At 47.1% G+C, this 283096-nt stretch overlaps 9 protein-coding genes and 2 pseudogenes across 19 annotated transcripts; 6 read left to right on the top strand and 5 right to left on the bottom strand.

Annotated features, from left to right (window-relative positions):
* Nucleotides 1-6791: 6791 nt before the first annotated feature.
* On the top strand, nt 6792-27495 carry MLXIPL (MLX interacting protein like). 8 transcript variants are annotated; one of them, XM_033840687.2, is made up of 17 exons: nt 6818-9817; nt 13626-13732; nt 17645-17727; nt 17892-17981; nt 18280-18324; nt 18846-19047; nt 19172-19252; nt 22292-22461; nt 23771-24299; nt 24524-24591; nt 24667-24817; nt 24974-25086; nt 25177-25296; nt 25461-25588; nt 25668-25791; nt 26380-26509; nt 26777-27495. In XM_033840687.2, the coding sequence occupies exons 1-17, from the start codon at nt 9519-9521 to the stop codon at nt 26893-26895; spliced, it is 2559 nt and encodes an 852-aa protein (XP_033696578.1). In that variant the 5' UTR covers nt 6818-9518; the 3' UTR covers nt 26896-27495. The 8 variants fall into 8 exon arrangements, with proteins under 8 accessions (XP_073648107.1, XP_073648105.1, XP_033696578.1 ...); XM_073792005.1 differs by having other exon boundaries at nt 24670-25086; XM_033840686.2 differs by having other exon boundaries at nt 24667-25086.
* A 6420-nt stretch (nt 27496-33915) lies between these two features.
* TBL2 (transducin beta like 2) lies at nt 33916-55519 on the top strand. Its single transcript, XM_004310806.4, has 8 exons — nt 33916-34096; nt 35566-35696; nt 35957-36141; nt 36629-36780; nt 37110-37236; nt 37596-37748; nt 37982-52497; nt 55444-55519. Exons 1-7 carry the CDS (start codon nt 33967-33969, stop codon nt 38442-38444), a joined length of 1341 nt encoding a protein of 446 aa, XP_004310854.3. The 5' UTR covers nt 33916-33966; the 3' UTR covers nt 38445-52497; nt 55444-55519.
* On the top strand, nt 52366-69168 carry BCL7B (BAF chromatin remodeling complex subunit BCL7B). Its single transcript, XM_033839452.2, has 6 exons — nt 52366-52497; nt 55444-55519; nt 64679-64775; nt 66971-67141; nt 67734-67813; nt 68069-69168. The coding sequence occupies exons 1-6, from the start codon at nt 52406-52408 to the stop codon at nt 68159-68161; spliced, it is 609 nt and encodes a 202-aa protein (XP_033695343.1). The 5' UTR covers nt 52366-52405; the 3' UTR covers nt 68162-69168.
* LOC109547726 (glycine cleavage system H protein, mitochondrial-like) lies at nt 62697-63648 on the bottom strand (annotated as a pseudogene).
* Nucleotides 69169-74574: 5406 nt separating the features above from the next.
* BAZ1B (bromodomain adjacent to zinc finger domain 1B) lies at nt 74575-139217 on the top strand. 2 transcript variants are annotated; one of them, XM_033841391.2, is made up of 19 exons: nt 74584-75050; nt 83853-83969; nt 86854-86998; nt 94082-94283; nt 97083-97204; nt 99360-99557; nt 109949-111650; nt 115501-115639; nt 116138-116271; nt 118345-118450; nt 119392-119490; nt 121831-122008; nt 123930-124112; nt 131246-131393; nt 132474-132621; nt 134459-134571; nt 136883-137028; nt 138416-138519; nt 138775-139217. In XM_033841391.2, the coding sequence occupies exons 1-19, from the start codon at nt 74944-74946 to the stop codon at nt 139130-139132; spliced, it is 4449 nt and encodes a 1482-aa protein (XP_033697282.1). In that variant the 5' UTR covers nt 74584-74943; the 3' UTR covers nt 139133-139217. The 2 variants fall into 2 exon arrangements, with proteins under 2 accessions (XP_033697283.1, XP_033697282.1); XM_033841392.2 differs by lacking the exons at nt 134459-134571; nt 136883-137028; nt 138416-138519; nt 138775-139217 and having other exon boundaries at nt 74575-75050; nt 132448-132620.
* On the bottom strand, nt 104792-105246 carry LOC101317358 (large ribosomal subunit protein eL42-like; annotated as a pseudogene).
* A 4211-nt stretch (nt 139218-143428) lies between the features above and the next one.
* Nucleotides 143429-147996, bottom strand: FZD9 (frizzled class receptor 9). Its single transcript, XM_019922064.3, has one exon. It carries the CDS (start codon nt 147317-147319, stop codon nt 145547-145549), a length of 1773 nt encoding a protein of 590 aa, XP_019777623.1. The 5' UTR covers nt 147320-147996; the 3' UTR covers nt 143429-145546.
* Nucleotides 147997-163279: 15283 nt separating this feature from the next.
* Nucleotides 163280-221995, top strand: TRIM50 (tripartite motif containing 50). Of its 2 annotated transcripts, XR_004522160.2 has the most exons (10): nt 163280-163475; nt 175987-176137; nt 181932-182033; nt 213107-213585; nt 216559-216654; nt 217585-217815; nt 217937-217959; nt 219033-219157; nt 220085-220736; nt 221085-221995. XR_004522160.2 is itself a non-coding variant. In XM_073792002.1 (9 exons), the coding sequence occupies exons 4-9, from the start codon at nt 213187-213189 to the stop codon at nt 220672-220674; spliced, it is 1464 nt and encodes a 487-aa protein (XP_073648103.1). In that variant the 5' UTR covers nt 163280-163475; nt 175987-176137; nt 181932-182033; nt 213107-213186; the 3' UTR covers nt 220675-221995. The 2 variants fall into 2 exon arrangements, 1 of the variants encoding a protein (XP_073648103.1); XM_073792002.1 differs by having other exon boundaries at nt 220085-221995.
* Nucleotides 186137-207933, bottom strand: FKBP6 (FKBP prolyl isomerase family member 6 (inactive)). The gene is made up of 9 exons (XM_004317129.3): nt 207808-207933; nt 207596-207713; nt 207161-207250; nt 206180-206382; nt 204817-204936; nt 201558-201752; nt 201323-201432; nt 200052-200144; nt 186137-186228 (listed from the first exon to the last, which is right to left on the bottom strand). Exons 1-8 carry the CDS (start codon nt 207862-207864, stop codon nt 200054-200056), a joined length of 984 nt encoding a protein of 327 aa, XP_004317177.3. The 5' UTR covers nt 207865-207933; the 3' UTR covers nt 186137-186228; nt 200052-200053.
* A 4439-nt stretch (nt 221996-226434) lies between the features above and the next one.
* NSUN5 (NOP2/Sun RNA methyltransferase 5) lies at nt 226435-259522 on the top strand. 2 transcript variants are annotated; one of them, XM_019921943.3, is made up of 10 exons: nt 226435-226574; nt 226680-226802; nt 227308-227482; nt 227579-227687; nt 257378-257516; nt 257607-257722; nt 258402-258580; nt 258788-258998; nt 259075-259215; nt 259291-259522. In XM_019921943.3, the coding sequence occupies exons 1-10, from the start codon at nt 226482-226484 to the stop codon at nt 259403-259405; spliced, it is 1401 nt and encodes a 466-aa protein (XP_019777502.1). In that variant the 5' UTR covers nt 226435-226481; the 3' UTR covers nt 259406-259522. The 2 variants fall into 2 exon arrangements, with proteins under 2 accessions (XP_019777502.1, XP_073648102.1); XM_073792001.1 differs by lacking the exon at nt 257607-257722 and having other exon boundaries at nt 258406-258580.
* A 121-nt stretch (nt 259523-259643) lies between these two features.
* Nucleotides 259644-282870, bottom strand: POM121C (POM121 transmembrane nucleoporin C). Its single transcript, XM_019921942.3, has 13 exons — nt 282273-282870; nt 280882-281097; nt 280419-280577; nt 278727-278807; nt 277111-277282; nt 268411-268502; nt 267687-267760; nt 266704-266828; nt 266487-266589; nt 266062-266238; nt 263480-265156; nt 262196-262318; nt 259644-261839 (listed from the first exon to the last, which is right to left on the bottom strand). Exons 1-13 carry the CDS (start codon nt 282839-282841, stop codon nt 261742-261744), a joined length of 3666 nt encoding a protein of 1221 aa, XP_019777501.2. The 5' UTR covers nt 282842-282870; the 3' UTR covers nt 259644-261741.
* Nucleotides 282871-283096: the final 226 nt, after the last annotated feature.

Here is a 283096-nt window from a genome sequence, read left to right as displayed (position 1 = left end):
TCCCCATGGGGTCCTTGGGCCCTGCAGAATGAGAATAAAGTGTCAGACAAGCTGGGGTGGGAAGCTGCGCCCCCAGCTTCCCCAGTGTCAGATCAGCCAAACAGGGAGTCTTTTCTGCTGTTTAGGCAGCTTTGATCTCTGGACTTCGGGGTCCTCAAAAAGAGGGGAAGGGTTCCCATACCATCTTCTACTCCTCTTGTTTTCTTTACTTTTTTGGAGGATTTCCCCCCCTGGTTTCAAAAGCAATACACAGGTATTACCCAACTTTAAAATTTATAGACATTTATAAAGTAAATGTCTCTGTTACCCACCCACCAAAGGCTACCAGTATCATAGTTTGGTGCCTGTATGTCCAGACTTTTCTTCTTTTTTCGTATGTGTGTTTACTATTATTAATTTACTCACATGGGATCACACTTCACCTATTGTTTTATAAGTTTCTTTTTTAATCAGCGTTGCGTCTTAGTGATTTTTTCCTATTTCTACAGCTGTAACAATGATGACAGCTAGCATTACTATGGAAGCACTTTGCAGGTATTAATTCACTTAATCCCCATTAAAAACTATGAGAGACAAATCCTATTATCACTATTTTAAAGATGAGGTTGTTAACAGCTACATAGTATTCCACTGTAGGGACATCAAAATTTATTCAACCATTCTCCTGTTTCTCAGTATTATAAACAGTCCTGCAAGGAACATCCTGGTACATCTTTGCACGCTTATGAAGATATTTTTATAGGACAGATTCCTGCAGCTGAAGTTGGTGGGTCAAAGAGTACCAACATTTTTGGTGTAATAGATTTTGCCAAATGGTCCTGCAAAAATATAGTCCCATGTTACTGGTCCACTGACAGAATAGGAAAAAAGCCTCACCTGGCCCATGTTATTCCTGCCTCTTCCTGGCCTGGGATAGGGGTTCTCAGGCTGCCCAGGAAGCAGCCACAGTGCTGAATAAGAAGTTTCTGGGCAGGGAATTCCCTGGCGCTCTCACTGCCAAGGGCCCGGGTTCGGTCCCTGGTCGGGGAACTAAGATTCCATAAGCTTTGAGCCGAGGCCGAAAAAAAAAAACAGTTTCTGGGCAGATAACCCCTCTAGTTATGCCACAGGCCACTGTTTTCTTCCTCCCCAGCTGGCACTACACGCCAGCCACCCACTCCCTGCCCCACTATGGGCTTCACCCCAGGGCCCTAAGGGAATGGCTTCCCTCTCCTCTCTACTATTCAACCATACTAGTCAAAAAGTACAGGGTCAGGAATTAGAGCCTTGTGACCTCAAGCTCGTAAGTGAGGAGTAATCATAATCCCTATTTTTCTAGTCTCCCCCAGGACAAGAGGAGAGGATGTGTCTGAATGTGCAGTGGCTCCTGCCAAGGGCCAGGCAGAGACCCGTTTCGCTGGCTGAACTTTGGGCTTTGGGCACAAGAAGGATGGGCAGAAGCCCTAGCCTCAGGGATCCCACAGGGTGGCTGATGGGGAGTGTGGATGCAGGAGGAGAAGAGGAGGGAAGGAGCTGGAGAGGGATTGAAGTGGGCCGGGCCTGGAACTAGCCCCAGCGTACGTTCCCAGAGATCCTGGGGCCTGGTTCTTCTGGGACCACGTGGGGAAGCCCAGGCTGACCCTCGGGCCGCTCTCCTCAGGAAGTCTTCCTGTCCTCCCCCTCAGTGCCCTGAGCACCCACTGACACCCTGGGACAGGCTCTGGACTGCTCTTTCTCCAGATGCTTCCCCTTCCTCTCCTGGGCCCACCCCCCAGCTCAGCCTACCCTGGAGCAAGAGCTCATGGGAAGCTGCCTGATGTAGTGTCAGCCCTGGGTTCAAATCTCAGCCCTGCCACCTACTCTGTGAGAACCTGGGCCAGTCGTGCTATAAAATGGGGACGATAGTCCTCGCCTTGCCCCTCTCTCAGGGAAATGTGGTAATGACCTGGAGGTCACTTCGGCAGAGGGTACATGGGTGTAGGCTGTGCCACCTACCAGAGCTTCTCTAAGTGCCTGCAGTCCATACAGACGGGCAAAGGGCTCATTTTTATTTTCAATTGGCCATGGATGCATAAGTATGCAAAAAAGAATAGAAAACGAATTACTATAAAAATTAAATTAAAAAATAGACAAATTATAAGCTCAGCTTCTTCTTATTACATTCAACTATCAGATTACTCCATTAAATCAATATAAATGTTTCTAAACACTTGCTCTCAATTTATGTCTTTTTCTTATCTCACGAACTGGTAAGGGAATCCATGAGCTGGCAGTGGCCCACGGGGCATGCTTTGGTGCAGATGCCTCAGTGCACACTGGAGCCAGATGAGGGGCGGGGCCAGGAGGTGGCTGCCCGGAGCACGGCAGCTCTGTGGGCTGCTGGCTCCCTGCTCTCCCCAGACCTGCCTTTGCCCCTGCTCTCCCCTCCCATAACAGCTTCTCCCTTCGCTGTGTGTCTGCTTCCCACTTTGTCTTTTGAGGCCCACCTCAAGCACACCTTCATCTAGACAGCCTTCCCTGACTCACAGCCTGGGGGACAGGGAAGGCTCTCTAGAAGAGGATGTGCTTGAGATAGGCCTCAAAATAGTCCCAGGCACTATTTCTGCCCCTCTCTGAGTTGCTGGTGGGCATGCCTCACTCTCCCATGCAGAGTTGCTTGGAGGCAGGATGCAGGTTATAAGTATCTGAGCATCCCCCCACCCCCCTACCCCTGGCTTAACTGAGGGCCTGATACCCACAGCCAGTTCATATGTGTGCTGGATGGGCAGGTGAGTGGGTATGTGGGTAAGGGGATGGATGAAGAGATAGAAACTTAGGTAGATGTATAGCTGGAAGGACGGAGGGGCAGATAGATTGACTGGTAGGAGCTGGGTGGATGGATGAAGAGATGGATGGATGGATTGACAGGTTAGGAATGGATAGATGAATGCGTGGATAGGTGGACAGTCTGACTATTAGGGGATGGATAGACGTATAGGTAAATGAGAAGATGCATAGATACATGCCCAGGTAGATGAATGGATGGGTGGGCAGATAGCTGGATACTCACTTGATATATACTCTGATGTGTTTCCTCCTCCTTTCCCTCCTCCTCCACTCTAACAGTCTCAGAGCACAAAGACAAGTGTTTCTCGATCCAGATCAGACGTAGTCTATTTGGGATTATTTTTTCACTTGGTATTTTCGTAATTTAAAAATGTATGGGGCTTCCCTGCTGGCGCAGTGGTTAAGAATCCACCTGCCAATGCAGGAGACGGGGGTTCGAGTCCTGGTCCGGGAGGATCCCACATGCCGCGGAGCAACTAAGCCCGTGCGCCACAACTGCTGAGCCCGCGAGCCACAACTACTGAAACCCGCGCGCCTAGGGCCCATGCTCCACAGCAAGAGAAGCCACTGCAATGAGAAGCCTGCACACTGCAACTAAGCATAGCCCCCACTCGCCGCAACTAGAGAAAGCCCGCGCGCAGCAATGAAGACCCAATGCAGCCAAAAATAAATAAATTTATGAAAAACAGTGTATGAACTGGGACTTCCCTGGTGGCGCAGTGGTTAAGAATCCACCTGCCAATGCAGGGGACATGTGTTCGAGCCCTGGTCCAGGAAGATCCCGCATGCCGCGGAGCAACTAAGCCCATGCGCCACAGCTACTGAGCCCACGTGCCACAACTACTGAAGACCGCGCGCCTAGAGCCCTGGCTCCACAGCAAGAGAAGCCACCACTGTGAGAAGCCTGCGCACCACAACGAAGAGTAGCCCCCTCTCGCTGCAACTAGAGAAAACCTGCGTGCAGCAACGAAGACCCAACACGGCTGAAAAAAAAAAAAATGTATGAAGAATATGACACTACTTGTAATATCACTATACGTAAATATAGAAGCAGAAGGTCTGTAAGCATGAAGTGTACTTTTCGCAAAGAGAAGTGACTTTTTTCTTTCCTCATAGGATGAGACCCGTATTTTTTGATAGAACAGCTGGGTGCTTCTGATATGAAAACTCATCCAGTCCAACTTCCTCTTTGATGTAGTCATATTTATCAATTGTCTCTTCATGATTTCTTCATCCATTTTTCAGATACAGAAACTGAGACCCAGACGGGAAATGACTTCCCTACTTGCCGCCGGTTAGACACACAGCTAAGACTCCTCTTTCTCACTCTCATCTACCTCTCCATCCTCTATTCCCTCAACTCACTCAACGCTCTCTCCCCCTGCCAAATCCTCCTCTGGGCCTGATGCACCATCGCTCTCCCCACCTCCTAGATGCCTGATGCACCCCCAGCCAAGGCAGGCTTCCATGAGGCTGCATGTGCACGTGCAAACTGAGTCTCTCTTTTAAAAAACTTGTAAGTCTAACGTCCATATAGAAAGGGTAAACATCATAAGTATCCAGCTCAGTGAATACTCACAGTGAACACACCTGTTACCTGAACCCAGATAAAGAGACAAAACGTTAGCAGCCCCTTCTTGATCCCTTCTAGTCATCCCAAGGCTAAAATACAGCCTAACACCAGAGATTAGCCCGTTTTGGAGCTTTATATAAATGAAGCCTTACAGCATCCACACTTCCATGTCAGGCTGCTTTTGCTTAACAGACTGTCAGTGAGATTCATCCATATGGTTGCATCTGGTGGTAGAGTGTTCGTCTCATTGCTATGTTAAGATTCCGTAGTGTGTCTGTGCTGTGATATATTTATCCGTTCGCCTGTTGATAAACATTTGAGTTGTTTCCAATATTGAGCTAATAAGAATAATGCTGCTCTGAATGCTCTTGTACATGTCTTTTGGTGCACATACGTGCACGTTTCTGTGGAACTGCTGGGTCATAAGGTACGTGGATGTTCAGTTCTGGTAGATACGGACAAATAGTTTTCCAAAATGATTGTGCCAAGTCACACAGCGATGGTGGCAGTGGATGGGGTTCTGTGCACACCACATCCTCACAAACAATTGCTAGTCCTTTTAATTTGAGAAAGTAGGTATTTGTAAGGCAGGCTTCCATCAGATTGCCTGGGTTTGAATCCCATTCTCTTTTTTAAATTTTTAATTTTATTTATTTATGTTTTATGGCCGCACCACGTGGCATGTGAGATCTTAGTTCCCTGACAAGGGATCGAACCCGAGTCCCCCTGCAGTGGAAGTGCGGCGTCTTAACCACTAAACCACCAGGGAAGTCCCTCCCATTCTCTTTTTCCCTTGTGACCTTCAGCAAAGACTGTTTCCTTGTCTACAAAATGGGTTGAAAGTCATGGGGCTGTTAGGAAGATTCCCTAGACTGAGTAGGTTAGGCTCCATAAACATTAACTATTTATAGTTAATTCTCACAACAACCCTCTGAATCACTTCCCTTCCTCAGTTTCCCCTTCCATAAAATGGCAATAAAAGTACAAACACACCCACACATACACACACAGTGGGGAGGATTATCAGTAAGTGAAATAATATATTAAATGCCTAATTTTTTTTACTGAGATATAATACACTTATTATCAAATTTACCCCTTTTCACTGGCTTTTAGTATTTCACAAAGTTGTGCAAACATCACCACTATGTAATTCTAGAACATTTTCATCACCCCAAAAAGAAACCCCATACCCCTTGTAATCATTCCTCATTTTCCCACACCCAGCTAGTCTCAACCCCTGGCAGCTGCTAATCTACTTTCCATCTCTATGGATATTAAGAGTACCAAATCTTTGCTTTTCTATATGTTTTAACTTTAGCAAAAGTGAAATACCTAGCACTGGGACAGGCGCATAATGTGCACTTAATAAATGTTATCTATGTGTGTGTATGTGGCTGGCTGGCTGGATAGATGGATAGATAGATAGATAGATAGACAGATGAATAGGTAGAGCACACTTAGTAGATAGATATAAACTCATTCATTCAACAAATACCCATTTGCACTTGAGAGGAAAATGGTCCATTGAGAGAAGTAAGATGTGATTCTTGCTTTCGGGGAATTTGCCATCTAGTGGGAAGAGAGGCAGGTGCATGTGAACGCAGGGCAGAATGAAATTACAGTTGTATCTGAACAAGATGCTAGAGGAGGAAGTGGCATCTAGGGTCCATCTAGGATGGGTAAGCTTTCCTGACGTCGAATGGCAGTCTGGGGGAGCAATCCTGAGAACTAAGGCTGGGAGACAGGGAGGGTTTGGTGTCAGGCAGGACCTCTGGGACGGCCACATCTTCACACCCAGTCAAGACCTCGCCCTACATCTCCACAGCTGTGAAAAAGACTTGTCTGCAGCAAGAGGTTATAAACACTGGGTGATACAGGCCAAATGGGAAAGGAGCGAAGGGGTGACCTGGGCTAGCACACGCAAGTCTGCACTGTCATCTGGGCAAGGACACTCTGAAACGGCTATGCCCTCGGTCTATGGAGAGTGGCAGCCTCATAGGTGTAGGAACCAGGGCTTCCAAGTCAGATCTGGCTCTGCCTTTTCTCAGCTGGGGACCTTGAGTAACTGCTTCCCCGCTCTGAGCCTGTCTCTTCAACTGTAATATGAAGCTAATAACACTTACTTCAGTAGCATTAGAGATGATGGTTCAAAAGTGTTGGACACAGTGCCTGGAATGAGGAATACGTACTCCCTTAAATGGTCATACAGATAGGTTGGGGGAGGCTGGGTAAAGTGAAGGAAGCACACATTCAAGGCCTCAGGAAAGTTGAGGCATTTAGAACACTTTTAATCAAATTATTTATTTATTTATTTAGACTAGTGATGGGTTTTATTTATTTATTTGTTTATTTATTGGCTGCATTGGATCTTCGTTGCTGTGCACAGGCTTTCTCTAGTTGTGGCGAGCAGGAGCTACTCTTCATTGCGGTGCGCAGGCTTCTTGTTGCAGTGGCTTCTCTTGTTGCAGAGCACGGGCTCTCGGCGCACGGGCTTCACTAGTTGTGGCGCGTGGGCTCAGTAGTTGTGGCTCGTGGGCTCTAGAGTGCAGGCTCAGTAGTTGTGACACATGGGCTTAGCTGCTCCGCCGCATGTGGGATCTTCCTGGACCAGGGATTGAACCCATGTCCCCTGCATTGGCAGGCAGATTCTTAACCACTGCACCACCAGGGAAGTCCCAGAACACTTTTTAAAATTTAGTAATTGATATACGTATTTTTAAGATTGAAGATGTCATCATGGGAGAAATCAGAATTTGTGGACTTCCTTTTTTTATTCAGATAAGTGAGTTTATTTTTTTCCAAAATTCATTTGGGTAACTGTTTTGTATTTTTTGTGTCATTTTTTTTTTAATTGAAGTATAGTTGATTTACAGTGTTGTGTTAGTTTGTTAGGTGTACAGCTAAGTGATTCCATTTTTTATATATATTCTTTATATATATATATTTTTTTCATATAAATATAATATATATTCTTTTCCGATTCTTTTCTATTATAGGTCATTACAAGATATTGAATATAGTTCCCCGTGCTATACAATAGGCCCTTGTTTATCTTGGACTTCCTTTTATTTGTTGTAGTGTTGTTTTGTTTTGAATTATGTGCAGAGGGATTGTCTTTTCAGTGCTTAAGCCTCCAAAGGTATTATCAGGCCCTCAGGAGGGCAGAAATGGGGTGCAGATGCCTGTGGAGGGTTAGGGCAAGGGGTGAGGGAGATAATCCACTCTACTGAGAACCAGCTCAAAGGAAAGTCTTTTGAACCACAGAACACAACTCTGAGATTTTCTCCTGGGGACAGGAGGCCTGAGGAGCCTGGGAGGGTGAGCTGGAATGCTGATAGCAGGGACTTAGAACCAAGGGTGGTTCAAGTTGCAGGACCCTAAGAAATCACTGAATTCAACTTCCCCATTTTACAGAGAGACAGATCCCCAGTAAGACAGAGACTTGCCCAGGGTCATTCATGGAATTAGTGGCAGAGCAGGATCAATTCAGGTGTCTGCTTAAGCCAGGGCCCCTGAAGCTAGGAGGCGCCAAGGGAGAGGAGGCCCTGTTTCCTACTCCTACCTCCACAGTGCGTTCCCCAAGTGCCTGGGTGCCCAGCATGGGGGCTCAGATACTCTAGGACACAGTTCTGCCTCAGGGCCCGGAGGCCAGGGGAGAAGTCAGACAGGCACGTAAGGGAAATCCACTGTGCCAAGGATCCCAAAAGGGCCACTTAGGGAGGGCCCTCTCTCCAGAGGAGGCAGGCTGAGGTGGGCATATGAGGAGCCCCAGAATTTGGGAGAGGGAACACCTGCAGAGAGCAGCAGGGGGCAAGTGGAGCAGGGCAGCTGGGGCTCCTGGTAATGTGAGGTGACTGTTTGTCAGGGACAGAGGGAACCTGTCCAAGGGACGTGGTGTGTGGAAGGGCTGGCCTGTGACCAGCCTGGGTAACCATTTCAGCACCTCAAGCGGTCCCAGGGGCCCTTGGGGCACTGCTGTTTGATTGTGGGAGCTGTGTGATCCTACCAGGGGATGGAAGAAAGTGTATAGGGGAACCTTTTCCAAGCCTTCAGCCCCCAAATGACCACTTCCTCCCCTTTCCCTCCTGTGTCTTAACTAGGCCACACCCTCTGCAAAACCAAGGGAGGTTAACATTTGCCTCCAGCCCTCACCTGTCCCCGCACCAGAGATAGCCCTGGGTGGGAATGCCGGAATTCTTCTAGACCAGGCTTTGTGGCTGTCCCTCTGTAGATCCGTGGGCCTGTTTGCACTCCTGTGGACTCTGGTGCCCGCTCTGATGTGGGGCAAGAACTCTACCTCTAAGGATTGTTAAAGGCGCCAGTGAGGTGATAGGTGTGATTGCCTCAGACCGAACAGCCTGGTTTGTGTCCTCTGGGTGAGAAGAGGGCCTTCAGAAACAGGAACACAAGGTGGACCACTGGGTCGGTGAGAGGAGGGGGCCCAGAGCAGATGGCCTGCCTAGGGGATGTCCAGGGGAGGGTGACCAAGGCTCTGCCTTGCCAGCGATTACCCATCACCACTGGTAACGATCCTGTGTGGCCAGGCAGGATTCACGCTCATCTAACCCCCAGGACCTCTGTGCAGGTGCAGTGATGATTATAATGGTAACTGGAGGTATTGAGACCTTCCTGTGGGTAGGCCACGCGAGACTTCTGAGAGGTGGGTGCTTCCAGCTGCGTGGAGCACTGAGAGAGTGAATGTGAGCCGGGAGATCAAAGAGAGCAGGGGGGCAGTAGTTAGGTGAGGGGCTTCACGGGAGGGCACCCCTGGGGGCAGGAATCCCTGGCACTGAGGCGCTTTCTGGCTCAGGTGTGAACGACTCTTCTTGAGACCCCTTTTGGGTGAAGTAGGGGCGGTTCCACCAGGACTCCAAGTGGTCACAGCATAAGGAAAGACGGGAGGGGACATAGGGACCTCCTCCTCTTCCAAACTCTAGACCGCGGGAGCTCCGGGCCAGCGTTCTCACACCTGGCGCATTGATTATGCTAATTTAAGACAGCCCCGTCCACTCCCACACGCCACGAGGCCCCGCCCCTCGAGCGTGGTTGGAGGGCGGGGCTATGCTAATGAGCCGGCCTGGCCCCAAGGGTTGCGCGGGCAGCTGCACCTAGCCCAGGCGAGGCGGCGGCGGCGGCTATGGCCACGGCCGGAGCGCTGGCGGGTCTGGTCGCGGGCTTGCAGGGCCCGCGGGTCGTCCCCAGCCCGGATTCGGACTCAGACACAGACTCTGAGGACCCAAGTACCCGGCGCAGCGCAGGCGGGCTGCTCCGCTCGCAGGTCATCCACAGCGGTCACTTCATGGTGTCATCGCCGCACAGCGACTCGCTGACCCGGCGGCGCGACCAGGAGGGGCCCCTGGGGCTCGCCGACTTCGGGCCGCGCAGCATCGACCCCACACTCACCCGCCTCTTCGAGTGCATGAGCCTGGCCTACAGGTGAGGGGGGCTTCGGGGCCGACGACCTCGGCCCTCCATGGCGGGACCGCGCGCTGGGGCCCCGGACACCCCACCGGGCCCCCAGCCTTGGTCCCGGCTGCTCTCAGAGACTCCGGCGACATCCTGGATACCCTCCTCTCCCCAGCCCGGAGCGTCCTCTGACCCCGGCCCAGCCCACTGGCCCCCGACATGCTTGCGCGCCTCCTGGTTCCCATTCCTCAGCACCGAGACCCCCTTCCCTAAGGCTGGGATCTCCTGCCCTCCACCTCGACCTCCGTAGGCCCACCGTGGGCCTCTCTCTCCCGTCCCGACCCCTCTGCCCCCAAAGAATTCCCCCAGGGCATCCCTTGCGCTCCCAGGACCCTAGGCCATCCTAACATTCCCACCCTCCACTCCGGGGGCCACTCCACCGGACAACCTGTAGCCTTCCGCTCCCAACGCAGCAGTCCCCGCCCAGGCCCGCTCTATTCTTGCACCCTCGCGATACACCTCGCGCCCATGTTGTCCCAATTCATAGCCAACGTCGACTGAAACCCAGTCTCTCGTCCACCCTTCACCCCTCAATTGCCGGAACACCTGTTCTTGACCTGCTAGGTCGAGGGTGGCGGGAGGAGGGTGCCCCGGCCGGCCCAGAGGGGCGCAACTCTTAGTTTCCCAGCTGTGGTCCGGCAGTGGGTGTTGCAGGCCGCGCGGGGCTGGTGTCCGGGCGGCGTGGCCTCGCCCACCCGGGTCGCCACGCGAGGCTGAGCGCCTAATGTTGCCTGGGACCCCTGATTGGCGCGTCGCAGAGCACGCCGTCCGCGCCCGGCCCCAGCTCCACTCCTGTGTCCCAGGGGAGGGCGCGAACCGGGGTCCTGGCTCAGTGCCCCGGAGAGCAAAGTTCCCCGGAGCGGAGGGACCAGGATAAATTATCAACCGAGAACCGTAGGGGAGAAAGGGGGATCGGCCAGCCTTGATCTTTTCTCTGTGTAAATATTCCTCTTCCTCTGCGGCTCCTCCTCCTCTTCTGAGAACCGCTGGCTACAGACCTGCACTTGCTCTGACTGGGATCCAGAGCTGGGGTGGGGATTGGGGAAGAGTGTTGCCCACCCCCCACTGTGGCGCCCAGCCTCGACTCCCATTGGCTGGACGCTTTGTAACCTTGGCCCACACGCTCTGGCCCCGGGCCCAGGTCGTGTTGCAATCTGATCATCCAGAGCGCCAGACCTGTGTGGAAAGTTCAAATTCCCATCCCTTCCTCCCGCCCCTCCTCGGACATCAGGGGACCTCCTGGGAAAGGGCATCTAAGGTCACGGTACACCAGATTTGGGCACCCCTGCTCCCCAGACTCCCCCAGGGTCCCCCTTTTCCCATCCATTCCCAACTTAAGCTTTCTGCTTTACATTACACACTGCTCTGCCTGGGCTGGCTCATGCCCCTATCTCAGACCACAGTGACCAAAAGGGGAGGTTCAGGGGAAATGGCAAGGCAGGGGGCAGAGCACACTCCAAGAACCGCCCACACTAGGAGGCTGACTGGAAGCTGATGTGACCCCATACAGGGGCAGCTGGGGTAGAGAGGGCTGGGCTTTCTCCCTAAACCCCCAGAATATTCAACCTCTGTGGCCCGCCCCGGGTGGGGTCCTAAGTGCCAGGGATGGTAGTGGCTCGGTGTCAGAGGAGTCTTTGAGTTCCCCCATAGAGGAAAAAACTGAGGCTCAGACTGGGACAGTGTTTTAGCCCTTAAAGACCCCTAATTGTAGGGGTTCCTTGGAGGGGAGAGGATTGTGGAAGCTGGGGTATCCCAAGAGAGTAAGGAGATGGGCAGGGACAGCAAGGCAAGGAGTCCAGAGGTGCCAGGAAGAACTGGCCAGCTTGACCCGGAGAACAGCCTGTAGACGTCTGACCAGCCTTCACCCTCAGCAGGGCTGTATGGGCAGAGAGAGGACTGCTGCACTGGGAGGAGGCCCGTGTTCCATGGTTCTGCGGGTGGAACCCTCAGGGAGGCAGGTTCTGGAAGTTCCAAGAGAACACTTGTTCATGGTCAGAGCTGGCTAGCTATGGAAAGAATGGCCTCAGGAGTGAGGTGGAGCAAGCAGGACTCTAAGGAAATTTCCAGGGAAATTTCCACAAGGTAGATATGTGTGTGTGGGCAGGGGAGGGCGGGGTGTTCTGAGTTTTCTCCATCCCATCCCCAAGATTCCCAGAATTTCTATTGCTCGTAAGAATCCCTTGAACCCTGGTCACAGGCTTTTGGCTCCAGGCTGGGCCCCTCTCCTCGCCTCCCAGCCAACAGGCCCAGCACAGACCAAATCCTTTCCTCCTGGGCGTGGATGTCACTGTCTCACCTCCCCCAGCCCTGCCTGGCCACAAACGCTGTAGCCTCAGCAGGGAAATGGAGGAGGGAGGGCAGGCAGGCTGGGGGTAGGGCGCGGGGTGATCAGAGTGGGCTGGGAGGTTGCTGGGATACAGGCTGGGGCAACAAACTCAGGAGTCCCCCCAGGTGCCACAGAAGAAGCTGGCCCAGGAGGTATCAGAGTGCCCCTACTCCATGTCTCCCTTCTAGACAGATGGTGTTTATCTGACTTAGGAGGGAGAGGGGCCAGCCAGCGGGCCTGGGTGCTTGGGCCATGTACTCTATTTGGGTAATGAGGCCTGTTGTGCCTGGGGGTAGCAGTCCCCCCCCAACCCCAGAGCAAACACAGGAGCTTGGAGACCAGAGAGTAGAGGGGACCCAGTGACCCATGCACTCAAGGGGCTGCAGGAGCCAGACTGCCACCCACCTGCCCCTCACCCCCAGGAACTGGGAGAGGGCCCTGGAGAGAGCAGGCCTGGCGTTCTGAAAGACTAAGCCTTGGGGCCTCAGCCTTCCATGTGAGCAAGGGTTGGAGAAGCTGGGCCAGAGGGGACTCATGCATAACCCAGCTTGTGAATCATGAGGAGCGAGGGAGGGGCCAGCAGGGGTCTAAGACCCTGAACATCTTGGCCTCCTAGGCCAGCTCCCTGGGGGTGGCAGACTTGGCCTGTGCCCATCAGGACCCTGAGAGTCAAGCCCCTCACCTGGTAGAGCCCTTCCATCTCATGGATTTGATTGACTACTACTAAGTCAGGGTCAGGGTTAGGGTCAAGGTGCCCCCTGCCCATCACTCTACCATCCTAGCTGCCTTCCTTTGGGTGGGCCCTGGTGGCTATTGTGTTGCACACACCCCTGGGAAGGGGTGCACCTTCCAGGTCAGTCCAGATTGCCATCCTGGGATTCTGGGCTGGGCAGACACCAGAAGGGCAGTGAAAAGGCAGTGGCTGGCTGCTTGGAGGCTGCCTCTGGTGAAGAGGCTCTGTCTCTACTCAGACAAAGCTTACCCATCCCCTAGGCCTAAGGGGGCCAGTGAGACTGGTGGAGAAAAAGCCACAGGTCCTGAGTGAGTCTCCATCATGTCATGTGACCTTGGGCATGTCCCCTTCGTGTCTTGACCCTCAGTTTCCTTAAGTAAGAAACAGGCGAAAACCCTCCTTAGCCAGCCTATGAGATAGATGCCCGTGAGGCCAATGGGCATTGTCTTTCTGACACCTGAGCTGGTAAACAGATTTCAGCAGGTCTCACCAAAGAACACAGAGGCCCCAAGTGGGGACCTGGGAGAGTATTTTAAAGGTCTGCCTCCCAGGGTAGACACTTCAGGCCGATTAGAGTGAGGGACAGGATTTGGGAGGGGTGTCCATCGAGTTGCCCACCATAGATGAGTGCCTCGTGCATGGGAAGAAAGTGGAGCCAGCCCCCTCCAACCATGCCCTTTCTCCACGCCCCCCCTGACCCAGCCCTCTCCCTCTGACAGTGGCAAGCTGGTTTCTCCCAAGTGGAAGAATTTCAAAGGCCTCAAGCTGCTGTGCCGGGACAAGATCCGCCTCAACAACGCCATCTGGAGGGCCTGGTATATCCAGTGTGAGTGGGCACCACAGGCCCCAGCAGGAGGGCTGACAAAGGGGCCGCCCCGGAAACCCCCAGGGCCCTCAGGGCCAGCAGCCACAGAGAGCTTTGGGGGAGGCCAGGTTCCCAGCATCAGGACCCCTCAACAGCTTCTAAACCCAGAGGGTCTTGGGGGATGTGTCCCAAAGGGCGCTCTGCACTGTGAAGTTGGACACAGCAGGGGTCACCCTTCGGAAGTCCTAAAGTGAGCTGAGATTTGGGGAACGGTTCAAGGCCCATTCTGCATCCCATTAGTGTAGTCAGGTGCCTCAAATGCCAGGGTAGAAAGAGGCGTTCAGTACTATCCGGGCCAATCGCACCCCTTCGCAAAGGGGAAACTCAGATCCTGGTGGGTCTCTACCAGCCTTCTACTGACGTCCTTAGGTTCCCCACCATGGAGATTTGCGGGGAGGGGGCCCAGAGAGGCCATGTGGAAGGGACTCTGGTCTTGGAGTCACCCAGAGCTGGTTTCCCACCCTGTCTCTGCCCCTTGCTGGCTGTGTGACTGCAGGCAAGTTGTCTAACCTCTCTGAACCCATTTTTTCATCTATAAAATGAGGCCAAGAGTCCTAACTTTGATGGCTGGCATGGGGATAACGGGTATGAACAGGGCTGGCACAAAGTTGGTGCTTAATAAATGATGGTTGAATCCGATGTACCCTTGAGGAGGTCACGGTCATTCATTTGGGGATACAAAACCCACCTATGCCCCATGGCAGGGTAGCAGAGGCTGAGAGACCTGTGCTGGACCTTGTCCAGCTCAGTAAGGTCCCCCTGTAGGATCAAAGGCTGCGCTGAGCTGGGAACACACAGCGTAGGAGGGACCACACACGGTATTCTCTGTAGTGGCTCCACTGGATTCCATTCAAGCAGAGAAAACAAGTGGGTTTTTTTTGTTTGTTTGTTTTTGGTTTCTATTCATCTTTGTGCCCGGCACTTTCCTAAATCGTCTTATTTAAGGCTTCCTAGCAACCCTGGGAGATAGGTTTTATCACCCCCATTTTATGGATGAGCAAGTGAGACCCAGAAGGCGAATGACTTACTCAGGGTCACTGAGCATAAAAGGAGCAGAGCTGTGACTGGCTGTGAGTTCAGGGCTCTGCAACTCAGCCCAGTGCTCCTTTCACTGCTCCCAGCTGGCTGGCTTCCAGCCCTCGCCTGAGAATGTTAAGGACGGGCCCTGCCCAAACCAGGAAGCTGATAGGCCGGGGGGAGAAGGTGTCTCTAACTCCCTCACCCTCCCACCCCACCCTGAGCTTTCACCCTGTACCCTTTCCCCTCAAAGCTGGATGGGGTGCAGACCCTTCTCTCTGCAGAAGAAATTTCTGATGCCACCCAGGGGTCCTCACCCAGCTTGTGGCACAAGTTGATGGAAGGACCCCAAGTTCTAAGTCAGAGGGGGATTGAGTCAAGTTCCAGCACACCCTAGCTGTGTGACCTTGGGAAAGTCCCTAGCCTCCCCCAGTTGGTGCTTGCTCATCTGTCAAGTGGGAATCATAATAGATCCTATTGCTGAGGTTTGCTGTGAGTTTTCAGCGAGATAGATGGTCCGTATCTCAGCACAGGGCCTGAAACACACAAGGGCTCCCTGAAGGTGAGCTGCTGGGATTTACTACTATCATTGCGATAATAGCAACAGCTATTATTAACCAATGTCAGGACTCCTCCTCCCCGAACACGGAAGGTTTGAAGGGGGGCTGCAGGAAAGGGGGAGGAGTGGGGTTGCTGGAGGGCTGCCTGGCTCCTCCCCCTCACACCCCCACCCTTTCGGCAGGCTCCTGGCCTCCAAGAGCCCTTCCTTTTCCACACCCCCAAGTCATCCTGATTTCCTCTGATATCCCAGAGCACCTCTCATGAGCTGACTCTCCACCTTGCTTTAGCTCGTGTGATGTTGTGCTTTCCTGTCTCTCCCACTAAGCTGGGAGATTCCTCCCCGATTCATTCATGGATCCCCTGTCCCAGCATCTATCCCAGCATAGGTGCAAGGGCCTAGGAGGCTGCATGAATGGATGAACTTATCATTGTTAAATAAAGCATGTCCCAGCTCTACGAAGCCACATGATCCCTGCCCTTCTGTCCAGAGCACAGGGTTGCCAAGTGGGGGAGGGCAGAGCCTGACCGGGCCTGCTCAGCACTGACTCTCTGGGGGCCCTGGGCAAGCCCAGTCTTTCCTGGTGCTCATATCCTCAACTAGGCAGCCAGGAACAGATACTCTGAGATCCTCCTTGCTCTAACCCCCAGGAGTCCACGCAGCCTGGACTGCTGTGTGCCAAGCTCTGTGCCAGATGTAAGGATTTGGGGCTAAAAGCAACAGCTTCTGCCTTCACTCCCAACGGAGAGGCCAGCATGTAGAGAAATGGCCAAGGCAGGGTGGAAAGTGAAGCACATGGGACCATGGGGTTTCAGACAAGGGAAAGCTTCCTAGAACAGGAGCAGCCCTAGGCTATCCTGATGGGAGGGCAGACGTGATGAGGCAGAGGGAAGGGAAGGGGATTCCACGTAGAATAAAACCAGAGGGCTGTTGTGTGTAGGGGGGCGGTTAGGGTCTGGCTTCAAGGTGGGGCATATGAAGGCAATGGAAAGGCAGGAGAAGCAGTGGGGCCAGTCCCGGAGGGCTTGGAAGCCAGGCTAAGGGGTGAGGGCTTTATCCTGGAGGTTCAGGGAGCCATGGAGGGGTTTAGACCTGTACTGCCCTTTAGGAAGAATTGACTTGGCCGCAGCAGGAAGATGGGCTGGAGAGTGTGAGGCTGGAGTCAGGGAGGTCTAGGCGAGAAATGACACTAGACCAGGGGGAACGGTGAGAATAGGGAGGGGAGGGGACGGTGGAAGAAATGCCACACACCCTTGGGATTGAGAGGGTTAGTCCAAGGATTAGATGGGGACACTGGGAGATGGTGGGGAGCTGGGAGACTGGGATGCAGTCCAGAGGAGGCATGGGCTTGGGAGGGAAGTTCCCAAACGTCTGAGAGTGGTGTTTTGAGACTTCCTAATGGAGGTTCCCCAGGCAGCTGGAAGATGGGTCTGAAACTGGAAAGGAGCAGGGTGAGAGAGGCTAGGGGGAGTGGGCCTGGCAGAAGGGCCAGTGAAAAGTGGTCAGGGAGGTAGGAGAACAGAGGGAAGGTTCCCGGGGCTTAGGGAGGAGGAGGATGCCCTGCAGCCAAGGTCTCGGAGGACAGGACTGGGGAGGGCCAGAGCCTTGAGTTCAGGAGCTGGGCCAGCGGGGTGGGTGTGCGGGCAGATGCTGAGGTACCGGAGGTGACAATGCAACTGGGAGGGCAGAGGTGGATGTGGTGAGTGACAGGTCTGCCAGAGTCTGGGAGGAAAGCAAAGGGGTGATGGGAAGAAATTTAGCTTGTTGGGAAGCAAAGGAAGGGGAAGGTTTGAGAGGTAAAGGAGAGCCTGGAATTTGTTTATAGGCCAAAAAGGAGCCTGGAGAGAGATAAGGTTGAAGACAGGGATGGGAGTGGAGGAGGCAGAGAAAGGGCTCAGGCAGGTGGCCTGAAGTGGGCCAGCGGTGGCTCTCAGATGGAATTGGGTATCCTGAAGCAGGGGACCAGGGCTCTGGACCTCTAGCCCGCCAGCCTGACCAGGACCTTCTTGGGGCAATTAACTTCGTGTGGCCCAACAATGCCATTCAGCAAGCATTGCCTGCACACCTACTAGGCTCCCAAGGGGGCAGATGGGGTGTGGGAGGTTTGTTTTACAGAGTCTCATAGAAGAGGGAGATCTGGGAGAGCTAGAGCAGGCAGCAAGGCTTCCTGGAGGAGGTGGCACTTAATCAGAGCATGGAAGGCCAAGCAGGATTTCATAGTGTGGCACTTGAGTCCCAGTCCCCTTGGATGGGAGATGAGGGAGCTGGACACCCCTGACCTGGCGCTCTTCTCTCAGATGTGGAGCGGAGGAAGAGCCCCGTGTGTGGCTTCGTGACCCCCCTGCAGGGGCCTGAGGCTGATGAGCACCGGAAACCGGAGGTAGCTGAGACCACAGGACCAACCACCTGCCGCCCCACCAAGCCAGGCCCCTCCTGCCCATCACTCCTCATGCTGAGCGGGAGGGGCTGGCCCAGAGGGAGACTGGGTGAGGGGTGGGGTCGGTGCCGCCCCTCACACTGAGTCCCCTACCCGGCCCTCCTCAGGCCGTCGTCTTGGAGGGGAATTATTGGAAGCGGCGCATCGAGGTGGTCATGCGCGAGTACCATAAGTGGCGCATCTACTACAAGAAGCGGGTCAGTGGGGGGCCCTTTCCCCTGCGACTTCTGGCCACGGCCTCTCTTGCTAGAGCCCCGGAGGGCTTCCCCCCCAACCCTAACCCCGACCCTGTCCTCCATTAAGACCCAGGCCGACAGCGCCACCCAGTGGCCACAGGGCCTCCTCGCAACCTCCTTACCTCCCAGGGCCAAAGAGCTTCCGAGGGGAAGTGAGGGATCCGGTTGATCTGGGGGAGCTAGTGAGTAGGGAGGCCTTGGCGGGGAGCGATGGAGGAGCGGAAAGGGATCCAGTGTCCACCTTTGTGTGTTCCTGCAGCTCCGTAAGTCCAGCAGGGAAGGGGATCTCCTGGCCCCAAAGCAGGTGGGTGCTCCCTGGACCCAGAGAATGGATGCTTCCCTCTGGGTGGGTGAGGCAGTGGTGGTGGGGTGAGGGTGGGACGTGAGTGGAGTGGGTGTGTCCTCTGGTTGATTAATTGAGCTTTTCTCCTCTTGGGAAGGGCAGCATTGGAGCGCAGTGGTGGGAAGACCCCAAGCCTTCTGGTTCACTAAGCAAGTGGTGGGGAAGCATGGGGCTCTAAGAACTGGGGACCCAGGTAGGGAAAAGTGTAGGGGCAGGAAGGGACCCTCATCTCTTCAGCAGGCCACCCCAGCCTCTCTCCTGGGAGGAGTTGTTGGAGGCCAGTGGGGTGACCCTAGCCTTTCAGGCAGCAAACTGGGTCCACCGGAGAGAGGAGAGGAGGGGCTGTCTGCAGAGAGGCCCCCTGGATGGCTGACCACTTCATCCCCCAGGCAGGGGGCAGTGGGAGACCCCTGTGTCTCCAGACTGGGAAGGAGTAGGGCAGTGGAGCCCACCTGGGGCTGCTGACAGCTCTGTCTCCTCAGGTGGAAGGGGGGTGGCAGCCGCCGGAGCGATGGTGCGAGCAGCTCTTCACCAGCGTGGTGCCCGTCCTGCTGGCGGGCCCAGAGGAGGAGACCGGCGGGCGGCAGCTTCTGGATCTCGACTGCTTTCTGTCCGACATCTCCGACACACTCTTCACCATGACTCAGCCCGGCCCTACACCCCTGCAGCTGCCCCCCGAGGACGGTGAGGGGCTGCGCCAGGAAAGGGAGGCCTGAGGGGATCCAGGCAGCCAAGGGAGGATGGCCAGGCATGGGTGCCCCCACTCCACCCTGCCCGATGCTGCTGACATCACCACTGCCCCCTCCAGCCTATGTTGGAAACGCTGACATGATCCAGCCAGACCTGACGCCTCTGCAGCCCAGCCTGGATGACTTCATGGAGATCTCAGGTGGGGCAGACCCCTCCTCCTGGGTGAGTGGATGGTCAGGGTCAGTGGGAGGAAAGCCCCAGTACGCTTGAGACCTCAGGCCAGTCCCAGGCCCCTCTGGGAGGGCAGATGATCTGGGTGATTTCTGAGGGATCTTCCTGGTCTCCCTTTGTCTGGCCTTGGGATGCAGGTGCCGTGGCCTCAGGTGAGAGCAAGCCAGACAGGGTACCTAGCAGGGGACAGGGGACCAGGAGCGTTGAAGCTGCAGGCTCTGGGGAGTTCCCAGGAGAGCAGTAGATGCTGGGACTCTCTCAGGGGAGAGAGGGTCTTTGATGGCTCTCCTTTGTTTGGGTCTATTTATCAGTATTTATATAATTCATTAAAAAAACTATTTATTAAAGAACATTTCAAGCATACACACAGGTAGGGAGAGAGAGGAGTTCACTGACCCTCATGGAATCCTCACCAACGTCAACATTTATCAACTCTTGGCCATTTTATCTCATCTAGACCTCACCCAATTCTCCCCTCCTATGTTATTTTTAAGAAAACCCCAGGAATCATATCTTACAAAGCATTCTTTCAAGTAGCCCTTGGCCCTGGCTCCCTCTCCTGAACCCCAGGGCCACCAGTCGCCGCTTTCTCGTGTCCCTCCGGAGATATCATGTCTATATAGCACATGTGGACCGACGTCTCTTCTTGTCTCTGTAGCAGCCTGTCTCTCGCATCGCTTCCTTCACTTAGACTGCTGCTGAGAGCCACACACTTAGGGGGCTCCGGAGCCGTGCTGGGGGTCAGACGTGGAGGCTCAGCCTGTCTCAGCTGAGGCCTTGGGTGCAGAAAGGGGGCTCCTGGGATAAAGGCTTGCATTGGGTGACCCCTCCACTCCTTCCTGACTGGCAGGGTCCTGGGCCTGTCAGTTAAGAAGTGGAAGCCTATGGGGCGGGGACGAGGGAATGAGGAACCACCCCCATGCCTGCCTGGGTGGGGGCTGGGGGCTGCGGGGACAGCAGTGTTGATGGCAGTGCCCTGGGAGCAGACCAGCCTGGGAGGGCAGCAGCCCCGTCTGGGCACACAGACCCCTGCCGCAGGTAGGAGCCCAGCCGCTGCCCCCCAAACCCGGGCTCTGGGCAAAACCTGATCGACCGGGGCTGGGAAGCGACTTCTCTCAGTGCAGGGTGGCTGCCAGAGTGGGGGCCAGCGAGGGCAACCTACGGTATGGGGTGTGGGTCGCACAGGGGAGGCGGCTACTGTGGCCCCCTTAAGCGCCCCGTGAACTGGGAGGGCAGGGAGCGCCAGGGCCGTCAGGGCTGCCGCTTGGTCCCCAAGAGCTCCTCACTTGAGAGGAAACCTAGTGAGGGGGCCATAACTCTGTGGAGGGAGGGGGCTTGGTGGAGGGGCTCAGGGAGCAGGGAGAGGCTGGCTGAGGGCCCCTCGGGGAAGCACCGGGCGGGGGAGGGGCTCAGCCAGGGGATGGCAGGTCAGTGGGGGCGACAGGGTGGGAGGGCTCCGCGGGTGGCTGGGACTTGGAAGTGCCTTCTGCGGGCGTGGGGTGGGGACACGCCGTGGTGAGGGGACGTGGTGACTCAGGCTGGGCTGGGCTTGCTGCTCTGTGAGCCCCACCGGGTTCTGGGGAGTGGGCGGCACAGTGAGCAGCAGCTGCTCTGTGGCCCTGAGCATCCCGGGGCTACGTGATGAGGCCCGTGGTCCCTGGGGGCCGGGGGTGGAAGATCGGCAGCCGCTCACCCGCTGCCACCCAGTCCTTCTGTGGAAGAGAGGCAGGAGGACAGCAAGAAGAGCCCTTCGGCCCTTGTGGCCGAGAAAGACACACAGACACACACAGAGGTGGGCACAGGGCAGACATGTACACACTGAGCACCTCACACCAGGGCAGGTGCACACGGACTCAGACAGAGCTCCAGAGAGCAGGACCGACACACAGGGAGGCAGACAGACAGGTGTTACATGAGACTGACACACGCAGAGCCGGCCATCCAGCAGCACACGGGCCCCCAGTCACATGAGATGCACAAATAAGACCCGGTCAGCCTCGAGGTTTGGTGCCGGCTTATCCCACTCCTGAGTTTCCTTCGAGGGGGCCCCCGGGAGAAAGGCCTGACCTCCTGTCTTGGCCAGGGGGCTGGGGTCCATCCAAGGCTAGTGGGGTCGTGTCTGACCAGACCAGGAGGCCTTGGGAGCTGGTGCAGACAGGAGACTGCTCAGGGTCAGAGAAAGGTGCCCGGAAGGGAGCGGGCGGGCGGGCGCACCCAGGCCCGGGATGTGGTTAGGCCGCAGGCAGCTGCTTCCCAAAACCAGAATAGCCTGGGGCTTGCACAACCCGCACCTCAAACAATCTGGCTGCCCCGCTCCCTGCCAGCTCTTCCAGGCCTTCCAGCACCCCCTCACTCCTGCCCCCGCTCTGAGCCCACCCTCTGACCCCTGCTCTGACCCCCCTTAGTCCCTTCACCCACACCCTTCACCCACACTCCTGAGCTCTGTCCTTGTAGCCCTACCCATTGACCTTCCAGCAAACCCGACTTGTCCCAGACCTACTGACCTTCTGACCCCTCTCACCCCTAACTCACTCTGTGAACTCCTGACGCCATGATGCCCTTTTCCCCATCCTAGACCTCCTCCCCTTGGACCCCACCCTTTCCCTCCCGGGTAGTCTCCAGTACCAGTACCACCCCGCCCCACCACGTCCCCAGCAGAGCTGGTAACAGAAGCAGACAAGGCCTGGGATTCCCAGGCCGGGGGTGGGGAAGGGGGGCCTCTGGAGCCAGTTTTGGGGCTCGGTGGGAAGGCTGCTTCCTGGGGTGTCCCACTGACACCCCCGCACATCCCCTTGCTGTCTCCCACTCAGGCCCATCCCACCAGAGCCTCTGCTGTGGCTTCCCCTGAGACAGAAACTCTCCCAGTTTCACAATCTCCTGTGGAAGGCCCCCCCTCCCTCGCCGGCCCCCACCCCACTGCCAGCCCAGCCTGGGGACAGGGCCAGCCCGCTGCTTCCAGCCGCGGCCTTAACCCTGACAGCTGCCACCCTGTGTGTCTGAATTACAGATTTCTTCACCAACTACCGCCCCCCACAGACACCTACACCCTCAAGCTTCCTGGAGCCCCCCAGCTTCGGCCCCATGGCTGACCCTGGCCTCAGCAGTGGGACCCTGGGCTCGGAGGTGCCCTCTGCCTGCTCGGGCATGACCCACCTCTCGGGACATAACCGCCTGCAGGTGAGCTCACCCTGCCCAGCTCACCTGCCCACACCCCGGAGGTATTCAGGGTACTTCCTGAGTATGCTCAGTCCATCGAGAGAGACTGGAGGGGGAGAAAGACCCCATCTGTGGCCTGCAGGAGGGCACCGTTCAGCTGGGGAGGAAAGACCCTCGTGAAGCAGAACTGACAAGATGGTTGGGGGGGAGCCTGAGGACAGAGGAGCGTGGAGCTGGGCTGCTTGTGGAAGACTTCCTGGAAGAGGGGGGAGTTCTGGGCCTTAATGAATGACTTGGGTTTGGGCAGAAGAAGAGACCAGTAGAGGGGAGGAGAAGCAGGAGCGGAAGCAGGGAGGCCGAAGCCGAGCGTGTGCAGTTAGGAAGCAGCGACTCCATCATTTTGGTTCAGGAACTCCCAGGCCCACTTCAGATGTTGCCCCCATGATGCTAGGATAGTTGCCTTTTCCCTCCGTTATCAGACTTCTCAGGCACTAGCATAGTTCATTGTTTGAGAGGTCTCTCTCCTTGACTAGACTGTGAGCTCCTTGCTGGAAGGGCTATGCTTTACTCACCGCTGCATCTTCTCATACTTAGCACAGTTCAAGCACATTGACGGCACTGGGTAAATGGTTGCCCAATGAGTGAGCAAGTGAGTGAACGGATGAGTGTGTGGATGGATGGGTGTGTTGGAGAATAGATCACTGGGTTGTAGATGGGGGTAGGTGCTTACAGCTTGGTATATATATATATATATATAGGTAGGTGAGTGGTTGGTTGGATGGATGGGCTGGTGGATGAATTTGTAAATGAGTAAGTAGTTTGGTGGATCAATAAATGGGCTGGTGGATGGATGTGCGGCTGGTGAATATACAGATGGTGGATAGATGGATGGACTATGGGTGGGTTGGTGGGTGAGTGAAGGAAGTATATAGGTGGTTGGATGGATTGGTGAATGGGTTAATACCTGGTAGGCTGGTAGAAATATAGGTAGATGAGCTAGCTCATAGATGAGAGAATAGATAGGTAGGTGAATGGATGGAGGATGGATGGATGGATGGATGGATGGATGGATGGATGGGTTGGTAAGTTATTTGGTGAACGAATGGGCAGGCAGGAAGATTGATGCTCTTTCTCATGCCTAATTTGTGCATAAATGGGTTCCACTCTTTCCCCTCATTAGATTATAATTTTCCTGGGGTGTGTGTCTGAGGCCAGGGACCATTTCTCCCAACTCTCCCAGTGCCCAGTCCAGAGCTCAGGCAGGGCAAGAGGCTGCCTGGGAGGCCTCAGAAAGGCTAGCTCTCTCCCCTGCCCTCTGTCCCCCAACCAGGCTCGGAGCAGCTGCCCTGGCCCTCTGGACTCCAGTGCCTTCCTGAGCTCTGATTTCCTCCTTCCTGAAGACCCCAAGCCCAAGCTCCCACCCACTCCCGCACGCCCACCCCTCCTCCAATACCCCAGCCCTGCCAAGGGGCTTGGCCTGGAGCCCTGTGCCCCACCCCCTTTCCCTCCCATGGCTCCACTGCCTGCTATGCTGCAGGAAGAGCCTGTCTTCTCTCCCAGATTCTCTTTCCCTCCTGTCCCTCCTGCCCCGGGAGTGTCCCCGCCGTCTGCTCCCACGGCCTTCGCACCCACCCCCCAGCTGGGTCCAGGCCCTGCCCCCGCCCCCTTCCCCTTAGACCTTCTACCCTCGGGGTATTCGGAGCCCCCGTTGGGGCCTCACTTCACCGTGCCCCAAGGCACGCGGCCCAGAGGCAAGCCCCCTACCCAGTCCCCCAGGGGGCGGAGGCCCAGCCCCCCCACCTTGGCCCCTGCCACTGCTGGGGGCAACAATCCTTGCCTCGCACAGCTGCTCACAGCAGGTGAGCTGGGAAGGGGACGTGGAGACCAGATGCGGAGCGGGGAGCCTGTGGGATTAGAGGGTGGAGGCTAAGGGGCAGGCTCAGCCGGAGGGCAGGTGGCAAGGAATGAGGGACCTGGGCCCTGAATCCAAAAGCGGTGTGGGCAGTGAGGAGGGGAGGGACGGGGTCTTGGGAGATGATGGGATGGGGGCCCCAGCAGCCCTCACAGTTCTGTCTGTGCACAGCCAAGCCTGAGCAAGCCCTGGAACCTGCGCTTGTGTCCAGCGCCCTCCTCCGGTCCCCAGGGTCCCCGGTAAGATGGCGGGCACTGGGAGGTGGCGGTGAACCCCGGGGCTTCACCCCGACTCTCTGCCCTTCTCCACCCCAGCAGGAGATAGCCCCCGAGTTCCCCTGCACCTTCTTTCCCCCGACCCCGGCCCCTACACCGCCCCGACCACCTCCGGGTCCAGCCACATTGGCCCCTCCCAGGCCCCTGATTGTCCCCAAAGCGGAGCGGCTCTCGCCCCCAGCACCCAGCGGTAAAGAGGGGTTGCAGGGATCGGGGAGCTCTGCGGGAGGGAGGGAGGGGAAGGAAGAAGGGGGGACTACATCTGGGGCCAGGATGAGAGGGCCAGGGAAATGGGACCCTCTCCCCTGTGTTGGTCTGTCTGTGGGTCTGTCTGTCTCTGACACAGGTGGTGAGCGGCGGCTGTCTGGGGAGCTCAACTCCCTGCCGGGCCAGGGGACTCTGAGCACGTGCATCTCTTCCCCTCAACGCATCCTAAGCCGGGGCCATCCGGACAACAAGGTGGCACCATTTCTCACCCTAGGGTCTGTTTGCTCCCCACAGGCCCTCCCACGCCCCCTCCTAGGCTCACCCCGCTTTCTGCCCCCTCAGACCGAAAACCGGCGCATCACACACATCTCTGCGGAGCAGAAGCGGCGCTTCAACATCAAGCTGGGGTTTGACACTCTGCACGGGTTGGTGAGCACACTCAGCACCCAGCCCAACCTCAAGGTGCGTCTCCAGCCCAGGCTGGCACCCCCGAGCCCCAGGGCCCCATCGTGGAACACCCCAGGGCCCTCCACACACCCGGTTGCCTCCTCCCATCCCAGTGCCTCAGTGGGTCCCAGGGTGGGGGACCCCCAGTCCCTGAGCCCAGCCCTACGGTGCTGCCGTAGATGAGCAAAGCCACCACGCTGCAGAAGACAGCCGAGTACATCGCCATGCTGCAGCAGGAGCGAGCCGCCAAGCAGGAGGAGGCCCAGCAGCTCCGGGACCAGATCGAGGCGCTCAATGCCGCCATCAAGTGGGTGGGGGGCCCTGCAGGCGCTGGGCCAGGGGGCCTGCTGCCTGACTCCCCGCCCTGACCTGCCCCGTGCCCCCAGCCTGTGCCAGCAGCAGCTGCCCGCTACGGGAGTGCCCATCACACACCAGCGGTTCGACCAAATGCGAGACATGTTCGATGACTATGTCCGGACCCGCACGTTGCATAACTGGAAGTTCTGGGTAGTATCCTCACTTGGCCAGTGGCGGGGTGAGCGCTGCAGCCGGACTAGGCTGGGCCCGACACAGGCTCTGCTCCCCGGGCCGGGCAGGGTCTCAGAGCTGATCCCAGAGGAAAGGGCTCCGATTCTACCCCCTCTTCAAAGCCCCTGGCATCTTGGCCAGCAGCATTACCCAGTGATGGGCTGCGAGCAGAGGGAAACTGAGGGGGAGCCCCCTGGGTGAGGGGACCACAGCCCTGCCCTCAGAAAGTCCCAGGGGCAGTTTGGGAGAACCTAAACTTGGAGTAACATGACTGGGGTGGGCCTGTGGGAAGACATAGAATCTCTCACTCCCTTACCTGGTCAAGCCCTTGACTGAGCCAGGGCAGGAAGCCCAGGGATGGGGGACAGTCCAGCCCAGAAGGAAGGTCCTGGAGGAGCTGGGGGAAGGGCCTGAGAGCCAGAGAGCTGGGAGGGCCTTAGTGTATGGGAGAGCGGCTACAGTAGGAGTCCTTAGGGTTCAAGGCTGGACAGTGGCCAGATGTCAGGGCTACATGTGAAATGGGTGAGGGTACCAGCTGGATGACAGAACTGCTCCTTGACCTGGGTCCAGTTCAGCATCCTCATCCGGCCTCTGTTCGAATCCTTCAATGGGATGGTGTCTACAGCAAGCCTGCAGAGCCTCCGCCAGACCTCACTGGCCTGGCTGGACCAGTACTGCTCCCTGCCTGCTCTCCGGCCAAGTACGTGAGCCCCCTGGCAAGCCTCAGGGCAGGGGGTTCCACCCTACTCAGACCCCAGGTCCAGCCTGTCTTCACTGTGGCCTAGGGTCTTGTCCATCCCCACCAGGCCCCCAGATGGGCCACCAGGACATCTGCAGACAGAGATCCTAGGAGGGGATGACTGACAGTCTTGCTAACTAGTACCTCCCCCGATCCCTTTGTCTTCAGCATCCAAGGGTAGGGCCCTGACCCCAGAAAGTGTCTCTCCCTTTCTCTCTGTCTTCTCAGCTGTTCTGAACTCCCTACGCCAGCTGAGTACATCTACCAGTATCCTGACGGACCCGGACTGTATACCCGAGCAAGCCACACGGGCAGTCACAGAGGGCACCCTTGGCAAATCTGTATAGTGCTGGCCGGACCACGCTGCTCACTCGGCTGCCCTGGGGCTGCTCTCCCTGGGCACTCCCCTCCTGCTCCAGGTCCCGGCTTTCAAGCAGGGTTTCTTCTGATCTCCTGGGAGCCGGGAAGAACTGAGTTCCAGTCCCTGCTCTACTATAGCAACAATGCTGTGACCTGGGGAGATCATCCTCCCTCTTTGGACCTCCATTCTCCAGTCTGCAAAATGGGGACGGGGAAGCTTCATGTAGAAGAGGATCCCAAGGCCTTAGCAGCTGTGGCACTTGGGGGCCTAAGCTGGCAACTCAGGGAGTTTGAAAGAGGGAAGGGGACGATGCTTCCTTGTCACTCCCACCTGCTGCCCCCACAGGTCAGGCACAGGCTTCTGTTTCTAAGCCGGGAAGGAGAAAAGGAGGTTCCTTCTCTCTGCTCCTCCACTGGTAGCCTGGACGGGCTGCAGGATGGCATCCCTGAGTGAGGCCAGGAAGGTCTGATCCCAGGAGAGAGCAGGGCAGGGGGTGGCCAAGCCAGGGGAGGCATCTGGTATGTGTGTGGATGAGTGTGTGTGGATTTTGTAAAGAATTCTTGACCAATAAAAACAGAAACTGTCAGGGACTGTCAGAGTTTCTCACTCTGGGATGGAAAGAGAGCGGTTTGCAGTGGGAGGTGGCCTTGTAGAGGGCCTCGCTGGCCATGAAGGGACCTTAGCTTGTCCTCTGAGCTGGAAGCTCCTGGAGGGTTTTGAGTGGAGGTGAAAGAAGATCAGACAGAGCTTCTTTTTTTTTTTTTTTTTTGTGGTACGCGGGCCTCTCACTGCTGCGGCCTCTCCCGTTGCGGAGCACAGGCTCCGGACGTGCAGGCTCAGCAGCCACGGCTCACGGGCCCAGCCGCTCCGCGGCATGTGGGATCTTCCCGGATCGGGGCATGAACCCGTGTTCCCTGCATCGGTAGGCGGACTCTCAACCACTGCGCCACCAGGGAAGCCCCAGACAGAGCTTCTTAACAGGATCCCTCTGGGGGCTGAGTTGAGAATAGGCCACAGGGAGTCAAGGGAGAGATGACAGACACTCAGCCTGGAAATCCTCTATGGCCGGGGGAGGTTCAGAGAGGCTCACCACCTTCTACGTTGGAGGAGGGCAGAGCCGGGACCCCAGAGTGGAAGTGACAGGGCCTTCCATCCGAACCATCCAGAAGGAGGACGTTGCCTTAGCGGGTAGTGACGGCCTCACTGCGTGAGATGTGCAAGCAGAGGGTGGGTGGCCACCAGGTCGGGATGTCTTAGAAGGAACTGATACTGAAGATTGGAAGTTGGGGCAAATGGCCCCAATACTTCGTCGACCCTTTTTTTAATTTTCTTTTTTGGCTGCACTGCTCGGCTTGTGGGATCTTAGTTCCCCGGCCAGGAATTGAACCCGTGCCCCCTGCAGTGAAAGTGCCAAGTCCTAACCACTGGACCGCTGGAGAATTCCCTTTCATTGACTCATTTAACAAATATTTCCTGAGGGCCTACCACAGACCAAGCTATGGTCTTGGCCCTGGGGAATCTGTTCACCGCTGCACCCCTCTCCTCATGGAGCTTACATTCAGGCCTGGCGAGTCTGAGCCCTCTCACGTGCTCAGAAACCTCTGGAGACGTTTGGGGAGACATTTGCAGGCTAGAAACAGGAGCCGGTCTTCTGGGGGCTTTGACTTTCCCTCAGTCATGTAGAATAATAATAATGATAACATGAGTAACTGCACCGTCATCTAGTGTTTACCACGTGCCAAGCACGATTCTAGGCACTTTATTTATATTCACCCACTAATCCTCTCCACACCTGCCTCTATAGGCCTGCGGTGAGAATTGAAGAGTAACTATTCATAAAGCACTTACTACAGTGTGTGGCATATAACGCGATGGAAGAGTTATCATAACGATTACTATTGTCCCCACTTTACAGATGAAAAATTGAGACAGAGAGAGGTTAACTAGCCCAAGTTTGCACAGTTTTTTTTTTGTTGTTGTTGTTGTTGTTTTTTTGCGGTACATGGGCCTCTCACTCTTGTGGCCTCTCCCGTTGTGGAGCACAGGCTCCGGACGTGCAGGCTCAGCGGCCATGGCTCACAGGCCTAGCCGCTCCGCGGCATGTCAGATCTTCCCGGACCGGGGCACGAACCCGCGTCCCCTGCATCGGCAGGCAGACTCTCAACCACTGCGCCACCAGGGAAGCCCAGTTTGCAGTTTTTGAGGTGCCCACCCAGACTGTCTTACTTCAGAGTTTCTGCTTTTAGCCACTTTTTACCGTGCAGGTGACAGATGTACCCAGCCTTTAGGTGGTATTTGCTGCTGCAGACAAAGGCTTGAAGAGGCTCTCTGAAAGGTAAATTCCTGGCCGTTTGTGTTCTGCTGTTTTCACCCACTCATCCTGCCAGGAAGGTCCCCATAAGACATCCCCTTGGCCCCGTGTCCCACTCTAGAGGCCACCTTCCCTTAAGAGAGCCGTCTACACCTGCCTTCCCTCCTTCCCCTCCCATCTGCCCCCAGCCCCCTGCCTTTGGGCTCCTGCTTCCTCCCTGCCCTTCCTCCCCAGCCTCACCCCTGCACAGACTCTGCTCTCTCCAAGGTCACTTGGCCCCCTTATTGCCAAATCCAACAACCACTTCACAGTTCTCCTGGGCCTTCAGACCTCCTTCTTGAATCACTCTTTCCCTGCAGATCCAGAATTCTCGCCAGGCTCTCCCCCTCCCTGGCAGTGCCTCCCCAGTCCCTGCTGTGGGAACCTCTTCCTCGGCCCACTGCCCTTCTCACCCTATGGCAAGCCCTGGACACTGCCATCCCCTTCAGCCTCTCTGCTGAGGTCTCCCTATTCTGTATCTGTGCTGCCCTCTCCCCAGAGGGACACAACCACGTATCTGACTGCCACCCTGACCTCCCCCTCTGAATGTTCCACAGCTCCCTTAACGCTGAAGGAGCCAAAACAGAACTCATCATTTCCAAGACTATAGCTCACATTCTTCCCCCTCCAACCTGAACCTTTCCATGTTCCCCATGCCCAGGAAGGGTACCACCATCCAGACACTTGTGCCAACAGGAACAGTCATCTTTGGCTCTTCCCTATACCCCACTGCCCTGTGGTGTGTTACCGAGGCCTGGCCAGTTTGTTGCAGGAGAGAATGGTCATGTCCCAGGTCACAGGTGAGTCCCTGGGATGGGTCACGAAGTGAGGGTCTTTGGCTTCGCACAGGAAAGAATTCAAGAGCGAGCCATAGTAAAGTGAAAACAGGTTTATTGAGAGAGATACACATTCCATAGGCAGAATGTGGTCTGTCTCAGAAGGCAAGAGCAGCCCCAGGGCATGGGGTCGTCTCAGAAAATGAGACCACCCCGAAATATGGGGTGGTTAGTTTTTATGGGCTGGGTAACTTTATAGGCTAACGAGTGGGCGGTTTATTCCAACTATTTGGGGAAAGGGGCAGAGATTTCCAGGAATTGGACCACTGCCCACTGTTTGGCCTTTTATGCTTGGCCTTGGAACTGTCACGGTGCCTGGGAGTGTGTCATTTAGTATATGCTAACGTGTTAAAATGAGCATATAGTGAGGCTCAAGGTCTACTGGAAGTTAAACCTTCCGCCATCTTGGGTCTAGTTGGTTCTAAGCAGTTTTTGTTGTATCCTCAATGGTTATGTCATCCTTTTAATGGTTGTGCCCTGCTCCCTTCCCTCTTGTCTCAAGTTGACCTCATAAGCATCCATACACATGGCCACCTGACAGAATATCACTTTTTTTGTTCTGTTTTTCTGTTTGTTTTTTGTTTTTGTTTTTTTGTTTGTTTTTTTGGTTGCATTGGGTCTTCATTGCTGTGCACAGACTTTCTCTAGTTGCGGTGAGCAGGGGATACTCTTTGTTGCGGTGTGCGGGCTTCTCATTCTGGTGGCTTCTCTTGTTGCGGAGCACAGGCTCTAGGTGCACGGGCTTCAGTAGTTGAGGCATGCGGGCTCAGTAATTGTAGCACATGGGCTTAGTTGCTCTGCAGCATGTGGGATCTTCCCAGACTAGGGCTTGAACCTGTGTCCCCTACAATGGCAGGTGGATTCTTAACCACCATGCCACCAGGGAAGTCCAGAATATCACTTTTATGTAGACTCTTACATTAGCCTCTCGTATCCCTTACAGCTACAACTCAAACTTAAAAGTACATTTGAATAAGTTGGGCCTTTTAAAAATCTTCTTGAGCAGGTCTAGTCTAGGCCAATTAAATCAGAATCCCTGTCTGTGGGAATTAGACATAAGCATTTTTAAAGGTGATTCCAATATGCGTTCAAGGTTAAGAACCACTGTAATGGAGGCTTTGAGCTGCAAATAACCTACATCTGGGGCTCGTTAGTTTAAAGCATTGGTTCTTACACTTTAGCGTACATCAGAATCACTTAGTAAGCTTGTTAAAATACAGATTGCCAGGCCTCCACCTCCAGAATGTCTGACTCGGCAGATATGGGATGAAGCCTAAGAATTTGCATTTTTAATGATGCTGGTTCAGGGCCCACACTTTGAGAACCGCTACTTAAACAATGAGGAAATGCATCGTTTTACCTAACACAGAGGCCAGAGGTAGAGAGGCTCCAATCAATGCAAGGTGAATCTTCAATTGCAAATTAAAGTTGTGCTTCCATTGCTTCTCTGGCTCTTGCTTGCCTCTGATGAGGCCAGGTTTCTAGCAGATGGTCAAGGTGCTTTGCGACTGAGCCCTGCTATCCCTCCAGCCACACCTTTGCTCATGCTTTCCTTTCCCTCCTAGAATTCCCTTTTACCCTCTGTCTCCCCTGTCTAAATGCCCACCCCTGAAGGTACAGCTGAATCTCACTGCCCCTCAAAATCCATCGGCAGATCTCCCTCCCTGACCTGCCCAGTTTTCCCCTCTTCTGTCATTACTAACGTCCTTCTGAGTGTTAGCCTTGGATTCCAGCTGGGCTGTAGGAACTTGAGGGTAAGAGCAAGGCCCTTACCACAGCCCAGTGGCAAGGTGGGAAGGATAAGGATCTTGGAGTGTAGCAGACCCCAGTTTGACTCTGGTTCTATCCCTGGCTTCCTTGTTGACCTTGGGTAAGTTACTTGACCTGAGCCTAGTTGTGTGGTTTTTTTTGGTTTGGTTAAAGTTATTTCATGGCCTCACCTGTTTTAAAGACCACTATAAAGATCAACTGAACTTACAATGTAAAAGAATTTGGTAGTCTCAGCTGAGCCGTAGCCCTACTCTTGCTTGTCCCCCACATCGATAGACTAGAGTCACAGACCTGCACATGTTCCCAGGTTCACTCTTTATCTGTGTCACCTCTGGAAAATCACTTAATGAGCATCTCCTAGAGCATCAGTCCCCTAATCTGTGGGGTGGGAACGTGAGAAGATTAAATGAAATGCAAAGCTCCTGGATCAGTAAATGTCACCTGCAAAATGCTTGGTGAATGAAATTCTGAAACGTACCCCTTTGTCTCTAGGAGAAAGTGGTTCATGGCTGGGCCTTCGGTTCTAAATAGCAAATTAAGGAGGAAAAGCCCCAGAATGCTCTGGACACCCCCTCCTAGCCCTCTCCACCCCACTGCCCACAGCTGAGTCAATGCCAGTCTCCCCTTCTCCCCTCACCAAGGACAAAAGGGAAGGAAGTGAGGCCACTTCACTTGCTCTCTGACTGGATCTGTCTCCTCACCCGAGGTTGTGGGTGAGTCCGTCTGTCATCTAGTCTCTGCAGCAGCCTCTGTCCTCATAGGATCCTTCTAAAGGCCAGAGGACCTGCACTGCCAGGAAGGGCTCCCTGGTGGCCATGGAAACGTTTGAATCTGGCATCCCTGACCCTGGCATTTCGACTCGCTCTGGGGTGTGGGCCTGGGAGGCCCACGGAGCATGCTTGTTCTGGGAATATTCCCTCTCGAGCTAGTCTGCTCCAAATTCTATCACTAGTCTTTCAGAATATCTCTTTTTTTGGTGAATAAACTCTGTAGATTGTATTAATGCCAATTTCCTGGTTTTGATATTGCACTATAGTTATGCAAGATGTTACCATTGGGGGAACCTGGGTAAAGGATACATGGAACCTTCCTCTTCATTTTTTTTCCCAACTACCTGTGAATCTATAATTATTTCAAAATTAAAAGTGTCTTGTTTAAAATCACCTTTTCAACTTCCTTTCTATCCCCAGGCCACCCTGAGTCCAGGCTCTTATCACCTCCCTCTTGAACCCTTGCAACCACCTCTTGGTTTTCCTTCTGTCTTTGGTCTTGGCACACACTAGTCCATCCAAAGAATCTCCAAGACCCCGATTTTGAGCTATCTCACCCTGAAATAACCACCAGAATCCACTCTCTGTTTGCTGGATTGAGCTGGCACTCAAGGCCCTCCAGACCTTTCCAATCTTACCTGCTACTTTTTTTTTTTTTGGCCCATGCCGCGAGGCTTGCGGACTCTTAGTTCTCCGACCAGGGATCGAACCTGTGCCCCCTGCAATGGAAGCGTGGAGTCCTAACCACTGGGATGCCAGGGAACTCCCTTACCTGCTACTTTTTATTTTGCTCATGCCCTGCCTCCACACAGCATTCTCCTGCTCAGGAGGATGAGGCTGTCCCACCTCCTAATTCCAGAAATACCCTTTCCCTTCTCCATTAACAGTAAAAGCCCATCTGAATTTCCCCTGATACTAAGAAGACTTTCCCACCTGTTGAATGGGAGTAATAATAGGTCCCATGGCTCCTTGAAAGGATCCAATGTGATGACGACTGGAATAACGCCTTTAATAACGATTATCAGTAAATTCTTCAAGGGGAGGCCTGAGCAGAGTCTGCATCACCTGCCCCCTACCCAGTGAGACCACACAGCCTCAATGGCCAGACGAACTTAAATAGCCAGGCCGCGTCCTTCCGGATGCCCGACGGTCAGGCCCCGCCCCTCGGGACGCTCCACCAACAGGCCCCGCCCCCGAGACGGGCCAAAGACCAGGCCGCGCCCCTCGGGACGCACTAACGGCCAGGCCCCGCCCCACGTGCGTGCACCGCCCTGCGGAGACGTGCAGGCCCTCGCGAGGCCAGAGGCTGAGGTGGCAGCGACTGTGCCGACATGGAGCTGCTGCAGATGCCGGAGTTGATGGGGCTGTCGCTGTTGCTCGGGCTGCTGGCCCTGATAGCGACGGCGGCGGTAGCGCGGGGGTGGCTGCGCGCGGAGCAGGAGACATGCGGCCGGTCGGCAGGTTAGTGGGGCGGGGGCGCGTGGGGGCGACCCACCGGACCTGTCGCTCCCGGCCTCCCCGGTGTCCGACCGGCCGTTTGGGCCTGCGGGGGTGCCAGAGATCCCGCCCTCCCTCCGGCCTCAGTTTCTCCTCTTGGGACATCAGTTTCACTTTGGGACGACCTGTTAGAACCTAGGCCCCGCGCTACCGAGCTCTCCGTGGCCGAGGCTAAGCCGCCTGCCCTCGGACCTGAGCTTCTCCCCGGGGCTGCTGCGGGGACGCTAGGAAACTCTCCAGCGCGCTCCTTGTTCGTTATTTTCTGAAAACGGGGAGGAGGGGACGGACATTCATTTGTGAACGCTCTGGTTCCCCGACATGCAGCATTTATTGAGTACCTGCCACCTCCTGTAGGCTTCAGGGTCTTTTCCTTTAGGGAGTCCAGTGTCGGGTAAAAAAGAACAGGTGAAACTGTAAGGGGAAAATATAGTGTAGTAGGTTTCATAGGAAGGTCAGTACTAGACACAGGAAACCCAAAGGTGGGAGTGGTCAGCCCTGCTTTTGTCGGTGGGCGGGGGGGTGTCAAGTAGGGAACACTTGACGTGGGGTCTTGAAGGATAGACGTGTAAGAGTTTGCCAGGAGGCCAAGAGAGGGCGAATATTCCTGGCAATGGCAACATGCGTGAAACCAAGGAGGCCTGGAACAGCATTTGGTTTGACTGTAGTGGGAGGGGAGAGGGGAGGGCTTGTTAGACAAGGCTGGAGAGGCAAGCGGAGGGCAGGCAGATTTGTCTTTGTATGTGGCCTCGGAGCTTTCTTCCTGTAGGAATTGAGGAGCATCTGTAGCGATCTAACATATGCCCGCTTTGCTCCTGGCCTGATTTTCAATTAAATTAGCTATTTGATACAAAAATGACTGGCACCATTTCCAGCACATGGGATGTACTCAACTCACGTCAACTACCTCTCACCTCTGGGTTCTCTCTGGGATTCCTTTGAGCCCTTTAATGCTTGTGTTGGGTACTGTGCTTGTCATTTTGTATATATTATCTCACCCAATTCTCAACTTCTCTTTTAGAAAACCAAGGCCCAGGGCAATTACCTGAGATCAGGGTCACTAGATTCCGGTGTGCACATTATCCCCCACTTAGAGATGTCTGGCCAAGAATCTGCATTCCACTGGCCATTCTGTGTACTTGCTGAGCTGTGCCTGCCCTGAGAGGGCGCCTTTTCTGATGTGCAACGAGGTGCTCTATGGTTATGTTATATACACTAACAGCAAGCAGCCTCCTCAGGGTCACTCAGTGGTAGAGATGCAATGCAAACCCAGGTCTGATTCCACAAAGCCTCTGTTTTTTCCCATATCCCTCTCTTCTTGAGGACAGGGGCCATATCTGGTCATCTCTTGTGCCTCTATTCAGTGCCAATCATAGGTGGTCAGTAAGTGCTTATCGAGTGAGTGAATGGACGAATGACATGGGCCTTCCTTATAGGCCAAAGAGCAAATGGACTTCCACCTGACAAGTCCTTGAGATCCAAGAAGCAGAAACAACATCAGCGGGTTCACAAGGAAAAGCCTCAGCAACACAACTTCACCCACCGCCTCCTGGCTGCAACACTGAAGGTACATGGTGCCCACGCACAGGATATGTATACAGAGACTCACACCCCCGTAGACTTTTCCTTTGTAGTATTCTGTGCATGTTACAGACCCCTCTGCCTCTGACCAAAGTCAGTGGGGATGCCCCATCCTATCCCTTCTCATCACATCCCATCAGCAGCTTGCTGTTAATCTAAGCAACAGGGCTCCAGAATCATGGCTGCATGGGTTTCCCCATTTGCCCAAGGGGTTCCTGTTCATACTTGCTGCAACCCTTCCCCTAGAGCCACAGTGGGAACATATCTTGCATGGACTTTAGCAGCAATGGCAAGTACCTGGCCACCTGTGCAGATGACCGTACTGTCCGCATCTGGAGCACCAAGGACTTCCTGCAGCGGGAGCACCGCAGCATGAGAGCAAATGTGGAGCTGGACCATGCCATCCTGGTGCGCTTCAGCCCTGACTGCAGGTGGGACAGGAGGGATCCCCAGGTTTGCCTGCAGAAGCCCTGACCCAAGCTTATGTCCTTCCCATACCTTGTGTAGGGTAGTGAGGGGGGACCCAGGGTCTCCCTTGAGGTGGCAGAAAGGGAACATCCAGACAGCTTGAACACCGCCTGAGGCTCCTTGGAGGCCTGTGGAGCTACATAGCAAGGAAGCAGAGAGGGGAAGATCTCTTCCTCCTTGGGAAGTACCAAAGCCTGACTTCCAGAGTAGTCTTGGAAGCTCTAGTGGTTTTCTAAACCCTAGAGAGACGCTAAAGGAGCCAGAGCTATGAGAGGCTTACCTTGTAAGGAGTTTTAAGAGATTTTGAATTAAGGGTTTAAGTTGTGAGGCTGGACTATAAGTCCTGAAGGGAGATCTTGATTTTCCTCAGAGCCTGCCTAGCATAGGACCTGGCACACACAGGTCTCCGTGCCCAAAGGAGTGAGAGACTTGTCTGCTCCCTGTCTCTAGAGCATTCATCGTCTGGCTGGCTAACGGAGATACCCTCCGTGTCTTCAAGATGACCAAGCGAGAGGATGGGGGCTATACTTTCACGGCCACCCCAGAGGACTTTCCTAAAAAGCACAAGGCAGCCATCGTCAACATTGGCATTGCTGACACAGGTGAGGCACTCAGAGGATGGAGCTTGCCCAAGGCAAGAGGGAATGGACCCAGTTTTACTTACTGAGTGAGCGAATGCAGCTTGACAGTTATGCTTAGCCCCAGTGTGACAAAAAGGGCCCTGGCTCTGGGCTCCCCTGGAGTCCTGGGAGCCACAGCAAGTCCCCTGGGGGAGGCAGGTAGTAGCCACAGTCTTCAGCCAAATCCTTATCTGTGGTGACCCTTGGCTTGGGAGGCAAGCGTGGATACGTTACACTGGGCAGCAGATGCCTTCATAAGTCAGTCGATCAGGTCATGGACCTCAGCCCATGGCACTCCTCTCGCCCTTCAGGGAAGTTCATCATGACTGCTTCCAGTGACACAACTATCATCATCTGGAATCTGAAAGGTCAGGTGCTGTCCACCATCAACACCAACCAGATGCACAATACATTTGCTGCTATATCCCCTTGTAGCAGGTGAGGAAGGAGGGACTTTGGCCTCGGGCATGGGCAGAGGTTGGGGCTGGGGGGCTGGGGACAGAGCAGAGAGCCAGCTTCAGAGAGCAGAAGGGGCAGGCAGTGTGGAATCAGGACACCTAGATTCAAGTCCTTAGTCTCTATTTCTCCATCCATAGTTTTTAAGAGGTTGGGGTGGGGGTACTAAGTATCTTACAGCCTGGCTGTGAGGATGGACTGAGGTCATGTATAAAAGCAGTTTTCAAAGGTAGTGTTTTAGGCACAAGATTAATTAACTTTCTCAGGAAAAAGTTTTGGCAGATTTGCAGAAAAAGATGCCCTTAAAATTAAGTTTTAATGCAACCTGGGTTGTATGGCAGGTTTGTGGCCTCGTGTGGCTTCACCCCAGATGTAAAAGTTTGGGAAGTCTGCTTTGGGAAAAAAGGGGACTTCCAGGAGGTTGTGCGAGCCTTTGAACTGAAGGGCCACTCTGCAGCCGTCCACTTCTTCGCTTTCTCCAATGACTCCCGGAGGTGAGTGACTTCTCTCTGATTTCTTACACGTGACTTGCAGCCCCTCTTGGCGTCCAGGATCCTTCTGCCATTCTCTGCAGTGGCTCTGAAGTTGCGGGGGGAGGGTGCCTGGCCCGCAGCAGGAAGTAGACATAGCAGTGGAGTTGGCTTCCTAGCTGGCGTCCCTAGCACTGTCCCAGTGCCCTCCCCTCCAGGGTGTGTTGGGGCTAGAGCCGTGACTTTCCCTGCTGCAGGATGGCCTCTGTCTCCAAGGATGGTACGTGGAAACTGTGGGACACAGATGTGGAATACAAGAAGCAGCAGGACCCCTACTTGCTGAGGACAGGCCGTTTTGAAGAAGCAAGCACCATGCCGTGCCGCCTGGCACTCTCGCCTGACGCCCAGGTTTTGGCCTTGGCCAGTGGCAGCAGCATTCATCTCTATAACAGCCGGCGGGGTGAGAAGGAGGAGTGCTTCGAGCAGGTCCATGGGGAGTGTATCAGTGACTTGTCCTTTGACGTCACTGGCCGGCTTCTGGCCTCCTGTGGGGACCGCGCAGTGCGGCTCTTCCACAACACCCCTGGCTACCGGGCAGTGATGGAAGAAATGCAGGGCCTCCTCAAGCGGGCCTCCAATGAGAGCACCCGCCAGAGGCTACAGCAGCAGCTGACGCAGGCCCAGGAGGCCCTGAAGAGCCTGGGTGCCTTGAGGAAGTGACTCATGGGAGGGCACAGCAGGAAGGATCTGGCCTTCTGCCTTCGCTGTCCCGGCTCTTCCCAAGTACTCCCCAGCTGGAAGCTTTTGAAAGGGGTGTGCTGATTTTCTTAATGGTGACTCCTCTCTCCTTTTTCCCATTGAAACTATTCTTGCCTACTTATATCTCTCTCTCTCTTCTTGCTGGTGTGACTCCTGGCCTTACTTGACCTCCCAGGCTAACGACCAAGGTGCTTCTCTTTTTCCTGGGCCCAAGGGGTAGAATCTGTCTTCACCAGGCACTGAGGAGAGTGGTAATTAGAAGAGAAAGAGAGAACATGGTCTTTGACCTTGTGGCAACACACCCTGCTATCCAAAGAAGTGTGTAATTGTGGGACTTCCCTGACGGTCCAGTGGTTAAGACTCTGTGCTCCCAATGCAGGGGGCCTGGGTTTGATCCCTGGTCAGGGAACTAAGGAAAAAAAAAAAAACGACAAAGAAGCTTGTAACTGTGGAGGCAAAACCTAGGGAACACCTGAGTACTAACCAGCAGTCTTGCAGGGATGGGAGATTGGGAAATCTTCCAATTCCATAACTGTGGTATGGCTCAGGGAAAGGCTGATCTTAACCCAGCAAAGCACCTAACTTCATCAAAAAGTGATTAAGGGATTCATTCTGTGCCTCAGTTTTCTTATTTGTGAAATGGAGAATAATTATCTCTTGACCTCATTACAAAGATGTTATGTTGTGAGAGTATGAGGGTATGAAGTCCCTAGATTTGGAAGAAGAGTAGAAAAGAGTCATAACATATGTTACCTGTTGTTGCATATCAGTTATTAACTACAGGGTTAAAACAGGGCACTTTGAAACTCAATTAGAAAGAAACATATCCCTTGGGAAGGCCAAGTTTCTGGGACTTGATCATACATTTCATATCTGGTTCTGCTTTAAGTTGTGTGGGAGAATCACAGAATCCCGAGATAGGGCTCTTCTCTTCCAGGAGGTTATGAGGAGAACTTGAGGAGAACTTCTTTTCAGTTCACCAGACATTTGAGTGCCTACTCTGTGCCTAGCACGCAGCACTGGACCCTGGAGATAAGTATGAATAAGACATGGTTTCTGCCATCAGAGGTGGCAGGTGGAGAGGGGTTCACATGCCCGTGAAGTGCTTTTGTTAGTTTATTCATAGCTGGAGAAGGCTGTTGTAAAAGTCAAAGCGAGAGAGAGGATTGAATCAGGACAGAGGCAATGAATATGGAGTTGAAGTTGAAGGGTAGATTTGATAGATTAGGTATTTAGCAGTTCAAATTTTGGGACTTTGAGGACTGCTTGGATGTGAGATGGAAATGAGGAATCTTAGGAAGACTTGAGCCTAGGGAAAATTTACTCATCCAGAATAAATTCTTCCTCCCTCTCCCTAAAACTGGGATCTCTGCTAGTCACCCCCAACTCATAGAGATATTTGAACAAGTCACAGCCTTGGAGTTATCCTTAGTTACTCCCTTTTCATACTCTCTCCGCCCTACTGCACTACTGCCGTCCACTCCACCAGAAAATTCTTTTGGTTACATTCCAGTTTATATCCTGAATCTGCTACCTCTCTCCATCTTTTCTGTTACCATCCTGGTTCTAGCCACTGTCACCTACTGGACTGCTATAACGTAGCTTCCTCATTGGCCTCCCTACTTCCTCTCTTGCCTCGTTAAGTCACTTTTCTACGTAGCAGGGTGATCTTTTAAAAATGTAAACCAGATCCCATTGTTCCCAAGTTAAAACCCTGAAAAGACACCCCATCACAGTTGGAATAAAATCCAAAACTCTCACCATGGCCTACAAGGTCCTATGTAATCTGGCTTCTTCCTTCCTCTGTGACCTTGTTACCACTTCCCTCCACCAAGCCAAGTTATTTCCAGCCTCGAGGGGGACTTGTGCCTATGCTTTTCCCTTTGCTTAGAAGCATTTTTTTTTCTTCTGTTGGCAGTCTTGTCATGCTTGTCATAATTCAGTTCTCAGTTTCGATTATACTTCAGAGAAACCCTCCCTGACCACCCAATCTGAAGTAGCCCTTTACACCAATCATATCAGATCCATCACATTAGCTTATTTTATTTTATTTTGCATTACTTAATGCTATCTGAAATTATCTTGTTTGGATATTTGTTGGCTTCAGGGGTTTTCAGTTTAAATGATTATGGATGTCAAGTGGGTAATATAAGTGGGTGATTCGGGCCACAGTCGTCTGGGTGTAAGACAGTAGGAAATGGAACTGAAGTGATCTCTAGGGGGCATGTGTCCTGGGTAAGGGGCAGGCGTGGCTGCGACTTAATATTCAGGATTCCAGCAGAAGTTGCCTGTTTCAGAGAAGCTAGAAGTTGGCAATTCATTATAAACAGAAAAACTTAGGCACTGTGGGGACCAAACAGAATGCTACTGTGGGCAGGATGCAGACCAGCAGTCTCATTGGCAGCTTCTGGATTGTTCATTAACCCACTGGAATGTGACAAGACTCCTTGTCGGTCTTATTTGCTCTGTATCCCACACACAGTACCTGGGATAGAGTAAGCACTCAATAAATGTTGAACTCAAACCAGAGCAGTTGACAGAAATTTCAGTACCCTCTGTGTATTGTGGTTTTATGTTCCTAAGAATAGACTTCTGATTGATAATACTATGCACCTGGGTCCTGGTGAATACTTGCTTTCTGATTGTTTGAAGAATGAGACTAAAACACTTTGCATATCTGCTTGGCTCTGGCTTTACTCTCGTATATCCAGGAGAGGAAGTGACCACAGAATGTTGAGTTACGGAAGTCAGAAGTCTTCAGTTCCAATTTCAGCTGGGGCACTTACTGACTTGAGACCTTGAACAGACAGATCACTTGACCTCTCTGAGTTCGTTTCCTCATCTGTAAAATGGGAATAAATCCTGTCCATCGTGCTTTGCAGGGCTATGAACTTCTAATAAGATGAATGAAAGCACTACAAAAAAGTCAATACAGAGACTTCCTGAGGACAGAAAGCTCCTCTCACTAAAGATGAGGCTGCTTCTCTTGTAAGCATGGAGAAGTTACCTAGATACTCCTGTAGCCTAGAGGCCACCGTGCTTTTTTGGTAAAAAATCCTTGTGTGTGAAGGCAGTGTTAATACTTAAATATTACTATTTCAATGTGTGTAGGTTTGAAATTTTTCAAAATAAAAATTTGGGGAAATATTTTAAAATGGTGCTTTATAGATTATTTTTATCAGTCATCAAAAATAGAAAAAAATATTTAAACCACAAAAGTGCACATCTAAAGGCCTGTTGATAGTCTTCATCAATTTCAATTAAGGTAATGAGAATACTCTTATTTAAAAGATGTTCTGGGGGATTCCCTGGCTGTTCAGTGCTTAGGACTCCATGCTTCCACTGCAAGGGGCACGGGTTCGATCCCTGGTCGGGGAACTAAGATCCCGCAAGCTGCACTGTGCAGCCAAAAACAAAAAAGATGTCCTGCAATTAGAGATTATAGGAGGTAAGTAGGAAGCACATACTCTGGTGATGAGTTATCAATGATGATAGGTTGGGACTTCCCTGGTGGCCCAGTGGTTAAGACTCTGTGCTCCCAATGCAGGGGGCCCGGGTTCGATCCCTGGTCAGGGAGCTAGATCCCGCATGCATGCCGCAACTAAGAGTTCGTATGCCACAGCTAAGGAGCCCGCCTGCCGCAACTAAGACCTGGTACAACCAAATAAATATTTTAAAAAAATGATTATAGGTTATATCAGAGACCCAACATTGCCCCAAACTGGCCACATATCTAGAAACAATAATTTGGGATTCATGTTCTCCTCTACAAAATTCCAGAAATATGAGTCTTCCAGGTGATCCTGGCTTGTTTTGAGCACACAGCTCTTGAGGCTGAGGCCCACTGATAGAACAGGTTGGCACTGCAGAATCAGCCACAGCAACCGAAAGCATGATTCATACACACAAACCTGGGAATGTCTTCTTGAGATTGTGACTGTATGTCCAAGTCTTCATTTCTTCAAGCTTCCAACTCTGATCCCAGGGTTCAGGGCAATTGGAAAATGAATGTGGTTTCCACTTTCTATTCAGTATACATACCCAGTTTGAGTCCATTTTCATTTTCTTGGTCACATTAATAGTGGCTAACGTTGAGCGCGAAGCCTTCAATCCCTACCAACTCACTATTGTTTTTGCCTCAGCAAAACCCAGTAACCAACTACATCTTAGTTTTTATTTGGTGAAGTCCCACTTCCCCAAATCTTAATCTGTACAATTTATAGGGGATAGACCCAGACCCTCCATGGTGGGCATATAACCAATCAGCATATTCCTGGACTTTGCCAGAACTCTAGAAAAGTGAAAATATGTTTAATTTTCTGCTGGGATTGCTTAGTAAGTTGGATGTAAAGAACCTATGTGTAGTCCTGTCCAAGAATGAAGCCAACACAGGAAAGCAGCCAAAGAGGTAGAGAGGTGCTGTGCTGAGGATGCTGCTTGTTTAGACAGCTGGCTCCAGACACACCTGAGGTTGCCACCACTGGACGGTCAGTTATAAGAGCCAATAGATTCCTGTTTATGATTGTCCGTTTGAGTTGGGATACTCTTACTTGCAACTGAGAGAGCCTTGACATCAGTATTATTAGAGAGTCCAAGTAAATTGCCCAAGGCACATAACCAATAAATGGCTTGCCCAGATCTTCAAATTTAGGTCTATCGAGTACTAAAATACATTCCTTTAGGGAATTCCTTGGCGGTCCAGTGGTTACGACTCTGCCCTTTCACTGCCGAGGGCATGGGTTCAGTCCCTTGTCAGGGAACTAAGATCCCACAAGCTGTGCGGCCCGGCCAAAAAAATAATTAAAAAAATAAATTCCTTTCATTTGCAAAGCCATAGGCAAGAATACAAATGAAGGCCCACATGCCATGCCATGTCTTAATATTTCTTATAAATTAAGCCAAGCTCAAATATGTTCTGTCCTCCTACCTTCATATAACTTCCTGGAAGGCCAAGTTCCAATTTAGAATTCTCAGACTCAGGTCTGTGCCACAAAGTGCTGTCAAAACCAACCATCCCATGATCAAGGCCGTCCCCCTTTTCCCACCTGATTCTCTCCCACATTGCAAGAGATACCCCAGCCCGCACCTCACATGCCATCATATCCCTGCAAGACACCACCCACCCCTTGGCCACCAACCGCTCGGGCCTTAGGGTGTGCACCATGGCAGCCCCACCTTTGGGAGAATGGACCTGGTGAGAGGCTGGTACAAGCCCTTGAAGCAGGCTTGTGTCTGTTTGGACAGGGAGTCCAGGGTCTAGTGGATGAGATGGTGACAAAAGCTCTGGGTGGTCACATTTCCCTGGTCCTGCAACTCCCTCGTGGGGAGGGGCATGGCAGGAGGACGGCCAGGGCAGTTTCCTCCGGAGGAGTCCTCTTTGCCCACATCTAACACTATTGACACTGTGTTGACCACACTCCATCTTTTCCCTGCAATTCCAAGTTCACTATGCTAAGCTCTCCTCAACACGTCAGAAATGTAATACAGTATTTTATTGTGAGTTCCTGGGGGTTCAACCAGGTATGTATCAGAGTTTTTCCTAAAGTTCTGGATACGTGAAAGCAATCTTGTGCGTTTTCTTTACCGGTATCTGTGGTCTGATTACTGACTCTCCATTCTCACCTTCAAATTCTTCCAAGCATCCCAGAGACCAGCTGCACCCAGGGTACCAACATGGAAACCATGTACACCTTTATCCTTCATCACAGTCCTAACCACTGGGCCGCCAGAGAATTACTATACCCTTTGATTCAAAAGCCCTCTTTTGCATAGTTTCTGCACCCAATACTCAGTGCTTGCCACTGGGAAGCAAAGATGGATAGATGGCCTTCCTTCCATCCAAAAGGCGCTTGATCTGGTATCAGGAAATACAATAATAATAACAACAGCAAATACTGAGTATGTGATAGGCAAGGTTGTAAGTGCTCTGTACACATTAGGCTATTTAAGCTTCACCACATCCTACTGGGTAGATATTGCTATTCCTATCTTAGAGATGGTGAAACTGAGAAACGAAGAGGTTAAGGGACTTCCCTAAGTGACAGAGTTAGGATATGAACTTGGCTCCAGCACTTGTGTTCTCAACGCACTCTTATGCAGCCTCCCAGCCATGCCTGTACCCAGAACATAGGCCAGAATGTGGTTACCTGCCATCAGCGAGGCACAGCCCTGTGCCCAGTACAGTGCCTGGTACTCAGAAATGACAAAATGAGGACAGCCAGGGTATTACTGAATATCACAGAACCCGTGTGTAGAGGGGTCTGGAAGTAGCAAGAGAGGCTGGAGAGGAAGAAAAAACAGGCTTACTCAGAGAGGCAGATGGGAAACCAGACCCAGTGTCAGGAGGATGGGTAAGGAGAGCTCCTGCACCTCTCCTTTTTTTCCTTCCTCCCTCCCTCCCTTCCTTCCTTCCTTCCTTCCTTCCTTCCTTCCTTCCTTCCTTCCAGGGATAGTTGCTAAACATCTTCCATGGGCTATATTTGGAGTATACAAGATGTTTCCTCCCTGTGGCTGTGGGGAGAAGGAAGGCCTGGATGTACATGACTAGGTTACAGGTCTCAAATAAATACTATTTTTGTTTTCTTGTTTTTTATTTAAGGAGAATATTTAAATAGTAAAACCGGGTCAGAGCTCCTTAGTCTGCCTTGCAGATTCTTTCTGATCAGGGCCTCAGCATTGGTTCCCAAACTGGGCTACACGTAAGATCATCTTTTTAAAAATACACTAAATGTACTTTCCTCTTGTTTGGACAAATTTCTGTGATGTGGCAGCAGAACAATGATCCCGACCCCCACCCCCGCCACAAAAATGTCCACATCCCAATACCTGGGACCTGTGAATTCGTTAGGATACGTGCCCTCTTAGTTCGGGCTGCTGTAACAAAGTACCATAAACTGGTGGCTTAAACAACAGAAATTTATTTCTCACAGTTCTGGAGGATGGGAAGTCCAAGATCAAGTTACTGGCAGATTTGGTGTCTGGTGAGAGCCTGCTTGCTGGTTCATAAATGACCATCTTTTCGTTCTGTCCTCACATGGCAGTAAAAGGGCAAGAGAGCTCTCTGGGGTCCCGGTTATAAGGGCATGAATACCAATCATTCATGAGGGCTCGGCCCTCATGACTGAATTTCCTCCCAAAGGCCCCTCTTAATTAAAAAAAATGTTTTAGCCGTGCCGCACAACATGCGGGATCTTAGTTCCCTGACCAGGGATGGAACCCTCACCCCCTGCGGTGGAAGTGCGGAGTCTTAACCACTGGACCACCAGGGAAGTCCCAAAGGCCCCTCTTAATACCATCACACTGGGGGTTAAGATTTCAAATACGAATTTTGTGGTGTCACATTCAGTCAGTCCACTGCACATGCCAAAGGAGAATTAAGGTAGCCGATGGAGTTAAGGTCACTAATCAGCTGGCTTTAAAATAGAGAGATTATCCTGTATTATCTGAGTGGGCCCAATGTAATCACAAGGACACAGTGTCCTTAAAGGTGGAAGAGGCTGGCAGAAGAGAAAGTCAGAGAGATGGCAGCAGGAGGAGGACTCAGCCTGATGTTGTTGTCCTTGAAGATGGAGGAAGGAGCCATGGACCAAGGAAAGTGGGCAGCTCCTAGAAGGTGGAAAAGGAAAGGAAACAGATTTTCTGCTAGAGCCTCTAGGAAGGAATGAACCTTGAGCTTGGCCCACTGAGACCCCTATCAGACTTCTAATCTACAAAATAACACACTTGTGCTGTTTAAGCCAATAAGTTTGTTGTGATTTGTCACAGCAGCAACAGAGAACAAATACAACGATGTGTTACATAAAATATCAAAGTACAGAATAATGCACAGAGTGTGCTGCAACCAGTTGTGCGAATATGTACTTTTGCACATATGTTTGTAAACAAGACGAGTGGGTGTCGACATTGGCTGTACATTAGGGTGATCTGGAAAGCTTAAGAACAAATCCCAATGGCCTGGCTGCAGTCCTGTAAATCAGAACCTCTAGGAGCGGGGGGACGGGGTAGAAGTACCCAAGCATTAATATCTTTTGAAGCTTCCCACGTGCAGCCAGGTTGAGGCCATTGGTATAGACTGTCTCATCTCTGGAAGGTTAAGCATTGGGGAACAGGGTGACTGTGGGACCAGGGAGGGAAAGAGAGACAGACTAGCTTTTTTTTTTTTTTAATTTTGAACTTCACTGTATACCTTTTTTAAAAAAATTATTTATTTGGTTGCACTGGGTCTTAGTTGTGGTGGGCGGGCTCCTTAGTTGTGGTATTTGAACTCTTAGTTGAGGCATACATGTGGGATCTAGTTCCCTGACCAGGGATCGAACCCAGGCCCCCGCGATTGAGAGCACAGAGTCTTAACCACCACGCCACCAGGGAAGTCCCTTCACTGTACCCCTTAAAAAAAACTTTTTATCATGGAAAATTTCAGTGTATACAAAAATAGAATAGTATAACGAACCCCCACGTTTCCATTACCCAGCTTCAACAATTACTAACATTTTGTACCCTTTTAATTTTCTAGCATGTGCATGTTATATATCAAGATAAATAAATAAAATGAAAATAAAATACATGTGCCAAAGCTGTACCACAGAGAAAACCTTGGGGACAGGGCCCAAGAGCCTGCGTTTTTTTTTTTTGGCATGCGGGATCTTAGTTCCCGGACGAGGGAACGAACCCGCGCCCCCTGCAGTGGAAGCACAGAGTCTTAACCATTGGACTGCAAGGGAAGTCCCCGGAAGCTGCATTTTAACAAGCTTCTTGGGGGTCCTCATGGTTGGAGCAGCACTGGGCTCTCTCTGCCTCTGACTGGCCATCACTGGCTGTTTTCTTCTTTCTTTCTGGCACTTCTCATTAGCAAGGCATTAAGGACCCATGCCTGTGAATGTTTTGAGGGGTTTTTGGAACCGTTTCCATTTTTAGCCCATGTAACCTCTCTTTTAATGAATTCCAGTAGGTTCAATGTTGCTGCCTAAGGACACACAGGGAGCGCCCACAACCTCCTACAGGTCTCCTTGACTCATCAGGACTGTTGCGTGGGCCTTGGTGGCCTTACAAAGGAACACAGCCTACAAAGTGGCTTTCAGAGGAAGAAGACCTGATCCAGGTCCTCTGTCTTCTCTCTCAGCCGGGCTCTAACACAACCCAAGAAGGAGAAAAGAGAGAACGTCAGCGTAGTTCAGGCTCTTAGTCTTCAAGGCTTTTCCTCAAACAGATTTTCATAGATGCCAGTGCGGGAGATGAATACACAGGTTCTAGGCTAGAACCACGGGACTCAGCAGGTTCCTCAGACCCTGTCTTCCACTGAAGCAGCCTGGGTGAGGAGCTCAGCTTTTTGGGAGGTAAAATAAAAGGAAAGGGCGCTTCCCTGGTGGCGCAGTGTTGAGAGTCCGCCTGCCGATGCAGGGGACATGGGTTCGTGCCCCGGTCCGGGAAGATCCCACGTGCCGTGGAGCGGCTGGGCCCATGAGCCGTGGCCGCTGGGCCTGCGCGTCCGGAGCCTGTGCTCCGCAACGGAAGATGCCACAGCAGTGAGAGGCCCGCGTACCGCAAAAAAAAAAAAAAGGAAAGGGCCGAGAGAGGTGAACGCAATGCTCTAGGGGGACCTAAGCAAGGGTGGGATTACATGCTTTTGGAATAATTGTGGAGGAGGTTGAGTCTTAGAAGATGGGTATTTCAGAAGGAGGATGGCAACTGGGGAAGGAGAGGGGGTGGCATTCCTCAGGGGAGAAGCAGTGTGAGTAAGAGCACAGAGGTGATGTGCAGAATCTGTTCAGGGAACAGGGAACAGGTTTATTCAGCTGGAGCTAAGAGTATGGCAGGAGCAATGGCACAGGAAGCCAAAAAGAGAATTTCTGCCTGCAAGGCACTTTGTGGTTTACAAAGCTTGTCCGGTCTCTACCTCACCAGGTCCTTGGTACAAGCCTATGAAGTACAGAGCCATTGTTATTGAAGTCATTTCACAGAAAACAAAACACAGAACAAAACTAGGATTCAGAGTGGTTAAGTGACCTACGCAAAGCCACGAGACAAGTTCATGGCTGAGCTGGGATTCTGACCCAGGGTTTCTGCCTCCTAGCATTCTTTTCCCTGTGACTGAGATCATATTTGGGACCCTGATTAACACTATGGTATGAGGTTGAACTTGGGCAATGGGGAGGCATGGAAAGGATTTTGAAAGAGGCCTGGTTATCAAAGGCGCACTGGCCCCGGACACACGTCCTGGTTGGGGGAGGATTGAGTGCTACCTAGGAGCTAAATCGCTCTGACAAAGAAAGTGGGATGATTTCCAGGTAATGTGGATGGGGCAGAAAGGGAGAAAACAGCTGATGGCAGGCCCTAGAGAGACCCTGTGGGGAGGTGTGGTGGTCATTCTCTCATCCATTCATTCGATAACACTCTATTAAGCACCTCATCTGTGCCAGGTGCTGTGCTAGGCATCGGGGATGTGCTGGTGAACTTGACGATGGGGTCCCTGCCATCACAGGGCTGCCATTACAGGGGATAGCCAGATAATACAGAGCAAAGGAAAAGTCAAAGATCTTCTAATTGTGATTAAACTTATGATCTTCAGGAATATCCGAGGACGTCCACCCAGGTCATGTGGCCTTCAGGTTGGCTTCTCCTACCTGCCTGTGGTGGTTCAGGGGAGCGAAGCTTCCTTCCTCCTGCTTGAAGTGATCTGGGGAAGGCTTCATGGAAGAGGAAGCATCATGGCTGGGAATTCATTCATTTAACGGATACTTAATCATCACCCACTGAGTGCCAGGCTCTGTTCTAGGTGCTAGGGATAATCAGTGAACAAAACAAAAGGGACCATGTTGCTACCTTCATGGAGCTACTGAAAGGAGATAGACAGTAAACAAGACAGGGTAAAGTAGTATATCAGACGGTGCTGAATGCTCTGGAGAAAAATATATTGGGGGAGGGGGATACAGAGTGTGTGTGTGGGATTGCATACTGCAGTCTTAGGGTGGCCAAGAAAGGCTGAATTGAGAGGATAACATTTGAGTAAAGTCCTGAAGGAGGTGAGGGAGTGAGCCATGTAAATACGTGTATGCAGAATGGATGATCCAGGTAGAGGGACCCACAGTGCAAAGTTTTACTGGGTGTTTTCAGATGAGCAAGGAGGCCAGCATATTTGGAGCAGAGACAGCAAAGGGTAGATTGCTGGTGGTGAGGTCAGAGAATTAATGGGAGGAGGTAGACGGTTGGGGCATTGCAGGTCTCTGTAGCTTTTACTTTGAATGCACTGCTTTGAATGCAAGTTGCCCAAGGTAGAGGTCTGGGCTGCTCATCTCAGCACCCAGCTCTGCATCTAGCACAGGGCTTTCACCTAGAAAATGTCAAGGTGAGATCTCTTTAAAGAGAAGGATGTCAACAGAGGGCATTTGTGCAGGCTTCGGGGAATAGTTGGCAGGTGCCCATTTTGACCAGTCTCTTACACAGAGAGAACTTCAGTGGGAGACAGATGGGGAATGTAGGGCCAGGTGGACAAATGTGAGCAGGAAACAGGAGGATCACTGGGTCTTCAGGGGATGGCCCGAAGAAGCTGGCGACTGGCAGGGCGGGCTGGAGGAGAGATGGGTGCAGGAGGCTAAAGCAGCTGGGAGGAGCAGTGGGCTGTGGAGTAGGGAAACTAGAGGCAAGAAACCTTGGTGTGGGAGTGGGGTGCTGGCCAGCACTTGGACAAGGGTGAGAGAGAAGTGAGACGTAAATGTCTGGTGATGTGTGCCTAGACCAGGGGGCCCTATGAACAGAACTGGAGAATTCTAGAGAGCTGGCCTCTCTCACAACACTTAACATGCTCTGCCTCAGAGTTTTATTTTCCTCTTGCTTTCCTTATCCTCGCCCAAAGGGCGGGGAGTGTGTCTTACTCATCTTTGCGTCACCCAGTGTCCACTGCTGCAGGGCATATAGCAAGTGCTCAGATAGTTCTTTGGTTCAGTTATTTTGGATGAGTGGCTTTGAGAAACAGACATGCCACCTTTGATCCCGTTATTTCTAGAATCGTTCTTCCCTCCACATGCTAGTTCAGCTCTTCCACTCCTCAAATGCTTATCGAGCCATGATGTTGGTGGATTATGAAAGGGCGAACAGTTATAGAGGCTATGTCAAGTTCAGGGTTAGCTAGACATTTCTCTGGGCACACAGAAGGAAGTTCCTCTAGAGCTGAAAGAAGTAGCTGCTACCAAGCAATGCAAACTGTCACTTACTTCCTTTATGTTTCCTGAGGCGGTTGCTCCAGGACCCTCTCTGCATACTGCAAGCATCAATAAATGCCTAGGGTGCTGGGGGAAGACTAGGGAGCTGCGCTGAAGGTTGAACATTCACCCAAACATCTACTGAGCATCTACAGTGTCTGTGGACACAGGACTTAGAGCAATTGCACCTACTGTATTCTCAAAGTTCAACTTCAAGGTCATTTTTCCCCAGATGCCTCTAGACACCCCTCATCTAGATTAGGGTTGTCATAGCACCTTGTACAATACCTCTCTTAGCCTAGCGTTTATAAAATGGCATTTTATTTTTATTATTTTTTTAAAATTTATTTATTTCTATTTATTTATTTTTGGCTGAGTTGGGTCTTCGTTGCTGAGCGTGGGCTTTCTCTAGTTGCAGCGAGCAGGGGCTACTCTTCGTTGGGGTGCATGGGCTTCTCATTGTGGTAGCTTCTCTTGTTGCAGAGCACGGGCTTTAGGCGCGCAGGCTTCAGTAGTTGTGGCACGCGGGCTCAGTAGTTGTGGCGCACAGGCTTAGTTGCTCCAGGGCATGTGGGATCTTCCCGGACCAGGGCTGGAACCCGTGTCCCCTGCGTTGGCAGGCGGATTCTTAACCACTGCACCACCAGGGAAGTCCCCTAAATGACATTTTAAATGCCTGTTTTCTGGTCTGCATGTTCTACTAAACTGGAAGCTCTTTGAAAGCAAAACCCCAGATTTTGTCCTCAGCACTGAGCATGGAGTCTTGCACAACGCAGGCATCATATAATCACCAATTGCTGAATTAAATGAGACAGTAATGTAGAGCAGGGGTCCCCAACCACAGGGCCATGGACCAGTACTGGTCCTCTGCCTGGAACTGTGCTGCACAGCAGGAGGTGAGCAGGGCGGGCGAGCAGGTGAAGCTTCATCTGCCGCTCCCCATCGCTCGCATTACCGCCTGAACCATCAACCCCCACCCCCGCCCCCGCCCCGGAAAAATTGTCTTCTATGAAACCAGTCCCTGGTGCCAAAAAGGTTGGGGACTGCTGATGTAGTGTCAAGGATGCACTAAGTGGCACCCCAGGATATCGGGGAAGACCTGTCGTAGTTCAAACGGGATGTTGGAAGAGTAAGTGGTCATTAGGTGAAGAGACAGAATTCCAGGTGGGGAACAGATGTGTGCAAACGTTGGAAGGCATACTAAAGGTGTGAAATTCTCTGTAGTTGGAGCACAATGGTGTTATCTGGGGAGCTAGGGCCCCAGACAGGAGCGGCAGCAGGACAGGATGGTGCAGACCCTCAGTAACGTTAGGGTCAAGCCCATAAAATATAGGTTATGGCGGCAGCCCTGTCCAGAGGATTAAGATGCTCCCCTGGGAAAGAGCCTCCCACCACACCCTGCACACAGCACGTGCCACCAGCTCGCCCGCTTAACCCTAGCCTGCTCGTAAGCTCACTGGACTCGGGGACGCCCCGGGTGGGACGACCAGGGCGGGGCACGCTGGGTGGGACGCCCGGGGTGGGGCACCTGAGACTGGGCGCGCAGGCGCGCTGATGCCTCGAGCCCCATGGGGAGGGCGGGTGCGCGCGCTTCCTCGCGCACGCGCGCACGGAGGGGGCGACGGCCGCGGTGACGCTGTTTGCGCCGGGCGGGCGGCGGCGCGTGAGGCGCGCGATTCCCGGTGCCTTGGGAGCAGTGCCCCGGCCCCCGCCGTTCCCACTGACGCCATGTCGGGCCGGTCTGTCCGGGCCGAGACCCGCAGCCGGGCCAAGGATGACATCAAGAAGGTGATGGCGGCCATCGAGAAAGTGCGGAAATGGTGAGGGGCCAGGGCCGAGGGTGCTGGAGGGGGACGCCGGCCCAGGCCCAGAGCGGCGGTGAACTAGCGTGTGGGGTGGGAGCCGACCGGCGGGCGCTTGGGGGAAGGGGGAGCGGAGAAGGCGGGAGGAGGGTGCTGCTCGCGTCGGCGTGAGGTCAGAGGGCGCGCCAGCCGCAACCAATCAGCGGGTCGCCCGGCCCGCGGGTCCGCCCACCTGCCCTAGGGCAGCGCGGCGCCGGTGGAGGTGCGGGCGTTTGGCGGCGCTCGGTCAATGGGACCTGGTTCGCACGCCGGTCCTCTACGTATGAAGTCTAAGTTAGGTGAGAGCTTCTCGGCAAACCTACATGCCACGGGACCAAGTGGTTATTGGAATTAAAAGCCCTGTGTTTCGCCTAATACGGACCCACACGAGCGAGCTGGGTAGGCATTTTCTCTTGATGGCCTGGGAGCTGTTAGTAGTGGAGTCAGGATCTACCCTTCGTTTGGAAACGGCTCCTGTAGCGTTCGTTGCAGGCGCCGGTTTACCGCCTATTTTGTAGAAACAGTGATGCGTTATCACCTTCAATATTCACAGCCAACTGTTTGCGCCAACTTCTTGAGTACTTTTCTCTAGCTGATTACTACTAATAATTTTAAAGTCCGGGTAGGTGTTAGCTCCCTCCAGGAAGCCTTCTCCAAGTTCTCCTGCCCTTCACTCTCCACTCCCTTTATTATTATTTTTTTAATTAATTAATTTATTTTTGGCTGTGTTGGGTCTTCGTTGCTGCGCGGGTGCTTTTCTCTAGTTGCAGCGAGCGGGAGCTACTCTTCCTTGCGGTGCGTGGGCTTCTCTTTGCGGTGGGTGGGCTTCTCATTGCGGTGGCATCTCTTGTGGCTCACGGGCTCTAGGCGCGCCGGCTTTAGCAGTTGTGGCCCACGGGCTTAGTTGCTCGTGGCATGTGGGATCTTCCCCCACCAGGGCTTGAACCATGTCCCCTGCATTGGCAGGCGGATTCTTAACCACTGCGCCACCAGGGAAGTCCCTCCACTCCCTTTAGGGTCATTACCTTGGACTTTATTTTCGTGTTTATTTGTCCATTTCTCTACAAGATCAAGTTCCTTAACTCTTTATCAATAAGGGCTTGATATATAGTTGGACTCATAAATACTAGTTAAATAATTAATGATTTTTCCCCTCCAAATCTCATCCTTCTAGGTTTTTTTGGGAAACCTAAAAATGGGCATACCTTTCTCTTCTGGCCATCTCCGTCCTCACCTGCAGCCTAGGGCAGATGAGCATATTCTCTCACCGAGAACTCTTGTACCAACTTCCCTATGATCTGCCTGCTTCAGGACTGGCTCATTCCCCAGTCCATTCATCACATTGTATTTTTCTCAAGGGTGAATCTTCTAGCACTCCTGCTTAGGAAGTAATGCTTCATTGATCTCTTCTTGCTCTTAGGATAAAGACCAAAGATGATCCTTCTTGCCCCACCAGACTGGTTCAAACTGCCCGCTTTCCCAAGATGCTGGCCATCTTTCAGTTGGGGCCACACTTCTGTTTCTGCTACCTGGTGTCCTTCCTCTACCCTCTCCTCCCCCTTGCCTAGTTAACTCCTAGTTGTGCTCTCCAGTTGCTTCCTCAAGGACACCTTTCAAGATCCCCAGTCTAAATCAGGTCCCCGACTGGAACTTTCCACAATTGTATTAGGTCGAAGCATAATATATTGCCTGTATTTGCCTTTTTAACCAGCAGAAGCGGCAGTTTGATATGGTTAAACCTAGTGATTAGGTTTCAAACTGTGAGATGAGTTGTGTGATGTCTGTTTCCAGTTGGAATTTCGGGTCTGTGAGGGTCAGGACTGTGCATCTTGTTCCCTGTGTGCCCAAGACTTAGCATAGGGTCTTGAATATTAAATATTTTTGAGTAAATGAGGAATAAATGAGTGGCTGGCCAGGAATTAACTCCCGTTTCCTAAGTCTTTAGTTCATTCTTCTTTCTGTTACATCATAGTCTCTACATTTCTGTGATGTTACCATTTGCTGAATAGCATCATCAATAGCAGCAGTAACAGCAGTTACTTTTTTTGCTTTTTTGTCCTCAAATTGGGATGCGAAACTTGCAGAAGTCATACTCCAGACTCCCCAACTCTGGCCGTTCATAATCTACACTCTTATTCAACAATGTCACTTGCCTTTCCCTCCCCAGGTATGTGCGGGGTGGGGAGAACAACTCATTTTTTAAGGCTCATCTCAAAAGTAACCTCTTGTAAAATGAAACCTTAAAGCAGCCTTTCCATGGCGGCTTGGCCTTCACCTCTTCCAGAAGCCAGTGTGAGGCTCAGGTCTGTTAGTTGGAAGCATCCTGTCCTGCTCCTGTGATTATTTTTAAATAGCATCGTGTTTCAATCCAGAGTTCCACAGGAGTCATAGGAGTTCTGCCTTCCGTGGGATATCCTGATCTTACTCTTTCAGCCTTCTTCCTTGCCACCTTCACGTGTTACAATGCTTTCTTTACTTATCTTTTCATTGCTATGAGTTCCCAAGAGAGGGACCCTATCTTATATATCCTTTATCTCCTAGTGGGCCTTGTATATTAGGGCTTTATAAATATCAGTGGAATTGAATTAATTTTGGGGAAATAAAGAAGTTTATGCCAGATAGATACCTGAATTTGAAAATGTGCTGATACTCTATACTGCTGTAGGCTGTGAGGAACAAAAGGTTTTGGTACACTGTACATGAGCAAAGGTGGCAAGTAGAGGGTTCAGAGCCAAAGGCATTTGATAGCAAAGTGTTTCTGGAAGGGATGATTTTGTCCTGAAAGGTAAGGTATGATTTGACGGAGAGGAAGTTTAGAAAGCACTTAAGATTGAAGGAATGATCTGCTGAGAAGTGGGAAAGCACAGTTATGATCAGAAAATCTATTTTATTGTTTATCAGTTCTAAGAAGTGTCTTTGTTTTAGGGAGAAAAAGTGGGTGACTGTGGGTGACACGTCCCTTAGGATATTTAAGTGGGTTCCCGTGACAGACAACAAGGAGGTAAGTGTGGAAGAAAATCGAAACAACAAAAAGGTAACGTCTCCTTTCTTTCTTTGATTGCCTCTTAATTATAATGGAATGTATTTTCCCAGAATTGAGTTGAAAATACTTCAAGGCATCCTCTGTCATTGGTCCACGCAAAGCCTCTTATTTTATTATTCCCTCCCCTTTATTCCCTTTCCTTAACCCATTCCTCTTTTCCAGGGCTTGACAAACTACAGCCCAGGCCTGCTCCCTGTGATTCAATATAGTTTTATTTGAACACACCTATGCCTGTTTGTTTCCTTATTTGTGGCTGCTTTTGAGTTGTAATGGCAGAGCTGAGTAATTGCCATAACACCTAATGGCCTGCAAAGCCCAAGATATTTATTATCTGGCCCTGTAAGAAAAAGTTTGTGGACTCCTGCTGCCCACTGTAGTTTATTACATCATGTGTTTAATATGTATATATGCCTTTCTAATTCCTCTTCCATGGGTTTATTTGGACACCTGTATATTCTTTTTTTTAAAATTTTTGTCTGCATTGGGTCTTCGTTGCTGCGCACGGGCTTTCTCTAGTTGTGGTGAGCGGGGGCTACTCTTCGTTGCAGTGCGCGGGCTTCTCACTGCGGTGGCTTCTCCTGTTGTGGAGCACGGGCTCTAGGCGCGCAGGCTTCAGTAGTTGTGGCGTGTGGGCTCTAGGGTGAGTGGGCTTTAGTAGCTGTGGTGTGCGGGTTCAGCGGCCGTGGCTCGCGGGCTCCAGAGCGCAGGCCCAGTAGTTGTGGCACACAGGCCCATTTGCTCCGCGGCATGTGGGATCTTCCGAGACCAGGGATGGAACCCGTGTCGCCTGCATTGGCAGGCGTATTCTTAACCACTGTGCCACCAGGGAAGCCCAACCAGTATATATTCTTAACAGCAATATGAGTTCTCACTGCTCCAAATCCTCATCAACAGTTGGTATAGTTAGACTTAATGTATTAAGATATCTCATTGTGGTTTTAATTTGGTGATTAATGATGTAATTACTAATGAGATGGAGAATCTTTTCAGCATCCTTTTGGATTTCCTCTTTTAAGAAGTTCCTATTTAAGTCTCTTTGGCTGTGGTCTTTTTCTTAGGACTTGTAGGGATTCTCTGTGTTGTGGACACATACTCTTTATTGATTAAATACTATCTGTACCTTTTTCCATTCCATGGCTTGTCTTTACACTCTGTTTATGCAGGCTTGAGTAACAGAAGTTTTTTGTTTTTGTTTTTTAATTTTATTTTTGGCTGCATTGGGTCTTCATTGCTGTGAGCAGGGGCTACTCTTTGTTGTGGTGCGCGGGCTTCTCCTTCTGGTGGCTTCCCTTGTTGCAGAGTGCGGGCTCTAAGCGCACGGGCTCAGTATTTGTGGCTCACAGGCTCTAGAGCGCAGGCCCAGTAGTTGTGGTGCATGGGCTTAGTTGCTCCGCCGCATGTGGGATCTGCCTGGACCAGGGATCGAACCTGTGCCCCCTGCATTGGCAGGCGGATCCTTAACCACTGTGCCCCCAGGGAAGTCCCGAGTAACAAGTTTTTAATTTTAATATAGACAAAATAATTTTTTACTTTATAATTAGTGCTTTTAAACTTTTTTTTTTTTTTTTTTGCTGTACGCGGGCCTCTCACTGTTGTGGCCTCTCCCGTTGCGGAGCACAGGCTCCGGACGCGCAGCCTCAGCGGCCATGGCTCATGGGCCCAGCCGCTCCGCGGCATGTGGGATCTTCCCGGACCAGGGCACGAACCCATGTCCCCTGCATCGGCAGGCGGACTCTCAACCACTGCACCACCAGGGAAGCCCTATAATTAGTGCTTTTAAATGTCTTAAATCTGTTCCTTCTTTGAGGTCACAAAGGTATTCTTCCATATAATCTTCTACAGTCTTGTTATCCTGTTCCCATTTATAACACACCTGGAGTTGATTTTCGTGTATTTTGAAGTAGGGGCCCAATTTCATTTTTTTCCATGTGGGTATGCATTTGTCCCACCACTTGAAAAGACTGTTTTCCTCCTGCTCTGTAGAACCAACTTTGTCATATTCCAAGTGTCCGAATATGGGTCTGTTTGTGTGTGTTGCCTCCAGCTTTTTTTGGTAGCACAGATGACTCTGGTGGACATTCCTTAAACCATTGTCCTTGAGGACTTGTGGGAGGTTTTCTCTGGATTAGATGCCCAGGAGTGAGATTTCTCTGTTACTGGCTGTACATACATGATTGTTTTGACTAGATGCTGGCTGTCAGAGCTCTCTCCTGAATAGCTGCACCCGGATACTTAGTACACTTCCCCAGTTGTGCTGCAGGGCTCCCGTTTCCCACATCTTCAGCAACATCTGATATTATCTAACTCCTAATTCCTAAGTCCTGCCAATCTGATAGACGTAAAGTGGTATCTCTTTGTTTATTTTGCATTTCTCTGAACACTAGGGAGGTTGACAGTTTTATCTCTTCAGATTTACTTTTTATTCATTTAGATTTCCTCTTTTCTGATTTCTTTTTTTTTGCCCTGAGGCTTGTGGGATCTTAGTTCCTCAACCAGGGATTTAACCCAGACCCTCGGGCAGTGAAAGCACAGAGTCCTAGCCACTTGGACTGCCAGGAAATTCCCCTCTGATTTCTTGTATTTTCCTTGTTCTTGGATTGGGTTTCCTCTTTACTTTTCTGATTTGCATGGCTTCTTTGATTGATATTCTAGATATTCTAAAAGACACCGTGTCTTCTTTTGATTTGTGTTTCCCTGGTATGTCTTGTAATTCTGTTTTTCTCTGTTTTACATTTTTCTGCTTATTGGGCATATTGGGATTAGATTTAGCTGTGGGTGACAGAAAACTCAAAGTAGTAATGGTTTAAAAAAGTTTTCTTTTATTCTTAGAGGAACAGAAATATGCAGTCTAGGACCGGTGTGGCACTTCCACTCTAAGAGTCCCCAGGGACCCAGGTTTCTTGCAACCTTTCTGTTCCTTTTTTTAAAAAAATAAATTTATTTATTTATTTTTGGTTGCATTGGGTGTTCATTGCTGTGCGTGGGTTTTCTCTAGTTGTGGAGAGAGGGGGCTACTCTTCGTTGCGGTGTCGGGCTTCTCATTGCGGTGGCTTCTCTTGTCGCAGAGCATGGGCTCTAGGCCCACGGGCTTCAGTAGTTGCGGCGCGTGGGCTTAGTTGCTTTGCAGCATGTGGGATCTTCCCAGACCAGGGCTCGAACCTGTGTCCCCTGTGTTGGCAGGTAGATTCTTAACCACTGCGTCACCAGGGAAGTCCCACCTTTTTTTTTTAAATTTATATTTAAGAGATTAATGGTTCTCTATTCATTTTACTTTATTTCTATTGTGGTAAAATACACATATCATAAAATTTACCATCTTAACCGTTTTTTAAGTGTACAGTTCAGTAGTGTTGAATACATTCACTTTGTTGTGTAATCCATCTCCAGAACTCTTCATCTTGCAGAGGTAAACTCTATATGCATTAAACAATTGCCCATTTTCCTCTGCTTCATGTTTGACCTTGTATCCAAGTTTGAGCTCCAGCCATCATTCAACACATTCAAGTTCAAGGCAGCAAGAGAGTGGAAGGATGGGCAAATGGTATTTTCATGAATTTAAGGAGTTTCCTAGAAGTCTCCTCAGGACATGTATACTAACTATGTGTGTTCATAATAGCTGTGGCACATTTAGGGGCTGGAAAGGCCGTGAAAATGTCACCATCTAAACACTCTACTTATGGGGACAAGGATTTCTGCCATGATACACTTTCTTTTTTCTCTTCACCTCAAATTCACTTTCAAATTTTTCTTCCGATTTGAAAGTTCCACATTTTATTTTTAATTTTTTTATTGGCTATCTCTAACCTAATAAGACTTACACTTACTATTTTTCTGTATCAGTGTATAACGCTTATCAAAATCTGTGTTTCCCCTCAGAGCCTGAACACATTTTTAACCACCCCTGGTCTCTACCCCCACTTTCATTCCTGCCCTCTCCTTAGTTTTCAGTGGAATTTCAGGTCAGATATTCTGTTCAGATATTTCTGTTTTTACAGACATTTCTTGTTTTAGTCATTGCTTAATTAGACAAAGTAAACATTACTAATTATTTACTAACCCTTTGTACCTATTTATTATTGCTTTTTCTTAGATTCATTTCTTTTCTTGCTGGAATACACCCTTCAAGAGTTTTGCCAAAGAGGGCTTGTGTGGAGAAAACTTTCTGAAAATATCTTTGTTTTACTTTCATGTTTAATTGATCATTTTACCTGTATATGAAATTCTAGGTTAAAAATTATTTTCTTTCAACATTTTGAAACTATTACTCAATTGTTGTGCTTCTGGTTTTCTGTTGAGAAATCTGATGTCAGTCTAATTCTTGATTTCTTTGTAGGTGATTCTTTTATATTCCTGGAAACTTTTAGAATTTCTTCTGTTTGACCTGGAACTTCTGTAAGAATATCCTGTAATGTGGACATCTAGCTTCATTTCTTAACTTTTAGTTTGTTTCATCTCTTTATTCTGTCCTCATATATTCTGACTTCTCAACCCAGTTTTTTTTTTTTTTTTTAATTTATTTATTTATTTACGGCTGTGTTGGCTTTTCGTTTCTGTGCCAGGGCTTTCTCTTGTTGCGGCTAGTGGGGGCCACTCCTCATTGCAGTGCGCGCGCCTCTCACTATCGCGGCCTCTCTTGTTGCGGAGCACAGGCTCCAGACGCGCAGGCTCAGTAATTGTGGCTCACGGGGCTAGTTGCTCCGCGGCATGTGGGATCTTCCCAGACCAGGGCTCGAACCCGTGTCCCCTGCATTGGCAGGCAGAGATTCTCAACCACTGCGCCACCAGGGAAGACCCTCAACCCAGTTTTTGCTCATTAATCTTTTCTTCAGCTCTATTTCTGCTAATAAACTCGTTCACTTAATTGTTTTTTCTTTTTTTCCACGCTGTGCAGCTGGCTTGTGGGATCTTAATTCCCTTCCCAGGGATCAAACCTGGGCCCCAGGCAGCGGAAGCGCTGAGTCCTAACCACTGGATTGCCAGGGAATTCCCTCATTCACTTAATTTTTATTTTGAACGAGTTTATTATTCACACCAAATTTCCTTTGTTGTTGGTTGTTCAAAACAACTTTCCAGTGTCATCCTTATCTTTCTGAGGAGATTTGCTATGTTTTATTTCAATTCTTCTGTCCCACTAGTCTGCTTCTTCTGGTATAGCTTGTTCTGTTTATTGTCTTTCATGGTGCTTGTTTTCCTCCAGTGTCTGGTTAGTTTTTTCTGTGCACTCATCTTTTATTCCTTTTGACTCTGAGCTGCATTGGCTAGAAATGTGTAACCGTGTAACCGAGGCTTTGTGTTCCCTCCTCTAAATGGATTTAGGGGATGGGATTAGCCTCAGGGTTCAGCCTTTCCCTTTTCCCCTCTCATCTTCCCTTGCCTCCCAGGGAACTCCCTAGTACCAGTCTTCCACGTGCTGCCTTTATCTGGGAGCAGCCGTCCTTGTCCAGCCCAAGGACTTGGTGGGTGAAAGTTAGGGGCGGCTCTGGAGTCACCCTTTGTTTTTCATCTAACCCTGGCTCTGGTGATGCCAGTACCCATAAGGGCCAAAGGTCAGGCTGCTAGATCTCTTGGGTAGTGTGTACATGTGGGGGAAGGACACTGCCAGCAACCCCCTCCCCATTTCTCACATGTAAGACCCTGGCGCTTTCCTATTTCAAGTTCTCCTGCCCAGGACTCAGTTCCTTTTGTCTCTCCGAAGGGCTTCTTACAGTGTTTGTGTTGGTTTCTGAGCTGGGCCCTGAGGTCCATCGGTTTATCTACCTTCCAGTGGTCCATGATAGTGTGCCATCTTCTAAGGTACTGGCATAGACCAGTTAGGTTAGGAAAAATAGAAAATGACCAAATTGGTAAAGAAAAAAATGTGAAGGACATAAGGGAGTGCGGCACTGCTGATGGGAGAGTAAATTGGGACAAACTTTCTACAGGTGAAGTTGATCGTATATGTATACTTAAAAGCTTAATTAACCAGATGGTGGGAATCCTTTCACAGTGTATATGTATATCAGATTAACCCAGGGTACGCTTTAAATATCTTACAATTTTATTTGTCAGTTATACCTCAGTAAAGCTGAGGGGGAAAAAGCTTTCAGAATATTTATGCCTTTGATCTAGAAGTTTTATCTCTAGAAATTTATCCTCAGGACATAATCATGATGTGTACAAGGTATATCTATAGTGTTGAGCATCACAATATTATTGTTTGTGGTATTTAAAAATTGCAAGCAAAATGAAGATCTTATTGTAGAGAATTCATTAAGTTATTGTGCACCTGTATATCGTAAAGCTTTGTAACCATTATAAAAGATGGTATAGAAGATTATTCAATGGCATAGAAAAAAACTTTTTTATTTTTTAGGAAGTTGCATATTTTATTATTAAACTGTTTCTTATTTTCCTGCAAGGCTGTTGCTTCACTGTATAAAAATAGCACAAGCAAACACAGTATATTGCAAAATTAACATAGTAATGTTCTTAATTGGACACGATACAACTAACAAACTTTTCTCCACTGCCATTTATTTCCAGTGGCAATTTCATTGAGTCTTTTGACCTAAATCCAGGGATGGCTGTAAGCAAGTTATTTATATATATATATATATATATATATAAAATATATAGTTAAGATAACAATGTTATCCTTGAATTACATAATTTTTATAACTAGTTTTACCACAGATAATTTCAGGAATTCTAAATATTATAACTGGAGACTAGCCTAAAAATCATAGGGTGTTGTGAAAAAGATGCAGAGTGTTTATCAGAAATCATGAGGAAGTTAAGGGGTATTTTCTTCAGGCAACATTGTTGAAAGTCGTTTCTTTTGCTAAAAGTTGCCTTTTTTTTTTTTTTTTTTGCGGTACGCGGGCCTCTCACTGCTGTGGTCTCTCCCGTTGCGGAGCACAGGCTCCGGACGCGCAGGCTCAGCGGCCGTGGCTCACGGGCACAGCCGCTCCGCGGCATGTGGGATCTTCCCGGACCGGGGCACGAACCCGTGCCCCTGCATTGGCAGGCGGACTCTCAACCACCGCGCCACCAGGGAAGCCCTAAAAGTTGCTTTTTAAAAATCTATCCACCACTAATTTAAGACAGCTATGCTAGATTAAGTTGTTTCCAACTAGTTTATTTAGGGGTTCCATGTTCACTCCTCAATAGATTTTATGTATTTCTCATATGCTTCCTCACTCATTAGTTAATCTAGTTCTGAAGGCTTACTGAGTGTCATCTTGATCAGCCAACCATCTTCATAACAAGATTTGTTGACAAGTCCTGGATTTTCTGCTAGAGCTTCATTATTTTCTGTTACGTCTCCTGATAGAGGAGAATGGAGTTCACTCGCAGCTTTCACACTTTCCAAAGCACCAAATTCTTCGTTTGTTCAATTTTGTCCCAACTTCAGGCAGACTACAGTAAACAACATCTCCCAAAGCTTCCTGTGCAGAATTGCTGATTCCCACTGTTCCAACATCATTTTCTGTTGTTACCCATTCATGTTTGTCTGTGAATTTACAACCTGACAGCAGAGCGGGTCCGGTGAGCAGCGCCCGGTCGGTGCCTGCCGCAGTCCCCAGGGCCACAGTGGGCAGGGCGTGTTGGGCACAGAGGTGGTGCGCAGGCTGCAGACTGTGGCCCGCACGCTCCGCACCACTCGCAGCACCATGTTCACAGAGAAAAATGTTTTTAATATGGTGAATGGGGGAGGGGGAGCAAGTTATAATGCTGAATCATGAGCCATTTTCATACAGATGTATGTTGTATCGGTTGTCTCGGGTTGTACAGGTGATTTTCATTTCTTTTTCTGTATTTTCAGAATTTCTTATAGTGAATGCATATTTTATGTGAGCCCAGAATCATTAAAATAAAGATAAATGAGAGATCAGAAAAAAATAATGATAAAGCCAAATGTTGGCATGGGTGCCGTGATGCTCGTACTCCAAATATATTGCCAGCCTCCTTGTAGAGAGTGGTGGGTGAGCCACAGTATATTTTAAGAAAAATATGTTTAGTTTATACTTTTTGATCTAGAAGGAATTTTTTTTGTGAATTTAGTCACATAATCCAGGAAAAAGTGAAAGTTGAGCATTGTGGGTTTATTCCTACTAGCAATAAACAAAAACAATCCTAAATCAGGTAAAGCTAAATGTCCACTAGTTGAGTAGTGATTAAGTGATTATGATATCTGGAATATCGTGCAGCTAGTAAAAATCATGTTTATGTAGCCTCTGCAGTAAAATGGTAAAGTGTAATTACATTAAAATTATGTCTGTATATGAAAAAATGAAGGGAAGGACTGCATGTATGTGTACAGTTGATTTATTGCCGAGCTAGTATTGAGAGTATTAAGAAACACTAAGTTGTATTACTAGTACGATGCACGTACAATAAATAGGCAAGTATAAAAAGTATGAATTAGTAAATTTGAGATTATTCAGATTTGAACTTTTGGCTCTTGGGATGCTCTCATTTGCAAATGCTTGGATTGATGATTTCCTGTCCTGTGGATTATTTCCTTGTTTGTTGCAAGCTAGTGCTTACCTTCCCACTGTGGTTCCCCCACATGTGTAACCTGCATCCTGCTTGAAGGCAGAGGTGGACATGGGAGATCATTTTGAGTGGATGTGGTGGATTGGTGAGGAATAGAGCTAGCAGGGGCCCCTTGTCCTGTCACTGCTTGCATTACATATAAAGTGACTCCTTCCTTTGTCCAGTCAGAGGTCCTTTCTTCTTTCACTTATTTTTCTTCCCTACTGTGCTACTAAAACAGGGATCTTTCTCAAATGGGTATTTGGTGTTTCTCACCCATGCCTGTAGGGAAGGACTGGATAGAGCATTCTCATCAGGGCAGAAAGCAGAAGAGTCCTACAGGGAGCTCTAGTGGAAGACATGTATCTGCCTCTCACTTGCGATTCATGATATTAGCACTGGGAGGGTCCATTTTACTGACAGAGACACTGAGGCCTGGGGACACCTTGTCCAGGATCCTGTTATTCCTCGGGTCCTGGATTCTGAAACCGCTGTTGTTCCTCCTGTTCCTAATCCAGACCTCTCTGGTGTCTCAGCACCTTCTCTCTCTGTGAGTCTTCTGCTTGGCTCTGTCATATTCCTCTTTTTTTCCTTTTCTAGAAAGAAAAGTCAAAATCGAACAGTTCAGCAGCCCGGGAACCTAATGGCTTTCCCTCTGATGCCTCAGCCAATTCCTCTCTCCTTCTTGAATTCCAGGGTGAGTTGCATCCATATGTCTTCCTTGCAGGAAACTGAAAATTTAGATGACCCATTAATAATCAGAAGAATAGTCTGTGTGTCATTTCAGTGCCTACTGTTTTGCTGGTATCTTCCTGGGCACTTTATGGAAGCCTTTTCATTTAAACCTCACAATAACCCTGCAAGAGAGACCACAGTCTCCTCACTTTCCAGTTACGGAAACTGAGGCTCAGAGAGGTGAGGTTACATATCTAAAGTCATATCACTTGTAGGTGGCAGACCCCATGGTGGGTCCCGGTTTTCTGGATCAGAAGCACTTTTCTTTAGACTGTGTATTTGATGAGAGTGCCTCAGAGGAGACCCCCTCCCCCCCCATGCCGGGGCATCTACCCATCCACCCTTAGCCCAAGCTCTGCCTCCTAAACCAGTCTTCGGTAGACGTCCTGCCTGAGTCAGCACTACACTCATAACATTACCTTTTATACCTGTGTGGCAGCTACTGTTTATGAAGCACTTTCACTTCAGTTTCTCATTGTTATCTTTACATTAGCCTGTGATATAAACCAGGCAGTTATCATCATCCCTATTTCAGAAAACTGATGCTTGGAGAAGAAAAGTATTTGCCTGAGCAGAAGAGTGACAGAGCTTTATTCTTTTTTGTGATAAAATGCTACTTCCATTTTAGTATAGAAGGTGGTGGTCATTGTAGGATAAAGACTAGAAAGGGCTTACAATTTTCTCTTCGGAACTAGACTGGGAGCGACCAGGTATCCCCTCCTCACTTCTCCCCCAACCCCTGCAAGGTCAGTGTGGTACAGGAAGAGAATACAAGGGAAATGTTCTCTAGCTGTGTGAGATGTTCCATCATAAAGCTCTGGGAGACAATGGGAGGCTCCATTTCCTCAGTCTGGCCCCTATCTTATCCTTTTTGTTCATTGAACATTTAATGAACTCCTACTATGTGCCAGGTACTGTGTACTGCACTGGAGATTCAAGGACCAGTAAGCCACAGGGCCTGCCTGCACAGAGTGTAATGGAGGGAGACTGGTGTGTAATATAGTAAATGCAGGTGTGCACAGGAAACAGCAGGAGCATAAAAGAGAGGGTGGTCATTTCCACCCAAGGGAGCCTGGACACGAGGCTCTGTGGAGGAGGTGATGCCTGAGCTGAATGTTGGCATGTCTAGGGGCTTTGCAGGAAGACCGGAAAGAGCATGTCATAGCAGACGCTGGTACTTGAAGCTGCTCTTAGGTTAGAGTCCAGTTTGGCAGGAGCCAGGGTACATGGGGAAGAACAGCAGGTGGTGAGCCTGGAGATCAGAAGGGAGTTTGTAGGTTGGGATAGGGCCATCTCGTGGGCAGTGGGGAACCGACAAGGGTTTAGAAAGATCATTCTGGCAGTGGTATGAGGTCCAGTGGGGGTGCCTGAGACTGCGGGAAGGGCAGTTGGGTAGCTGTGGCTGGAGGCCAGGCGAGAGATCATGAGGGCTGAGCTGAGGCCACGGGGAGAGGAAGGAATGGGCACAGGCCGAGTCAGGGCAGTGGGTGGGGCAGATTTGGTGACTGGCTGCTGGAGGTCAGGGAGAGGAAGGCCCTGCTGACTCTGTATTTTTAACTTAGGTGGTGACTTTAAGCCTTCAGACAGCGCTTCCCAGGTGGGATCCCACGGTCCTTGAGGCGGTGAGATGGAGCCTAGGCAGGTGCAAGGGCCCAAGCTGACCACCTCCAGACACTATCACCCTCCTTCAGACAGCCGAGAATAGCAGACAGACTCTCATTTTCTACACCTCTTGTATTGTGAGAAAGGTTGAGAGGCACAGATGTGTTCCTCCCTTCACTGGACAGTGGGAAAATACCAGGTCCCAGCTATAAGTGGTGGATAATAAAGAAGGGATTAATAAGCATATCTTGACCTTCCTGAAATATAAATGTTGCATAAACTTAAAGATTCTGGCTGCATCTTGTGGTGCTTAGAATATGTGTCATAAGATAGAACATGCTTAAATTAATCAATTTAGACTCTTGTTGGTAAGTTGCAGTGCACAGAAGCCCCGAGAATGTCTGCCTTTGGTTCAGAGGCTGTTTACAGCCGTGATCATTGTGTGCCTGGCTGTGTCCACGCTGTCTGCAGAGACACCAGGCCCTTGGCTCTGTACTGAATTACTCTCAAAAGTGACCACCCTCAGCTGTTGCCTTTGTCATGTTTGGTTTTCAGATGAAAACAGCAACCAGAGTTCCGTGTCTGATGTCTATCAGCTCAAGGTGGACAGCAGCACCAACTCGAGCCCCAGCCCCCAGCAGAGCGAGTCCCTGAGCCCAGCGCACACCTCCGACTTCCGCACAGATGACTCCCAGCCCCCCACCCTGGGCCAGGAGATCCTTGAGGGTGAGTCTCTGTTGGCCCCAATGAGCGTCTTGGAGGGGCCTTGCTCTTGCTCTTGATGTTTCTCTTCTTTAGAGTCACAGGTTAGAGAATTTGCCCCAGAGCTGGCAGCTTCAAGCCGTTTGTCAATTGTTTGAGGCTATTTTGGGAATGGTTTTATTTTCGCCTTTCACAGAATGAAGAAAGAAAACAGCAACACAACTGAGCGCCAGGCTCTCTGTAAGGAAGGCACTTTTCATATTTGATGCCTGGTATGACTCTCTCAAAAACCCCATGAAATGGCAGCTGTTATCTCCATTTTACAGATGAGGAAGTAGTCTTAGAAAAGTTCAATTGCTTGGCCATGATCACACAGCTAGTAACTTGTGGAACTGTGTGTCTCATTTCATTCCTTCTAACTTCGGAGCTCGTGCTCTTTGCACTAGATGCTGCGAATTTCTTCTTATAATGTATATTGATTCTGCGGCCTGTGTTGCCCCTTCACCAAGGCGTCTCCACATAGCTTGCAGGAGCACTCCCCCAGCTTGGGGCAGAGATCCCATAGGAGTCTCCTGCCTCAGGAGGCCCTTCAGCTACGCCGACCTTGCTTTTGCAGAGCCCTCCCTGCCCGCCTCAGAAGTTGCTGATGAACCTCCCACCCTCACGAAGGAAGAACCAGTTCCATTAGAGACACAGGTAAGGAGGTGCTTTGGGTTTCCCAGTTTCTAAGAAAAAAGTGAGGGCTCTGTTAATGTGCACTGGCTCTATAGCACGGGATGTGCTGTAGTTGGGAAGGCAGCACGGACGCTGGGCTCCAGGTTATAAGGTAGGGGAAGAGGTTTGGTTATCTGTGAGACAGTGGGGGATGGACTTCCGGGTTGTAATTAGGGTAGAAGGGGAGGTCTGTTTCAGAAGGATGGCCCTGTGATTCCATGCCCTGGCTGCTTCTAGATTGCTGAGGAAGAGGAAGACTCAGGTGCGCCTCCCCTGAAACGCTTCTGTGTGGACCAGCCCGCAGTGCCACAGACAGCGTCAGAAAGCTAGCACCACCCTGGCACCCTTCGCCTCCTGGCCCCAGGCCTCTCTTGCATTCTGGTTCTGGCTGTGCTGTGCTGCTGGGCTAAGGGCAAGCACTGGGCTCCAGAGCCTGCACATAGGAGCCTTCTGGGCTGGAAGGCTGACATAGGACTGGGGGTCGTAACGTCATCTTCCCGTCCCTGGCACCTGTGTCTGCTTGATCCTGAGAAGAGGAGCACTCCTGTCCTTTTTGCACCCCAAGTAGGCTGGAGCATCGGCCACTCCAGGGTTCATCTGTCACCTCCAGGTAGCAGTCTCTGCTCCGGAACCTCTGGACTGAGCTGCTGGTGCTTCTACAAGAGGAAAGAGATGTGGAAGGCATCCTCTAGAGAAGAGAGTGCCTAGGGCTTACTTGAATTGAATGGAGACTGTAGATTCATGGACTTTCGCATAGGGCTAGGGGCCCTGTAGGCTGCTGTTGGAGAATGCCTGAGTAGACTCCGGAGGCAAGGGAAGGGCTTCGCTCCATGAGAGGGTGGAAAAGTCCATATAGATTTCTTGCTATCCTGGCACTTCTGCCCATTCCTGAGGTTATCCTGCCTCTCATGGGCTCTCTGGCTGCTGACAGTCCTTTGTCCCCCACTGTAACCATCCCCTTCCCCCAACAGACGCGCGCGCGCGCGCACACACACGCACGCACGCACGCACGCACGCACGCGCAGCTTTTGTTGTTTCCACCTGGACATTTCATTCCAGCATCCCCTGCCTCCCGCCACGGTCCCCAGCACTCCTGCCGCAAACTCTGCCCCAGCAAGAATTTGAGGTTCTGACAACAGCACCCATTCCCACAGTACTCCTTCAGCTCAGACTTTCTAGAAAGTTCCCTTTTCTTTGAAATCTGCATGTTTAATTGAACCTCGTGATTTTATTTTTCGTTTCAAAAAAGTTTAAGAAAATGGAAATGGGCAACAGTGAGTGAAGACATATTTTAGCACCGAATAGAATATTTTTAAAATTAAACTATTTGAAATATGTCTTGTTGGTAGCTGAGTGCTTCATTCTTGAAGGTTGTGGAGGGCAGGGGCTGGGGGGGCGTGGTGGCTGAGTGCTAGCGAAGTCACTGTGGGCTGGGCCCTGCCAATTGTCTTCACTCCCACAGAGTGACTTTCTGATGAAAATGATTTGGAGACTCCATTTGAAGTTGTCATGTACTTGGAATTATACTTCTGTCCCCGCCTACACCAAATGAAAACCTGTGTACACTGCACAGCTCCAGGTCCTTAGGAGGCTGACTTTTGTTCTTTAACTTTTGTTTTATTACGGTAAAATACACAACCATAAAACGTACCATTTTTAACCATTTTAAAGTGCACAGTTCAGTGGCACTAAGTACATTCACAGTATTGCGCAGTCATCACCACTGTCTAGCTCCAAACATTTTCATCACTTCAAACAGAAACCCATACCCTTTAAGCCCTTTAAGCCCTCACTCCCCGTTTGCCCCTCCCCCGAAGGCCCTGGCTATCACAAGTCTGCTTTTTGTCCATGGGTTCCTCCTTTTTGCTCCCGATTCCAAAGGAAAACAGTAGAGTCATGGTGGAAAAGAATTCTACATTCTATATCTCCAAGAATTTCATTTCCTGGACTTCCCTGGTGGCGCAGTGGTTAGGACGCCACGCTCCCAATGCAGGGGGCCCGGGTTCGGTCCCTGGTCAGGGAACTAGATCCCACATGCCGCAGCTAAGAGTTCCCATGCCACAACTAAGGAGCCCACGTGCCACAACTTAAGGAGCTGGTGCAACTAAAATAAATATTAAAAAAAAATTTCATTTCCGTATTCCCTAAAGCGATTCCTCTCATTTCTCTTAGGGGCTCCAGGTGTCATGGATGAAACTAGAATCCCAGTTAATTCTGTTGCCTTTTTTTTTGTCATCTCTAGTTGGTTTTTTCGTCATCTTTAGTTGTTTTTTTCTTAAAAATTTAACAGGTACTAAAAAACTTTAATGTCACAGATACTAGAATCATATGTGGTACATGAAGTATGTCTTAATTTGTTTAAACAAAGGAAGCTATTGAAAGTATAATGACCAAGAGACCATAAAAAGTGACCAGGCAGATTTTGGAAAAGAATCAAATAGAGGATCCTTTTAGTGGGGAATAGTATTAAGAAACCTAGATAAACCTAGTTTTGCTGAAGAGGAAGGAGTCTGAGGGAAGAAACAGAAACACAGGACAGATTGTGGAGGGCCTTGAAGGTCACGTCAAGAGAGTTTGGTTTTACTCTGTTGGCTTTAGGAAGCCAACCATTAGAAGCCAAGAACAGGGGAGTGACATAGCAAGATGCCATGGAGAGGAAAGAGAGGGAGGCAGGGGGACAAGTTGGAAGGACCCTGCCAACCTTATCCAGATATGTTTGTACTTATCAAGAGGAGACTTACAGTTCTGTGAGTTTGAGGATAGAACAGCGATAGGTATATGGAAAACAAAGTAAAATACATGAGGCAAACCAGGGGAAACAAAAGAAGAAAGGAAATGCAATCAGTTCACCATGTGGATCATTTGTGAATAATTCATAATCATAAGTTATACACTGACTATTGATTGAACTATTGCAACGTAATTATATATGCTTGTATATATGTATGGTGTTTCTGGGGGATATAAGAGGGCTAAGTTCTCATCTTCCACTGACGAAAGTCAACAGCTAATATTAAAACTGAAAAACTAAAGAAAACAGCAATATATATGTTATTTAGAAATAGGGAGGTAAATACCAGAGGAAACAGCTTAATGTATTGAAAATGGGTGCCTGGGGGAAGCAGGAAGTGGATGGGGGAGAGCACTGCAGGGCTGCTTTTTGTAGAACTATTTGTTTTCTTAACTCCATCTATATGTTTCCTTTTTGGAACCATGTCCATTTTACCATGAAAAAAGACATAATTTTAATGTAGTTTAAAACATTTTTAAAGAAGAAAGTCATTACAGTAGTAGTTTTGGCCAGAAATAATTGAAGTAGGATGCAGTGGGGATGGCAGGAAGGGGATGGTTCACGATTTTAGGCAGGCAGAATTGCTGTCATCTGATTGACTCTATGGCTGTGGAGCTCAAGAGAGGTCAAGGCAGAGCCTGTGAGGTTGTGAGGAAGGTGGGGCCATTAATAGAAATAAAAAACACCCACACAGAGCAGGTGATGGAGGGAACAGAGATCACAGACTGCAGATTTGGGATGTTTTGAGGTTTAGGAACCAACAGGACAGGCCGGAAAATACCAGCCAGAAACTGAAACTGTAGGGAATTCCCTGGCGGTCCAGCGGTTAGGACTCCATGCTTCCACTGCAGGGGGCACGGGTTAGATCCCTGGTCAGAGAACTAAGATCCCCCCTATCCACATGGTGCAGTCAAAAAAAAAAAAAAAATCACAAGCTGAAACTGTCTAATCAAGGGTTTCGGTGTGCATCAGTGGAAGAGGGGTGTTAAAAAATCTTGTGTCAGTTAGCTCCATTGTTTGTAAATTGGAGCCATAGAAAGAAATGGAGGACAACCACCAAGCAATAGTCACATTAAAGTTTATTATTTTTTTCTATTTTAAAATGAAAATATAATCACTATAGAAAAACAAATGGAAAAATATACAAAAAGATAACGAAGAAAATAAAACCAACCATAACTCCATCTCTCCAAGGTAAACACTATTCTTTGTTTGGAGAGACACTTCTTAGCTCCTTTTCTTGGGACTCCAGCTACTAGGCTGTATTCACAAAGCCCCACTTCTAGCTTCCACTTCGGTCTGCAGGATTTCCAGCTGTGTTCTGGATGGCTCTCCAGGGTACCGGTCTCCGGTTCTTATGGCTGAAACTGAGTCCATCACTGAGTCTCCCATTTTAGATCTCCGCTTTATCACCACCAGGGGCTGGATTCCAGTCCACAGCAGCCCCAAGCACTGAAATGACTATGGTGACCATTCTCATGTGCAATTAGATGCGTTTTTTTAAATATCAAAAGTTTCCAAAATTTGTTTTTTGGATGTTTTTGGAGTTCTTATTCTGTGTGTAGTCTGCTGTTAGTTATCTAGCTCTGCAAGTGTCCATCCCATTAGCCACTTAGTCTGTGCCTCAAATCTGGCCACCTGTCTCCACTGATCTTGCTACACATTTGAGGCCCTTGCCACCAGTGCCACAAACTACTGCAGTTCCCTCCTATAGAGTCGCTTCAATTCAACCCTCACACGCTTTGGCCAGGATGATGACTTCCTCTGCCACTCTCATCTCTTGATACTTTCTGCCTGAAAAATCCCTATGTTTTAGGCACATTGTCCTGAATTTACCAAGTCTGCTCTGCTGCTCCCTCTGCCTAGAAGGTTCGTCCCTCATTTCCTCTGCCTAGTGGAGTGGGCTACTTGCCTCTTCACAATCAACTCAGATGCCACATCCTCTGAGGTTTCTCCTAATCCTCTTAGAGGAAATTGCTACTGAAGGAAGAAGAGCTCCCTTCTCTGCTAGGTGATCAGAAGGGGCTTCATAGAGATGGCGTCTGACCTATATCAATGGAAAACAAAAATGTTGCCTGCCACATCAGTAAACAAAGGATGTTGCAGGCAACAAGCCATCACCTTACAGCTGAGCCATGAGGGAACTCAGGATAGAAACAGGATGCCCACCATCTAGCAGTGCCCCCCGCCCCCCGCCGACCCCCAAACTCAGGAAGAGAAAGCACAGGATACTGGCCCCAGATAGCTGAGGTGTATATCAAAGGAATGATTTCAGTGAGCCCTGACTTTTGCATCTTCCCATACATAGAAAAGCAATAAATCTCTTAACTTGAGATATCTGGTTTTCTTTAACAGTAATCTTTCGATATTCTGACTACTACCTGGTCTTTGTTGCAAAAACTCCTATGTATCCTGGCTCCTCCCTTACCTCTTCCAAGCAGTCTCTCAGAGCTATCTGAGATGTTGTGTCCTGGACTTAAATCCTCGGTTTTGTCTGCCAAATAAAACATAATTCTCAACTTTTAGGTTGTGCTTTTTTTTTTTTCCAGTTGACACCTAGAACTTACCTTTTACGTGGGTGGGTGGGGGGGTATCCTTCTCACTTCACTTCAAGGTGAGAAGAAAAGGAGAAAACGGTCTGGCATTGGCATGCTGCCATTCAGGGATATCTAGCAGTCTAGCCCTGTCGAAGACCAGGCTGGGAAGGTATGTTCTGGGCACTGAAGATTTTTTTTTGTTTTTTTTTCGGTACGCGGGCCTCTCACTGTTGTGGCCTCTCCCGTTGCGGAGCACAGGCTCCGGACGCGCAGGCTCAGCGGCCATGGCTCACGGGCCCAGCCGCTCCGCGGCATGTGGGATCTTCCCGGACCGGGGCACAAACCCGTGTCCCCTTCATCGGCAGGCGGACTCTCAACCACTGCGCCACCAGGGAAGCCCACTGAAGATTTTTGAACCAAGGGTGACAATTTAACCAGGGATGAATGATTAATAAGTGTGTTTCTGACTGTACTGGATAGCCAAGCAGATTTTGGACTATGTGGGTGTAGTGTGCTTGGAGAAGTAGCTCAAATGTTCTCACTCTCCAGGCACAATTATTGCTGTTTTCTTACTGCGCACTTTGTACAGCATTCATCACACAGAACTGTGATTATTTGTCTCTCATTTTTTCAAGTCTCATTTTTTTCCCCTGTAGCACCCAACGCAGGGCCCTGAACATTGTAGGTGCTAGTAAAGACTATTTGAATGAAGGTATGTATTTTTAATAGACATGTCGTTTAATATATTTTTCCAAAGAAGATTCTGTATTATCCTTTCCAGCAAGCCCCTAGAAGCAAGCATTATACTAATATCCAGATCTCAACCACACTCTAGTCTAGAAGCAGGTAACTTTGGGGGGAGCAAGGCTGGGGCTCAAGTTACCCCTCGTAGAACCTTTGCTGAGGTAAGGTCTGGAGGTTACTTCCCGCCAAGCCCTCCTCCCATCCGCCCCACCCGCGCACCTCCGGGCGTGGCCGAGAGCGGTGCCTTTAAGAAGGGGGCGGAGCCCAAGTGAAAAGACAAAGCCCCTGGCCGCGCGCTCCCCCTCCCCCCTCCGGCGCACCACACGGACAGTGGTGCCCGGATGTCGGTGTCGCCTTCGGTGACAGATGGCGTAGTGTCTGTGTATGTTAGAGGGCTTCCCTGGCCTGACCTCTTTGAATTCTCGGCCTTTCGGTCCCCCGCTGTCCCCCACTTTCAACTCCGCCGCTGGAGGCCCGCTCCTGTCACTGGCGCTTACATAACGTGACCTTTCACCTCTTCATACTGCCCTCTAGTGCGCTGCAACCCAACTAGGCGGCCCGGGAAGGGGGAGGGACCCAATCGCAGAGCGGCAGCTCCTGTGAGCCAATAAACGCTGGGTGCTGACCAGCTCTCCGCCTATTGGAGCATTCGCCACCGGCGCCACAGGGGAGCATGTTAGTGTGTGCGCTGGCCGGACCGGGGGGAGGAGGGGAATCTCCCGCCATTTTTCAATAATTTCCTCCGGTGCAGCTGAGGACGAGTCGTGACTGCCGAACGCGGGGACCCGTAGCGAAGGTTGGCCGGAGGCTTCGGGGCGGCGCGGCATTGTGCGTGGGAGTTCTGTGCCCTTGCGTCCCTCTCCATGGCCCTAGCGCGGCGGCGCCAGCAGTGAAGGAGCCGAGTTCGCGCCGCCCTCTCACCCCTCCCCTCCCCCACCCCACCCCCGGGAGCCAGGCGCTCGCTCCGGGCCGCGGGGCCTAGTGTTACGCCGCGGGCGCGCTGAGGAGCAGCCGCCTTCCCCGCCGCTGCCGCCGCCGCGATGGCGCCGCTCCTGGGCCGCAAGCCCTTCCCGCTGGTGAAGCCGCTTCCCGGCGAGGAGCCGCTCTTCACCATCGCGCACACTCAGGAGGCCTTCCGCACCCGGGAGTATCCTTTTCCAGTCGCGCCGGCCAGGCCGCTCGCGGGGTGGGGTGGGGCGGGGTGGGCCGCGCAGCCCCGCGCCGGTGGCAGCTGTCAGCGCGCCCAGCGCTGGCGGGCCAGCACCCAGAGCTCGAGCCCCAGGCCCGCCGTTCCGGGGGGGTGGGCGGGCGGGCCGGCCCGGCTCAGGCCGCCCCGGAGCCCTGCGCCCTCCATCCTTTCCTCTGACCCGCACTTTGTCACCGGGCCTCGCTGTAGATGAACGACCCTCTATCCCGCCCCCCCCCACCCCCGCCCCAGGAGGTTGGCTTTAGGCCGTAAGTACCGAGGGTTGAGCGGGGTTTCCTTTGCTGCTGCTTTTTTCTTTATAAATTAAGCCTTCCACTTAAGTTTTGGAAATTGTACTTGAGCGGCCTCGTGATCTGGGTTGTACAAGTCGCGACTGCGTCTTCCCGGATCTCTGCGGGGACATTTGTGTTTTGCTTCTCCCGAGTGGACTTTAGGCTGGTGATGGATGAACTGACAGGATTGTGAGGCACAAAACCAAGAATGAATGTCCAGACTTAGAGAAGAGGCAGTAAAAAAGTTACCTTGGAGGAGCGGATGCCTTCCTTCCCTGGGCATGCACAGATTTGGAATTTTGACGATGTATAGGAGATCAGTATTTGTCTTTTAACAACGTTTCAAAAAGACACGCTTAAAGTTTTTATGTTGTATTTTAGAAACACGAGGCTGATGTTTTAAATGAGGAGCACCCTTTCTTCTGATCATTGCTTAAGGTTTCTTGCACAAGCTTATTAGTCTTTTAGTTGAAAGTTGTACGACTCTTATTTACTTTTTTTATGGATGCCAGATGCGTCCGTTTTGAAGCTTAAGTGTAAAAAAGTTTTCTGAATCAAGCTTTCTTTAGTGTACAGAAAGCTTCAAGAGTGAAGGGTAATGTATTCTTTAGTTTTATCACCCCTTTCCCTTTGGAAGGACTTGATTTCTTAGTAGTTTCAGTTTGCTTGCTTCAGTATGGAAGGAAATGCCGGTGTGAGCTATATCATTTGATTTCATTTTTCTTTGATCCTCCCTTTAATGTAATGCTTTATGGGATAACCTCATTCTTGTTTGAGTGCAGTTTGTGGATGTTAGGTGTTTACATACAAAGGGATTTGACAAGTGAGTCCATGCTGTAGGAGGGCTTTTGAAGAAATGCAGCTAGAGCATCTCAGAGCTGAAATGGATCTTGGAGATGGTGGGGTTCTCCTGCCTGGGTATGCCTAGCGGGCCCACACAGTTGAGGTTGGCTTGCTAAAGGTCACACACTCCGTAAATGATGAGAATCAGGAGTAGAATTCAGTGCTCCTCGTACCTCATCCCTGAAAGTAAATCAAGAGAGGAACATGGAATGCTATTCTTTCACTTTTAATAATGTTAGTCCATTGTTTGTGTCAGTTTGTGGTATGATAAGGTGCATTTAAGGGAGGGGTCGGAGTGGTAATCTGGTTCTTTTTCATGTCCTGTTAGGACTTTTGGATTGTTTTGGAGAAGTGCTCTAGCTCTACCAAATACTTTATTCTAAAAGTGCCCAATTTTTTTTTTTTTTAAATAACATTCCAAAACATCGGTGAAGTAAAAAATTACTTTTGGGAATCTGCCATATCCTTTTCAGATGTCATCTTTTGAGCAGTTGATGGTTATTCACACTAATATTACTGGTTGTTGATTTTTCAGGTCTGGTTCTAGTGGAGCATCAGAAACTGCGATAGGGAGGAGACAAATTCTAAGTCTGTACTAGGTACTGAGCTCTGTAAAAAATGGCTGTAGATAGAACTGGCAGCCCCGGCCTTTTCATATCATTTACTGAAATCGCTGAAATACAGTGATACATATGAGGAGTTTTTTTTAATGATGACAGTTGAAAACTGATATGTGGAACTTTTTAACTGTTATGTATTTAATAAAAATTCTTCATCTTTAAAATTTCCCATATGAGTATTTAGAACCCTTTTAACAAAGGAGTTCTTAAATTGTGTTATATATTGGGGGAAAATTGCTCCCTTGGTAATTTCTACAAGTGGAAGCACTTTGAGGATGGTTTTTAAACAATTGTACTGTGTGGTTGGCAGGTTGGCATATTTCTTTATTAGGCTATTAGTGATTTCATAGAGGAGAACAAGTATGTGGTTGGGTAACTGCTGCAGTTGAAGTATTGTTATTTCCAATTCTTAATTTATAGTTATAATTATGTTTTAATAGGACTTCATACTTTAATTTTCTCCTAATACCTACCTTTTGGTTGCATGTATATTCTATGGCAAATTTGTATGGTGTTTTATTGACCTAAAGCTGTGAGCATTGTGTTCTTGAAGGTATTATTGTACATCTTCATTAAACTTACAGTGGTTGTGAATGATGCACACGTTTAATGACTGGGTTATATGTTGATGTTTATTGTACTGTAGCATTAAATCTATGGTACATTGCTTCCTAGGATAGTACTACTGCTGGCAAGACAGTAGATCTTGGTTTGAAAAATTAACTTTATTGGAATCACTTCTTGATGTGATTATTTGACAATAGAATTCTACACTGACTGTGTTTAAGTCAAGATAGATTTTAAGGAGGAACTGAACCTACAAGTGGCCTGCTGTAGATTAAATTTTTTTTTGTATTGCTTTATCCTAGTTTCTAAAGCCTAGAAACAGTTCATAACCTTAGTAGCATCAATATGAGAACTTTTAGATGGTGTAATAAGGAGGGGGTATTAGAATATACAGTTATTCTGGCTCTAGGCAAGAATAACTTGATTTGCCTAGAGTGTTTTAAGAGCTGGGGTTAAGTTGTAGTTGCAAGACAGGATTTTATTGGGCAGTTGGAATACTGAGCTCTTATGTCGATTTTTATAATTTAATTTCTTTAAAGTAACAAGTTATTATCAGATTAGAGTTATTTTTAACTTAATGACAGACTGGTCCAAAGAGAGAAAATAGGATAAAAAGCAGACCTTGAGTTGGTGCTTTGTCTTCTCACTTAGAACTCTCAGCGTTATAGTTATGCTTATTTAACCTCCATACTTTTATGGGCCACTTCCTTTCAGGCTATCAGGTACTTTATTGAAAGAAACAATACTTACAAGGCTAAAGAGAACAAAGAAGGGCAGCATATGGTGGTAAGGAAGTAGTTCTTGAACTCTTGAAAAAGTAGATGCATAATGAGATAGTCTAGGATTTGAACTTATCATTTATAGCTTACACAACCTTTGGAGAATTGCTTTGACATTTTGTCTGCAATTATAAGTGCAGCAGTCGCTGGAACATAAAAACCACAATTGGCATTTGCTTTGAGCGGTTATTTGAGAGTGAGTGACTTATTTTGGTAACCTAAAATCTGAAATAGGATTTAGAGCCAGCTGACTCAACATCCTTCTTTTTGTAAAAAATTAATTTATTATTATTTTGGGGGGGCTCTGTTCGATCTTCGTTGTGGTGCGTGGGCTTCTCATCACGGTGGTTTCTGTTGTTGTGGAGCATGGACTCTAGGTGTGTGGGCTTCAGTAGTTGCAGGCCGCGGGCTCAGGAGTTGTGGCGCATGGGCTTAGTTGCTCCATGGCCTGTGGATCTTCCCAGCCCAGGGCTCGGTCCCATGTCCCCTGCATTAGCAGGCGGATTCTTAACCACTGCGCCACCAGGGAAGTCCCTGAATATCCTTCTCATGGGCTTTTTTTTTCTCCTTTCATTTATTTTTTCTTTAACTTTTCTCTTAGCATAAATCAAAGTAATAACCAGAACAGAGTTACATAAACTTAAAACTACCTAATGTTAGGGGTGGTTGTAGAAATTTCAGTTTTAGACTTTTGAAATTAATCTAATTTGAATGACTAGTCAGTTAAAAATTGTGCTGTCAGAGGACATTCATTCCTAGACGTAATCGTTAGGTTTATAGTGCTATCCAACAGAAATGTGATGTGAGCCACATGTAATTAAAATTTTTCTAGGGCCACATTTGAAAAAAAGAAAACAGGTGAAAAAAAAGGAAACGCACATTTTTCTTATTCCAAGTTTCAGGCTGAAGGAGCAGTCCCTGTCTGCAGCGACCTTTTCTAGTGGCAGAAAGGTCAGGAGGAAACCATGACAGCTTTTTAAGCTTCTTCCTGGAAGTGGTGTCTGTCACATCTATTGGTCAAAGCAAGTTATGTGGCAGGGCCCAGCCTTTGTGGGGAGGGGATGTGCTTTCCTCTTCCCAGGAGGCATTGCAAGCCACATGGCAGTGGGTGGAGGTGTAGAATCCTCTTAGGGAAGAGAGGTGGATATTTGGAAAAAATAGTACAGTCTGCCACATTTTAGGGTTAAGGGAATGTTTCCTGGGGAAGGTTGCTTTTAAGTTGAGATCCAAAGGATGGTTAGAATTTAGTTTATTTTGCCAGTTATAGCTCAGTGAGCTGTTTTTGTTTGTTTTGGCTGCACTCGGCAGCTTGTGGAATCTTAGTTCCCTGACCAGGGCTCTAACCTGGGCCCCTGGCAGTGAGAGCGCTGAGTCCTAACCACTGGACCACCAGGGAATTCCCGATTTTGAAAACCTGAAAGAAGTTTCATATGGCTGGAGTGAAGAAGTGGGGATGGAGATGCAGTGTTGAGAGATACAGAAAAGGGCTGCATCACAGGTCCTTGTGAGATAGGCTGAGGAGTTTGGACTTTGCCTTAAATTTAGTGGAGGCTGTTGAAAAATTTGAACAGGAAAGAAGCAGGCTTTTAGGTTAGGAAGATCAATGTGGCTGTAGCATTGAGAATGGATCTGCAGCCTTGAGACTAATGGCAACTAGATGGTGTTTAAATAATTAAATAATCTAGGCAGTAGATAATGGTGGTCTAAATAAATTTACTAGCCCTTGAGGTGGAGAGAAGTACAGTTGATGGATTTCTGAAATTAAGTAGATTTGACAGGGTTTGGTGATTGATTGGGGAGGAATCAAGGGTTATGTTTTGGTTATCACTTGGTTAGTGGTGTTCTTCTCTGATATAGAGGACCCTGTGAGACAGGAGGGAAGGGGGCAGGGCACAACCTTAAAAGAATGACAGCCCCTGAGGACATAAAGTGGTTAGAACCGAGATGGCGGAAGAATCTACTTCCAGTAGACCTTGAGCCTCATTATACGCTCATTGCGATACATTAGAATATTGTAAATGACGCCCCGCAGGCGCACTGACTGTTTGAGGCCAACCATAAAAGGCCAGAAAGTGGGCAGTGGTCCAATTCCTGGAAATCCCTGCCTCTTCCCCAAAATAGTTGGAGTAATCTTCCTATTGCTTAGCCTGTGAAATTACCCAGCCCATAAAAACTAACCATCCCATATTCCAGGGCCTATCGCCTTCTGAGAGGGCCCACACACTCTGTCTGTGGAGTGTGTATCTCCCTAAATAAACCTGCTTTCCCACTTAGGTCTTGGGGGAAACTCCCTTGCCTGACTGCTTGCATCCTTCACAAGCATCCTATATTAATAAATCTACTTCTTGCCTATGGCTTTGCCTCTCGCTGCATTCCTTCTGCACTGAGGCATAAAGAACCTGAGCTTCATTAGTCCTGAGACCAGGTGTGTGGTTTCAGCAGGGAGATTGTGGGTTCAAGCCCCATCTGAGATGTGATTGGGTTTGAGTCCCAATCTGAGGTGTGGGGTTTCATGGAAGAGGATCAAGTGGTTCTTTTGTTTTGACTGTGAAGCGTGGTGGGGGACAGATAGGAAGTGTTTAGTTACGGAGGTTCTTATATTGAATTGCTGAGTATATCCAAATGGAGATGTATATGTTGCTAGTATATATATGGGCCTGGAGTTCAGAGAGAGGAGACTGAGCTGGTGATAGAAGTTGTTAGCATATATAGATAGTAGTTGAAGTTACGGGCATGGATGAGGTCACCCAGAATGAGAATGCTATACTGATGATGATTTTCACAGGAGGGTACGAAAGATCTGTATTAGGGTAGAAGAGACTGTCATTATTTGAAAAACCACACTCAATCAATCAGTATTTGGTATTTAAATACATATTGTTTGAAAAAAGTTGGAAAAAAAAGTTTCTTCCTTTTTTTCCCTTAAAATAATAAAAATCATAGAAAATAAAACACAATAAAATCTTGATGGGTGGAATGATTTTCAGAACTGTGGGGGCCGGAGGATTTTTCCCTTTGCAACAACATATTTGTATTTTAGGAGGCCTGAGGCCAAGTGAGATTTTTAAATCTGAAGAAATGGGTTTAAAAACAAGACTGAGAAAAAAGGTTGTGAGTGTAAGAATCACAAAGGGCCAGAGAAGAAGAGGATTACCAGTCAGGCCAATTAACATGTTTTAAAATGTTATGACTGAATGAGAAATGAGGATCAAAAGCTGGATTTGGATAATGGTTCTTTTATTGGAGAGAAAGGACTTAATTGAGAAACACCTAAGTGGTTACAGTTAGGGACTGAAGAGGTTAGGATGATTCCCTGATTTCTAACTTGGACACTAGGGCCATTCAGTGAGATTGGGAGTATCTGTTAAAGAGCAAGTTTGGGAGGGAGTGGAGGAGTAGTAAGAGTTTAGTTTTAGAAGAAGTTGGATTTGAGGGATTACTGAGGCATCCAGGTGACAGCAGTTCTGTGTGTTATTGGCCATATCGGTCTTGATCTAAGGAGAATGGACTGGGCACATGGCACATTATTCCTACTCCCCCCCTCCACTGGGCAGAGCCTCGTGACTTGCAGGATCTTAGTGCCCCGACCAGGGATTGAACCCATGCTCTCGGCCACTGGACCACCAGGAAATTCCCACATTATTCCTACATTTTAAATTAACAGCTAATAATAGGGGCTTCCGTGGTGGCGCAGTGGTTGAGAATCTGCCTGCTAATGCAGGGGACACGGGTTCGAGCCCGGGTCTGGGAGGATCCCACATGGCTCCGAGCAACTAGGCCTGTGAGCCACAACTACTGAGCCTGCTGGTCTGGAGCCTGTGCTCCGCAACAAGAGACACCGTGATAGTGAGAGGCCCGCGCACTGCGATGAAGAGCGGCCCCCGCTTGCCACAACTAGAGAAAGCCCTCGCACAGAAACGAAGACCCAACACAGCAAAAATAAATAAATAAATGAATAAAATGACAACTAATAATAAAAACTTAATGTTTTCTCTTTAGGACATATTTGTTAATCTCACATTCTCTCTGATTACACAGTGAATTTCTTCAGTGTAGCTGAATGATATATTAGAATGTTACTAAGCTTTTTTTTTTTTTGCGGTACACGGGCCCCTCACTGCCGCGGCCCGTCCAGTTGCGGAGCACAGGCTCCGGACGCGCAGGCCCAGTGGCCATGGCCCACGGGCCCAGCCGCTCCGCAGCATGTGGGATCCTCCCGGACTGGGGCACGAACCCGCGCCCCCTGCATCGGCAGGCGGACTCTCAACCACTGCGCCACCAGGGAAGCCCTAGAATGTTACTAAGCTTTTTGAATGTTTAAATAAATCCACGTACTGATTCTTTATTTTACCTCCCCTCCCCAGGTGCAAACAGGCAAACAGAAAACAAATCCATTTTGTTGATAAGTTAGTTATGATAATGTCCCTGTAGAAACCATGCTATTTCCTTTTCTCTATGGGATTTTATAAGTTTTCAGTGATTGGATTTACATAGCTTTCTATGGAAGTCTGACTCCTGATTTTTACAGGTGCTCTATTTTGTTTAATCATTTAAATATTAGCAACAGCCCGGTGAGGAAAAGAGACATATTGCTTTGTTTTTGGCAGATCCAGAGAATGATATGGTGAGAGAAGGTGCTTATACTATTGACTAAAACTACAGTTCTGGATTATTTATGGATTTATCCCTGTCATTTGTCTTTTAACTGATCATAACCCTATAAAACCAAGAATCTCTTTTATATTAAAAATGAATTATTTGTTTAGTTGTGAGGTAATATTACAAGGGGAGCTGTTTAAATACTTTTTATTTCAACCATTATATATAAAAACTGTCACTTGGAAAGTACAGAGATTGGCAGCTAATTCTCTAGTTGTGGTGTAAGTTTATTTTCCTGCATAACATCTTTTGCTGTGCATAAAAGTAAATTAGTTACTTGTCATTTGAATTTGAATATGGCTGGGTGATAATGAATTACAATTGGGATGGTATGGAAAGTTACCATATACATGCACTAGTTATAGGATGTCTTCCTCCATCTCCCTCACAAAGACGGAATAATGACTGGTAAACAACTTGTGGACGTGGTATTATTGGAGATAACATAAACTCTGGATAAATACTACTATATCAGAATTATTTTTACTACTTGATGGAACTTATTTTTTAAACCTTAGAGAATCAACAAGTGTTTCCAAGGTAGACTGGAAGGCTGTTAGTAAATGGATCATTAGCATATGCACGGGGTTATTCCAAACTGCCTGTGAGACTGCTGGAGCCATCTCATCTTACTGTGGAACTGATTCTTAAACTTGCTGACCATCTGAGTTGTGTAACAGTTTCACATACCTTAAATTCTTATTCCTTGTGTCTTGTATTTTATTTTGCCTTTATTTTTTCTTACTAATCTTTAGTACTGTGTGAGTCTTGTGAAATGAAACTTGGGTGAATTGAAGAAAGCACAGTTGTAGACGGTCCTAACCATACTTTAGTGTTAATCATCTTGTTTGGATTTGCCAATTGAAAATTCTGATTTCAGTTTTATCTTATGCTGTACATTATAGAAAGTATACTGTAGTTTTTTTCCCATATATGGTAAGTATTTTGTGGATTAGTTGTCTCTGTTGCTTGAATATTGTGTTCCTGAGCCACTGCTAACAGAGAGTATGAAGCCCGCTTGGAAAGATACAGTGAGCGCATTTGGACGTGTAAGAGTACTGGAAGCAGTCAGCTAACACACAAAGAGGCCTGGGAGGAGGAACAGGAAGTTGCTGAACTGTAAGTAGTAGAAGCACTGCCCTTCTAGCGCTATCTTCATGTTATTAGGAAAGAGGGAATATTAACCATAAAACAATATTTGTATTTAAATTTATGGGACATAAATTGGAATACATTACGTTAGTATAATGTACTGGTGTCTTGCCTGTTGTCATTTTGCAAGTAACAGTATGTGGAATATATAGTTGTGTGTATACTTATTTAGATATTTACTAGGCTTTTGAGTGTTCTTGCTGTATACTTTTACCTTGTAAATACTCTGGAAATGTGGTTCTAAGCAAAGGAAGCTGGTATAATCTAGAAGTAATATGGAGGCAGCAAATTAGCAGAAAGTTTTCTTTATTTTGTGGTCATTTGAAATTTAAGATAGTATTTAAAGCAGCTATCAAAAATAAGTACACAGTTTGAAGACAGTTTATCTGAGTGGGGTGGTTGAATGAGGTGTCTTAAAAATTCTGTCTGTTTTCAAAGGGCCTATTTGTCTGGGTAGTCTCTCAAAAAAAACACTCAGAATTTAGGCAGTAGAAGCATGCAGAAGGTAAGTAGAAACTAAGGATGATAAAACAGTACTCTTTTTTTTAGTGGTTTTTTTTTAATTTAAGTATATTTGATATACAGTATTACATGTTACAGGAGTACATTATAGTGATTCACAAATTTTAAAGGTTATACTCCATTTCTAGCTACTATAAAAAAACAGTACTCTTTTAGAAATTCGGAGTAGAAACTTTTTCTGTGGACTTCTCATTGACTTCTCTTGATAGTATATAAGCAGAGAGCATACAGTTTAGTAATTAATACCATTCTGCTCTTTTGCCTGTGTAACAGAACACAACCTTCAGTTGAGACCTGGGGTCTAGTAATGGTTCCATCACTGATTAATAATTAGTGAAGTCTGTTAACCTGGTGCCTGTTTCTTCTTTGCTTGGGTCACTGACATAGTTCTGTTTTGGATTATTGTTATTTATGTATATGCCCCATTTAGTATACTAGACTCAGGGTTGGCCTACCTTTACTGTAAAGTGCCAGTTAGTAAATATTTTAGGGTTTGTGGGCCATGTGGTCTCTGTCTCAGCTATTCATGTATTTACTTCAGTGACCAGTGTGAGGACAGCAATGCTTTTTGAACAGCAGAGGCACATATGACAGTTTTGATGATTGGGGTTGTGCTTTGAGAAGATTAATCTGGAAGCGGTGTGCAAGATGAGTTAGAGAGGGAAGAGGCAGGTGGGAAGTCTGTGTAATCTAGCTAGGAGTATTCGGGTCGGGAATCATGGCATTATTGGGAATAGAAAGAATGAGATGGATTTACATTCTGAAAAGGGGGGTTTGGTCATAATTTTGGAAAACCACTACAAACTTTGTTCTTGAGAAGTCATAATACACATTAAAGATTTTCAGAAGACTGTAGTAAAGAAACTCTAGCTTGGTTTAGTCTTATGGGTTTTAAACTTATTCGACCTTAGATCCCATTACAACAGAGGGAAGTTCTGAAGAACACAAGTAGGGAATGTTTTATGTGATTTGATAGCTAATAAAATATAAGGAGTAATGGGAGAAATTGTTGAAAAAGACAGTGAGGTTTTATAATTTTTATTCAAAGTAGAAATACTTTTTTCTGATTATAAAAGAAATGCATACTTGTTATAAGAATGTAAACAATACAGAGTTAGTAAAAGAGTCTGAACATCATTGTCCAACTTCACTCCCCAGAAATAACCACAGACAATGAAGCTTTAAGCCTGAGTGACTGGGAGGCTTAATGGAAAGAGACAGTGAATTTATAGGGGCCAGGAAAGGCCTCGTGGAATTAAGGAAGTCTGAGGACATGTTGGAAGGGTGATTAAGCTGGGAGGGAAGACAGTGGGGAGAGGACAAAGGTAACAGTCTTAACAAAGGCAGGGAGACTTGAAGGTTATTGATCATGAGGGGAATAGCAGATAACTTGGTAGGTTAATTGTGAACGGAGTATGATAAGAGCTTTTAAGCCACAGTTGGAGGAACATTTGTTATGAACAGCACAGAGAGTGATTGAGAATATTGTAGTATGATAATAAACCTGCTACTTGCATCTGTATGAATATTCTCATGCCTGATCCTTCCTTTTGCCCTGTAACACATATGTTAAACTCTGGTCAGAATTGGATATCTAACAACTCTCCATTTAGGTTGCTTCACATTTTCTGCTGTCATCAAGAATCCAGCAGTGAATATCTTTGTGTACCTATGACAGTTCTCCTAACTGTTGTCAAACTGCTTTCCAAAAGAGGTGAAACGTGGGCTTTTGGCAGAGTATGTGTGCTATTTTGCACCATTCACTTGCTCCTATCAGGGTGTGATAATTAAAGTTCTTTTTTGCTAGTTTAATAAATGAAAAGTGGTACATCATTGTTTCACTTTGCAAGGAGTTCAAATCATGGTTCCAACATATTAACCATTCATGATTTATTTTTCTTATCTGTAAAATGAAAATTCTAGACCCCTCACAAGGTATTGTGAGAACTAAATGAAGGAATGCATTTTTATTGATTGAGACATAATAATTAAGTTATGGTCTCCCAACCAAAAATTGCGCAAAGGATGTGTATAAAGAATTCATACCTGAAAAGGGAAGTCAACTGCAAAAACGAATGGGAAAATGTTCAACCTTACTAATGATGTGCTTATTATTTTCATTTTATAGATGAGAAAGTTAACATGGACAGGTCAGTTAGACAAAGCTATTTAAAAGTTCTTTCTTTATTCTGTATACCACATAGGTTTTAATCTTTGTATTCTCCAGTGCCTTGCATGTATTTGCTAAAGAGCTTTTTGCATTGATCTGAGTAACTCTCCGGATAGACTCTCCTGCATTTTCTTGGTAACTGATGACATGTTTGTTTAGTTTGAAGGAGGAGTTCCCTGCCTGGTATGAGAAACTTGTTCTGGAAATGGTTCACCATAACACAGCCTCCTTAGAAAAGTTAGTAGATACTGCTTGGTTGGAGATCATGACCAAATATGCTGTGGGAGAAGAGTGTGATTTTGAGGTGAGTGCCTATTTTTATTTATTTTTTTAATGTGATTTGACTCACCAAATGTCAGGATTGGAGCTTCCAACATAGATTATAGAATATATTTCTTTGTGAGTAAAAATATACATTACATTTGAAGTCCACTTAATATCAAATATTTTAATCGCCAATTTTTTTTTTTTTTTTTTTTAATGTGTTGGGTTTTCGTTGCTGCAGGCAGGCTTTCTCTAGTTGCGGCGAGCGGGGGCTACTCTTCGTTGTGGTGCGAGGGCTTCTCATTGTGGTGGCTTCTCTTGCTGTGGAGCACGGGCTTCAATAGTTGTAGCTCGTGGGCTCTAGAGCACAGGCTCAGTAGTTGTGGCGCACAGGCTCAGCTGCTCCGCGGTGTGTGGGATCCTCCCAGACCAGGGCTCGAACCCATGTCCTCTGTGTTGACAGGTGGATTCCCAACCACTGCGCCACCAAGGAAGTCCCTAATCACCAAATTTTAGAACCACGTTTGTTATTGGGAATGTTGACTATTACAATAATTGTTAGACTGTATCATTGCAACGTTGTTTTCCCTGTTTTGTCCCTTTTTGATAACTTGATGCTGTATTGGCCTTGTTTGTTTTGTCATTTTTTTCATACTTTGTTTAAAAGACCTTTAGATATTTTTAGTCCAAATCTATGGAATCTATAGGCAAAAGATTTCATTTCCCTGCAACAGTGATTGAGTTGACTGTTTTGTTTTTCTATTTAAATTTTTAAATTTTCCAGCCCATTACTAAAGGATAACTATTACTGAAGTAAATAGGTAAGATAGCTATTACTATTACTAAAGGATTTACTAAAGTAGTTAGGTAAACTGTTTACGTAACACTAAAGCAATCCCTATATAATCCTTTGAAAACTTAAGTAAGATTCAGGGCGGAAGGGAACTAACATTTGTTGAATTTCTGTATGTACTGGATACTGGGCTAGTTGCTTTACATAATGTCTTACAGAATCTGCACAGAAAAGTGAGGTGGTAAACAGGCGCAGATGTTTAAGTAGCTTGTTCAGGTTTATATAACGTACTAGTTAGTACTAGTGATTTCATCTGTATGTAATGAAATGGCTGACTGACAGTGGCCTGGACTTCTCAAACTTTAGCCTAAATAAAATCACTTAGAGGATTACTGAATGTACATTCTTGGGCCCCATCCCCTGAGAGCTTGATTCAAAAGGTCTAGGGTAGGGCCTGAAAGTTTGCAGTTCTAACAAGCTCCAGGATGTGATGATACGAACCCTCTGGGGACAACATTTTGAGTAGCATCGGCTTAACCAATGAAGACATTTGATTATCTCGCATAATAAGTCTTAGAGGCAGGCAATTCCAAGTTTGGTATAGAGGCTGAATAATATTGTCAAGGACTTAAACTCCGTCTCTCTGCCTTTCTGCTCCGCTTTTCTCAGTGTGTTTGGTTTTGTCCTTAGCTTTGTTGCCTCTTGGTTGTGAAATTGTGACTGTGAGCACAATTGTTTGCTCACTCGCAATTCAGAGTGATCAAATATCTAAGCACAGTAAGAAAATCTTTACCAGAAGCATATTCCTCCTGTCCCCCCCCTTTTTTTAAAAAAATATTTATTTATTTTGGCTGCGCTGGGTCTTATTTGCGGCACGCAGGACCTTTGTTGTGGCATGCGGGCTTCTTAGTTGCGGCATGCAAACTCTTAGTTGGCAGCATGCATGTGGGATCTAGTTCCCCGACCAGGGATCGAACCCGGGCCTCCTGCATTGGGAGTGCAGAGTCTTACCCACTGGACCACCAGGGAAGTCCCCCTCCTGTCCCCTTTTATCTTTACATGTTATTGCCTAGACCATGGCTTACATAATCCATCAGCTGCAGGGGGGCTGAGAAAGTGAATACTACCTTTTTTATAAAGCCTCAAAAGAGACAGGCTGGCAAGAGAAGAGGAGGAGGGGAATGGCCTAGGTAGCCCAACAATAGCCAGTAAGTCTGTGTCTATCTGGCTCCAAAGTCCTTGTTCTTTCTTTAATTTACTTTGACTCCTTGTATCTCCTAGCTACTTTTTTAAAATTTTGTAATTGTCTGTGGAATCATCATTGGGTTTTAATCACACACTGTATCATTCAGTGTCCTGGCAGGAAACAGATGGCATATTCATATAGTGTAATCAAATTGAGTTTAATAAAGGAACTACAGACAGCAGACAGCAGTCTGATCTAGGTCAAGGAAAACTAACAAGGTTAAAGTACCTCATGGCTGTCAATAGTGGAGAGGCTTTACTACTTCTAAACCCCAAGTAAATGAGGGGAGGGAGTGGATACAGGAACTAGGAGAGAGTAATGTAATTGTAGAAAAGTACTTTGGTAGTGAGAAGTAACCAACCTGCTAGGGAGACAGGGGAATGAATATACCATATGATTTTCTGCTTATGCTTCCCATGGGTGGAACTCACCAAAATCTAAAGGGCAAGGGAGCCCTTTGATGTAGTTCATAAAGATCAGCCTGTTTAAGCACAGAGCAAGGCAGAGAAGACTGGAGACAGATATGGAGTGGCAAAAGGAAGATACTCTGCACACATCTGCAAGGTGGAAGAGGAAGAGTTCCAGGAAGGGGGGGAGAGAGATTAGGGAGATAGGCGTGTCCATAAACATATGAAAAGATGTTTACATTCATTAGTAATCTAGGAAATCAAACTGAAACCGTAGTGAGATCATTTTATACTCATCAGATTAGTAAATAAGAAAAAGTCAAAATAATGCCAAATTTTGACAAGAATCTGGAGCTGCTCATTCACTGCTAACTATTTTGGTAAATGCTTTGGCATTATTGAATACAGTAGACTTTGACTAGGGTTTTTATTCTTGAGTATTTACTCTTTTGATAACTAATAATGTTGAGCACCTTATGTGCTTGTTGCTATCCTTCTATTTGTATTTTCTTTGGTGAAGTGTCTGTTCAGATCTTTGTCCATTTAAAAATTTAGTTTAGGGCTTCCGTGGTGGCGCAGTGGTTGAGAGTCTGCCTGCCGATGCTGGGGACACGGTTCGTGCCCCGGTCCGGGAAGATCCCACATGCCACGGAGCGGCTGGGCCCGTGAGCCATGGCCGCTGAGCCTACGCGTCCGGAGCCTGTGCTGTGCAACGGGAGAGGCCACGACAGTGCGAGGCCTGCGTACCGCAAAAAAAAAAAAAAAAAAAAAAAAAATTTAGTTTAAATTTAAATTGTTTATTTTCTTGTTTTTAAGTTGTGAGACTTATTTATATATTCTGCATACGTATCCTTTATTAGATATGTGTTTTTGCTTTTTCTCCCAATCTAGGGCTTGTGTTTTTACTCTCTTAACAGTGTTTTTTGAAGAGCACAAATTTTTAGTTTTTTTTTTTTTTTTTGCGGTACACGGGCCTCTCACTGCTGTGGCCTCTTCCGTTGCGGAGCACAGGCTCCGGACACGCAGGCTCAGCGGCCATGGCTCACGGGCCCAGCGGCTCCGCGGCACGTGGGATCTTCCCGGACCGGGGCACGAACCCGTGTCCCCTGCATCGGCAGGCGGACTCTCAACCACTGCGCCACCAGGGAAGCCCAAGTTTTTAGTTTTGATAAGCCAAATGGAAAGAAAGTACCTAACCATATCTGTAATTATGTGTAATATAAATGTTCTAAAAACTTCACTTAAAAGGTAGAGATTGTCAGATTGGATAAGAAAGCAACACGCGACTATCTGCTGCCTATAAGAAAGATACAAATAGAATAATATGAAAAGGGTGGAAAAAAGATACCATCCTAACATTAGTCAAAAGAAATCTGGTATGGCTGTATAAGTGTCAGACAAAGTAGGTTTCAGGACAGAGAATATTACCATGAATAAAGAAGCATTTCATAATGACAAAGGGATCAGTTTATTAAGAGGGCATAGCAGTCCTTAATGTTTATGTATTTACTAATGAGAGCTTCAGAGTACATGAAGCAAAAATAGAACTACCAAAAGAAATAGACAAGTCAAAATTATAGATGGAGATTTCAGCCCCCTCCCCTTTTCTCAATAACTGGTAGAAAGAGTAGACAAAAAGTCAGCCAGAATATAGAAAACCTGAATAACATTATCAACCAACTTGACCTAATTGTCATTTATAAAACATTCCACCTAATAACTGCAGAATACACATTCCTTTCAAGTGCATAGTTTATGATGGTAGACCGTAGTCTGGGCCATAAAAAAAGTCAGTAAACTTACAAGGGTTCAAATCATACAAAGTATATACTCTGACCAGAATGGAATTAAATCAATAACAAGATATCTGGAAACTCTGCAAATAATTGGAAACTAAATAACACAACTTTAACTTACTCATAGATTAAAGAAGAAATCAAAAGGGAAATTAGATAATATTTTGAACTGAATGAAAATACAGTATATTAGAATTTGTGAGATACTGCTTACAGTAGTGTTTAGGAGAAATGTATAATACTAAACATCTCTGAGAAAAAAAGAAAGGTCTCAAATCATTGACCTTGGCTTTTACCTTGAGAAATAAGAAAAAGAACCCAAAGGAAACAGAAGAAGAAAGGAATTAGTAAAAATCAGAGCAAAATCAATAAAATAGAAAACAGGAAAACCATAGAGGAAATCAGTGAAACCAAAAGCTGGTAATTTGAGAAGATCAATAAAATTAATAAACCTGTAGGCAAACTCAGGTTAAAAAAAAAAGAAGACACGAATTAACCAATATGAAGAATTAGGTGATATCCCAACAGAGCCTACAGATATTGACAGAATAATAAGGGAATATTATTAACACCTTTAAGCCAATAAATCTGACAATTTAAATGAAAACATTCCTTGAAAGACACAAACTACCAAAACTGACTGAAGAAGAAATAGAAACCTTTAATGGCCCTTTATCTATTAAATAAATTGAATTTGTAATGAAAATCATCCCACAAAGAAAACTTCAGGCCCAGATGTTGTCACTGGTGAATTCTACCAAACATTTAAGGAAGAAATAATACCAATTCTATATGTTATTTCAGAAAATAGAAGAGGAGGGAATTCTTAACAAATTATTTTATGAGGTCAGCATTACCCTGATACGGAAACCGTATAAGCACAAGAAAAAGCCACAGACTAAGAAAAAAAGTATGTTCACAAAGCTCTCTTGTGAACCTAGATATAAAAGTTCTAATAAAAATTTTAGCAAGTGAAATCCAACATTATGTTAAAAGGATAATACATCATGACTAAGTGGGGTTTAGCCTAAGAATGCAAGGTTTTAAATTTCTAATTCTCCTTACTGATAAACCATACGATCATCTCAATTTACACACAAAATACATTCGACAAAACCCAAATTCCTAATAAAAACTCCCAGATAACTGCAAATAGAAACTTCTTCAACCTGATAAATAGTATTTACAGAATAACAATCTACAGCTAACATCATACCTAATGATAAAAGACTGAATGTCTGCTTTCCTACTCTACTTAATATTGTACTGGGGGTTCTAGTCAGAAAAAGAAGTAAAAGGCATCCAAATTGGAAAGGAAGAAGTAAAATTGCAGACAGCACGATTGTCTATGTAGAAAATCTCATGGAATCTACCATATAAGGTACTAGAACTAATAAGTGAGTTTAGCAAGGTAGCAGGATACAAGATAAATACAGTCATCCCTTGGTATCCGTGGAGGATTGGTTCCAGGACCCTGTGGATACCAAAATCTGCAGATGCTCAAGCCCCTTATATAAAATGGTGTAGTGTTTGCATTTAACCTATGCACATCCTGCAGTATATGTTAAATTACCTGTAGATTACTTATAATACCTAATACACATGTAAATGCTGTGTAAATAGTTGCCAGTGTGAAGCAAATTCATATTTCACTTTTTGGAATTTTTTTCTTTCTTTTTTTTTTTTTAATATTTTCGATATGTGGTTGGTTGAATCCACAGATATGGAACCCGTGGAAATGAAGGGCCCACTATACAAAAAACCAATTTGTATTTCTATGTGTTAGCAGCAAACAGTTGGAAATTGAAATTTAAAAATTCAATACCATTTATAGTAACATCAAAAAATCTGGAATACTCTGGGAGTAAATCTGACAAAAGATGTGTAAGACCTATACACAAAACTATAAAACATTGCTTAGGGAAATTAAAGAAGGCCTTAAATGATGGAGAGGTAGACTTTGTTCATTGGTCAGAAAACTAAATATTGTTAAGATGTCAGTTCTTCCCAAATAGACGTATAGATTCAACACAATTAATAGTAAAATCCCAGCAGCTTGTTTGTAGGGATTGCCAAGCTGATTGTAATGCAAAAAACCTAGCCAGAACAACTTTGAAAAAGAACAGCTGTCTGATTTTGAGCCTTATTGTAAAGTATTAAGACCGTGTGAAATTGGTATAAAGATAGACCAGTAGATCAGTGGAACAGAGTAGCATCCGGAAATAGGTGTGAGCACGTGCGCGCGCGCGCACACACACACACTCTCCCTCTCTCTCTCCCTCTCTCTCTCTCTCTCTCTCTGTGCTGATTTTTGATAGAGGTGAAAGGTAATTAAGTGAAGAAAAGATAGTCTTTTCAACAGATGTTCTGGAGAATTGAATATCCATATATATTTTTTTTTAGAAAATGGAAATTCTTGAACTTTATTTACACATTTCTCAGGTTTGTGCAGTAGTTGCCCTTTGGCATTAGTATATTGGTACGTGAATTATGAACTAGATTGTGATCATTTTATTTTTTAAGATGTCATATTTCAACCTGGAGATCTGAGAAATAAAGTTGAAAAAAATCACTGTGCTTGACTACTTTAGAGTTTCAGTGACTTTTGTCAGGTGAGGTGGAATGTGTATTGGATAATATATTCTAAATGTTACCTTTAGGTTTCTAGTTCTTAATATCTTTTTTTTCTTAATATTTATTTATTTATTTGGCTGAACTGGGTCTTGGTTACGGCATGCAGGTGCAGCATGTGGGATCTAGTTCCCTGACCAGGGGTTGAACCTAGGCCCCCTGCATTGGGAGCGTGGAGTCTTAGCCACTGGATCACCAGGCAAGTCCCCTTAATTATTATCTTTGATTCTTTCTCCTATCTCCCTTATAGGTTGGGAAGGAAAAAATGCTAAAGGTGAGGATTGTGAAGATTCATCCTTTGGAGAAAGTGGATGAAGAGGCCACTGAGAAGAAATCTGATGGTGCCTGTGATTCTCCCTCAAGTGACAAAGAGAATTCTAGCCAAATCGCTCAGGACCATCAGAAGAAGGAGGCAATTGTGAAAGAGGATGAAGGAAGGAGAGAGAGTATTAGTACGTATGATAGTAGCTTTCCTTAATGAGTTATGCAACTCATTATGCGCAAATCTTTTTGAGTTCTCTAGCAATTAAATTTGTAATTGGGTTTGTTGCTATATAGACATGATTTTGTCTGTTTATGATTCGGAAAACAACTAAAATACCTACAAAGTGAATCAAGATTTAAATCTCCCTACACAATTAAGACAATTGGGAAGTCATTTCCTCTAGTTGCTTGGAAATCTATGTGCACATACCTAGCTACCCAAGATGGGAAAGTAAGTTTGCCTGCCTTTTCTCTTTAAGTTGGAATTATGTATATGTGTGGAAGGGGTGTGATCAGAGTATGAGAGGGATAAATTCTAATCTCTGTTTCTCTTCACGTTGCAAGCCAGTGTGACAGTTTTGAGATTCTTCCTTTTATCTGTATTTTGTAACTCAAATTTGTCTCAGATGGGAGCTGCCAGAATTCTGAAACACTATGATATCTGAAAGTAATTTTTAGGGACTTGGAGACATAATGTAATGTTTTGAAAGTTGAAGAACTGAGACATTGCCCATTGGAAAAATAAATTGTCCTCTGAGGTCGTCTTTTTTTTTTTTAAATCTGTGTCAGTAAGGAATTTGACTGGGATAGGTGTCTTCTGTCTCCACAAATATGAGTACTCAAGTAGTCATGTATATTGATCCCCTTCCCCATGATTGTTAGAGGATCAAATTTTACCTCATTATTTAACTATTACAAAGTTTGAATTAGAACATTTCATTAGAATGTTATGCTGTATGTCTTCCATTCTATTCTTTGTCTCTCCAGATGTTTTGGATATGTGCAGATGGTTTTAAAGGAATGTTCTTATCTAGTCCCGAGGAAACTTCTGAGGCTCGTCTGCCCCAGTTGTTGATGCTTCAGTTTTGTTTTCCACTCTGCATTTTGAATGCTAACGTCTATGTTTTTCAGTTTCTCTTTTCCTTCTTTTTGATACTGAAGTTTTCTAACATGTATATTACTTATAATTCCCAAGACTTGAGGTTGATAAGTGTGTTGGTTAGGTGTTGACTGATGATATGTCTTCTAACACTTCTTCTAGAACCAGATCATTGGAATACCAATGATGTGTTACAGTTGTTAGTTTTATGCCTTAAACGTGTACTAGGAACCCCTAGTTTTAGGCTTTGGCTTCTTTTTTAGGGTGTTATATGCCTTAGTTTAGGTTTTAATTTTGGGATATAATGTTATTGCTAGTATGTGGAAAGAATGGTAGGCAGGCTAAAGAATGTTATGATGTACTCTGAATGTTTTCAGGGGGAAAACTGATTAGAATTTACATAGAAATATGAGAGACAAATTCCAGTATACGAAATGTTTTCTCACAAGGTAACCTTCCTTCTACTTTATGGGGGGAAAAATGTATTAGGCAGGAACTTTTCAGTTTTGTGTTTTTAACCTCACTGTTACGAATGTCTGTGTTCTTCCTTCATCTCAGAAGGGATCTGTCTGTCCTTCCTCTTGGTCAAGATACTTGTGCTTTGAATTCCATTCCTTCCTGCTTTCTCAAGGATTGGGTTAACTCTTATTATTCTACTCTACAGTGTTTTTAACCCTCTCTCTAATGGTTCTTCTCAACTTATAAATGAAGTTCCATTTTCTAAAAACAAAAACATACCCTCCCTTGATCCTGTTGTTCTATTTCTGTCTTACTCATTCAAGCCAAAGTTCTTGAGAATGTTGTCTCCACTTTCTGACCATCAGTTTATTCCTTATGCTATTATAGTCTAACTTCTGCCTCTTTAGTCCTAAAACTGTTCCTAATAAGGTTATGGGTGACCCCTAATTGCCAAATCCACTGATTTCTTCTTAGTCCATTTTACTTTTCTTTTACATTTAACACTGTTGGTCACTCTCAAATCTTTTAGTTTATTTGATAGCACAGTCTCCTATTTCTCTAACTACTTTTCTTTTTTTATTTTCTTTTTCCCCACTGCCATTCCTTAGATTTTTTTCATATGGTTTTTGTTCTGCCTTTTTATTTTTATTTATTTATTTTTTTTGCCTTTTTATTTTTCACTACATCATCATCTACTTGATTTCTAAGGCAGAAAACTTAGAAACCTTTAACATTCCCACATCTAGTTGGTTACCAAGTCTGTCTTCTTGACTCTTTCCTTCACCATTCTGATACATTAATCCAGATGTTTAAGATTATATCTTATGATTCCCTTTCTTCAGTCTCACCTTCCCATTTTATTCATTTTCTAACTGCTGAAAGTGCTTTTTCTTTTTCTTCATTTTTTCACACTAGTGCTCTTTCCAAAATGTACATCTAGTTAGTTAGATCAAAAATCCTTTGTTTCCCTAGTGTCCGTAAGACAAATTCCAGCCTATATGAATGGTATACAAGGTTCATTATAATTTATAAGCCCCTACTTACCTCTGTAGTCTGATTGTTTTAATTGTACTGTAGATCATATTCACCTGTATCTCATTATTTGCAGTCTCTGAACAAGTCATATTCTTTCTGAGTCTTCCCTGCCTATCTTCCAGACTAAATTAGACATTGCTTCTCTCTTTTTGAGAATTTTTCTCTCTAATCTAGTATTTTTCTATACCAATCTCTATTATAGTATTTACCCATTGTATTGTAATTATTGTTGACTCCTCCCATAGACTTTAGCTACTTGAAGTAAGGACCTTATGATTTACCTTAGGGCCCCATCACTCAGTGCTTGGTTGCAGAGTAGCTGTTCAGGAAGATTACTGAGTGGATAGAATTAAAAGAATTATTTTTTTCACTAATTTTCTATTGATTTGATTAGATGACAGAGCACGTAGATCTCCACGAAAACTTCCTACTTCATTAAAGAAAGGAGAGAGGAAATGGGCACCTCCAAAATTTCTGCCTCACAAATATGATGTGAAACTACAAAATGAAGATAAGGTTAGTTGGCACTTTATATTAAACCTCTTACATGTAGTAGATGTTGTTTAAGAAAATATCAAAGGGCTCGTTTTCTCGTAGAAAATGTGCTAAAGAAAAATGTAAATAAATGTTTCTACAACAAATTCTGAGTGGTTTTCTGGTCTTTGTAATTATGACTTTAAACTGTATTGTCTTTCCTAGGAGACAGCATGCTTTTTCCTTTTTAATAGGAATTATTAGGGTGTGAGAGTAGTTTACATTTGAGCTTCAAACTTAGTTATTTGAAAAAATAAGACTCTGTTTCCAGTGGTTATGGGCTTCCTGAGGAAATAGCTCTTCCCAGTTAAAAGCAGAGCAATTTGTAATATAATTAAACTCAGAAAGTGAGTTAACTCTAACCAGTGCTTTTTCAAGGCATCTGAAGCTAATAATCTAAAATGGTGAATACCCTTTAAATAACTTAGTACTATGTTTTATTGATTCTGAGATGTTCAACTTTCATATTTTTATATTTCCAGAATAAGGATATGTATCTTTTTTTTTTTAAATTGAAGTATAGTTGATTTACAATATTGTGTTAGTTTCTGGTGTACAGCAGAGTGATTCAGTTATACATATATATATGTATATTCTTTTTCATATTCATTTCCATTATAGTTTATTACAAGATATTGAATATAATTCCCTTTGCTATACAGTAGGACCTTGTTGTTTATCTATTTTATATATAGTAGTTTGTATCTGCTGGAATCAGGATATATCTCAATATCAATTGGCAAGAATTCTTTTCTTTGTGGTACATAATGTGTCTTTCATTAATAGCATTCTAGATTTCATGAAATATGCCATGTTGCTTTTGGGTACTTTTATTCCTATATGTCTAAGATCTCATCATTAGAAAGAAGCAGGAGGGCGGCTAGGTGTGGAAGGCAGTTGCACATTTGTCTTCATGTCTAACTGTTATATAGAAGAAACAGCTATGGCCTGAGAAATTAAATAATTCTATCAAAGTTCCTAATTTAATAAATGAGATTAGGAAGGATTATAACCTGGATCTCTTGCCTCTTTAGAGTGTTGTTTTTTTCCCACGTCAGAATGCTGACAAGTCTTATTTCATTTTGACTCATTTGTTTTATAGTTAGTGACCTGAAGACATTACTGGATTGTTAGGATTTCTTTATATTTGAAAATTGTATGTTAAATACAATTCTTCACTAAGTTTCTTAGCTCCCGTTCAGCAAGGTGGCTAGTTAAAACATCATTGCTGGGACCTCCCTGGTGGCGCAGCAGTTAGGAATCCACCTGCCAATGGCAGGGGACACGGGTTCGAGCCCTGGTCTGGGAAGATCCCACATGCCACAGAGCAACTAAGCCCGTGCGCCACAACTGCTGAGCCTGCACTCTAGAGCCCGCAAGCCACAACTACTGAAGCCTCCACGCCTAGAGCCTGTACTCCGCAAGAGAAGCCACTGCAATGAGAAGCCCGTGCACTGCAATGAAGAGTAGACCCCGCTCGCCGCAACTAGAGAAAGCCCGTGCACAGCAGCGAAGACCCAGTGCAGCCAAAAATAAATAAACAACAAATAAATAAATAAAAGAAAAATGAATCCCTTATTGATGTACCTTTATGTAGTATTCCCTTCCTTTTCCCCCTTCCTTTTATAAGCGATTGATGATGACTTTCCATTTACTTCTTTTTCAAAAAAATTTATTTATTAATTTATTTATTTAGCTGCACCGGGTCTTAGTTGCAGCATGCACGATCTTCGTTGCCTCGTGTGGGATATTTAGCTGTGGCATGCAGGCTCTTTGTTACAGCAGGCGGGATCTAGTTCCCTGACCAAGGATTGAACCTGAGCCCCCTGCATTGGCAGCATGGAGTCTTAACTGCTAGACCACTAGGGAAGTCCCTCCATTTACTTCTAAATTCTTAACAAGAGGAACTGTTGGTTCAACAGATATACCCATTTTTAGGACTTTGATACATATTGACACATTGCCTACAGATATCTTTAACATTCTGTCTCTGAAAATTATTCTTCTTCTATCTAGTATATAACCTATTTTATAGGTGTAATGATGAGTTTTCCAGAGAGAATATAAATCTTTGTTCTCATTGGTTAATTGCTTTTTACCCCAGTAGTGAGTTAACTATTTCTATTTGTTAACCTAGATCATCAGTAATGTGCCAGCAGACAGCTTGATTCGTACAGAACGCCCACCAAATAAGGAGATACTTCGATACTTTATACGGCATAATGCATTACGGGCTGGTACTGGTGAAAATGCACCTTGGGTGGTAGAAGATGAATTAGTGAAGAAATATTCCTTGCCTAGCAAGTTCAGTGACTTTCTGCTTGATCCATACAAGGTAAGGTCACTTAAGTTTTGGACAGCAGGATGGAACACTATTGAATGAATTTATTTCCTCTGATGGTTACAGTAGATTTTGAACTCTAACTTCAGATAATGAATTCAAAGTTTTCACGTATATCTATTTCATATAGGTTGTGATTATGGGGTTGGTAGGGAAGAGGCCACACTGAATATCTCCTCTTCTAATTTGACTTATTTTACTATGGTTGCATAATTAAAACAAAGAAACAAATTACATGCATGTGCCTTTTTGTCTCAGATCTTTCTTGGAATGAGGTATGGTATTAAAAAAATTATTTTTGCAAATTGATTACTAAAAATGAAAACTGATTTTGTATGTGAGATAAGATCAAATATACTTTCAGCCTTGAAAAGGACTAAGTATTGCTTTGTATGACAGATTAGTAGAAAATCTAGCACTTCTATTATTTTTCCTTTAATTATCTCATTTGATTTTCAGAATATTCTTATGAAGTTGTATGGTATATATATATTTTCATCTCTTTCTTGTAATTATGAAAAACTAAGGCTATCTTACAACTGAGTCATACAACTAAATTACTTCAATTACCTTATGTTGATATCGTTAACAAAAGTATATTGAGAAATAATTTTACTTCTTCAAACATTGGTAAAGACCTCCAACCGTAGTTTAGCATTAGCATGTTTTCTTATTCTAGACCAGCACGATCAGGCATTATCTTCCATTATGCTCTTTAAGTTTTTAACATTTGTGTAAAAAGAAAAATTTAGGGATTAGTTGACTTTTTCTAGATCAGGACTAAAATTTCCATGGAACACTATTTAGTAAACCTAAACTTTTTCTTTTTTTTATTATTTTTATTTTTATTGGAGTATAATTGGCTTTACAGTGTTTTGTTAGTTTCTGCTGCTACAATGAAGTGAATCAGCTATATGTATACCTATATCCCCTCCCTCTTGGACCTCTCACCCGCCATCCCACCCATCTAGGTTGTCACAGAGTACCGGGCTGAGCTCCCTGTGCTATACAGCAGGTTCCCACTAGCTGTTTTACACATGGTAGTGTATTTATGTCAAACCTAATCTCCCAGTTCATCCCACCCTCCCCTTCCCCCCGTGTCCACATGTCCATTCTCTACGTCCACATCTCTTTTCCTGCCCTGCAAATAGGTTCATCTGTACCTAGAATTTTTCTAGATTCCACATATATGCATTAATATACAATATTTGTTTTTCTCTTTCTGGCTTACTTCACTCTGTATGACAGACTCTAGGTCCATCCACATCTCTGCAAATGACCCAATTTCGTTCCTTTTTATGGCTGAGTAATATTCCATTGTATATGTGTACTCACGTCTTCTTTATCCATTCATCTGTTGTTGGACATTTAGGTTGTTTCCATGTCCTGGCTATCGTAAATAGTACTGTAATGAACATTGGGGTACATGTGTCCTTTTGAATTATGGTTTTCTCAGGGTATATGCCCAGTAGTGGGATTGCTGGGTCATTTTGGTAGTTCTGTTCTTAGTTTTTTTAAGGAACCTCCATACTGTTTTCCACAGTGTCTGTATCAATTTACATTCCCACCAACAGTGCAAAAGTGTTCCGTTTGGGCTTCCCTGGTGGCGCAGTGGTTGAGAGTCCGCCTGCCGATGCAGGGGACACGGGTTCGTGCCCCGGTCTGGGAAGATCCCACATGCCATGGAGCGGCTAGGGCCGTGAGCCATGGCTGCTGAGCCTGCGCGTCCGGAGCCTGTGCTACGCAACGGGAGAGGCCACAACAGTAAGAGGCCCGCGTACCACAAAAAAAAAAAGTGTTCCGTTTTCTCCACACCCTCTCCAGCGTTTATTGTTTATAGATTTTTTGGTGATGGCCATTGTGACTGGTGTGAGGTGATACCTCATTGTAGTTTTGATTCGCATTTCTCTAACAGTCAGTGATGTTGAGCATCTTTTCATGTGCCTCTTTGCAATCTGTATGTCTTCTTTGGTGAAATGTCTATTTAGGTCTTCCACCCATTGTTTAATTGGGTTGTTTGTTTTTTGGATATTGAGCTCCATGAGCTGTTTGTATATTTTGGAGATTAGTCCTTTGTCTGTTGCTGCGTTTGCAAATATTTTCTCCCATTCTGAGGGCTGTCTTTTCGTCTTGTTTATGGTTTCCTTTTGCTGTGCAAAAGCTTTTAAGTTTAATTAGGTCCCATTTGTTTATTTTTGTTTTTATTTTCATTACTCTAGGAGGTGGGTCAAAAAAGATCTTGTTGTGATTTATGTCACAGCATTATCTTCCATTAGGCTCTTTAAATTTTTATCATTTGTGTAAAAAGACAAATTTAGGGATTAGTTGACTTTTTCTAGATCAGGACTAAAATTTCCATAGAACTATTTAGTAAACCTAAACTTTTTCTTAAATTTTTTTATTTACTGAGGGGAAATTTTAATTTGTTTTCGTTTTATTGCTGTAGAGTTTTGGAACTGTGATACAGCTTTCGGTGGTTATAACAGGAACTTACTGTCTTTACTGTATGAAAATTGTATATAAGATCATCTCTAAATAGGTTTTAGACTCTTGGATCATTTGAGTCCTAAATATTTTCTTCTTTTTAAATTTTACAGTTGTCTTTTATGTATTTTAGTTCAGTGATTCAAATATGTGAGTAACATGAAAGAAAGACTGAGTATAATTTATGGATAAAAAGGTCTTTGGGTTTTATTAGAACAAAAAAGCTGATCCACACTTTCTGTAGGAGCCAGAGACTTAGAATTCCAGGAATTTATATCTTTTTTTGTTTGTTTTGTTTTAAGAATTTATTATATCTTGAAAAGCAATTTCTGAAGAAATTGGCTACTCTGAAATTTTCTAATGAGGACTTAAAATATTAACTTAATGAATTTTGGCTGTAATTCTGATAGAGACTAGAAGTGCAAGCTTGTTTACACTAAACTGCTGTAAGAAGGCAGTGATTCTACTTAGAGAAATTGAGTCATGTAAGGTACCAGTCTATAAATTCAGAGCATACACTTGTCTTTTAATGTATTTTGCATACCTTAAACAATAATTTCTTATTCCCCAATACTATTTGACATTTCACTGATTTTATCTTTTGAGTTTATGTATGTTTATTTTTCCTTTTTATAAAATTGGTTTTCTCAAAGAACTTTTGGCATCTCAGCCAGGACAGAATATAGTAAAGGTATGGATAAGTAGACCATAAAAGAGTGCTTTGGATTCTTTCCTGATCTAAAGGAAATTTAAAATAATGCAGTGGGGACTTCCCTGGCGCTCCACTGGTTAAGACTTTGCTTTCCAGTGCAGGGGGTGCAAGTTCAATCCCTAGTCAGGGAGCTAAGATCCCACATGCCTCAGAGCCAAAAACCAAAACATATAGCAGAAGCAATATTGTGACAAATTCAATGAAGACTCTAAAACTGGTCCACATCAAAAAAAAAATCTTAAAAAAGATAAATAAAATAATGCATCGAACATCAGAGTTGATCACATGTGATCTGCCTGTCCCAGAGGCAGTGGGTTTGAGCTTACTTTGGCAGCAAGTACATTGAAATGGGAACCAAAAGCAATAGGTTAAAATTTTTTTCTTTGGTTTTTGTAGAATTTAATGTTATGCTAGGCTGCTGAATACAACTACTATAGAGAGAGATGAGGTCTGGAGAGAGGAAGCAAGTTGTGAGTAATAGTTTTAGGAAAGGACCAACTAGGAGAGCTTAGGTGGGAAAGAGGAAAATTATTTAGAAATGTAGAATTTTGGAGTGTTACCTGAGTAGGGCCTAGTGTGATGATGGGGGTGTGCTTGTGGTCTTGTAGAACCTTAGAATATAAATTACTTGAGATTAAAAGCTATCTTACTCATTTTATATCCTGTGATGTTTAGCATAGGTATAATATGTACATGGCTAGTGAATTCATTTCTTTAAGAAGTTCCATTCTGTTCATTGAGGAGAAAAATGCAACTGACCGTTGAGTTTAGGGGTGAATATTTTGTAGGCCTAATGACTTGGAGGAATGATTTACAAGGCACTTGGATGATAAAATAACTGTCACCTAACACGAAATCAGCTATCTTAGCTCATTTCTGTATTCTAATACATGGCAGCTCTAGTGTTTTGTTAGTCTGTCTATAATGTTTTGCCTTTTTTTTTTAATAGCTGTGCCACGTGACATGCAGGATCTTAGTTCCCGAATCAGGGATCGAACCTGTGCCACCAGCAGTGGAAGCTTTGGAGTCCTAACCACTGGACCACTAGGGAATTCCCTGTCCATGTTTTGAAGTCTTATTTTGGAGTGGTATATCCTAGTAAGGAAGCATTTGGTTAGAGACGTAACAAGAAAAATAACACTTTTTAAGACATTTGGAGTCCTAAAATAATTTGGATTGATTTAATATTCTGAATACATTTTAAAAACGTTTTATTTTGAAATAATTTCATATAGAAAAGGTGACAAATACTATAAAGAATTTCTCTGTACTCTTCAAGTAGATTCCTCAAATTTTAACATTTACCACATTTGTTTTATTATTTTTTCTGTTTTTTTTAAAATTTGTTTTGATTTGACTTTTTGGTCATTTCAATTTATTATTTACTGCCCTCCAAGTTCTGGATTAGGAGTTGAGCAGATGATTTTTTTTAAATTAATTAATTTATTTATTTGGCTGCATTGGGTCTTAGTTGGGGGATCTTTGTTGCGGCATGCAGGATCTTTCGTTGAGGTGTGTGGGCTCTTTGTTGTGGTGTGCAGGCTTCTCTCTAGTTGTGGTGTGTGAGCTCCAGAGCATGGGCTCAGTAGTTGCAGTGCACAGGTTTCTCTAGTTGCGGTGTGTGGGCTCAGTAGTTGTGGCACACAGGCTCTCTAATTGTGGCGCAGGCTTAGTTGCCCCACGGCATGTGGGATCTTAGTTCCCCGACCAGGGATCGATCCCACGTCACCTGCATTGGAAGGCGGATTCTTAACCACTGGACCACCAGGGGAGTCCCTATTATTTTTTTCTCTTTATACACATTATTTTTTTCTGAGCTGATGGTAGTAGGTTATAAGACAGGATACCCTTTTACAAAATACTTGAATATGTGTTTCCTAAAAGACAAGGATATTTTCTATAATAACTATAGTACAGTGATCAAAATCAAGAAATTAACATGAAAACGATACTGTTATCTGATCTGTAGTTTTTTTAAAGTAAACGTAATCTCAAGATTTTATTATCTTCATAATAAAACAAAATATGAAGCTTAGAACTGGATCACTTGGCTCTTTCTCTTTTTACGTCCTCCCGGCTCAAAATGCTTGCTTCTCTTAATAGCCAGCATTCTCTTAGATCTGCAGTTGGGCTCAATGCATTCAAGCCTCAGCAAAATCTTCTTTGTGGTTTTATTTAGCCTTTTTCTGGAAAACCAGCTTAGTCTGTCCACCATAGCCACTCTCCTTCCTGTCATAACATTCCTTTCCTTGGAGAATACAGAGAATCCTTGCGCTTCTTGTACTGTATCACTTTGTGGGCAGGTTTGCAACACTAATTACAGAAAATCCAGCAGGTTTTAGGAATGGTTACCATGTATGCGAGAGCACTGTCGGTGTGGAAAGAAGTGATTTACAGTTTTTAGTCAAATTTTGCCAATTGTCCCATTAACATCCTTTTAGCCAAACATATTTTGTTTTGGCCCTAATAGGATCCAGGGTAGTATCATGTATTACATTTACTTGTTATGTCTCTGTAGTCTTCTCTAATCTGGATTAGTCCCTCAGTTTTCCTTTGTCTTTTAAAAACCTTGATAATTTTCAGAATACAAACCAATTATTTAGTATAATGTTCCTCAATTTAAGTTTATTTCCTCATGCTTAGTAATACCACAGAACTGATGTTGTATTCTTCTCAGTGAATCATTTCAGAAGGCACATGGTGTAATTTTGTCTCATTATTAGTGATACTAATTATTATACATTTTAAAAGATGTTTCTTATCTCTCCTAATAACTGATGTTTCAAGTAAGTGTTTATGGTCTTAAGATTTTTCTTTGATTAAATTTTGGTGCTTGAAGTTTGTTTATGAATTAGACACTAGAGCAACAGTACTTTTTCCCAAAAATTTATTTATTTATTTATTTATTTATTTATTTATTTATTTATTTTGGCTGTGTCGGGTCTTAGTTGCAGCATCTTTGTTGAGGCATACGGGATCTTCTGTTGCGGCACGGGCTCTTCGTTGTGTGTGGGCTTCTCTCCAGTCGTGGCATGCAGGTTTTTTCTCTTCTCTAGTTGTGGTGCATGGGTTCCAGAGTGCGTGGGCTCTATTTGAGGCACGCAAGCTCAGTAGTTGAGGCACACGAGCTTAGTTGCCCCATGGCATGTGGGATCTTAGTTCCCTGATCAGGGATCGAACTCGCATTTCCTGCACTGTAAGGTGGATTCTTTACCACTGGACCACCAGGGAAGTGCCATAGAGCAGTAGTACTTTTAAAAATAAATTACATTAATTTCAAAGCACTTAAAAATATTGTATAGTAACACATTTCACAGATTTGCTGATAAAGGCATCTAGAGATTGAGACAAGCACACTATATGAATGTTGCCTTAAAACTCCTAACATCATTCCTGGGGTGAATGAGAAGAGTGGAATAGAATCAGAATGCAGATTGCCAAAGTTTTCTAGTTTAGGGTTCTGACTGCTTACTAGTAAGTTAAGTTTAGCATCTGAATGAGCTGCTATAAATATTAAGTTTCTTCATTTTTATCTTATTAGATTTTCTCATTTGTGGTGGTGGTTCGTTCCAGGTGACAGGGAACAAGTATGGAACTGTATACACTATTTTCCTTTTTTTTTTTTTTTTTACACTATTTTTCTTATAGCCTCTCGTGTTGCTAATACATACATAAATATTTTTCCCTGTTTAGCAGTTAAGAAGGGCCTTTTCCAGAAAACTATAATACTGCTAATCCAGATGCCCATTCTTTTCTCCTTCTCTATGCACTACTCTGGTAGATTACTTATGCTGAATGGGGGACAGGGGAGACCCTTAGCACATAAGTGGTTTTATACTTTTTCAGATTCCCCCTGAGTCCAGCCATGCCGGCTCCCATTGGCTGTGACTGCCCAGCATGCCCTATGCTGAGATGATCCAGTTACTGAAGGACTGCTCACGCGGGGAGCCGGCCTTTTGGGAGGGGGTTGGGTGAGTTAATTTCTTTCATTTTTAAGAAAAAAAATTAATGTGGTGTGGCTTGGCAAAAAAACACACCTTATAGATAAAAATGGGCTGCTGGACCATCTCATGGCTAAGCCATCCCAGCTCTTTCTTGCATTATTTCTGCATAATAGAGTGCTTCTAAGTAGAAGAAATTTATGCTAAATTTGAGTGACTTTTTAAATAGAAAGAAATGTAATCAGTAAATTAAGAAGTGGCCCAATTATAATAGACCCTATTAGATATTTATTTAAAATGGTAAAAATGAAACATAGTCTCACACTAAACTCCTTTTTAGTGATAAATTTTATTTTAGAATGACTTTAGAGATAATCTCTTATCCTGCTCACTAGAAAAAGTATCAATCCATTATGTTTGTACTCTGAAGATTTTCCAAGGCTAGCTGAAGTGGATGATTAACTTTTGGAAGGCACATATTTGTCCTTAATTCCTGCCAGGGTAGTTTTGGGTCTTATTCGTGATTTGTAGGGTGGTCTCTGAAATATTGTCCTCTCTGGAGTTTTGGTAATATTACTGCCAGCAAGAAGAATGGAATCATACATAAGTTACCTTTGCTTATTCTTTTTAACATTTTAAAATATAGTTCTGGGGAACTAGAACGGAGAAATTCTTGCCTCTGGGGAAAGTGTCCCCTGAGTCACAGATAATGTTTATGTTCTATAAACTATGAAACCTCTTTGTCAGCCCATACTGAGGATGATAATTGAGGAACAAAACATCCCGTTTTGGTCAGGGAACAAAAACAGCCAGCTGGAGGAACAGTAACCTGCAATTGCCTGTAGTTCTTAAAAGGCAGATTGACCTTTAAAGTTAGAGAACTTAGCCAGAAGAAGGATTTGTTAAGTATAGCCACTCATTCATTGCAGACCATATTTCTACCTCTTGTGCTGCTTAGGTTCTATGAGTTTGTTTCTCTGATGATTATATCCTTAATGTTTAAAGCTTATTTGGCATTGTAGTACAACTTATTAAATTTTATTGTACCTGTTTTGTTTACTTCAACAGGAGCATAGGTGTTGTTGTGTAGCATCTTTGAGATTTATTTCACCATAGCTGTTTCTCTGTTGCCTTTTTAAAGGGGTCCTAATTTCATATTCGATAGTCTTCAGCTGTTTCCTGGCCTGTAGTCTCATCTCACACTAGCCTGTCTTATCCACTGCCTCCAGACTGCTTCTTAGCAAGTTAGTCCTTTCCACTCAGAAACTTAAACTCAGCAGTCTCTGAGTGCCTTTTATGTGCTTAGCTGCTTTTGGTAATAGAAGTCAAGTATTCTAGGGGTTATCTAGTCTTTCTCCTAATCACTTGAAACAAAAAAAACTTTTTTTGAATTGGCTATACTTTTTCATTGCTTGGCTATTATTTCATGTAGTATGTGTTTTAACTGCCAGGCTTTTTTTCTTTGTAATTATATTTTAAAACATCAAAATCAACAGTGTTTTTGGTTTTGTTTCAATGCACATTTAAACAGAAACAATGGCAGGTTGACTGGGTTCTAACCTATTAACTAATTCTGTATAATGGGGATAAGGTGGAGATTTTAGGAGATAGGAAAAGATGTATATCCAGGAGAGTGAGAAGGTAAATGGACTAAGGGAATATATTGTGATTACTGAGTGGCATTCAGGATCCATCTGAGGTACCTGATCATGAATTTAAAATAAGTCCGCACACTGTCATTGTGTCTTTTATTCTAGTCATGTTCAAGCTTAACAAGTGCAGGCTAGGAGTAACTTGATATAATAGAGCAAGAGAGACAAGGGAACTGTAGGTTTATGCAAGATTGATTGGAATGACTGTCTGTGGAACTTAACCTGAGTTAAGAAGGACAAAGAAGTGAGATTGGTGAAAACGTGATAGAATTAACTGATTTAAGGGTCCTGCTGGGATTGAAGGATTGCAGAGTTGGGGTACTAAAGGGAGTGGATTTGAAAGATGTGAGGGGATGATCAAGAGAGAATTGTGTGTTTGAGAACTTATGGGGCTTGTAGGTTTTTTTTAAATAAATTTATTTATTATTTGTTTGTTTATTTTTGGCTGTGTTGGGTCTTCATTGCTGCTCACAGGCTTTCTCTAGTTGCGCCGAACGGGGGCTACTCTTCATTGCAGTGTGCAGGCTTCTTATTGCAGTGGCTTCTCTTGTTGTGGAACGCGGGCTCTAGGTGTGCGGGTTTCAATAATTGTGGCGCATGGGCTCAGTAGTTGTGGCTCGCAGGCTCTAGAGCCCAGGCTCACTAGTTGTGACGCACAGGCTTAGTTGCTTTGCGGCATGTGGGATCTTCCCGGACCAGGGTTCGCACCCATGTCCCCTGCATTGGCAGGCGGATTCTTAACCACTGCGCCTCCAGGGAAGTCCTATGGGGCTTGTAGTTAATAATGTATTCGTGGGAAAGAGTTCTTGAGGTGTGGGGCGAAGACAGAGAGGAGGTTAAGGAGCCAGGATCAGGAGGGCTCCTTATTTGTGAGCAGTGTTTTGTTGTCGTTAGTATACTTACTGATACTCTTAATAAGAAAATATGTTTCTGAATTTAAACAAAAATACTTAAATGGTGTACTTTCTACCATTCTAAACATAGAATACCCCTAGTTGTACTAAAGGTTTAAAGGACAAAAATACAATCCTGTCTCAAGAGCAATAATTTTAAAATTCCTCAGATGTTGACATTATCTAGATCAAGTATCCTTAGTCTGGGACCCATGGACTCTGAAATTATATGCATGATTTTTATATGTTTCTGGGGAAAGAGTTCATAGATTTCATTAAGGTATTTAAGAACTGCTAATCTATATATAAGAAGAAAACTAGTTATATAGCAAAAAATGCCTAATATTGGAGTATAGATGTTTTTTTGGGCCACATCGCACGACATGCTGGATCTTAGTTCCCCGACCAGGGATTGAACCCATGCCCCCTGCAGTAGAAGCATGGAGTTGTAACCACTGGACCGCCAGGGAAGTCCCGGAGTATAGATTTTTAAGTCTGAGTATCAAGAGAATTTTGTGTTGATATGGCTAAAACATTAGCTAACATTCATGGCTTTGTTTTTTTCAGGGACGGAGTGTCTATGAAGAGAAATGAATATGTAGCTTTATCTGAATAGATGGGGAAGAGGGCCTTTAGGATGCTTAAATATTGCTTCTTTAAATTAGTTTTTAAAACTATTTTTGCTCCTGTTCTTAAATTCTAGTACATGACTCTCAACCCCTCTACTAAGAGGAAGAATACTGGATCTCCAGACAGGAAGCCCTCAAAGAAATCCAAGACAGACAACTCTTCTCTCAGTTCACCACTAAATCCTAAGTTATGGTGTCATGTACACTTGAAGAAATCCTTGAATGGCTCACCACTCAAAGTGAAGAACTCAAAGAATTCCAAATCTCCAGAAGAGCATCTGGAGGAAGTGATGAAGATGATGTCGCCCAACAAGCTACATGCTAACTTTCACATTCCTAAGAAAGGCCCACCTGGCAAGAAATCAGGGAAGCATAGTGACAAACCTTTGAAAGCAAAGGGCAGAAGCAAAGGCATTCTGAATGGACAGAAATCCACAGGGAATTCCAAATCTCCAAAAAAGGGCTTGAAGACTCCTAAAACCAAAATGAAGCAGATGACTTTGTTGGACATGGCCAAAGGCACTCAGAAGGTGACACGAGCCCCGAGGAATTCTGGGGGCACACCTAGGTCCTCTAGTAAACCTCATAAACATCTGCCTCCTGCTGCCCTCCACCTTATCGCCTACTACAAAGAAAACAAAGACAGGGAGGACAAGAAGAGTGCCCTGTCCTGTGTTATCTCCAAAACAGCTCGTCTCCTCTCTAGTGAAGATAGAGCTCGTCTCCCAGAAGAATTGCGAAGTATTGTTCAAAAACGCTTTGAGCTTCTAGAGCACAAAAAGAGATGGGCTTCTATGTCTGAAGAGCAGCGCAAAGAATATTTGAAAAAGAAACGAGAGGAGCTGAAAGAAAAGTTGAAGGAGAAAGCCAAGGAACGTAGAGAGAAAGAAATGCTCGAGAAACTAGAGAAACAGAAGCGGTACGAGGACCAAGAGTTAACTGGCAAAAACCTTCCAACATTTAAATTGGTGGATACCCCTGAAGGACTGCCCAATACACTCTTTGGGGATGTGGCCATGGTGGTGGAGTTCTTGAGCTGTTATTCTGGGTTACTCTTACCAGATGCTCAGTATCCTATTACTGCTGTGTCCCTTATGGAAGCCTTGAGTGCAGAAAAGGGTGGCTTTTTATACCTGAATAGAGTGTTGGTCATCCTCTTACAGACCTTGTTACAAGATGAAATAGCAGAAGACTATGGTGAATTGGGAATGAAGCTGTCAGAAATCCCTCTGACTCTGCATTCTGTTTCAGAGCTGGTTCGGCTCTGCTTGCGCAAATCTGACATTCAGGAAGAAAGTGAGGGCTCAGACACAGATGACAACAAAGATTCAGCACCATTTGAAGACAATGAGGTACAAGATGAGTTCCTAGAAAAGCTGGAGACCTCTGAATTTTTTGAGCTAACATCAGAGGAGAAACTGCAGATCTTGACAGCACTCTGCCACCGGATTCTCATGACATACTCAGTGCAGGACCACATGGAAACCAGGCAGCAGATGTCTGCAGAGTTATGGAAGGAACGGCTTGCTGTATTGAAGGAAGAAAATGATAAGAAGAGAGCAGAGAAACAGAAACGGAAAGAAATGGAAGCCAGAAATAAAGAAAATGGAAAAGAGGAGAATGGGTTAGGCAAAGCTGATAGGAAAAAAGAAGTCGTGAAGTTTGAGCCCCAGGTAGATATGGAAGCTGAAGACATGATCAGTGCCGTGAAGAGCAGACGGCTGCTTGCCATTCAGGCTAAGAAGGAGCGGGAAATTCAGGAGAGAGAAATGAAAGGTAAAATCTTGTGTTGAGAGAAAAGGGGAAGCCCTTTAGGAGATAGTAGAAGAAAGGAAATTACTGAGGTAATGGTAGCATCTTCGTTTGTCACAACTATTTAGTTATTTCTGTGTGTAATAACCCGACCCTTCTAGGTATGTTAGATTCTAGCAGGAGTGTTCAGCCTGGCATTCTGCAGTTAATGATAGTTTGACTTGGATTAGTGTGATGTTGGCATCTTTTCTGGCTTAGTAAAGGACCAAATCCACAAACAGACATAGTGGAAATAACATATGACCTGGGAATGGACTGACTTGGGTACCTGCGACTTAGCTATAGTTCTTTGAGCAAGTTGCTTATCCACGCCGCAGTTTCCTCATATGCTTAAGATTGTCATAACAAATGAATGACAAGGTATTTGAAGCCCTCAGCACAGTTGCCAACTCAGATATTAATCTTTCCTTTATTAAGATGTAAGGAAGTAAAAATTTGGGGCTTTCATAGCACCATTAAGTCTGAACTTTTTAAAAAACAGCTTTATTAAGAAATAATTCACATACTATATTATTCATCCACGTTTATTGTACAGTTCATTGTTTTTTAATATATTCACAGATATGTGCAGCCTTTATCATGGTCAATTTTAGAACATTTTCATCACCTCAAAAAGAAACCCCATGCTCTTTAGCTATACCCATCCTCCCCAGCCCTAAGCAATCACCGTCCACTGCTGTATCTCTGTATTTGCCTATTCTGATACATCATATCAGTGGAGCTGTATAATAAGTATGTAGTCTCTTGTGACTGGCTTCTTTCACTTACCATGTTTTCAAGGTTCAGGCTGTAGCATGTCTCAGTACTTAATTCCTTTTTATGACTGAATATTATTCCATTGTTTGGATATGTCACATTTTGTTTTTATCCATTTATCAGTTGATGAACGTTTGGTTTGGTTTAATCATTTTTGGCTATTATGAATAATGCTGCTACAAGCATTGGTGTACAAGTTTTTGTGTGGACGTATGTTTTCATTTCTCATGGGTATATATACCTAGGGATGGATCTGCTGGATCATATGGTAACTATGTTTAACTGAGGAAGTCCTAGACTGTTTTTCAAAGTGGCTGCACAATTTTACATTCCTACCAGTAGTAAATGAGGGTTGTAATTTCTCCACTTGTCTGCATCTTTGCCAAAGCTTGTTATTCTATGATTCTGATTGTAGCCATTCTAGTGATTGTGAATTGGTATCTCATTGTGGTTTTGATATGCATTTCCTTGATGACTAATGATGTCATCTTCTCTTGTGCCTATTTGTCTTTTGTATATCTTCTTCGGAGGATATTAATTCAGATCTTTTGCCCATTTTCAAATTGGGTTATTTGTCTTTTTTTTTTTTTTTTTTTTTGTGGTACACGGGCCTCTCACTGTTGTGGCCTCTCCCGTTGCGGAGCACAGGCTCCAGACGCGCAGGCCCAGCGGCCATGGCTCACGGGCCCAGCCGCTCCGCGGCATGTGGGATCTTCCCGGACTGGGGCACGAGCCCACGTCCCCTGCATTGGCAGGCAGATTCTTAACCACTGCGCCACCAGGGAAGCCCCTTTCTTTTTATTATTGAATTACAAGGGGTCTTTATATATTCTAGATACAAATCCCTTAAGATACATGATCCAAAAACATTTTCGCCCATTTTGTGTGTTTGTTGTCTTTTTACTTTTTCTTGTTTTTTGCGGTACGCGGGCCTCTCACTGTTGTGGCCTCTCCCGTTGTGAAGCACAGGCTACGGATGCGCAGGCTCAGCGGCCATGGCTCATGGGTCTAGCCGCTCTGCGGCATGTGGGATCTTCCTAGACCGGGGCACAAACCCGTGTCCCCTGCATTGGCAGGCGGACTCTCAACCACTGTGCCACCAGGGAAGCCCCTTTTTACTTTCTTGATGGTGTCCATTGAAGCACAAATTTTTAAAATTTTGATGACATCCAATTTATTATTATTTTTTCTTTGGTTGGTTGTGGTTTTGGTGTCAAATCCAAGAATCTGCTGCCAAATCCAAGGTCATGAAGATTTACTCCTGTGTATTCTTCTAAAAGTCTTAAGAGTTTTAGCTCTTACATTTAGGTCTTTGATTCATTTTGAGTTAATTTGACTATAGACACATCAACTTATTTCTGGCTATGTGTGTCTTTACACCAATACCACAGTGTCTTGAATAGAATTGAGAAGCCAGAAATAAGTTGATTATTGATACAGAGAAACAAGAAACAGAATATTATAAATATATAATATAATTATACATATATTTAAATTTTATTTATTTATTTGGCTGCGTCTGGTCTTAGTTGTGGTACGTGGGATCTTCATTGTGTCGCTCTGGCTTCTCTAGTAGTGGCACTCGGGCTTCTCTCTAATTGTGGCACATGGGCTCTAGAGCGCAAGGGCTCAGTAGTTGCGGCACGCCGGCCTAGTCGCCCTGTGGCATGTGGGATCTTAGTTCCCCAACCAGGGATTGAACCTGCGTCTCCTGCATTGGAAGGTGAATTCTTAACCACTGGACCACCAGGGAAGTCCCTGTAATGTAATTATAAAATATGTAATAAATATCAGTACTTTGCCAAGGATAGTATTTGAATTAGAGTTCAGGTCTTTTGATGTCTAGCTCAGTGCTGTAACCTCTGGAACTAAATTTGGTCTTTTTTTTTTGATGACTTTCCCTAGATTGTTTTTTGTTTGTTTGTACCTGCAAGAGAAGGAGCTTTTCCTTTATTGTGATTTGGCCATTACTCTTTTTGTCATTGACCTTTGTACTGATTTCTACTGTAATCATTGTTTCAAACGTACAACTCTATTCAGGCTAGAAAACCATTTATTAAAAGTAACAAATACCATACCGTTCTGTTTTGGTTTTTGTCCGCACTGTGCAGCTTGCGAGATCGTAGTTACTTGACCAGGGATTGAACCTGGGCCCAGAGCAGTGAAAGCACTGAGTCCTAACCACTGAACTGTCAGGGAATTCCCCCATATTGGTTTTAAATAGATGAAATTTGACTTAAATTTTTAAGTAACATCTGTAGACTGATGCATTTTCCAGATTCTCGCTACATTGTGGATGTTGTCATCAATAGAGTACCAGCAGTAAAATTGCTGGCATTGTAAATAGCAGTGCCCTTTACTTACAGTATCAAAATTTGTGACAGTTGTGGAAAAACTTAAAAGGAAAGATTCCTGGGTGTCTTTCATTATTGAGGGAAATTTCTGTCTGGGTAGAATAAACTTATTAAATGAATGATCAGAAATAAATTGACTAAAACTTTTTTTTCATCATTAACAGTAGCAACTTGCTGAATAACTCAAAGAATAGTATTAAAGAAGCAATAATTACTATTATCTGCTGATGCTTCTGTGCCCTTGCTTTCTCACTCCTTTTTCTAAATTCCTCAGGACTGAAATATGTCTTATTTTGAAATAGCTATTTTGGTTTTAGTCATCCTGATCATTTTGAGGATCCTGTGGCTGGTCCTGTCAGAAAATGTTTCAGTTAATTCCGTTTAAGGACTATTTTAACTTTACATTTAAAATTAATTATCAATAAAATAAAATTAATTTATTATAAAACTAATAAGTTAAATTTTGGAGAGAAAAGATTTTGCACTGAGTTGATGGCTGAGACATCACCAAAATTCAAAGAACATAGAAGGATCAGATAGAAATTGCTGCCTTTCACATTATTTCTTATAACAGTTTAGAATTAGGAGAAGGAAACTAAGATTTCTACTTAATACCAGGCACATTTCACTCCATATCTTATTTAAATTTGTAAGAGTAAAATTTACTAGGAAAAAACTTAATTGATTCATTTTATCTTTAACAGTGAAACTAGAACGTGAAGCTGAAGAAGAACGAATACGAAAGCACAAAGCAGCTGCTGAGAAGGCTTTCCAGGAAGGAATTGCCAAAGCAAAACTAGTCATGCGTAGGACTCCAATTGGTACAGATCGAAACCATAATAGGTGAGTTATTAAACTTAATTTTTATCATCTTTTAGGGCTGCTATATTGTTGCTAGTTTGTACTAAGACTAGACAAGCTTCCCTGTTCGTGGATATTGGAAACAGAATTGCTCATCACACATTTATTTGAATATTTACTGTGCCAAATGCTAGGGTTATGAAGTTAAAGACATGACCCTGTCCTCAAAGATACCACAGATATGAAGCTTAAATTATGGTGATAGAAGAAATGTAATCCTAATAGAAGTCTTTAAAAATGGTAAGATATTTTAAATGCATACATTGTGTGGAACCTAAAGTAGTGAAATATTAGAAGTTATAAAAATTACAGATAATAAATGAATCTCAAATTCCCAAAATTTTAGTATTCTGTGCTTTACTTTAGGATTTGTATCTGCTGAACGTTCAGTGATATTCTGTAATCATCTTCCTCAACAATGAAGTCATCCTGTGCTCATGATCTTTCACTAACACATTAATATGTGGTTGTGATTTGTAGATACTGGCTCTTCTCAGATGAAGTTCCAGGTTTGTTCATTGAGAAAGGCTGGGTACATGACAGCATTGACTACCGATTCAGCCATCACCGAAAAGACCGTGCAGACTCTCCTGATGAGGATTACTGTCCCCGTAGTATGTATATCTATTAGTTAGTTTACCCTGCTCAAGTAGGGTCAATATTAAGACTGTCTTTCCTCTGTCACTTTTTTTTTACTTTCTAAATTTCTTTATTGCCTTCTTAGGTAGATTTATTTGAGTGAAGTGGGAAGATGTGAAATGCATAGCAGAAGGAAGGAAACTTAACATTTGATTATCGACTTTGTTCCAGGCATAGCATGAAAAGATAAAGAACTTGAATATTAGGATATTTGGGTATTAGATTTATACAAGTAGTTTTCAAACTTTGTTCCTTTGAAGTCTCTTTGTAGGTACTTCAAGGGCTGGAATTGAGGTAAGGGGCCAAGAAGGTGGTTATGTGTCTTTTTCCTCCACTTTAAAAATTCATTTATTTAATATTTATGGAGCATCTCTTATTTGCCAACCAGTTTTTCATGTGCTGTGATACAAGATGGCAAACAAGACATAAAAGGTCCTGAATGTCAATTAACTAAAATTCTAGTGAGGAGAAACACAGCAAATATATAACTAGAAATAAGTGACTGAGAAGGGTCATAAGGGGCACTGATAATGTTCTTCTTCTTGACTTGGGTTCTGGTTACATGAGTATGTTCAGTTTGTAAAATAGAAAAGTGTACTTTTCTAAATATAGATATTTGTGTGTATATAGTCTTTCTTGACCTATACATAGATGTGCGTGTGTGTATGTGAGTGTGTGTGAGTGTGTGTGTGTGTATATATTTCTTTTTTCCCCCCCAAGAAAAAATTAAAAGAAAAAATTTTCATTTAAAAATACCAGATGGTTAGGTTAGATCAAGTTTTCTCAGCCTCACTGTTGTTGACATTTTGGGCCAGATAAGTCTTTGTAGTGGGGGGTTGTCCTACATGTTGTAAGTTATTTAGCATCCCTGGCCTCTACCCACTGGATGCCATTAGTGATAACCAGATGTCACCAGATATTGCCAAATGTTCCCTAGGAGGCAGCATGGCTTTCTGTTGTGAACCATTGCGTTAGATGATACATAAGCTTCCTTCCAGCTGTACTTTATATAACCTAATGAAAATTGCTTCTCAAAAAGTAGTTTTCTTTCATTTTAGAGAAACTCATAACCCAAACTTTTAAACTCACAGAATCATTAAATAAGGAAATTAGTATATAGCCCAAAACTTCAAATTTAAGGCATTTTCTTGTAGAATTATGTTATTTGTTAGATTGTAGTACTTAGTAGAAAAGTCTAGTTTTGGTAGACTTTGTAAATAACCAGGTGAGGGCAGTAAATACGAAGTTAGGATCTTCAGACTTGAGAGAGATTCCAGTGGGATGAAGGACTGTGATTTTATGTGTCTCAAAAGCTTAATGGCTATTTTCAGAAATCAGGTCCACACAGTTACAGCTCTCAGGAGAAGACTGGCATCTACATCCCTTCACTTCTAGAGCATCCTGGTGGATGTTGTTCCTTCATGTTTTCTAGTTCCAGCATGGCAGAGTTTCTTCAGAATTACCTGCCTGAAAAGACTAAACAAGGTTATGTGTTAGTATTGCAGGGAAGGTGCTGCAGGTTAAAGGGGAGAGAAGGGGAGTAGGGGAGAGAACCAATTGTAGAATTAGGTAAGGCCTCAAATACAGGCTTAAGATCTATCTATAGTAATGTCATATATTAGTATACAGGAGATGGTTTACAAAAAAGCTAATCATATTTGACATTTGAAGCCTCCAGGGGTAAGTTTGTAGTAGTTTATATATTTCAGTTGTGTCTGCTTCACCACAGATGCCTTTGTGCTAAGCATCATGTACAAGGAACAGATTATTTATTTGCTCTGAGACATTTAGTCATCTCTCTCCATTCTATTGCAATAACTTGTAACAGTCTTAAACTTTGCCTGTTCAGCTGTATAGAGAGCAATTGTCTCAGATGATGTGCTGTATGTAAGATGTTTAAGAGAAATTAGCATCTATTGTGCCTGTGGATATATTTAATAGGCAGCATATGTGTTATTGGTTGTTGAATTTGCACTGTGTACTGCTTAGGTTTGAAACTAGGAATTGAGTATGTACTATATTCAGCCTAATGTATAAATTTTTCTTAGGTAAGAAAGCAAACCTAGGCAAAAATGTAAGCATGAACACACAACATGGACCAGCTACAGAAATTGCTGTAGAGACCACTATACCCAAACAGGGACAGAATCTATGGTAATGTGAGCATTCATCTGGTTGCTCTTTCTTTTTCAATGTTAAGAAAATAATTTATATAGTGAAACCCAGTGAGTTAGTGATTATCTATTAAGAGCATTTTGTGTGATTTTGATTTCTTGGATCTGTAAGCTCGTTGCTTTAAAAGCAGACTTGATTTTTTTATAAGAATATATCTGTTTGCTTTAAGGTTTAGAATTTTATTTTTTCCTTGTAATGTAACTTTGTATGTTATATGATAGATCTTACATAGTATTGGAAATGCCTTTCAGTCTGCTTGGCAATAGAAGTATTTAGAATTTTCATCTTTATTAAAGAAAAGGAATTGTAAATATAGCCATTAATCTTCCTTTGTATCTATCCTGCTTTTAGGCAGGGAGCTAGGTTTTGAGAGGGTCCCTTCTACTTTTGTGATCGCATTAACTGCTTTAGCTGTGATCACCTTTAGTTTAATGACCTTTTGTCTTTTATTTTTTGATATAACTTTACTCTGTGAAAGGGATATGGACAAGTGTGCCTATTTACTTTATAAAATTTGTCTCATATTACTTTTTATTTATTTATATGTTTGTTTGTTTGCTTATTTATTTATTTGGGCCTGCTCTGAGCGGTATGTGGGATCTTATCTTAGTTCCCCGACCAGGGATCGAACCCATGCCCCCTGAAGTGGAAGCCCGGAGCCTTAACCACTGGACCGCCAGGGAAGTCCCCTCATATTAAGTTTTAGTAGGAAACATTGGCTCCAGTGTCCTAAGATAAAGTTAACGTTAGGTCTCATGGAAACAATAAATTGTTCTACTTCTGAGCAAGGTTGGAATTCTGCTTTCCCAACTCCCACCACCAATCCTAGGTCCCTTTCTTAATGTTTGATTCTTCCCTTTTTTTTCAGAGTTAACAGGGGGTTTTTTTGGTTTTTTGTTTTTGTTTTTTTGCCCCTACAGGTTTTTATGTGATAGTCAAAAGGAACTGGATGAGTTGCTAAACTGCCTTCACCCTCAGGGAATAAGAGAAAGTCAGCTTAAAGAGAGACTAGAGAAGAGGTAAGGGTTTTCATCTCGCTCCTCATATCTCCTCTTCAGCATTAGATATTATACATACCTTAGGGGTTTTTTGTTGTTGTTGTTTATCCATAAAAGCTTAAGTAAAAATTTTAAAAGTCTGTAACTCTTTTATGTTCTTGTTGTTCGGTATTTTCTTTTAAAATATTTATTTATTTTGGCTGCGCGGGGTCTTAGTTGCTGCACGTGGGATCTTCGCTGTGGCTTGTTTAGTTGTGGTATGCAGGATCTTTAGTTGTGTCATGCAGGCTTCTTAGAACTAAGTGGCATGCGTGTAGGATCTAGTTCCCCGACCAGGGATCGAACCTGGACCCCCTGCATTGGGAGCATGGAGTCTTACCCGCTGGACCACCAGGGAAGTCCCGTTGTTTGATATTTTCTGGACACCTCATGCTTGTTTGGAAAAGTATGCTTTTAAACGATGTATATACAAGATAGCAGGACTATTCATTGACTAACACGCCATACACCAGACTGAGAGCCTGATTGTAGTTAGGCAGCCTTGTAAGTGCAGTTCCACATTGGTTGGTATTCAGAAGTATTCTGTCGGTATCCAGAGTAGCACCAAAAATGAAAACAACCTAAATATTCATCAACTGATGAATGGATAAACAAAATGTGGTATATCCATAAATTCAGCCATAAAAAGGAACAAAGTAATGAAATATCCTAGAAAGTGGGCAAACATTTTGCTGAGTCAAAGAAGCCAGACATAGAAAGGCCACATATTGTGTGATTTCATTTATATGAGACATCCACAATAGGCAAATTTTTTTTTTTTTTTTTGGCCGTACGCAGGCCTCTCACTGTTATGGCGTCTCCCGTTGCGGAGCACAGGCTCCGGACGCGCAGGCCCAGCGGCCATGGCCCACGGGCCCAGCCGCTCCGCGGCATGTGGGATCTTCCCGGACCGGGGCACGAACCCGCGTCTCCCGCATTGGCAGGCAGACCCTCAACCACTGTGCCACCAGGGAAGCCCCACAATAGGCAAATTTATAGTCAGAAAATAGATTAGTGGTTGCCAGGGGATGAGGGACGGGGAGAATTGAGAGTGACTGCTAACCCTTATGGGATTTCTTTATGGAGTGATGAAAATGTTTTGGAATTAGGTAGTTTTGATGCTTCTAAAATGTGAAAACCACTGAAAGTATAGGCTTTAAAATGGTGAGTTTAATGTTATGTGAATTACATCTCCAAGAGAAACCACACACAAAAAAACCTGCCTACAAAATTAGCATCAATATCAGTGCCGTCTAGATTTGCTAGTGTCCCTCCTGTTCTAGCAGTTGTTTCTATCAAAACTGGGATAGGTTTTGCCTTAAGGCCACCTTTAATATCTGCATGCTTTCATGCTGGAATTTAGGTTTAATTGAGGAGAGAAGGAAAATACTGTTCAGTACATACTCTGCAATTTTGAGACACTTTTGAGAGTGATAATGGGTACATCATTGGTTTTGGTCCACTGCTTAATGTATAAATGAATTAAAATTGTATTCAGAATCGTCCTGTCTTGATAACACTTAGATCAAAGAAGAAAATAAAGGGAAAATTATGTGGTAGAAGGCAGTGAAAGCAGAATCCTTTATAAGAACACCAGTGAGACACAATGTATAGTCAGAGGAAAATAATATTAAAACTCCTTATTATTAAGCATGAAAAGGGAACTTAGTACTCGACTTCGATGACCTTGAACATTAGTTTTTGGTGTAAGAAGCCAACAGTGAAGCTTATGGCGAATCCAGGGTAGAGAGTCTTATTAGAGTCTTTATTACTGTGACCTCAGAAGGTTAATCTTCAGTGTGAAAGTGAACTCTGAAGGTCCTTGTGTAGGTTTTCAGCTCAAATTCATGTTTCTTCTGTGTTGTGAAGAATCCAGGCAGACGATTTAAAGTTTGTCTCCGGTTGGTAGCAATTTCTGGCAACTAACATAAGCAGATGCACACTCTCCTTGGAGGAGCATAACTTCAAACCAGGCCTCAAAGAATTTCCACAGATAAAATATCAAGAAACTCTTGGTAAAAAAAAACAATAAACACCCCAAAAAAACCACACAAACCAGTTACCATGAATGAGAGCTAGGTAAAGAAACATACTTCAGATACTGGAATTACCATATACAGAACAAAATGTGTGTTTTTTAAATGAATCAAGAATAAGAGAAATTTGAAATTTTGTGTGAGAAACATGAGACTATTAAACGAGAGATGAAAAGGATCTAAATAAGTCATCTAGAAATAAAACATGTCATTCAAGTAATTGAAATTAATAGACCATTTTTTAAAGTTCCTTTATTCCTCCTCCCCTTTGCCTCAACTTTTCTAGGTACCAGGACATTATTCATTCTATTCATCTGGCCCGGAAGCCAAATTTGGGTCTAAAATCCTGTGATGGCAACCAGGAGCTTTTAAACTTCCTTCGTAGTGATCTCATAGAAGTTGCAACAAGGTTACAAAAGGGAGGACTTGGTTATGTGGAAGAAACATCAGAATTTGAAGCTCGGGTAAGAATATAAGGAAAACACCCTTTGAAATGTTACTCATGGAAACTCAATTTGGAATTGTTCCCTGATACTGTTCTTGACTTTCCTAGATGACCCTGGGAATCATATTTGCATTTGTCTTGAAAGACACATGTGGAACCCTAAATTCTCTATGTACATATGATACTTTTCCTTTGTTATATTCTGCTGGTATCCAGGAAAATCTAGTATTTGGCTCAGAACCTTTGTTCAAAAAGAGCTTTTCTATTAAGTTGAATGAAAACTAGTCCTGGAGTCTTACTCATATAACATTATTTAACCTATCCATTCCCATGTACCTATCCATTCCCATGTGATGCCTGTGCTGTAAGGTATGAAACAATTGTGTATCTTGCTTTTGTTTATTCTCTATACTTGATCAGCTTAGTTATACTTGTGTTCGGCAGCACTCATGCTGTTAAACAGGTACATTTCAGTGAAGGCACTTTAGTAGTCTTATCGCTTACTGTTCAGAAGGACCCTTAAGTGTTATAGGTGAAACAGTTCAAGAGACCCTGTGTTCCACATTAGATTTTAGGTAACAAAGCTGGAGAAAAGATTGGAGAACACTGTCCATGAGTTATCACTGTAAAAATTTTTTTGTTAATTTTAAATAATAAAGTCCACGTAACTCGAAACATTAATATTTGTGAGTCTTTTCAAATTGTTCATTTGCATTATAACAGTGTGTTAATAGTTGTGTGATTTTTATGAGCAGTTGAACCTCCCACTGCCCTCCAATTTTCCCTCATTTTATAAATACTTTCCATTTCTTTTAATCTTCAATGTCACTTTGGGGTACATAATAACACATGGAGTTGATATCGTAAATCTTTTACTGCCAGACTTTTGTATTTCTATTTCTTTGCTATTAGAATTAACAAATTATATATGCATCTTACATATGTAACTTTTTTTCATTAGTCTGGTTATGAATTCTTGGTACATTACCTGGGAAAAAGGTTTAAACAGCTTTATTGTTCTTAAAGATTTTTTTTTAGGAATTACTCAACCAAAAGAATTTCACCTGTTTCAAATATTACAGTTACTTTTTTGTTTATTTAGCAAATATCTATCAATAACCTACTTTGTGCCAAACCCGGGCCCACACCTTGCTAACGTTGGATTATCATCATTCTTTGTTTCTCTTTGTAGTTATAAAATGGTGGGGGGGTTTTTTGTTTTTGTTTTTGTTTGCGGTACGCGGGCCTCTCACTGTTGCGGCCTCTCCCGTTGCGGAGCACAGGCTCCGGACGTGCAGGCTCAGCGGCCATGGCTCACGGGCCCAGCTGCTCCGCAATATGTGGGATCCTCCCAGACCGGGGCACAAACCCGCGTCCCCTTCATCGGCAGGCGGACTCTCAACCACTGCACCGCCAGGGAAGCCCCTAAAATGGTATTTTTTTAATTGGCATGTGTTGTGTGGCTGAGAAGGTAGTTTCAGTCCTTAAGAGCATGATTTGGATCAAAGTGATTTAGTTTATGCTTCCTCATCCATAAAATAAATGTGAGGCTTAGATGAGATCAAGTATGTAAAATGTATTATCTGGCTTATAGGTTGTAAGCTGTTAGGTTGGTAAATTTTTACTTTCCTTCTCAGTTTTTCTTTGCCTGAGACTGTCATTTGCACGTAGTAGGCACTCAGTCACTGAGTGTATGAATGAGTTCAGTAACTTCCTTTAAGTAGAGCAAGTTTCAGCCTCCCATGGATCCCTTCATCAGGGAAATCCAAGTAGTTGGCTACTTTCAAATGCATAAGCCATCCATTGAACTGAGGAACCCAGTTAAATTAATGTTATGTGACCAATTTGGGTCTAGGTTGATTTGAATTTAATCGAGGATTGTCTATTTCATCTTTCTCTTGGCCTTTTACTCAGTCTGGTTTTTAAATCTTTTTCTGTAGGTGATCTCACTAGAGAAACTGAAGGATTTTGGCGAGTGTGTGATTGCCCTTCAAGCCAGTGTCATAAAGAAATTTCTCCAAGGCTTCATGGCTCCCAAGCAAAAGAGAAGAAAACTCCAAAGCGAAGATTCAGCAAAGACTGAAGAGGTGGATGAAGAGAAAAAAATGGCAGAGGAAGCAAAGGTATTTAGCTAATGAAGATGTAGTTTTATGACTGCGTAGAAGTATGTGATCTGGTTTTAAAATTATCTAACCCTATGCTTTTTAGTTACATAAGCACTGTTCCCTAGCCAGTGTTTGATCTTTATCGCTTTCTCCAAATGTTGTAGTTTTCAAACTGGTCTGTGGAGCACAGCCCTGCCTGTAGAGCTGGATAGTGTGTCAGAGTCCCCCCTTCCACTTTACCAGATCTAATTCCTTTTTTTTAAAAGGTGGTGGTTTTTAAACTTTTAAGAATTGTAAAATATACATAATGAACAACTTAGCCACTTTTACATGTATGGTTCTATGTCATTAAGTACATTCACGTTGTTCTGTAACTATTACTACCATCCATCTCCAGAATTTTTTTATCTTCCCAAAGCAAAACTATGCCCTTTAAACACTAAACTACCCATCTCACCCGCCCAATCCCTGGCAACCATCATTTTCTTTCTTTGTCTATGAATTTGACTACTCTAGGTACCTCATATAAAGTGGGATCATACTGTATTTGTCCTTTTGTGACTGGTTTATTTAACTTCTTCAGAGTTATCTACATTGTAGCATTTGCCAGAATTTCCTTCCTTTTTAAGACTGAATAATATTCCATTGTGTGTATAGGCCATATTTTGTTTATTGGTCCATCGGTGGACACTTGGGTCACTTCCACCTTTTTTTTAATTTTTATTTTTTTTATTTATTTATTTTTGGCTGCGTTGGGTCTTCGTTGCTGCGCGTGGGTTTTCTCTAGTTGCAGCGAGCGGGGGCTACTCTTTGTTGCGGTGCGCAGGCTTCTTATGGTGGCTTCTCTTGTTGCAGAGCACGGGCTCTAGGCACGCAGGCTTCAGTAGTTATGGCGTGCAGGCTCAGTAGTTGTGGCTCTTGGGCTCTAGAGCACAGGCTCAGTAGTTGTGGCTCACAGCCTTAGTTGCTCCGTGGCATATGGGATCTTCCTGGACCAGGGATTGAACCCTTGTCCCCTGCATTGGCAGGCGGACTCTCAACCACTGTGCCACTAGGGAAGCCCTACCTTGTGGTTTTGATTTACATTTCCCTAGTAATTGGTGATGTTGAGCATCTTTTCATGTGCTTATTGGCTGCTTATCTTTTGGGGGAGATGTCTTCCTGAGTCATTTGGCTATTTTTAAATTTTTTTGTGGGGGTGGGGTGGGGAGATGTGTGGGTTCCTTATATGTTCTGAATATTAATCCTTTATCAGATACATGATTTGCAAATATAATCTCCCATTTCGTGAGCTGCTTGTTCAGTTTTTTTTTTTTTAGCCGTGCCGAGCAGCACGTGGGATTTTAGTACCCTGACCAGGGATTGAACCTGTGCCCACTGCAGTGGAAACGCGGAGTCCTAACAACTGGACTGCCGGGGAATTACCTGCTTTTTCATTCTGTTGATGGTGTCTTTTGACGCAAAAAGTTTTAAACTTCGATGAAGTTCAACTTACCTGTTTTTTCTTTTTTTGCCTCTGCTGTTGGTGTCAAATCCAATGTCATGAAGCTTTCCTCCTGTATTTTATTCTACAGGTTTTATAGTCTGAGCTTTTACATTTAGATCTTTGATCCATTTTGAGTTAATTTTTGTATATAGTATAAGGTAAGGGTCCAACTTCATTTTTTTGTATGCGTATAATCCAGTTTTCTGGGTTTTTTAATTTTAGAAGTAGCTCATTGTAAGTAAATCAAATGTGAGAGGTAGATACGATATGAGACAATTCCCATTTTAGTTTTGCCACACACACACACCACCCAAGGACATCACTCTTTAATAGTTTGACGTGTTTCTGTGTACATACAAAGATAGTTTTGTTGGATTTTTACAGAATGGAACCCTCTGCATAATATTCTGCAGTTTTTCACTCATCAACATATCTTAGGCATCTGTCCTCTCGCTCTGTCAGTCCGTATAGATCATCCTGGTATTTGGGTTTTTTTGGTTGTTGTTGTTTTGTTTTGTTTTTTTAACATCCTAATTCCTTATTGATGAACATTATGCTGTCTCTGGTTTTTCTTTTTTAGGATAATTAGCAGCTCCATTTTTTTCTGTTTTGTGTACTAGGTTTCTGCTTAAGATTACTTGTGAAGAAAAGAATTTGAAAATACTACATTAAGGGAGCTGTCCCAGCCATTATCCAGTGGAATACTTTCCCTTGTTTTTGACTTCCCTCCCTCCCTCCCTCCTTTCCTTTCTTTCACAAACATCTGGTAAAGGCTTGCCTGGGCCAGTCATTGTGCAAAAGTCTGGGGGTTTTGGTCATAAGTAGAAGCTGGAAGTCCTTGCTCTCAAGGAACTCTGAATGTGAGAGATGGTTGGAGTAGAGTGACAAGTATGTTGAGAAAGAGCAGTGCTTGGCTCTCCTGTGAGGGATACCAGGGCAGCTTAGAACTTCCCAGAGAAGAGAATCTATCAGTTGGATTTTTGAAGAACAGGTAGAAATTAATTAGGTTGTGGAAGCGGGGTGGACATAATGTTAGGTTGAGCTGAAATTGCCTTCTCATCATTGACAGCTGGTCCTTGTTTTGCCCTGAGTTTACACAGAATGAGTTTACTCTCTAAAGCTCCTCTGGTAGCTGTACACAGTTGTCATGTTCCCCCTGGGTTTCTTCCTGAGGCCAAGAGTGATATGTGATACAGGAAAGAACATGTTGGGTCAGAGGTGAGTAGAGAACTAAGATTCAGTTAGATAAACATTTAACTATTAATTCATGGCATAGACTCAGAGATTTCACACAGGTAAAGTCTTTATTGAATTTGTTACAATATTGCTACTGTTTTATGATTTGGATTTTTGGCCAGGGAGATATGTGGGATCTTAGCTCCCCAACCAGGGATGGAACCCAGGCCCCCTGCATTGGAAGGCGAAGTCTTAACCACTGAATCGCGAGGGAAGTCCTAGTATTTTTCTTGATGTGATCTTTCCTTGCCATTTCTTGACTCAATAAAATTTTTCTTCTCATTGGGAACTAGTAGCTGTAGAGTTCTCATTTAAGTTCTTTTTTAGTATTTAACCCCATAGCGAAGTAACCTCTTTTTAGCTTGTCATATGAGACGATTCTTAGATTGATTGGGGAGGAAAATATGAGCACTTTGCAGATTTAACCTTGAGGCCCAGACACATAGTACACAAATGGAAAACATGGAAGAGTTTCTTGGAAAATCAATTAGGCTGCCTACTAAGTAGTTCAGCAATGTTCTCCATTAAAATGGCATTATGCCCTGCAGTTCCCCACCGAAGGTCAGCCTTGCCACAGCTCTGAAATTTTCCACTGTCCTTTGCTTTGAAGGTTTCCACTTAGCATGGGCCAGGGTTTTTTCAATTGGCACTAGGTTGTTGCATGAGCTAATATCAGTCCCTAATCTGTGCTTCAGTTTCCTTATTTGAAAAAGTAGATTATCTCTCAAATCCCTTTTTGTAATAGTCAATTATTTCAAATATTTAATGTTTATTTCATTTTCTTGCATTAAATGGGAAAGACGTATAATTTGGCCAAATCCTGGGTTCTGTTAGACTCTTTTTGCTTTGGATGCATTTGTCCCTGATTATCTGTTTTTCCATTTTAAATGTTCTTTTATGGAAGAATATGGTCTGAAGCCTCATTATATTCTTGCCAAGATATATTGCCTTTTTACTGTTAGGTAAAGGGATTAATGGTGACTTGCACATAAGGTGGCTTCCCCTTGATTTTGTTATACGCACTTCTACCACTTCTAACTAGGTCCCAACTTCATTTAAATATGCTAAAGAATTTGACTTTTTCATCAGTGTTGTGTGTCCAGCTTCCCAGCAGTACTGCAAAACAGAATATTTACTTGATGCTACCGTGTTGTGTGTCAAAACTTTATCTTGCTGCTGTTCCTGTGTTTTTAAAAAGTCTTCGATATGGTGGGGTTTTTTTGTTTTGTTTTTAATGTTCTGGACTGGAATTTTGTGCAGTGGGAGGATACTTAAGATGTTCTTTAAAATCTGAGTGCCTATTGTTTTCGCCCTCGAAATTAGAGGCTAGCTGGAGACGAGGCTGGTCTAGATGGATAACTCAGTGGATGAAACAGGATCTAATGTATAATGCCAGGAGCGTTGGATTGGGGATTGGGAGACCTGGCCCTAAATTGCTGTGAGACCTTGGGCAAACTTTCTTTTCACGAAAAATAATAAATGAACATTACACACATGTGCACAGACATTCATAGCAGTGTTTGTTATTCAGCATAGTCAAAAAGCAGAAACAATCCAAATGTCTGCCAACTAATGAATGGATAAACAAAATGGATGTATTACTCAGCAGTTAAAATGGAGTGAAGTGCTGTTACATGCTGGGATGTGGATTAAGCTAGAAAACATTATGCTCAGTAAAAGAAGCGAGTCACAAAAGGCCACATGTTATATGAAATGTCAGAATAGGTAAATCTATAAAGCAAAAGAAGATTGTGGTTGCCTAGGGCTGGGGAAGTGGTGGGTTAGGGTAGGGAATGGGGAATGACAAGGTTTCTTTTTTGGGTGATGAAAGTGTTCTAAAATTAAGATTATGTTGATAGTTGTACAACTCTGCAAATATATGAAAAGGCATTGACTGTACACTTTACGGGGGAACTTGTTATCGATAGTATATAAATTATATCTCAGTAAATCTGTTTTTAAAATGAGGCTAAATAAGCTTATTCTCAAGATCTCTTCCAGTTTTCTTATATATATATATATATATATATATATATATATATATATATATATATAAATTTATTTTTGTCTGTGTTGGGTCTTTGTTGCTGAGCGCGGACTTTCTCTAGTTGCGGCGAGCGGGACCTACTCTTCATTGTGGTGCGCGGGCTTCTCACTGCAGTGGCTTCTCTTGTTGCGGAGCACGGGCTCTGGGCGCACGGGCTTCAGTAGTTGTGGCTCATGGGCTCTAGAGCGCAGGCTTAGTAGTTGTGGCACACGGGCTTAGTTGCTCTGAGGCGTGTGGGATCTTTCCGGACCAGGGCTTGAACCCATGTCCCCTGCATTGGCAGGCGGATTCTTAACCCCTACGTCACCAGGGAAGCCCCTCTTTCAGATTTTTGTTTGTTTCTTTTAATGAGGGCACATGTGCTGGGTGTTCAGATTTTATAATTTATAGGAAATAAGTAAAAAGCAGTACTGTATACTGATGTTTTGTTTTTTTTTTTTTTTTTGCGGTACGCGGGCCTCTCACTGTTGTGGCCTCTCCCGTTGTGGAGCACAGGCTCCGGACATGCAGGCTCAGCGGCCATGGCTCACGGGCCTAGCTGCTCCGCGGCATGTGGGATCTTCCCAGACCGGGGCACGAACCCGTGTCCTCTGCATCGGCAGGCGGACTCTCAACCACTGCACCACCAGGGAAGCCCAACTGATGATTTTTTTAATGCTTTTGTGCATCTGACTGTCCACTAGAGGACAGCAAAGCCCATTTTAACCATTCCTTGGCTAATTGAGTGTTCTCAATAACACTCTTTTAGGAACCAAACCTGAAATTCTTAAATATATGTTCCACTGAATGAAGAGATTTGCATTAATTATTACAGTAAGAGAATCTGTGGTACCGTATGTCAGCTCTCCATTACATTAGGGGAGAAGACCTGCAAGGCACCTGTGATTGTAGATCTTACATCCTACTGAGGAGCTCTGAAAAGGGAAGGAAGGAAATTGTATTTCAAAGGCAGATGTTGAAATATCTTCACTGCAGGTTGGAGTAAGGAATGAGTCAGTTTCCATTAGAACTTTAGCAGCCTCTTAAATAGAGTTTTTCGATGTGTTTGTTACTTATCCTCATTATTCATAAATTTATACACACAAGGCTCTCAGTGGTTCTCTGTTTCTATAGGAAAGAGAATAGACAGCCTTTGGTCCCCTCCCTGAACTCTCACACTACAGGTTCAGAAGTAGCTCAACTGTCTTTGTCCCTTGGCAGCTCTATTTCAAATTGAGCTGTGGCCTTTCAGGGATAACAGACCTTTCTTAAAGGAGGAAGACTATTACTTAAAATAGGCTTTTTGCCTAGGACAGGGCAGTGAAACCAAGCAGTGCTGTTGTCAGTTAGCTAGAGCTAGCCAGGTTGTATAATAAAAGTAGCCAGCATGGCTAACTTTAGTTCAGTCATGACTGAGTTAAGCAGTATGACCTCCACAAGGTAGATGAGAGTGAGATAACCTAGTCTCTCAGCTTCTGGTATACTGCCGAAGCTTTACCTTGTCCAGCTCTGTTGTATTTTCTGACTGTCTGAGAATGATGTCCCTTATAATGGCATTTGTTTACATGGATGCTCACCCTAATTGTTTAGGCTTTTTTAGTGCTTTGAAAACATCCCCAAAAGTCACCTTTTAATTAATAAAACAGCAATACAAATAAATGAATTATCCTAAAATGGCATTTTTGTTCCTCCTCAGAATGTATATTTTATAGAGGGAGGGTTGAAAATTCCTAATTACTTTTTTCTCCATCCTCTTTTACTTTGCTAATTCTAAATTAATTTGCATTTTCTGATGATGAGTGGAGACAGTGTGGATTATGCTGAGAGTAACTGCCCAGAATGAAATCAGGCCAACCCCTGGGACTTTACAGATTTCACTTAAGTTAGAAGTTGGTGATAAAGTCAAGAGAATATTTCATATCAGTACTTAATACTTTTAAGAATTATAGAATGCTTTATAGATACTATTTACTATTTCTTGGCCCTATAATCTGGGATTATGGTACATATTAGTGCAGAAACTGATAATCTTACTGACCAAGCTACATGACATTGTTGCATACTAGCATTATTTACACAGTACAAATGTTCCTGCTTTTAAATGATACTGAATCTTTAAGTTGATTTCACTAGAAGTGACATGTTTCTAGTCATTTCCCCCTCCTTGAATTCTTTGTGTGACCTCTGGCAACTTTTTTCCACCCTTCCAAGCCTTGGTTTCTTCTGTAAGATAAATGGGTTAGACCAGAGGAGCTCTAGGAGGTGAATGTATCAGGATGCTCTCGTATCTTTACCTAGTTGTAGTCCTCTCTCTGTGTATACTGTCAGTATTATGTGAAAAATCCACATTTCATGTCTTTGAAGTCATTGTAGTAATGCTGGCCTGGTTTGGTCTCTGTTTAGGTCGCATCTGCTCTGGAAAAATGGAAGACAGCAATCCGTGAAGCTCAGACTTTTTCCAGAATGCATGTTCTACTTGGGATGCTTGATGCCTGTATCAAATGGGATATGTCAGCAGAAAATGCTAGATGCAAAGTTTGTCGAAAGAAAGGTATATTTAAATCAGAGTTGCTTATCTGAGTGTATTAGGCACTAGGACTTCCATTTGCAAGATCTTTTATCCCTCAAGAATTCTGTGTGCACAACTTTTAAATGTGGTGGTGGTGGGCCAGATTTTACCTTCTCCTGAAAGTCCATAAAATGCTAGTCGTTAAAGTCACACGCTCGCAAATCACAGCAGGCCCTTTGTGCCTCAGTTTTGAGTATAAAATAAGAGCAGTTGATCTCGCCAATTCTTAGATTTTCTATAGGGAACAAATTAGTTTTAACTAAAATTTTAAATCTCTCATTATCTCTTAATTTTAGTCATCCATGAAGTAAGGTGGGTGCTACCAGTAGAGGGCAGTATTTGAACGTTGTGAAGAATAGTTGGGTTTGGACCTTCTGGCATGGAATCCTACAGAGCGAAGCATTTGGACTGTTTAATGCTGAGAACTTTTAGAGCCCCATTATGTGTAAAAGGAACTAGATGGCTAAAAGCCCCCCAGTGGTTGACTTCTCAGTGGCTAAAGCTGTTTTGTGATTTACTTTACAAGGATGAAAAGACCTATGTAAAATCATTCAGTTGCTCTAAAAACTGATGTAGAATGAAGGTTGGAGAGGAGAAGTTATCATTTAAATTGGTTTGGTGTATTTTCAAATGTAGGGAAACCGAATGATTTAGGAGAACCATATCAGATATGAGTTGGGAACCATTTGTGTCGTCGGGGAGGAGGAGGAAGGGCAAAAAATGTAATACTTCATGGGAGATTCGTTTCTTAGTGGGACAGGGGCAGCAAAAATCTCCTGCTACTGCTTGATTTTTTGCTATCTCCTAGTAAATGTTAACTGTCGTCTTCCAGCCCGGAGTATTTGGGGATATAAGTTAGAAGACCTGAACCCTAAATTACCTATAGTCTAGTTAATGCTACATTTTTTTTCAGAAGATGACTGCGTTTTTTTAAAATGGGGTAGCAGTGTACTAGAATGTTTGTTCTTCCATTGGGTTAATTGAGGCTGAGCAGCTCTTCCTTACAGCTCACTGACTACTGCCCCACTCCCTACAGTGCTGTACAAGTTTATCTCCTTGCAGGTGAGGATGACAAGCTGATCTTGTGTGACGAGTGTAATAAAGCCTTCCACCTGTTTTGTCTGAGGCCGGCCCTCTATGAAGTACCAGATGGTGAATGGCAGTGCCCAGCCTGCCAGCCTGCCACTGCCAGGCGCAACTCCCGTGGCAGGTGAGAATTTCTTCTTTTAAAAACAAATAAATTAATAAATAGCTGTTATACTTGAGCTTGGGTTATTCAAACTGAATGATGCTGAGGAGCTTTAAGTTCATCTTTTGTGTGCAGAGCCCCATCATTTAAGGTATTACAGTGGGGGCTCAAAGGGCTCTGATTTAATTTTAGCTTAATTGTCGACATTTCTTGTTTTCATTACCAGCTGTGTTTTATGTCTTCTTGGTCATACATTCTTCTCAAATAACATATCCTTTGTTTGCTTCCACTTCGCCCACTTCTTAATTTGTGATGACTTCTGCAGCCAGTCACTGCTAAAAATCCTGAAACTCACTACCTTCCTTACCTGTACCTGCTCTTCCTTCCTTAGCATGATTAGAATTTTGGTGTCAACTTGGTGTCTTCCTCTCCCCCGTCTCCGTATTCATTCAACTTGCCAGATGTTATCAATTCAGTGTCTAGATGTCTTAATGAGTCAGAATCCTGATGTCCATTCCCCATGGTCCCTGCTGTCATTTGGCCCTCTCCATCTCTCATCTGGGCTCCTTCAGTGGCTTCTCAACTCTACCTCATATCTTCCTCCCTCTTATCCATCCAGCTCTTATGGTGATACCAGAATGGTTTACATAAGACAAAGATTTGCTTATGTCACTGTCGTGTTCAAAAACTTCGATCTTCCCCCTGCCTCTAGAGTAAAGTCCAAACTCCCTAGCCTAGCTTTTGAGACTCTCATTATGTAATACTAGCTGATGTTTTTCTAAGCCCTTGTTCCCATGTTTGTGTGCTTGTTACAGGCTGTTCATTGTGCATCCTTGCCTCTTGTGCTTTCCTCCCAGCTGGGAATATTCCCTGTCCCCAGAACTCCCACCTGGCTAAACTGACCATGGCCTACCTAAAATTTCACTGCTTTTTGGAAACATCCTTACATCCTTAGGATTACTTGTTCCTCCTCTGTGTTCCAGTTCAGCTTTCCATGTCCAAAGTTGTTTTTCGATGCATCTTGCCTTTTTGGTCAGTTTTATCCACGGCTGTCTTCCTATGAGATTGTTTCTGCCCTGAGAGTAGAGGTGGTGCTTTGTTCTTCATCCTCATCCCAGTAAGGCCAAACATAGGGCCTTGTAAAGAGGAGACGCCTAATGTTTGCTAAAGTTAATAACGTTGTTTTCCACGTTGAAATTTGAGGTTGTAGAAGAGCAGCTTGTAGCAGTCTGGCTTGGTGTCTCTTTGAAAGGTCAGAGCTGTTTGATCCTGACCCTGCCTAACAGCATTACTCGGTTATTTCTCACTCCATTCCAGCTACACTTAGAGAGATGAGGCTGCCGCTCTGAAATGGTGAGGCTTTGGACCAGCTGTTCTGAGCTGGGATTACCAGTGCTTTGATGTTATGGTCATCTGCAAGCTGTTTCAGCTCCTGGAAGGGGGCCATCAAGGTGGAGTAACACCTGTCTGGGCTGTTTATCCTTTCAGTCCACCCCAGCACTGGGGACAACTTTTAATACCTGAAATGTTACATTAGCTGGCTGTTTTTGTGAGACAGAAGGAACAGAGTTTTGTTTTGTATGTTGAGGGGTGGGGGTTGCATTTTGGTCTTGGTTTTTGCTGCCATTAATATCGTAGCCAGAGGGTTTGGGGCCTGATAGAGGAGACACTCTGTTAAAGCTTAGGTTTTCATTCTGCTTCCTGTGTCCTGGCCTAGATTCAGGTTCCCTCCCCTTAGCCTGAAATCTGTCTAGTCTGTGAAGAGGGAAAAGTTGCCACAATTTATGTGGGACTTTACCTTTCTTAGGACCCCTTCGGCCTAGATCCGTGTTCTCTACAAGTGTCTTTCCCCCCACAGGAATTATACGGAAGAGTCTGCCTCTGAGGACAGCGAAGATGATGAGAGCAACGAAGAGGAAGAAGAGGAGGAGGAGGAGGGGGAGGAAGATTATGAGGTGGCTGGTTTGCGACGTAAGTATTCAGTTTCTTTCATAGTTAACCTCACAGTCTTCTAAGCTGACTTGGAAAGACTGGGTTGGCGGTAGATAACCCAACAAGGCCATCGTGCCGTCTTCTTTTTTTCACAAGTTGTGGTGGAGGGGCGACTGCTGCCACGTTTTAAATGGGTTTTCAAGATGCCAATTAACTACCTTCCTATAAGGAGGTTGGGTGGCTTGGTCTCAGAACATCAAACTGGCAGATCCACTTGGTCCAAGATTTCATGGAATTCAAGGCCCCAGGTCTTGTTTATGACAGGTCTGCTGGTTCTGAGCCCCTCAGTGTGAGGATGGGGTAACAAGGGTCTAGACCCATTGCTGTCTCTTGCAGTTCTTTTGGCCTCTGGTGCAGTGTTGCTTTTAAAGAAGTTGTTTTTCTGTGGTTGCAGTGGTTCTTCTCTTCCCTGTAGTGTGCAGGGCTGTAGATTTGCTAGTTGGAAAGGGAAGACTTTTTTCCATGGTTTAGGCGTAGTTGTTAGGAAGGTTCAGATCTGTTTCTCTCTAGATGTCAGTAGGGGGAAAAGGCCTCATCACATAAACTCACCTTGTTGACTCAGTCTCTCATGTTCGTTTTTTTTGAGGCTTTGAGAGTCGTGTCATTTTTGTTAAACCTTAAGTCCTGTAGTTGAGCCTTTTAACAGCCTCCCTTTTTGCAAAATATACCCTTCTTTGTAGGTTAATACAGACAGAAGATTTTGATGAGCTTTTCAAGAGAGGTACAGTTCCCAAGATCATAACTCCCTGGACAGTCGTACTTGCTGTAAAAGGAGAGAGAGGACGTTTGGCACTCCTGGTCCTTACTGTACTGGTGCTGTCAAAACCTGAGGACTTTGGGTTTGCACCCCTGCTACCGTCTTCCCCGATCCTGCAGGGTTTTCATTTGGGACACCTACACTTCTCTTATTCCTCTAGGGCTCCTTTTGTTTGTTCCCAAGGCATGATTTTTCAGGTATCTGAGTAAGGAGACAAGTAGTTCATTAACCCTGCATTACAGAGAGACCACGGAGTACTGCCAGAGTCGTGATTTGGATGCATGGTTGTCTAGGAACAGATTCTAAATATAGCAATGGACTGATTTTGTTTATTTTCCAAGTAATGGTTGCTTTCCACTTTCAAGTTATTCGTCTTTCCAGGGAATTGTTCCCTCTGCAGGTTTCTAGGGCCTTGTCTACCAAAAGGATCCAGGAAGTGTTTGGAACTTCAGAGCTTCTTGTCTACTCTGCCTTGTAGGCCACCAACGATGTGGTTCCCTAGTGCAACTCGAGGCCCTGGGCCGGTGGCTGTTCCCTGCATCCATCATTTCATCCTTGGCATCAGCTCCTTACCCTCTCTTCCTCGCCTAGTGTTACAACTTAGAGAACCTAAAATAGTCAGTGAGGGGTCATCATGGTCTGGAAGTAGAATATAAAACATTGTTTATTGATTCTCTATATCATTGCCTCCGTATACCCTTATCTCTCTCCAAATTGCCCCTCCCCATTTTCCAGGGGAAAATTTGCTTAGTGGAGCAGCCTTGAGCTAATCCTGATGGAGCGTTGTTTCCTGAAGATGTATTGAGAAATGTTGGTTTGTCTGACATTGAGCGCCTGTTGTAAACCTGAGAAACAGGCAGCCTCGGGTGCGTTTGTAGTTTTTATTCTCTCTTGTGGGATCCCGAGCAGGGCTCTTGTGGAAGTGGCCGGGCCTACTGTCTATGGTTTTTAGAAATCGCAGAAAGCAGGACTGGGCTAGGCTTAAACTGGATTCAATGAGGCAGACTTCACATAAGTACTTCACATAAGTATCAGCTTTTCTCTGAAAAGATTGTGGTGGTGAGTATAGGATAACTCTGGGAATTATGAAACAGGATCTGTTCCACACTCAGATTCCATCTTACATGTAAATACATGCGTTCTCAGGCTGAGCTTGGGCTGAAGGAATTCCCAGGCAGACCCATCAGCAAGTGGCTTTTTCTCCTAAGTGAGTCAGTTTACAATTGATTCCTTCCAGGCCCTCATTCCTGAGAGTAACTGAACAGGGTGGGGACAGAGAGTGGACGTACTAAAGGAACTGGCCTTCTGAAGAGACTCTTAAAAGGTCTTTGGCAGTTGCTGAAAAGTACCCATTCTTCCATCTGCTACTGCTGCCCTTATAGTGTCCTGTGAGGTCGGCAGGAGACGGATAGCAAGAGCACCTCCTAACCAAAGGAAGCCATTGCTTTGCTTGTCCAGAGTATCACCCCTTCCATGGGCATGCTCCCTTCATCCTCAGGTCTGCATATTTTTTATGCATATTTTTTATTTCAGTGAGACCTCGAAAGACTGTCCGGGGCAAGCAGGGTGTCATCGCCCCTGCAGCAAGGCCAGGCCGACGACCAGGTAAGAAGCCGCATCCTACCAGGAGGTCTCGGCCGAAGGCGCCACCTGTAGACGAGGCTGAGGTTGATGAGCTGGTAAGAATTATTTATCATCTGCCCTCCAGCATTTCTGTTTCGTATCCCCCACTCCAGCATTAGGAATTCAGCAGGCAACAGGTGGGAGCCTCCCCTCTGCTCCCTCCTCCCTAACTTTGGAGACTGATGAGGCAGATGGATGGGCCTGTAGGCAAACGAGGCAGCAGGCCCTCCGGGAACAGCTATGTCCGGCATTCCCCTGCTGCAGCCTGCAAACATCTCCTCTAGTTAACAGGCAGCCTGCGACTTGTTAAGGATTTTAAAATAGTATCCATGTGTCTCCCATGGCTCAGAGGGGCTGGGTCTCCGTTGTGGGAATGTCAGCAATGTTGGAGCCTCACTTACTCTTGGGTCTTTTGCCGACAATTGTCATGGGAGGGACATTACCCTCCCCTCTGCTCCTCAACCAATGTAATTTTAGTGGTTTTACTTTAGGTTTCACTTGAAGCTTAAAGGACAGAAAGAGGCTCTTGAAAATTTGCTTCTTTTGACAGATTAAATTGGAGTTGGAGGTGGGCTGGAGGCATAAAGCAAGCCGTTAGGGTGCTCAAAGGGCATTGCAGGCACCTCCTGTGTGCCTGGCCCTAACCCCTTCAACTCTGTGCCTCTACTTCTGTGAGTCACGGCCTGTTCCTGCCACCTGGAAGGGAGGCACGCCCCTTTCTCTTTAGCCACTTAGCTGCTGCAGGCCTGCAGGGGAGAGCCCAGGAAAGGAATTGTACCTTTTGCTTTTCCTCCCTCTGACACCCCACCCCCACAAAATTGGCTGCGGGTGGTCCCCATAACCCACCTGGCTTTCTGCAGTTGCTTGTTTAAACTCATCCGCAGTGTGACCGTAATCCCAGGTCCATCTGCTCTCAGAGGGCTAGCGTCCTGGTGACAGTGGCCCTCTCTAGCTGGCCCCTGGCAGGACTGCTGTAATACAGCAACTGCTGCATGTCCTCCACTGCTTTGCTCACCGTCCACCAGGGAGGAGGCAGGTGGGCTAGTGCCCCCTGCTGAGAGCGCTCCCTGCGTGCAAGTCAGATGATTTTTTTTTTTTTCCTTCTTTGCGGTACGCGGGCCTCTCACTGTTGTGGCCTCTCCCGTTGCAGAGCACAGGCTCTGGACGCGCAGGCTCAGCGGCCATGGCTCACGGGCCTAGCCGCTCCGTGGAACGTGGGATCTTCCCGGACCAGGGCACGGACCCGCGTCCCCTGCATCGGCAGGTGGACTCTCAACCACTGTGCCACCAGGGAAGCCCAATTCAGATGATTTTGGCCGTCTCTGCTCCGAGAAGATGATTGACCTTTTTCTTTTCTGTGTTAAGCAGATATATGCGTTTCCTGCCCTGTCCACTCTTCTTTTCTCAGACCTGTAATAACATGTCGTCTTTCTTTGGCGCCAGGTACTTCAGACCAAGCGGAGCTCCCGGAGGCAAAGCCTGGAATTGCAGAAGTGTGAAGAGATCCTCCACAAGATCGTGAAGTACCGCTTCAGTTGGCCCTTCAGGTGAGCTCCGTGGCCTCAGGCGCAGGGGAGTAGGGCCAACCTTGCAGCTGAACCCCGAGGACACATCTCAGTGGCAGGGAAATGAGCTTCCAGACTAGCAGAGCCCGCTCTGAGTGCAAGCGAACACAGTTGCTCTGTCTGCCAGTGGGCTGGTCTCAGCAGGGTGGGCATTCTGGGGCTGGTGGTTTGATAACAAGGTTTCTGTCCATTGGATTCAGGGCTGCGCTTATCTCACCATTTGGTTCTTCTCCACAGAGAGCCCGTGACCAGAGATGAGGCTGAGGACTACTATGACGTGATCACCCACCCTATGGACTTCCAGACAATGCAGAACAAATGTTCCTGTGGGAGCTACCGCTCTGTGCAGGAGTTTCTTACTGACATGAAGCAAGTGTTTACCAATGCTGAGCTTTACAACTGCCGAGGCAGCCATGTCCTAAACTGCATGGTGAAGACAGAACAGTGTCTGATGGCTCTGTTGCATAAACATCTTCCTGGCCACCCATATGTCCGTAGGAAACGTAAGAAGTTTCCCGACCGGCTTGCTGAAGATGAAGGGGACAGTGAGCCAGAGCCCGTTGGACAGTCCAGGGGACGAAGACAGAAGAAGTAGAGAGGCAGGGGCCCTGGTAAGGGAGCTGAGGTTGGGGGAATCGAGGGAGAGAGCGAGGGAGGGGGGAGGGAGGCGAAAGAGGACGCTGGAGAAGAACGTGGAAGGGAGGAGGTCACGGGGAGCCCAGGAATGCCTGTCATCCGAGCTTGTGCCGTGTCTCCAAAACTCTCCATGGGCCTTAATCAAGCAGAGCACTTTGGAGAGCCTAATACTGGGTTGGTGGTCTTTGCCCAGAAATACTGTGGGGGATAGATGGCCTTAACCCCCCTTTCCGAGAGTTTCCAGGAAGAGTCCCAGGGTATGGCTTTTCTTGTGAACCCAATTCCTTTTCTTTCTTCTTTCCTAAGGTCCCTCCCACTTTGGCCACCACAACAGTGCCAAGCCCTCTGGTCTCCAGGGGAGGGATTACTGTATTACGTAGAAGGATGAAGGGTAATCAGGCCAACTGGGTTTTTTAATCTATATTTATACACAGTCTTGTTTCTTTAAGCCTGTGCTCTGTCTCTCCCTCCCTCCCTCTCAGGTGATGGTATCAGTGAGTGCCATACAGAATTCTGTGTTCACCAGCATCATGAAACAGTTGTGGTCTGTTGAGTTGATCTTGGCAGAGTAAAGGGATATGTCCTGTAGCCATTCCTGAGTACCCCTCCCCTTCCTTGTGACAGCTCTCTCCCCACTCCCGCCCCACCTTGCCCCCTGGAAAAAAAACCCTAAGGCACTTCACTCAGAGACTGGAGCCCTGCTTGTAACCATGCATATAACCTTTACTTTGATGGGTCTGGCCAGAGGGGTGTTGGAGCCCAGCCCACCCACATACCAGACAAGCTCTTAGGGGAGCAGAAGAAAAGCAGGAAGAATTTAAATGTTTAATTTTTTTTAAATTGACTTTTCTAGTTATTAAAAGTTGCTTGTTTCAGCAGTGATATTGTATAAAGAACATCTTGTAAAAATATTTCTGTCATCTTGCTTTGGCACATGTACAGTACAGTTTATATGATAACGTGTTTGCTTTACTTTGCCCGGTCTCCTCCCTTGGCCCATCGTCTCTCCTTTAGAGAAGTTGGGTTGGGGTTCATCAGGGCCAGCAGTGGGGACCTGGTCATGGACGATCCCTCTGCCTGCCCTGGTGGCTGTTTCCGCCGCCTCTGTGTGCAGTGCCCCTGCTGTGCTGTTCTGGCCTCAGACTCAGGCTCCCCGGGAACCTGAATCTCTCAGTGCTCAGTGCCGGGGTGGGGGGCGGAGGGCAGGAGGAGGGGCTCCACGGCCCCTTCCCACAGTGAGTCTAGCACTAGTAGTTATGTTTAGGCAGAACTTTGTAGTCTTCTTTCCCTTTTATGGCAGATTTTGATAAAAACACAAAACAGGGTTTAATTTCCTTTTCTGTCAGCTTTGAATTTGGAAAAATGGGAGCACCTAAGCTCTTCTGTACCTATTTAAAGTAAGGGAAAAGAAGTCCACCAAGGGGATTGAAGCTCACAGAACCTGAGAATTAAAACCTCTTAAAGTGAAACTTCAAGGTGTGATCTTGTCCCCTGGCCTCCTTGCCTCCTTGGGGTTTGCTCCAGGGGCTGCTGGATAGGTTTACCATCCTGGCTCCCCCAGGCTTGGAGTTAGCACTGACGTTACAATTTCACAATCCCAGCCGTGGACACCTGCCCTGCCTCTTACCCTAGAGCCAGTCTGTTCTTGTTAACAGTGAGAATTCCGTGTTCCCACTTCAGTGACACCTGAGTTTTGTTGTTTTTCAAGTTGTCCTTAAGGAGGAAGGGCCCCATTAAAGGGTAAACTTGTAATAAATTGGAATTTCAAATAAACATTATGTACTTGTGTTTATAAAGAAGAAACAATTCTGGTGAATTTTTCTTTGTGCTCTTGGAGGGTGGTGCAGTCCCGAGCGAGCGCTGTCTTCCCATGGACTCTTGGAGCCTGTTCTTCTGGAGAGGACCTCCTCTGACTTAGTCTTTTTAACCACAGGTCAGATCCATCTACTGCATTTCTTTGCTTCCAGGAGAGAGTTCTGGTGCCCTGGGTAATCGAAGCTGTGACCTTCAAGCCTCTCCTGGCCTTGTCTTTGTCTCAACACCCACCCCCCTCCCCCCCATTCCATTTGAAACTTCTAAGAACTAGGAGAAAGTATTTTTTAAGGCTTCGCTGTGGGAACTTGTGTAGTCCTTCAGGACTTAATTTTGGGGGAAACTCGACATTTTAAACACTTTTCAAGGAAAATATAAAACATACACAAAAAGTGTGGAAATAGAACAAACTCCCACCTACTGAGCTTCAACAGTTCTGCTACATAGCCAATCTTGTTTTATTCGTGCCTTCATTTATATTTTATGCTGGGAGTTTTTATAAAGTCAGAGTGGCTAATTTGAGTAGATCACTGCTGGCTGGCGACCTGCCTGTGGAGTTCCAGGATTTTACAGGGCCACTGCATGATCCCATTCACTGAGAAGCGAAACTGCCAGTTCCTGGCCAGCTGCGCCAGGGATGGCATAAGGTAAAATAGGAAGAAATCTGAGGAGAAGCCTAAGTCCTGGGTGCGGGTTCTGCCATTGACTCCCTTTGTGGCCTTGGTGAGCGTGGGCTTTGAGCCAGGCCCGCGCCAAGCACTCGGGGATTTTCAGTCCCGCAGGGGAGGAAGTGGTTTGCCCCAGGGTCGGATTGAATTTGACCAGCCCTCAAGCTCTGGAGGAGGGAGCTGTGTAACCTCCAGACATTTTCCACACAGGCACGGTTGGACTTGGGACTCCCAGCCCACCCACACCTGTGAAGTCCTATTCCTGGGGTGGGTTTCTTAGGCTACACCAGGCCAGCGCCTGTGGGGCCTTGTCACCTCATCTAGGCTCTGTATCCTGGTCCTATTCAGCCATCCCAGCCCATTCCTCCCTATCACGAGAAACCTAACTTGGGCTGACTACTGCAAATGGAGACGAGAAAACTTTTTTCCTGAGGAGGGGTCTGGAATACTAATGCTGGCAATCAACAGAGACCAACCCCTCTTCCTGCCTACTCTTGTTTCTCCTCAAACCCTGTCTCTGGGGAGGGAGCACAGTCAAGGGTGGCAGTCAGCTGGTGACTGATTCCAAAGCAGCTACTCAGGGGCGGTGCCGCTTCCACTAGGGAACCAGGTCTCCCACTTGCCCGAGAGCCAGGGTCCCCTCCGCAGGGTACTGAGCGAGACACTTAGACCAGGTAAGGGGAGAAGGCTGCTGTTCTGTTACCCCCCGCCCAGGACCCCCAGGCCTTTTCACACGGGCTGTCCTGGAGCTTCCTCCTTCAGGGTGGGACTGAGCAGAGAGTGAGGGCAGCTACTGACCCCCCCCCCCCGGAGGGGGGGCAGCCTCTCCTCAATCTGACCTCAGTCAAGATCACCCCTGCTGACTCCAATGAACTTTGAATTGTTTCCCTGGAACTGATAGTGACTGAGGTCAGGGCTCAGAAGTTTCTTTAAGAACAAGCACAGGCTCGGCCCTCAGACAGGCTCAGCTGGCGTGGACACATGCACAGACGTGCTGCTCTAAGGGGCCCTGTGCTGGGCTACTAGGCCCCTGAGGGAAGGGGCGGGGGCCGGGGGCGCACAGGCCAGCAGGTGTTGGCTTCTGAGGTGTTTCCATTGGGTTCTGGAATCTCCTTTTTGGGGGTGGGGGGAGGTCCCACTGTGGGACCGGTTTCTCTGGACAAAACCGCCCTAGGTTTTTTTTTTTTTTTTTTTTTTCTGCAGTACGTGGGCCTCTCACTGTTGTGGCCTCTCCCGATGGCGGAGTGCAGGCTCAGCGGCCATGGCTCACAGGCCCAGCCGCTCCGCGGCATGTGGGATCCTCCCAGACTGGGGCACAAACCCGTGTCCCCTGCATCAGCAGGTGGACTCTCAACCACTGCGCTGCCAGGGAAGCCCTGCCCTAGGTTTTATAACACCCACCCTGTCCATCTCACCCCATGCCCCAATGGACTCCATGGTGTGAAATCACAAGCTCTGGAGGCCACAGTCTCCCTGGTTGTGTGAACTTGAGCCAATCGATCCCTTCAAGCACTTCCCTTGTCTGCACAACGGGGAGAGGAGGATCAGATGGAGGACTTCTGTAAAAGGTCTTTAATCATGTTTCCTTCTTCCTTTTCCTCTAGGGTCTGGGACTCTTCCATAATGTTGTCCAGCACTGAGAAGCCTTAGCTGGCAAGGCCCGCCCGCCCTACCTCCCTCCCAGGTCCTGGCCTATGTGAACCATCTCAGCCTCAAAGCAGAGCCCCCTTGGGGCCTGTCCTGATTGCACGCCCCCCACCCCCCACCACCCCCGCCATCCCAGTTGTCCTGGAAGCCAGTCTTGTTTCCGCTGAGGGACACAGCCAGGTGCCCAATGACTGGCAGGACCTGGGTGAACTGGTGCTGCCCCTGATGCTTACCCTCCCCACCACCCTTGGCCCCTGCACATCACTTGCCTTTCTCCTCCCCTGTTTCCAGAATCCTCTCCTTTGCCTCTGGCTGCCCCTGCCCTAGTGCAGGCCCTCAGCAGTTTCAGGTCGGCTGCCCACAAACCTGGCCTGTTAAGCTCAGCTCTGTGCAGCCACTCCCCCTCCCACTCCCAACTTGGGCCCCTGTCACCTTCATTAAGCTCATTCTGTTTCTCAGTCAGGGACCCTCCCCGGGTGAGTTGCCACATGTTAGGGTCACTTGGTTTCACTGGTCAGAGAAGGCATGAAGACTTATCCTGTGTCTATGAGAAGGGGAGGATTTAGATTGGGGGGATGGGGGGGCATTCCACCTGCCAGCTGCAGGGGTGAGGGCTGCGAAATTCCCTTAGGGGTCAGTACTGTTCCTTGTGAGGGACAGCCCTCTCCCCACTCACCTCCTGAGGGAGCTGATGCCACCTGTTTGATCTCCATTTGGTTTCTTTCTTGTTCCTGTGAGATTGGTGGTTGGTGCAGGGTAAAGGGCTCTGGCTGGAGAGGTGCTGGGTTTGGGGGCTCAGCCCTACTGTGATATGAAGCAGTTGACCTTGGGCCTCCCCTTGGCTGGCAGTGGGGCTGGACCCTGGGGCCTCCTGACAGTGACACTGAACATGTCATGCACCCAGAGACAGGAACCAAGACCCTCCCCTGGCTGGAGTCACAGTGGCCAAAGCAGAGGCTAAGATAGGACGCTGAGGTCTGACTCCACGCTGATAGGGTCTCCGGGACGGCCACACACGGAGGTGGCGCAGGTCCTGGCAGCTCCAGGGCCTCCCCGGCACACAGATAGGCGCAAGTACCTTTCCCTATCCCGGCACACGAATGTGGGAGCTGCCTCAGGGACAGCACAGCTGCCATGTGCACGCCCCAGCACCTGCCCCGTTTCTCACTGCTGTGCTCACAACTCAAACCTTTCCGCAGCCCTTTAGGAGCTAGGGACCCAATCCCCACTATCTTCAAGGGCTGTCTCTATGCCTGTGTCTGCCACCAAGATGCCCATATAATAGTCCAGCCCCATCTCCACCCAGAGGGACGAGAGGGTGGGGTGCCCTGACTAGGGCCGCAAGGAGTGAAGTGGCCACATCACATCAGCAATCTTCAAAGGCAACGAGGACAGTCAGCTGGGCCCTGGCCCTCAGGCCCCAGGGAGGGGACAGCAGGATGGGCCATAAGGACAGTGGGAACAGATCCTGAGCCTCTGAGGAAAACTCTGAGGTAGGCTGATGCCCTCATTTTTTATACAAAATGAGGAAAGCAGAGTCTTACCCCCAGGACCCAAACAGGCTAGACTCCCCCGGGCCAGAGGGGGACAGTGTCATCCCAGGGGATTCCCTGAGTATCCCAGCAGGCATCCCAGTCTCACTTTGGGAAGCAGGGACCCAGGGCTCAGAGAGGCAAGCAGGTTGCCAAAAGGAGCAAAGAGGAGAAGAATCTGGGACTCCTGCAAAACACAGCTGTTTCACAGCACGATGTCCTCCCCATTGATGGAGAGTCAGAAAACGGGGTCAGGGGATGAGCCCAGAACCCACCCCCAGCTCTGCTCACATGGGAGACTCCTGCAGGGCCCTCACCCTCCTACCTTCTCCCTTTCCAGTCCAGAGAAGACTCAGCGGTGCCACACGGGGGTTTATTCTAGTCACAGCTTCCAGAGAAACTCCAACAATAAATTACATCATTAAATAAACTCTGCTGGACCACACCCCCTTCTACCCCTCCTCCTCTCCACATGCCCCCACCCCCAGGGCCCTGCGGGGGACTCAGCCAGGCCCACCCCCTTGCACTAGGCGACAGGGGAGTGAGCCTCACTGGGTCCTGACAAGTGAGGGTTGAACGAGAGTCTCCCCGCCCTGATCCTCGGCCCCTCGCACTCACTTGCCTGACCTTGACAGCTGGGCAGCTGCTAGTCAGCTGTCTCCTCCGGAGGGGGGCTAGGAGGGGGCAACAGCCTCCCCACGCAGGCCTGTGTCCCTAGAGGTGTGTGGGGTTCTCCAGAGAAGGATCCGTCTTAGTCATGTGCAAGACCACGGTGGGGGCCTTATAGTGGCAGTGGGTGCCACGGCCATAGCCCCCGGGGGCCCGGCAGGTCTTTGCCCGTGCCCGGCCAGCTGCCATCTTGCGGTGGCACAGGCTCTGCCAGGTCTGGAAAGTCTTGGAGCTCCATACCCAGACGCCGCTGGTGATGCCCACCACCAGCGACATGAAGATTTTGAGCATAAAGACAGCCACGGTGGGCACTGAGCCCCCTTGCAGCGAGCAGTCCCTCCAGCCTCCGGGCGTGGTGGCTGCCGAGCAGGGCTGCTCTGTGGCCCGCAAGCGCCAGAAGTCCATGTTGAGGCGTTCATAGACGTAGCACACAATGACGCAGGTGGCGGGCACAGTGTAGAGGATGGAGAAGACCCCAATCTTGACCATGAGCTTCTCCAGCTTCTCCGTATTGGTGCCCCCTGTCTTCATGATCTTGCGGATGTGGAAGAGGGCCACAAAGCCGGTCAGGAGGAAGCTCGTGCCCAGCACCAGGTAGCAGGAGAGGGGTACCAGCACGAAGCCCGTGAGTGCCCCCGCATCCATGCTGGCCACGTAACAGAGCCCGGTCAGCTCATCCCCTGCCACCTTGCGCAGAGTCAGGATAACGATGGTCTTGAGAGCCGGCAGCCCCCAGGCTGCCATGTGGAAGTAGCTGCCGTGGGCCTCAATGGCCTCGTGGCCCCACTTCTTGCCGGCCGCCAGGAACCAGGTGAGGGTCAGCACCACCCACCACAGCGAGCTGGCCATGCCGAAGTAGTAGAGCAGCAGGAAGACGAGGGTGCAGCCCGTGTTCTCCAGGCCCTCCTGGATCACGTAGAGCGCACCCGCCTCCTGGTCACAAGCCACGCTCTGGGCCCCAGCCACAGCCCGGATGAGGAAGGCTAGCGAGTAGACGTTGTAGCACATGGAAAGGAAAATGATGGGGCGCTCCGGGTACTGGAAGCGGTGAGGTTCCAGCAAGAAGGTGAGCACGGTGAAGGCAGTGGAGAAGAAGCACAGCGCCGACCACACGGCCATCCAGACGAGCGCGAAGTCCTTGTCGCGCCGCGACCAGAACACCTCGACGCCCGGCCCGCAGCGCGGCGCGCACGAGCGGCTCTTCTCCACGTACTGGAACTTCTCGGGGTTCTCACAGGTGCCGCCGGCGGCGCCTAGGATGGCGTCGCCGGGGGGCCGCGCGGGCCGCGGCGCCACGGGCAGCATGCCTAGGCCCTTGTGGGGCTCGGCGGGGCCGGCCGTGGCGTTCTCGGGCGCCTCCATGCAGAGCGCGTGCGGGTCGTTGCGCGTGGGCAGCCGGGCGCAGTCCAGCGAGTCCGGCCAGCCGAAGTTGAACTGCTCCATGATGGGCGCGCAGCGCAGGCGCGCCTGCTCGCACATGGGCCGGCAAGCGGGGATGGGCGTCGAGACCTGGTCGGTGCACATGGGCGCGTAGAGCGAGCACAGGAAGAAGCGCAGGTGGCTGTGGCAGCCGTACTGCACGAGAGGCGCGAACTCGGCCAGCTCGGCGGCCGCCTCGCCCTGCGACGTGTGGCCCAGCAGGTTGGGCATGCGGGTCAGGTTGTAGCCGATGCCGCGGCACATGGGGATCTCCACCGCCTGGCACGGCGCCGGCCCGCGCCCGCGCTCCGGGTCGAAGCGGCCGATCTCCAGCGCCGCGCCGCCCGCCGCCAGCAGCTGCCACAGCAGCAGCGCCCGGCGGAGCGGCGGCACGGCCATCCCGGGCGGCCCCGGCCGAGGGCGGGAGGGCGGCCTCGCCTCACTCTGGCCGCGCCGTCCGGCGCCCCCGTGCCCGCCCGCCACGTCGCGGGGCGCGGGCCATAGCCGAGCTGGCCGAGTGTGTCAGGGCGCGGCCGGGCGCCCTGGGCAGCGCGCGGGGAAGCCGCCGGAGGGAAAGGAGGCGCCGAGCCGCCGAACCGCCGCCACTCGAACGGCCGCCGAGCCAAAGCGTGCCCCGCCTCCCGGGGCCGCGGCTACAAGCCTCGGGGCGGGGCGCCGGGCGGACGCGCCCAGAGGCGTGCCCTCAGCGCACCGGGCACGCCCCCAGCCGGGCTTTAAAGGCGCCGCGTCTCGCAGCTGCGCGGAGAGGCACCAACCCGGGCGCGGTCTGGCGGGGCGGGGTGTACAAGAGACCTCGTCTGCCCGCTCACACTCGGTTTTTCCCCTTCTGGGTGGGTTGCTGCCCAACCTCTCCCCGCGACAAGACGGTCAGCCGGAGGATTTCCCTGCCACCGTACCGCGTCACCTCTTTTTACCCCAGGAGGGACGATTTCTAAGGCTTTTACGCGTGGGACGCCTCGACCGTGTACTCTGGGACAGTTCAAGTGCAGCCTCTGCCTCTTCACTAGTTGTATGTGGCTTTGGGCTCTTCGCTCTGTTTCCTTTTCTGTAAAACCGGCAGATAATCCTGTAGAAGTGAACAATTCATTTGTTGCTCACGTGCTACTTACCCGTCACACTGCGCACTTGACCTCATTGTCTCTTTCCGCAGTCCAGGAATGGTACATTCTCCCCTTCCCAGGTGGGCCTTGGGGGAGGTGTCACCCTATCCGCGGGAGGTTCTACTGTCTAGGGTGCCCCTTGACGCCTCAGGACCGCTTGAAAACTGCTTCGCACAGAGCTGGAGGACCCCGTCTCCCTCTGCCTCCTCCCCTCCTGTCCTCTGCGCTCCCTTCGTATAGGTTTTCCCCTGGGAATTCCTCTCGGCCCAGAGATCCTGCCGCTCTCTGCCTGAACTACGTCCACCTCCCCCTTCCCGCCCCCGCCAGGCCCCCCAGACAGCAGAGCAGGGGACCGCGTACAGTGACACCCGTGGAATATTTTAGTACACCTCACACCCTCCTCACCTAAGGCAGACAGCTGTCAGGAAGATAACCAGCTTACTCACTCTGCTTCCACGGGCGGCACCGAAACCGTGGGGAGTGGGGAGGACTGTCCTTCCCTTTGTACAGATGGAACGAATCAAGGCAGTCCTAGGGATATGACTCGGCCTCGTGGTGACCAGTGACAATAAGTGAGTGAGGTCTGAGACTGCGACCCCTGAGCTGCCGACACCACCCAACTCCTCCATCCTCAGGTTGGGAAGGTGTTTCTGAGAGGCTGGGGTTGCCCAGGGCCACCTGGAGTCCCAAAGCCCCTCAGCCCTCCCGCCTCTGCCCAGCCAGGTTCCCACCATGGTTCCCGGGTAGATTTGTGGGTGAAACCCGAGTGCCATCCAGCAGGCCACCCAAAGGGCCCTGCTCTGGTCTGAAGCTCCCCGAGACACTGCCTCCCTCCTCCATGGCCCACCCCCGTCTGTCCTCACCCCCTTGGCCTAGAGGTACCTGGAAGACTCAGACTCAGCTTCCGCGTGAGCGCTCGGCATAGGTCCAGCCCTAGCAGCTGCTCAGGGATGCCAAGCAGATGAAGGGCTGAGGGAGTGACCTGCACTGCAGGGGACCTAGGAAACTGGTCAAGGACCCACGGTGAGCCAAGTGGGCCCTGGGCCAGGCATTTTACACAGTGACTTTTTTTTTTAATTTATTTATTTTTGGCTGAGTTGGGTCTTTGTTACTGCGCCGGGCTTTCTCTAGTTGCGGTGAGCAGGGGCTACTCTTTGTTGTGGTGCACAGGCTTCTCATTGCGGTGACTTCTCTTGTTGCAGAGCACGGGCTCTAGGCACATGGGTTTCAGGCATTGTGGCTCGCGGGCTCTGGAGCGCAGGCTCAGTAGTTGTGGCGCACGGACTTAGTTGCTCTGCGGCACGTGGGATCTTCCTGGACCAGGGCTCGAACCCTTGTCCCCTGCAATGGCAGGCGAATTCTAAACCACGGCGCCACCAGAGAAGCCCTACACAGTGACTTTTTAAACTCTCATAACAGCCCTGCAAGGAATTCTGTGCCCATTTTACAGATGAGAAATTGAGGCTCAGAAAACTCAAGAGGGGCTTCCTTGGTGGCACAGTGGTTAAGAATCTGCCTGCCAAGGCAGGGGACACGGGTTCGAGCCCTGGTGCGGGAAGATCCCACATGCTGTGGAGCAACTAAGCCTGTGCTCCGCAATAAGAGAAGCCACCACAATGAGAAGCCCGCGCACCACAACAAAGAGTAGCCCCCGCTCGCTGCAAGTAGAGAAAGCCCGCACACAGCAACAAAGATCCAGTGCAGCCAAAAATAAATAAATAAAATTAAAAAAAAAAGAAAATTCAAGATATTTGCCTGGGATTACACAGCTCACAAGGGTCAGGGATGGCATTCAGGCTCTTCTACTGCATGAGGCTGCCTGTCACCACCAGAGCAAGGGCACCTGCCCAGCTGGCCCTGCTCGGCCAACACTGCCCTGCTATAGAGCCTGGCATGTGGTGGAGGCACAGCAAGGAGTCGGGGCAGCACCTGTAATTAGTGCTCACCTCCTCTTAGAGCTGTGCTGGAGCAGGGAAGGGAGAAGGACCCAGCCTCTGGCTCTCCAAGAGGACCCGAGAGATTGGGACTCCATGGAGATGCAGCCAGCCCTGTGCCCTGCAAGAAATACAAACTCGGCCCACCTGAGCCGTGAGAGGCGCAGCGGCAAGCTCCTGAACTTCCCAAAGAGGCAGCACAGAAATAGGGTAACTTTGAAAAAAGGACCTGGCTTCGACCACCTGGTCAAGGAGGTTCCCGAAATGCCAGTGGCAGCTTCCCATTGCCCAGGATGAAGGTCATGCTCCTGGGGATGGCAGCAGAAGCCCTTCCAGGCATAGCCCCCATCCTCCTCTTCCTTTCCTGCCACGACCAACTCCTTGGAAACCCATGCCATGTCATGCCTCAAATCTCCCCAGCCCAGAAGGCCCTTCTCTTCTGCTGTGTTGGGCACACCAGCCTCCTAGGGGTAGCCCCCCAGCTCTTCTGGACGGGGCTGGAGGCTCTGCTCTGTGGGCCCAGAGTCCTTGCCCACACACTCTCCCCCACTTGTACACTCATGTACTGTTAGCCTTCCATCCATCTGCTCCCTCTACCCCAATGCCAGCAGCTGCTCAAGGACCCTGGGGACATTTTATTTCTCTCTGTATCTTGCCCCAAGGAGGCGGAGACGCATGGATGACAGAGGTGCATGGCCTGAGCCCACCACATCATAGTGTCTGTAGGAGGCGGGGGCTCTGGAGCTGCCCCTGTGCAGGCAGCTGCATTGGGAGGCACAGAAGGCTGGAGGCTTCCCCCCTGCTAGGACTGTCCAGGGAGCCAGGTTTTTTTGTGCCCCCGCCCCGCAACCAGGGTGGAGAGGAGTCCAGGGGCCCTTCCTCCGGCAGCCACAGTGGGGAGGATGCCCCAGGAGCCATGGGATGCCAGGCTTGTCACCATGACAACAGCTGCTGCTGGAAGCCAGAGGTGGGGGGGTGTAGAACAGCCCCTCCCCCATGCAGATGCTGCCTGGGAGAGAAGAGGCCTCTTGGGCTGCCTGCCCACCCACCCTGCTTTGTCACTCGATCTGCCTCTTTACAAAGGCGGAACAATACGCCAGGCACTCACTGAAAGGGAGACTAGGAGGAGGACCCGGGGGACTGGGAGGAGGGAGATTACCATCAATGCCCACCCCCACTCCTGCTCACTGGGCAGAAGGGCCAGAGTTGGGCGAGGTGGGAATGGAACCCCTCCCAACTCCTCCTCCCGGGGCGGGGGGTGGGGTGGGAGAAGACTCCCTTCCAGGGGGCCCTTGGCTGTGGGCCAATGAACTGCCCTGCACAAGTGGGAAGGGACACCCTCCTGACCCATGTGCCCCAACCCCAGCGCTCCGGTCTTCCCTTCTTACCACGTCCTCCCTGACCGAAGCCACCACTCACCCCACAGGACACATGCTGACCTTTCTGCAGCTTGACCCTGGAATTGCCTCCTCCAGGATGACCCTCTGCCCGATGGCCCTGGTGCCTGCCTCTGTGCCCTGCAGTCACCACGACTGCACCTGTCTCCCCATAAACCTGGCAGTTTCCGGAGGTCAGGGGCTGGGCTGTGCTCCTGGGTGTCTTGGTGCCTAGCCTGGAGTAGGCTCCCATAAATGTTTGTTGAATAAAAGAACGTCATAATGAGGAGTGGTTGCATGCAAGTGGGGCCTGAGGTTGGGGGAGGGGTACTGATTAGACCCTGGGGGACAGAGGTGTCCGCGTGAGTAAGCAGGAACCAGGAGGAGGGCCGTGCTGCACCTCCTCCAGGCGCCTGGGACAGCCCTCAGGAGGGGCTGCCTGCGGGGGGTGATGAAGGACTCAAGGGGTATCACACTGTCATGCCTGCTCCTGGGCGGGTGCGGCTGTTGAGTGACACAGCAGCCTGGGCAGACAGCAGTGGGCGCCAGCACATATGCATGCTGTGTATGTGGGTCTGGGGCGAGTTAAGTGTGTATACACACACAAGGACACGCAGGGGCCTAGTTATTCCCGAGTGTGCACATACTTGGCCACGCCCCAGGCAAGCTCAGGGAATGGGCCCACCTCCCCGCAGCTTGAGCCCTGGTTCTGACTCAGGGTCTCTTTTTTTTTTTTTTTAATAAATTTATTCATTTATTTTTGGCTGCGTCGGGTCTTCGTTGCTGTGCGCGGGCTTTCTCTGGTTGTGGCGAGCGGGGGCTACTCTTCATTGCAGTGCATGGGCTTCTCATTGCAGTGGCTTCTCTTGTTGCAGAGCACGGGCTCTAGGAGCACGGACCTCAGTGGTTGTGGCACACGGGCTTCAGTAGTTGTGGCTCACGGGCTCAGTAGTTGTGGCTCGTGGGCTCTAGAGCGCAGGCTCAGTAGTTGTGGCACACGGGCTTAGGTGCTCTGCAGCATGTGGGATCTTCCCAGCCCAGGGATCCAACCCGTGTCCCCTGCATTGGCAGGCGGATTCTTACCACCTGGCGCCCCCAGGGAAGCCCTCAGGGTCTCTTTATTGGGATGTCAGGAGCTGGACTAGACTGTTCATTCTTACTAAAGAAGCGTTTTTAAAATTTCTTATTAGGGCTTTCAAATTTTCATAACTAATTCCCTTGCAACCCTTGCCCTCAGATAATCAGCATCAGGAGTTCAGGCATCTCCTGCAACCAACAAGGGCTTAATTTCCAAAATAAACAAACAGCTCATACAGTTCGATATCAAAAAAAAAACCTAAACGACCCAACCAAAAAATGGGTGGAGGACCTAAACAGACATTTCTCCAAAGAAGACATACAGATGGCTAACAGTCACGTGAAAAGACGCTCAACATCCTGAATTATTAGAGGAACGCAAATCAAAACTACAATGAGGTATTGCCTCACACTGGTCAGAATGGCCATCATCAAAAAGTCTACAAATAGTAAATGCTGGAGAGGGTGTGGAGAAAAGAAAACCCTACTATTCTTGTTGGTGGGAATGTAAACTGGTGCAGCCACTATGGGAAACAGTATGGAGGTTCCTTAAAAAAACTGAAAAATAGAATTACCATATGATCCAGCAATCCCACTTCTGGGCATATATCTGGAAAAGATGAAAAGACACATGAGTTGAAAAGACACATGCACCCCAGTTGTTCACAGTGGCACTATTTACAACAGCCAAGACATAGAGGCAACCTAAGCGTCCACCCACAGAGGAATGGATAAAAAAGATGTATACACAATGGAATACTACTCAGCCATTAAAAAGAATGAAATAGGACTTCCCTGGTGGTCCAGTGGTTGAGACTTCGCCTTCCAGTGCAGGGAGTGTGGGTTCGATCCCTGGCTGGGGAGCTAAGATCCCACATGCCTTGAAGCCAAAAAACCAAAACATAAAAAAAAAAAAACAGAAGCAATATTGTAACAAATTCAATAAAGACTTTAAAAAAAAATTGTCCACATCAAAAAAAAAATTTAAAAAAAAAGAATGAAATAATGCCATTTGCAGCAACATGGATGGACCTAGAGATAATCATGCTAAGTGAAGTAAGTCAGAGAGTGACAAATATATGATATCACTTACATGTGGAATCTAAAAAAATGATACAAATAAACTTATTTACAAAACAGAAACAGACTCACAGACAGAGAAAACAAATTTATGGTTACCCAAGGGGAAAGGGGGGTGGGGGGTGGGGGTGGGGTGGGTGGGATAAATTAGGAGTTTGGAATTAACATATACATACTACTATGTATGAAACAGTTAAACAATAAAGGCCTACTGTATAGCGCAGGGAACTATATTCAAAATCTTGTAAAAACCTATGATATTGTAGAAAAGAATCTGAAAAAGAACATCTCTCTATATAACTAAATCACTATGTTGTACACCTGAAACTAACACTACGTTGTAAATCAACTATACTTCAATTTAAAAAAAAAGAGTTCAGGCATCTCTTCTGATACTTTTTTCTAGACTTTACAAACACAAATATACGTAGTGCAGTCTTTTCTGATCTTTTCTTTCTTTTACTAAAATGGAAGTCATATTGTACATTTTACACCTCATTTTCTCACCTAAGAATCTATCATGGACAGATGGATGGACATATGATAAAAAATAAGTGTAGGGCTTCCCTGGTGGCGCAGTGGTTGAGAGTCCGCCTGCCGATGCAGGGGACGCGGGTTCGTGCCCCGGTCTGGGAAGATCCCACATGCCGCGGAGCGGCTGGGCCCGTGAGCCATGGACGCTGAGCCTGCGCATCCAGAGCCTGTGCTCCGCAACGGGAGAGACCACAACAGTGAGAGGCCTGCGTACCGCAAAAAAAAAAAAAAAAAGTGTAGTAAAATATTAATGGTAGAATCTCATGGTGGGCATTCAGGTGTTCGCTATAGACTTTAAATAGTCTGTGTATTTTTACATTTTTGCAATAAAATATTTGAAAAATAATCTACCATGAATGGTCTTTACAGGTCAACACACAGGATCCAACCCATCCTTTTTAATAGTCATTCTAATTTCCACAGTGTGGGTTTATTATAAATGATTCAACCAGTCCCCTATGGATAGACATTTAGGTTGTTTCTGTTATGGTCCTGACATAGGTAGATGTACCTAGATTCAGGATCTGCAAACTGTGGCCCGTAGTCCAAATCTGGCCCTCTGCCTGTTCTTATAAATAAAGTTTTACTGGAACACAGCTATGCTCGTTGGTTTATGTAGAATCTATGGCTGCTTTCCAGCTATAACACTTTGGCAGAATTGAGTAGTTATGATAGAGACCAAATGGCCCGCAAAGCTGAAAACATTTACTATCCGGCCCTTTGTAGGAAACGTTTGCTGACCCCTGAGTGTACCTGTGCTTTTATTTCCATAGCACAGAATCTGAGAACTTGCTGGGTCAATTGGTCTTTGAATTTTTTTACAGCATTATTGAGGTACACTATTGATGTGCAATCAGCTTGCACATATTTAAAGTGTACAATTCGATGCATTTTGACATAAGGATATACTTGGGAAATCATCACCATAATTGATCCAGATAATGAATATCCTCTAGTTAAAATGCAACTCTCTTACTGAGACGTAGTACATTAAAATGTTAATAAATGGTATATGTATTAATATATGGTCAATACAGTGTGAAATGAGCTTAATAAAACTACCATTTATTAAGTATTAATTCACATCTCATTTAATCCTCAAACACCCTAATGAGGTGGTTATTACCCTAAATGCTAGATGAGGAAACAGGCTTAGAAAGAATGGAAGAAACTCGCTTCAGGCAAGTGATAGCATCGAGACTTTAAAAACCCATCATATTCTTTATCACTTGTATGTGGAATCTAAAATATGGCACAAATGAACCTATCTACGAAACAGAAACAGACTCACAGACATAGAGAACAGACTTGTGGTTGCCAAGGGGGAGGGGGGTGGGGGAGGGAAGGACTGGGAGTGCGGGCGGGGCGGAGGGGGGATTAGCAGATCTAAACTATTATACGTAGGATGGATAAACAAGGCCCCACTCTATAGCACAGGGAACTGTATTCAGTATCCTGTGATAAACCATAATGGAAAAGAATATTATAAACAAGAATGTCTTTATGGGTGTAACTGAGTCACTTTGCTGTACAGCAGAGATTGGCAAAACGCTGTATAAATCAACTCTACTTCGATAAAAAAATTAAATTAAAATATAATTTTAAAAAATCATATTCTTCACCACCCGAAGCTTTTTTGTTCCCTCCGTCCCTTCCCCAGGCAGCCCCTGAACTGCTGTCGCTACGGGTTAGTGTGCATCTAGTTCAGGTACGTGCAAGGTGAGTGTGATGTTACAGGGATGTGGAGCGGCAAACTCTAACTGGGCGCCTCCTCTGTGTCCCCATAGCACACAGCACGGCCGAGCAAGGCGCTGAGCACACGAGATGAACCTGCCCTCTGTTTGCTCATGGTCAGGTGATGAATCGGGACCACTCTGGGGGCAGCTGATGTCTGTGACATGAGAGAGAAGCTGGGGCGGGCATCAGAGGGGGTGATACTTGAACAGGGTCGCTTAGCCCAGTGGGAGCCAGGCAAGAGACAGGGGATGTTCTAGACAGAGGGAACAGCCTTCGCAGAAGCTTTGGAGAGAAAACAGAAGCAGCCTCCTGGAGCCCACAGCGGACGCTGGAAAGCCGGGCTGGACCCTCCGGCCATGGGGAGCCGTGCTTCGGAAGGTTTTAAGGGAGGGAAGGCTTTACACGGTCTGCGCGAAGTGCTGTCAGGGTCGTAGGACAAGCGTGGGCTCTGCTGGGGGTGGGCGGGGACCGGAAGAGGTGACCAGCGTGTGAGTCCCAGAGAGGGAGGGCGGGCATTTGAGGCGGAGGCTCGGGGGTGGGGGGTGGGGGAGCTGCTGGGAAGGGGTGTGGCGTCTGCGTGCCCACCTACCCCTCCCCAGCCCTGCCGGGGCACTGTGGCCACCCTGCGGCCAGGATGGGGCAGAGGTGCCTGACGCTGCTGAAAGCTGCTTTTGTGCGGCCGCTTGGGCTCTTGTTTCGTTGACGTTGGAACCTGCTGCTTATTTATCCAACTCGAAGGGAAATTCAGCAGCAAACGAGGGGAAAAAAATAACCTCAGCGGCCGAGCTAGGAGGAAAGAGGCCCTAGCCTGGCCCTCACCACCCAGCCTGGCCCAGCCAGGGGCCTCGGATGGAGCCCAGGCTCTCCCAGCAGCTGTGGGCCTCATTCTGCCCCTGGAGAGGGGGGCCTGGTAGGTCTGAGGCCCCCACCCTGTCTGAGGCTGCTGGCTGGCTGGGGGTCCCCCTGTGGCTCCTCCCAAGGAAAGTCACCTTTCTCCAGGACATGCGGGCCTCAGTTCATCACGGTGCCCTGCCTCTGCCGGGGGAGGCTCCGGGGAGGCCATCCCTAGTGTGTTCTGGAACCCTTCTTCTGCCCCCACAAACCCTCTCCGAAGCCATCGCAGGCCCTGGCTTCAGACCACACTGCCTCTCAAGGTGTGAGGGCGGAGCTCAGCGAGGCCGTGACCTTTAACCACTCCCTACCCTGTGGTCCCTCAGGCAGGGGTGGAGGTGTGGAGGAAAAGGTGTGGACGTTGCCCCCAGCCCAGGGAGGGCCTTCCAGCTCTCCACCGCACAGCCTGCCTCCCCTTCCTTTCGTCCAACCGTCCCTGTGCCTGGTGAGGCCCTTTCACACCCATGATCTTGCTTGCCACCATTATACAGATGAAGAAACTGAACCTTGGGAGGCTGCAAGGTAGAGCTGGATCCCAGACCTCCGGACACTAGGCCTGCAGCCTGCCTCACTTCTCTCTGAGGTCATCCCACAGGATGGGTCCACTTGCTCCCCTGGCCTGGTCAGTGGGTCTGAGAGACCTGCTGGTCTACCTGCAGGGGGCTGCTCCAGAAACTCCCATGGGCAGGGAGCATGTCCCTATCCATCTTGGCTTCTCCTGGTCCTTGCCCCGGTCCTGGCTTTTCCTAGGTGTGCGGTGGGGAGAGGCCAGGGGGAGTTATTCCACGTGAAGGACAGAAGCGCCCCCCACACCATCCCCATGCCCACAGGTCTTTTTCTGCTGCTTGTGTTAAGATTTCTGCAGGCACCCACACAGGGAACATCTCAAGTATATTTTTGGGGTATTCAGGCCGTGGGAGGCCATGACGTGGTTTCTGGATCCAGCGGCCTGGATTCAAATCATACCCCGCAGCTGTCATCGTAGCTAATGTGCCCAACCTCTGTGGGCTGCGCTTTTCCCAGCAGTTAAGGGAACACTCCAGCGGTGCCCGCATCCCAGGGCTGCTGGGAGGGTTGGGTAATCTGCACAGCGTGGGCTGGGGCTCTGCACTCAAACGAGTGTCACAGTCACTGCCGGTCCACACCCTGGTCTGCTCTCACTCCCTCCCTCAGACACACATCCTCCACTCAACTCTCGGGGACTCTGGGGTGAACTGTTGTCTCAAGCTGTTGCTTGAAGCCTGGGGCCACATTTTGATTTTCATGGTCTTTAGGCACTTTTGCTTTCCTGGGTCCCTTCCACCATTAAAATACAATTTTAAAAACTGTATTTTATGGCTACACTAGTATAAAGATGAATATATTATCTACGAAAACACTTTTTGACCTAAAATTGATTTGTTTTTTCCTGCTTTTAAGAGAAACCCTTTCGGTGGACCCCTAGAAGTGCTGTGGGCCTGGCGTGGTGCCCTCTGAGCCTGATGCATAAGGCCTATTAGGCGGATGTTGGACCTCCTGGATTGATCTCTGATACTCTTTTCTGTCTGTCTACCGCTTTATCTTTTCAGTGGCTTCCTGGGAAATTTCCTCATTTTTATCTTCCAACCTTGTATTATTATTTCTCCTTTTCCTTCTCCTTTTTACTTTTAACCATCATGTTTTTAATTTGCAAGAGCCCTTTCTTGTTCTCTATTTTTTCCTTTTTTACGTCATCCTGTTCTTGTTTTATTATAAAATTTTTTTTAATTAATTTTTGGCTGCGTTGGGTCTTCGTTGCTGCGCGCAGGCTTTCTCCAATTGCAGTGGGAGGGGGCTATTCTTCGTTGCGGTGCACGGGTTTCTCGTTTCAGTGGTTTCTCTTTGCTGTGGAGCATGGGCTGTAGGCGCGCGGGCTTCAGGAGTTGTGTCTTGCGGGCTCTAGAGCGCAGGCTCAGCAGTTGTGGCGCGCGGGCCTAGTTGCTCCGCGGCACATGGGATCTTCCCAGACCAGGGCTTGAACCCGTGTCCCCTGCATTGGCAGGTGGACTCTCAACCACTGCGCCACCAGGGAAGCCCTGTATTTTACTATTTAAGAAGGAAAAGAAAAAAAAAAAAAAGAAGGAAAAGGCCCATGAAATACATGAGGCAAAGAGGGAAAGTCCCCACCCTTCTCCCCTCTGCAGAGGTAATGACGTGGGTTTCATTTCATTTCCTTCCAGACACTTTTCTATGCACTTACATCCCTATACACAAGTGTATACAGGTTAGGAGTTTTCTTGTGTTTCCCTTAAATGAGACATATGTCATTCTGTAACTTTTTTTCACCTGATGGGTCTTGGGCCCATTTGAAGCTCAATGGGCCATCTTCTCTATAGCATTAATATATCATAGCTGGACTGAATTAGTAACAGTACCTACCTCAGGGGGTACTGTGAGAATTAACTGACATCCTGGATGTGAAGTGCTTAGAACAGGGCCTGGGGCAGACCAGGCTGTCCTAGAGCTAGTTTCCTTAGCTGTACCACGAGATTAATGCGAGGATCAAAGGGGTCAATAAAGGGAAAGCTGTTCCTGACAGTGCCTGACACAGGTAAGAAGAGCACGACAGCACTGGCTATAACAGCAGTAAATGTGCAGGAAACACTCTTTTTCGTGATTGTAAACGTGCAGTTTACTTTTCTACTGGGAAGCGCAGGCTCCCTGCCTTTGTTCTTTATTTTGATGATTGTCTTGCCTCTTTCTCCTCATTTTCTCTTCTAGATGAACTTTGTCATCTAGTCCCAGAAATAATCTTACTGGATTTAGAGATTGATTTATGGAAGTTTATAGATTACCTTGGGGGGAACTGACATCTTTACAACATCGAGCCTGCCCATCTGGAGATGAACACATACATGGAGTGATGTTGGCTGCGAGGACAGCAGGGCTGGGGGCAGAGAGTGATGCCTTGAGTGGGGGTGGGAGGTGGCAATTCAGCTGGGAGGGGCTGTCCTAGAAGGACGCGGAGGCATTGGCCAGGTGACAGCCGTGCACATTTCTTGTCCCAGGTCTTCATCCCCATTCTGAGGTCCCTCGGACTCCCTTCCAACTGGAAGGACATGCCCACCCAGAGCCCCTCCCCGTCCCCCCCAGTGCTGGGTGGGAGAAATCCATCTCACCTCTGACCCCCTCAAGTCCCCTGCCCGCCCTCAACCCAGTCATTGGTGTTCATGGGCCTGAGGGGCAGGTGGGGCTGAGCTTAAAGGGCCTGTGAACCTCTTTGCCCAGAAACAAGTAGGAAGTCTCTGAAGACCTTGAGAGACAGGAATGACGTAATCAGATCTACATTTCTCAAACAGCACGCTGGGAACCGGGGAAGGGGGCTTGGAGGACGCTGTCACTGCAAGTTGGGGCGATAGGAAGAGAGAGGAAGGGAGCCCCGTGTTGAATGAATGAACGGATGGATGGATGGATGGAAGGTCAGCCCGTACGGACACCAGCCGGTCAGTGAGGAAGAGTGCAGGGTTGGGGAGGGGTCAGCCCTCCCAAGTGCCCCCATGACGACATCAAGCCGCACGCCAGCGTGGGCCTCATCAGCCAGGGCCAGGCTCTGACCGCAGGACTCTCCTGCCTCCAGCTTCTGCCGGGCAGGGAGGCCTGAGGTCGGACCAGCTGCCTGGCAGGAGCTGGGACAGGGGCGGGGAGGCTGAGGGCAGGATGTCCCTCCACTGAGGGGTGGCGTCTGCCCAAGAGAAGCCAGGGGCACCAGGGCCAGCCGGCTCCCCGGGTCTCTTCCCTCTGCCCTGGGCCGACAGGTCGGTGGCCGGCAGGTCGGTGCCTGGTGGGCCCTAGGCCGTGACGAGGGGCCGCCGCCCAGCATCCCCGCCTCATCCGCTCACTGGCGGGGTGGGGACTCGGCAGCCCCCCGTCCCACCCCTGCACAGAAGCCCTTTCACCGGCGGGCGGGCTTGGCGCGCTGGCAGCCCTCAGCCCCCACGCCTCCTTCCTGCCAGGCCCCCAACTGGTCCCCCTCTCCAGGCTCTTCGCAGGCCCAGGGTGGGGAGTGGCCAGGAACCGAGCACAATGTGGCTCCTTGTTCCCCAGCCCGGCGAGCCTCCTGGAATTGGCCCGTTTCCTGCCTGGGCCACAGGGCCTTTTCCAAGGTAAATAAACAGATACGGAGAAGCTGGGGCCGGGGTCAGAAAGCAGGGTACCGGGGTACTGCTCCCTGCACCCCAGCCCCGTGGCCACAGGTGGCGTGGAGCCGCGAGCCTGGGACGGGGAGGCCGAGGCCCCACCCGCTGAGCTTTGCTGACCCCCGGAGGAGCAGGACCTCGGAGGGTTTGGGCCGCTCCGTGCCTCCAGTCCCCGCCCTCAGCCAGGGGCTGCCCCCAGAGAGGAAGCCCAGGAGCCAGGGACCCCCGGCAGGGATTCCCGGGCAGGGGAGACAGCAGCTGACGGCGGAAAGGGCTCTGGGGTGGACGGCAGTTCCCTAGGCTCCCGTCCAAGCTGTGCCGCCTCGAAGGGCTGACCTGGGGAAGGAAGTACGCCACCAGCTGCAGCAAGGGCTGAGGAGGGGCTGCCAGCCTGGAGGGCTGCCCGGAGTGGGTCTCAGCCCTGTGGGCAAGGGGATGGGCACACGTGTTAAGCAAGAGAGTGAAGACTGCTCAGACGCGTGTCGGGGGATGATGCCAGCAGGATTACTCTGTGGGGCTGCATTAGGGTGACGGGCAGGGGCCTGGAGGCTGGGCAGGAATCCTGTATGTCTGCTCTGTGAAGCCCGTTTAAGTGGCTCTTAGTCTCTCATAGATTAGAACAAACCCTGTCTCTCTGAGAGCCACACTTTCCACACGCCTCTTCTCTGTAACAAAGAGGGTAACAAAGAGGGTGGCCTGGATATGGGGAAAGGGCGAAGCGTCCAGCTTCCTGCTTGCCCACGAGCTGGGCTGGCGCCTGCTGGTGCCTGTGGGCTGCCCTCGCGGCTGACCCGCTGGCTTTTAACCCAGGGGCTCCTCCTGTAGGACCCACGTGAAGGCCTCGGAGAGCTCTGAGTCCCGGGCTTCCCCGGCCCGACCACGCCGGCCACCGTGTCTGCTTTGACGTGGCTGAGTCCCCACGGGTGGCAGCGCAAGACAGCACTGCCCACGGCGCCCCTCTCCGTTTATCCCTCGCAACTGCCCCTCCCGGCAGAAGCCCAGGTGGGGACGCCCAAACCCGGAAGCCCAACTCGTCACTTCCTCTCCCATGATTCCCAGGGTCCAGGAAGTGGAAGACCCCTCCCCTTCTTCTCGATGGGACCGTTTTCCTCATGATAATCTCTACAGAAAACGGATAGTTCACCAAGCCTGGACCCCGGTAAGTTACAGTGGGAGACACTGGCGTTAAGTTCACTCATTTTCAAGACGGCGAGATCGTATGTTTGAGCGTCAGAGGGGCCCCTGTGTTCCCTCTTTCTCTTTGCCTCCGTAACAAAGTAACAAATCCTGGCCTCCCCAAGGCTGACCAAAGGACGTGACTCAGAAATGCACAAGAGTGAATGAAGCACATGAATAACTAAGCGCTTCCCCCACTCCCCACCTGCAAGGCTCTTCACGGCTCTGGATGGAGCCGGGTGGGAGATGTTGCACCCAAGCTGCCCCTTCTCCCTCTCGCTGCCCCAAAGTACGTCCAGAAACCCCCGACCGTCATGCAGTGCAGAGCTGGAAAGTCAGTTCATTAGATTATCAGTCAGCAGCAGTCACTCCCTCCCCTCTGACGCCCTTCCAGGGGAGCAGTGTGTCCCCACCCCATTTAGGTTGGGCTTGGCCACGTGACTTGATTTGGCCAATGCAAGGTAGGCAGACACGAGGTGAACAGGAGGTTTGAGAAGTGCTTGCCCCCCTGGGCTTCCTGTCTTAGCCCTATAGGAAGCGCATGCCCTGGCCAGCCCACCTGAGCTAAGAGGTTGAGAGATCCATGGAGAATGCAGGACCCAACCGGGCTTACAGCCAAGCCCAGCTGCCCGGCAGAAGCGTAAGCAAGTAAACACTTGAGTGGTTTGTTCCGCAGCATTATTGGGGCAATATCTGACATCCGACTGGTACTGTTAGATGAACTCTGAGGCCCCTTATAGCTCTTTTTTTTTTTTATAAATTTATTTTATTTATTTATTTTTGGCTGTGTCGGGTCTTCATTGCGGTGCGGTACGCAGGCTTCTCATTGTGGTGGCTTCTCGTTGCGGAGCACGGGCTGTAGGTGCGCAGACTTCAGTAGTTGTGGCAGGTGGGCTCAGTAGTTGTGGCTCGCAGGCTCTAGAGCGCAGGCTCAGTAGCTGTGGCGCACGGGCTTAGTTGCTCCGTGGCATGTGGGATCTTCCCGGAGCAGGGATCGAACCATGTGCCCTGTATTGGCAGAAGGATTCTTAACCACTGAGCCACCAGGGAAGCCCCCGCTTATAGCTCTTGGCCTCTACAAGAGGACCAGTCCTGGCCAGGTTTGAACATCCACTTGTCTGGACTGGATGTTGCATTGAATGATCCCTGCCTCCCAAGAGTGAAGGAACTGAGCCCCAGGGGCTCATGGAGAAGCAGCCCTACCTCCTCTCCCTCCTCCAGGCAGGACAGAGGAGGGGGGTTCTCTGATCAGTGTTGCCCTTGTGCCCCTGCAGATGAGGGACCAGGGTTCCTCAGAGGAAGGGGATGATGTCAGACACAGGCTGGGCTGCCTGCCTGCATATCTCCCTTGTCAGCCCAGCCTGGCCTGCATGTCACACACATCGATCCAGAAGGCAGGCATCTTTGCGTCCATTTCCAGAAGAAACACTTGAGGGTCAGAGAAGTTAAAGGACTTGTGGAAGAACACACAGCCGGTGAGTAGACCAGACCAGCCCCCGTTTCCCACACCAGGGCTGTCTGCCCTTCTGCAGCTGAAGGAAGCGGGTGGGCAGGGACCAGTCCTGGGCCCAGAGAGGCCCCTCTCCAGCTGGCCTGCCACCTTCCAGGCGGGGACTCTGGGCAGATGGGTACATCTTGGGAGAGAGGCAGAGTTTTTCTTAAGCCTCCTACCTGTGCCCCTTTCCCCTTCCTATTACCTATATCCGGCCCTTGAAGGAAGTGTGAACCCCAGATTTGAAGCCTCTCTCCTCTTCCCTTCATCAAAGGCAGTTCGTAGATAACCGTCACTCCTAAAAGCATCTGAAAAACTCACACTGAGGCCCTGGTGACTGAGGAGAGCTGGGCCACCACAGGGGGACAGCTGCATAGGGGAAGGACGCCCCCAAAAAGGCCACGTATGGACACAGCCCAGTGAGGCAGGGAGGGAGGCAGGAGAGAGGCCGGGGCCTGAGTTTCCCCTCCCAGTGAACAAGAGCATGGGGCCAGGTGTATTTATAACACAGCCCTGAAGGGGACCAGGCTTCCCATAAATCACACTGTCTCCTTGACAGGAGTAAAAATAGCCCCACGGCATCCTGCACATGCTTGTGCATGGAACAGAGCTGGCCCCGCCAAGCCCTCCGCCCTCTGGTCATTGGGACAAAGTTTCCACCTCCTCCTCCCCGCCGGGCATCAGGCTTGCTGCTGGCCCCTCACCTCCACAGAGGGGATGCCCCAGATGGAGGGTTTGCTCGGTAGGCCCCCCGAAGCTCTGCCCACCAGGCCAAGACTGCTGACTCAGGCTAGCCACAGAGGGGACAGCACACGTCCTCGGCCAGGTCAAGGTGGGGAAAGGGTCATAGCCCAGCAGTGGGTGAGGAATAAGGCTTGGGGCCAGTGGGCGGGGGACTTAGGCTGGAGACCCCAAATAAGCATCCGAGATCACCATGAGGCTTTCCACTACCTGACACCAGATGAAACAGGCACAAGGGGAAGGAGGGACTCAGGGCAACCCTGAAGCAGGGTTGGATATCGGGTGAGACCCCTCAGCCAGTGCACCGCAAAGGGCAGTCTGAGGTCTGCATCAGAGCAATTGGTGGAGACTCCCGGGCATGGACTCTGTGTGTGTGTGGGGGGGAGGGGGACACTGCATTTTTAAACAAGACCCCACAGTTCTGGGGCCCACTGCACCTGCCTTAAGCCCAGGCCGCCCCGCTCTGATGCGCCCCCCACCACTAGACTGGAGCCCTGGGGGGTGGGAGGCACGACACGGGGCGGGGCCCTCTCCCCCCTGCCGCCCCTCTACCGTTCCTGCTCAGCAAGCCAGTTTTCCAGCAAAGTGACCTATCTGAGGCATGATCACACCCTCCCAGCCTCCCAGCCTCTCTTTGGGAAACCCCCTCCCGCGGGGCTGGGGGCAGGGAGAGGCTGCCTTCTCAGGGATGAGGCCTGGGCTCAGGTCTGGGGGGAGCCAATGGGGGAAGGGCCTGCCGAGTGCTGTTTGTGATCATGTTCATCAGTTTGCACAAAGAACCTTCCCCGCAGGTTATTACCAGTGTTTTCACACAGGAGGAAGCAGAAGCTGAGATTTGAACTGGGGTCTGTCTCACCACAGCCCATGGTCTAGGTCACAGGGGAAAACCCCAAATTCTTTCCTGTGTCCAAGCTCAGTATTGCCACAGAGCTACCTTCAGCGTCTCTCTCCTGTGATGTCCAAGATGTGGGCGACTGGCCTCGACCAGACCAGGGTGGTGGCCGGGTACCCTCCCCTCCCCCTCCCCCTCTCCTCACTGGGCCCTGCCTCCCTGGCGCCCCGCCCCCCTGGAGCCACACCCTTCTTCCTGGGCAGCAGCCTCTGCCCGGCAGGACCCGGCCATGCCCTGGGGGCTGAGGGGAAAGGCTCTCACTCTGGCAGAGACCGCAGGCACTTAATTCGTTAATTCGTCTAATTAGACCAGGGCAGTGGTTCCGGCCACAGGGCGCCCTAGGAGACCTCAGAGGAGTTCCTCTTCTCTGAGCCTCATGGTGCAACAAATGCTTGATGAGCACATATCCATCAGACAGTCTCCACTGACCAGCTCCAAATCGGGAATTCTCTCATCCACTCTACCAGTGTTGATGGAGTACCTCTTACGGGGAAGGCACACTTCCAGGGTTGGGGTACAGCAGGGGGCACGACAGGCCGAGGTCCTGTCCACATGGCACTTACACCCCAGTGCCACAGCAACAGGGTTAAGAGTGGAAACTCTAGAAGCACCCGGGTTCAAATTCTGGCTCTGACTCTCAACTAGCTGTATGACCCTGGACAAAATACTTAACTGCTCTGTGCTGTAGCTTCCCCATCTGTAAAGTGAGGGTAATAATGATGCCTGCTTTGCTCTTGGGAGGATTAAATGAGCTAATGGCACATGGCACAGGCTGTTGGCTGCTGTCACTATCAGTGCCTGACCCGAGGTCCTCACAGGGAACGTTGGGAGGATTATGACAGGACATTATGCATCCAAGTATGAAGTATCATAATTTGTCCTATGGCAGCCCCAGCATTCTTTCCCTCTTACGAGTTCAAAGGTACCTGCCCTTGCCTTTTCCTCTTGGGCCACAGCCTCCTAGACAACAGATAACCTCCTGATTCCTTACGCAACTGGAAAAGGGCGTGGAAGAAGCAGCAGAAACACTGACCTCCCCTCCTTCCTGACTTGGTTTAGTTTGGGGTCTTGTAGTGGGTGCTACTGGCCCACCCCTAGTCTAGCCCTGATGGGAACAGAGGGTAACAGCAGCCACAAAGCCCAGCAGGGAGAGGAACAGAGCTGCCTTTAGGTCTGCAGGGGCCAGCACACCAATTTAGAAAAGCAGGCGAGATTATGGGGCCTAGTTAACAATCCTGCCTGGATGACTATCCTTCCTCAGCAATTGGTCTGAGCTATAAGCGGATCAAGAAGTAATAAAAAGAGACAGCTGAAAATGCTGGAAAGTCTAGTCATCTGGGTTATTCCAGTAAAAGGCCAAATAGTATTAAAATTTTTAACACCTGAGAATATCCTTATATTGAAAAAAAAACCTTGGGACATGTTAATAATAATGCTAAGGCTGTTTGGATGCCAGACACTATTCTAAATGCTTTACAGATGTTAATGCAATGATCCTTACCAACTCTGTAGCAAGGTAAACACTACTGTACTATTATTTATCCCCAGATATCAGAAAGGATGGCTGGAGCAGTAGTTCTCAAAGTATGGTCCCATATCAGCAGCATCACCTTTACCTGGGAACTCATTAAACATGTGAATTCTCTGGAACCAACCCAGATTTGCTGAATCAGAAACTCAGGGCAGTGAGATGCAGCACTCTGTATTTTAGCAAGCCCTCTGGGGGATTCTAACGCATGCCCAAACTTGAGAACCACTAAGCTAGATCTGCTGTGGTAACAAAAACTCCCTGCGCTCAGTGGCTTAAAACAGTAAAGGAATAAGTCTCCCTCGTGCTACCTGTCCACTGTGGGTGGCAGGAGGCCTTTGCTCGTCACAGCACTCAGGCACCCTTTGGAAATGGTCCTGAAGGCTTAGAACAAATGAAGAAACATACAAGAAACTCTACTAAAACTTGGTAAGAACAGAGTCCGTGGTATTTGAACAAGATCCTGCCCCATCCCCACCCCCAGCTCAGCAGGATGGAAATTCCCCTCTAGGCTGCTGCAGCCCAGCACACAGAGGTCCCTTCCCTTCAGCTCCAAGGCAGGGGTCATCTTCCCAGAACACGCAGGAAGTCAGCATTTGTCAGCCTGCCCCCAGCTACTTGCTGCTGAGGCATTGTAAGTGTTGCCGAGAAATGGGGGCTCCCTATTCTGCCCAGCACCCACTCTACCAGGGGCGTGGCACCACTCAGAACACTGGGCCCCCATCCCCTTGCCCTGGCTTTCTAGGAAGAGGTTCCATCCTGCGAGAGGCAAGCCAAGAAGGCCTGAGGCTATAGCCTTTCTCCTCCACCGAGCACTCAGCTCCTAAAGGAGGGGTACCATTCAGAGAGAAGCACACCCTTGTCCCTAGTCCCAGCTCCAGAGTCATGGCACAGAGATTTTGCCCAGAGGGAGAGGCAGGCTGTAGAACAGAGAGCTCCCAATCTCTTCTCAAAGGAATCGACTTCATTTGCAGCAAAGTGTGGAGAAGTTCAAGCCCAGAGGTGCCCTCAGAAACACTGGAGGCTGTGGTGGCGGGCAGTTGGGAGGAGGCTGGTAGATTCATTGGAGATGTAGGCTAGTTAGTTTGTCAGAGAGAACCAGGGAAAGAGACAGCTGTAAGGAGCCCTTCTGGGGTCAAAACAGATCTCAAACACTGACCTCAGGAACCGTCCCTTCAAAGGAGTCTAGATTTGATTGGATTAGCCTGGGAACAATATATGCCACAGGGCGGTGATGAAAACAGTGGTGCAACTAACTAGCAATTAGTGGCGCTTAACAGATGTGTTTGGTCAGGGAAAGAGAGACTCAAAGAGAGCCCTGCCAAAACGACTGTCATTCCAGGGTGACTGTGGCCACAACCACCAAGCCTGCGCTCTCCGAGGAGCGACATCAGAGGCTACACATTAAGGGGAGAGGGTAGAATAGACTTTACTCAATAATCCACCAAGTCACTAAACCAATAAATAAGCAGATAACAACAATGCCCCAGGGGAGGGACACCATACTGAGTTGCTACAGTATATTATCTAAAATGTCCAGTTTCCAACAAAAAATATGAGACATACAAAGAAATGGGAAAGTATGACTCATACACAGGAAAAAGGCAAGTAATGGAAACTGCCTATGAGAATGACCAGATGTTGGATTTAACAGACAAAACTTCAAAGTAGCCATTATAAATATGTTCAAAGAACTAAAGGAAACCATGATAAAAGAAGTAAAGGAAGCTATGATGGGAAAGCTGCATCAAATAGAGAATATCAATAAAGAGATAGAAATTATAGGGGCTTCCCTGGTGGCGCAGTGGTTGAGAGTCCGCCTGCCGATGCAGGGGACATGGGTTCGTGCCCCGGTCCGGGAACATCCCACATGCCGCGGAGCAGCTGGGCCCATGAGCCATGGCCGCTGAGCCTGCGCGTCTGGAGCCTGTGCTCTGCAGCAGGAGAGGCCACAACAAGAGGTCTGCGTACTGCAAAAACAAAACAAAAAAAGAGATAGAAATTATAAAAAGAACTAAATGGAAATTCCGAAGTTGAAAAGTACCATATCTAAAACGAAAAGTTCAGTAGAGAAGCACAACAGTAGATTTGCTCTGTAAGGAGAATTAGTGAACTTGAAGATAGATTAGAGATTAAGCGGTCTGAAGAGCACAGATAAAAAAAGAATGAAGAAAAATGAACAGAGAAAGGCTTTCACTTGAGTTCAATAATATAACAGCCTTATAAAAAGAGTCAGTAAGCATCCCATCTTTTTCTCTCCTCCAGAATATTTTGTTCATGATTTGTATTTTATGTTCCTTGAATATCTGTAAGAACGCACCTAGAGTCCCCTAAACCTAGTGTTCTATTTTTGAAGCTGTGAAACTACCAGTTCAATTTATTTCATTGTTATAGGTCTATTGAGCCTTTCTGTTTCTTCAGGCATCAGTTTTGTCTCTAATTTTTGGCTATTATGAATAATGTTGCTATAAATATTTATGTACACATTTTTGTGTGAACATGTTTTCAATTCTCTTGGTAATACACCTAAGAGTGGAATTTCCAGATCACAGGGTAACTCTATGTTTAACTGTTACCGCAGAAGCTGCCCCATTTTACATTCCCATACAGACATATATGAGGGTCCAATTTCTCCACAGCCTTTTATTATTATTTTCGTTCTTTCTTTAAAAAAAAATCATAGCCATCCTAACTGGTATGAAGCAGTTTTGTGGTTTTGGTTTGCATTTCCCTTATGACTAATGATGTTGAACATATTGTCATGTGCTTATTGGCCATTTGTATGTCTTCTTGGAGAAATATCCATCTAGATCCTTTGCCTATTTTTTTTTGAATTTTTAAAAAATATTTATTTATTTATTTAATTATTTTGGCTGTGCCGGGTCTTAGTTGCGGCACATGGGATCTTTGTTGCGGCATACGGGATCTTTAGTTGCGGGATCAAGGCATGCAGGATCTTTTTAGTTGCAGCATGCAGGCTTCTTAGTTGCAGCATGTGGGCTTGTTAGTTGCAGCATGCGAACTCTTAGTTGCAGCATGTGGGATCTAGCTCCCTGACCAGGGATCAAACCCAGTACCCCTGCATTGGGAGCGTGGAGTCTTATCTACTGGACCACCAGGGAAGTCCCCATCCTTTGCCTATTTTTAATTGGGTTGTTGGTTTAGTTATTGCTGAGTTTTTAGAGTTTTTTTTTTTTTTTGGCCGTGCTGTGTGGCTTGCAGGATGTTAGTTCCCTGACCAGGGACTGAACCTGGGCCACAGCCGTGAAAGCGCCAAGTCCTAACCACTGGACCGCCAGAGAATTCCCTAGAGTCCTTTATATATTCCTGATACTAGTCCTTTATCAGAGATATGACTTGTAAATATTTTCTCCCATTCTGTTGGTTATCTTTTCACTTTCTTGATGGTACCCTTTGAAGCACAAAAGTCTTTAATTTTGATAAAGTCCAATTTATCTATTTTTTTTTTCTTTTGTTGCTCATGCTTTTGGTGTCATTCTTTTTTTTTTGTGGTACGTGGGCCTCTCACTGTTGTGGCCTCTCCCGTTGCGGAGCACAGGCTCCGGACGCGCAGGCTCAGCGGCCGTGGCTCACGGGCCCAGCCGCTCCGCGGCATGTGGGATCTTCCCGGACCGGGGCATGAACCCGTGTCCCCTGCATCGGCAGGCGGACTCTCAACCACTGCGCCACCAGGGAAGCTCTCGGTGTCATTCTTAGAAACCATTGCCAAATACAAGGTCGTGAAGATTTATCCATGTTTTTTTTTTTTATATTTATTTATTTGGCTGTTTCAGGTCTTAGTTGTGGCACACGGGATCTTCATTGCAGCACACGGGCTTCTCTCTAGTTGTGGCGCTCGGGCTCCAAAGCATGCAGGCTCAGTAGTTGCAGCATGCAGGCTCTCTAGTTGTGGCGCACAGATTCCATAGTGCGCGAGCTCAGTAGTTGTGGCGTGCAGTCTCTCTAATTGTGGCGCAGGCTTAGTTGCCCTGCAGCATGTGGGATCTTACTCCCCTAATCAGGGATCGAACCTGCATCCCCAGCATTGGAAGGTGGATTCTTAACCACTGGACCACCAGGGACGTCTTATCCATGTTTTCTTATCATTTTAGTTCTTACATTTTGAGTTATTTTGACTGATTTTTGTTTGCTGAACCCCTCTTGCATTTCTAGGATAAATCCCACTTGGTCATGGTGTATAATCTTTTTCATATGCTGCTAGATTCAGTTTGCTTGTATTTTATTGAGAATTTTTTCATTTGTATTCATAAAAGATATTAGTTTGCAGTTTTCTTTTCTTGTATGACTTTGACTTTGATATCAGAGTAATAGAAGAAATTGGGGACTTCAAACCCATGGATTATTCAGAAGTATGCTGTTTTATTTCCAAGTGTTTGAATAATTTCCTGTTATTGTTTTGTAATTGACATCTAGTTTAAGTGCACTATGATTATATTTTGTATGGTTTCATTTCTTTTATATTTGTAAAGGTTAGTTTTACTACCCTGGGTATAGTCTATCCTGGTGAATATTCCACAGGCACCTGAAAAGAATGTGTATTCTACCATTGTTGGGTAGAGTGTTTTATAAATGTCAATTAGATCCAGTTGGTTGATGGTATTGTTCACTTCTTCAATAGCCTTTCTGATTTTCTGTCTACCAGTACTATTACTTTCTGAGAGAAAACTGCTAACGATAATTGTGAATTTGTTTATTTCTCCTTTCATTTCTGACAGCCTTTGCTCCATGTATTTTGAAGCTCTATTTTTGGGTGCATACACTTTTTGGATTGCTATGTCTTCTTGGTAAATTGACCCTTGTAATCCTTTGCTCTAAATACTTTGTCTGGCTATATAATAATAATTAATACAGCCACTCCAGCTTTCTTTTGAATGTTTTCTTCATGGTAAATCTTTTTCCATTCTTCTACTTTTTGCCTATTTATATCATTATATTTGAAGTAAGATTCTTGTAGACGGCATTATAGTTAGGTCTTTTTTTTTAACTTATAAACTATTTCTTTTATATTTTTATTATTATTTTTAAAAATATTTACTTATTTGGCTGTGCTGGGTCTTAGTTGAAGCATGCGGGATCTTCGTTGCCACGTGTGGGATCTTTTAGTTGCGGCATGCAAGGTCTTTAGTTGCGGTATGCGGGATCCTTAGCTGTGGCATGCAAACTCTTAGTTGCGGCACATGGGATCTAGTTCCCTGACCAGGGATCAAACCCGGGTCCCCTGCATTGGGAGCATAGAGTCTTAGCTACTGGACCACCAGGGAAGTCCCAGTCTTGTTTTGTTTTTAATGTCATTACTGATCTCTTTGGATTTAGATCTACTATTTTATTAATTTTGTTTTTTTCTTGTCTCTCTATTTCCCCTTTCCTGCCTTCTTTTAGGTTATTTTAATGTTTTTTAGTATTTCATTTTAATTTATCTATTGTGTTTTTGACTATTATCTTTTTGTATTGTTTTCAAGTGTGCTCTAGGGAGCACAATATACATACTTAACTTTTCAAGTCTACTTAGCATCAATATTTTACCACTTCAAGTGGAATGTAGAAAACTTTCCACAGTATATGTCCTTTTAACCTCCCCATTTACATAATGGTTGTCATATATCACATTGACATACATTGGAAATCCCACCAAATAATGTCATAATTTTTGCTTTCAACCATCATAGTTGTAAAAACTTAAGAATAGTTTGTTGCATTTGCCCAGATGTTTACCATTTCTGTCGCTTTTCCCAATCTTGATATTTCAGTTTCCTTCTGGCACTATTTCCCTTCTGTCTGAAAAACTTCCTTTAGTATTTCTTTTTGAGTAGGTATGCTGGGAATGAATTCTTTTAGTTTTCCTTCATCTGAAAATGTCTTCATTTCACCCTAATTCCTGAAGGATATTCTCACTGGATACAGAATATGGGTTGACAGTTCTTTTCTTTCCACACTTTAAAAATGTCGTTCTACATCCTTCTGGCCCCCATAGTTTCTAATGAGAAATCCACAGTCATTTGAATTGTTATTCTTTAAAAATGAATGTTTTTTTCTGGCTTCTTTCATAATTTCTTCCCTGCCTTTTGTTTTCAGCAGTTTAATCAGAATGTGTCTGGTTGTGAATCTCTTTGGGTTTATCCTATTTGTAGCTTACTGAGCTTATTGAATTTGTAGGCTTATGTCTTTTGCCAAGTTTGGAAAGTGTCCAGCCAGTATTTCTTCAAATATGGTCTGTTCACATTTTGCTGCTTTATTTTATGGGGGAGCTGGGGTGGAGAATGCTGCTCCATATTATAGGCCGTCTTATCTGGAAACAGAAAGTGTTTTATTAATATTAATATGGATATACCACTCTTTGGATTAAAATTTGCCTAATAAATATTTCCTATCCCATTACTTCCAGTATTCCTGTATTCTGATATTTATGTTTTTTGCTTTGGTTTAATTATTTCATTTGACATGCTCCTTTAATCTATACATTTTGTCCATTTATTATTTATTATTTTTTGTGATCAGTTATATATTTTGGACTGTGTTATTTATCTTCCTTTTCCTTTATTTCCTTTTCTCCTTTATTGTTTTCCATTAGCTTGGTTACATTTTCTGTATTCTTTTCTTCCCACTCCCTGCTCCACATATTACTTTGGAAGTTATACATCCTATTTCATTCCCTTTGTAGGTTACCCTTAAATTTTTAATTTGTATACTTGAACTAACAATGTCTGCAGCATATGTCTACCCTTTTAACTAATACAAGGAACTTAGTCACCATTGGGGCCCAATACTTTAATTACATCTTTTTATACCCCCAAATTGGTTACTGTTGTTATCATTAGATTTACTCACATTCGCTCACTTTTATTTGTATTTTTGTTTATCGTTGCTGCTTTCTTAACACCACTTCTTCCTGGGTTATAATATATACCATATATAGGAGATATGTGTACAATACAAAGGATATATAGGACACATACTTTTATATAGATATATAGTCAGTCCATAAAAAGTCTGTTAGTAGTAAAATCTCTCAATCTTTACAAAAAATAACCTTATTTTTATCCTTGCTCTTCAATAATAATTTAGCTAAAGAATTTCTAGATACACTCTTATTTTCTCTTAGCAACTTGAAGATACTCTTTTTTAAAATTAATTAATTATTCATTTTTGGCTGCGTTGGGTGTTCGTTGCTGCGTGTGGGCTTTCTCTAGTTGCGGTGAGCGGGGGCTACTCCTCGTTGCGGTGTGCGGGCTTCTCATTGTGGTGGCTTCTCTTGTTGTGGAGCACGGGCTCTAGGAGCGCGGGCTTCAGTAGTTGTGGCACGCAGGCTCTAGAGCACAGGCTCAGTAGTTGTGGCACACGGCTTAGTTGCTCCATGGCATGTGGGATCTTCCCGGACCAGGGCTCAAACCCGTCTCCCCTTCGTCAGTAGGTGGATTCTTAACCACTGCGCCACCGGGGAAGTCCATGAAGATGCTCTTTAACACAGTCTTCAGGCTTCTAATGTTGCCATTAGCAATCTCCTGGCAGTGTCATTGTCATTCCTTTGAAGGTATCTGTCTTTTCTCTCTGGTTGCTTTTAAGATCTTCTTTATGGTGTTTGGCAGTTTCACAGGGATGTATATAGTTCTGAATTTATTCGTCTTACTGGAACCAGTGCTTTCTGAAACTGAGGATTTATATTTTTCACAAAAACTGGCATTTTGTAGACACTATCTCTTCGAATATGTTGTCTCCACCATCTGCCTATTCTCTTCCCCATGGAACTCCTGTTAGATGTGTGTCAGACCTCCTCATTCTATTCATGTCTCTTACACTCTCTGGATCAGTAAGTTTTTGTTGTATAACAAATCATCCCCAAATGCACTAGCTTAAAATAACAACCATTTATTCAGCTCATGATTCTGTGCATCACCAATTTAGGCTAGGCTCAGTTGGGTGGTTCTTATGGTCTTGGCTGAGCTCACTCATGCATATGTGGTCAGTTAAGGACTGGCTGGTCTGGGATGGCCTCAGTTGGGATGGCACTTCTTTGCTCCACACTGTCCCTCATCTTCCAGCAGGCTACTCTGGGTTTATTCATTAAGGGTTTTAAGAGAATGAACGGAAGTGCCCAAGGCCTCTTGAGGCCAAAGCTCAGAACCAGCATCACTTCCACCACATTTTATTGGTCAAATGAAGTTGCAACCGCAGCCTAGATTAACAGGGTGGAGGAAAAGACTCCGCTTCTTGATGATAGGAGCTGCAGCTGCAAAATCACATGGAGGAAAATGGAATTTTATAAAATTAAGAAAGTGATGCTGTACCTCTGTATTTGTGTCATTTTTCTCTCATGTTTTTTTTTTTTTACTACTTTCTTTATCATTTTAAACATACTTATTTTGGACTTCCCTGGTGGTCCAGTGGTTAAGATTCCATGCTTCCACTCCAGGGGGCACGGGTTCGATCCCTGGTGGGGGAACTAAGATCCCGCATGCTCTGTGGCACAGCCAAATAAATAAATAAATAAAAATAAAAACATATTTATAGTCTATCAGATTGGTTTTGGGTGCTTAATCTTGCTGTTTTTGTATCTCCAGACTTTTGACTGGGGTTGAGTTTTCTTCTGCGCACTATCAACTCATCTTCATCAGGGCTTTATCTGTGGGAGTGCTGTGTGACCTCAGTTGAGGACCTGTTCTTTTAGAGCAAGTTTTGTATTTGTTTCTGTTAAGTAACCCACAGATATTACTAAGCCTGGGACCAATATTTATGTTAATCGCTCAGTTATAGGTTAACAGGTGGAGTCACGTTGAATCTAAGACCTGTGTGAGCACTGGCTCTTGGTTCACAAACTCTCAGGAGGCATTTAAAAAATTCTACCAGCCACGCTGAGACAGACAAATTTCCTTCTTGTCCTTTTGTGCCTAAAGGTCTTGTGTTTTTTTTTTTCCTTTCATTTTTGCACATTATTTCACTGAAGGTCTAGCCCCAGACAGTCCCAGCTTTAGTTGGAGTCTCTGTTTCAAACCCCACTTTGCGTAGATCCAAGGCATCACCTTCTCTGGATGACAACCTGCCCCCATTTCTGCCTGTGCCTCAAGGTTCCCTCATCTGCCTAGTAGGGCAGCTGTGGTCAGTTTACCTTTGTTACCCTCTTCATTTCTAGCTCTTGGAGATTTCCTTTTGGTTCTTAATTTCTTGGATTTGAAAGGAAACTGTTGGTGGTGGTTTTTTGTTTTAGTTTTAGCTGAACTTTCCTAGGTGTTTACAGCAGGATAGTTTTCAGGTTATATAATCTACTCTATTGCTCAAAACACAAGTCCAAATACAAACACAAATTATTTTTTTTTTAAGAACTGGAATCAAAATTTCCTGGCTGTCAAAGCAGGTAGAAGATCTGCAGAACACAGTTTGAAAACCACTGAAACAGAAGGGCAAACCCAGGCTTCTTGCCACCTGCTTCCACAATTCTGGCCCTCACACCCTTCATGTTCTGGGACTTGGGGTAAGTTACTTAGCTTCTCTGAGCCTTTTGTTTCTCTTCTGTATGGATGGCCATACCTAACTCCCAGAACCTGGGAACATGCATGGAAAGCCCTGGCCCTGCGATGCTTGAGGTGGGAGTCTCTCCAAATGGCAGTCTTTGGTATAATCTAGAACGTTGCCTCAGGCGTAACACCCCTCTGCCCAGCCAGGTGAATGGAGGGCTGGCTGGAGGCAGGTTTCCAGGCACTGTTGCAGGCTGTTCTGAGCTTCCTCACAGACAGGAGTACAGAGTAAAGTCTCCCCAGGCAGAACCCCGGTCCCAGCGGTCCTGTTTCTCCTTTGCATCCATTTCTGGGAGGACAGCCCGTGCTGGCCACACCTGACCACAGTGCTTTCCAACCAGCCCTGGGCAGGGACCCCTTGAGAAGGCACCCCACCCCCTCCCCACTGACCTCGGCTTCCAAACAGCCCATTCATCCTACGGGTCGGGGGTGGGCTGTGGGCGGTGGTGAAGGATCCCCGTCCTCTTGCCCCAGACCCCGGGGCCGGGATGGGGGACACCCCAGCGGAAGCGGCGACCCCCAGGGAGGCCCCTGCACAGGAAGAAAGGCATTTCTGTCTCGCTCTGAATCCGCCTCGGGTTTCGCACTTCCCTTCCCCGGGACAATCCCGACCTTCACCGTGAAGGAACTTTTGCAAACACACACACGCACATGTATTTTTGGAAGAAGGGGAAGAATTCCAAGAGAACCTCTGCTCGGTTAAAAATGAAGTGAAGATTATATTAAGAATGAAAGGCGAGCGGGGCCGCTCAGGCGCAGACAGAGGGCCCTTTCATCGGCCGGGCCGCGCGCCGCGGGCAGCTGCCAACACAAACGCGGGCGGAACAGAACCTGCGGAGCCGTCGGCCGCTGCCAGGCCGCGTCCCCGCCGCTCGCGGGCTGGCGCCGCTCCCCGTTTCCGCTCTGCTGACGCACCGAAATCGCCGGGCGGCGGGGCCGCCGGGGCCGCGGGGAGAGCGCCGGAGGGTGGGCCGGGCCGGGCTGCGGGGCGCGGTTCCTGGCCGAGCTTCACCTGAGCGCCCGGAGCGCCCAGGTGGGGCCCGGAGTTTCCCATCCGCGCGCTTCGGTCAACACCACTGCCTGCCTCCCCTCGCTGGGGCCGCCCCTCTGCCCCGGGCCGCTGCGCGTCCTCAGCCCAGCCCCCAGCGCATCGTGGGTGCACACTGGGCTCCAGGCAGCCTCCTCCGTGAAGCCCGCCTGGATCATCCCTGCGCTGGACTCCGACGGGCCGTACCTGGTCCTTCCTCGAGACCCCTGTTAGGCCCAAGCAGAGTCTGCAAGCCTCCTGCAGCCCCTCACCCAGTGCGAACCTCTCCCATCCCCAAAGGTGTCCGTGGGGCGAAGAGAGGGTCCATGCCTGACGCCGGCCCCAGACGTGGCTGCTGAGTGTTCCCCATACAAATCTCTCCGTGGAGGATGGGCAGCCTAATGGTTTGCTAACCCAGGACCATTACTCCCATTAATAGTTATTAATTAATGGTTGTGAAAGCCATTCAACCTGACCTGTTAAATGGGCACAGCCAAGTCATCCTTCCCTACTTCTCAGGACTTGTGTGAGGCTGAGGAAAAAGTCTGAGGAGAGGTAAGGACGGCTTGGGAACTGCAGGGTGCCCGGGCCTTTCTCTATGAGACAGGCACTCCTGGCCACTGCCCAGATCTGCCCTACTCATGCCTCCGCCAAGGCACTGCTTCCCACCCCCTCACAGGAGGATTAATCACTCTATTCAGAAGCTCCAGGACTCCCCGTAGTGGGAGAGGTTATGTCAGCCCACAGCCTGGCCCCTGGGAATCTTCCTTCCCAATCCCACCTCATCACTTGGCTCCCACCCCAATGCCAGAGGAGGGCACTGGTCCTGTTGGCCAATCGAAGAACACCACCCACCTGCCTGATTGGTTCTGGGATGAGCAGTGACCCACCCTACGGAAATCAAGGCTTCCCTGTGAAGGCGGGCAGTGAGGCTCTGGGTCTTGGTGCCTGAGAGGAGTGAGCTTGAGGCTGCTAGGGGTTCCCCAATGCCTACAGGAAAGCAGAGGTGAGAGAGGCGGTGGGTGAGGGGGCGAGAAAGACGAAAACCCGGAGAGACACCAACGGAGACACAGACGTCATCCTGGGTCGGCAGGACCCAGCTGTGCTGCAGACAGAGCCACCCCGGGCCACCCATGACAATGACCAATCCATTGTCTTTCAGTTTGGGCCCGAGTAAGTTGGGTTTCTGTCAGCTGGAGTTGAGAGTCCCACCTAATATCCTCACCACACCTGAACAGTAAAACCTGAGCCCTTGCACTTGGTACTTGTGACCTTCACAATGTGCAACCCGCTTCCCTTTCTGGCCTTGGGCTGCCTTTGCCCGTCCAGCACCTTACCACTTACGAAGGATTTTCACAAGCGTGATTGGAGGCGATCCTGACCACAACGCAGGTGTTGGATAAGGAAGCTGAAGCCTCAGGGCTAAGTGCCGTATCCAGAGTCACAGAGGCATAATGTGGACCAATTCCAGCCTAGTTGTCTCTGACCACAGCCAGTCTCCCAGCCACAGCAGCCAGCCTCCCTCTCCCCTCCTAAGCCCTCCCTCCCACCCGCTCCTAAACCCCACACTCGGGTGTCTCCACAGTGCAGTGGCTGTGGTCCCCCCCTCCCCCGCTTCCGCTGCTGACCTCTGTCCTTCACAGCTCAGTGTGTGTCCGCCTCCCCTCCCCCTCCTCTGAGCCTGCAGTCTGCACCAGTCATTTGGCGTTTGTGCTTCCGATGCTGTGGGCTGGGTTGCTGTATCCCCACCTTGCTCCCCAATGCACAGAGTCAGGGCTAAAGGCAGGAGCCTGTCCCATGCTGCTCTAGGTGTGCCTTTTGAATACTGAGGGGGCAGAAACCACAGGATGTGACAATGGATGAGATTTGGGAAGTGAGGACGGGAGAGGAGAGTCAAATACGGTGACCCCTTTGGTTTGTTTCTGGCTTGGGTGTGATCATTAACTAAACTCAGAAACGTGAGAGGACACCCGGGTTACCCAGAAGAGACCAGGGAGGGGAGGTCTCAAGGCCCCAGGGGATACAGCACAGAAGGTCCAGAGAGGACAGGGCTGGAGGAAGAGGTTCAGGAGGCTCGGAGGTAAAGGTGGAGGCTGAGCGCCTTGGGAGTGGATGCGTTCACCCGAGAGGAACTCATTCATGTGGGAGAGGAGATGATCAAGGACAGAATCCCAACATTTGCGGGACTGGCAGAGGAGGGGGGCTAGGTGGGGGGAGCGCAGTGGGGAGAGAAGAGGAGGCAGTTCAGTGAAGAAGACAGAACAAGGAGAGTGCTTTGTGAAAACTACATGAGAAGGTGCTTTAATAAAGGACTGCTCCAAAGTGGCAAGTGATTTCAGAGGTCCATGGGAAGACTTCTTTCCAGAAGGAAGGTGCCCTCTGGGACTAGTTCCAGAATATATAAAGAAGTCTTTCAATTCAACAATGAAAGGACGAATGATCTAATTAAAAAATGGTCAAAGGATCTAAATAGACATTTCTCCAAAGAAGATATACAAGTGGCTAGTAAGCACATGAAAAGATGCTTGACTTCAGCTGTTCTCAGGGAAATACAAATCAAAACCACAATGAGATACCAGTTCACACCCACTATAATAGCTATAAAACCACTACTAGTATGACGACTACTACTACTACTACTGCTACAACCCCAAAATAACAAGTGTTGGCGAAGACGTGGAGAAATCAGAACCCGCATACGTGGCTGGTGGCATGTAAAATGGTGCAGTTCCTGTGGAAAACAGTATGACTGTTCCTTAAGAAATGACATGTGGAATTGCCACATGACCCAGCAATTCCATTCCTAGGTATATACCCAAAAGAACTGAAAACAGGTGTTCAAACAAAAATATACACAAATGTTCACAGTAGCATTATCCATAATAACCAAGAAGTGGAAACAAAGCAAATGTCTACCACCTAATGAATGGATAAACAAAAGGTGGTATATACATCCAATTGTATATTATTCAGCCATAAAAAGGAGTAAAGTATTGATACACAGTACAACATGGACGAACCTTGAAAACATTATGCTAAAGTGAAAAAAGCCAGAGACAAAAGGCCACATATTGTATGATTCCATTTATGTGAAACGTCCAGCACAGATAAATCCATAGAGGTGGAAAGGAGATTGGTGGCTGTCAGGGCCTGAGAGAAGAGAGTGGAGTGTGACTGCTGATGCGTATGGCCTTTCTTTCTGGGGTATCAGAATATTCTCGAATTAGATACGGTGATGGTTGTACGACCTGCGAACATGCTTTTTTTTTTAAAAAAAAAAACCATTTAATTGTGTAACTTTAAAGAGTGATATTTACAGTATGTGAATTATGTCTCATTTTTTTAAAAGAGGAGGAATATGTGAAGACATCCTCTTGTACAAGTTGTTAACTCTCCTGGAAGGATAACGAGGAAATTGCCAACAGTGAAGGGACCAGGAATGGGGCAGAGGGCGAGGATGGGAGGGAGGGCACTTGTACATCAATTCTGAGTCATGGGAATGGATTACATTTTTCAAGAAGTAAATAAATAGAACAAAATAAATGGCTGTTGGTGAAAGAAGGAGGCAGGATTGAAGGAGTCTTTTTTAGGAGGGAGAGGCTGGGCCATGTTTGGAGGCAGAAGGGGAGAAGAAGCCTGTGTGTCACAAACAGAGGAGGCTGATGAACCGCTGAGGCCCGGATCGACAGCACAGAAAGGGGCAAGGGGTGGGCATTTCCCCCACCCCTAACTCCTGCCCCGAGGACCCTGGGGAGGAGGTGAGGGGGGCAAAGATACAGAAGTAGGGGTGAGGGGAAAGGGGGGTCTTATTTCATGCCCAATGACGTTTATTGGCTCTGTGGAGGAAGAGGCCAGGTCACTGGGCCTGGAGATAGGAGAAGGGGGTGCTGGAGGGGAAGAAGGGGCATGAGCATCAAGGGCAAGGTTAGGAAGGGCTCCCTCATGGAATCCAGAAAGGAACCAGTGACGCAGGAGAGGGCTGCTGAGTAATTCTGAGGTTGGAAATCCACCTCGGTGATTTTCACATCCATTCCATGGAGCTTGAGTAAGGCTCTTTGTGTGCCGGGACACTGTGCTATTGATGGCGGGCAGCTATCGGCTGTGGCCAAGCAGGGGTCAGCCCACCTAGGCGTCTGCTTTAGACTCCAAACGCCACCGCACAGGGTGGGGCAAGTGGGCCTTGCGGGGGTTTAGGAGAAACGGGGGTGGAGGCGCCAGCCCTAGCAGAGGGGCACAGCATGGGTGGTGCCCGGGGAGTGACCCTTGGGCTGGGGAGCCACGCCATCTCTGGGGTGGGGACTGAACTGGGTAGTTCAGAGGGGCTGACATCGTCGTGACCTTCAGTCCTCCTAGTCAACTGCACATTTTCCAACAACTGTTCACAATTAAGTTGGAAACCCTCACCGCATTTCCAGCCAACTAGTTGCTGTCTGCTGTTGGCTCCTAGGGCTCCCCTGACACCGAAGATGCCATCAGGTTTGGCTTTCACCACCACCACGGAGGGAGATAGCCCTGTTGTTAAGGTGTCCGTGTGCCCGCGGCCCTTCTCTGGGTCGATGATCGTCTCCAGATCTGCAGCCCTGCCCAGGGTTCTGGGGTCCCATGGCCCCCACTTGCCCCACCAGCGCTTGCCCTGCCCTCTTTAGCAGTCGCTGCCGCCCATGGCTCATGCTGAGTTCACAGTCTTCTTGTCTGACCCGGGTTCATCTTTATTTTCCATCAAGGGTCCTTGAACCAGATTTCCTCAACACAGCCAGCCAAGGCAGACCTCATTTCAAGCCACCTATTCTGCATTGTCTTTGACTTGTCCATAAGGATTTCATGAGGTACGTGAACATAGCTTATAAGTGAGCTCTATTTATTCCTTCAACAAACTGGGGCTCCTGTCTCTCTGACTATGCAGGGGAATGGAGGACCACAGTCAGGTGACATCCTGTCCCTGTCCTGGAGGAGCTCACAGCCTTGAGGAAGTCAGGCCAGACCATCCAGTTACTGTGGGGTGTTGGGAACCAAGGCCCTGGGCATCTCGGAGGCAGCTATGTCAGGGTGGTGAGGGAAGGCTGCCTGGAGGAGGGGACGTTTAAGTTTTTTTTTCTTTCCAGGTTTATGCATGTATTTATAACTATCTTATACGTGTGATTTTTGTATAAAGAAATTAAAATAATTTTTTAAAATATGAGAAATGTTTTAACACCAAGAAAAGAGGAAGGTTTATGATTTTATTTGCCAGACTGGGGGCAGAGAAGTTCGCTCTTGTGCTGAATGGCCCCTTTACCATGATTGTTGGGATGACTGACAGTTTGCTGGGGACACGTGTCCTGCCTCTTTGTGAGCCCTGGAGGCTTCCACTCAGGATCCTGTCTTAAGTTAAGCTTTGGAAGAGGAATGGAAATGCGGTCTGGTCTGAGAGCAACACATGGGGAGGTACAAGGGGTGGAATGGTGTGAACATTTAGGAACCGCAGGTGGCTCAGCGTGGCTGGAAGGCAAGGAGCCTGGCAGGGAATGGCTGGAGATAGGCCAGGCCTCCTATGCTAAATTAGAGAGTTTGAACTTTATCTCAAAGGCTACTGGGAGCAACTGAAGCATTTAAGCCGGAGCAGGATGGGGCTAGCAGGTGGAGGAGGGATGGAGTCTAGGACTGGGGAGGCTAGGGGGAAAGGTGTCCAGTGATCAAGGAGAGAGGTCGTTACATCTGAGCCAGGAAGGGCAGGGAGATGGAGAGTTAGGGGCTGATACAAGGGACACTACGGAGGCAAAACCCTCAGCTTTGGGATGAGGCTGAGCGGGAGGAGGGAGGGCAGCAGGGCCCCTGAGGGTCTGGCTCAGGGCTGGGGCGGGGGGGGGGGGCAGCAGTGTGAGGGAAATGACTTTCACTGCCTTGTGTGAGTGTGTGGAGATATACTCTGTATGTGCGGAGGTCTCATGAGTCACGCAGGAGTCCCTCCAACACAAGCCACAGCAGCATGAGTTTGGCCAGCCTGTTCCTGGTGAACAGATGATGACGCTGGCTTATCTCCGCTTACTTATCCATCTCGCAATTTACCTCGAGGTTCTCAGAAACCAGCTTAGATTTTGCATCAGGAATTTGGATTCAGGTTCCACTGGCATCCAGTGAGCACCTGTCACAGTTGCTGCACAAACACCGCGTCACTAGGCAGGAGAAAGTGTGGGGCTCTTCCTGGAGTCCATCTTTTCCAAAGTGGCTGTTTGTCTGGAGTCTGTCTCCTGGGGCTGTTCTTATTTCCTGACGTTTCTCAAAGAGCAGCCACAGTGCCCCCGCCCCGCCCCCCCCAAGTCAATTCCCGTCGTGGATGGTGAATTTTCTGGGTCTGACATTGCTTCTCCCTAGAAGGGTGTTTCTCCTTCTGTCTGAGTGGTCAGGGAGGACGAGCTCAGCAGGAGGGAGCTGGTAAAGGAGGCAGGACGGGGACGCAGAGATCGGACTCAAGTGCTGCCCCACCTGCAGCTGCGCTTTTAGTGTGAAGGGCTGTGAATTAAGAAAATCACATTTGGGGCTTCCCTGATGGCGCAGTGGTTGAGAGTCTGCCTGCTGATGCAGGGGATGCGGGTTCGTGCCCCGGTCCAGGAAGATCCCACATGCCGCGGAGTGGCTGGGCCCGTGAGCCATGGCCGCTGAGCCTGCGCGTCGGAGCCTGTGCTCCGCAACGGGAAAGGCCGCAACAGTGAGAGGCCAGTGCACCGCAAAAAAAAAAAAAAAGAAAATCACATATGTAAGAAAGATAACATATTTTTTGGTTTATTACAATATTTATATCATATCACCTTCTTATCTATCTTCTGGCATTTCCGTCTCTTTCTAGAATGTTTGCCTCCTAGGCCAAAAACACGAGTGCCCTGTGTGCAAACGCAAACACACAGGCTTTTTTGCTTAACTGATGCTTTGGATTAAGTCTGACTCCTCACTGTTATGATGTCATTATCATGACCGGGTTGACCAAAGCGATTAGAGAGGTCAAGGTAAGCTTCTTAATGAGGTCAGGAGAGAAGGAGCCAAGTAAAGAGCCCAGCCCTTCCCTGCAGCCAGCCTGGCTCCTGAGCCAGAGAGAGAGAGAGAACAGAAGTCTCCAGGGTTGCTGTTCACCTGGGGAGGAGTCTGCAGGGCTCCCCAGGGCCCAAAGGAGGGTGTGATTTCTCAGCCCGACACAAACACAGCTCTCCGTGATCCATCCCGTCTGTCTGCCCGAGTGACATCCACGCAAAGACTTATTTTCGCAAATGTGCAGATGCACAGGTGGGTCACCTCTGGGCCTCTGCTCCTGCCATGCCCTCTGCCTGCCTGCAGCGGCCCTTCAGGCTCCTTCTTTGTCACAACTCACCTGCCTGCAGAGCCTCTCTGCCTCTCCAGCTGTGCTGAGGACTGACCACACTTGCTGCCTTTTCCTCTTGGAGGACAGGGGCCCAGGAGTTGGGCCCCAGTGCCCAGCCAGACCAGTCTTATGGAGCGACCATGTGAAGCAGCTGGGTCAAGAGAGAGGCCTAGAGCCGTCCTAAAAGGTCTCCACCCCAGCCAGGGCCCTTCCAGCCCCCCAGCCCAGGGCACTTGCTGCTGCCGCCCAGGCGGGCTGGCCTGGAAGCATAGAGCAGGTTTTGTCGCCACCTATTGCCCGGTTTGCTCAGCAAAAGTCAGCCAGGGCTTCAGGCCTTGTCTTGAGGGAAAAGAGCCCAAACCCTCTTTAGAAGACAGCAACCGGCCTGGGGGGCGAGTGGGGAGAGGTCCTTGAGCACCTCACAGAAAGGCCCCCCCTCCACGCTAGAAGTGCTCCAGCTTGGCCCTAACTGGGTGACCCGGGCCGAGACCTTCCACCCTAGGCCGCAGCCACGGCTCTTAAGTGAGATGGGAAGTTGTCGGTGAGGGTCCAGGAGGGGACAGCAAGGCTCGCAGAGGGTTGAGCACCGCGGCTGGGTGGGGACGACCAAGCCCTCTGGGAGCCGGGGGCCTTTCCAAGCCAAGCCCGCTGCCGGCTGTGAGGCAGGAGAGGCAGCGATTTACATCCTGGCTCTAACGGGGAGAGCCCGGAGGCCCTGGGGCATGTCTTACTCTCTCTAGGCCAGCTTGTTCCTTCCCTGGTAAGTGCAGGGCCACTGCTCACCTCCCAGGATTGTGGCAAGAACGAGCTGCAGCGATGCTGTGAGGGCCCCGGGCTGCCCCTCAGGTGGCAGCTGTCATCACCCAGCACCACACTGTCCAAGACACCACGGGGAGGCTGGCTTTATAACACCTCAAACACACATGTTTTGCAAGACCTGAGGTGCACAAAAGTGCAGGAGGACTGGCTGGCTCCCAGGTTTCCAATTAACTGTCTTGAAACAGCTTCCCAGAGAAGGGAGCAGATTTCAAGGAAACCCCAACCCAAATGCACAAGCGTTTTACCCTTAGATCAATCAAAAAGAACTGCTCTGGCTCCAGCAAAACAAACCCAACTCCACTCACTGATCCAACTGGTCTCAACGAATGGCTGTCCCTCTACCCTACCTACTGACTTTATAAGTTTAATTGAATTCACACAATTTACACTGGATTTTGCAAGGACAAGGAAGTCTTTTATTTGCTTACAACAAAAACATCTGTAACATAATTCTCTCTCCTCAAAACTGAGAGCCCTACAAAAATACACAAAGCCATCTCTATTTGTATTTACCCAGAGACATGAGCAGCGGGAAGGGGGTTGGGACTGGAGAAAAACCAAGGACTTATTCTATTTGAAAAAACAAGAAACTGCCTTTAAAAAATAGCATTTTTCTACTTGTCAGTAGCTACCCTTTCCCCTCCTCTGTATGAAAACGTGAAACAGAAAACAGCACCTGTGAAAACACCTCAGCAGCAGTGTCAGAGATGAGGCAGTGGCCTCGGGCTGCAGAATCCCAGCCCCTCTTCCAAGCAGGTCACTGCCACACAGTCTGCTCTGAGGAGTTCCTTCCAGAAAGCTCCCTCGCCACCCCCCATAACGATGGAGAACTGGGCAGCCTCTCTTCTCTTGCTTGTAGTTAGCTGAGGAATCTAGAAATCAAACACAGCAGTTAGAAACACAACGGGACTCAGACGTCCCAGAGGGGCACCAAAGCCAGTCCCAGGTCTGCGGTCAGGGACAGACGCCATTGCTGCAAGGCCCCTAGGGGGTGGGTCCGGGGAAATGGTGACCAATTAATATGGTGGCTTTGAAACTTCAAATCAAGAACACAGTCTCAGAAAACCAGACTAGAAGGGACCCTGAGACCATCCAGTTCAAGTTCATTGTTCAGATGAGGCCCCAGAATAGATGCCTAATTCCTGAATGCAGGCAGAGCTTTTTCATTCATCAGCCATTCTCAACTGTTCCACAAGGACTAACACTTCCTCCACCATTCAAAGACACGAAAAGCACCCCCGAAGAGCCAGAAGTACAGCAGCTGCTTTCAATGGGACACACAAAACCCGTGACACACACCAGACAGCGTGAAGCGCTCGGGATGTGACCAGACAAGAAGCCTGGACGGGCCTCGCCAGGCAGTTCCACAGGACGACTGGCTTCACCACACAGACAGGTAACGTGGGCGCTGACGGAAGAGACACAGTGTGATACTTTTTCCAGAGCCAAGAGACCCAAATGGACTCTTTCCGGCTCTGTGATCCTGGACAAGTAATACCTCCTGTTCCTTACCTATAAAATGTGCCAGATAGTGTGTACTTCACCGGGCTGTCACAAGACCAGTGTGACACTGTCTGAGGGCAGGAACACAGTGAAAGCTAGTATGACAGCCCATCGATGGCTCTGTGGTGCTGGCTCTGCAGGCGCTGCCCGCCCCCCCCCTCCCCAGAGCCCAACGCCGGCCCCAGAGCCACGAAAAACGCTGGTTGGTACACAGGGGTGGGTGCTGGCTGATGCGCCATCCCAGCCTGGTGCCCTGGTGCCCTGGTGTGAGCAGCTGTCTGGACCATGTTGTGTGTGTCCAGGAGGTGGGGGTCAGAGTAAGAACACATCCTTCACTCCCATCTTGCTGAACAGCAGTTTCTGAGTCGGGGGAGAGACCTGCCCTGAGATATTCCTCCCAACCCAACCCCTGGGCAGAAGTGGTCGGGCTCAGTGCAGGCAGGAGGGAGGGCCAGTGCTGCCTCAAGATGGCCATCTTGCTTCTCATTTAAACCTACCATGAAGGGTGCTTTTCTGTGCCCCTAAGCCTTCTTGGCTGGCCTTTATAACAAATTACAGAAAACCATGGCACCAGTGAAATGCAACGGACAAACCTCAAAGTCGCCACCTCCTGGGACTCTCTTTAGTGGGATAAAGAGATGAATAAACCAAAGCACATAACTGCTGTGAAGAAAAATCGGCAGGCTATTGGGATGCAGAATGATGCAGGTTGTTGTTTAACATAAAGTAACCAGAGAGATCTCTGAGCGGGGGTCATTTAAGTAGACAGAGCTCTGAACAGTCAGAAGGGCTTTCCAGGTTGGAGGAACGTCGATGCAAAGGCCCAGAGTCAAGAACACGACTGGAGTGTGTGAGAGGCACCAGGAAGCCAGTGTGGCCAGGGTGGAGTGAACGCAGGGAAGAAAGATGGGAAGGGGCCCCGTCACACGGGCCACAGAGGCATTAAAAGGTGAGTCACTGGAGCTTCTGAACAGAGAAATGACTTTGAAAAAAGATGATTCTGGCCGCTCCGTGGAAGACACTGCGGGGCTTAAGAACCATGGCAGGAAGAGCAGCCCCTTGGCCTGGGCCAGTGCTTACACTGCCCTGCCCGACAGTCCAAGGTGAGGTCGTGACGTGGTGCCCGTTTCCTAGTCCAGGCACTCGAAAGCTGGCAGCTTCACTCTTCATTTTGCAGCACCTCACTCCCCACTCATTTCCCATTTATTCCTCTGCAAACCCACACTGCCAACAAGTCCAACTATTGTAAGACCAGCACACTGGAGAGGGCCACTGTGGGCTCCAGCTGACAGTCCACTCACATGCTCGCCTAGAAGGAGGGCCACCCCAGCCGCTGAGGTGGAGGCATCTGCTGTGCTGTCAGCATCCAGGAGAGGAGGGGATGGGGCAGAGCCAGAGCAGCTAGATGGGGCCCGGCCACACCGGATGCAGGAGAGCAGACACAGCAGACGCACTTTCCTGTCCAACCCCACGCAAAGTCATGGAGAAACAATGGGGTCTTGTGATGATCTGTGATGCAATCACACTGAGAAATGTCCAGCCTTGGGGCCAAAACCAACCTGACATGCCCTCTGATCACCTGGAACTGCTGTCCAGCTTGAGTTCCAACAGTAGTTGTAGTGCTCAGGCCCAGAATCTACTGATGAACCAAGACAGAGCTCCAGCCACAGAATCAGTAAGGAGAGAGGGAGGCCCATGGGACCACTGACTAATTCCACTACTATATGCCAACTTCGTTATATAAACATACAGACTCATTCTAGCATTAATGTGAAGAATGAATTTACCCTATATAGGTTTAAACTCTTTGATCAGGGTATTACAAATGGTATTTTAAGTCAATAAGCAGAAGGTTTGGGTACAACTGTTTAGACATTTGATTAAAAATAAAGTTAGAGGGACTTCCCTAGCAGTCCAGTGGTTAAGACTTCGCCTTCCAATGCTGGGGGTGCGGGTTCGATCCCTGGTTGGGGAGCTAAGATCCCACATGCCTCGGGGCCAAAAAGCCAAAACATAAAACAGAAGCAATATTGTAACAAATTAAATAAAGGCTTTAAAAATGGAAAAACAAATAAAGTTAGATCCCTACTTCAAATTAAGGATGTAAATAAACTGCTGATATCATAAAGATTTAAACATAATAAGTAAAACTATTAGACGGAAACAAGACATTACTTGTAAGTTAAGTAGTGGAAATGCAAATAAATGAGATGCTGAACTTTAGTGATCAACGAAACACATTAAAACCTCAAAAAGGTATAATGAGCCCTTCCCACAGGTATCCTCACTTCCTGAAATCCTTTCAACAGAAACAGAAGTACCAATATCCTAAGCACTGGAATCTGGGAAGAGCTTATTGCCTCTGCCCGCCCAGCTGGGAGCCCCAGGCTGTCAACATGGTCTCGCTCAGGTTCCCTCTGCCCCTCCTCCTGGAGCTCTTGGGCTCTACTTTTGCTTTTTTCTCCAAGTCCTCGGTCCCCCCAGACTCCTCCCTCTTGAGCATCAAGCAGCCTGAGGAAAACAGAGAACTCCTGTTAACCTGTGAAGAACAAAGTTAGTTTCCTTTTGCCTCAAATTCTCCTACTGAGTTTAAAAGTCTTTCATTACAGAATGTCCTATGAATGCATTTGCTTAGGGAAGGAACATGCTCTTTTGTGTTAGAGGAACTCTGCTGCTCTCCCAAAGCAACCAATTAAAATTGCACAATATTTCTGGACTCCCCTGGTGGTGCAGTGGTTAAGAATCCGCCTGCCAATGCAGGGAACATGGGTTCGATCCCTGGTCCTGGAAGATCCCACATGCTGCGGAGCAACTAAGCCCGTGCACCACAACTACTGAAGCCCACTCACTCTAGGGTCTGCGTGCCGCAACTACTGAGCCTGCGTGCTGCAACAACTGAAGTACACATGCCAAGAGCCTGTGCTTCACAATAAGAGAAGCCGCCGCAATGAGAAGCCCGCTCACCACAATGAAGAGTAGCCCCTGCTCGCCGCAACTAGAGAAAGCCCGTGCACAGCAACGAAGACCTGATGCAGCCAAAAAAAAAGCACAGTATTTCTATCCCTGCTGCGAAGATTCAATATTATAAACCATAATAAGTCAAAGGGTAAAAAAGCTTATCTTTGTGACAGGAAGGCATTTGATAACAATCTTTCCTGACAGAAGCCTTTAGTATAAAAACATTTCCTTAACATGGTAAAAAGAAGAATATATCTCAACTGAAAGTCCGCATCATGCTGAGCAGTGTAGCAGCAACAGGTCACCCACTATGGTCACGAAAGATGCGGTGCTGAGCCGTCACCACCATCTAACACTGTTCTGGAAGCACTCAGCCCACATGGTGAGATGGGCTCTGAATAAAATAAGAGAAGGTGAGAAGGAGAAAACAAAGTTACCATTACTTGTATATGATGATCATATGCCTAGAGTATCCAGGGAAGCAACTGACATTTTAATAACTATCAAAAAACTGAAAAATTCAGAAAGGTGTTTGGTTACAGAGAAACAGGCAATTTATAGAAAGGACATGTGACTGTAAACATGTGAAAAGATGCCTGATCAGGGACATGCCAATTCTGATAACAAGATCCCATTTTGGATGCGCCAAACTGGCAAAGATTAAGACATCTAACAATACAAATGATGGCAAAGCTATGGAATGGAATCTCAGACACTACCAAAGGGCATGTAAAGTGGTATAAACACTTGAGAGGTCAATTTAGTGATTCCTAGTTCAGCTGAAGATATACATGCTACCACCCAGTGACACGACATTTAAATAAATACCATAGAAAACTCAGGTGTGGGGATAACTATGTCATCTCCTGTCTATCTACCTATCCATCCGTCTATCTATCAATCACTGTTAAGAATATGATGATTCCTTCCTAGGATGGAATGCTACTGGGTCTTTTTTTTTTTTTAATGAGGTAGTTCTTTGTGCGCTAACCTAGAAAACATCCAAATTGCATTATGGTACAAGATGTATAATTCTATTTGTGGGGAAGATTACATTGACACCCACAACCCTTTTTTTTTTTTTTTTTGCGGTACGCGGGCCTCTCACTGTTGTGGCCTCTCCTGCTGTGGAGCACAGGCTCCGGACGCGCAGGCTCAGTCATGGCTCACGGGCCCAGCCGCTCCGCGGCATGTGGGATCCTCCCGGACTGGGTCACGAACCTGTGTCCCCTGCATCGGCAGGCGGACTCTCAACCACTGTGCCACCAGGGAAGCCTGACACCCACAATCTTGAATATTCATAAAAACCTTTAGGGAGGGACACATATGAAACATCAGTGGTTGCCTCTAGGGAGTAGGTTTGGGGACTGGGAGGTTTTATTCTCCGCTCTTTGGGTTAAAACTATAAGCAGGTAGCATTTTTATAATTTAAATTAAAGTATGACAAAAAGTTATGGGGTGGGGGTGGTAGAGGAAACAGAACAGCAGAATGCTGATAACTCAGACTGTCATGCTATTCTTTCTAAACCTGCATAGGTTTGAAAATGTCCATAATAAAAAGTTTAATAATCATCAATGAAAAAGAAAACTCAGTCTAGTCTGTGCCCCATGAAATGACTGTAGAAATAAACCCTGTATTCAGTATTCACTCAGCACAAACATGTGCCCGGGAATGCAGGTGGGTAGGGAGAGCCTCCAAGATCAGACACTGGGATTTTATGAGGTTCAGTCAGCTGAATTTTCAAATTGAAACCGATAAAAAGAAACACTTTAGCATAAATGAAAATGCATCAAAACAGAAAAGTTCAAATTTCATTTTGAAAATCCAATACTCATTGCACACTGAGGTGCAGAAGGCGGAGAGAAAAGCCATCGTGTGCCCAGGGCTCAAGGAGAGCTCAGCCAGGAGACCCTCAAAACAAAGGAAGTCAGACTCAGGCAGAGAACACAGACAAAGGTCCAGCAGGGCAGACTCCAGCTGAATACATTAATACTAAACAAGCCGCTTCTGAAGAGAGTGCAGCCCAGGCCTGGGGAAAAGGCACAGTCACTGTGAAACAGAAACTCAAGCAATGATATGATAGGTGTCCACAACAGTTGCACAAAATAATGGGCAGTAATCAAAGAAGAGTGTGAAAATGTAACAGAGAAGATGGAGAAGTGATGTAATCCTGGAACCAGGAGCCGGAGGCTGCAGAGCCTGGGATGTTTATGTTTGAAACCCGAGGACAAAGAGCCAAGGATCAGGGCAGGGTAAGCGGAGTTCCCACGGTGTCCACACCAGCCCTGCCCATCCGCAGCCCTGGCCTAGAGCCCTTCCCTCCGGGCCTACAACAGTGAACCAGAGTGAGCAAGCAGACATGAACAGCATCTGTGAGAAACCTCTAGAATAGTCGGTCTTCACCTTTTATGGGTCATACAGCCCTTTGAAAAAACTGGTGAGAGGATTTCCCTGGTGGCGCAGTGGTTAAGAATCCACCTGCCAACGCAAGGGACACGGGTTCAATCCCTGGTCAGGGAAGATCCCACATGTCGCAGAGCAACTAAGCCCGTGCGCTGCAACTACTGAGCCTGCGCTCTAGAGCCCGCGAGCCACAACTACTGAGCCCACGTGCCACAACTACTGAAGCCCGTGCACTCTAGAGCCCGTGCTCTGCAACAAGAGAAGCCACTGCAGTGAGAAGCCCGTGCACCACAACGAAGAGTAGCCCCCGCTCGCCGCAACTAGAGACAGCCCGCACACAGCAACAAAGACCCAACGCAGCCAAAAAAAAAGCAAGCAAAACAAACAAAAAAACTGGTGAGAGCTATGGATCCCACTTCAAATCCCAGAAAATGCACAAATGCTGCACATTAAGGTGAAGATTCCTAGACTCTCCCTGAAACCATTTAACTAGTTCTCTTTCTCAAAACGCATTACTTAATCGGAACAACCTAGTCTGGGTATCTCAAACATCCAACTGGGGGAAAATAATTTTACAAGGAGCCCGAGCCCACTCACACAGTCTGTGATGTGATGTGCTGGCCACCTCACCAGCTGGCTGTGTCCTCTGGCTTGTCTGGTTCTCCATCCTGCCCTTCCTCCTCCCGCCACCGTGCCTGGCAGCCTTTCAAAGCCAGCCCTCGCTGCTGCGCCCACCTTCTTCTGCCTGTCCCCACCTTGGCCCTGGCCTAGGGTCTGCTCCACACCGACTCTCCCTGCTGCAGTCCCCTCAGCCTCCCTGGTGCCCTCCCCACCCCCAGCCGGCTATGCCTCTCTACTTCTCACCACTGGCGTGAGGCCGGAGTCACTGTGTGTGCCCTCCCTGCTGGGAACACACATCAGGCTCTCTGAGTGGTCCCCCGAAGCCCACACTTTTTAGCTTTAAACTGAACCAGAGAGCACCCCCAGGCCTCTGCCCTGACTTGCGGGTGGCCTAGGACTCACAGCACACTTCCTCTGATGACAACTGTCAGAGTTCACAGCCATCAGGTGCCACAGTGCCATGGTGAAGACAACAGAAGACAAGGTCAAAGAGGGGTCAGAAGTGCCACCCAACTGCCACCCTTGTTTCAAAACAAGGTTTACATTATTCAACATGTTTCTAATTCCCATCCACCTGCTCTCTTCTCTGGTTCAGACACCCAGCTAAACCTCCCACTCGTCCTCCTGGCTCCCAGCCTCTCTTCTCAGTTCCATGTTGGTACTCCCAGGGTCCATCCTTGTCCCACAGCCTTCCCCTCTCTACACCTCCTCCTGGGTGACTTCCTCACATTCCTGGACTTTAGCGCCCTGCATATACTCGTGGCTGCCACGTGCTCTCCAGCCAGACCTCCTCTCTGACGCCCACACTCAGTCAACTTCCTGCTGGCTACCTCCACCTGGACATCCTACAGGTACCTCAAGTTTCTCAAGCCACAAAAAAAATACCTGCCCCAAGCCTCCTTCAGTTGCTAATGCCTCCAGGGACCCAGCTATCAAAGCTGAAAATCTGGAGATCATTCTTGATTCTTTCCCTCATCCCAACACCAAACCATGTGATTCTGCCACCTAAAAGAGTCTCTCTCTCTGCACCCTGCTCCCCACATCCGCATTCAGGCCCTCATCTGCTGGCTGAGAGGTTGGCTGTGACTGTCTCCTGGTTCCGGTCCTTTCCCCTTATACCATTATTCCCCCAGCCACCAGTGGGATGACCGCAAGAGAGGAAATGTTCCAAGGAAGGCTGTTATGATTATCTTATTTGGGACAGAAGGGACTAAGTGGAGAACACTTAGGATGTATGGTTCTGAGTTATCTTTAAAGAGATCTGTAGTTCCCAGTATGTGGTGATACATAGAGGGTATGATAGAATAATGGCCGCCCCCCAAAGGTGTCTACCTCTTAATTCACAGAACCTGTGACTATGTCACCATATGTGGCAAAAGGGAGTTTGTGATTAAATTAAAGATCTTGAGATGGGAGAGTATCCTGGATCATTTGGGTGGGCCCGATGCATTCAGAAGGATTCTGAGGGAGACGGGAAGGTCAGAGTCAGAGAAGAAAACATGACTACAGAAGCAGAGGGGAGGGAGGGACTGAGAGAGAGAGAGATGCTGACCAGGGCAGGAGGGTATGGTAGTTTGCAGGTGCTATGCTACCGGCTCTGAAGATGGAGGAAGGGACCGCTAGCCAAGGGATGCAAGCAGCCTCTCCAGGCCATTTGTTACAGCCGTGGTAGGAAACTAGCGCAGAGGAATTTTCTTACACTCATGGCTATCACATGCAGCTCACCAAAAATCATCATCATCATCATCATCATCATCATTATCACCAAGCCCTGTGATGTGTCGGGATGCCAAAAAGAATTAAAGAGCCAAGCCCCGCATCTGTCTCTCAGCCTTTTCTGTTCAGACTGTGCCAGTGACCACGGTGTGGATGATGCAGACCACATCCCTGTGGACACACCCTTGTCCTCTGTGCTACAGATGATCTGTGCTCATTCCCTTTGTCTAACAGATCTGAAAACCCTTCTCTGGGTTCTTGAGACTCTGAGGCTCATCCCCATTCATCTCGGCTTCACCCTGGGTCTGGGATGCTCTGGCCGGGCCCTCAAAGGGCAGTCAGGAGAACCAAACTAAGACTCCCCATCCTCTGCCTCAAGTGTCTCAAGGCACTAAGAGGCTTACTACGTGTTAATTCCTCATTACTCAGGCTCACTTCTTTCACTATTTGCCTGTACCCTTAATTCACCTAAATCAGGGTCTGGCTTACATAGGCCTGCAGACAAGGCTTATTCATAATTAGGTAAGTATGAGTCCAAAAAATTAAAAACAACTGAGCCAACATCTGACAGGGGAAAGAGGTACAGGGTGACCTTAAAGATCTAATCGCTTCATCCTACAGGTGACAAGACTGAAGCCCAGAGGGGTTAGAGGACTTGGCTGATGTCACAGAAAGCAAACTGAGACTGAGAATCCAAAGTTCCCGTTTTTCAGTTCAGCCCCATAAGGAAAGGTAATGGCACTTCAGTAATCACTGATTTGAAGATTAGAGAAAGGAACCTAGTTATCGCCTGACATGTAATTAGCCCTCATTGATACCTCACCTACTAAGAGCACAGAAGTAAATCTCAGTAGGCAGCAGGTTTGGGGCCTGTTAACAGCTGCCAGGAGAGGCTGCAGAGAGAGGGGAACGGGCCAAAGCAGCTCTACCAGCGGAAACGATTCCCAGCAAGGGGTAAAATGAAGAGGTGCCAACCTAAGGGAGTTATTTATAGTCACACAACAAAGGGGTGACTTCAATGACACCCCTGAGCTGGGAGAAAAGGCATTTCACAGATTTCCTAAAGATCAAGAGACTGTGTCTAACAGTTTGCCTGGAAAACAGCACGGCCCTCATCTGAGAACAAGAGGATGCCTGCCTGGCCCTGTTACTCTTGAGAAAATACATCTCCATTTGGAGGAGAAAAAAAAGTGGAGATGCAGGGAAAGTCAGTCAGAATTAATATATAAAATCATAAAAATACACTTAAGCAAGTTATTATTTGTTCAGGATTCAGACGAGTCTAACTGGAGGCATGAAATATCTTTATAGAGTCAACAGCAGGTTTGAGAGTTTCTCCTTAATCCCTTTGGGAAGAATGGGATCAAACAGATTCTCCGTCTGGATCTGGTCACATACCGTGAGGGATGATGCTCTGCTCCTAGGGTTTCCGGGCAACTGACTGGTGCGGGCCGGACACAGGAAGGCTATTTTGGAACAAGGGAACCCCTGGCCCCAGAGGACCCCTCGAGCCTCGGCACCGAGCTCTGTGGGGCTTGCTGCTCCGGGGCTCACTCCGGCCAACATTCTGAACCAGGACTAAACGAATCCCAGAATCTCATCAACTACAGGAATGGACTCTCCACAGCTCGGCCTTTATTTCTACCTGAGCCTCCTGGGGGCTGCTTTGACTTCCCAGAAAACACTTTTTATGAAGTCCGTTAGGATACTCTTTCCCTGAGGCTGGCCAAGCAACACGGCTCAGTCCGCTTAATTCTATAGCCCAAAGGCTTCAGCTTCTCTTAAGTATGGAAAAGCAGAGAAGAGGGAGGAAATTCCTAAACACCTAAGAAAGGAATAAAAAATCCCTGAGCAACCAGTGATAATGCTCCAGCTGAAGAAAGAAGCTGAATATATTCAAAGCCTCAGGTATCACCTGGGGTTTACATTTCAAATCAAATGAAAATGGTCACAGTCGTTTACACACACGCAAACAGGGAAAGGGTCTAATTCTCCGAGCTTTATTCCTTCCCCAATCTGTAAAACGGAGATAATTTCTCCCTCAAAAAAATGTTGGGAAGATTAAATGGGCTTATGGACGTTACGGAGCACTGTGGACGTGGAATGATGCTCAGACTCCAGGAAGAACTGTTAGGAAACCCATTACCCCTGAGCTCTCCTGCCCACTCATTACAGACCTCCGCTACTCCCACAGGTCAAGTGTAAGCATAATGTGAATTCCACAGACCACACAGAAAACAGCGATACATGTAAATATATAAGTACTCAGAACAACTAGAAGAAAATATGTGACATTTAGTGAACATCCTTCGCATGAAAAAGGGTTCTTACACAACAATGAAGAAAAGACCTAAGAGTGATCAAAGGATATCAATAGGAAATTTGCATAAAGAATATACGGGGCCAATAAATATGCAAGAAGATACTTCACTAGAAATTGAGAATATACAAAGTAAAATAATACAGAACTTGTACCCCCTATTTTAGGGGGGGAAATCCACCCAAGGAAAATCTGGGAAGCTAGTATAGGAGTTGGTGCCCAATGCAAAGCCCCTCCCTGTGGTATTTAAGGATCTTAAAGCATTTCAGTCAGCTCCCATCTGTTCAGCCTTAAGAAGGATGAGTCGAAAAGCCCTGCCCAGGTGACAGAGCTCCTGTCAACTTTCCTTACTGTTTCATTCTTGTATGTGAATAAGCAACCGAGAAACACCAACCATTTGTGGAAAGTCTACAACACGGAAAAGAGAAAAGTCAAAGCAAAGGAACAGAAAAATAAGCAGTTCAGAGAATAAAAGAAAGTGTGCAAGAGTGGTCCTTATCTTTTAGAGATACACAGGGAAATCCTTTTGGATGAAATGATATGATAACTGGGACTCCACACCCTCCAAACCAGGCCAGAGCCCTGCTTCAAGATTTTTCAAACTGGAGTTACAGTTGGTTCAGGAAGAGGAGGGAGGTGTGGGTAAGGAATACCCCTCTCCAATAGAAATGCTGTGTAAATGGGTGCCTGGGCATTCCTTAGGGCAGGAGAGAATGAAGCAAAGATGAGACTGATTCCCTGGGGCCCACAGTCTCTACCTGCCCGACTACTGACTGTTCACCATCTCCTTGGATTCTGCGAGCTACCCCAGGGTCCCCTCAGTAAACCTTTTTTAGTGGACACTAGTTAAAAATGGGTTTCTGTTACTGGCAATAACATGAGTCCTGACAGCCAATACAAGAGTCAGCCTGGAAGGTATGGTTTCAAAGAGGCTGGGCTAGCATTTCAGCTACTTCATATTTGATCCAACTAACATCTACTGAGTGTCAATCACATGCTAGGCATGGTTCCAGATGCTGCAAAATACAAAGGTAAGAAGGACATAGAGGTCTATGGATCTTAGAAAACTGCGTCTATCACCAGAGGCTTAGAGAATATAATTGAGGGAACTCTTGTTCTACCAGAAGTATCTAACATCTTTGAAGACAAGATGGAGACGAGTCAGTAGCATCTAACATCTTGGAAGACAAGTACACATTTTAAATGATCCTAGTTAGTTAAAACTAGTTGGCGACATAATCTAAAAACCTAGACATTTTAAGTGACTAACTAGGCACAAGTACAACAGAAAAAAAGGGAGCAGCAAAACCAACGACGCAAAGGCCAAAACGTGTTACAACCTCAATGGCGGTGGGAGTCTGACGATCGTGGCCATTGCTGGTGATAAGACAAACTCGAGACTTAGGGATACCGCCGAAACCATCTAAGAATCAGCGGCTCCAAAACGTCTGCCAGATGCAGAAAGCTGGGAAGTGAGGACAACAGAGAGGACACTTGTTTCCCTGCTGGGTTTTCCAAAGTCTGTTTCTAGGACAGACCTGGGAAGAATCAGATCTTCATTAAGTGGCAGAACATGCCAGCTCACAGCTCAAAACGTCTGGCAGAAAGCCACTGGGCGCCCACTTCTGGCGGACACTGACAGTCGCCAAACGAGAAAAGTCCTCGGGCTCACGTCTCAGCTCAGGAGACCTGCTAATACGCCAATGTCCCCGCAAGACCTGAAGGCCAAGGTTACAGGGTCACGGTCAGTGGTGACGGCGACGTTACGTCTGATACCGACTGGCTGTTTCTGACAGGGCAGAGACAAGAGTGTACAGATCACTTGCGAAAGCCCTGAGATGAATGGGCCTTTTCACTGCCTTCTTCTCTCAAGCCTCCTTTGTAGGGAGATGGAGGAGGCAACAAAGGAGAGATTTATCATCACGAGCCCGTCCAGCAGCTGTTTTCTTGTTGTCCCTTGTTTAACTTCTCTCAAGAGAGCAGAGCTATCTACCCAGCTAAGCAGGTGTTTAAGGCAGGTGATTTTGTTTCCATTAGTTTTCTGAAGTAACAGTAAACCAGACAAGAGGGTTATGTCATGTAGTCCTGGGGAAACTGCAACCCCGAGCAGCTAAACCCTGGGTGCAGCAGGACAGGGCGTGCCCACCCCCTGCTGCTCTGAAAACCTTCCGTCTCTAGCTCTCGGAATACTTGGAACTTAGCAGTCACCAACCATTCCCACCCTCGACATGTGGATCGTGTTTAACAATGTGTTAGATGGAAGGTGAGGTTGGAGGCTTTCAGGTTTTGGGGAGAAACCAGATTAAGAAAAGCATTATCTTCAACACCCAGATAAACCATTGCATTAATAACTATACTCACAGCTTCACGTTCCACGCTACTGTGAGGGAGGTGAACATATACCATGAAACATTTCCGTTTTCAATTTTAGGCTTAAGGCTTCCCAAACCTATGAATCTAACCTCCAGCCCTGGAGGGACCTCCCTCACTTCTGTGAGCTTCTTTGAGAAGGCCCACAGCACGTGCCCTCCCCCTGCACCACAGCGGCCCATCAGCTCCAGGAAGGAGGGTTTCTCTCCTCACTGTAGGCAGCATTAGTCACTGGGGGCCGAGGAGAAGAGCCCACCTCCTCACACAGATGATGATCTGACTCACGACTTCTCCACCTTATGATGGTGCAAAAGCGATACACGTTCAGCAGAAATGGTACTTGAAATTCTGGATTTTGATCTTTTCCCGGCCTAGCAGCATGCGGTCCCAGTGGCTCTCTTGATGCCGGGCAGCAAGCCAGAGCTCCTGATCGGCCCCGCAATCACGAGGGTAAACAACCGACACGCTGACAGCCATTCTGAACCCAGACAACCACTCTGGTTCAACTTTCAGTACAGTGTTCAATAAACTGCATGAGACAGTCGACACTCTATTATATAATAAAACCAGGCTTTCTTTGGGCTGATTTGGCCCAACTGTAGGCCAACATCAGCGTTCTGAGCACGGTTAAGACCAGTGAGGCTAAGTTAGGGTGTTCTGGGAGGTTAGATGTATTAAATGCATTGTTGACTTAGGATATTTTCACCTTACAATGGGTTTATTGGGACATAACCCCACCATTACAGGGAAGACCTGTACTAGACAAAATCCTGAAGCTTTTCATGCATCAGCCCTTTCCTTACCTTTAGTTTTCTCCTACTGTAGAGCCATGTGCACCAGGAGCAAACATTCGGTGACACATTTCTTTCTCTTTACCCAGGTAATCGCTGTAGTAGCTGTTGGGAGAAATACACAGTAGTTAGAGAAGGGCTGTCTCTGTGGGAGGTGACACCTGGTGGCTGGAATTCTCCACTCAGGTCCAGAAACACCAAAACTTCAGCAGGCCTTAAATCGAATCAGGAGTGAGTGGAAGCAATGCTGGGGAGTGGGGGGTGGGGGGATAGGGGAGGCTCCCGAGGGCTGTTCAGGAAGTCCTTGGACAAAAAGCGCACCGTCTGCAAAGATGGCAGCCTCGAAGGCCGGGAGCCGCTGTCAGTGAGGCTGCCCAGCAGAGTCCTGCCGAGCAACACCTCACACTCAGAGACCTCAAACTTACCTTGAGATTTTCCTGCTAAAGAACGGTCAGACTCCAAAATTTCTACACCTAACTTGACAGGATATTTATAAATACCAGAAAGGAAATTGCTAGAAAGTGTTAAAGGCCTGAAATGCAAACAATCGGATCCAAATAAGAGGTACACACACCTCAGACCTTTTTTAATGGCAAGAAAGCTTTAACTAGCAATCTGGATTAAACATTTAAAAATGTTAACAGGAGTAGAAAAATCTCACCAATACAGAGGAACCAAAGAGCACCAAACAAACAAACAAACCCAGTGGTTATAATATGAAGTGATGGAATTATCGGTGATTAACTATGTTGAAATTTTCAAAGTTTTCTACAATGAACATGTAGCTTCTACAATCAGAAAAAGTTAGATTACTTCAAGGTTGGTATCCACATCACCTGAGTAAAAAGAGCGTCACCCTAGGGTATGACTAGACCCGAAAGAGCCATTTCACATCAAATCAGGATCTGCAGTCAGTTGAGAACAGCAGTCCTCAGCTGGTGGCGAGTAGGGAAGAATATCTGAAGAACACTGCCCTTTCTGCAAGTCACACTGGCCGCCTCTTTAAGGTGCTTACTTCTGGGGCAGGACAGGGAGGCAGGCGATGGTCCAGGCATGTGTGGTTTGGAGGTCTGTCCTACAGCCGCCCTCCCTTCTGCCCCCCCACGGCCTGGGAGCTGTGGGTCAGAGTGCCGAGCACTTCACCAAGCCAGCTCTAGGGGGCGCCGCCTCCCAGCACAAGCCTGGCAACATCAAACAGGCCTACACCCGAGCGGGCAGGCCAGAGTGGTAGCCACACCACACGTTCCTTCCTCTGTTTGCACTCCTGCAAACACAGGTCTCACCTGGCCAGTTTCTTCAGCTCGTTATTGATGTCGTGATTGAAGGGCTGTTCCTTCTGGGCTCGGACTAGAAAATCCCGGGCCTTCTGATACTCAGTCATGAGGAGGCAGGCCTGTCAAAAGGACAAAATTTTAAAAGCACACTTTAGGAAAGACAGCACTTCTGCAGTGCCCAAGCTGAACACCACTGCTGCCTTTCTTCGGGCATTCATTCCCAAGTCCCTGCCCTCCAACTCACCTGTCCACATCGGAAGAGGGCCTTGGTGTTCTTTCGGTCAATGACTAGAGCCTGCTCTCCATAGCGCAGGGCCATGGTGGGTCGCTCCAGCTTCAGGTACGTAAAGGACAGGTTAAGGAGAACAAGCAGCTTGGCGGTCTCCACCAGGAGCTGCTCTTCAGCGGGTGCTGATCGCCGGTGGAGAAGCAACAAGGCCTGTGGAGAAGGAAGACAGGAGGTCAAGAGAAGGTGGTCTTATATATAGCAAACCCTAAGAACACACACACACATACACACAATTAGTGCTAAAAAGTGAGTTCAGCAAAGTTGCAGGACACAAGATCAATATATGAGAGTTAGTTGTATTTCTTTACTCTTGCAATAAATAATCCAAAAACGAAATTAAGAAAACAGCTTCATTTATAACAGCATCAAAAAGAATAAAATAAGTGGCAATAAATTTAAAGTGTAACACTTGTAGACTGAAAACTATAAAACATTGTTGAAAGAAATTAAAGAAGATCTAAATAAATGGAAAGACATCTCATGTTCACAGATCAGAAGACTTAATACTGTTAAAATGGCAAGAGTGCCCAAATTGTTCTACATTTTCAATGTAACCACTACCAAAATTTGCAAAAATGGACAAGCGGATCTGAAAATTCATATGGAAATTCAAGAGATCCTGAATAGCCAAAAAACATTAAAAAAAAAGAAAGAACAAAGTTGTAAGACTCATACTCTCTAATTTCAAAACTTATTAATTACCAAGCCAGTGTGATACCCATAAGGACAGACATATAGATCAGTGGAAGAGAACCAACAATGCAGATTGAGAATCCAGAAACAAACCTATATACATCTAGAGTCAACTGATTTTCAACAGGGTGCCACACCATTCAATGGAGAAAGAGCAGTCTTTTCAACAAATGGTGCTATGATAAACGGATGTCAACATGCAAAAGAATGAAGCTGGATTCCTACCTCAGACAGCATACAACAATTCACTCAAAATGGACCACAGACTTAAATCTAAGAGCTCAACTGTAAGACTCTTAGAAGAAAACACTGGTGTAAATCTTTGTGGTCTTAGATTAATAATGACACTGAAAGCACAAATATCTAAAGAATAAATAAACTGGACTTCATCAAAATTAAAAGCTCTTGTGCTTCAAAAGCCACTATCAAGAAAGTGAATGAAGAAAATGACTGAAGGCTGACTGGCGTTTAAGAAAAATTACTGTGGGGACTTCCCTGGTGGTGCAGTGGTTAAGAGTGTGCCTGCCAATGCAGGGGACACTGGTTCGAGCCCTGGTCTGGGAAGATCCCACACGCCACGGAGCAACTAAGCCCGTGTGCCACAACTACTGAGCCTGTGCTCTAGAGCCCACAAGCCACAACTGCTGAAGCCTGTGTGCCTAGAACCCACGCTCCGCAACGAGAAGCCACCGCAATAAGAAGCCTGCGCACCGTATCGAAGAGTAGCCCCTACTCGCTGCAACTAGAGAAAGCCCGCGTGCGGCAACGCAGACCCTATGCAGCCAAAAATAAATAAATAAAATAAATTAAAAAAGTGTATATATGTCAATCCCCATCTCCCAATTCATAAAAAAAAGATATATGCACCTTACGTTCATTGCAGCATTATTTACAGTAGCCAAGATATGGAAGCAACCTAAGTGCCCCAAAATAGATGAATGGATAAAGAAAATGTGGTATATATACACAATGGAACATTATTCAGCCGTAAAATAGAACGAAATCTTGCCATCTGTGACAACACGGATGGACCTAGAAGGTATTATGCTAAGTGAAATAAGTCAGAGAAAGACAACGTCTATTGGTATTTCCCTCCTCTTCTAACAGAGCCTCCATTTCATTCAAAGCAGCAATGTACTAATTAAACCACACTTCCCAGCTTCTAATACATACACCGCTAAGGGCAAATGGACATTTACCACGGGTCTGCCAATGAGATATAAAGGGAAGCTGGGGTAGGAGGAATTCTGGAAAGCTCTTAATATAAATAAACACACCAGACTCTTCTCCCTTCCCTTCTTCCTGCCCAGATGAGCACATGATGCTGCAGGTTGAACCACCATCTTGGGGGGAAAAAAACCAACAAAAACACGCTTAAGGGCAGCTGAGCAGAGAGACCTATGGAACCTGAATCCCTGATGGCTTTGTGGAACTGCTATGCCAGGCTTTGACTGCCTCCTTTCTTTCTTTAAATTTTATTTATTTATTTATTTTTGGCTGCGTTGGGTCTTTGTTGCTGTACATGGGCTTTCTCTAGTTGCGGCGAGCGGGGGCTACTCTTCGTTGCGGTGTGCGGGCTTCTCATTGTGGTGGCTTCTCTGGTTGTGGAGCACGGGCTCTATGGTGTGCGGGATTCAGTAGTTGCAGCACACGGGCTCAGTAGTTGTGGCGCACGGGCTCTAGAGCTCAGGCTCAGTAGTTGTGGCACATGGGCTTTGTTGCTCCGCAGCATGTGGGATCTTCCCAGACCAGGGCTTGAACCCGGGTCCCCTGCATTGGCAGGCGGATTCTTAACCACTGCGCCACCAGGGAAGCCCTGACTGCCTCCCTTCTTATGTGAGAAATATCACGTCTCTAGTTTATTTGAAAAACTGTTTTTCAGGATTCTGTGGTTTACAGCTGAATGCAAATCCTGAATGTTTAGTGTCACTATGCAAGTGAGACAAAAATCAGAACGCCCCTAAACTCTATCCTGTTTGCCTCTAGCACTTAGGGTGCAAAGTTTGGCACACAGAAAGTGTTTATAATATTTGCTGAATGCATTGCAAGGCCAACAGTGAATTCCTGTCAGCAAAACCTCCACAGGAAGCCAAATCACAATCAGAAGCTTGGTGAGAATGGAGTCACAATTAGATGAATCTCCACTGTCAGAGAGACGTGAAATGAAGATGGCAAATGGGGTGGAGAAGTCAGTAGGTAGAGAACCCTGAACTAGAAGGAGAATTTTAAAAACTTTTTTATTGAGAAACACACACAGTTAAGTACAAAAGTAAGCATCCAGCTCAGTGGATTTTCACAGTCTGAACACACCCACGCAGTCACATCCAGACCCATGACCAGACGTCACCGGCTCCCCACACCCTGTGTCCCCTTGCCTAGCCTCCAGCCCTCTGCCATGCGGAGTTTTAAGCAAGATGTTTCTTAACGGCTGTATGTGAGGAGTAGGGACAGAGACAAAAGTCTGTACCTTTTAAAGAAGGAAGTTTCCAGGGTCTAAACGTGTACCTTAAAGCAGTCTTACCCGTTTATATCTCACTTTGGCATCATAGAAACGATTTTGGCGGAAAAGGTAGTTGCCAAACTCCCGTTCAGTAGCTGCCACTTTTAGGACCTTCTGAAGTGGAAACTGATCCTGTTGCTCCTGAGGATCAAAGACAAGGACACCAGCAAGGAATCTGAACGCCACAATGCCGGTGTCGTTACAGCTGTCAGTTCTGCTCCTTTAGGTTAGGAACCTCTGTTCACTGCCACCTGTGTGCCGAGCACGGGGCTAGGTGGTTCTGCAGAAGTCACCTCTGTGAATCCCAACAGAAGCCACGGCAGGTCAGTGCCATTACTGCTCCTGTTCTACAGACTAGAGCCAAAATGAAGTCTACTAGTTTAGTCCTACCCAGAGATGCTCCCTAAAGAAGCAGTTTCTCATAGAATTAGAAACTGATGGAACTTGTCAAGCACAGAAGTCACGTATCAGGACAACCACTCATCCAGCAAGCATTTAACAGGTCTTGGTCCGCCCAGGGCCCTGCTGGTCTTTCTGGCCATGAGGCTCTACCCTTGGTACACATCAGAATCACCTGTAGAGCCTCTTTTTAAATAGATGTCCTAGCCCCACCCCCAAAGATTCTAAATCAGTACACGAGAGTTGGGACCCAGGTTATCTGCAAGAACCTCTGCTTTGTGGAAAGATGAGAAAAAGGTAATAACTCTCACTTGAGGTGGTGACAGTTTAGCTGGGGAGATGTCATATACAGATGTGAACCTGGGGTGGACATCTAAGGCCACACGTATAGCCAGGGTGAGACACCGTAACAAGGAGTGCATGTGACTGCTGACCAGCAAAAGCCTTGTCTCTACGGGATGAGTTAAGTGAGAGGCTACAAACGAGAGGCAATTTTTAAGTTGTGAAGACAGAGGCCATCTGTCCCAGTTTGCCTGGGATTGTCCTGGTTTACACCCAATGTCCTGGTATCCCATCTGGTTAATAGTACCTCTCACTCTCAAGGGTCCTGGGTTGGACGATAAATTATATGATCACCTTAGTTATGAGCTATCAGTGCTCGACTTGCTGGGAACCAAACAGTGTTGAGAAACAAACGTTCCTTGTCTTTCAGGGAGAATTGGCAAACAGTGACTGAAAGGTCAGTTCAGCCTGGTGGTCCGTAACAAACCCTTGGCCTAGCACATGTACCCACACACAAGAGCCAGCAGAACTAAGACAGACGCATACTAACAAGTGGCGGGACACTCCCCCGCTCCCCACCGCCTCGCGGGAGGCTGGGGCGGAATCTGGGGCTGAGGATCTTCAGCAGGGCAGGATAATTACCCAAAACACAAACCCATCCCAACTCTCTGTCAAGTGCTGACATCTGTGCTCCAGAACTTACGGCTGAGAGGACACAAAACTTGTCTGACTCAGCAGAATCCAGGAAGTCAAGCAGCTCGATCTCAAACAAGACGGTAGCGTTTGGGGGGATCAGGGGAGGACAGCCCAGCATTCCGTAAGCGTAGGTCGGTTTGAACAGAAACCTGGCCACCTCTCCTCTCCGCATGCTCAGAAGGCCCAGCTCCATGCCCCAAAGTGTGATATCTGGAAGAAGGGACCAAAAATACATGGCGGAAGCTTGCCCAGTATCCTGTCCCAGTGCTATCCATTTCCTCCCCCTTCACGTCCACATCTCTCCACAAGTATCCCAAGCCTTCTGCACTGTGGTCCCAACTCACTTCTCAGCCTTGTTTCCCCCCCACCCCCAGACTCTAACTCCTCCAGGCTCTGCAGCATTCTGGCCTCTACGTCTCTGTTCACGCAGTTCCTTCTTCCTGCAATGTTGTCCTCCTCCCCCAAGGCCCAGCTTCTACCTTGAGTGAACCCTTCTTCAAACTTCAGGCCTCATTTCAAATGCCCCCTCTACCATGAAGTCTTCCCAGCTGGAATTAACTGTGCCTTCACTAAGCACTCCCATAAAACACTGCTTATGCCTCCCAGGAGCTCCATGAGGTTAGTTGTCTGGAGTGTGTCAATTTCCACCATACTGGCCCCAGCCTTTCTAATCATCTGAGTACATCCTCTCTGTTCACCCTGCCTTGTAAAAGAGTCATTCAGTGGATTTGTACTTAGTAAACTAACAAAGAAGAATGCAGCACCCCATGTTTAAGTCAGGATGCAAAGGTTACCTTCCTTGCCAGGCAGGCCATCTCCCAAATACCTCGGTCTCGGGGGAATGTGGAAGACAACGTTTAGCAAAACCCAGCCTCAGAAAAACCAACTTGAAGACTCAGTTCTCTGGACAGCTTTCCAGTCCTAGGGCGCTGCCCTGCATCAGTTCCCCAGGCTGCGGCGTCTTTTCCAGCTCCTTTTCTGAACTTACCCTCTCCAAGTTTCATGAGCCGAGGGGTTTTCCTAAAGCAATTGGAATCAAAAGGCTTGTCCATGTGCTCCAGATACCCGGAATATTTCACTAGGACAGAAAAAAGAGACAGTGGGAGGAAAACGGACCAAAGGCACTCACACCTCCACATCTCATCTCTTTGTCACACAAAAGCAATGTGAGCACCAGATGCCCTTAAACTGCCCCACACCCTGAGCCATAGGAGAAACCTTCGCTCAACGTCTGGATGCCGGCCCTCTGGCCCTGAGGTTGAAGAGCTGGGCTGGGGGGCCTCCCAGAGCCCCTTGTTCACAGTGGTCTCACACTAAGGGGTAGTGAGTTCCCTCGCTTATCCCTTAAAACCCGAGGAACTGCCAGCACTAGGGCATCGCCAGCCTCTCAAGGGCAGACGGCACCCAGGGCCGCACGACATACCGAGCACCGAAGCGTCTGGTGTCACCAACTCTCCAGAACCCTCTCGGATGACATCCTTTAGCACGCCCCGGTCCCCGGAAAGGTCCAGCATCCTTTGACTTAACCGCTGGTACCGAGACTTGTGGGGAATGAAACAGAAGATCTCAGAGTCCTCAGCTGACACCCGACTCCGGCGGCCCTGGCTCCTGACTCCCCAGCGCCCGGGCCCTCACCTGGCTGGAGGCGTCGTCCCTTTGCAGGACTCCCGGGCTCCGGGTGCTGCCCCCCATCTCCGCGCGGCCTTCCTCTCGATTCCGCGGTCTTCTCCCAGCGGAGACTCGGCCTCCCCTTTTTACCCTGCCGTCCGCACCCCACGGCGGCAATCCGTTCAGGGACCGCGAGGAGGCGCTCATTGCTCCACTCCAACCGCAGCCAACCGCCTGCGGGCCCACGCCGGGGCTGGGTGCTGGGGAGTGGGTGCTGGGGGCTGGACCACGCGCCAGGGGATGGCCGGCAGGGCACGTGACAGGGCACGTGGTGGGGGGCGCAAGGAGCTTGATCCCGCGCGAGTTGAGGGCTTGCAGGGCATGATGGGAAACGTAGTGAGGACCCACGGAGCATGACGGGGCACGTGGAGCGTAACTGGGCACATTATGGGGGTGTGCAGAGCAAGATCAGGCATCCGGTGAGGACGCGAAGATCATGACGGGGGCCCGTGGCAGGGGCGTGTGGTGGCACGTGGCGAAGGCACAAGGAATGGGACACGCAGGTGGTGAGGAGCAGCAGTGGGGCACATGATGGCCAAGCTGTGGGCACGTGGCCGGCAGAACACGCTGGTGGGGACAAGGCCCCAAAGACGGTGGGCTGCTGGAGGGGTCAGGCCTCACAGCCGTGGGTTATTTCTACCCTCCGTCCTTCTCCATCGCATTCAGGGGAAACGTAGACGCAGACAGGACTTTAAAGTGAAACTGCCCAGTTCCCGAGAAAACAAGGTGATGGCCCTCACCTTCACAGCACCGGCGCTGCAAAATCTGCAGCACCTGCGCTCTCGTGGAGCAAAGGAAGAATAGCCCTGGATTCCATCCCCTCCAGCCTGTCCCCTGCGTCCTTCCACTCTTGCCAAACCGAGGACTGGACGCCTTTGGCTATTCTCTTTCTCCTACACCTGCCTTGCCTCGACTACAGATCATTTCCTTCCGCTTATATGTGCCCCCAGATACCCTGCCTTAAAACAAACACGCCTCCCTTTGTCCCAAGTGTCCCCCGCTGCAACAGGTGGTCTCATTCCTACTCTCTGTGGGAAAAACTTCTCAAAAGGGTTGCTGCAAAGGCTTTCTCGGCTATTCTGTCAACACCTCCTTACCCTCCATTTTCTTTTCAACTCACTTCAATACCACTTTCCCCTGTTCCATGCCACCATTCTTCTGTCGTTGCCAAATCCGTCAGACGCCTCTTTGTCCGCAGGTTACTGGACTCTTGTCAGCATTTGACGAAGCTGACCTGACTGACCTTTAAATGCTTTTCTTCTCTTGGCTTCTGTATTTAGTTTTCTTTCCCTCTTGCAATAGAGGACCACAAAACTAGCTGTTTAAATCAACACCTATTTATTGTCTCACGGTTCTGTGCGTTAGAAGTCTGACACCAGTCTCACTGGGCTAAGATCAAGGCATCAGCCTCACTGGAGGCTCTGGGGAAGAATCCACTTGAAAGCCCATTCAGTTTGTTGGCAGATGCAGGTCTCGGCCTGAGGTCCCCAGGTCCTTGCTGTCAGCCAGCAGTGACCCTTAGCTTTTAGAGGCTACTCTGTGGTCCTTGCATGTGGGCCCCTACATCTCAGAGTCAGCAACAGCATGCCAATTCCTTCTCAGGCTTGGAGGGAATATTATCTGATTAATATTCTTATAGGCTTTCCTCCTCTTCTGCTGCATCTCCCTCTGAGTCCAGACAGGGGAAGTTCTCTACTGTTAAAAGGTCATGTGATTAGATTGGACCCACCCAGATAATTCAGCTCCATGACTGTAATTACATCTTCAAAGTCCCTTTTGCCGTGTAAGGTAGCGTATTCACAGATTCCAGGAATTAGGGCATGGGTATCTTTGGGGGACCATTCTGCCTGCCACACCTTCCTGGTCACCATATCCTCCTGATTTTCCTCCTACCTGTCTGGCTGTCCCTTCTCAGTCATCCTTCTCTTCCTGACCTCTAAACATTAGCAACCTCAGGGCCCTGTCTGTGGACCCCTGCCCTTCTCTATTCCCAGTCCCTGAGAGAGCCCAACCATTCCCAGGTTTAAGTATGTGATATACCAGGACAGCCTAGAGCCTCCCCTGGGAACCAGAGCTCTAGGTGCCTGTGTCCAATTGACTTTTTCAGTGGTTCTCAAAGTGTAGTCCCCAGACTAGCAGCATCAGTGTTGCCTGGGAACTTATAAAAATTGGGACAAAATTGTTGGACCCCTCCCTGTACTCCTGAATCAGAAAGTCTGGGGCCTGGGCCCACAGGTTTCTCTTTTAACAAGCCCCCATGTGATTCTTGTGTCTGCTGAAGTCTGCAGACCACTGGGCTACTCAGCTGCTTCACCTGGTTGTCCTCAGTCAGGCATCTGACTCTGGATTCTCCCGTCTGCCTTTTTCACCTTGATCTCCTTGGCATCACGAGCCACCCACCCAGGTGCTCTAGCCACTGTGATCTATTATCTACACAGCGGCTAGAGGGATCTTTTAAAAATATAAATCAGATCATATCCCCTTGCTTTAAAACCCGCCAATAGCTCCCACTGCCCTTGAAATTAAATCCAAACCTTTGCCCTGGTCTACAGGGCCCTCCCTGCCAACCCCTCTGACCTCATCTTCTGATGTTCCCTCTGGCTTAACTGTGATCCAGCCACCCAGGCCCCCTCTCTGGTGGATCTCACAAATATGGTTGACCCTTGAACAACAGGGGTTTGAATTGCGAGGGTCCACTTATACGCAGACATTTTTCAATAGTACATATTACAGTACTGCACCGTCCGTGGTTGGTGGAATCCATGGGTGGAGAGGGCCAACTCTAAGGTGTATGAGAATTAACCCCACACTGCTCAAGGGTCAATTGTACAGAACTCTTTCCAGCCTCGGCCTGGGCACTTGCTTACCCATTGCCTGGACTGCCCTCCTTTCAGGTGGCTGGCCTCTTGGTATCCTTCAGTTCTCAGCTCAACCATCCCTCCTGAAAGATTGTCCTGCCCCCTTCTAGAATGCACCTCACAATCCTGCCACTCCACCTCCCTCTTTCTTACCACACCGATTACTTCCTGCATAGCATTGAACGCCATTATATTATCTAGTTTATTTATGGCCTCACCCTACTCCTACCCCCATATATTATAAAATCCAAAAGGACAGAAGCCTTGTCTGTCTTGTTCTCTAATGGATCCCTAATACCCAGCCTAGTGCTTGACTCATAGCAGGTTCTCAATAAATATTTGTCCAATTCAATAAAATTGGCTTTCTACCTGCCTATACCAGACCTTGGTCTAGCTTGTCACTGGGGTAGAGACCTCACCCCGCTGACAGACACGGGTGCTTAGGCCTGCAGGGGTCGTGGCCTGCTGATCCAAAGCTCCTTGTTTCTTAACGCTTCTGGAGACCCTCACCCACCCCTGTCTTTTCCATTCAGTGAGTTCCCACCACACGGCCATGATACGAATAGTAGAGTATGACCATAATATTTATTAACTATACAACAAAATGACATTGAACTTCTAAACCTTCGAAATAACCTTAATAAAAATGTTTGTAATTCAACAATATTGAGTAAGAGAAGTTGGACACAAAAGAATACATGCTATGTAATTCTGTTTATTTGAAATTCAAAGCCAGGCCACATTAATCTATGATGATGTAAGTCAGGATAGTGTTAAGGGTTCTGAATGGGGGATGCATTAGGAAGCCTCTGGGTGCTGAAAGTGTTCTGTATGTTGATCTTTTTTTAAATGTTTACCAGTTTATGGTAAAGGATACAGATGAACGGCCATATGAAAAGGTATATAGGGTGAAGTCTGGAAGGGTCCAAAGTGTAGGAACTTCTGTCCCCGTGGAACTGGGGTGCACCACCCTCCCAGCACATGGATGTGTTCACCAACACAGAAGCTCCTCTGTATCTTTGTTTTATAAATTTATTTAATTTTTGGCTGCGCTGGGTCTTTGTTGCTGAGCGCGGGCTTTCTCTAGTTGCAGTGCACGGGCTTCTCATTGCGGTGGCTTCTCTTGTTGCGGAGCACGGGCTCTAGGCACGCGAGATTCAATAGTTGTGGTGCACGGGCTTAGCTGCTCTGCGGCATGTGGAATCTGCCCGGCCCAGGGCTCGAACCCATGTCCCCTGCATTGCCAGGCGGATTCTTAACCACTGCGCCACCAGGGAAGTCCCGCTCCTCTGTATCTTGACCTTGTGAGTGAGTATACACATATAAGTTGTACTGCAGCTGTGTAGTTAAGGTTTGTGCACTTTATAGAAGTTATACATCAGTTTAAAAATCTAGGTAACTAAAAATACCTTCATTATTCTAGAGAGAGAGAGGGAGAGATTGAGATTCAGAAAGAATTGTGTCAAAGCACGAGTCCACTCCCGTTTGGGGTCTGTGAGGTATGAATAGGTACCCAGTCCCTCTGTCTCTGCCCCTCCCCCATGCCTGGCCAAGGCAAGCACCTGAGTATTGCCGCTATCAGAGCCGGCGGAGCAGAGGCTGCCTCCCCGGTCCCGTGATATGGCCTAGTTCCACCTGATTCTGAGTGACCTTGAGGACAGCAGGGTGTTTCTGGGAAAGGGGAGGAGGAAAGGAGCAGAGAATAGGTAGAACTGGTGTCCAGCTACAATCCCCAGATCTCTGCACCTGCTGTCCCATCCTGGGGAGAAGAGAAGGCGGAGCAGATCAAGTCGATGATGCTGGTGTGAGGCCCCGGTGGGGGGCTCGGTGGATCCCGAGAAGCCAGGTAGTCCAGTGTGGGGTTCCCCTGGCCCACTGCCGACTTCTGGTGAGACGCCAGTCAGTTTTTACAGAGGAGCAGGGTGGGAGCTCAGGAGACAACTCTCCAGGGTCCCCGACTCTCTGGAACAGTGTTGTTCTAAGACAGAACTCCGCTTTAGAATGGCCTGGAGGTGTCAATTGTCAGTGCAGGTTTCTGGGGTTCATTTGAGCTGTGTGAAGGGGTGACTCAGGAATTCTATTGTAACTCTGCTTCCAACAGCTGCTCGCCAGTTTGAGAACTGATCTAGAAGGTGGGAAAGACCTTGGCTTGTTTTTGCTCTCCAGTTCTAGGTCAGGACACCTACTGGGCTGGAGCTTGCAATATTAGTGTCACTCCATATGACCCTGAAGATGGCCTCTTTCATGTTTACCTCCAAATCCGAGTTAAAAGTGTTGACTCCGGGACCTCCAACTGACCACACTTTTCATTTAAGCCCTTTGTTTTAAAGATGGGAAAACAGGCCCAAAGTCATAGCGGGTCAGGACTGGAATCAAAGACTGGCATCCTTAACAGCCTCTCCTTTCAGGGCCCTTGGGGACTGGGGGCCAAAGGAGTGGAGAGAGCAGGCTCCAGGGAGGCCACCCTGGGCTCCAGCAGGCTCCGTGGATGGCGTGGCAAGTGAGCGTGCCCGAGCTGGAGGACCGCCTGCAGTGCCCCATCTGTCTGGAGGTCTTCAAGGAGCCCCTGATGCTGCAGTGTGGCCACTCCTACTGCAAGGGCTGCCTGCTGTCCCTGTCCCGTCACCCGGACTCGGAGCTGCGCTGCCCTGTGTGCCGGCAGGAGGTGGACTGCAGCAGCTCCCCGCCTAACGTCTCCCTGGCGAGGGTGATCGAAGCCCTGCAGCTCCCCGGGGACCCTGAGCCCCAGGTCTGTGCGCACCACCGGAACCCTCTCAGCCTCTTCTGTGAGAAGGACCAGGAGCTCATCTGCGGCCTCTGCGGCCTGCTGGGCTCCCACCAGCACCACCGGGTCACGCCTGTCTCTACCGTCTACAGCCGCATGAAGGTGGGCAGCGAGGCTGCTGGGGGGTGGGGAGCCGGGCCGCCCCTGGGGACACAGAGCCGGGTTCTGAGGCCTTGGGGCCATCGCCCGGCACAGAGGGGTCCAGGGTCAGCCTTGTTCTGGAGCAGAACTTGCGGAGCACTTGCTCATCCACCGATCACCTGTTGAGCAGCGGCTCTAGTCTCCAGGTGCTGGGGACTAGGTGACCCACCGGATGGAGAGCCCCCTGCGTCACGTGCTAGCCCCCTCCCCTGCTTTAGTCTTCTCTGTAGCCCTCATTAGATTCTTGAGCGCTCAGGGGACTGCACTCTCAGGCAGGTGAAGACAGGGACTTTGTTTCATTCCCTGGGATATTTCCGTGCCTAGGACCGTGCCAGCCAGGTAGTAAATGCCCAAAATGTATTTGTGGAATCAATGGATTCCTGCCTTCATGGACTGTTCCCTCAGAACTAGCAGATCACTGTTTACGATGAAGAATAATAATAATGATACCATCTTAGGTTAGTCTATTGATCTAAGGTTTATGAAGAGTGGGGTTATTGTCGTACTTGCAAATGAGGAAACAGGCTCCGAGAAGGTAAGGGTCTTAGTCAAGCTCATACAGTTTGTCAGTGGCAGAGCTAGGACTCACCAAGGCCAGTTTTCATTCCCCTGGCACCAGATCAAGGAAGGACAGGAAGGGCTTTTGGAAGTAAATTGTAATAGGGTACCTGGCCCAGTGTTTGGGTGGGTGGGCGGCTTTGGGCAGTAAGGATGAGGAATGAGGACATTCAGGGGAGGGGGCAGGACGAGGGAAAAGCATTGAGATCCGTAGACAGAGGGGCCCCTGGAAGCTGTTGCAGGGCTTTCCTGGCTGAGTGCTCTGGGCAGCATTTCTTTGCTCCTTCAACCCTGGGAGAGAAGTAGGAAAGGTGCACAGGGCCAAGCCAGGTCGTCCACCAAGTTCCCCTACCCACAGGCATTTCCTGGGCATCTAGTATGTGCTAGGTGCTACACTGGCGCCCATGGTACAGCAGTGGGCGAGAAGTTCACCCTGCACCAGAGCTCACAGTCTGGGGGTCTGACAGAGTCCCGTGTGTCAGGTGCTGCTGTCAAGGTTAAGTGCAGGCAATGGTGAGACCATCTGGAACATGGCTCCTGCGTGGTCTCAGGTGGTCAGGGAAGGCTTCTTGGAGGAAGTGGACTGGTAAGCCGAGACCTGAACCATAAGGAGGACTTGAAAGGAAAAGAAAGGGAGGAAAAGCATCCTAAGTATAAAAAGAGCGCGTGCAAAAGACCAGGAGGCGAACAGCGTGGCACATTTGAGGAATTCTACATTGTTCCAATAAGCACGAGGGAGAGTGAAGTGAGGTAAGCGGGGGTCAGGTCATGAAAAGGCCTGTGTGACATGAGATGGGATTAGGGGTTTATTCAGAGAACCAGGGTTGGAAGGTTTTAAGCAGAGTCGTGATGTGGCTCGCTCGCTCTGCCAGAGGATAGATTGGAGAGTGAGGCTGGGAGTAAGAGATTAGGAGTAATCTACATACAGGCGGTCGTTGAAGCCACAGGTGTGGAGAAGACCAACCAGGAGAGTCTGCAGGAGTGATGGGGAAGATGATGCCCCCAGGAGCATCAGGACTTAAGATTTGGGTAGAGAGAGAACTCTGAAAAGGAGCCAGAAGGAATTCACTGAGGGAGCGGGAAGTTGGCTGAATGTAGCCTCCAGGAAATCAGAGGAACAGAGCATTTTGACAAGAAGGAAATCACTTGTGTGAAATGTCTGCTGATTGAAAAGAGCCTGTCTGGTTTAGCAGTAAGAATTGGTTATCTTGGCAAGAGTAGTTTTAGGGGAGTGTGAAAGGAGGAAGCCAAATTGCAGTACAGTGAAACTGAGTCGAGTTTTATCAGCAGAGGGCTGCCTGGCAGAGGAGGAGACTCCTGGGAGCCCGTCATTTCTGGCTAGGAGCTGGGAGGGCTTGGGTCCTGCTTTCGGATGTGGGTTTTTGTGATCTCAAGACTCCTCCATGTGCTGCAACTAAGTTACGTTCCATTATCAGATCTCTTTCATGCATTCCTGTTTTCTCCTATTGATTGGGATCTTAAGATACTTTATTTATTTGCATAATTCTGTTTCCACTCACTGTGGCCCAGTTGATGAGAAGGAACTAGTCCCATCTCTCTTTGCCTTGGGAGGGTTACCACTGGGATGCCCTTCTCAGGCTCCTATGAGATCGGATGCCTTGTTATGGAGAGCAAGGACTCTGTGTTCATTTATCTCCATGCTGGCTCTATTTTTTTCTCAGCTCCCTTCCGGAAAGGCTCTTGCAGCTGACTTCTGCTTGGGCACTGTCTAAGCCAAAGATTCTGCGCACTCCATGGGCACAAACCAGCAGGGCTGCATTAGGTCGTGCGGCCAGTTGGTGCTCTAGGTGGTTCTGGTTGGATCCCTAAGGTTAAGTCAGATATGGGGCCAGGGCAACCTAGGAGAAGTTTACTTCAGCCTGGGAGGCCCTAAATCCAGGCTGGGCCCAAGCCTGCTGGAGATGGATTCAGGTCTTCATAGGGAGTGGGGGGGTCACCAGGTGACCCCTCCCTGGGCCATTGCATGCACCATTGGCTTCACTTGGGGCCAGCCTTTCTGTGATGACTCCTGATGAAATGCCCACTAATTCTGGACCTTCTGGTGACCAGCAAGTTTCCCAGGTGGGTTCCCTACGGGCAGCACTCCACGCAGGGAGTGCTGACTTCAGATTGGCAGTCGCCCCACTTGGATGTTGTGTGGTGACTTCTGGTGGCTGTCACGACGTGTAGCATCTCTGTCCACGGCATAGAGAGTGATGACGTGGAGATCCGTCCAGGCAGTCCGTGCTGTCAGTGTGGAATATTCTTGAATAGCCTTTCCTATTCTGTGCTTGTGGCCGTCGGGCTGCCCCCGGGAGCTGGGGGTGGGGGGTGGGGGTGAAGGGGTCGGCGGCTTATGGGGCCTGTTGCCTCCAGGAGGAGCTAGCAGCCCTCATCTCCGACCTGAAGCAGGAGCAGAAGAAGGTGGAGGAGCAAATCGCCAGACTGGTGAACAACAGGACCCGGATTGTCGTGAGCGCCCCGCCCCTCCGTGCCCTCCCCTGGGGCCGGCCACCCGCCTTCCCTTTCCTGCAGAGCCCAGCTCTAATCTGTCCTTCACAGGAAGCCATGCCTTCCATATAAAGCCAGAATTCAAAGCATTCCAGGGTGGGGTGGGGGAAGTGCAAAGGCTCTTGGAGGAATTCAGCACAGTTGTCAGGACTGTCGCCAAGTTGGCTTGTGTCCTCCACGTCCTTGAGACTGAGATAACCTAGAACCCAAGTCCCGGAGGTAAACAGCTTAACACGTGGGCATGACTGCCCGCCCTCCGCCACCTGTGGCTGCTTGACATTGACAGCCTGGGCAATGCCCTCCTAGTACCTTAGAGCACAGGCACGGAAAGGCTTGAAGCCCTTGGTGGCTGTCTGCTTTTCCTAAATGCGGGGCACTTGGGTCTGGGAGTCTGTGGAGCCTGGGCCCTACAGGTAGTCATGAAACGAGCAGGAGACTGGCATCCGTTGAAAGTCAACTCAATTAATCTTCCTCATCCTGAAGAGGGAGCCCGCTTTACCCCGTCTGATGGAGGCAGAACTCAGGGTCACACGGGGAACCCTTGTTATCTCACTCCAAAGTCTGCTCTCCAGGGCCTTTCAGACTTTTTTTCAGTTGTGGAACCCCGTGATAAAGCAAAATCTTATGTTCACACTTGTTAGCAAAGATGGGCAAAAGGAGAGCCACTGTGTTGGAACTGGGAGCTGGGGGCCCAGCCTCTGCCCTGCCACTGTCGTCCTCCCCCTGGGGCCACATCCGGGATCCCCAGGCACAGTGTGTGAACACCTGGCAGGAGTCAGCCCTGGGACTTGGGTACCAGGACCAGCCCGGTCAGAAGGCCCGAGCTGCCAGGCTCTGGGGACGCCGAGGTCAGCCATGGCTCCTGCCTTGACCCGCCCTTCCCTGTCCCAGAATGAGTCTGATGTCTTCAGCTGGGTGATCCGTAGTGAGTTCCAGGAGCTGCACCGTCTGGTGGACGAGGAGAAGGCCCGCTGCCTGGAGGGGGTGGAGGGTCACACCCGTGGCCTCGTGGCCTCCCTGGACATGCAGCTGGAGCAGGCCCAGGGCGCTCGGGAGCGGCTAGTCCAGGCTGTGGGTGTGTTGGAGCAGTTCGGCAACGAGAGTCACCATGAGTTCATCCGGGTGAGTGGACAAGGGAGTGTCCCCTGTGCCAAGGCCACTGGGGCTCCAAGCGCCTCCCCCTTCCTGTCGGCTTCCGCATAGCCTCGTCCATGCTCTAACCCTCCTCCCTCTTGTCTTCCAGAAGTACCATGCCATGGCCTCCAGGTAATAACCTCGGAGGGCACTCTCAGCGAGGGCCTGGTGGCTGCGGGCATGGGCGTCTCATCTCCACTAGATCCTCCCTTCAGTTTTACTGGTGCCGGGAGCAGCTGCCCACATCTGGTTCAGTACTGAGCCCAGGGAAAGTGACAGCCTTGCCTTTAGGGGTCTCCAAGCCTTGTGGGAGGGGGCGGCGAAGTATGGTTACATCACTATGGGCACCTAGAACAGTAGAAGTTCACACAAGCTAAAGAATTAACACAGAGGGGGAGGTGACTGGGGGGAGATCGGCAAAGACAGCGCACAGGTGGGATGGCTGAGAAGGGCAGAGGACAGGCGTTTGCCAGGCACGCTGACTCACGTGAAAGGGTAAAGTGTGTGCAGGTTTGGAGTATTGTGAGAATTTCAATATCATGGGTGTAAAGGATGAAGCAGAGCAGAACAGGAGATGAGGTGGGTGATGGTGGTAAGGAAACATGCACCATGGCTTGTAGGAAGGGGTTGGATCCATGTTCCAAACCCAACATATGAATCACCTGTGCAGTTCCTGAGCCTTCCTCTGCCACGTTTATGAGAGTCTCCTTGTTTTCTCCAATTTCCCTTCGTCTTAAGGACAATTTGCTTAGGAGCATTGACTTAAATGAATGGACAGAGGATCTGATTGACTGAGTTTGGTTTCCACTCCAGCTGGAGCTGGGGGCCGGGGTCACCAGATACAGAGAAGTGGTCCTCAAACAGTGCATCAGAACCACCTGGAGGGCTCAATTAAAACAGAGGTCACTGGGCCCCAGTGATGAGTTCTGATTCAGCAGGCCTGGGGTGGGACCCAAGACAATTTGCGTTTCTAACAAGCCCCCAGGTGCTGCTGCTGCTCCCAGACCTGCACTTTGAGAGCTACTGATGTAGAGTGTTTCCCCTTCCAGGAAGGAGGCAGGTCCTCAGAGCGGGGCGGGTACACGGTGGGCATCTTCAGTGCACGGTCTTCTGAGCTGTGGCTTGGCTGGTTGGACCTGCGTCTGGGTGAAGGGCTGGGGTGCACGGTAAGCAGCTCCACCATCACTGTGGACCTTTGCCCCCAGTGCAGAGCTCCAGCAGGCCCGGCCCCTGGAAGGCACGTTCAGCCCCATCTCCTTCAAGCCAGGCCTGCACCAGGCTGACATCAAGCTGACTGCATGGAAAAGGCTCTTCCGAAAGGTTCTGCCAGGTGAGACCCCACCCACCCATCCTCCTTCCAGTGTATGAGGTGCAGAGAACTGGAGTGGGGGCTGGCACAGTAACGGTGAGGGCGCGGTGGTGGGCTTCCGCCCGCAGGGGGAGCTCAAGCCCCGTTCCATCTCTTACTAGTGACTGGGAGAGTGGTGTAATTTTTGAGCCTCAGTTTCTCATCTGTAAAGAGCCCACCTTGCTGGGCTGCGTAGTTTCTAAGTAGACGTGTGTGTGTGTGTCTGTGTGTGTGTGTCTGTGTGTGTGTGTAGTTTAGTGCTTAATAAATGGCAGCGGCTGCTCTGCCAAAAAATAACTCGGACCTTTAACTCCTTCATGACTAGCACGTAAGATCGATCAATAGACTGATTTAATCCAACAAAGGCACAAACAGGGTTGATATAAGAACAAAAGGGGGAAAGGGGGGAACAAAACCTGCAGGTAATCTCTGAACCATGAATGCTGTTTGCACGTTTTAGGTGTAAACTGCTTAGCTGGCAGCGAGCAAAGAGGTCAGTTGGGATAATTTGTCCTTGACTGGGCTGCTAGGGTATCCAAGAAACCACTGCCGTTGTTAGAGGCTCCAGAAAACCTGGGGAGTGAAGCTGAGGCGCCCACGTGACAGGCCGTCTCCCAGATCCTTCCACGGGCACCTCCGCCTTAGGCAGGCCGCCTGCACCGTTTCCCTTGCCAGAATGCCTGGGCTTGCAGCAGCCCATTCTCCACCCTTCAGGCATCATTCACTCATTCGGCAAATGTCCTAAGGGTTGCCTGCTCCAGGCCCCAGCCCCTTCTAGGCCCTGCGGATACAGGGAAGAGGCCGACTCAGTTCTCCTGAGGAGCTCAGGGCCTGCCATCGGCCTCCCTTGGGGCAGGGCCTGCCGCCTTCTGCGAGGCTTGAATACACATCTCCTCTGATCTCTCCCAGCTCCGGAGTCCCTCAAGCTGGATCCTGCCACGGCCCACCCACTCCTGGAGCTCTCCAAGGGCAACACGGTGGTGCAGTGTGGGCTCCTGGCCCAGCGGCGCGCCAGCCAGCCCGAGCGCTTCGACTACAGCACTTGCGTCTTGGCCAGCAGGGGCTTCTCCTGCGGCCGCCACTACTGGGAGGTGGTGGTGGGCAGCAAGAGCGACTGGCGCCTGGGGGTCATCAAGGGCACAGCCAGTCGCAAGGGCAAGCTGAGCAAGTCCCCAGGGCACGGCGTGTGGCTCATCGGCCTGAAGGAGGGCCGGGTGTACGAGGCCTTCGGCTGCCCGCGGGCGCCCCTGCCCGTGGCCGGCCACCCTCACCGCATCGGCGTCTACCTGCACTACGAGCAGGGCGAGCTCACCTTCTTCGACGCCGACCGCCCCGACGACCTGCGGCCGCTCTACACGTTCCAGGCCGACTTCCAGGGCAAGCTCTACCCCATCCTGGACACGTGCTGGCACGAGAGGGGCAGCAACTCCCTGCCCCTGGTGCTGCCCCCACCCAGCGGGCCCAGCCACCTCGCCTGCCCGCAGCCCACCAAGCTGTAGCGCTGCTCGGGGGGCTGCCTTCCCAGCTGGGCACGGGGGCTCGAGGGGTCCTACCGGCTCTGGTGAGCAGAGGTTATGCAGTCGTTCGGGGAGGTCTTCCTGCCTGGGTGTCCCTAGAAACGTTTAACGATAGGGAGAGAAGGACCACGGTCCCATCCCCAGCAGTCAGGGGTGTGTTTATTAACCTCTTTCCAGGCTATTAACCTGCTTATTAACCAGTGGAGCCAGGCCGTGGGGCCCGCGGGTCAAGCTGGGCTTCCCTTGGGCCCTCCTAACCGAGATCTCTGCTTACTCTTCCCCCTGAGGGTGGAAACGCTCCCACACGTGACTTTCCCCCATCACTGTGAACTTTAAATGACTTTAAGGATCATAAAATTGACGTTACTTCTTCCTTTTCAAATGATTTGCAGTTATCAACCGCTGTACGTACCCACTGCTTTATGCTCAGGCCTTTAAAAGCAGCTCCAGCCTCTGGTGGGGCCACATCTTGCTTCCACCCCCTGCCCATCGGTCTCTGGTTAGTCACAGCAAACACTCCGTCATTGCTCTGTCCCCAGAGACTTCTCTCAACTTCCCTCTCTGTTAGAGAAGATGGAAATGACACTCCTGCAGAGCAGAAGCAAGTAGGGGCCAGATGGGGGTGTGGCCCATCCCTGAAAGCTGCCGGGCACGTGGGAGTGGGTCCAGAGCCCAGGTCTGTGCATGCTGAGCCTGCCCTGTGGTCACCCCAGACCAAGGCTGGGACAGCTGAATTCCTTCCCAAGAACATGAAAATTGGAAGAGAGAGAGAGAGTGGCTGGGGCTGAGTCATCTGAGGTCTGGTGCTTTAGAGAGAAGCTCCCCAGCCTTGTGCCCTGAGGTCTGTGGACCCGTCCAAGAGCCTTCCTTGGGGCACAGCCCTGCCCTGTCACCCTGGCATGAATCCACATCGGCCACACAGACAAAGTCTCAACCCACAGCCTATCTGAACGATCCTCCAGGAACAGAAGAGGGAGGAAGATCGTGAGGCGCTACCTCAAGGCCATCTTTACCGACCTTTATCCTCACGGGAGACTCAGGACATCACCTCCCTGGCTGTGAGAAGCTCTGAAGCTTTCTGCCCCCCTTCCCTCCCAGTAGGGCTGCAGTCTATAAAAGAGCTTAGCCGCATCTAGAACTGGCTCCTCAGCAACGGGATATCCCACAAGTCAAGTTGCAGCCACGAGCCCTTTGATTTCCACACCATCCTTTTCGGCGGGGCAACAAGGCCCACGTGCAGCCTCCACCTTTGGCTAATCTTCCTCCTGCTGTCTATGTAAGTAATAAACTGAATCAAAAGCTGGTTGTTGTCTCTTGATCAGCTGAATCTGTCGGGCCTTGGCCTTGGTTGCTGTATGCTTGACACCTTTCAGACTTGGTTTTTGGTTTTGCAGCTTTTCCTTCAATTCCATCAGTCTACCTCCACTCTCCACCCTTCTCCACCATGCTGTGTCCTGGGAGGCTGGCCCCGCTGGAATGCAAACCCCTCTGGCTTCCTGTTGGGTTCAGCTGAGGGGAGGGCCTGGCAGGAGATCCCAGGGCAGTAGAGGGAGTTGGAGGTATTTCTTTTCCTGGTTTTCTGCCTGCTGGGCTATGCGTTGGCACCTTCCCTCTACTGAAGACTCCTGGCAGGCAGCCCTCTCCCTCTGCTGCTCTTCCCTTGTTCCCGTCGCTGAACAGTGAGCACCGTGCCGTCTTCCGTAGGGGCCCCTTAACTCCCACTGTTCTTTTAGAAACAGTCCCTTCTTTAAACTCAGCTACTCACTTATGTGCACCTTTCTGCCTCCAGCCAGACCCTGACAGACACAATGGCATACTTCTGCACCCATTTAATAAATCCCCTCTGTTGTTTGGCTAACCAGAGTTAGTGTTTGTGCTTGCAACCGAAAGATCTTAACTGATACACATCCAATGTGCAGAAGGCAGAGGAAAGAGCAGTTAATTCTTCGTGTGGAGTTGGCATTTAAGCTGAAAGAAGTGGAAGACAGGCAGAGGAGAAGAGCCTTCAGGGATCTAGGTCCAAAAGGGATGCTGCAGCTGGAGCTGGGCCTGGAGATGATGGTGGGGGCTGATCCGGGGTGGGGGGCATCTGTGCTACTTCAGTGTATGTTAACTTTGTCCTGTGATAATGACAGTGTGGGAGTGGGCGAGTCTGCTCAGGGAGAAAATATCCGACTGACAGAAAGGAGGTCAGAGAATGGAACACCAGAACCTAGGGGAACAGCTTAGACGGGGTTGCCAAGGAACCTTAGAAACGGGCAGAGAGATGGGAGGGTATGCTAGCAGGAGAGGTCATAGAAACCAAAGCTTACCAACAAAGAAGGTGTGTTCAACAGTGCCATGAAACCCCAGATTCAGCAGGAAAGGCCTAAGGAATAGTTGGAGATTCTTGGTAGTTTGGGAGGGACCCATCTCAGTGCAGCTGGTGGAAAACGGACTGCAGGCAGTTAGATAATAGCATGCGATGAAGATGTAAAGGCAAAGATTGCTGATTCTCCATTTAAAAAGTTTGATAGTGGGACTTCCCTGGTGGCACAGTGGTTACGAATCCACCTGCCATTGCAGGGGACATGGGTTCGATCCCTCGTCCAGGAAGATCCCACATGCTGTGGAACAACTAAACCCGTGCACCACAACTACTGAGCCTATGCTCTAGAGCCCGCGAGCCACAACTGCTGAGCCCACGTGCCACAACTACAGAAGCCCACGTGCCTAGAGCCTGTGCTCTGCAACAAGAGAAGCCACCACAATGAGAAGCACATGCATTGCAACAAAGAGTAGCCTCCGCTCGCCACAACTAGAGAAAGCCCGCACGCAGCAATGAAGACCCAACGCAGCCAAAAATAAATTTTAAAAAAAAGTTTGATAGTGAAGGGAAAAAGTAAACTGGGTCAAGGGTTTGGGAGAAGGTGGGATTAAGAGAAGGCATTTTTAGGACAGAGGCAGTGCTGTCCGCAGAAGTATATGAGCCACATATGTAGGTTTATGTTTTCTAATGGTCACATTTTAAAAATTAAAAGCCTCAGGGCTTCCCTGGTGGCGTAGTGGTTAAGAATCCGCCTGCCAATGCAGGGGACGTGGGTTTGAGCCCTGGTCCAGGAAGATTCCACATGTTGCGGAGCAACTAAGCCCGTGTGCCACAACTACTGAGCCTGCCTGTGCTCTAGAGCCCGTGAGCCATAACTACTGAGCCTGTGTGCCACAACTACTGAAGCCTGCGCACCTAGAGCCCATGCTTTACAACAAGAGAAGCCACTGCAATGAGAAGCCCACGCACTGCAACAAAGAGCAGCCCCTGCTCGCCACAACTAGAAGAAAGCCCGCACACAGCAATGAAGACCCAACACAGGCAAAAATAAACAAATAAAATAAGTAAAACATTAAAAAAAATTGACAGACCCAGGTCAGCTAGCACTCAGATCTTGATTTCTTAATACCATTCTACAAGAAAAGGAATGAGGGCTCCTTGGAGAACTGGTTGATTCTGGGACTAGAACAGGAAAGACACCAAAGGAGCCTCAGTATCTTGTAGTGCCAGAAGGCAAGGAAATGCTCCAACCCAGACAAACGTGAAAAAAAAAAAAGTACAGTAGTAGAGCCCTGTGAAAAGGATATAGGAGCCAACTGAAAGCACTTCCAGTGGTCAAAACAAGAATAATCTAAGCAACAAAATATTTTGGATTACAGTCCAAAGTATAAAATAAATACCCCTGAATCCATACTGATACAAATAAATGACTGTTTAATTAAATGGGGGAGAAGAGATAAATCTGTGCAGAATTCCCAGTAATTTACATAGCTACTTCACCCTCAAGGAGGGGGAGCATAATAGCCTCCTTAAATGTGGGCTACACATAGTGACGTCCTGCCAGAGAGGCCAGAGGGTTACAGAGTAGCTTTACAGTGGAGAAACTGGACAAACACTTCCTCAGCCAGGTGGTCATGGTTAACATCAACAGTGATGTCACTTTGGTACTATGTGCCCTTGCTCTGACGTAATGAAAATGTCCCTTTACCTGTGGTCTTTCTCCCCAAAACTCATAACCCTAGTCTAATCATGAGAAAAACAACAGATGAGTTCCAAGTGAGGAACGTTCTACAAAATACTGACCAGGACTCCTTAAGGTAATCAAGGTAACCACACACAAGGAAAGTCTGAGAAACTGTCACAGACAGGAGGAGCCTTGAGAGACATGACTAAATGTAATGTGGTGTCCTGGATGAGATTCAGGGACAGAAACGACATCAGGTAAAAACTAAGGAAATCTGAATAAACTGTGGACTTGTATCAATATTGATGTACCTGTTACCCACTCACTTGAAGGAGGGGGGATTGTTTTAGGATGGGTCAACTCCAGTACAGCTGGTTGTCCAGAACCACATCAATCTGTGCTCTGTTCATCCATTCACTCCTTCACTCATTCAACAGATATTTATTAAGTCCATACTGTGAGAAAGACACTGGTCGTGGAGCTAAAGGTAGATGAGTGTCAAGACAGACAAGGATTTGTCCTCATGGAGCCAGATGGAGAGACAGAGAGTAAATCATAACCACATATGGAATAGGTACTATGAAGAAAACAGATGATTTAATTTGATGGGGGAGGAGGAGAGTTCCACTAAAAGATCACTTACGAACCAACCTAGAGCTACAGGAATGCGTTAAACCTTTAAGTGACTCAGTGATTTTATTGTAGACTAGAGTCAACCTTCTTGCAAAATGCTTGCTTATGTGCTATTAGTAATACAGAGAATATACAGGCTGGAATATTCTAGTTCATGGAGTCCTGTCTACTTGAATGCTTGAGATGCAAGTGTACTGGTTTTTTGTTTTTTGTTTTTTTTTCTTCTCAATCAACCCATTATGTAACCAGTAACCACATGGGTGCTGTAGACCCAAATACCACACAATCCCTGTCCTCCCATGGGTGAGGCTGGGGAAACGTTCCTATAGATGAATCCTCACAAGGATTGCATAAAAGGCTAGCCATTGGGAAACAAAGAGCCATTTCTCACATCACGTGCTAAACCTAATTCTAAATGGATTTAAGTGTGAAATGATGAAGCCATAAGTGATTTCTATATTGTAGCGGCATGAAGCAGTTTTCAAGCATGACATCAAAGGCAGAAACCATAAAGGTAAGTATCTTAAAAATGAGAACTCTGTGTTGCCCAAAACAACTATAAACCACATTAAAAAGCAACAATAGGGACTTCCCTGGCAGTCCAGTGGTTAGACTCTGTGCTTCCACTGCAGGGTGCACGGGTTCCACCCCTGTTTGGGGGAACTAGGATCCCGCAGGCTGCGCGGCACGGCCAGAAAATAAAAAAAAAAGCAACAATAAATTGGAAGAAATGGCAAAACCTAAGATAAGAGGTATATATTGTTAATCCATAAAGAGCACCAAGGGAAAGATGGTAGAAGAATGAACAAAAGACATCTACATGTCACAACAGAAATACAAATGGCCAATAATACATGAAAATATTCAACCTCAATCACAGAAATTAAAACATCAATAAAATCTCATTGTTTGCCTGTGAAATCGGCAAAAATTGAAAGAAAAAAGAGAAGAGCTACGAAGAAGTGGTGAACCGGGCTCCCAGCGTCGGTCTCCACTCCCTGCCAGGCACCTGGCACACGCCCTGTGGGTACCTGGATGGGCACTGTGGCTCCCGGATCTGGAACTTCCGTGCCCTTTGACCCCGGAAGTCCGGGCGGGATGGGCGGTGCGGAGCCAGGCGCACTTCGCGACAGAGCCGTAAAGGCGCACGCGTGGGCGTGGAGAATGGCGTTGTACGCGGCGGCGGCGGCCGTGTTGGCCGGCGTGGAGAGTCGCCAGGGCTCCCTCAAGGGGCTGGTGTACGGCAGCAGCTTCCAGGTAGCGGGGTACGGGGTTCGGAGTTCGGGCCCGGGAGGGGGGGCCCGGCGGGGCCCTCCCCCGGCCCGGCCCCCGCCTCACCTGGGTTCTCTCGGCCGCGCGCAGAACGTGAAGCAGCTGTACGCGCTGGTGTGCGAGACGCAGCGCTACTCCACCGTGCTGGACGCAGTGATCGCCAGCGCCGGCCTTCTCCGCGCCGAGAAGAAGCTGCGTCCGCACTTGGCCAAGGTGACGGGTGGGGTGCGGCGGGGCGGGGCGGGCGGGGTGAGCCCCTCCTAACCTGGTCCCAGCTCCGCCACCGTGCACGGTGTGACTCTGTCAAGTCGCTCCTCTGAAATGAGAAGGCACAGCCCCTCGCTGGGTTATGAATTGAGGTGGGATGAACATGCTTTACCTTCGAGTCTTGTGTGAAAGATAAAGAACGGAAGTGCAAAGTAGCGACGGCAGGGACTCTCTAGGTAAAACAAAACTGTGACGTTGACCAGGGAGGAGGGTTGGCATCCAGAGCTTTCCTGGTGAGAAGCCGTGGGGAGAGGGTTCAGGACTGGGAAGCAAGGCACCAGGTTCAAATCATGTATCTGCCATTAATTTCTTGTGTGACCTTGAATGAGGTGTTTCACTTTTACCTGTTACCGTCTTTACAGGTGGTCTGTTTAGCTCTTACAATTCCAACACTGTGGCGTTCCAAGATATTCATGCTCAAGGTTTTCTGTCTTCCTTTCCCCGTCCCCAGGTGCTAGTATATGAGTTATTGCTGGGAAGAGGCTTTAAAGGGCGCGGGGGCCGATGGAAGCCTCTGCTGGACCGGCACCAGGCAAGGCTGAAGGCCGAGTTGGCCCGGCTCAAGGTTCGCCGAGGTGTGAGCCAGAATGAGGACCTGTTGGAAGGGGGATCCAAACCTGGCCCAGGTGAGCTGGAAGGAGTTGTGGAGGTGGAGGTAGCCATCGGGCCCTCAGGAGAGAGCCGTCCATGTTCCTGCCCACTCACTGCTGATGGTTTCCTAGCCTCCCAGGTGCCTCGATTTGTGCGAGTGAACACTCTGAAGACCTGCCCTGAGGATGCAGTTGATTATTTTAAGAGACAAGGATTCTCCTACCAGGGTCGGGCTTCCAGGTGAGCTTAGAACCGTGAATGGCTGCTCTCATCTAGGAAGGAGCCTGGGGAAAGGGATCAGTGGGGAGAGAGTCAGGGTGGTTGTGACTGCGCTCAGGTTTTCTTCCTACTTTTCCAGCAGTTTCTCCATTTCCTTTCAAGGCCTGTCTTCCTTCATCCTTTAAACAGTGGTTCTCTTGGGAGCCCTGTTTTACTGATACATTTTTCTAAATGTATCCCTCAATTTCTTCTCTGGCTCTGACTCCTACTTCTCACCTGATCATTCAGTCTCCCAGTCTAGGCTTCTCTCCTATTGTCCTACTCTCAGGTTCATGTTACTGCTTCACAGACACCACAGTCGCAGCACTTGTCAAACCAAATTCATCTTTCTTTTGAACTCTGCACTGTCTTTTTTTTAACGTTAACTTATTCATTCAAAATTTAAGATTTAAGAGAAATGCTGCCAAAACAGTGTACTTAAATGCATTATTGGATTATTTTGCAGCGTCCTTTTTTAAAATTGACATATAACACATTATTAGTTTCAGGTGTACAATGTGATGATTTGATATTTACACATATTGCAAAACGGTCACTAGAATAAGCCTAGTTAGCATCCGGCACCATACATAGTTGTAAAGTTTTTCCTCAGGATGAGCACTTTTAACATTTATTCTCTTAGCAGCTTTTAAATATGCAAAGCGATATTATTAACTGTAGTCACCATGCTGTACATTACATTCCCAGGACTTATTTTATAACTGGAAATTTGTACCCTGTGACAACCTTCACCCATTTCGCTCACCTGTACCCCACCCCCTGTCTCTCGTGACCACAAGTCTGTTCTCTGTATTTATGAGCTTGGGTTTTTGTTTTTGTATTAGATTCCACATAAAAGTGAGATCATACAATGTATGTCTCTCTCTGTGTGACTTATTTCATTTAGCATAATGCCGTCAGGGTCCATCCATGTTGTCACAAAGGGCAAGATTTTATTCTTTTTAATGGCCGAATAATATTCTGTTGTGTATATATATCAATTTCTTTATCCACTTCTTGTATTGATGGACACTTATGTTGTTTCCATGACTTAGCTGTTGTAAATAATGCTGCAATGAATGTGGGGATGCATGTATCTCTTTGAGTGTTTTTGTGTTCTTTGGATAAACACCCAGAAGTAGAATTGATGGATTGTATGGTAGTTCTATTTTTAATTTTTAGGGCGCCTCCATACTGTTTTCCATAGTGGCTGCATGAATTTATGTTCTCACCAACAGTGCACAAGTGTTCCCTTTTCTCTACATCTTTGCCAACACTTGTTATTTCTTATCTTTTTGATAATAGCCATTCTAACAGGTGTGAAGTGATATTTTGGGGGTTTTTTTTTTGTTGTTGTTTTTATACAGCAGGTTCTTGTTATCCATTTTATACATATTAGTGTATATATGTCAATATCAATCTCCCAATTCATCACACCAGCACCCCCCTCCCCTGCGCCACTTTCTGCCCTTGATGTCCATAGGTTTGTTCTCTACATCTGTGTCTCAATTTCTGCCCTGCAAACTGGTTCATCTATACCATTTTTCTAGGTTCCACATATATGTGTTAATATACGATATTTGTTTTTCTCTTTCTGACTTACTTCACGCTGTATGACAGTCTCTAGATCCATCCACGTCTCTACAAATGACCCAATTTCGTTCCTTTTTATGGCTGAGTAATATTCCATTGTATATATGTTCCACACCTTCTTTATCCATTCATCTGTCGATGGGCATTTAGGTTGCTTCCATGACCTGGCTATTGTAAATAGTGCTGCAATGAACGTTGGGGTGCATGTGTCTTTTTGAATTATGGTTTTCTCTGGGTATATGCCCAGTAGTGGGATTGTTGGGTTATATGGTAGTTCTATTTTTAGTTTTTTTTTTTTTTTTTTCCTCCCGCTTCTCCTGCTCCCTATTTTTAGTTTTTTAAGGAACCTCCATACTGTGCTCCATAGTGGCTGTATCAATTTACATTCCCACCAACAGTGCAAGAGGGGTCCCTTTTCTTCACACCCTCTCCAGCATTTGTTGTTTGTAGATTTTCTGATGATGCCCATTCTGACTGGTGTGAGGTGATACCTCATTGTAGTTTTGATTTGCATTTCTCTCATAATTAGTGATGTTGAGCAGCTTTTCATGTGCTTCTTGGCCATCTGTATGTCTTCTTTGGAGAAATGTCTATTTAGGTCTTCTGCCCTTTTCTGGATTGGGTTGTTTGTTTCTTTAATATTGAGCTGCATGAGCTGTTTATATATTTTGGAGATTAATCCTTTGTCTATTGGTTTGTTTGCAAATATTTTCTCCCATTCTGAGGGTTGTCTTTTGGTCTTGTTTATGGTTTCCTTTGCTGTGTGAAAGCTTTGAAGTTTCATTAGGTCCCATTTGTTTATTTTTGTTTTTATTTCCATTACTCTAGGAGGTGGATCAAAAAAGATCTTGCTGTGATTTATGTCAAAGAGTGTTCTTCCTGTGTTCTCCTCTAAGAGTTTTGTAGTGTCTGGTCTTACATTTAGGTCTCGAATCCATTTTTGTGTATGGTGTTAGGGAGTGTTCTAATTTCATTCTTTTACATGTAGCTGTCCAGTTTTCCCAGCACCCCTTATTGAAGAGACTGTCTTTTCTCCATTGTATATCCTTGCCTCCTTAGTCATATATTAGTTGACCATAGGTGCGTGAGTTTATCTCTGGGCTTTCTATCTTGTTCCATTGATCTGTGTTTGTGTTTTTGTGCCAGTACCATATTGTCTTGATTACTGTAGCTTTGTAGTATAGTCTGAAGTCAGGGAGTCTGATTCCTCCAGCTCCGTTTTTTTCCCTCAAGACTGCTTTGGCTGTTCGGGCTCTTTTGTATCTCCATACAAATTTTAAGACTTTTTGTTCTAGTTCCCTAAAAAATGCCATTGATAATTTGATAGGGATTGCATTGAATCTGTAGATTGCTTTGGGTAGTATAGTCATTTTCACAACATTGATTCTTCCAATCCAAGAACATGGTATATCTCTCCATCTGTTGGTATCATCTTGAATTTCTTTCATCAGTGTCTTATAGTTTTCTGCATACAGGTCTTTTGTCTCCCTAGGTAGGTTTATTCCTAGGTATTTTATTCTCTTTGTTGCAGTGGTAAATGGGAGTGTTTCCTTAATTTCTCTTTCAGACTTTTCACCGTTAGTGTATAGGAATGCAAGAGATTTCTGTGCATTAATTTTGTGTCCTGCAACTTTCCCAAATTCACTGATTAGCTCTAGTAGTTTTCTGGTTGCATTTTTAGGATTCTCTATGTATAGTATCATGTCATCTGCAAACAGTGACAGTTTTTCTTTTCCAATTTGTATTCCTTTTATTTCTTTTTCTTCTCTGATGGCTGTGGCTAGGACTTCCAAAACTATGTTGAATAATAATGGTGAGAGTGGACATCCTTGTCTTGTTCCTGACCTTAGAGGAAATGCTTTCAGTTTTTCACCATTGAGAATGATGTTTGCTGTGGGTTTGTTGTATATGGCCTTTATTATGTTGAGGTAGGTTCCCTCTATGCCCACTTTCTGGAGAGTTTTTTATCATAAATCGGTGTTGAATTTTGTCAAAAGCTTTTTCTGCATCTATTGAGATGATCATATGGTTTTTATTCTTCAATTTGTTAATATGGTGTATCACATTGATTGATTTACATATATTGAAGAATCCTTGCATCCCTGGGATAAATCCCACTTGATCATGGTGTATGATCCTTTTAATGTGCTGTTGGAGTCTGTTTGCTAGTATTTTGTTGAGGATATTTGCATCTATATTCATCAGTGATATTGGTTTGTAATTTTCTTTTTTTTTAGTATCTTTGTCTGGTTTTGGGGTGATGGTGGCCTCATAGAATGAGTTTGGGAGTGTTCCTTCCTCTGCAATTTTTTGGAAGAGTTTGAGCAGGATGGGTGTTAGCTCTTCTCTAAATGTTTGATAGAATTCACCTGTGAAGCCATCTGGTCCTGCACTTTTGTTTGTTGGAAGATTTTTAATCACAGTTTTAGTTTCATTACTTGTGATTGGTCTCTTCATATTTTCTGTTTCTTCCTGGTTCACTCTTGGAAGGTTATATCTTTCTAAGAATGTGTCTGTTTCTTCCAAGTTGTCCATTTTATTGTCATAGAGTTGCTTGTAGTAGTCTCTTAGGATGCTTTGTATTTCTGCGGTGTCTATTGTAACTTCTCCTTTTTCATTTCTAATTTTATTGATTTGAGTCTTCTCCCTCTTGATGAGGCTGGCTAATGGTTTATCAATATTGTTTATCTTCTCAAAGAACCAGCTTTTAGTTTTATTGATCTTTGTTATTGTTTTCTTTGTTTCTCTTTCTTTTATTTCTGCTCTGATCTTTATGATTTCTTTCCTTCTGCTAACTTTGGGTTTTGTTTGTTCTTCTTTCTCTTGTTCCTGTAGGTGTAAGGTTAGATTGTTTATTTGAGATTATTCTTGTTTCTTGAGATAGGCTTGTATAGCTATAAACTTCCCTCTTAGAACTGGTTTTGCTGCATCCCATAGGTTTTGGATCATCGTGTTTTCATTGTCATTTGTCTCTAGGTATTTTTTGATTTCCTCTTTGATTTCTTCAGTGATCTCTTGGTTATTTAGTAACGTATTGTTTAGCCTCCATGTGTTTGTGTCTTTTACGTTTTTTTCCCTGTAATTCATTTCTAATCTCATAGCATTGTGGTCAGAAAAGATGCTTGATATGATTTCAATTTTCTTAAATTTACTGAGGCTTGATTTGTGACTCAAGATGTGATCTATCCTGGAGAATGTTCCCTGCGCACTTGAGAAGAAATTGTAATCTGCTGTTTTTGGATGGAATGTCCTATAAATATCAATTAAATCTATCTGGTCTATTGTGTCATTTAAAGCTTTTGTTTCCCTATTTATTTTCATTTTGGAAGATCTGTCCATTGGTGTAAGTGAGGTGTTAAAGTCCCTCACTATTATTGTGTTACTGTTGATTTCCTCTTTTATAGCTGTTAGCAGTTGCCTTATGTATTGAGGTGCTCCTATGTTGGGTGCATATATATTTATAATTGTTACCTCTTCTTCTTGGATTGATCCCTTGATCATTATGTAGTGTCCTTCCTTGTCTCTTGTAACATTCTTTATTTTAAAGTCTATTTTATGTGATATGAGGATAGCTACTCCAGCTTTCTTTTGATTTCCATTTGCATGGAATATCTTTTTCCATCCCCTCACTTTCAGCCTGTATGTGTCCCTAGGTCTGAAGTGGGTCTCTTGTACAGAGCATATATATGGGTCTTGTTTTTGTATCCATTCATGAAGCCTGTGTCTTTTGGTTGGAGCATTTAATCCATTCACGTTTAAGGTAATTATCGATATGTATGTTCCTATGACCATTTTCTTAATTGTTTTGGGTTTGTTTTTGTAGGTCTTTTTCTTCTCTTGTGTGTCCCACTTAGAAAAGTTCCTTTAGCATTTGTTGTAGAGCTGGTTTGATGGTGCTGAATTCTCTTAGCTTTTGCTTGTCTGTAAAGCTTTTGATTTCTCCATCAATTCTGAATGAGATCCTTGCAAGGTAGAATAATCTTGGTTATAGGTTCTTCCCTTTCATCACTTTAAGTATATCATGCCACTCTCTTCCGGCTTGTAGAGTTTCTGCTGAGAAATCAGCTGTTAACCTTATGGGAGTTCCCTTGTATGTTATTTGTCATTTTTCCCTTGCTGCTTTCAGTAATTTTTCTTTTTCTTTAAATTTTGTCAATTTGACTACTGTGTGTCTCAGCGTGTTTCTCCTTGGGCTTATCCTGTATGGGACTCGCTGCACTTCCTGAACTTGGGTGGCTATTTCCTTTCCCATGTTAGGGAAGTTTTCAACTATAATCTCTTCAAATATTTTCTCTTGGCATTTCTCCCTCTCTTCTCCTAATGGGACCCCTATAATGCGAATGTTGTTTCATTTAATGTTGTCCCAGAGGTCTCTGAGGCTGTCTTCATTTCTTTTCATTCTTTTTTCTTTATTTTGTTCTGCAGCAGTGAATTCCACCATTATGTCTTCCAGGTCACTTATCCGTTCTTCTGCCTCAGTTATTCTGCTATTGGTTCCTTCTAGTGTAGTTTTCATTTCAGTTATTGTATTGTTCATCTCTGTTTGTTTGTTCTTTAATTCTTCTAGGTCTTTGTTAAACATTTCTTGTATCTTCTCGATGTTTGCCTCCATTCTTTTTCCGAGGTCCTGGATCATCTTTACTATCATTATTCTGAATTCTCTTTCTGGGAGGTTGCCTATCTCCACTTCATTTAGTTGTTTTTCTGGGGTTTTATCTTGTTCCTTCATCTGGTACATAGCCCTCTGCTTTTTCATCTTGTCTTTCTGTGAACGTGGTTTTTGTTCCACAGGCTGCAGGATTGTATTTCTTCTTCTCCTGTCTGCCCTCTGGTGGTTGAGGCTATCTAAGAGGCTTGTGCAAGTTTCCTGATGGGAGGGACTGGTGGTGGGTAGAGCTGGGTTTTGCTCTGGTGGGCAGAGCTCAGTAAAACTTGAATCTGCTTGTCTGCTGATGGGTGGGGCTGGGTTCCCTCCCTGTTAGTTGTTTGGCTTGAGGCAACCCAGCACTGGAGCCTTCCCGGCTCTTTGGTAGGGCTAATGGCTGACTCTAGGAGGGCTCGCGCCAAGGATTACTTCCCAGAACTCCTGCTGCCAGTGTCCTTGTCCTCATGGTGAGCCACAGCCACCCCCCACCTCTGCAGGAGACCCTCCAACACACTAGCAGGTAGGTCTGGTTCCGTCTCCCCTGGGGTCACTGCTCCTTCCCCTGGGTCCTGATGTGCACACTACTTTGTGTGTGCCCTCCAAGAGTGGAGTCTCTGTTTCCCCCAGTCCTGTCGAAGTCCTGCAATCAAATCCCGCTAGGCTTCAAAGTCTGACTCTCTAGGAATTCCTCCTCCCGTTGCCGGACCCCCAGGTTGGGAACCCTGACGTGGGGCTTAGAACCTTCACTCCAGTGGGTGGACTTCTGTGGTATAAGTGTTCTCCAGTCTGTGAGTCAGCCACCCAGCAGTTATGGGATTTGATTTTACTGTGATTGCGCCCCTCCTACCATCTCACGGTGGCTTCTCCTTTGTCTTTGGATGTGGGGTATCTTTTCTGGTGAGTTCCAGTGTCTTCCTGTCGATGATTGTCCAGCAGCTAGTTGTGATTCTGGTGTTCTCACAAGAGGGAGTGAGAGCACGTCCTTCTACTCCGCCATCTTGGTTCCTCTCCGATATTTTGGTTTTGATTTGCATTTCCCTGATGGTTAGTGATGTAGAATATCTTTTCACATATGTTGGAGGACAGAGGGAACAAAAAGCACCCACTGTACTGAGAAGGCATCTTGAGACTGAAAACTAGGCAGGCAGCTCCAGCTAATCAATGGATGAGTTTTTTTACAGGGTAACTTACTCACAGAGTGGGATCTGGATCAGGCAGACAGCAGCCCGGGAGCATTCATGCCTGTCCTGTGCACCACCGAGGGGCCATTGGGAGAGTTTTATAGTTAACTTAGGGTATGGGGTAGGTGCTTGGAGACAGGATGTGCATTCTTACGTCAAGATTCATGAACGGGTAACTAGTCCTGTGGGCACTGGGAATATGTCAGTGAAGGTTTTCATCTCTGGGGACTCACAGAGCTCGGAGGCCACCTGGTCCTAATGATTATTAACACTATTAACTACAAAGCCCTTGATGACATAGGAATGATTTACTGCACAGTACAGTTCTGGGTAGGATCAGCTGAAGGACCGGAGAAACTGTAAGGGCCCAAGATTGTGGCAGTTATGTTAACAGCCATATACTCCACTCCTGACATCTTGATGGCCCGTATAATCTTGTCTGTAATTTTTCCACGTAGACCCTAGGGCTAGATATCGAGAGGTGGCTTTTGTATCCCTAGCCCAAAGCAACAGTATAAGAAGTAGCACGAACAAAGTGTTCCTAATAAACAAAAGTATAGTAAGAACTATGGTTCTCCATTTACCTGGGAGGGAAGTAAGCCAGTGGGTAAAGCATGGGCAAAGGGGATTTCATCCATTTGATTAATGACTGTTTTCATATGGGAGTGTTAATCGGTTATGTTGGATTCACATGAAGATGTAAATGCAGCATTCCTGCCCAGTTACGGTGCGTGTCCTTCCCTGTGAGGCTGTCAGCATATCTAAGGCCATATAGTTTTGCAGCACCACCTTTCTCATTTGAGTGGTTTCCTGGTTTCATGGAGAGATGGGAGTCATTCAAAGCTGATGGGGTAAATTGCTAACACTTGGATTTCTAGTTTAGCACTTACACTGGTTTTCTTGTTTGTCGGCCATTCCCACCATGACATACTATGATGGGCCCACCACCTGGACTTAATAGCAGGAAGGTTATAGGGAACTCCTGGTAAAGAGGTGTATGTACGGCCCAGAAGAGACGGCCCGTTGGCCCGTCCACTACGGCAAATAAGGCCACGGATAAGCTCCACATTTCCAGATCCCTTGTTTGGGAGCCATTAAGTCGCCTGTTCTATAGGAAGCTGCTTCCGTTCCTGTCCCTTCATCATTTGATATGTTGTGAGTTCCTCAGCAGACTTCAAAGGGAAGCCCCCCATACATCTGTGATTTGTTTGGGCGTGGTTGGTCCTTCCTATGCAGGTGGGGGCTCTGGACATCAAGACTCCTTGTGCAGCTCCCAGCCACACTAAACCATCCCAAATATAAGCTGTGGGAGTCCAGGGATTACTTGACCAGTTTTGCACCAGGGAAAAAACATATTGTTTAGAGTCACTATAATCAAACAGAACTTTCATGTATAGGAACCAGATCACCAAGGGGATTTTTGGTCACCAAGCCATTGTCCCGTTCTGTGGGACAGATGAACTGTCCACAGCATCTACTCTGCATTGGAGACAGGCTGCAGACCCAGCAGTCAGAGCGATTGTGGACCTTCGCATATGTTGAGGCCCAGGAGAGGAGGACACTTCTGGTAACCAGAGCCAGGGAGTCTATGAGGCACACACTATGAGTGATAAGACAGATGTTTTAGGGGTGAAAGGTAGGCAAATCCTCATTTATGAGCACCATAGCTGTTTGATCACCGTTGGCCAAAACCACCCCTGGTTTTGGCCTTTTTCCTGGCAGGTGGTACGACTCATTTTGTCCTTTAATGTCTTCAGTACCTGGGGCCTCAGCAGGAACCCACTTGAGCAAACCCACTTCAGGTCCTTGTGCTAATGCTTTGGAGAGATTTGGGTCTGGGTGGGGCCCATTACCATATAAAAGGCCTGATTGAGGGAAGGCAATACCCAGGCCCCAAGGGATTAGGATACCAAGCCACCTGGAAGGGGGAGACCAATTTAAATGCTAATGAATTACAGTAACAGTAGGTCAGAGGTCCTGTGGCAGTGGCGAAAGGAGACCTTCCTACAGGGTAGGCTTAAGGCCTCCCTTCTGAACCTGCAGTCTCAGGCTCTTGGTGTCTGGTCAGGTAGCCATTCATCTGCAGGTTGTCATCCTGGGGACAGCATTTAATCATCTGATAGTTTCAGACCTCTTAACGTGGAGGGAGTGGGGAGGGACCAACCTCTTAACGTGCAGTCAGGAGATGGGGCTTTTAATGTGGCTTCTGACATGTTGACATGCTCTATAAGGCCAGCCATGGTGGGACTGTATGGTAGATGGAAAGTTCAAAGTATTTCTTGGGGTTTCTGCCCACTCTTGTATTTCATGTCCAGTGAAATGATTCCTTGTTCATGTCAGTTTGGGCTGGTGTTCCATACATAACTTCCAATTTTGACAGGCCTCTGATTGTTGCAGCCTAGTTGGTTTTCTTACTGGTAAAGGATTGCATCAATCTAGTGGCTGTGTCAGCACAGGTTGGAGTATATTTATGTCCTTCTGACACTGGCAAAGGCCCTATGTAGTCCGCTTGTCATCTGGTAACTGGATGGTCAGAGCGTCCAGTGTACCCTGGAGTGTGTCGAAGAGGGTGGCACTTCAAAGGACACCTAGGGCCGCCCTTATCTGTGACTCAGAGGTCTGCGTATTGGAGAGGCAAATGCTGCTTTTTTACCATTTCCCAAGTTTTGGGGCCTCTGTGTCCCGACTTTCGGTGGAGCCAGTCCGCCATGTCAGAGGGGGTCTGTAATTCTTCCAGGAACAAAGCTCTTGCTAATGCAGCTGCTTCGTGATGACCAGGCAGAGTTGACGAGTGCCATAAGGTCATGCTGGCACCTGGTTGCGTGCAGGCAGTCCAAATATCAGCCCTCAGTTCAGCCCCCCCCAGAGGTTTATTTAATATTTCCCGATTATTTTGATGCCAAGTGGTAAGCTTGAGGGGCATGGGTTTGTGGGTGATCACCAGCCACGTGGCTCTGGGTTCTGCCCACTGACTACTTGGTTCAGTCCCTTGAACCAGAGGACATCCGGAGCCAAGCAGCTGTGGAGGACCACCGAGCGGCTTGGCCCTACAGCTGACATCGTGTATCATGTGTTAGCAGGGGGCATCCCGGTATCTCCCTGTACCTGTGGTAGAGGGGATGCAGCAGGTGATGTTGCGGGGGTCTTTGGTGGGTCGCTGTAGGTCACCGGCCCTAATCAGGCATGCACCTCCCGGGAGAGGGTGCTTTTCTGTTGAGTAGGCTTACACTTTGTAAGGTGCTCAGTCGCACACAGGTAGGAATTCTGTATGTCAGCCGGTAGGTCAGTGGTCAGACCCCTGGTTTGTTGTAAGGCTAGGTAAACTGCTGACAGTTGTTTTTCTTTAGGACCATACCGGTTCTCTGCCCCTTTCTGTTATTGAGACCAAACTCCTAGCAGGACTTATTTCCCATTTTGTTGCTGCCAGAGCCTCCACCCAAACCCATCTGGATGTATATACTTAAATCCAATTCGCAACTTGCACCTGGCATTAACACCCTCAGTCCTTGGACAATCAGCTTGGCCTTTGCAGAAGCCTCTTGTGGGGTATTCCAGTCCCAGATTGTTCTCTTTTTCATTAAAGCATATAGTGGTTTTAATGTCTGGTCGAGGTGGGGAGTAGAAGGGTGCCAGTACCCTAGCAGACCTATAAAGGCCTGTAGTTCTTTCACATGTCAGGGCATGGGATACACCTGTGTTTTATCAAAACAGCCTCAGGCATCACTTTAGTCTTGCCAGACCAGGTAACTCCAAAGAGCTTTACTGACTGTCTCCGTCCTTGCACCTTGTTGACATTTGCCTCCCATCCCTGTGCTTTTAAATGTTCCTGAAGAGGCGTAGTGGCTTGGGGAAGAGAGCGCAAGGCATCACAGCTTGACATCTCATCGATGTAATGATAGAGAACTAAAGAGGGAGGGAAAGCCCAGTTTTCCAAATCCCAGGCCACCATCCCATGACATACAGCAGGACTATACAGACAACCTTGGGATAAGACAGTAAAAGTCTGTTGTCTCCCATTCCACGTGAAGGTGAACTGGTCCTGGGACTCCTTATCTAAGGGTGTGCTGAAAAAGGTATTAGACAAACCTAAGACACAGTGATCTGTCTAAAGGGAAGAGGAATTGGATCCAGGGGTTGGGCTGTTTGGAACTGCTGCATAGATAGGGAGGTGTTGCCTTGTTTAATTCTCTGTAATCTACTATCATGCGCCAGGTTTGGTTTTTCCACCAGCCACATGGGGCTATTTAGCGGGCTTTGTGCCGGTCTTTTAACTTCCACCTTCCCTAATTCCTTGACAGTAGCTGTTATTTTTTCCTGTCCCCCAGGTAGGTGATATTTTTTATTGCCACCACTCTCCACGGGATAGGCAACTTTACAGGATCCCGTTTACCATGATCCACCATTGCAGGCTTGACTGCTCGGATCTATAAGTGGAACTCGCTCATGCTGGTTATGAGGTCCAGGTCCTGTAGGACATCCACACCCAAAATATACTCAGGTATGGGGAAAATATAAACCAGAAGGGGATGAGCAGGGTCCGGGGGGTGGGGGGTCTTCCAACTTGTAAATACAGGCTCACTTGTTTCATCCTCACCTCTGGCCTCCATATCCATCAGTGGCTTGTATTTCCCCTTGGAACTTGGATGGATTCCCATAAATCAGGGTACACTTGGCACACTGTCTGTTAAAGCCAGGACAGTCTGTTTATTGGTGTGGGACTAATAGTTCAGTATGGGACCTCCAGTTGCCCCTTGTGGCCTGCACCAAGGAGCAACCTTGACTTCACCCCTAACCCCTAGGAGTGGGGCGTATGCACCCCTGTTCTTTTTTTTTTTTTTTTTTTTTTTTGCGGTACGCGGGCCTCTCACTGCTGTGACCTCTCCCGTTGCGGAGCACAGGCTCCGGCTGCACAGGCCCAGCGGCCATGGCCCATGGGCCCAGCTGCTCCGCGGCACGCGGGATCCTCCCGGACTGGGGCACGATCCCGCGTCACCTGCATCGGCAGGCGGACTCCCAACCACTGCGCCACCAGGGAAGCCCTGCACCCCTGTTCGTTATCTTCCTGCCCCTGTGGAGCATAGGCTTAAGCCTGTTCCTCTTTTTCTCTTGCTGGCTGAAGAGTAAACTTATTTCATTGGGTAATGCTTTCCATGAGGTTAAAAGGATCGGATTAGGTTATTTATATTCTCCTTACGGGTTCCAGCTAATACCAGGTCTTACAATAATTGTGGGAAATTCTAGTTGGGCCCCTTTGTTTAGTGTCCTCACTTTTCGTTTTTTTCTCTTTGCCTTTGTCTCCCCTTCTGTTTCTCTTATGCCAGATCTTTTCAGTTTTGCTTAGATCAGCTGTCATGGGTGCCCCGTCTGAATGAGTCGATTAACCACTGGGGCCAAAACTGAAACTAAGGTCCCGTACCAAGCTCCTAGAGTAGACTGCAGGATACCATCCTTTATACCTGTTGTAAATAACTCTTCATCAAGTTCTCGGAAATTAGGAGCATAGGTAGCATGCTTTGTTCCCAATTCCCGTAGCTATTTCTTGTAACTCTTGCATAGAGGCCGATCTTCAGGATGGGGACGGCACATGCCCCTCATTTGGCCCAGCCGTGTGTATACCTGCACGTATCTAGTCAATCAAGGTGGCTGTAGCCACCCTTGGGTTTCTCCCAACCCAGTCGCATACAAATGTTGCTGGAGGGTGGGCTGTGCTGTGACCAAGGCCATTTTTGATGTTTCTGACTCATTTAATATAATGTCATTTCTCCCAGTATCCCATGAACGGAGCACCCAGGCTGCAATTCCTTTCCTACTCTTTTGTTTAAACCTGCCAGTGAATTCTAACTCAGTGGAGAAATATCCCCGCATAGTTGTGTCTTGGATTCTAGGGATCTCGTCTCGGTTATCTCCTGGCTCCCTAGTGGCCTGTGTTGTAGTTTGGATCAGAGGTCTTGCCTGCAGGTCTTCCTCCTCTAGAGTTATGTCCACATCTTCTGACATGTAGTTATCCCAAGGATCCCACCTCTTGGGGTCCCAGTTCTCCTATGAAAAGCTCCTCACGTTTGAATGGAACAGCCTGTGGCCCTGCATTTTAGGCATCTTACATGTTATCACTTCAACATGTTCTTCCTGTTGTATTGTCCTTAATTATGTCTGAAGTGGTGGAACATGCCATCTGGACATCCCTTTCTAATGCCGGCGCCTCTTTAGTCTTCTTTAGTTCCCTGTTGAGCTGTAATTCTTTTTCTGTGCCAGTCATTAGAGCGCATAACAAAGGTCATGCAATGCAATAGCTTACTTTGTTTTTCCACTTTTTGCTTTCCCACCGCTTCAGTTGATATATCTCATAAGCCCTTTGGTGTTTTGGGGGCATCCCTGTACTCACAAACTGGCTGGAAGTGTTCCCTAAGCCTGGCCAAATCACTGCACGTGGAAGTGGCTGGCCAGCCTGGGATTTCCCCTACCATCAATGGGCTTTACTGCCCCTTTACCCATTCCTGTGTCGTTTTCAGTTTCCTGACTGGCTTGCCAATTGTTGGAGGATGGAGGGAATGAAAAGTGCCCACTGAACTGAGAAGGCATCAGGAGGCCGAAAAATGAGGCAGGCAGCTCTAGATAATCAATGGATCAGTTTATTATAGGGTAACTTACGGGGTGGGATTGGTCAGACAACAATCTGGAAGGATTCGTTGCTGCACTCTGCACAGCAGAGGGGCCAATGGGACAATTTTATAGTTAACCTAGGGTATGCGGGTAGGTCCTTGGAAACAGGGCATGCATTCCTAAGTCAAGATTTATAAATCAGTAATGAGTCTCATGGGTGCTGGGAATACACCAGCGAAGGTTTTCATCATTGTTTGGGGACTAACGGAGCATAGAGGCCACTGGTCCTAATGATTATTAAACACTGTCTATTAACTACAAAGCCCTGATGGCAGAGAAGATTTACTGCACAGTACAGTCCTGAGTAGAGTCAGCAGGACAGGAGAAACTGTCCTGACTTATGATGGTGTCACTTATGCTAACAACCGTACAGTGTAGTGTACCTGTTGGCCATCTGTATGTCTTCTTTGGAAAAATATCTCTCTAGAGGCTCTGCCCATTTTTTAATTGGGTGTTTTTAATAAACTGTTGAGTTGTATGAGTTCGCTGTGTATTTTGGATATTAAGCCCTTATCAGATACATGATTTGCAAATATTTCCCCCCATTCCATAGATTGCCTTTTCATTTTGTTGATGGTTTCCTTTGCTGTGCAGAAGCTTTGATGTAGTGTCACTTGGTTTTTGTGTTTGTTTTGCTTGCTTTTGTTGCCTTTGCTTTTTTTTTTTTTTTTTTTTTTTTTTTTTGTGGTACGCGGGCCTCTCACTGTTGTGGCCTCTCCCGTTGCGGAGCACAGGCTCTGGATGCGCAGGTTCAGCGGCCATGGCTCACGGGCCCAGCCGCTCCGTGGCATGTGGGATCTTCCCGGATCGGGGCACGAACCCATATCCCCCGCATCGGCAGGCGGACCCTCAACCACTGCGCCACCAGGGAAGCCCCTGTTGCCTTTGCTTTTGGTGTCAAATCCAAAAAATCGTTGCCAAGGATGATGTAAAGGAGCTTACACCTGTTTTCTTCTAGGCATTTTATGGTTTCAGGTTTTACATACAAGTCTTTTATTTTCCTTTCAGTTTTATTGAGATGTAATTGACATACAGCACAGTAGAAGTCTGAGGTGCACAGCATAATGATTTCACTTACATACATCATGAAATGATGACCACAGTAAGTTTAGTGACCATCCATCATCTCACATAGATACAGAATGAAAGAGATGGAAAAGAAATATATTCTTCCTTGTGATGAGAACTCTTAGGATTTATTCTCTTAACAACTTTCATATGTAACATATATCGGTATTAATTATATTTATCATGGTGTATGTTACGTTCCTAATACTTTATTTATTGTATAACTGGAAGTTTGTACCTTTTGACTACCTTCATCCAGTTCCCCCTTATCTTTGGTAACCACAAATCTGATCTCATTTTCTATGAGTTGGTTGATTTGTTTTTGAAGTATAATTGACCTATAACACTGTTAATTCATGTTACACAGCATAGTGATTTGATATTTCTGTACATTTCAAAACGATCACCACAATTGATAAGTCTAGTTACCATCCATCACCATACAAAGATATTACATAGTTATTGACTATATTCCCCATACTGTACATTTCATACCCGTGACTCATTTTTTTAAAAAATTAATTTATTTATTTTTGGCTGCATTGGGTCTTCGTTGCTGCGTGCAGGCTTTCTCTAGTTGCTGTGAGCGGGGGCTACTCTTCGTTGCGGTGCGCGGGCTTCTCATTGTAGTGGTTGCTCTTGTTGTGGAGCACGGGCTCTAGGCACATGGGCTTCAGTAGTTGTGGCACGTGGGCTCAGTAGTTGTGGCTTGTGGGCTCTAGAGCGCAGGCTTAGTAGTTGTGGCACATGGGCTTAGTTGCACCGCGGTGTGTGGGATCTTCCTGGACCAGGGCTCGAACCTGTGTCCCCTGCATTGGCAGACGTATTCGTAACCACTGCGCCACCAGGGAAGACCGACTCATTTTTTTTGTAACTGGAAGCTTGTACCTCTTTTTTTTTTTTTTTGTGGTATGCGGGCCTCTCACTGTTGTGGCCTCCCCAGTTGCGGAGCACAGTCTCCGGACGCGCAGGCTCAGTGGCCATGGCTCACGGGCCCAGCCGCTCCGCGGCATGTGGGATCTTCCCGGACCGGGGCACCAACCTGTGTCCCCTGCATCGGCAGGCGGACTCTCAACCACTGCGCCACCAGGGAAGCCCAAGGAAGCTTGTACCTCTTAATCTCCCTCACCTATTAATCTCCCTCACCTATTTCTCTCCTCCCTGCCACCCTCCTGCCCTCTGGCAATCACCTGTTCTTGGTATCTGTAACTCTGTTTCTGTTTTGTTACGTTTATTCATCTTTTTTCTACATTCCACATATAAGTGAAATCATATAGTATTTTTCTTTCTCTGACTTATTTCACTTAGTATAATAACCCCTAGGTCCATCCATATTGTCAACAAATGGCAAGATTTCATTCTTTTTATAGCTGAGTAATATGCCACATACATTCAAGTCTTTAATCCATTTTGAGTTAATTTATTGTGTGCGGTGTAAGATAGTGGTCCAGTTTCATTCTTTTATTCGCAGCTGTCCAGTTTTCTCAATGCCATCTATTGAGGAGACTGTCCTTTCCTCACTGTATATTCTTGGCTCCTTAACTGTATACTTGACCATATATTTGTGGGTTAATTTCTGGGTTCTCTATTCTGATTCGTTGATCTGTGTCTATATTCATGCCAATACCGTACTGTTTTTTTTTTCCTAAATTGAAGTGTAGTCGATTTACAATATTATATTAGTTTCAGGTATACAACATAGTGATTCAATATTTTTATAGATTATGCTCCATTTAAAGTTATTATAAAATATTGGCTACATTCTCTGTACTGTACCTCTTAATCCTCTACCTCTATCTTGCCCCTCCCTCCTTCCCCCTCTGTTGTAGTTTTGTTATGACAGGGCCCAAAGTAAGCTCATCACACGAGATGAATTGTGCAGAAGCACAGCAGTAGAATACAGTGCCATCTGTCCTGCTGTGGTAGCTTTTATTTAAGCATTATCTATGTTTACATCTTAAGACTTGTTTTCTTAACATTCCAGAAATCCAAAGCAGCAACATATGCTTTTATTGATTATACAAGCAACAATGGGCTTTCTTGACATGCCGTGCTTCGTCCTTGAGCTCATAAGCAGCACAAGGACATCTCCTTGTGTTCCCATCATTCTGATTATACTAAAGTAGCACAAGGACGTTTCCTTGTGTTCTGATTATACTGAGGTCATTTCATGGATCAGTGCCCAAAGTATCCAGGACTGCCTGCAGTCCTGGCCTATTCGCTAGCCCTCGGTTTGCCGAGGGGTTCTGACTTATTCGCTAGCCCTCGGTTTGCCGAGGGGGGGCTCACGGGTCACGTCTCCTTTCCATGTCCTCAGTTATTCCACTACACCCCTCCCCACTGGTAACCATTGTGGTGTTCTCTGTATCTGTGAATCTGTTTGTTTTGTTGTATTTGTTAATTTATTTTTAAATTCCACATATAAGTGATAACATACAGAATTTGTCTTTCTCTCTTTCACTAAGCATAATACCCTCCAAGTTTGTCCACATTCTTGCTAATGGCAGAATTTCATTCTTTATGGCAGAGTAATAGTCTGTTGTGTATGTATGCCACATTTTCTTTATCCATTCATCTATCGATGGACACTGAGGTTGCTTCAGTAACTTGGATATTGTAAATAATGCTGCTATGAACATTGGAGTGCATGTATCTTTTCAAATTAGTGTTACTTCATTTTCTTCACATATATACCCAGGAGTAGAATTGCTGGATCATATGGTAGTTATATTTTTAGTTTTTTGAGTGACCTTCATACTGTTTTTCCATAGTGGCTGCACCAATTTACATTCCCACCAGCAGTGTACTAGAGTTCCCTTTTCTCCACATCCTTGCCAACATTTGTTATTTGTGTTCTTTTTGTTGATGGCCTTTCTGATGGCTGATGGGTGTGAGGTGATAGCTCATTGTGGTTTTGATTTGCATGTCTCTGATTAGCAATGTTGAGCATCTTTTCATATGCCTGTTGGCCATCTGTATGTCTTCTTTGGAAAAATGTCTATTCATGCCTTCTCCACATTTTTTTTTTTTTTTTTTTTTTTTTGCGGTACGCGGGCCTCTCACTGTTGTGGTCTCTCCCGTTGCGGAGCACAGGCTCCAGACACGCAAGCTCAGTGGCCATGGCTCACGGGCCTAGCCGTTCCGCGGCATGTGGGATCTTCCTGGACCGGGGCACGAACCCGTGTCCCCTGCATCGGCAGGCGGACTCTCAACTACTGTGCCACCAGGGAAGCCCAGTTGTTTGTATTTTTGATGTTGAGTTGTCTTAGCTGTTTATATGTTTTTGGATGTTAATCCCTATCAGTCATATCATTCGTGAATATTTTCTGTCATTCAGTAGGTTGTCTTTTCATTTTGTCAGTGGTTTCCTTTGCTGTACCAAAGCTTTTAAGTTTAACTAGTCCTATTTATTTATTTTGTTTCCTTTGCCATAGGAGACAGATCAAAAAACAAAAAAATTGCTAGTTTTTTTTTGTTTGTTTGTTTTTGGCTGCGCTACGCAGCTTGTAGAATCTTTGTTTGTTCCCTGACCAGGGATTGAACCCGTGTCCCCTGCAGAGGAAGGACAGAGTCCTAACCACTGGACTGCCAGGGAATTCCCCTACAATTAATGTCAAAGAGTGTTCTGCCTATGTTTTCTTCTAGGAGTTTTTTGGTGTCTGGTCTTACATGTAGGTCTTTAATTGATTTGAGTTTATTTTTGTATATGGTGTGAGAAAATGTTCTAATTTCATTCTTTTACATACAGCTGTCTGTTTTTCCTAGCACCACCTATTGAAGAGACTTTGTCTTTTCCCTTTTGTATATTCTTGCCTCTGTTGTCATAGATTAATTGACCATAAGTTTGTGGGTTTATTTCTGGGCTCTCTGTTCTGTTTCATTGATCTATGTGTCTGTGTTTTGGCCAGTACCTTACTGTTTTGATTAGTGTAGCTTTGTAGTAGAGTCTGAAGTCTGGGAGCTTCATACCTCTGGCTTTGTTCTTTTTTCTCAAGATTGCTTTGGCTATTCAGGGTCTTTTGTGGTTCCATATAAATTTTAAGATTATTTGTTCTAGTTCTATGAAAAATGTCATGGATATTTTGATAGGGATTGCATTAAATCTGTAGATTGTTTTGGATAGTATGGACATTTTAACAATTTAAATTCTTCCAATCCCTTAATATGGGTATCTTTCCATTTCTTTGTATCATCTCAGTTTCCTTCATCAGTGTCATAGTTTTCAGAGTATAGGTGGTTAAGTTTAACCTCTGTGGTTAAGTTTATTCCTAGTTATTTAATTCTTTTTGATGTACTTTTGAACAGGATTGTTTTGCTTTCTAATAGTTCATTATTAGTGCATAGAAAAGTGTATAATGCTAATCTTGTACCCTGCAACTTTACTGGATTCATTTTCTAATGAACAGTTTTTTTGTGGCAACTTTAGGGTTTTCTTTATCTTGTCATCTGTAAATAGTGATAGTTTTACTTCCCTTCCAATTTGGATGCATTTTTATTTCTTTTTCTTGTCTGATTGCTTTGGATAGGACTTCCAATACTGTGTTAAATAGAAGTGGCTAGAGTGGGCATCCTTGTCTTATTCCTGATTTTAGAGGAAAAGCTTTTAGCTTTTCCCCATTGAGTATGATGTGAGCTGTGGGTTTGTCATATACAGACTTTGTTATGTTGAGATATGTTACTTTAATACCAACTTCGATGAGAGTTTTCATCATGAATAGATGTTGAATTTTTTCAGATGCTTTTTCTGCATTTATTGAGATGGTCTTGTGATTTTTATCCTTCCTTTTATTGATGTGGTGTATCACATTGATTGATTTGGGGATATTGAACCATCCCTGGAATAAATCCCACTTGATTATGGTGTATGATCCTTTTTATATATTGTTAAAATTCAGTTTGCGAATATTTTATTGAGGATTTTTGCATCCATATTCATCAGAGATATTGGCCTGTAATTTTCTTTTTTTTTTTGGAGTGTTTCTTTGTCTGATTTTGGTAGCAGGGTAATGATGACCTTGTAGAATGAATATGGGAGTGTTCCGTCTTCAGTTTTTTTGTAATAGTTTGAGAAGGATAGGTATTAGCTCTTCCTTATATATTTGGTAGAATTTCCCTGTGAAACCATCTGGTCCTGGAGTTTTGTTTGCTGGGAGTTTTTTGATTACTGATTCAATTTTACTACTAGTGATTGGTCTCTTCAGATTTGTCTATTTCTTCCTGATTCAGTCTTGTAGGATTGTATGTTTTTAGAAGTTTATCCATTTCTTCTAGGTTGTCTTTTGTTGGCATATAACTGTTTGTTCATAGTATTCTCTTACGTTGTTTTTTCAGATTGATTTTTCTAAATTTTTATTGGAGTATGGTTGCTTTACAATGTTGTGTTAGCCTCCACTGCACAACAGAATGAAATCAGCTGTACACATAACAGATATCCCCTCCCTTTGGACTTCCTTCCCATTTAGGTTACCACAGTGCATTAGGTAGAGTTCCCTGTGCTATACAGTATGTTCTCAACAGTTGTCTGTTTCATACATAGTATCAATAATGTATATGTGTCAATCCCAGTCTCCCACTTCCTCACACCCCACGCCTTTCCCCCTTGCTATCCGTACATTTGTTCTCAACGTCTGTATCTCTATTTCTGCTTTGCAAGCACCTATACAATTTTCTAGATCCCACATATATGCGTTATTATAAGATATTTGGTTTTCTCTTTCTGACTTCACTCTGTATGACATTCTCTAGGTCCATCCACGTCTCTACAAATGACCCAATTTCATTCCTTTTTATGGCTGAGTAATATTCCATTGTGTATATCTATATATCCATTGTGTATATACCACATCTTCTTTATCCTTTCCTCTGTTGATGGACATTTAGGTTGCGTCCATGTCCTGGCTGTTGTAAATAGTGCTGAAATGAACATTGGGGTGCCTATGTTTTTTTGAATTATGGTTTTCTCTGGGTATATGCCCAGTAGTGGGATTGTTGGGTTGTATGGTAGTTCTATTTTTATTTTTTTTAAGGAACCTCCATACTGTTTTCCATCGTGGCTGAATCAATTTACATTCCCACCAACAGTGTATGAGTGTTCCCTTTTCTCCACATCCTCTCCAGCATTTATTGTTTGTAGGTTTTTTGATGATGGCCATTCTGACCAGTGTGAGGTGGTACCTCGTAGTTTTGATTTGCATTTCTCTAATAATTAGTGATGTTGAGCAGCTTTTCATGTGTTTGTTGGCCATCTGTATGTCTTCTTTGGAGAAATGTCTATTTAGGTCTTCTGCCCATTTTTTGATTGGGTTATTTGTTTTTTTGATATTGAGTTGTATGAGCTGCTTGTATATTTTAGAGAGCAGTCCTTTGTCAGTTGCTTCACTTGCAAATATTTTCTCCCATTCTGAGGGTTGTCTTTTCTTCTTATTTATGGTTTCCTTTGAGACCTCGAATAGCCAAAGCAATCTTGAGAAACAAAAATGGAGCTGGAGGAAGCAGGCTCCCTGACTTCAGACTATACTACAAAGCTACAGTAATCAAGACAGTATGGTACTGGCACAAAACAGAAATATAGATCAATGGAAAAGGATAGAAAGCCCAGAGATAAACACACACACCTGTGGTCACCTAATCTATGACAGAGGAGGCTAGAATATACAATAGAGCAAAGATAGCCTCTTCAATAAGTGATGCTGGGAAAACTGGACAGCTGCATGTAAAAGATGAGATTGGAACACTCCCTAACACCATACACAAAAATAAACTCAAAATGGATTAAAGACATAAATGTAAGGCCAGATACTATAAAACTCTTAGAGGAAAACACAGGCAGAACACTCTATGACATAAATCACAGCAGCATCTTTTTTGACCCACCTCCTAGAGTAATGAAAATTAAAATAAAAATAAACAAATGGGATCTTATGATTTTTTTAATCTCTATGATATCGGTTGTAATATTTCCTTTTTCATTTCTTTTATTTGGGTCCTCTCTTTTTTTTTCTTTTCTTTTTGTGGTACGCAGGCCTCTCATGGCCGTGGCCTCTCCCGTTGCAGAGCACAGGCTCCAGGTGCGCAGGCTCAGCGGCCATGGCTCATGGGCCCAGCCGCTCTGCAGCACGTGGGATCCTCCTGGACCGGGGCACGAACCCGTGTCCCCTGCATCGGCAGGCAGACTCCCAACCACTGCGCCACCAGGGAAGCCCTCTTTTTTTCTTGATGAGCCTGGTTAAAGGCTTATCAATTTTATCCTTTAAAAAAAAATCAGGTTTTGATTTCATTGATCTTTTCTATTTTTTTGTTTGTTTGTTTTTTGGTCTCTATTTTATTTCTTCTCTTTATTATTTTCTTCTTTCTGCTTACTTTGGGCTTTGTTCTTTTTCTGATTCTTTTACATGATAGGTTAGGTTGATCATTTGAAAGTTTTCTTGTTTCTTGAGGTAGACCTGTATTTGCTATAAACTGCTCTCTTAGAACTGCTTTTGCTGCATCCCATAGATTTTGGAAAGTTGAGTTTTTATTTGTCTTAAGGTATTTTCTGATTTCCTTTTTGATTTCTTCATTGACCCATTGGGGCTTTTTTGTAGTGTATTGTTTAGTTTCCATGTGTTTGTGTTTTTCCCATTTTTCTTCCTGTGATTGATTTCTAGTTTCATACTGTTGTGGTTGGAAAAATGTTTGATATATTCTCTTAAATTTGTTGAGACTTGTTTTGTGGCCTAGCATGTGATTTATCTGGAGAATATTCCATGTGCACTTGAAAAGAATGTGTATTCTGCTGTTTTGGGATGAAATGTCCTGTAGATATCGATTAAGTCCAACTGGTTTAATGTGTAATTCAAGACCACTGTTTCTTTATTGATTTTCTTCTTTTTTTTTTTTTTTTTTTTGCGGTACGCGGGCCTCTCACTGTTGTGGCCTCTCCTGTTGCGGAGCACAGGCTCCTGACGCGCAGGCTCAGTGGCCATGGCTCACGAGCCCAGCCGCTCCGCGGCACGTGGGATCTTCCCGGACCAGGGCACAAACCCGTGTCCCCTGCATTGGCAGGCGGACTCTCAACCACTGCACCACCAGGGAAGCCTCTTTATTGATTTTCTGTCTGTCTGGACAATATGTCCCTTGATGTAAGTGTGGTGCTAAAGTTTCCTACTGTTATTTTATAACTGTCTGTTTCTCCCTTTATGTTTGTTAATATTTGCTTTATATATTTAGATGGTCCTATATTAGGTACATATATGTTATTGAGTGTAATATCCTCTTCTTTTTTCTTTTGCGGTACGCGGGCCTCTCACTGCTGTGGCCTCTTCCGCTGCGGAGCACAGGCTCCAGACGCACAGGCTCAGCGGCCATGGCTCACGGGCCCAGCCGCTCCGTGGCACGTGGGATCCTCCTGGACCGGGGCATGAACCCATGTCCCCTGCATTGGCAGGCAGACTCTCAACCACTGCACCACCAGGGAAGCCCCATCCTCTTCTTTTATTGATCCCTTCATCATTATATAATGCCCTTCTTTGTCTTTTGTTACAGACTGTGTTTTAAAGTCTACTCTGTCTGATATGAATATTGCTACCCCAGCTTCCTTGTCATTTCCATTTGCATGAAATACCTTTTTTCATCCCCTCACTTGTCTGTGTGTGTCTTTAGCTCTGAAGTGAGCCTCTTGTAAGCCGCATATAGATGGGTCTTGTTTTTTTTAAAATCCAGTCAGCTACCTATGTCTTTTGATTGAGTCGTTTAGTCCATTGACATTTAAGGTGATTGTTGATAGGTATGTACCGTTTTGTTGCTTGTTTTCTGGGTGTTCTTGTAGTTCTTCTCTGTTCTTAGCTTCTTCCCTTGTGGTTTGAGGATTTTTCTTAAGTGGTATGCTTGTGCTCCTTTCTCTCTGATTTTTGTGTTTCTACTGTAGGTTTTGATTTGTAGTTACCATGGGGTTCATATATGTTGATCTATAACTGTATCTACTTGTTTTAAACTGATAGCCATTTAAGGTCAGACACATTCTAAAAGATGTATGTTTTTTCACTGTTCTCCCCTATGTTTTGTGTTTTTGATGTCATGTTTTATATCTTCATGTTTATCCTTTAACTGTTTATTGTAGTTATAGTTGATTTTACAACTTTTGTCTTTTAATCTTCATACTGGCTTAAGTGGTTGATCCACACTTTTACTATATGTTTGTCTTACAAGCGAGATTTTTCCTTTCCTATAAATTCTTACTTCTTGTTATAGCCTTTTCTACTTAGACAAAACCCTTTAACATGTCTTTTAGAGTTGGTTTAGTAGTGATGAGCTCTTTTATTTTTTGCTTCTCTGAGAGGTTCTTTCTCTCTTCTTTAATTCTAAATGATAATCTTGGTGGATAGAGTATCCTACATTGTAGGGTTTTCCCTTTCAGCACCTTAGATATATCATGCCACTCCCTTCTTGCCTGCAAAGTTTCTGCAGAGAAATCAGCTGGTAGCCTTCTGGGTATTCCCTTGTATGTTACTCTTTGTTTTTCTCTTGCTGCCTTTAGAATTCTCTCTTTAACTTTTGCCATTTTAATTATGATGTCTTGGTGTGGGTCTCTTTGGGTTCGTCTTGTTTGGGACTCTCTGTGATTCCTATACCTGGATATTTGTTTCCTTCTTCAGGTTTGGGAAGTTTTCAACCATAATTTCACCAAATACATTTTTGACCTCTCTCTCTCTCCCCTCCTTCTGGGACCACTATAATGTGAATATTAGTACGCTTGATGTTGTCCCAGAGATCCCTTAAACTGGTCTCATTTTTTAAAGATTTTTTTGTTGTTCTGATTAGGTAGTTTCCATTATTCTGTTTTCCAGATCAAATGTGTGTTCTTCTGTATCACTTGATCTGATGTTAATTCCTTCTAGTGTGTTTTTCATTTCACTTACTGTATTCTTCAGCTTTGACTTGGTTCCTTTTTATATTTTCTAGTTCCTTGTAAAAATTTTCACTGTGTTCGTCTGTTTTCCCTAGTTCAGTTAGCACTCTTATTACTAATGCTTTGAACACTTTATCTAGTAAATTATTTATCTGTTTCATTAGTTGTTTTTTTTCAGGTTTTTTCCCTGTTTTTTTTGTTTGGAACAAATTCATCTGTCTTCTTATTTCGCTTAACTTTATGAAATTAGGTGAAAAAGTTACCTATCCCAGTCTCGAAGGGGTATCCTTGTGTGGGAGCATCACTATGCAGTCTCTGTGTGCCCAGTGCCTTTGGTGGGAGAACTGGATCTAAAGTAAGCACAGGTCATGTCTTTCCCCAGGGTGTGCTGGCAGCTATCACCTTGGTGGGAGGTGGGGCTGGAGGTGGAGGGGCTAGAGCTAGAGCCAGAGCCAGGTGTGAGCCAGGGCTTTTCCTATTCTCAGTGGCTGTCACTGCCCTACTGAGAGTGGTGTCTGGTCCCAGGATACTGGAGCAGAAGCCGAGGTTTGGGTCTGAACTGGTTCTGTTTCCTCTAAGTGTGCTTTCTACCCTGCTCCCAGCAATGGCACCTTTGCCCCAGAGGGGGTGGTGCTGGAGCAAGAGGGGCTGGAGTGGGTGCTTGGCACGGGCTGGGGCACACTCTGGGGCAGTCCTGGCATGCCAGTCAGCTCCAGACCACTCCTGATCTGTTGCTTCTACGAATGCCAGTAATGGCTGCCCTTGCCCCAACTGAATGCCATGCCAGGTCTGAGATGGCTTCGTCCCCACCCTACCCCCCAAACTGTGCACTCTCCTTGGCACCGGCAGCCTTCTCCCTAGCGTAGAGCTGTGCCAGAGCCAAGGAATCAGTGCAGCTGCTTGACGTGGGCTGGGGTGTGCACTGGGCTGGGGCATTTGCAGGAAACCAGCCAGAGTCCCAGGCTGTTTCAGTCAGCTTCCTGCACCTTGTTCCCTGGAGTAATCAAGCATGTGCTTGTTTTTCATGAGTGGAATCTAGGTTTCTAACAGCTGTTCTGTAAGTCCTACTCGTTTTCAAACCAGCTAAGGGGATTCATCTTCCTGGTGTCAGACCCTAGGGCTGTGGTGCCTAATAATGTGGTTTGAACCACTCACCTGTGCACCCTTATTTTTGGCTGCGTTGGGTCTTTGTTGCTGCGCACAGGCTTTCTCTAGTTGCGGTGAGAGGGGGGCTACTCTTCGTTGTGGTGCGCAGGCTTCTCATTGTGGTGGCTTCTCTTGTTGCAGAGCACGGGCTGTAGGTACACGGGCTTTAGTTGTTGTGGCACGTAGGCTCAGTAGTTGTGGCATGTGGGCTTAGCTGCTCTGTGGCATGTGGGCTCTTCCTGGACCAGGGCTTGATCCTGTGTCCCCTGCATTGGCAGGCGGATTCTTAACCACTGCGCCACCAGGGAAGCCCTGTGTATCCTTTTTGAGCAATTTTGCTTTTAGTCATTTATTGTTAGATTGCACTTCTGAAATGTTCATAATTTTGTTTCGAATAGGGGAAAATTGGTCTCGATCTACATTTATTCTAAAATATCCCAACAATATGTATTTGGTTCAGTAAATTTTGGTTTTATCCAGACTGAAATATCAGGGAGCTGCTTACATTGATGGTGTGAATGTTTATTGACAATATAGCAAATGGGAAAACAAGTCATGGAGTCATATGTTAAGTATGAGCTCCATTTTTTTCCTGGTTGTTAATAAATACTGATTTTTTAAAAGTCTACAAGTATTACACCACAGTATCAATAGGAGTTCCTCTTGGTAATGAATAGTGAGGGTGTCTGTGGCAGGGAATCAGCTTCCATGTGGTCCTTCAGGTGATGCCACCCAGATGGTGCCAGCATCCTGAAACCCAAGGAGGATTGTGTAATCCCTCTCTTCTTTGTCCCCTCCTAGGGGCACAGGTCCTGACCTGATTGCTTCTCTTCCTACCCATATTCCATGTGGGTTTTTCTTTACACCCTTGGTTGTATAAGAGTCTTTCTGCTAGTCTCCAGTTTGTTGTCAGTGGGAATTGCTCCACATTGTAGATGTATTTTTGCTATGTTCATTGGCGGGGAGGTGAGCTCAGCATCCTCCTACTCTGCCACCTTGAGCTTCTCCTTGGTGCCATACTGTTTTGATTACTGTGGTTTTGCAGTATAGGTTTTGCAATATAGTTTGAAATCAGGGAGCATGATGCTTCAGCTTTTTTCTTCCTTTCTCAAGATTGCTTTGGCTTTTCATGGTCTTTTGAGCTTCCATACAAATTTTAGGATTGTTCGTTCTGTTTCTGTGAAAAGTGCTATTGGAATTTTGATAGGGATTGTGTTAAATCTGTAGATTTCTTTGGGTAGTATGGACATTTTAACAGTATTAATTCTACCAATCCATGAGCACAGAATATCCTTCCATTTATTTGTGTGATCTTCAGGTTTTTTTTTTTTTTTTTTTGATCTTCAGGTTTTTTTCCATTAATGTCTTATAGTTTTCAGTGTGCAGGTCTCTCTCTCACCTCCTTGGTTAAATTTATTCTTAGGAATTTTTTACTTTTTGATGCAATTGTAAATGGGATTGTTTTCTTAATTTTTTCTGATAGTTCATTATTAGTGTATAGAAATGTAACAGATTTTCATATATATATATTTTGGGGGGGGAGCATGCCACATGTCTTGTGGGATCTTAGTTCCCTGACCAGAGATTGAACCCGCACTCTTGGCAATGAAAGTGCGGAGTCCTAATTACTGGTCTGCCATGGAATTCCCTGTATATTGATTTTGTATCCTGCACCCTTACTGAATTTATTAGTTCTAATAGTTTTTTGGTGGATTCTTTAGGGTTTTCTTTATATAAAATCATGTCATCTGCATATAGTGACAGTTTTACTTCTTCCTTTCCAATTTGGATGCTTTTTATTTTTATTGCCTGACTGCTCTGACTAGGACTTCCAATACTAGGTTGAATGAAAGTGGCGAGAGTGGGCATCCTTGCCTTGTGTTTGATCTTAGGGGAAAGGCTTTCAGCTTTTCACCATTGAGTATGATTTTATCTGTGGACTTGTCATATATGGCCTTTATTATGTTGAGGTGTGTTCCCTCTATACCCAGTTTGTTGAGAGTTTTTATGAGTGGATGTTGAATTTTTTTTTCTTCCTGTGGTACGCGGGCCTCTCACTGTTGTGGCCTCTCCCGTTGTGGAGCACAGGCTCCGGACGCGCAGGCTCAGCGGCCATGGCTCACGGGCCCAGCCGCTCCGCGGCATGTGGGATCTTCCCGGACCGGGGCACGAACCCGCGTCCCCTGCATCGGCAGGCGGACTCTCAACCACTGCGCCACCAGGGAAGCCCGGTGTTGAATTTTTTCAAATGCTTTTTCTGCATCTGTTGAGATGGTCATGTGATTTTTATCCTTTTTGTTAATTGTGTATATCGCATTGATTACTTTGTGGGTGTTGAACCATCCTTGCGTTCCTGGCACTGGCATCTTGTGCATTCCCTGTTTTAACCTAACAGATATCACCATTATGCACCCATTTGGTCAAGGCAGAAACTGAGTCATCATAGATGCTTCCCTCCTCTCCTTTCAGTCATTTATTACTGTGCCTTCAGCATCTTTCTTTTTGTCCTCCTGGATACTGCCTGGGTTTAAGCATCATATCCTATCATGATTGGCAGAATAATCTCCTAAACTGGTCTCCCCACTTCCAGACTTTCTTGTCATGTTTGTCCTCCTTGTGTTGGCTGCAGAGATCTGCAGCCAGATCTGATGCTTTACTCCCCTGCTGAAAACCCGTGGCTCTCCATTGCGCTGTGCCCCCTGCTTCCTTTCCAGGCCCATCTGCCATGCACTCTGTGCACCTGTTATTACAGTGGTTGCTGCTCCTCACCCCAGGCTTCCCTGCACTCACCTACCTCCTGGTCTGTCCTTTGACAGCTCTGGGAAGCTGCCTCTTCTCTCTCCCTCTCTCTCCATCTGTTGTAGATGTTCCCCCATCTGCCTCTAGCATGCTGCTTAGTGACCAGGGTGGTAGAGAATGGTTGTGTTTGGGTTTGAATTCCAGCTCTGCTACTTCATAGCTTTCTGAGTTGTTATTCTCTAGGCCTGTTTTCTACGTGGGTCAGGTGAATGAACAATGCTCCTTTGCAGTGTGGAGAGTACAGTTTTCACCTTACCTCCTCAGGTTACTTATATGAACATCAGGAATCAGCTCAGCATTTACCTCCCTGAACCAGGCCCCTCTCCCCAGGGTTGTGTTTTAATAGTACTGGCTAGTGAGTGTCTAATTTGTGCAAAATATTTTCCTAAGTATTTTGCATGTCATTTAATCCTCACGAGATCTACCATTTTCCAGAACTGTAGACAGAGGCTGAAGTGTCAGTGCTGCCGCCACTGGTAAATGATGGAGGTGGGATCCTGAACCTAGAGTCTGGCCTGAGAAGCCTGTTCTCTTAACTGCTGCCTCTATCTTATCAGCTTGTTAATTTACTCATAGCAGTTTTAACCGTTTGTTGCATAAATAAGCAGTTAGGTGACATGTGAAATGTCTGGCTTGCTGCCTGGCACGGAGGGGTTCAGAAAATGTGGCATGAACAGCTCTTATTCCCCGGCAGCCTCGAGGACGTACGGGCCCTCAAAGGGAAGTGCTTTCTTCTGGATTCCTTGCTGCCGGAGTTGCTCGTGTTTCCTGCCCGAACAGATCTGCATGAACATCCACTGTACCAAGCTGGTCACCTCATCCTACAAGATAAGGTAGGGTGGATGGGTGGAAATGGGAGGAGCGGGAGGGGAGTGGTCAGCCTGGGGTCCCTTTGAGCCAGCCCCTGTGCTCTGCGCCGCCAGGCGAGCTGTCTCCCGGCCATGCTGCTGGCTCCACCTCCAGGTTCCCATGTCATCGATGCATGCGCTGCCCCAGGCAATAAGACCAGTCACTTGGCTGCCCTTATGAAGAACCAAGGGTGAGTGCCATGGTCAGACAGAGTGGGGTGGGGTCTGATCCTATATTTTATAAGAAGAAATAAGGAACTCAACTCCAGTAGGTCATGAAGGCTGAAAGGAGGCCTTCCCTTTAAATATTTCCTCGTGGACCTAGGGCAGTTCCCTAAGCTTCCCAGTGGGTTACACGTGTGAGATGTGAATCCCTTAGCCCTTGGGGCAGAGGGCCCTGGGCAGTTATTTCTAACCACTGACCTTTACTTTTTTTAACTTTGTTTTAAACTTCACATGACTCACTTTAATTTTTTAATTTATTTTTGGCTGTGTCGTGTCTTAGTTGTGGCACACAGGGTCTTGGTTGAGGCGTGCAGGATCTTTCGTTGCGGCGTGGGCTCTGTAGTTTGAGGCACGTGGGCTCTCATTGAGGTGCGCGAGCTCGGTCATTGTGGTGCACAGGCCGTGCGACCTTAGTTCCCTGACCAGGGATCGAACCCACGTCCCCTGCATCGGAAGGTGGAATCTTTACCACTGGACCACCAGGGAAGTCCCCCACTGACCCTTTTTAAATATTGAGAATTTAAAAACATTTAAGTATGATTTTCTGTGTGTCCTGACTTCAGGTACGTGTCACTGTGTCAGACCTGTGGGCTCTTACGTGTTACATAAATTCTCAGTTCACCTCAACTCTGCCCTCCTTCCTAGGAAGATCTTTGCCTTTGACCTGGATGCCAAGCGGCTGGCTTCTACAGCTACGCTGCTGGCCCGGGCCGGGGTTTCTTGCTGTGAGCTGGCTGAGCAGGACTTCCTGGAGGTCTCGCCCTCAGACCAGCGTTATCGTCAGGTCCAGTACATCTTGCTGGATCCTTCTTGTAGTGGCTCTGGTGAGATGGGGGAAAATGCGGCCAAGGGCCCCACAGATCCAGAGCAGCCTTAGAGCGGGGATGGGGGGGTGTGTGGCGGTGGTCGTTCGTGTTGGCCTCAGGTTTAGTTCTGGCTCAGGTTATCCTGTGAATGGTCAGATGTGCTCATCTGTATGTGGGGATTTCATACGAAATCAGGCAGCGTGTGGTGAAAGCACTCTTCCCTAGGGATGCTGACCAGACAGCTGGAGGAGCCCGGGACCAGCGTACCGAGCCAGGAGCGCCTGCGAGCACTGGCTGCCTTCCAGCAGCGGGCGCTGAGCCACGCGCTCACGTTCCCCGCCCTGCGGCGCCTCGTCTACTCCACGTGCTCCCTCTACCAGGAGGAGAACGAAGACGTGGTGCGAGCCGCCCTGCAGCAGAGCCCAGCAGCCTTCAGGTAGTGGGTGTCCACCAGGGTCTTGGGGCGAGGGCCGCCCTCTTACTTAGAAGCCCGTTCCATTTCCTCTCTGCAGGCTGGCTCCTGTCCTCCCCTCCTGGCCGCACCGAGGCCTTGGCACTTTTCCAGGTGCTGAGCACTGCCTCCGGGCCTCCCCTGAGACCACGCTCACTGGCGGCTTCTTCACTGCTGTACTTGAACGGGTAGAGGTGCCAAGGTGAGTGAGCAGGGGGCCTGCTTGGAAGACGCTGGAGGATTGGGGCACATCTAACTCACTCTTCTTTTCTTCCAGCTCCGTCTCACAGGCTGAAGCATCAGCCCCAGAAGTTACACCCAACCCAGCTCCAAAGAGAAAGAAGAGGCGGCGAAAAGCAACAGCTGCTCCCAGCTCACAGCCTGGCATGTAGCAGGTGCTCAGAGCCTTGACCCCTCAGGTCCTCCTCTCAAGCTTAGTCTCAGGCCCTCAGCCCCAGGCAGCAGTTTTGTTTGCAAAGGCTCTTTTTATGGCTGGAGGAGGAAAACTGGTAACCGCGTTTCTCCAGCTGGAAAGAGCGGATATCCCTGTGCTGTGGGTCCCTTCCCTGGGCTCTGTTCTTGCTGGTGAGATGCACTGCTTCCCACATAAATAAAAGGCAGGACATGGTCTACGATAGATCACAGTTTTTTTTAATGACATAAGCGAGGAGAACAATCTCACGTTCATACTAAAAATTCCAACTAGACTCACAGGAATTCAGTCTGTATTTGTAATGGAAAGTCCCAGCCTCCCGTCCCTGTCCAGTGCACGTACATGTCCACACCCGCACTCACGCGCTCACACTCAGGCTGCGCCAGGACGCCCGCTTCAGGGGGCTCCTGGATCAACTGTCCTGCCTGTGGAACTGAGGTAAATTACCTAGCTGTAGCTGCAGGTACTAAGCTGAGAGGGGCTACCTTATGTAAGGTATAGGCGCAGGTGTTTGAGGCTCGGGTCCCTCCTCAGCTCCACACACAACAGTTAAGTACTAACAGAGCTCTCCTTGGGGCTGGGGAGGCACAGTCCCCTGCCTGCCACACAACATTCACGCTCATTCACCAAGGGGAGGGGGACTAGTTACATCTACATCACATTATTTATAAAATAAGAATTACATTTTGTGTTTCCGGAAGGAGCTCTAGTCCCTCAGGAAAGCTGCCTGGGACAGCATTTGAGCCTCTTCTTCACACAGGCATAACTTAACTATACAGCTAAATTTCTAGTCAATAGCATTTATACTTAACCACCTCAATGAACCAAGCTTGAAGGAATTTAAAAGGCAATTTAGCTTAAATACAAAAATAAATTTTTATTTTGTTAAAAAATGTTTAAATATTTTTCCTTTTAATTTAGACACACGCATTCATACTTCTCCCAAAGAGGATGGGCATGGCAGCAAGGGTTTTGGGCCTGGGGTATGTGGTTTTGGAACCAAGGAAGAAGGAAGGAAGGGGTGGAGGAAGTAAGATACCATTTTAAAATGTGGTTAATTTAGGTTTTCTAACAGATACTACAAGTGATCTAGCCTACAGTGAAGTTAGGCAGGTGGGAAAGAAACAGCAGAGGGAAGAGGCCTTTGCTTCCCCTCAGACCCATCCTCCTTGGGCTGCCAGCCCTTAAAGTCAAAACACCATTTGAAAATTCAGGACTCGGCACTTGTAGCCATAAGTGGTGCTACTTTCCACATTCAATTAGCGAGGCCCCAGGAACTTGAGAAACAGTTAAGTCCGGCACTACCAACATGCCGCCACTCATACAATTCAGTTCTTCCTCCAAACTCGATTCAAAGAGCAATAGACGTGAGCATCAGACAAAATAACACAGGACAAGGCTTTAGACATACGATCCCGGAGAGGCAGACGAGCCCAATGAGGCCAACGGGGACGGTGGGCAAGGAGGCAGCTGAAAGCAGCGGGGGCGTCCTGCCTGCTCCAGGAGCTTCCCTCTCCTGGGGAAGGTATCACCCCTGGGTCTGCCAGGCTAACAGTCTTGAGCCACCAAGCTTTTAGGGGCCAAACTGGCAGAGAGGGTCGGGGATGAAACAGCGGCTCGGACTTGGCAGGAGGAAGTGGAACAGCAGGAGCAGCACCCGCTGGGGTCTCCAAAGGCAAAGCTAGAGTCAGGATCATTTTAAATGGAATCGATCCTGCAAGGAACCAGTAAGGGATGAAGCAGCGAGAAATGGGGAAACAGAATCCCCTAATGGGACCAGAGGGGGAGAACCACTTTTTATAGCCAAGCCAAGCAAGGTAAAGTTTTAGGGATAATCCATCCCCCAATCCCATCAAGTGCATATCAGAGATGCAAGTGGGTGAGGGCTCTACCTGCTGCCCTCCGGCAAAGCTGGCTCTCAGGGAAAAGGCGGGAAGGGAGGCCGCCTGACCAAGCTCATACACTAAACGAGAGTCAGGGAAGGCAGTGGACGATATGTACAGATGTTTCTTTAGTTCTCTCCAGCCTCACCAGTGGAACTGTTCAAGTAAGGTAGTAATAGGCTTCTGCCCCGCCACATCCTGCCTCCCCCTCCTCCCTCGAGAGGCCCGAGGCTTCTGCTTCCTGGAAGAGGGAAACAGCCCCTGGGGCTGCCACCACCTCCCTGGTGGCCGAAGCCAGAGGTCTGGGGCAGGTCTGCGTTATGGAACTGGAAGGGTCAGAGGCTCTTCCTAGCAGGTGCTGAGGTCCAGATTTGGGCAAGGGAGGCGGGGGTGTGGGGGGCAGGGGCAAAGGCTATTTCTTGCGGGTGTGCTGCCTTCGGGCCTGCAGTCGCTGTCGAGCCCCTGGGGTCTTGGATCCCGCACCAATGGAAAAGGAGGGGGCCGCCGATCCTGGAAAGATTCAACAAGATCTCATCAGGGTAGCTGCTACCTGAGAGCAGTCTCTAATAGAACACCGGATGCTGGGAGAAAGCCTCGCCAAGCTCTAGCAATTCTTCCGGGGGAGGGCTTATTAAAAAGGCAAAATCCCAAGACCACAGATAGGCTGGGAGCAAGGCCCAGGAAGGCATTTTTACCTGGCGTCCCAGCAGTCTGGCTCCTTCTCATCTCTGCTGCCCAACTCCAAACCTGGCTTGTGCTGGACTCCCAGACAGCGCTCGGAGAGCCGGAGCTGCCAGCCCACCCCACCCCATCTTCAGAGAGGAGATACACAGGTCACACTGGCAACGAGGAGACTGGCCGCTTACCGAAAGGTCCAACTCCGACAAAGCCTTGGGCGGGTGTTGAGGATGCCCCAAAGGAGAGGCTGCTGCCTGATGCGCCCACCCCAGGAGCAGGGGTGTTCTGACCAAAGGCGGGTGTGGAGGTGCCTAGGATGAAGAGACAGCAGAGAACTGTAGAGACCAGGCCGGTGAGCAGAGGGCCTCAAAGCAGAGGGTTATAAGCCTAGTGGGGGGGGGTCTGCTCCCAGCAGGGCCTTCCCCGCATGGCCCCTTAGCTCCCATTCAGCCTACTGGAAGGACGCCTTAACACGCGTTGCCCCAGGTGGGCCTCCCAGCCTGCTAACAGCTGTGCCGCGGTGGAGACAAGCCCCTCAGGTTGCCTTCTGACCACCTACGGCGTAGGGCCTCTGCATTCCCCTTGGCCACCAGACACAGCGACTGTCAGTGGACCGCCACCTGTAGCCTGACCCGGTTACCTCCCTTCCACCAGGACTAGAAGCGTTATGCCTCTTCTCCTTGTTCACCGGTCTCCTCCCCTCCACCTGGTGGGTCCCCTGATCTCCCCCCGGGGCCCACTGGGACTCAGCCACCAGAAAACGCCCCGCCCTCACTGAGTGCTGCCATCGGCACCAGTCCCGCGGGGAGGGCCGCCTGCTCTCCCAGCTCTTCCTCGTCCCGGGGTGGGGGTGGGGGGCCAGGCTGGGGCGGGCGTCTTTCTGGCTTCCTGGGGCCCAGCCTGGCCCCCGTCTCTCCCCCAACTCCCGCCTCCCCTGCAGACACTGCACTGGCTCCCCGCTCGCCACCGCAGCAACTCCGGCTCCTGCTTTTCCTCAGCCTCAGAGAACCTCCGGGCCACCGCCCCTGCTGCTTTACTTGGTGAGTTGCAACAGGCGGGCCTTGCCGGCTACCACTAATTTTAGGTCTGTATCTTGTAACTGAATGGCGCTGGGGAAAAAGAACGGTGCCGAATGGCCTCACTGTAACTTCACAAGCACGCTTTTCCAGCCTCAAAGCTGCCTGCGATCCCATCCCATCTTCTCCCCAGCTCCAAAGCGACCACTTTCAACAGGCCCTGCGGTGCCCTCACACACACCTCCCCCCAGCCACAGCCCAAGCTCTTCTTGTCAGTCTCGGAGGTTAAATTTGTTACTTCCTCAGAAAGGCATCCCTCCACAGTCATTAATCACATACTTTTATTGCTACCTGCCACACTATTTACACATTTAACACCTGTTTCTTCACTACCACAACGTAAAGCTCCCCAAGAACAGATGCCGCACAGCAGACCAAGTCAACTCCTGACCTTACCTCCAAACACAGGTTTGCTGTCCGGCGTGCTGGCCACGTTGAAGGCAAAGGGTGTGCCCTGGCTGGGCGCGCCCAAGCTGTTCTGACTCAAGCCTCCCCCGAAAGGGGTCGTGCTGCCAGTGGTCCCACTCTGTCCCGCTCCAAAGCCGAACGCTCCAGAGGCAGAGCTGGTGCCTGGGGTGGCCGCACTGATCCCAAAGCCCCCACCACCGGCTGGGGCTGCCGGTCCCCCGAATGTGAAGGGCGATGGTGTTGTGCTGCCGAACACTGAGCTACTGGTCCCACTGCTGGCGGTCTGGGTTGTAGCTCCAAAGCCAGAGGTGGTGGCTGCACCGAAGGAGAAGGCAGCTGTGGTGCCGCCAAAGGCTGGCTGGGTGCTGGCAGGGGTGCCAAAGGCAGAGGCCGTGGCCTTCAGACCGCTGAAGGCCGACTGCGCAGTGCCACCAAAGGCTGGCTGGGCCGGGGCTGGCGCTGGAGCCGCAGTCGGGGCCGGGGCTGCAGAGTTCCCGAAAGTGAAAGAGCTGCCGAAGCTGGGGACAGGGGTCGACTTGGCAGCCCCCTGCTGCTGCCCATCCGCAGCCCCGAAGGCGGGCTGGGGGTTGGCTCCTGGGTAGGACGGGGGAGGTGGCTTGGCGCTCGGGCCGAAGGGAATGTTGAACGCTGGGGCGGTGGCGCTACTGAACGTCAGCGTGGGCTGGCTGCTGCTGACGGGGGCTGAGGCGGTGAGGGTGCTGCCAAAGCCACTAAAGCTGGCTGTGCTGCTGCTGCTGCTGCTGCTGCTGCTGCCGCTGGGGGCGGTCTGGGCGGCACTGGGAAGGGACTGGCCAAAGGTGGCGACTGCTGTTGAAGCGGGCATGGCGGGAGGCTTGCCAAATTGGAATATGGGGCCCACGGCTGGGGTGAAGCTGGCACCGGAAGCAGGGGGAGTCCCGAAGAGGAAGGGCTGGGAGGCGGAAGCGGTGGTGCTAGTCACGCTGCTCGGGGTGCTGGTCGCGGTGCGCACGCCGAAGCTGAACGCGGGCTTCGGAGCAGAGTCCGCGGAGGCGCTGGCTGTGGTCATGGACACCACTGCAGAGGTGGCGCCAGCCTGGCCGCTGAAGAGAGGGGCGCTCGTGGTAGTGGCTGGAGTAGCTGTTTGCTTGAGGGAGAAGGGAGTTAACATGGGCACAGATGCAGGTGGCCCCATGTTGCTAAAGATAGGCTTGAAAGTGAGGGGTGGGCTGCTAGTCGTCATGGGGACAGCTGAGCTGGAAGATGCCGCGGCTGTGACCTTGGAAGGGCTAGAGGGCAAGGGGCCCTCATTCTCGCTTTTAGGTGGGACCACAAAAATGGGCTTGAACATGGGAGATGCTGAAGACACAGCAGGGGCCGCAGAGGCAGGAGGGTTAACAGGTGGGGTGCTCAGCATTCCAAACAGAATACTCTGCTTGGGGCTGGGAGACGGGGCGGACGGGGCTTGGGATTTGGCAGATGTCTCAGCCTGAGGGTCCGGAGGTGACTTGGCGTCAGTGACTGGTCCTGGGGAAGAAGCAGGGGTCAGCCCCAAGAAAGTGGTGGTGGATTTGGAGTCTTCGGAGGTGCCTGGAAGGGGTGCTGACTCTGAAGAGCCCAGAGGGGCCAGAGGGCTGGGTGTCTTCGGAGGCGAATGGGCCACAGTGGTTGCCACGCCAGCAGATTCTGGGAAGAAGAGTAGAGAAAGTGAATTTGGAATATCTCAAACATGATGCAGTGTTCAATGCCTAGCACAGTGCTAGGGATTCAACAGTCAACAATTACGACTAAATCTATACCACAGGCCTTTAAACTGTCCATTCCTGAAAGTCAAAGAAGTGTTCATAATTTCTACCCTTCACAGGTCATAAGAAAAACAGAAGAGGATAAAACTTGGCCCAGTTGGGGGTTAAATGTGTAGAAACTGAGAAAAATCCAATTACCTGAACTCAAGTCCAATTAATTATGTAGATACGCCTTATTCATCTAACAAAGATGTACTATATTACATTCACCCACCAGGCGCTAAGTACAGAGCATATGACCATGAATGAGATGGTCTCTGCCCATGAGCCCTGGGAGAGGCTGAATACCTAATATATTCTACACTATGATGAAGTGCAGTAGAGGAGTGTGTATATATGCAGTGCCAAGAAGGCAAGGGGCTGGAACAGCCAGCAGGTCCTTGGAAGCCTATTACCTTGTGCCTGCCGTCTAGCAAGCATGTGACAAGACACCTTAACCATGTGACCGTTTATACTTCAGGGACATCTCATGAGGTGAGCACTGTTCTTATTTTACAGATGAAGACAACAAGGCTCGGAGCAGCTAAGGGACTGGGTTTCAAATCAAGAGCTATCTGGCTACCAGAGCTAAGCTGCCTTCCCCAGCTTTAAGTGTCGCAGCCCTTCCCTAAATGTCCTGACTACAGATTTCTAAAGCTCTTAAGCCTGCACCAGCTCAGGTTTGGGAAGTTAGAATAGGTTCAACCTTTGCAGCAATTTCCAGCAACTGATGGGCATGGTGCTTTTACTTCCACCTAAACAAAGGCTGATGTCGTTACGTGCTCTAAAGTAAGCTCTCCCACTCACCGGGGAGGGATGGTAGGCCTGGGGAATTCTGCATCTTCTTCAAGCTCTCCAACAGTGGGTTAGTGCTTGGGGCTGGGAGGGAGGCTGGGGATGAAGCAGTCCCAGCAGCAGGCAGGGTAAAAGTGAAAGAAGACTGACTGGTAGGTGGGTTCTCAGTGACAGAGTTTGAGGCAGCATCTAGGGAAGAAAGAAAAGATGACATTGTCCTCCCTTGTTTGGGAATTCTTTCCAGTGGCATATCATGGAGCACGGGGAGTTCAGGGCCTCAGGACAACTCATTTAGAAAGGCTTCCCTTCAGTCTCAGTGCTCACTGTTCTCCAGATTCCACTGAGGACCCAAATGGACTTCCTAGATGAGAAAGACCAAAATAAAACCAAAAGAAACAAACCCTCTCTGGGGTGTGAAACTGATCTACATTCCTTACCAGTCTTATCCTCCAAGACCTTGTTAAACCACTGTAAAGAAGCTTTCTTTTCCAAGTCTAAGTCTTCAGCAGTGATTGAATAACCAAGCTGGGGAGGTGGAGGCTACCAAAGAGAAAAAGAAGTTGTCAATCAGGAGAAACTGGAAGAATCCTATATTTAGCCTTCCTAAGACAGAGTTAAGTGGGGGTGGGCAGAGGTAGATGGACAAGACCATACCAAGGTCAGCTGGTCCCCTCGCCTGGAGGGCAGCAACTGAACCTTCCGTTTACGCCGCCCAGAGCTGCCAGGTGTTGATGGGGAATTCCACGAGTTCTGTTTCTTACATGTGGTTTTATCTGCAACTAAAAAAAAAGAAAGACTTGTTTTCTTTCTCCTCTCTGCCAGAAATGGATAGGTTTGTCTATCCCGTTTTTTTTAATTTTGTTTTGTTTTGTTTTGTTTTTGCGGTACACAGGCCTCTCACTGTTCTGGCCTCTTCCGTTGCGGAGCACAGGCTCTGGACGCGCAGGCCCAGCGGCCATGGCTCACAGGCCCAGCTGCTCCGTGGCATGTGGGATCCTCCCGGACCGGGGCACGAACCCGTGTCCCCTGCATCAGCAGGCGGACTCTCAACCACTGTGCCACCAGGGAAGCCCTATCCCATTTTTAACATTGAGTTTTCAATGGGTATCTCTGAAAGATTCGATCTTCCATGATTTGGGCTCTTGGATGGTGTCTGAAAGATTATATAGTCAAGGGCTTCCCTGGTGGCGCAGTGGTTGGGAGTCCACCTGCCGATGCGGGGGACACGGGTTTGTGCCCCGGTCCGGGAGGATCCCACAGGCCGTGGAGCGGCTAGGCCCATGGGCCATGGCTGCTGGGCCTGCGCTCCGCGGTGGGAGAGGCCCACGTACCGCACAAAAAAAAAAAAGATTATATAGTCAAGAGGATATAAAGGCAGAATTGCTCCAAATGCAGGTATACAACTGCTTGCTGGACAATAATTATCTGGATTGGTCACAGATACCTCAACCTAAGCTTATCTGTAGCCCACCGTTACCACACGTTATACTGTACCTGTCTGTGTCACCTTTCTCCCTTACCTGACTATAAATTTCTGAAGGACAGAAACTCCTGTCTCTGTATCTAACAGGCCGTCCACAAGGCAATGCTCAACACTTCCACCACCAAAAGCCACCCTAGTGCATTCATCAACTTACCCTTTTCTCCCTGGGACTCCTTGTCTGTTACCAATGGAGTTGAAGAACTAGAATGATGAGAAAGCTCCTCTTCTCTGTAGGAGGAAAAGGCAGAATTAAGTTTAAGAAAGACTTGCTGACAAAAAGTACTGGATAACTTCTTGTACCTGCTTACCTACCAACTGGTCTAGAACAACCATGATATAAGACCTCAGTATGCCAGGAGAAAAAATAAAAGAAGTCAAAAGAAAATTCCAACAGAAAAGAATGGAGGCAGTTCATGGAAACCAAGGAGAAACCTTTGTCTTACAACAAGCACAAATCAGTGATCTTCAAAACCTTACTTACAACCCACCAAGTCCCTGAAAGTTCTAGTCACAGATCCTGATCCCTAACAGAGTGACATTCAACTTGACTGTAGGTACCTAGAAGGTCAGCTGGAGTCAAAAACATGGAAGTCCGCTGCCCGATGACATCGTTTGCTCTGTTCATTCTATTCTGTGTGGCCTCTACTCTTGCACCCCTGTCACTCATGCTACAGTGTGAGGAAGAGAGCCAGAGGACTCTACAGTTGGTACAAAAGAACTGTAAGAGATGAGAGCGATTCAGGCGGGCCTTTCCCTGTCCTCTGGATGTTAATTTCTTTGATCCTCCAAATCAGAGTTGCAGAAAGCCTAACAGCCGAGTAAACGTCCCTCTTTTCCTGACCACTCAGTAATCCACGCAGCAAACAATAATGGATTACCTTATTTTCTTTGCTGGCCGCTCTGGTGTCTGGGAGCGGGATGAGGCTGGGCTAGAGAAGGGAGATGAACCGGGTCCACTCCTCTTCCACAGCTAAAAGGCAAACACAAATAACGTGACTGACCCTAGTTGATAGTTTATCATCTGACCTTCAATATAATGCTATGGTTCTATTTATCACTGCATATAAAATCTCCTTTTAGGTAACTAAAAAAATATTTCTTTGTGAAGGAAGGCTCCTGAAAAGAAAGTCAATTGCCAGTATTAACTACAGGAGAAAAAGCCTGAAAAACTAACGGAACGCTAACTAATAAATGTAGAAGGAATGAATGTACTTTTGGCGTATATTAAAAAGGGGACTGTCACATTCAGTAATGGTTTAGAGCTATGATGTGCATACACGTTTACTCTATATTGTCTGTGGAAATGATAAAAGTAAATTAAACTGTTCCAATGAAGATAAGCTAATAAACTAATTTAGTTTTGCTCTCATTAAATTTTCAGTTTTACTTTATTAACTTTATTTTTTTAAAATATACGATCACGGGGCTTCCCTGGTGGTGCAGTGGTTGAGAGTCCACCTGCTGATGCAGGGGACACGGGTTCGTGCCCCAGTCCGGGAGGATCCCACATGCTGCGGAGCGGCTGGGCCCATGGGCCATGGCCGCTGGGCCTGCGCGTCCAGAGCCTGTGCTCTGCAACAGGAGGGGCCGCAGTGGTGAGAGGCCCGCGTACCGCAAAAAAAAAAAAAAAAAAAAAAAATATATATATATATATATATATATATATATATATACACACACACATATATACGATCATGACATCTATGACTTTTGCAGCATCAGTGGTATTTATCGTTATAATTATCCATGCATCTGTCTCTTCACCAAGTGGAGTCCCCTGATAGCAAAGGTAGTCTGTTTTCATCTCTGCCTCCTTCGAAGAGGCCTAGCAGCAAAGTACTTGACAAAGAGCAGCTCTCTGCAAATAGGTTCACTGTCTCTGGCCTATTTACAAAGATACTGAACTATCACCATAGGCAATTTTCCTACTGAGAAGCTTCTAGTGATTTCTTACTCAGTAAAATTGCATCATATAAGCACAAACAGGGAGGCAACAATACTTCATAAAAATTTTAAAAAGGTAAAGAGGGTTTTAAATCAAAGACAGGTGGTAAAGCAGTAGAGTAGTTCCATAAGACTAATGTCAGGAAACCGAGACTCAGAATAAGCTTGAGGAAAAAGCTGAAATCAGTAATAGTTTTTTACGTTATGCTCAGGTAAATAACGAGAAAGGACAGCCATCTGAAAAAACAACAAGTGCTTAGGCCTCACACCTGTATTTTTAACGAAGTGCCAAAGGTGATTCTAACCTTTAGCCAGGGTGGAAGACAACCTGGTTCCACAATTAGGAGGAAAATGTTCTATCTCTACTTCATAGACTATACACACACACAATCCAGGTGTCATAAAGAACTATTTAAAAAAACCAAATGAGCTCTTAAATAACTTGGGGTAGGGAAAAGACTTTCTATTCCAGAAACAAAGGAGAGAAAACTGACAGACTGTCGTAGGACAACTAAGAACCTCTCTAAATAAAAATGTCTCCATGTGGGAAGGAGACTTTACTATATACTCTGTACCATCTGAATTTTCAACCACAGTAATGTTTCCATAAACTAGAAATAAAATGTATGTGGACAGGAAACAAAAACACTCCAAAATGAAATAAAAACATAACTAGAAACAAAATTAAAAGGTAGATATATTCAACTAAAGTGGTAAGTTAATATCCTTAACATGTAAAAGTGAAAGTCTTGCAATTCCATATAAACATAATAAACATATCAAATGAAAAGTGGGCAAAGGCTATACCAAGGCAAGTCATAAAAAGAAACAATCTATGTATCCAGCAGTCAATTTAGTTCTGCACTGTAATTCAATTTTTGTCAAGTTCCTATTTCATAAAGGTACTATCCTTTATACTTTACAAAGAATAGAAGCAAGACCATTCCCATCATCAATAAATTTATAATCTAGAAAAGAGATAGGATGGTACACAAATTGACTATAATAGACAAGAGATGAATGAAGTCTCTAAAAAGGAGTCCAAGAAGAGAGAGATTATGCAGAGTTCGGTTAGAAGAATAATAAAGGATGAAGGTGACATTTGTGATGATCCTTCATAATCTGACAAAAACACCTGAAGAAAGACAAACTTTACAGGCTTGCAGTAGGATGGACACATGATTCCGGATGGAGAACAGGACAAGAAAAGGCAACAAAGCAGGAAGTAGGTGCTCTTACAAGATAACAAATATGCTGCTTTGACTTAAATATAGGATATATGTAAAGGAATAATAAGGGATGGGGTCAGAAATGCAAGCTAGGGTTTTGAGGTTTTGAAGGCCAGGGTTACTATTCCTACTTTGGAAAATGACAAGTCTTATATAAGACTTACGAAGATATCAATGTCACGCACAATGAGATCTAAGGACAGTTCACTTTCTCTAATTGGCACCAGTCTAATATTTGTAATGATTTTATAATATCAAAGCTAGAACTTCTAGTTTGGGTAGCTGTGGGTTGGGTATATACTACTGCTCCTCTGGAAAAATACAATTAAGTCAAATATCTCTACTACCACTTGCACCAAATAGAAGGGCTGTCATCTCTGTTGACTACTGGGCATGTTTACTGCTTCAGTACACATTTCTTTGAAAGAGAAGTTTCAAGATAAAGAACTTTCATATTACTCTAATCTCCGCTTCCAATGACTTCCTTACTTTCTTGATAATTTAAAATAACTCATGCCATGGACCATTTCAAAGATAATTATGATCAAAATTGAAAGTACACTATGCTCTCCGTTCTAGAACTTCTCCTTCTGACAGCATTATATATTCAAATATCACACACAAACAGGGGACTGGTAACTACTTACAATAAAACACCCAGAAGCTATTAGTGTCAGTGAGTATATTACTTGCCGTAGTGACGTCACAGGCTCTACCAGGGGTGAGGGTGCTTTAAAACAAAATCTGACCATGTTTCAGGCTATGGGTTTGTTTTTCAATGCATAAGCACCATTTACTTAGTTTTTATTGATATATAGTTGATTTATAATGTTTCAGGTGTATAGCAAAGTGATTCAGTTACCCATACATACATGTGTGTGTATACATTCTTTTTCAGATTCTTTTCCATTATGGGTTATTACATATTGACTACGTTGTTTCAGACCAACCCTGCTGTGGAGGACAAACAAAAAATGCTGAAGAAAATATAAAATACATATGTTTGAAGGTATGGTGGTATGGAGAGCTACCAAGGCAGTGAGACACTGTGGAGGTAAGACAGAGGAGAGGAGCCAGCAGGTGAGGAGCCTCAGGGCGACTGCTCCTTCCAAAAGTAAAAGCTGCAGTTGAGAGGCTGAGAAAAGCTTTCGGCAGCCCTGTAGGGCTGGGAAGACAAAAACCGGAATTCAGGGCTTTGCAAAGTAGAGGGACCCTAATATACACCTTAGGCTTTTGGTTCGAATCCCAAAGGCTACATAGTAGGGTACAGGGCAAATCAGAAATAAACCAGCCCTCACAAGAACTGACAACCAACTCAGAATCATGTCAGTTCCAACTGTACAGGGGTAATCTGTCCCAATCCTAGCTGCCTGCCAGAGGCAAAAGACAGACCTCTCTGGAGGAAGATACTATCATTCAGAGCTTCAAGTCATTGTCCCCCCACCCCTCCAATGTCTGACAGTAAAACAAAACAACAAAAAAGTATGTAAGAAGATAATATTCAAGGACTTCCCTGGTGGCACAGTGGTTAAGAATCTGCCTGCCAATGCAGGGTACATGGGTGACAGCCCTGGCCCTGGTCCAGGAAGATACCACATGCCGTGGAGCAACTAAGCCTGTGCGCCACAACTACTGAGCCTGCGCTCTAGAGCCCACGAGCCACAACTACTGAGCCTGCATGCCACAACTACTGAAGCCCATATGCCTAGAGCCCGTGCCCCGCAACAAGAAAAACCAACGCAATGAGAAGCCCGTGTACCAAAACGGAGTAGCCCCCGCTTGCGGCAACTAGAGAAAGCCCGCGCGCAGCAACAAAGACCCAACACAGCCAAAAATAAATAAATTTTAAAAATTAATTTCTAAAAAACTAAAAAGAAAAAATACTAGAATTAAAAAGAAAGAAAAAAACTGTTATTATTGTAGACAACATGATGTACATACAAAAATCCTAAAGAATATACAGATGAATATTCAGAATTTAGCAAATTTTCTGAATACAAAAATCAGTTGTATTACTATATATCAGTAACAAATTTCTAATATGCTATTTATAATAGCATCAAAAACATGTACCTAGGAATAAATGTAATAAAAAATATGTAAAACCACTGCACAGATAAGTTAAAGATGATGTAAATAACTGAAGACTACCCCATGTGCATGGACTGGAAGATTCAATATTGTAAATGTCAACTCTCTCCAAAATAATTGGTAGATTAAGGGCAATCCCAATCAATATCTTAGCAAAGTTTTTGGTATGGAAATTGACAAGATGATAAAATTATATAGAAATGCAAAGGGCCAAGATCCAAGACAATTCTCAAGAGGAATGAGAGAAATGAGAAAGTTGGATGACTTACTCTACTAGATATCAAAACTTAAAGACTGTGTGGCACGGGGCAGAAAAACAGACCAGTGCAACAAAACAGAATCTATCAACAGAAATGGATCTACAGATATACTGACACAAATTATGACAAAGGTGGTGCTGCAGAGCAATAGGAAAAGGACGGGCCTTTCAATAAACGTTGCTGAGTCAAATAGATATTTAGATGGAAAAATACTAATTTTGATCCCTACCTTACATCACACATAAAAATCAATTTCAAGGGCTTCCCTGGTGGCGCAGTGGTTGAGCGTCCGCCTGCCGATGCAGGGGACATGGGTTCGTGCCCCGATCCGGGAAGATCCCACATGCCGCGGAGCGGCTGGGCCCGTGAGCCATGGCCGCTGAGCCTGCGCGTCCGGAGCCTGTGCTCCGCAACGGGAGAGGCCACAGCAGTGAGAGGCCCGCGTACCGCAAAAAAAAAAAAAAAAAAAATCAATTTCAAGAGGATTATAGATCTAAATTTAAAAAGGAAAAATAATAAAGCTTCTAGAAGGTAGCATAAGACAATATCATCATGACCTTAGGCAAGCAAAGACTTCCTCAACAGTACACAAAATACACTAACCATAAGTGAAAAGGATGAAACGGTGAGCCACAGAGTAGGACACTTACTTGTTGCAACACATATAATTCACAGAGACCTTGTATCTAGAACATATAAAGACCTTACAAAAATCAGTAAGAAAAAGACAGACAACCTAATAGAAAAGAGCCAAGAAACTTGAACAGGCCCTTCATAAAAAAGAAAATACAAATGGCCAATGAACAGTTGATACCTCTATTTCATTATTAATCAGAGAAATACAAATTAAGACCACAATGAAATACTACTTCACACTCACTGGAATGGGTAATTAAAAGAGACAGGCAACAGCAAGTGTTAGTGAAGATGTATAAACACAGGAACAAAATCTCATACTGCGCTGGTAGGAGAATCAGCTGAAACATCACCTTGAAAAGAATTATACAGGGAATAACCCTAGACCACTGGTGGTCCAGTGGTTAGGACTCTGCGCTTCCAGTGCAGGAGGCACAGGTTCGATTCCTGGTCGAGAAACTAAGATCCCACAAACTGTGCAGTACGGGGGAAAAAAAAGACTTATACAAAGCAGCACTATTCACAACAGCCAAGACATGGAAACAACCTAAATGTCCATCAACAGATGAATGGATAAAGAAGATGTGGTACATATATACAGTGGAACACTACTCAACCATAAAAAAGAACGAAATAATACCATTTGCAGCAACATGGATGCAACTGGAGATTATCGTGCTAAATGAAGTCAGAAAGACAAATACCATATGATACCACTTACATGTGGAATCTAAAATATGACACAAATGAACCTATCTATGAAACAGAAACAGAATCACAAACAGAGAACAGACTGGTGGTTGCCAAGGGGGAGGAGGTTGGGGGAGGGATGGAGTGGGAGGTTGGGGTTAGCAGATGGAAGCTTTTATATACAGGATGAATAAACAAGATCCTGCTGTATAGCACAGAGAACTATATTCAATATTCTATGATAAACCATAACAGAAAAGAATTTTTTAAAAAAAGGATGTATATTATGTACAATCATCACTTTGCTGTGTAGCAGTAATTAACACAACATTGTAAATCAACTATGCTTAAATTAAAAAAAAAAAAACGTATACAAGAATGTCCATAGCAGCATTATGCGTAACAGCTCCCAACTAGAAACTCAAATGTCCAATGGTAGAATGGATAAATTAATTGTGGTATATTCATATAATGCAACAGTATTCAGCAATGAAAATGAAAGACCTATGACCACATGCAACAACATGAATGAATCTCACAAGTAAAATGTTGAATGAAAGAAGCCAAACACAGAAGAAAGCATATTCTATTTCCATTTATATAAAATTCAAAAACAGGGAAAACTATGATGCTAATATTGAGGAAGGAAGAAGGGAAGAAGTAGTAACTGTGAGTGGGTATGAGAGGGGCTTCTGCATGTTGAAAATGATTTATTACTTGACCTGGGTGGTAGTTACATGAAGCTGTACATCTATATTTGTTTTTCTGCACATTATACTCTAATTTTAAAACAGCCGTTAGATAGATTACATGACATGGAATGCTATGCAATATATAATGATTAAAAAAGATGTAGAAAAACCATATATGCTATGATTCCATTTTGTTAAACAGACCAGAAATCTTGTGTATCATCTGTGTTTACATACATAGTAGGAATGTTAACAATAGGTGCCTATGGGATGGACACTGAGATAGCCAGGACAGGGGAATTTTTACTTAACGGTTATCTATACTTAAAAAAAACTCTGAAACCAGGAAAGGTAATATTGTAGCACATGTTACAAATTCCAACAAGAATTCAGTAAAAAGTTTCCTTCCTATCCAATAGTTATTACAGCTTCTATTACAGTTTCCTGTCAACATTATTCTATGCACATCAAAAGATTAAAGAAACCAGCAGCATGAATAGAGGACACTATACACACAGTTCTGCACCATGCTTTTTAAATATAATATTTTGAGCTCATTCACATCAGTGCCTATTAAAGCTGCCTTACTGTTTTTAACAGTTACACAGTATTTCAACTTATGGAAATAATGTAAGTCATTCAACCAGCCCCTTAAAAAGGTATGTTTACATTGTTTCCAAGCTTCTGCAAAAATAATGCTACAATCAACACCCTTGTATATGTCTTTGAGTATACGTGTAGGGGTAATTCCTAAAAGTAAACCTGCTGGATCAAAGGGCATGTGCATCTCTAATGCTAATAACAATGGCCACACTGCCCTCTAGGGAACTGTACCAACTGATGCTCCCACTTGTGAGACCTAAGTTTCCCCACCAGGGATCCAAACCAGGGCCCCCGGCAGTGAAAGCGCTGAGTCCTAACCACTGGACCACCAGGGAATTCCGAGAAGCCTGCTTTTGCAAATATTTATTTTTATGGTTTCTATTTTACATTTAAATCTTTAGTTCATTTGGAATATGTTTCTCTAGTACTGTATATGAAAAGCTGCTCAAACTCACTCATAAGAGACACAAATTAAATACTATTCCTCACCTATCACACTCATCTTTCATTTATATTACTGTAAGAGTCTTCTGGATAGATTAACTTATCTCAAAATTTTTCTCCCCTTGAAAATCTCCCTCCACACATGCTTTATTTTTTCCTAGCTACAACATACTGGGTACCCACTTATTAACAGGCACTGTAATGGGTACTTTTCAAACACTACCTTCAGTCTTTACAACAATGATTTAGAAATGAGACAAAGAGAGTTTAAGTGATTTACTTGCCCAAGGCCCCAGAGCTACTAGGTGTCAGAGCCAAGACTGGAACCCACATCTGTCTGGTAGCAAAGCTTGCTCTGTTCCCTAGGCTATACTACATCCTCTTTCTAAAAAAGAATTACAACCACTTCTTTTTTTTTTTTGCGGTACGCGGACCTCTCACTGCTGTGGCCTCTCCCGTTACGGAGCACAGGCTCCGGACGCGCAGGCTCAGCGGCCATGGCTCACGGGCCCAGCCGCTCCGCGGCATGTGGGATCTTCCCGGACCGGGACACGAACCCGCATCCCCTGCATCGGCAGGCAGACGCTCAACCACTGCGCCACCAGGGAAGCCCCAACCACTTCATATTTTTAAAACTTTCATTAAATTCTCAATGCCTATAGGCTAAATTTCTTTTATGATCCAATGCAATCTGGAGTCAATCTATCTTTTGATTAAATTAATATCATTTACTGAATTATTCGTCCTTTGCCCATTTGTCTTGTATCAGGTTTCCACATGATTGCTTTACTTTTTAGGCTTTCTATTCTGTTCCACTGGTCTATAGTTATCACTCAAGGGTTTGTATCTTCTGTTAGTGGTAATCCCAATATCTGACAGACAGAAGATATCTACAGATAACCAGGTAGTAACCACCAGGTAGTAAACACTGGCTGATCGATTAATTAATGCTAGGAACCCATTTCTCCCACAGCGCAAGACAAAAGTACCTGAGAGAGACCTCGAGTAGAACTGTAAGAACTGGCAATGGCATTGCGGCTGGAGCTAGGGATGCCACCTGTGTATGTGCTTGTCAAGGAGCTCATAGAAGAGGTGCGGGATCTCTTATTCGAGTGATCATCTGAGCTCTGGGAATTGAGACCTCTCTTCAGAGACCCAGGCCTAATAAAAAGGGGAAAAGATAGTTAGATGTATTATTAAAGACATTCTTTTAAGGCTTTGTCCATGGACACAAAATCTTCCTTAAAAAAAAACAAACTTAATAAAAGAGCATAATGCTCTTAATTTTATTATTAACAGTTTGGCTAAATATATCTGACAGTCAAGAAGAGAAAGCCAAATATTTTAAAAATCAAATATATGAGTCCACTGATATAATATTCTAGAAAATGCACACTAATCTACAGTGACAGGAAACAGATCAGCAGACACCTGGAGATGCGGACAGGATGGAGGGAGGTATTACTAAGGGGCATGGGGAAACTTTTGGAGGTGATGTTTGCATGCATTATCTTGACTGCAGTGATGGTTTCCCAGGTGTATGCAAGTCAAAACTTATCAACTTGTACACTTTGAACAGGCAGTTTATTATTCGCCAATTATACCTCAATAAAACTGTTTTTTTTAAAAATCAGAGTTAAGAGAAACCAACCATTTTTTCTCAGCTTCCAACTGAAACAGAAATTCCCTGTACATCTTTCCTGTAGAATAAGTCATCCAACCCCTGTTATGATACTCAACCACGGACCAGTTTATTCTTATACTGGATGAAAATGTATTTCCTCTAACTTTCACCCATGGATACTATTTGGAGCCAAACTGAGCAAACTGTTTTTCTTTTTTCACGTGACAGTCCTTCCATAGTTTGGAGACCATTATCCAAATTTCCTTATTCTCCTTGAGATTTTTCTCCTCTGGGCTAGTATTCATACCCCTTCAAAACTGCCTTACCCACCACCAGCCCATAAAATCTTAGCTGCTCCACTCAGAATGCATTTCAGTTTGTGTACATGCTTACAGTGTAGTACACCAAACCAAACCCACTCCACAGACAATCTGAGAAGAGCTAAGACGAGCAAGACTACCACTCACCGGCCTCATTCTAGTCTTTGTTCTTCTATCAGCGCAGACTAGGAGCACATTAGCTTTTTTGGCAGCCATAGCATACTGCTGACTCAAATTAAGCATATACGTTACCACAAGGCTTTTCACACATATTGCTGAGCCACTTTTCCTCCCAGCCAATTCCTCCTCAAATGTATTTAAACTCAAATGTAGAGATTTAATATTTATCTTAAATTTCATATTGTTACATTTTATCCATTGCACAAACCTTGTGATCTTTCTGTTTATATACTTGGTTATTAAATATATTTATAAACCCTCTTAGCCTTAGTGTGTTTTATCCATATCAATGAAAAAATATTAAAAGGAATTAGAAGATAGTTATTGTGGCAAATTACTCAAAATGTTCCTCTCTGACTTCAAAGATTTGAACCTGAACTAATAAAACAATGCAAAAAAGCAAAGAAAGTCTACAGGACAGTAACTCTGATGATTCCCTTTTTCCAAACAGTCTGTATCTCACCCATGGATGCTCACTTACTTAGGCACAAAAGAAGCAGGGACTCCGTTGGCCACCAGGGGCTCAAATGCTGAATGTCCGCTCCCACTGCTATCATGGCGCCTAGACAAATCAAAAAACTCTCAATTAAATGAAGTTACTTTTCTTTCCCCTTAAATCATATTCCCATATTCTTGGGACCCTTTACTATTCCTATGAAGCATAGGTTCCATGCTAGACAAGAAGGGGAATGCTTCAACTCCAAAGATTCCAAAAGGTAAATTTATGCTAACAGTGTCCAGGCAGTAAGAAAAGTATGAAAATACTTCAAGACCTTTTGAACTCTTCAGGTGTATCAATTATTTGCTAACTTCTCACCAAAGTATCAGAATCACAAATTTAACATCCTACCGTCCCCAAACTGAAAACAAAAACAACCCTTTAGGGATTAACCCACACATCCTATAGTGCTCTAGAGGTTAATATGGCAAGTCTATTAAGGAAAAACTTTACATATCACATACAAGAAGGGCCTATGCATGGTGCACAGAATCATTGCATATTCCCATCATGGGAAAGATAGTACAGAATCCTCATTTATAGGCTCACTGGGGTCAAGCAAAATTACCACCCTGCAGAACATGAGAAACCTATCTGCACCATAAAAAGTTATTTCTTCTCCCACCTCCACACCTCCCCACCCCCTGCCACTCCTACTTAGCTAGTTGACATTAGCTCAAATTGCTCACTTGTCAATCCTATCTCTAGTCATGATAACATGATTTTCCCGTTACATACATACACTTGCACTGATTAACATTTCCCTACTCAATTTTGTCACCTACAGTATCAAAGCTGACCAATTTTGAACCTATAGGATATGAACAATCTTCTCTAGGTAATGGGGCTAATGATTTTACATGTGGGGTCCACTGTCTCCTCAGAGAGCACTTCTTTGCCCACCTTATATAAAGAAGCCTCCTTCTCATTACCCTCTGTTATATCACTCTGTTTTTTATCTCTATACACTTATAATTGATAATTATCTTGCTTATTTTATTATCCTTATTTTTTGGTCTCTTTTCCTCAAACAAGTCCCATGAGGACTCCGTCTTGTTCAAAGCTCTCTCCGCTCTACCTAGAATAGGCTCTGGCACATAGTGGGTACTCAATTTATTGAATTAGAAAAATGACTGGACTCCTTAACTTACTCCTTTGCAGCCTGTTAAAGCCTTAACACCCATTTTCATTAAGTTATTGAAAACAAAATAATGAAATTGGTTTTACTCTCCTTACTAGTAAGTCTACCATACCCTAGTCCTCACTTTTCTTTGCCAAGCACTCCCCTCAGCACAATCACAATACTGCAACTGGTGGTTACCCAAATAATTAAACAGCACGAGATTGTGAGGCGAAGACTTTAAGCATGCTCTCTCAAAAATAAAATTTAACATGTTTGTATCAAAAGTATGAGGCTAACATGGCTAACAGTTATTGGCGTATCTCTAGTACTTATGGAAAAGGTAAATTACAAAATTTATCTAACATGTGTCTTAGGAAATGAACAGCATTAAAGCCCTTGTTACCAAGCTCTTCCATGAAAGCCAAAGAACAGGACCTACTAAGGGTCACAAACTGGAGCTGGCCTCTAGATCTTCTGGAGAGTGATCTATATTTCAACAAATCCCAGAAGCCCACCTGAGAGGCCTGTTATTACTCTGTTGGGACTGTTACCTTCTTTTATTTTCCTGGCCATCAGCAAATATTTGGTCTTCCTCCTCCACTGTCCTTTTCTTCCTCTCTTTGAGGGCATTCAGTACTGTCTCCTTTGCACATGGGTCTGGGGCACTAGTTGATGGTGAGGACAGTGTTGAGTTGATAATTTGCTCTCGTCTACAGTGAAAGATAAGATTCCAGCATCAAGATATTTTAATTACCATGCCATATAGCACAGACTTCAGTCACTGGACATCAGAAGCTAACCAACAAACAAAAGTATAATTTATACACTCACAGAAATTGCCCTTTGCAATTAAAGCTACAATCCAAGGCAAACAAAACAAAAAGATGGTTCAATTACTAGAATTTGGGATTTCTCATTCAAATAAGCAGCTACTTCTTTTTCTGCTTTGTCACAGGAATAACCAAAGAATAAAGTGGACAAATAGGAGTCTATTCTTCCAACGACAATACTCACATCGGAGAACGAGTCAATTTGCTATCTGGAGGAGCAATCCTCACTGTCACTGGGCTGCACACCATTTTGGAATTACGAGCAGATAGCACAGTCTTCTTGTGATAACCATTCCAGCATACTGTGGGAAGTACCCCCAGCAAGGAATATTGGGTCTGTTGAATTGGATATCTTCTTCGAGGTGTTATTACAAACCGATGTGATAAAGTCCCACAATCCCTGTGAAGAATGGGAGATACCAAAGAAGCTTAAAGGAATGTCAGAAAATTTAAATGACTAAAGAACCACGTGGGTTCAGATATTTTCCAGAGAGTTTAAACCTCTTTCAAAGCAACAAAGAACACATGGTATTTTTTTTTTTTTTTTTTTTTTTTGCGGTACACGGGCCTCTCACTGTCGTGGCCTCTCCTGTTGCGGAGCACAGGCTCCAGTCGCGCAGGCTCAGCGGCCATGGCTCACGGGCCCAGCCGCTCCGCGGCGTGTGGGATCCTCCCGGACCAGGGCACGAACCCGTGTCCCCTGCATCAGCAGGAGGACTCTCAACCACTGCGCCACCAGGGAAGCCCCACATGGTATTTTTATGGCAACTTTCCCCCATTTCGTCTAAGGGCAGAAAGTGACAGCTGCTTAACAGCTGTCCCTACAATGGACTTCAACAATTTGAGAGGGAAATTGAAAACCTTGCCCACACAAGTAAACTACGATGGAAGAAAAGTGTGTGTTAGGATGTGTAGGGAGAAACTTTTCAAGAATGCTTCACTCTTCTATGCTAATCCATCAGTAACATACACTCAAAGTTAAACATTTTTATCACCTAATAACACCTGAACATTCATCTTCTCAAATAAATGTACTTTTCAAGAATCTAATAGTTTCACCAAATTTTTGTATTCTCTTGTATCACTCAGCTATTGGGACTAAATGAAACTGTCTCTTTGATTTGATCATTTTTATCTACCAAGTTTTATCAATCAAAGAGGTGTTTCCTGGGAACACCTCTTTGAGCTCGGCTAACCATAGAATTTCTCTTAGTGGTCCAAAGAAAAAAAATCTAACAAAACATACTCTATGACTACAATCGAAAGATAAAGACATTTTCACTAGAAGTAGGGATACTTAATGGTTTATCAAGTATTCTGCTAAATCTATATTGTATGAAAATTCAGACAGGTTTAAGAACTAAAAGGAAGGAAACAGCTGTGGCATCACATCTCATTCCAAAGGGTAAAGGGGGGCAGGAGACGACTGACACGCATCAAGGTGTTTAAGATGGCAAAACGACACAGAATCCACTTTGGACTTAATGAAAAAGAAAATTGGATTTGAAAGTCAAGTCCCTAATTCAAAGCCCGTCGACAGAGAGGAGAGTGTGGGAAAGATCAGGGTTATCTTACCGGTGGGAAGGCCTCCTAGAGGACCGGAGGAGAGGAGTGGGGAGGAAGGAGTGAACTTGAACGCCACGGGGATGCGCCGACTGAGCGGGCGGCGCGGTGCGGGCGGGTGGGCGTCGGCCCGGCCTCTCCCGCAGGTCCCTGCTCTCCGGGGCGGGGGCAGGCTGCGGGGGGCCTGGCTTGCCCAGGTAACTGCCCAAGAGGAGCAGTTCAGCGGGGTCGGGTCCTTCCAGCAGGCTCCGCGGCTCTAGAAGATTTCCGTTTACTGCCGACTTGGCCGGAGGCGAGGCGAGCAGTGTTCGCTGACGCCTGGCGTTCCGAACCAGCGAGAAGGCGCGCGAACCCCGGGGCTCGCGGCTCAGTCCCCACCAGGCCGCGGTAGCCCCCACAGCCAGCCAGGCCAGCGCAGCCGCCGCCGGCACCAGGTACAGCACGAGGCCGAGCAGCGACAGGACGAGAAGTGCCGCCCCAGCCGGCCCGCCGCAGCCCCAGCCCCGGCCCCGGCCGTCCCTGACACTCGCTAACGGCCGCCGTCGGTCGCCTCCTCCAGCCGCCGAAGCCGCCGGAGACATCGCGGCTCCGCGCCGCGGAGAAGACTTAAATATCCCAGCGTGCACCGCGCCGCGCGTCGCGTCACCGCGCGCCGACTGCGTCACTGCGCACGCGACTCGGACGAGCGATAGCGTAGGGAAACGCTACTGCCGGGCGACGCGCTAGACCCGACCCATTAAAGAAAATGCCGCCTCGCTAAACGCCGAGTTGTGATTCTTGTCCCTCGTGTACACCCGCACAGCACCCATCCAGAGGTGAGCCTCTTGGAAGAATCT

Source organism: Tursiops truncatus, chromosome 15 (assembly GCF_011762595.2).
Source record: "Tursiops truncatus isolate mTurTru1 chromosome 15, mTurTru1.mat.Y, whole genome shotgun sequence".
NCBI lineage: Eukaryota > Metazoa > Chordata > Mammalia > Artiodactyla > Delphinidae > Tursiops > Tursiops truncatus.
Note: the sequence above shows the minus strand (reverse complement) of the source record. Positions and strands in the feature narration are given on the sequence as shown.

Coding starts and splice junctions, on each gene's coding strand:
- MLXIPL (XM_073792003.1), top strand. CDS start 9,519: ATGGCCACGGCCGGAGCGCTGGCGGGTCTGGTCGCGGGCTTGCAGGGC. Junction 25,589..25,667: donor GCGCTCAATGCCGCCATCAA/GTGGGTGGGGGG, acceptor CCGTGCCCCCAG/CCTGTGCCAGCAGCAGCTGC. Junction 26,510..26,776: donor CCTGCCTGCTCTCCGGCCAA/GTACGTGAGCCC, acceptor CTGTCTTCTCAG/CTGTTCTGAACTCCCTACGC.
- TBL2 (XM_004310806.4), top strand. CDS start 33,967: ATGGAGCTGCTGCAGATGCCGGAGTTGATGGGGCTGTCGCTGTTGCTC. Junction 34,097..35,565: donor GACATGCGGCCGGTCGGCAG/GTTAGTGGGGCG, acceptor CCTTCCTTATAG/GCCAAAGAGCAAATGGACTT. Junction 37,237..37,595: donor GCTATATCCCCTTGTAGCAG/GTGAGGAAGGAG, acceptor GTTGTATGGCAG/GTTTGTGGCCTCGTGTGGCT.
- BCL7B (XM_033839452.2), top strand. CDS start 52,406: ATGTCGGGCCGGTCTGTCCGGGCCGAGACCCGCAGCCGGGCCAAGGAT. Junction 64,776..66,970: donor TCTCCTTCTTGAATTCCAGG/GTGAGTTGCATC, acceptor TTTGGTTTTCAG/ATGAAAACAGCAACCAGAGT. Junction 67,142..67,733: donor GGGCCAGGAGATCCTTGAGG/GTGAGTCTCTGT, acceptor TTGCTTTTGCAG/AGCCCTCCCTGCCCGCCTCA.
- BAZ1B (XM_033841391.2), top strand. CDS start 74,944: ATGGCGCCGCTCCTGGGCCGCAAGCCCTTCCCGCTGGTGAAGCCGCTT. Junction 122,009..123,929: donor CATCAGAATTTGAAGCTCGG/GTAAGAATATAA, acceptor CTTTTTCTGTAG/GTGATCTCACTAGAGAAACT. Junction 131,394..132,473: donor CAAAGTTTGTCGAAAGAAAG/GTATATTTAAAT, acceptor ATCTCCTTGCAG/GTGAGGATGACAAGCTGATC.
- FZD9 (XM_019922064.3), bottom strand. CDS start 147,319: ATGGCCGTGCCGCCGCTCCGCCGGGCGCTGCTGCTGTGGCAGCTGCTG.
- FKBP6 (XM_004317129.3), bottom strand. CDS start 207,864: ATGGGGGGCAGCACCCGGAGCCCGGGAGTCCTGCAAAGGGACGACGCC. Junction 207,251..207,595: donor ACCAGACGCTTCGGTGCTCG/GTATGTCGTGCG, acceptor TTTCTGTCCTAG/TGAAATATTCCGGGTATCTG. Junction 200,145..201,322: donor GAGCTGAAGAAACTGGCCAG/GTGAGACCTGTG, acceptor TTCTCCCAACAG/CTACTACAGCGATTACCTGG.
- TRIM50 (XM_073792002.1), top strand. CDS start 213,187: ATGGCGTGGCAAGTGAGCGTGCCCGAGCTGGAGGACCGCCTGCAGTGC. Junction 213,586..216,558: donor CCGTCTACAGCCGCATGAAG/GTGGGCAGCGAG, acceptor TGTTGCCTCCAG/GAGGAGCTAGCAGCCCTCAT. Junction 219,158..220,084: donor CTTCCGAAAGGTTCTGCCAG/GTGAGACCCCAC, acceptor GATCTCTCCCAG/CTCCGGAGTCCCTCAAGCTG.
- NSUN5 (XM_019921943.3), top strand. CDS start 226,482: ATGGCGTTGTACGCGGCGGCGGCGGCCGTGTTGGCCGGCGTGGAGAGT. Junction 226,803..227,307: donor TGCGTCCGCACTTGGCCAAG/GTGACGGGTGGG, acceptor CCCCGTCCCCAG/GTGCTAGTATATGAGTTATT. Junction 227,688..257,377: donor TACCAGGGTCGGGCTTCCAG/GTGAGCTTAGAA, acceptor ATTCCCCGGCAG/CCTCGAGGACGTACGGGCCC.
- POM121C (XM_019921942.3), bottom strand. CDS start 282,841: ATGTCTCCGGCGGCTTCGGCGGCTGGAGGAGGCGACCGACGGCGGCCG. Junction 281,098..282,272: donor TCTAGGAGGCCTTCCCACCG/GTAAGATAACCC, acceptor CATTCTTCACAG/GGATTGTGGGACTTTATCAC. Junction 266,829..267,686: donor GGAGTCCCAGGGAGAAAAGG/GTAAGTTGATGA, acceptor CTTTTTTTTTAG/TTGCAGATAAAACCACATGT.